Genomic DNA, 288,358 nt, shown 5'->3' with positions numbered 1-288,358 from the left:
ATATGTCAAACGCCAGTAAAGTGGCCTCTCCCAAATCCGAGGTAGAAACTTGTTCGGGATTGTTTGTTTCTGTACGACCACATACACCTGTTTATCATATAATGGGTCGGTTTCTCGGCAGGATAAAGCCAACGGATAAAAACGATACCCGTTGGGGTCATATGCGGATAGAGATGCAAATATCAAAGGTCAAGTAGGGACTACTTTCACTGTTTATAAACAAACATGGCGTCGCACTCGTCATTCGGCGATCGAGTCAGAATTAACCATCGGGAGGCTTAGCCAAGCGGGATCAGTAGCCATATCTGTGCTTGTAGACCTCTGCAGCTTGAATTAAAATAGTTGGATTTGACAGAAATATGTTTGAATTGTTACCTTGTTTCGTTTTGTCGCTGTGTGTACATCTGACTACACTTATCGTTATGACAGGACAGACCGACTGTCAACAAATTTGACCGTGGCCTTGACGTCTCATAGTCTAGGGTTAGAGTAGCTGCCCTTTGACAAAGGGCAGTTACTCTAGAGGACAGACCGATGGATTCCCGCGAATGGCAATTAAAAACAATTGTTGTTTTGCGTATATGTTGCTTCGCCACTGTATAAGAAACATATTTCAGTTGGAACTATTTTGGCTACTGTCACTGTCCGACTGACACATCACTTACCCTGTGACGTAATAAATATTAATGCGCGCATTCCAGGAAAACTCGCAATGTTTCGGTAATGTTTGTGAGGGAGGGAAAGCGATTTTGAAGCACAGAATTAAAGAATGACATTATAGACAAAGAGGTTATCACGCTTGTGTGTTTAGGGATGGTAAATATCCTGTATTAGGAATAAACACTATGTATTTAGCTCGCCAAGGCTCGATAAATAAAATGTTTACTCCTAAAGCAGGATATTTACCATCCCCAAACACACTCGCGTGATAACCTCTATATATTCATACAGCAGCGTGATACAATTTTGTACATAAACCACCCGTAGATTATGAGAGACAAAAACATATGTTTATCTTTGTTCAAGAAATAATAGTGAAGTGTGGTATTGTATTAAAATATAGTTTTGCCTGAACTTTGTTTGTTTGTTTTGTTTGTTGTTGAACGCCGAAGAGACTCCCATACCCCTATATTCGTTTTCGAAACATAAAAACTCTGGACCGAACCTCCATGTTGGATAGCGTTGCAAAATCACGGTTCTTTTCGCGTCAGACGAAATGCCTGTCACATCACATGTATTTCACACTCAGCTACGATACATACATCCCTGAATTCATCATATTACCATTAACAATCAATTGACATTTTGTCTAAGTCATTAATACAAACGGTCCAAATGAAATCAACCGCAATAATCAAGTGTGAAACCAAACCCTGTGCTTTGAAACCTACCAGTGGGCCTTCTCATTTAAAATGTAAACAAAGCAAACTTCTAGTTTTACTTAACATTTTCTACTATTCCGAGAGATTCGGTCGTCAATTTGTTGCATACATTAGCTCAGATTATTACGAACATGCATGGGTCGATAATCGTTGCAAGAATTGAGGAATTAATAATTAGAGTCCAAATACTTATTTGGAAAAGACAACAGAAATCGTTCAACGTGCCGCCATGATTGACGCAAAATCACGCACACTGACGACGGTATTGGTCTGCCTTTCCACGTTGTATCAAGGCGAGAATGGAAACATAATAACAAATAGAACTTGTTGATTTCAGATTGATTCTGATTACTTAACTTACATGACTCATTTCTGTATAGATCCCGGCATCAAGGTAAAACCTACTCCAAACATTCCGCGTACTACCTTCTACCTTCACTTTATTCTCCAGAGAACCACGCATGGTGGTATTAGAGTACATTTTACATGTCAATCATTATATACAAGCAGTCAAAATGGCGGCGGACTAAAACAATATATTGTAAACAGCGGTAGATATAATAAGCATGTCTATTATCTAAGTTTTGATATTACAGAGAAGATAACATTTATAAACTTTGCTAGGTTTTTTAAAACAGTGAAATCTGATGATGTAAACAACCGTCTATAAGATGCCATATTTGAAAATTTGGTTAGTTTTGTTGAAATAAATCTTTTTCTATTTTCATCAAAAGCAGGACAACGAAATATATAATGAAACTCGTCTGCAATTGTCGGAGAGTCACACAATTTACAAGTTCTAAATTACCTTTGAATATTATACCAACGCCCTGTCTCAATAGGTAAACAATGATTGGATGTTCTAAATTTTAATATTGGGTAGTAAATATATTTGGGCAATAAGATAAAGACATCAAGTGATGGTAGGGTCTTAATGTGTTTATGATATTGTCCCTTGGGAATTACTTCTATTGCATTCCTCCACACTTGGTAAAAGTGATCTTTTAGTGTAGTTTCTACTTTATTAAGCAGCCATGTTCTGTTAAAATTACCTGGGAACATATAAACATTACTTAGCCCACATGAGTTAAGGGTATTTTCAACATACGTAAGCCAAGAATAAGAATGATTATTTAACACACTATCTAAAGACATGAAATTGTACAGTTACGAGGATAACTTGAAGTGAGACAGGGGCGTGTTGAGTTTATACCAATAACTAATAATTCTCTTAGAAACATGGATGCTGATAGGAAATCTTCCAAATTCATCATAAAAGAAATAATTCGGTGTGGACATTCTGAGACCAGAGGCTAATTTTAAAAACTTGGTATGTATATTTTCAAGTATATCTATTTTAACATGTCCCCAAAATTCAGAGCCATATAACATAATGGGTAAAATCATTAAATCGAATGCTTTAAATACGCAGTCAAGTGGCAAATCATTGTTTCTTGCCATTTTCAATAACAAAAACGTACATTTCTTAGCTTGTGTGGCTAGAACACTTATACCAAATGTCATTTTTCTATTTTTGTGAAAGTTAAAACCTAGATATGTATAATTATCAACTATTTCAATTTCTTCTTTGCCAAAGTAAAATGATAGCTTGTTTACTCTACACTTACCACTTCCAAAAATAACAATTTTAGTTTTATCACTATTTACAGTTAGTTTCCATTTCTGACAATATACATGAAAATAATCCAGGGACCTCACAGGGCAGACGCTGAAGTAGCAAATAGCACTGTATCGTCTGCATATAACAGAACTAGTAGTTGTAGACAAACTAAATTCAAATCATGTTTGCTGGATATATCAACACCATTACATTCAAATGTTTTTAGCCAGGATTCAAATTCATTTATAAAGATAGAAAACAATAACGGAGAAAGATTTTCTCCCTGTCGGATCCCCCCAAAACTTGGGAAAAACGCAGATTTTTCATGATTAAACTTGATACAGGATTTAATATTGGAATACATATTTTGTACTAATGTAAAGAATTTCCCTTGGATACCATAAGTTAACATTTTTGACCAAAGACCAACTCTCCAAACGTTGTCAAAAGCTTTGGAAAAGTCAATGAATGCACAGTACAATTTCTGTTTGTTGTGTTTTAGGAATTCTATAACTGAATTAAGAACAAACATGTTATCAACTGTTGAGTAACCTTTACGAAAAAAAACGGCTTGGCAAGGGGATAATAAAGAGTTAATGTTTAAGAATCTGGATAATCTACAGTTAAGTATACATGTAAAAAGTTTTCGAAGACAGGTCAAAATAGTAATGGGTCTGTACGAACTAGGATCACACGAGTCACCTTTACCTTTATAGATAGGTTTAATGACCCCAATTAACCATGAGTCGTATACTTCACCTGTGTCAAGTACGACATTAAAACGTTTCCTTAGAAATGGGAGAAATAAATCTATTGAGTCAATTATATAATCGTTTTCTATAAAGTCTTCACCTGATGCTTTATTTCTTTTCAGTTGTGATACTGATTCACTAATTTCTTGTTGTGTTATGGCAACATTAAGAACTGAGCAATCTAGGGGTACATGTGTATTATTAATATAATTATTATCAATATCAGGAACTGTATCATCACACTCTTGTGTGTTTATATTCTTAAAGTATTCATATAGTTCATTAACACCAAGGATGAGTCATTATGCGCACGCTTACGTTTACGCAGTAGTTTCCAGTAGTCCCTTGGGTTCTTCTTCTGCCAGTCTCTAATTTCAACGGCTAATTTACATTTATATCTTTTCATATATTTGTTCATACATTTCTTATATTCCTTAGCTGCATGACTAAAGTAGATATGGTTTTCTTGTTTCCTATGTCTTATGATATTTTCTCCTAGCTTTATGGTAGTGTCTACGTTTCAGAGTACATGCTTTTCCGAACCAAGGTTTGTTAACTTTATGTTTCTTATCATTGCCAGTATAATTATATGAGGTGGAAGAGCGTATGCCAAATGTATTTATCGCTGCATTTGTAAGAATATCAGAGAAGATAACAGTTGCATTATTTATAAATTCATTTGCCTTCGTAGTGTCATCAACCACTTTATCTAATAATGTGCCTACATCTTGTATCTGCATAACATCAATATTGTTCCTGTATTGGTTTGTTTTTGATGAGTCATATCTTTTGGGTTTTGTAGAAATTGTTACAGGTTTACTGGTAGATGATTTAGGTACATTACCATACATTCTGCTATTCATACTTGATAACGAAAAAGCTATATGACAATGTACATCTGAGTAAAGTGGAGAAAAATCAACAATTTCAAAGCTCTTAAAATATGACAGGCACCTGTTGGAACATATGACATAGTCAACAGTACTTGTATCCTTACAGGTAACCTTTCCGGATTTTGCGTCTTTGTCCATTCTTCCATTGCAAATAAACATATTAAATTTTTTACAGATATCAATCAGTTTGTAACCATAATTATGAATTTTGCTACTATCGTTCGAGTATCGATGACGTGAAGTCCGAGTTCATCTAGAACAGATTCTGGATCAAAGTCATCTGACATTTCTTCAGTATCAATATCTATTTCCTCTAACAAATGTTTATCTAAACAGACATATTCACACAGTGTTCCAGTACGAGCATTAAAATCTCCTGTAAGGATGACAGTTTCAGTGTGAGAGAACATATATAATAGTACTTGTTCTAACTGATCAAACATGTCTGTAGTGGCGTACTTAGAACTTTCAGGTGGAAGGTACACAATACCAATTAAAAGGTCATCATTGCTATTGAAAGCTAACTTAGATAGTTTAAAACATAGTATGTAATCCGATTCAAAATCTAGTAAAGTGACATATTTAGACATATAACTGCAAGGCCTATACCTCCCGAACGCCTGTCACCCAGGCCCCTGTGCTTCAAAAACAGTGTAAAACCATCAATTTCAATATCATCGAGTGTATCTGTTTTGGTTTCTTGAAGAGCAACAAAGTTAAAACTATTTACAAGATCCAAAAACTCTGGATAATTAAGTCGTTTTCTCAGACCGCACACATTTATGTTGATAACACTAATTTGTCCAAATTTATTAACAAATAATTCTGAATTGTCATTTTCCACTGAGCAACTTTCTCTAAGAGGGCCAGTTCGTGCACAAGCTGGACTAGACTCTCCATCATGTAAACCCCGTGAGCCACGTGCAGGACTCGTCGATTTTATAGCAATTGAGTCTTTACTGTCGAGTTCACCCTGGTTGTTTTTTAACGGAATGTGATGGCTAAAAACATCAGATGAAACATTTTCATAACATACCAGTTTATCTAGAGTTCTGCTATCACTGAACTCGCTGTTATGACAGGAGGTTAGGGGTAGTGATGTCATATTAGTATACGTCAGCATCAACATCGTTGAACTTATTTGTTATTTTCTTTGAGGTGCGGGTGAACTAGTACACAACGCATTCAGTTCATGAAGTAGTTTACTGTTTCAATCTTGAATTATAATTTGAATATCCCTTCAATATCGTTTCACCCAGTAAAATAATGCACTGCTGCAAAATGGGTACATGTATGCAGTACTGTTACTAATATAATGTAACATGCCATAGAATTTATGAAACTCATAATAATCAGCTGTTTGTTTGATCATAGAAAGTGACATTCATCGTGTTATTCTTCCCATAAGATGCTATGTGAATGTAACACACTGCAACATATACATATTTCCTTTGGAGAATTGTGAAATATTCATTGTGGCAAATTTATATAGATAGGGGCCGACCATTTGAGCTTCCAGGGTGGAGGTGGGTCATGGTCTGTTGGGGTTTGGGTGTGCGTTGCCCAAAAGAGCCCAACATTCTGTTATTTTAATCGAATCTTTCTATACTATAATCGAATATAAGTGGTAATATACTGTTACTTTTTTGTGTTACCGATTTCAAAGTTTCTTACGAATTGGGAAATAAGCTAAAAATATCTAGTTTCAACTGGCGAAAGGGCACTTTCAGGATTTTTATAGGTCATTCTTCTATATTATAAAAAATATGAAATATGTCTTCTGGACATTTTGGATGACAATCATTCAATGTCCCAGAAAAGGAACCGATGCGGTTATTAAAATCGATAGCTGTGTGGGAACTTTGTAGATACACATAAACAAAAAGATACTAGAATGTATAATTGTCCTGAGCTAAAGCAGATGCTCACCACGGACATAACGGATACTGGGTATTGCTATGACTAGGTTAAGAATTGCGGAGTTATGCCACTTTTTGTCTTCGTACATGTGGACATTGCCCTCGTGTTTTGACGTCATGTAACGGAAAATTTGTTTTCGCCACAAGTACGTTTTCGTATCGAATGTGTGACGTTATACATTTAATTTTCCATCATGGGGGTTAAAAATTCAATAATACACAAGTCCGTTAAATTGCAAAGTCAGATTTTGGTCCCGTACCGCGCGACCGCAATTCTCGCACAGCGTTGATTTTTCAAAGCTCTGCGTCTGCACATTAACTCGGCGATAATGTAGACTGTAGTGAATCACAAGTTTTTTGTCAGAGATCTCGCGAGACCCGAGTTGTATGCAACTCGCCGCCGTGAGAATGCCGAGTTGTATACAACTTCATTTCGTGCAACTAATTGCATACAACAAGTTGTATACAACTAGTTGTTCCATGTGAATGCCCCTTAAGGCGCCGCGATTCACTGTGCAGAGTTGCGTCCCTTGGGCACGCCATTAACCTGTGATTGTGGGTTTGAATCCCAGTTCGCCCCAATTATGTTTCTAGGTTTGTCAGCACCATACCTGTGCTCATGGGTTTCACTCTGTGCTTTCCTCCCGCATTAAGCTGACACGCCGTGATATAACTAATAATGTTAAAAGCGGCGTTAAACCCAACTCACTCACTCACTAACAGCACACAGCTGTCTTTGGGCGCCTGCATAATTTGAGACTTAATGTTTTGTGACTTGCATAACGTGAATTAATTAATTAATTAATTAAATCGAAATGAAAGTCGTCTTAGACGACTGGGCCACCCGTGCGCCGTAATATTACTCGTACTATTAGTTTGGTTTAACTACATAATAAACATGATAATGGGGCCGCAACGGAAAGTCTTAAAATTGTTTGAATGACATATTGTTCTCAATAAATCGTGATGTGGAAATAGATAATTGTTTGTTTTTGCAATTCGAGGTGTGCAGTGAGACTTTCTTATCAACAGCCTTTTCTGAGACATAAATGCAAAGTTTCTTACTTAAGTCCACTGCAATTTTCGTACTTAATGAACTCTCGGGTTAATTTCAAGATTTCGACACGGGGCACAGGCCATTAAAAATTGTATACACAAACAAATCTCAAACCTTTGTCACTAAGGCTCAAAAATTAATCTTTATCTTTATTCCACAAAATGGCAAACAATTTAGCACCAGTTTATCTCTGCTATCTTATCCCAGACCAAGTTAACACTCGCAGAGATACAGCCTTAGAAACTCCTCCAACATCCAAACAATCAGATGCAAGACTAAACACTATGCAAAATTCTTTCTACCTTACTCTACAAAATTACGGAATAAGCCATCTGAATAAATTAAATATACTGGCCCATACTCAAATTTTCGAAATGTTTTGTCATACAATAACAATTACAAAGATTTTTTTATACAGATTTTGGATCCAGATTCTGTTAAATTATCCACTGCCGCCTCAGACTCGGATGCAGGAACATTTGATTAAATTACCTTAAATTCGACAGATTCATAACTGACAGCCCTGGTTGTTGCTCTAGTCACTACTATGAAGACCCGCTACACTACTTCTTTGTTTGTTGCTATTATTATCAAATTAGAATCAATTCTATAACACAAAGTGATATGATAGGAATACAGTACTTTACGGATGTGAAGGCCTATCATCTGAAGCAAATCAAGAAATTCTTCTATCTGTCCATACTTTCATCACACATTCTAGTAGATTCGAACTTAATGAATACACAAAACCCTCACGTATAAAATATATGTGTCTTGTGCACATATGGTAGTACCTAATATTACGTATAGTCCCATCGGACACTGCTGATCGTGCTTGATAATTGACCACCAAAGTATGTTTTGTGTAAATATTATGTATACTCCTTAACTTTCTTTGTTACTTGATTTCTATATACGGAGAGGTCTCAAAATAAGCGCTGTCTTGTTTACCTGTCTCAATTTTTAGTTGAAATAAAAATATGTTTAAACTGTTCATACATACATACATACATACATACATACATACATACATACATACATACATACATACATGCATGCATGCATGCATGCGTGCGTACGTACGTACGTACGTACGTACGTACGCACGCACGCAAGCATCAAGACAAGGACAGACAGACAGCACAACCCACCCACCACATAACCATCGAATAACCATTCATGGTTTCTTTCGTTTTTAGCAACCATAAAACATTGGGGTGTACTTTCGTTTGTCTGTCAGTTTACATAAATAAATATACATATATACACATATATATGCCATTTTCTCGAAATATTCATCAAACATGTTTTCAGATATCACATATCCACCAGTGTGGAATCGACCCTTATCGACTGTATGTAACAACCCACTATATCAGCCAGTTCACGGGGAATCTATCTTCGAAGATGGCCGTCCTGTCAAGGACCATACATGCGGCACATTCACCTATGAAATCCCTTGGTCACGCAAGAAACCTATGATTGAAGGTTCGAATCCCGGTTCGCCCCGATTATGTTTCTAGATTTGTCAGCACCATACCCGTGGGTTTCACCAAAGTGGCAAACGTCTGAGACGTGCATCACTTGGGGCTGGCCTACCACGTTAAGCTGACAAAACGTGATATAACTGGAATAATTTTAAAAGGACGGAAAGGCAAATCACTCACTTACTCATTATCTTTGTTTGTTTGCTTATTTGTTTGTTGTTTAACGCCGCACTCAGCAATATTCCAGCTAATTGACGGGGATATGTAAATATGGAATGTGGGCCAGACAATCCAATCATTGATATAATGAGCATAGATCCACCCGATTGGGATACGATGACATGCATCAACCAAGTCAGCGAGTCTAACCACCCGAATCCCTTAGTCGACTCCTACGACAACCATTGGTTGCTGAAGACCTAGTCTAACCAGGATCTTCACGCGTTTCGTGATCTCTGGAATAATCAATACTACAAACATCAAAAAGTAGCCAGAAACCACACACTGAAGGAAACTTATATACATTCTAAATAATTCGGATTTTCTATATGAATTTGTTTGGGTTTACACCAGTTTAGCTACAATGTAAGCATACAGAGAGAATGGGGTTTGACCATGGTACTGATGGCGGGACTCGAACCTAAGTCTGAACCTGAGGAAGATCTTTAACCACTTGCCTTATCTCGCCATCCTATGGCACATGCTTCCAGACTCTGCCGCCGCTGTTTACAGTGCAGAGTTGCGTCCGTTGGTGCCGTGATCCTACTATCGTGCGTTCGAATCCCATATTCGCTATATTTGTGATCATTTCTCAGCACCATACCCATACTCCAGGAGGGGCGGTCGGGTAGCCTAGTGGTTAAAGCGTTCGCTCGTCACGCCGAAGACCCGGGTTCGAGTCCCGACATGGGTACAATGTGTGAAGCCCATTTCTGGTGTCCCCAGCCGTGATATTGCTGGAATAGTGCTAAAAGCGGCGTAAAACCATACTCACTCACTCACCCCATACTCCAGGATTTCCCCCACGTGGCTAACGTTCCAAGCATGCGTAGCTTTAGGTCTTTCTGTCACATCTTGCTGACACGCAGTGATACAACTTCAAACGGCGTTAAACCCCACACACTCACTATCGTCATATATTTAGAAACATCAGACAAGACACTTGTTCAGATTTTGTATTGAACTAGGCTATACACAAGTGAATACTATTCCTCGTCAGTTTGCATAGCCTGACTTATTTAAATCGATCTGTTTTACGCTTCATTTATCACCATGACAACGGCTCCCCGGGTGCTGATACACTGTCAAGTCATCGAGCGTGCACGGCGAAATGCCTTTACGAAACCTGAATAAGTTCCGGGCAGCTGGTCTGTCGTTCACGTGATATAAGGGGGATAACTCCGCGTCTTACCTGGGCACCTTTCACGAAGAAATCGTAGCAATGCGGTTATTGTAACATAGGTTTACAATATTCGTAACGCTAAGATCATTTTATACAAGTGGGCCTTGACAAGAATCACAAATGCAGTTTGTATCATGGCAATCGTGACAACACACACACACACACACACACACACACACTCACAAACACACAAATATAGTCAGGCGCCATCAAAGGGACGTAATCACTGCGGGGCGTGTATATGTCACTATTCCCGCAGAGGCAGAATGGACGCGAAGCTGGAAAGGTGTTTTTCTGTATTGTGAGAGGCTACCAAGATGTCAACGGTCACCACACAAACCGTTCAGGTGAGAAATTATCATTTACATTTTACATATTGTCACACGATATGAACAAAACCCACAGTCTCATTGATATATACTGATTGACATGAGGAATATACGCAGTCGGTGTATATATCCAATGTCGCATCGATGAATCATTTCATTTAGATACGTCGTTACGCAACAGATATAATCAGCTACTGTGTAGAGGTAGCTGTAGGTTCTACTTTACCGTGGACGGTAGGGTAGTCTAGTAGTTAAAGCGTTCGCTCGTCACGCCGAAGACCCGGGTTGAATCCCCACATGGGTACAATGTGTAAATTGCTGGAATATTGCTAAAAGTGCCGTAAAACCATACTCACTACTGTCACTCTACTTTACCTGTCCATGATCTCACTCTAACTAATGTCGCACCGAGCAGCAGGTGTTGTCGAACGTTGTTGCATCGCCGATCATACATTTGAATATCACGTTACAAACTCAAATCTGTTTGGAGACAGGCATCGTGAATGTTTAATATTCATGTAGAATGTAGTGCTGAGTAAACTATCGTTTCTTCCATTAGTAATAAGTAAATTGTCATTTGAAGAACATGCTATTGGATTGCCGGACATGTTGAATCAAATTATCTCTGCAGTGGTGAATATTATTTTATTGTTTTGTTTGTTGTTTAAAGCCGCACTCAGCAATATCACAGCTATGTGACGGCGGTCTGTAAATAATCGCGTCTAGACCAGACAATCCAGTGATTGACATCATGAGCCACGATGACATGCATCAACCAAGTCAGGGAGCACAACCACTCGATCCCGTTAGTCGCCTCTTACAACAAGCATAGTCGCTTAGTGAATATGCCTTTTAGAGTGTTGTGTTTGAAGACAATAAACAATAATACGTAAGCGTCATTGATAAATAAAAAGATAAACAGATAAATAGAGGCATAACAAAATAGAAAGATAGAGAGAGAGAGTTTGTACAAGAATTTAGTTTAGTTGGTTTGACCATCAAATGCTAGCGCTGTTCTACATATGGCCCCCGGACATGCAGGCCTCTCCCAAGAACATTGACTTAAAATGTATTTCTTATCCCAGACAAACTCTCTGCTAAGACACACTGGAATATATTGCTGGTTGTAACGTATCCAACCTTTTTCGATTTCCCCTTTAATAATTGATAGCTATAACAAAACTTGTAACGTACCACCATACATTTCAAGTGGGAAATATCAGGGAGTCTATGTATAATGGACACCATCAATCTCCATCACGATATAGTAGTGAAAGCGTGATCGATTGTCGATCGTATACACCAAGTCAACCAATATATTGTTTTGTTTGTTTGTTGTTAAACACCGCACTCCGCAATGTTCCAGCGATATATCATAAATAATCGGGTCTGGACCAGGCAATCCAGTGACTGATATCATGGGCATCGATCCACGCGATTCGGATACAGTGACATGAGTCAGCGAGCCTGACCACCCATCCCCCCTGTATAATTCCGCGCATGCCCTATTGTTGGTGTATCATTCCGCGCATGACCTATTACTGGTGTATAATTCCGCGTATGACCTATTGCAGGTGTATCATTCTGCGCATGACCTATTATTGGTGTATCATTCCGTGCATCACCTATTGCTGGTGTATCATTCTGCGCATGACCTATTACTGATGTATCATTCCGCGCATGACCTATTGCTGGTGTATCATTCCGCGCATGACCTATTACTGGTGTATAATTCCGCGCACGACCTATTGCTGGTGTATCATTCCGCGCATGATCTATTATCATTTAATCATTCCGCGTATGATCTATTACTGGTGTATGTTCAGCGCATAATCTATTATCATTTAATCATTCTGCGCATGATCTATTACTGGTGTATGTTCAGCGCATGACCTATAACTAGCGTATCATTCCCCACACCGCTGGAGTAGTCTTTCTCACAGTCCCTGCACCATATTATTTTCTCTTCACCCAGCCCTTACAGTAATGTTGTAGCCCTAAATGAAGCAAGTCTAGATTTTCCGCAGTTTCCCGTTTCACTGGGGCTCTTCAATTTAGATATAGTTGCTTGTTTCTGTCAAAATTATATATTTTCAGAGACAAAGCGTTAGTCTTATCACCGGAGCAGCATTACACCATGGTCAAACTAGGTCGCAGCGTATCAATAAGTAACCGGCCATTAATTATTAACCCTATTGTTTCCTCGGTCGATAAACAGTAACTGCCATGACGCACAGACATATATACTGTCATCATATTCTTTCGAAACATTTTGGTTTTGAATATTAAAATTGCGTGATTAAGTATGAACATTTCTCGGAAATGCATTGCTATTAACGTCCAGAATCGATGTATTCAGTCCCTATGTAAATGTCGAACATACGAACAGCCCCGTCTTCGCCTATCCAAAATACACTGCCGGGCAAAAGAAAGTATACATTTGAAAATTTATATTTGACCAAAAAATTACAAAACGTTACTGTGTTGAAAAAAGTCGCCGATTAGACTGCACACTTAAAGTCCAAAACACAACTATGCTACCCGTATCAGAGATATCGCCATCGAATAACTATTTCTTGTTTATTTCACTAGTAGACACCATCAAACATGGATGTATACTTTCTTTTGCCGGGCAATATATACCCTCTGCATCGCGCATGCTCAGACTGATAGTTCAGCATTGGATTGTTGTCATGACTCGCTTACCCCATGACGACAATCATACTTAAAAGGTTTGCACGTGCAGCTTGCTAAAATGTGTGAAAGGCGTCAGAGAGCGATGAACGTCTTTTCACAGTTTTGTTATAGATCTGTGACAAACATGTACGTGACATGGGCGAACTATCATTGCCCCAAAGGGCCGTTTCTCAAAGCAATCTTAGCAGTACGTTTCTCGTACGTCTATGTTTAAGTGAGAGAGAAATTGTTTATTGTACATAAGATACGAAAAATGGACAGTCATATAATTTAAGTAACACCCAGCCATAAGGTTTTGAGATACAATAAAACAATAAATACATGTGCATATAAGACATACGAAGGATATTGTTCGTATCCTCTACGAAACATTATTATGCATAGTAATATTCATAGTTAACATCATGTTCATGAATTAAATAATTGTTCACGTTTCTACAGTTTATAAAGTGTGCTAGCTATAGCTAATAGAACATGTACATTTTCTGACTTTAAAATATATATACATTTGTTTAAATCGGCAAAGGTAGGATTTAATCGCATACAATATTTAAAAAGTGCTTGTCTTAAATCTTCATAAAAAGGACATGTTATTAAAGTAATGGAGTTACGATCATCTCAGCACAAAGAAAGCATCTGTGGAACAAACCACTAGACCTATATTTTTCCTGAATTATTTCTTGCCATTTCTGTAATGTATAACAAACACCTCATTTGGCGATTGTGTTACGTCTTAATATCAGTTTACCCCTGGGGGACCCGGGTTAGAGTAAATAACCGAGTCTGGACCTGACAATCCAGTGATTGACATAATGAGCATCGATGTACTCAGTTGGGATACGATGACATGAATCAAACAAGTCAGCGAGTCTGACTACCCGATCCTGTTAGTTACCTCTTACGACAAGCATAGTCGCCTCTTATAACAAGCATAGTCGCCTTTTACGACAAGCATGCCTTGCTCAAGACCTATTTCTCGTCCCGGATCTTCACGGGCAAGGTGACTTGGTTGATGCCATGTCATCGTTCGCTAATATTCGGTAGATCGATGCGCATGATGTCAGTCGCCGGATTTCCTGTTCTTGGGCGCCGTTCCATAAAGCGATCGTACGTACCGCTCCAATGATCGTAAGCCTACGGTTAAGTATGGGAGTTACTATCACTTTGAGATCACTTTGTACCTGGCACCCAGGCTCAGTTATTAACAGGCCACCGTCATAGAGCTGGATAATTTCTGAATGCGGCGTTAAAAAATAAACTCACAAAATAAACAACTGTTTTACGTTTGTTGTATCGATGAACTGATTTTTCTGTCAGCTGAACATAAAGAAGGACTGAGTGAAAGTGAGCGAAGGAGTGAAATTGTACCAAAGTTTTGTTTGTTTGTCTGTTGTTTAACGCCGCACTCAGCAATATTCCAGCTATATGACGGTGGTCTGTAAATAATCGAGTCTGGACCAGACAATCCGGTGATTGACATCAAAAACATTGAGCCACGCAATTGGGATCGATGACATGCATCAACTCTGGCCTGTGGCGTGACCAGCAAACTCTTACCCACTTGGGTAAAAAACTGAAGGTCGACCAGTTCTAGAGGATATTGGTCAAATGTTTGAAATTTGTCAAATATTTGCTTTTGTCAGTTCTGAACAAGTTATGTTAATTATCAGAAGGGTACCAATTTTTCCATTTATATCCGGCATATTTTCAACGATGTCCCGTTTTCTTTGTGAAGCAATGATTTTGTCATATGACAAAAGAGTGACTTCACTGAATCATTGAAAGTTTAGCATTTCTCCTAAATGGTCGCCATGTTTGGTTAGATTCATATGTTCAGTGAGAAAAGGTCAGCTCATGTTTTTGCTCTTTCTGCGCGTGAATTAAATATGATCACGACTGAAATAGTTTCAAAACTAAATTGCAGACACACGAATAAGTTATTTTTATATCTTGGAATAAGTACTTATTAATTATACATCGCGACGAACTGACTACCTTGCTCCATACTAACATGCTACTGTCACGTGACCTGATCCCATCCGTTCAACTGGCAAGCGAGTGGACTGAGAATTGGACTCAATGGTTACGCCTAGTGGAGCCAAATGGAGCCTCTTTGAAGCCGATGGAGCCTAATGGAGTCTCGTGGTGGCTTATGGAGCCCGGTGGAACCTAGTGGCGGTTGATGTAGTCGATAGAGTCGCGGACTGTGAATGTAATTAACAACGAAGCCCATGTTCTGTCATTCGGACTGTTATGTGATGTTTTACAATGTTATTGTAGTCAGTTGAAAAAGAATATGGAGCTTGAAATTAGTTCGTGCTGGTCACCTCATCTGCGTTTTTATCGGATGGTGGCACAAAGTTTATTGGATTGGTTCATCGCTTCGATAAAACTATCCGTTCTCTGATACATTCTACTGTCGTCAGCCAGCGATCAATTTATCGGTATTTCAGTCCTGATATGACCTTTTTCTGCGTATCTTGCCTTGAAGAATTCATCTTTATATGATGATTCGGTTGTGTATGATATGTATCTTTATTTATAATATGGGAAGATTTGGAGTGATTTTTGTCTTAATACATCGCTGAGTGATTGCTTTTATAAATAGTTTTCATGTTTATAAACACATTTCATTGTATATAATATACACACGGGGTTATCATGAATATACGACTGTACTGACCAGTCCGGTTTAATATTATTACGATGAATATCATATTATCGGGCGGTGGGGTAGCCTGGTGGTTAAAGCGTTCGCTCGTCACGCCGAAGACCCGGGTTTTATTCCCCACGTGGGTACAACGTGTGAAGACCTTTTCTGGTGTCCCCATCGCGGGAGTATTGCTAAAAGCGGCGTAAAACCATACTCACTCACTCACTCACTCTTTTCCGGGCACCGTTCCTCAAAGCGACTTGAGCACAACGTCTCTCGTCCAGTATCGGACTTACGATCTTTTTAGCGCTAAGATCGCTTAACAGACCGTGTTCATCCTTCGCCATGATTACTCACGCTTTTGCTGACTGCCTGACATTCTGTTCATTTTGAAAATGCATGGCCCAAAGTGCGCATGCTCCATTCCTCCGTCCCTTCTTAATAGTCAGGGGGCACGGGTGGCCCAGTCGTCTAAGGCGCCGCGACTCGCTGTGCATAGTTGCGTCCCTTCGGACACGCCAGAAACCTATGATTGTGGGTTCGTATCCTGATTCGCCCCGATTATGTTTCTAGGTTTGTTAGCACCATACCCGTGCTCGTGGGTTTCACCGAAGTGGTAAACGTCTGAGACTTGCATCACTTCGGGCTTTCCTCCCACATTAAGCTGACACGCCGCGATATAACTGTAATACTGTTAAAAGCGGCGTTAAACCCAACTCACTCACTCACTCACACACTCACTTAATAGTCAATGGGCCAAATCTATAATGGTCAAAATCAGTCAGTTTGTTTATTCGGACCAAATGACAATTATTCAACGTCAGCCTGTTATTGATTGCAGACTGGGCCTCCATATACGTACGGTACATGTATATGTCAAACTGTATCACTGTGTGTGGGCGCGTAGTCCTGTGTACAACACAACACAACTGTGTACAACGCGCAGGTCATAGCTTGACCCTAGAGTCATGGGATACATAAGTGATGCATCCTATGCAAGTGCCTTTGTTAACATATGTTTTCTGTTAACCCAGCAGTGAATGGGTACCCGGTACTTATGTGATTTAACCTTCTAGCTTGGGTTGTATACTCCCAGGGGCGGTCTGGTGGCCTAGTGGTTAAAGCGTTCGCTCGTCATGCCGAAGACCCGGGTTCGATTCCCGACATGGGTACAATGTGTGAAGCCCATTTCTGGTGTCCCTCGCCGTGATATTGCTGGAATATTGTTAAAACCGGCGTAAAACCATACTCACTCACTTTATAACTTACTGAAAAAGCAGCGGCGTCAATTTAAAGGGTACTCAAATAAGTATTGTCATTGAACAGAAAACATTGTCATTAAACATTGTATCAGATAATCTATTTCGTTTTCTGAATTAAATCATATAAGTGTGACACATTGTGAATAGTAAAATGCGTTTCGTGAGAAAATTAATACAGGATTATACTCTCATGGGAGCTCCAAAGTAAATGCGAGTATACACTGATCCATTGACCGGGGTAGCTACATGTATATCATGAAGAACCCGTGAGAAGCCTGGCTGTTACTCGGCGCCATATTAATGTGGTATCATTATCATATATTCACGATTTAATGGTTCAGACATATTCTCAGCATGTCCAAGCACCGTCAAAATGTGGTCATCCGGGTATCTCACAAACACTGCATTGTGACGTGAATCGATGGTGATAACCAAACCCCTATATACTATGTGGAGCTAGGGTGGCCCAGTCGTCTGAGGCGCCGCGATTCGCTCTGCAGAGTTGCGTCCCTTAGGCACGTCCGAAACCTATGATTGTGGGTTCGAATCCCGGTTCGCCCCGATTATGTCTCTAGGTTTGTCAGCACCATACCCGTGCTCGTGGGTTTCAACGAAGTTGTAAACGTCCGAGACCTGCATCACTTCGGGCGTTCCTCTCATATTAAGCTGACACGCCGTGATGTAGCTGGAATACTGTTAAAAGCGGCGTTGAACCGATCTCACTCACTCACCACAATGTGTAGAAAGATGTTGTGGATATATATAAATAAACGTTTTCATACACTCATACATGTTGTAACACATTCCCACATTATGCCATACATTCTAGTCTACAGAATATTTCCACATGGTATTATTTTGTAAAAAAAATTAATTGATTTAAAACTTTTAAAAGCTATTTTATTGCATAGGTAAGTAGGTATCTTAGACATCTTATCTTTAGAAATCAATACGCTTGCTCTTTCCGGAACAAATGTACAACATTTCAGAGGCTCGTGTGGTTGCAAGTTCATATCTTACCCCTTTATTCGTTGACTCAATATATTTTTTTAAAAACAACTTACCCATCCACAGAATACAATTTACAAACAGTTGTAGGAATGTGTGATGGTTACATAGACAGTCAAATTTAACAGCAGTTCTTTCAATTTTCAATTACACAATAAAAACCTCGGTATGCTTTCTTTTGCCTCTCAGTTTACTAATAGTACAAAATTATCGTGTATTTCTCGCTTCAGTGGGATGAAGGCATGAACGGAGGAGACTATGCATAGCCTGTTGGAAGTACTGCCTACAATCTCCACCAGTCCAGAACACTTCCCAAACACTCTTATGTTCTGTTTTCAAATTTTGAATCAAAATATTTTGCAAAGCGTAGTCTGGAATATAAAACATAAAACTGACCGTTTCATACCCCTACAGAAAACTGACTTCCCCATTCGGCCCACATAAAACTGACCTTTTCATACCCCTACAGAAAACTGACTTCCCCATTCGGCCCACATAAAACTGACCTTTTCATACCCCTACAGAAGTCTGACTTCCCCATTCGGCCCACATTAAACAGTCATGTTCATACCCCTACAGAAAATTGACTTCCCAAATCGGCCCACATAAAACTGACCTGCCTCATCGGCTATATCGCTACAGAAAACTGAGAAGGTTATAATTATATTGACAGAAATGTTGCAAAACACATCTCCGATACAGATTCCTACATCAACGGAAAATTGATTTCTTGTTTCTAGCGCCTGTCGTACATTCTATGTTATCCATGACAGTGTTTGTTCCGCGATTGTCGCGTTGTAATGTACCTGCTCCATGCCATAGTTAATGGCCATTATCTATCACATCGATTTATTCATAACACTTCGCCACAATTTACCGGGTCTGTCAAAAGTCTGCCGATATCACTTAACCACTTCAGTATTCAATACCCACGGGTCAATTTGACCCGACTACAGCTAACAGAGCAATTCAGGGTCACGCTTGATAACGCGACCGTAACGCTATGAATCTCCTTGTAGAACACAGATATACCACAGTCGTGACGTTAAGGTCGCTTTGTGAAACGATGGCGGTCCATTTCACATGACTGGCATCCATATTGGTTTTATTGAAATCTTATAATGACATCACGAGGGAAGGTAGATCACCTGACACTGAGTGATTAATGTACGCGAGGTGTAGTCAAGGTGACAAATGGTTCGTCTTCTGCGGGGACGGTGTACGTGCTCTGTGAATTGCTGTTGAAAAATGACCCCGTTGCGCTCAACTTGACCATCTGGCCATGGACAATTTTTTATTTGTATTGGTCAAGAGAGGAGGGACTGGGGGATGTTAATATTTTGACGAATGCTGTCTAATCGCATCTTCTTCATCTGCAACAGAATACCGTTCAACCAGACTCGCACACGCAACCACACTCAAAGAGGAAGCCCTGTAAACAAATGGCCGACACTTCTTTGTGTGTAACCTGTGTATCATTTTTGCTTGAAGGTGATGTAAAGTGTGCCTTTACTTCGCGTTCAAGATTAATACCCTTTTTAGGGACGAGCAAGCACAATCAACGCCGTCGGGATACGATGACACGTCACTAGTCAAACTGTGCGTGCGTGCGTGCGTGCGTGCGTGCGTACGTACGTACGTATTAGTCCGGACTAATGTCGGTTTCATAGTGCTAGCCCACGGATATACCAGGCCGCGGTTTCACATGAATACCCCACTCACTCAGTGTACCGACCAGTCCGTGTTTTATCCCTTTAATGCCTAGCGGTAGGCATGGAAACAAGAAGTACCAACTTTTAACGTCTTTTGGCAACCGGGGATGGAACCCTTGACTTACCGATCTCTGGGCAGACGCCCTATCCACTAGACCACAGAGACGATCTTCTTCGTGTTGGTTGCACAGTCCTAGAGACCGCCATCGGGAACGGACTGACTGACGGTGCTGAACACCAGGCAATGAAAGAACAAATACCATTCTTGTAATGTTTGGTATGACGCGACCGGGGATCAAATCACCGACCTTCCGCTCTCTGGGAGACCCGTGAAGATCCGGGGTAGAATAGGTCTTCAGCAACCCATGCTTGCCGTAAAAGGTGACTATGTTTGTTGTAAGAGGCGATTAACGGGATCGGGTGGTCAGGCTCGCTGACTTGATTCATGCTTGTCATCGATCCCAATTTCGTGGATCAATGCTCATGATATTGATTACTGAATTGTCTGGTCCAGACTCGATTATTTACAGACCGCCGTCATATGGCTGGAATATCGCTGAGTGCAGCGTTAAACAACAAACCAATCCGCTCTCTGGGCAGACGTTCTATCCAATACACCACGGAGGCGGGCCAATCCTATTCATCATATTCTATGGACGGTTGTTACGACGTTATTAGTTGTAGCAGTTGATAATGTCATCATGACTTTCACCTGAAGCCTATTTTCAACGATTATGCCCCAGCCCTTTCCTTCCGCCGTGCCATAGCAACGCAGTGCCATTTCAAGATATATAAGTTTACTAATTAATGAAACAAGAGACTATGTACCATGCTTTAGAATATTCCGTTCTGAAGTGATCTTTGCGCCAGTATTGTTGAATGCCTATTATAGTTTGTTTTGTTTTTTGTTTAACGCCGCATCCAGCTGCAAGTCGTGATCATGTAAATAATCGAGTCTTGGCCAGACAACCCGGTGATTAATATTATGAACAACGTTTCACGCCGGCGGGGTACGATGACACGTGTTCAACCAAGTCATCGAGTGACCACCGATCCATAAGTCGACTCGAACGACTAACATAGGTTGACAATCCTGACCCGGAATCTCCACGGGGTGTCTATTACGAAAGACCCTTGAGCAGAGTGTCCTATAACCGTAGCGCTACTTTCGCTTTGTAGAACTGAACCCTGGCTTCGGTAGTTCAAAGCCATCTTTGCACTATGACGATCGTAACAACAATACTGAAGCAAAGACTTACCAAATAGGATTCCAGTGGGAGGAACTCCTAAAGATAAATTCCCTTCATTTAATCATTCACGGCTGAGTAAAACACCATCCATCGTCCCTTTGGCACCCAGAAACCTTTGGTCGTGGGTCGACTCCCAGACTCGTCTTAATTATGTTGCTTGGTTCTGGTCATACCCGTGCTCGTGGGTTTCACCAAAGCGGTCATCCGCCATCACTCTGGTCCCTCCTCCCGCATCAAGCTGAAACGCAGTATGTTTTCGAGATACGACAATTAATGAAGGACTTTCTGCCACGTGTCAGTAATTACAGGGGACAGCGGGGTAGCCGTGTTGTAAAAATATTAGCTCGTTACGCTGGTAACCCGTTTTGCTATTCTACAATGGATCAATATATATTCAAAGTCTATCGTTAATGCCACTCACTCTAAACACACCCATACGCACCCATCAATCCACACCTCACACACACAAACACACACACATACTTATGTATTTACGGTAGGTTGAATCACAGCCAGCATGTTGTTGCCCCACGCGACAGACAAAGGTGTTCTCTTGCACTGAGACGAACAGATACGGCTGCTACATAGAATATTAATGTCTGTCTTGCTGCAGACACACGCTACTGTGGCAGCTGTTTGTTAAACACATACTCTCTTGGCTGTTCAGTAGATCTAGTATGTGAACTGTGCATGTGCATCCAAGGTGCTGTGTTTAAGGGTGTGAGAGTGAGAGTGGGTGAATGGGTGCATAGGTGGGGACTATTAGAGTGAGCCGATATTTTCATTCTGTGATTGGGTGATTCTTATTGTTAAAGGCAGTGCCCTTGCCTTCTCCAGTGACAAACCTACGGTGTCACGTGACCGGACTTTTCTCTTGTTTGGAAACAAGTGCACTTATTCTGATTGTTTGTTTGTTTGTTGTTTAACGCCGCAATATTCCAGCTATATGACGACGGTCTGTAAATAATCGAGTCTGGACCAGTGATTGAAATCATGAACATCGATCCACGCAATCGGGATACGATGACATGCATCAACCAAGTCGGCGAGACTGGCCACCCGATTCCGTGAGTCGCCCCTACGACAAGCACAGTCGCCTTTTACGGCAAGCATGTGTTGCTGTAGGCCTATTCTACCCCGGATCTTCACGGGTCACTTATTCTGAAATAAAAACAGACAGGACTAATGCAAGCCTTTCGGTTCGCTTAACATATTGTTTTGCAAAATTAAATAGAGATGCTAAAACTGCGACAGTGAGGTGTATGGCTTATTATGTACACATCAAAGTGACCGTATCGCTAGCTGACCGTAGGACTTCGATGACAGCACGTGAAAATAATGTTTCACGTTTAGGATATTTTCTCAAGAAAGTTAAACATTTCATGACATATGTGTATCTAAATGTGCAAACTCGTCCAAAACACATGCATGGACTGTGTAAGATGTGACAGAGGTAATCGCCTGGCCGCAAGGCAGGAGAGTGATTGGCTGCATACGACCAACTTGAGCCAAGGCATTTATATTGTAATCTAGGCTCTGATAGACACTGGCTTCAAATCTAACCAAGCTGGCAACTATAAGAAAAAACACACGAGCTTTCTCTTCAATTTGCCTCAAATAAAAAACATGACTGAAGCCAGTTTACTCTGCGCAGCACTTGCGTTGTCGGCTTCGCTGTGCAGAGCTCTATTGTTTGGGTTTCAAATGGGAATTGAATCGCATCGCATCACACATTTTCGTCAATAATTTAAAAACACACTGTCGACATACTGTCCCTTATAACTCGAGCGCCCGGCAGGGTAACAACAAGTACTATTTTAAAAGTCTTTTGGTCGCCTCCGACTAAAAGCTTAAAGCGCTTGGCATGTTGTACGAGCCAACAGTGGAACCAGATTAATAAGGCCGGGCAAAACAAGTGGTTAACCATAATAATCCTTTACGTACATAAGACAGAATACGGTACATCGGGTCGTTTATTCATTGATTTCTCCCTGACATACCGACTGCGGTTCGTTACAGATGAGTTTGACAGTCATGTATAATGTAGGAACGGATATGTTAGCAATACCCAATACACTTCACAACTTGCATCTAGGAATTATATGGTCGATGTTTGGACTCATTGTTTGATTTTATCCTGTGTTGTCAATTTGATTCCGTGCTGATTCATCGCAATGCACACAAGAACAATCGATGCTAAAGTGACAGACGTACCTACACAGCAGGTATTCGTTCGGATTGTTTTGATACTGTAGAGATTGCGAATATCAGCGGAAGAAGGTGGAAATAGGGTGGCTTACTGTATAGTGTGTTCGTACGTCGAACAGTTCATCCTGGTTCGTTTTTCCATAATGAGATCCCGGTTCGCGTTATGTTTCTAGGTGTGTCAGCACCGTACCGTGCTCGTGGTTTACAAAGGTGAAAACCTCAGAGACCTGCGTCACTTCGGGCTTCCCTCACAATCAAGCTGACACGCCGTGATAAATCTTGAATACTGTTCAAAGCGACTTTAAACACAACACAGTCACTCACTCCTATACTGAGATTTCTATTCTATGGGGGGGGGACAGGTGGCCCAGTCGTCTAAGGCGCCGCGATTCGCTGTGCAGAGTTGCGTCCCTTGGGCACGCCAGAAACCTATGATTGTGGGTTCGAATCCCGGTTCGGCCCGATTATGTTTCTAGGTTTGTCAGCACCATACCCGTGCTCGTAAGTTTCACCGAAGTGGTAAACGTTTGAGACCTGCATCACTTCGGGTTTTCCCCCCTTATTAAGCTGACACGCCGTGAGATAACTTGAATACTGTTAAAAGCGGCGTAAAACCCAACTCACTCATTCACTCTATTCTGTGTATCTCAATGTTTTGTGGGACCGCCTCCGTGGTCTAGTGGTAGAGCGTTCGCCCGGAGAGAGGAGGTCCGGGCTCCGATCCCCGGTCGCGTCAAACCAAAAGACGTTAAAAGATGGTACTTGTTGTTACCCTGTCAATACATTCATAAACCTAAAAACAAGTAAGCCACGCCCAGTAACGGACAACTGTTTCCTGACTGGCTGATAATAGTTCATTCTGCATTATTACCAGATCGATGTCACGGATGTCGTATTGCTGTCTACAGTTTTTATGCTAATGACTGAATAAGCAGTCCAGGGCCCACTTGCACAAAGCGATCTTAGCGCTACGACTATTGTAAGCCTATGTTAAAGTATGGGAGTTACGATCATCTTAGCGCTAAAATCTTTTTGTGCAAATGGGCCCAGGAACGTATTGATGTTGACTTATTTTTTATAAGAATTGACTGCAATGTCATTTGTGTCAGGGGCCGGTCATTTATTAAATGGGTTGGTCAGAGGTTTTTGATGCATTCATGTACTGAAAATAATGACCCTCCCTATGTCCTTGTGTACTTTTTTCATAACCTTCCCCGAAAAGACAAAATACAAATGCACTTTATACTTATTATAAAATGTCCATTTTGTCATGACACGCCCTATTATCTGTTTATTTTTTTTTTATGACCCTACCCTAGAGACTGTATTATTTGTTTTGTTCCCTCTGACCCACCCCCCTAAAATAAAAGACCGATACCTTAGTTATATTTCACCATTCTGTGTGCCGTAAAGTGAGTGAGTGAGGGAGTGAGTATGGTTTTACGCCGCTTTTAGCAATATTCCAGCGGGGGACACCAGAAATAGGCTTCACACTTTGTACCCATGTCGGGAATCGAACCCGGGTTCGCATGACGAGCGAACGCTTTAACGACTAAGCTACCCGACCGCCTCCATAATTTACAAAACATTCCTTAACGATTAATTCAGTGTTTGCATCATGCATCACTGCATCTTGCCTCTCTTTCCTCAATAAAGTCGATGACATAACATTTGTGCCTTGTGTGAACGAAAGTGTTGTCAATAAACCTTTGAAATATCCACTTTTAATATTTGGTTTAACTCTGATTAAAAAAACATTCCAACTGTTATCAAACAACAAAACGTATTTGTTATAAATCGCTCAGATGAGAACGCTTCTTAATAATACACAATGCACAACTGCTATTGGGTACACCAGACATCTTATCTTTGTAAATCAATAAATTTGCTTTTTTTACTGAGCTCTTCATGGTTAATGCTCCCTGCGGCGTTTTAATGTACCATAACAACTCACTCTGGTTGGTTATTTCTGAAATAAATATTCACATCTCGTAAATCCGTATTGGATGGCATATATGTTAATATTGTATAGGAAAGATGAGATGTAAATGAAATATCAATCGATCTGTATGTTTCAGTGTCCATGTGATGTAATGAAGCCGTTGCCGGGTGTCGACGTCGAGACGGCGTTGCATCTCCAGAGCAACCTGCACCGCCTCTACACGGAGCGACGTCACACCGACGTCACCGTGTGTATCGAGGACGTTGTGTTCGAATGCCACAAGGCCGTGCTCGCTGCCACGTCACCCTACTTCGACGCCATGTTTTCCAGCGGAATGAAAGAAAGCGTCGACAACAGCGTTCGGCTACAGGGACTCTCCACGAACGCATTTGAGAACATCGTGACGTTTTTGTACACAGGGAGGTGCCAAGTTGACGTCGACAACGCCGAAGAAATTTTGAAAGCGTCCTCCATGTTTCAGATCACGCTGCTGACGGAGAAATGCGAGAAATTCTTAATGGGCCATATTTGTTCAGAAAATTGTTTAGCATTGTGGAAAATCGCCCGTGCGCATGTATGCAAACTGTTAGAGCAGAAATCGTATGCGTGCATACTCAGCCATTTTCAAGAAATAAGTAAATCGGAAAACTTTTACTGCTTAGACAAAGAGGAATTGCAACAAATCATCTCCAGCGACGACTTGAACGTCCCGCAAGAGGAGAACGTTTGTGACGCCGTCTTCTCGTGGTGTAAAGCGGACGTTGAAGGGAGGTCCCGCTCCATGGATGATCTCATCCTGCACCTCCGTCTACCCTTGGTGACCTCCGAGTACCTCATCAACGAGGTTCAGTCGCACCCGATAGTGAAGGAAAGCAGGCGATGCCAGCGGATCGTGAGCGAGGCAGTCAGCTACCATATGCTCCCCGCCCGGAGACATGAGTTCACCTCCCCCAGGATCTTCCACCGCCACCACACCCACAGCGAGGAGGTGCTCGTGCTACTCGGGGGGTACTCCGAAGGCGGGGAGAAGGTCACGGACGTTCTGTGTTACAGCAACCGGAAGAAGAAATGGTTCATCCTTTGTCCGCTACTGTTCAAGCTAGGTCGCGAATACTGCTGCACCGTATACGGCAATGATATATTCGTATCCGGAGGTTCTCAAAAGCCACAGAGCCTAGTCAGGTTCAACTCTGATCACAACGAGTGGCATAAATGTACGCAGATGATAGCAGGACGTCGACGTCACGTCATGGTGGCCGTCGGGGAATCACTGTACGTCCTGGGAGGCTATGACGACAGGGCAAATGAGGAGTCCAAAAGAACGCTATGCGATGTTGAGGAGTTTCAACTCAGCACGTGCACGTGGCGGAAGGTGGGCTGTCTCGTTCAAGCTGTGAGGTCGATGTCGGCGGCGGTCTCCAAGGAAAAAATATTCGTGTTCGGGGGTCTCCAGAGCGACGAAAAGGAGACCTCCGCGATCCAGTGTTTCGACACCCGGTTCCAGAGCACGTACTTTATTGGCGATCTATGCCTGCCTTGCAAGCTGACCCGCAGCATCTTCTACGACAAACGCATCTACATCTTCTGCACCGACGGTACCGTTATGGACTACGATGATGAGTACCGGTGTAAAATTGTGTCCAAAATCCCAAACTTTAACCGCCGTCGGTTCGGCACTATGAAATGCCGGGGTGGGGTGGTCATAGTAGGGGGTGAGTCCGGGGACGCGCTACTCCGGGATACTGTATGGTTCGACCCCACCCTGCTCGACACCGATACGAACACGGCCATCAGCTTCACACTCCCGGGGAGGGCCAACTTTGGGGTGGCCAATATTGTCATCAAAAAGAAGTTCCTGAATGTCGAATGGGCGGAAGAACAGTAGCGAAACGGTTGGGGATCAGAAAGTGTGGAATGGTACCGGTGTTCACTTCCCAAAGGTTAATTCAGCTCTAAAGACAGATCAGCAATTGGGCGGTTCCTTCATATGGGATTTCTTACTGTTTTGTTCATTTGCACCATCTTCTAGGAACGTGGGAATGCATTTCCTTTATATAAGGGAATATCGGAAAAAGTGGACACAGACAAATACTGACGATGATGTTTACCCCTGTGTTCTGTGATAACGCTTCAGATTAACAAAATGTGTGGGGTGAATTTTACCTTACATTCATATACTTGCTTCTGATTGGTTAAGGAGCGGGCATTTATTTTTCACGTAGCCCGCTGAGAATCAATCGGAACACAAGTAACCTGCTTAAGTATCGACGAGTTTCTGAAATGAACCTATGTATAATTCCGAATTCAATTGGGTAAAGGGAAGTAACTCGGTTCATTTGCATCATCTGCTTCTCAAGACAAATGTAACGAGTTTTGCTGACTCTTATATTCATACATATGGACATACTTATATTCAGGGTCTGTATGAATAACTGTCAGTATGATAATTTCGTTGTCAACAGATCCCTCGGGGCATATGGTGTGATGTACACTGTGTATGAGCTTATGCACCTTGCGCCCGACGACTCGGGAACACAATTCGTTGGTTGGTTTGTTGTTTAACACCGCAATATTCCAGCTATATGACGGCGGTCTGTAAATAATCGAGTCTTGACCAGACAATCCAATGATTAATATCATGAGCATCGATCCACGCAATTGGGATCGATGACATGCATCAACCAAGTCAGCGAGCCTGAACACCCGATCCCGTTAGTCGCCTTTTACGACAAGCACAGTCACCTTTTACGGCAAGCATGGGTTGCTGAAGACCTATTATACCCCGGAATCTTCACGGATCCTCGGGAACATAGGCTCACAGGGTACATCACAACATATATAGTATACAAATGTTAAGCACCATTACTAAACTGCCGGGAAAAAGAAACTTTAAGTACAAACCCATGTTTAGTGGCTACAAATCATTGGCGATATAATACACTCCGGTTATAACGAACTCGAGGGGACCACTGATTTTAGTTCGTAATAACCATAGTTCGTTATAAGCATAAATACAGCATATATACAACAAATAGTCGGGACTAAAAATAGCCTCGTTATATCGGTCATTTCGTTATAAGCATGTTCGTTATAAACGTATGTTTCATATCAATGAGTACCTCACGACGGGCGTTTTCAGCCTAATAATAACGTTTGTTATTGTTTGGTCAAGTCATATTTTCAAGTAAACTTTTTTTAACCGAGCAGTTCAGGTTATCTCATAAAAAATATAAGTCATGTTTTTATAATCGTATCCTGTATTAATTTTCTCACGAAACGCATTTTTTGTATTCACAATGTGTCACACTTATATTTATCAATTCAGAAAACGAAATAGATTATTCTGATACAATGTTTTGAGACTGTTCAATGACAATATTTTTATGAGTACCCTTTAAATTGACGCCGCTGTTTTGTCAGTATGTTAGAAAATGATTGAGTGAGTGAGTATGGTTTTACGCCGCTTTTCACAATATTCCAGCAATATCACGGCGGGGAAACCAGAAATGGGTTTCACACATTGTACCCATGTCAGGACTCGAGCCCGAGTCTTCGGCGTGACGAGCGAACGCTTTTACCACTAGGCTACTCGGCCGCCCCCAAGATGGTATGTAAAACAGTACGTGTGTGTCTATCTAGAATAACACACATGGAACTTTCGCAGTTTTTTCATCAGTTATTGTTGGGATCTTAAGCATTTATTATGAGCAATGCACATGGGAATATACTACTCAAAACATGTTAAAGACCACCCGATTATTTCATATTACAAAAGTTAATCTGTCATGCCATATCAGATTTATTACAGTAACATGAAAGAATTGGGTGACCCTTAACTTCTTTTGAGTAGCATATTGCTTAAAGTTACGGTTAACTTCACCATATGTGAAAAAAGGAGTGGTGCCTAGCTTTTTACCAGGTGTTGATATTGTGCACATGTATAAAACGACACCCCCCTTTACTCCTATTGAATACTCCTAGAGGAGTGAGTGTCAACTGTTTGTTTGACTTTCCGCAGATGTGTCTCACTGTGACAGTCTATTGTGTTGCCCTGTATCCTGTGATTGTTAATTGTTCGTGTGATCATGTCATTTTCCCATAACGTTTGACCTTTCTGTGATAAGACTAACATGTTGCCTATATTCACTGTATAAAGTGTGAGAAGTCTTTCATTCAAGGTGTATGTTTCCAACTGTTTTGAGAAAGAGCAATAACGCAGAGGTGTTGTACAGAAAATATTACATGCCATTTATCTTAACATAGCAGCTTCTGGTTGGTTGAGGTTGAGTGATTTTCCATTAGGGCTGGGACGGGAAGACGGGTAGGGTCGGGTAATAGGGGGATGGGTACCCGGGTAGTAAATTCGGACTCGTACCAGACCTAGTTTCCATACAGCCCGCTCACAGGCGGGGCTACAAATGTTATGTAGCCAGGTGAGAAATTAATCGGAACACATCTCAGCTAACTTGCTTCATAAGTATCTTTGAGTTTCTAAAATGAAGCGATGTTTATCTGAATGCATTGGGCAAAGGGAAGTAATTCGGTTAGTTATTGTCGTCTGCTACGAGTTTGACTCAGTGAAACTACATATGTTCCGAACCTGAATGAATGGATGTCGGTTTGATAAATTCGTTGTCAACCGATCCCTCAGGGCAAATGGAATGGTGTGAAGTACCCTGACGTGCATAGGGTCACACACAGGGTACATCACGCCATATATCCCTCAGGATCGGTTGACAACTTATAATGGCAGAGCAATAATGCACATATAGCACATACAAAAGCAATACAATACGTTGACACATAACATACAGATGTATTGCATAGACATATGAACTGACGACCAAAAGAAACTTTACCACTTTAAAAATGAAATTGCAAAAAATTAAAAACAAGTTCAAACAAAATCAATGCAAGACACATCGATGCTCTATACAGAAAGTGATACACGCCCAGGGCACGTTTTGTTTTTTGTGTGCAGAAAATGCAAAAAAGTGAAAAACACGTGGCGCTTTTGGCAGCCGAAACTACATGGGCATTAAGGATATATGAATGATACGGACGGCAAGTCAGACACTCACACTGATAAAAAAAAAAAAACAACCAAAAAACACCACAGAAATGCCACAACTGACACCAGAAGAACAGGAGCGGACCCTGGGTATGATCCAGATGGGAGATACCCATGCCTACATTGCTAGAACATTTGGTTGCTTACCTAAAGCAATGTTAAGGACAGACCAGGCAGATATAAGACTGGCCAAGTCCCGGCAGAATCAGGGTAACTAAGCCCAATGAAGACCGGTACTTGCGTACTTTGCATCACCGGAATCGCATCCTGGCAGTGACGTCATCAGCGACGAAAGCCTTGGGGCATATGGTTAGTCGACAGACGGTGGCCAGGCGACTCGGGTCTCAAGGAATTGGGGCTTACCGACCTTACAGATGACAGTTAGTGACAGTGCAACATCGTCGTCAGAGACTGAGACGGGTCCGTACTGTACGTCGTTGGCAGCGACGTGACTGGCAGAGGGTCGTCTTCACTGATGAAAGACGGTTTTGTCTGTTCAGAGCTCATGGAAGACAGCGTGTTTACCGCCTAAGGGGAGAACGAACAGCAGCATCTTGCTTTGAGAAGGTTGTGCCGTATGTTGGAGGAGGTGTTATGGTGTGGTCATCGTTTAGGAAATTTGAAAGCTCAGCGTTACATGGTTGACATTCTTCGTCCGATTGTCCTACCATTTCGAATCGTACTAAACTGCCTTGCAGCCAACAACGTCAGCGTGTTGCCGCAGCTTGCACGGCCCCCCATAGAACACCTCTGGGATGCCATGAATCCTCGTCTTCGACAGCAACCACAATCTTCACCCGACCGACAAGAACTGATCCAGACCCCCAAAGAAGATTGGTTGGTTGGTTTGTTGTTTAACGCCGCACTCAGCAATATTCCAGCTATATGACGGCAGTCTGTAAATAATCGCGTCAGGACCAGACAATCCAGTGATTAATATCATCAGCATCGATATCCGAAATTTGGATCGATCGTGTATCAACCAAGTCAGCGAGCCTGACCACCCGAGTAGTAGTATAGTCTAAGTGAGCAGAAGGTAGTTTTGGTTGATCCGGTTGATACAGGCATATGCGAAGTTGATTGGCTGATCCAAGTCACGTGATCAGATAGGATGACTCATGCATCAACAGCGCGTCACAGGTGAGGGGGAATGAAAGGTGTGTGTTTATAAGGCAGAAATGAATTCATAAGAAAACAAAAGTAAAGGGTTATGAATAGAGCTATGTGTATAGCGTGCTGCCCCAAATAGACAGACCGTACCCGTCAGCCCAGTTCCGTTTCAAATTGACCGCGCTCGCTAGAGCGTGCGACCTAGTTTGATGAATACAGGGTGTGTGTTGAAAGTACATCATATCACAATAGAGACGGGTTGTGTCAACATGATATATGCCGGATAATGTAGGCCCAAAAAAATGTACGTCTTGCTGGATCAAATTCATCTTGTACGGTCTACAAGTTGTACACCATGAACGTTAGACAACCTGTATAGAAAAATATATAGACAAAATAGATAAGACTACACAATCAGCAAGCTTGCAGTGTCGTTAACATTTAGCGCGCAACAACGAGGTAGTCATGTCACCCTGCATTGACTATAACGCTGAAGGTAGCCGGATTTCGAATCACCCGCGCTGCGTACTATTGTGAACCATTTGTAAAGAATTATTCAGCCCTGTCCCGACTTGCATAGTTGATGTTTCAATGCTAGCTTTTCCATTTAACGCGATGACAAATAAACCTTGCGGTTTGAGTTTTAACCGTGTAATATGATGTGCACAGTTTTACTTCAGAACGTGCTATTTTGAAAATAGATAGAAAACTGATAAGTACATGTACCAGTGTGACGGCACGAAGCTAGGTTTGTTGGAAAAGTGATGGAAGCAATCTATAGGACATTTTCATGTTTACAATACTCACCCTTAGTTCGAAGAGAACAGAGTTTATCATGGAAAATTGTTTGACGAGGAAAATGTTTTATTGGAAATATATGTCGAAGCAGGTTTATTCATAGCTAATGTATAGCAGAGAGACTAAGCGACCGACCGCCCATAACAATGTCAACATACCCCTGCCTTACAATTAAAGTCAACATACCAGCCTCGCCTGAAGCTTCCCATTCATAAATTGTGTGACCAGTGTCCCGTATTTATGATATGTTAGGGAAGATGTGTTGTACATTTGTTATTTTAAAAGGGAGTTATTTCAGAGAGGATATATATGGGTATTCCCCTCATTAAACTTTTCTTTCGTTGGTGTCTATTAAACGTATCCGACATATATTTCCAATAAAACATTTTCCTCGTCAAACAATTTTCCATGATAAACTCTGTTCTCTCCTTGAATTAAGGGTGAGTATTGTAAACATGAAAATGTCCTATAGATTGCTTCCATCACTTTCCCAACAAACCTAGCTTCGTGCCGTCACACTGGTACATGTACTTATCAGTTTTCTATTTTCAAAATAGCACGTTCTGAAGTAAAACTGTGCACATCAAGTTACACGGTTAAAACTCAAACCGCAAGGTTTATTTGTCATCGCGTTAAATGGAAAAGCTAGCATTGAACCATCAACTATGCAAGTCGGGACAGGGCTGAATAATTCTTTACAAATGGTTCACAATAGTACGCAGCGCGGGTGATTCGAAATCCGGCTACCTTCAGCGTTATAGTCAATGCAGGGTGACATGACTACCTCGTTGTTGCGCGCTAAATGTAAACGACACTGCTAGCTTGCTGATTGTGTAGTCTTATCTATTTTGTCTATATTTTTTTCTATACAGGTTGTATAACGTTCATGGTGTACAACTTGTAGACCGTACAAGATGAATTTGATCCAGCTAGACGTACAATTTTTTTGGGCCTACATTATCCGGCATATATCATGTTGACACAACCCGTCTCTATTGTGGTATGATGTACTTTCAACACACACCCTGTATTCATCAAACCAGGTCGCACGCTCTAGCGAGCGCGGTCAATTTGAAACGACGAGGCCACGTGAGTTGTCAAGCGCGCTCAATTCAAACTGGGCTGACGGGTACGGTCTGTCTATTTAGGGCAGCACGCTATACACATAGCTCTATTCATAACCCTTTACTCTTGTTTTCTTATGAATTCTTTTCTGCCTTATAAACACACACCTTTCATTCCCCCTCACCTGTGACGCGCTGTTGATGCATGAGTCATCCTATCTGATCACGTGACTTGGATCAGCCAATCAACTTCGCATATGCCTGGATCAACCGGATCAACCAAAACTACCTTCTGCTCACTTAGACTATACTACTCACCCGGTCCCGTTAGTCGCCTTTTACGACAAGTATAGTCGCATTTTACGGCAAAGCTTTGGTTGCTGAAGACCTATTCTACCCCGGATATTCCAAGAAGAATGGCGACATATCACACGTGACGCCATCAGAGGTTTTGCGTGTCTTGTAGCACGCTAATAATGTGACGTGGCATTGAACTTGAGCGAATTTACATGTGTGTGTCCTTTGTCGATCACGCTGAAAGCTTATTTTTGCTACCAACCACAATTCGGGCAACTGTCGGATGCTGAATGACTCATTTTAGATATACATTTTGTTTAGATTTTGATATTTTGAATACATTGTACTTCATGTATCCATCTTTTACAACCATCTTTCATTCGGATGCTGAATGACTCATTTTAGATATACATTTTGTTTAGATTTTGATATTTTGAATACATTGTACTTCATGTATCCATCTTTTACAACCATCTTTTTTAAACTAAAGTGATTCAAACTATGATGAAGTTCCCTTCAGCCGTCAGTTTACATCGCACAGATATATAGCACAGGTGTAACCATGGCCAAGATTGGAGGAAGCCCAGGCGTGCCTCGAACGAACGTATATCATACCTGGTTGACCTTAATGACGCAACCACTCGCAAGGGTAACATGAATCACTGACCACGGAATGGAAACAGAATGGGAAGTGTCAACCTAAATGGCATTACTCGGTATATCTTCCCGAGGCAAGGGAGTTAACTGACTATAAAGGTCCAGTTTCCACCCTTGCCGAACTAGGCTGGAATCCCCTGGATTGATTGTAGCGCCACCAGTTGCTGTTACGGGTTATGTCCCTTCTATGCCTCTCCTATCGACCAATCGGATTCCACCTCTCGTATCACTTGCATTTGTTTCAAACAAAAAGGCGGCGCCCAGACAAGACGATCTGATCGATAATCAAGATCAATATTGTGATAAAACGGGTCTTACATCGCGAAGTGTATCAAATCATGTGAGCACCTTGATTAAAAACTTGAAAAGATTTAGAAAATAGCTATTGACAACGAGTCGGCGGTGCACAGGCTTTGCAAATCCTGTAATCGACCGAACTCTGCACGACAGTTTACGAACCTGATTTCGATTTCGGTTCGCGATTTTGATTGGATTATGCATAGACTCGTTAGTCCAGCCAAAATGTAACTCCATAATACCAGCCTTGTTCGGCAAGGGTGGAAACTTGACTTTTATAGTCAGTTATCTCCCTTGCCTCGGGAAGATGTACTCGGTACTGGTAGAGTCCACAATGCTAAGCACTCGTTTCGCACGTTCAGTTAAAGGAATCTGGTAGGATCATGTTAATATGTCAAGCTTACGAATGTAGAGTGTCCAACACAGTCGATACAATAATCGACGCGTTTTGGTTGTTGCAGTGCCCCCGTCATACGGCGGCAGCCTGTAAACAGTCGAGTCTTCACGAGAAAAACCAGTGACACGATAGCACCTCCTTTACTGATGACATTAAAAACATATATTAATTTTGAATTACGTCTGCTAAGCATAATTCTGCAGCTTATTGGTAAAGATAAACACTTAAGAACTGTCTCTAGAAAGTTACGGGTGGCCCAGTTGTCTAAGGCGCCGCAATTCGGTGTGCAGAGTTGCGTCCCTTGGGCACGCCCGAAACCTATGATTGTGGGTTCGTATCCCGATTATGTTTCTAGGTTTGTCAGCACCATACCCGTGCTCGTTGGTTTCAACGAAGTGGTAAACGTCTGAGACCTGCATCACTTCGGGCTTTCCTCCCACATTAAGCTGACACGCCGTGATATAACTAGAATACTATTCAAAGCAGCGATAAACCCAACTCACTCACTACAATGCATACATGCTCACACCGACTTCAAAGTGCACCACGTCAGCCCGTCAATATACCCACAACAGAGGGTTTCCTTACCGTTGTCACCGAACGTTTGGTTATGTGTGGTTGGTTATCATATAGGGGTGTCCAACAAATAATGACGTGAATTCATAGGGCACTTTGGAGAATGCTGCCACCCCCACTCTGGTCACTGACACAATTATTTGTAGTGTGCATTCCTTTGTATGTGGCTCGTGTGAAGATCCGTGGAAGAATAGGTCTTCAGTAACCCATGCTTGCCGTAAAAAGGCGACTATGCTTGTCGTAAGAGGCGACTAACGGGATTGGATGGTCAGGCTCGCTGACTTGGTTGATGCATGTCATCGTATCTCAGTTGCGTAGATCGATGCTCATGATGTCAGTCACTGGATTGTCTGGTCCAGACTCGATTATTTACGCACCACCGTCATATAGCGCGGCGTTAAACAACAAACAAACAAACATATCTAAATTGTCAGACTGAGATTTAAGAATTTACTAACAACAGATGAGGCGAGGTGAAATTGGGTTTAACGTCGCGTCCAAGATTATTGCACTTACACAGCGATGAGCATGCACGCGCGCGTGCGTGCGTGCGTGCGTGCGTGCGTGCGTGCGTGCGTGTGTGTGTGTGTGTGTGCGCTTGTACTAGTCCGGACTGACACCGATTTGCAGTGCTAGCTCACTGAGATACCATGCCGCAGTTTAACATGAATACCCCTCTCAGAGACAGTATACTGACTCCGAGCCGACCAAAGAAATTTTACTTCCGCTCTTGTTCAAAATTTACAATCTCTTAATCAATTTCTTAACCAAATTCATTTGGTCATTTTGGCTTTAAATTCAGAAGGCGGGGAAGTGTAATAAATTACCACAGTAAAATTACCTACATTTTGTTACGAAAACAAGTGAATCTGAACATTATTTATGTGGTGAAGTAGTATAGGTTACCTATACTACTGGTGATGATACATTGTCGCCGTTTGAACCTGTTCCCCATGAAATGATCCCTGGTGATGATAGGTCAGCTGTTAGTTTTTGGAGAGAACACTGAAACTTGTGAAACATAATAAAGTGCAAAGGTCATGTTATATTATTTGATTGTATGCATCGTATTGTAGTCTGTTTCGATGCATTTTCCACATGGATATATTTGTGCCAGAAAGTGCTGCCATTTCATACGATTTACTTACTTTAAACTACGGCCACCACATGCAAACGGAGCTATTAATATATATTGTTTTTTTAATACCAGCCTTGTCTTATTTGATGTGGGGGCACGGGTGGCCCAGTCGTCTAAGGCGACGCGATTCGCCGTGCAGGGTTGCGTCCCTTGGGCACGCCAGAAACCTATGATTGTGGGTTCGAATCCCGGTTCGCCCCGATTATGTTTCTAGGTTTGTCAGCACCAAACCCGTGCTCGTGGGTTTCAGCGAAGTGGTAAACGTCTGAGACCTGCATCACTTCGCGCTTTACTCACACATGAAGCTGTCACGCCGTGTTATAACTGGAATACTGTTAAAAGCGGCGTTAAACCAAACTCACTCACTTATTTGATGTGCAGCTTCATCCCTGTATACACTTCTGCCATGAAGGAGATCCGTGTAGAATATTCAAGCTACATTTTCTCCTGTTGAATTTGCTTTTGCAGTAAATTTCAATTCCTATCCCAGTAACAACATAATTATGCATTTCTGAGTCATCACATCTGGCGCGGACCTTTGGTGCCCTGCATCATTGATTTCTTGTTCGTCTTCAGCAACCCGTGCTTGTCGTAAGAAGGGACTAACGGGATCGGGTGGTCAGGCTTACTGACTTGGTCGATGCATGTCATCGTTTCCCAATTGCGTAGATCGATGCTCATGATGTCAGTCACTGGATTGTATGGTCCAGACTCAATTATCTACAGACCGCCGTCACATTGCTGGAAAATTGCTGAGTGCGACGTTGAACAACAAACAAACAAACAAAGTATTAAGTAATAACTGTCAACTGTCTGAAGTTTAAAGACCAAACCACCACAACGTTGACAAACTCATGTGGTAACCAATGAGTTTATATAACCAACATCATAAACGCAATCCTGATAGTACCCGTTAAGATTCCGGGATAGAATAGGTCTTCAGCAACCCTTGCTTGCCGTAAAAGGTGACTATGCTTGTCGTAAAAGGCGACTAGCGGGATCGGGTAGTCAGATTCGCTGACTTGGTTGATGCATGTCATCGATCCCAATTGCGTGGATCGATGCTCATTATATTAATCACTGGATTGTCTGGTCCAGACTCGATTTTTTACAGACTGCCGTCATATAGCTGGAATATTGCTGAGTGCGGCGTTAAACAACAAACCAACCAAGCAATCCTGATAGTGAGCAAAATGTATTCATAAACACAGTCACAGCTTGTTTCGATAATGAGCATGTACATGTGAGAAACCATCATTTATTCCACAGAACTGGCACATGCAAGATCACAACGTTAATGCACAAGGTGTTATGGTCACCGGAAAGGACACGGTGGTCTACACATGTCAGAAGCGGCAACGTGAGCTGACCGCAGCATGACGTGACATAACTGTTCTTTCACTGATGTTGTGCCCCTTGCTCCAACTGTGGTATCAGCAGTATGAGTATCACATACTCGATTTTAGAGGTGCTGTTGATGGATATTCCGGTCCTGTCTGACGTCACACGAGGCACACCAAAGCTCCTCACAGCGATAGCCCGTTCGCGGAGCTCTCTAAACTATCGCTGCCACAAGTCAAAACTCCCCACTGTGATAGGGGGGCCATAACCATGCTTGAAGTTGAATTCGTAACCGAATGACCGTTATGTTTACAAACAAGTGATGACTTCCGTGATTCCGAATACTCTTACCCCAGCTTAATTATTTTCTTTTTTTTTGTCAATTTGAATTTCTATTTCATTCCAACTAGAACTCATGTAATTGATATAGTAAGAATGTAACGGGGAAGGGAAGTGATTTTCCGTTAGTCTGCAATCTTGAACCAATCTGATTATACAAACAAAAACATGTAAATTCACCTGGAAAACATGTTTAGTCGTAAACCTTTTCAAAATAAACTATGATGGCATTCCCAAAGACATAAACAAAACCATAAACGTTACAACATTTGGGGTTAGAGGGCAAATTTCAAGATTCACAGTGGTGGCAGCGATGTCACCAAGAGTGTAACGAAGGTGTCACGCGCTGGGAAGGAGCTTGGGGGTATACCTTGACGGTGGAGATCAGCGTCATGTCTGGACGCAGCCAACGACTATTGCTGGATGGTGCACGTTATATTGCTGCACGCTAAAATGCCTTGCAACCTGACTTTGGGATGTTCCAGCATTCATCATTCTTATTGCTTGGTTTTTTACTGATTCTGTAAGGGAGGCATTTTTTGGAGGTGGTGTAATGGAACGCTACCACATTCTTTTATGGGGCCAAGGTACACGGTGTGAACGTGCAGCACATATTTGTCTAATGTGGTTGTGATTTGAGTACATGTTCAATTCTGTGCTTTGCCACTGAGTTCTATGATTTTGGACAAAACAGGGTTTAAACACCTTGGGGATCAATGTTGATCATCGTTTCTTTCATTTATTGATTTGACAGGGTTAGGTTCGTGCTCAAAGGGAGATATTGCCATAATAACACTCTTTATTTTTTAATATTGGTGAGTTTATCACATAAAATAAAAAGGAGGCATATACTGTGTCTATTAGAAATCATTTACATGATCTTTCGATCACTCGTACGAAGATAATAAAAAACCTTAGGTGCGTTGGTGTGTGAGTGTTTTCAGCGTGTTTATGTGAGGAATGGCTTGATGTATTCCTGGCAGATGGTCATGTTAGTGTGTGTAGTTCTGTGTGTGTTTATGTGAAGAATGGCTTGATGCCTTGCTGGTAGATGGTCATGTTAGTGTGTGTAGTTCTGTGTGCTTATGGTGAGGAATGGCGTAATGCCGCACAGGCAGATGGTCATGTTAGTGTGTGATAGTTCTGTGTGTTTAAGTGAGGAATGGCGTAATGCCGTACAGGCAGATGGTCATGTTAGTGTGTGTAGTTCTGTGTGTGTTTATGTGAGGAATGGCGTAATGCCGTGCAGGTAGATGGTCATGTTAGTGTGTGTAGTTCTGTGTGTGTTTATGTGAGGAATGGCGTAATGCCGTACAGGCAGATGGTCATGTTAGAGTGTGTAGTTCTGTGTGTTTAAGTGAGGAATGGCGTAATGCCGTGCAGGCAGATGGTCATGTTAGTGTGTGATAGTTCTGTGTGTGTTTATGTGAGGAATGGCTTGATGCCTTGCAGGCAGATGGTCATGTTAGTGTGTGATAGTTCTGTGTGTTTATGTGAGGAATGGCGTAATGCCGTACAGGCAGATGGTCATGTTAGTGTGTGTAGTTCTGTGTGTGTTTATGTGAGGAATGGCGTAATGCCGTGCAGGCAGATGGTCATGTTAGTGTGTGTAGTTCTGTGTGTGTTTATGTGAGGAATGGCGTAATGCCGTGCAGGCAGATGGTCATGTTAGTGTGTGATAGTTCTGTGTGTTTATGTGAGGAATGGCGTAATGCCGTGCAGGCAGATGGTCATGTTAGTGTGTGTAGTTCTGTGTGTGTTTATGTGAGGAATGGCGTAATGCCGTGCAGGCAGATGGTCATGTTAGTGTGTGTAGTTCTGTGTGTGTTTATGTGAGGAATGGCGTAATGCCGTACAGGCAGATGGTCATGTTAGTGTGTGTAGTTCTGTGTGTGTTTATGTGAAGAATGGCGTAATGCCGTGCAGGCAGATGGTCATGTTAGTGTGTGTAGTTCTGTGTGTGTTTATGTGAGGAATGGCGTAATGCCGTGCAGGCAGATGGTCATGTTGGTGTGTGTAGTTCTGTGTGCTTATGGTGAGGAATGGCGTAATGCCGTGCAGGCAGATGGTCATGTTAGTGTGTGTAGTTCTGTGTGTGTTTATGTGAGGAATGGCGTAATGCCGTGCAGGCAGATGGTCATGTTAGTGTGTGTAGTTCTGTGTGTGTTTATGTGAGGAATGGCGTAATGCCGTACAGGCAGATGGTCATGTTAGTGTGTGTAGTTCTGTGTGTGTTTATGTGAAGAATGGCGTAATGCCGTGCAGGCAGATGGTCATGTTAGTGTGTGTAGTTCTGTGTGTGTTTATGTGAGGAATGGCGTAATGCCGTGCAGGCAGATGGTCATGTTGGTGTGTGTAGTTCTGTGTGCTTATGGTGAGGAATGGCGTAATGCCGTGCGGGCAGATGGTCATGTTAGTGTGTGTAGTTCTGTGTGTTTAAGTGTGGAATGGCGTAATGCCGTGCAGGCAGATGGTCATGTTAGTGTGTGTAGTTCTGTGTGTGTTTATGTGAGGAATGGCTTGATGCCTTCCTGGTAGATGGTCATGTTTTTGTGCCAGTTTGTGTGTGTAACGCCTGTGAATGTGAGCATCTTGATTGCCTTCCTGTTGTCGAGGGTACGGAGTCCAAAACTGTCCTCTTTATACCACTGGGAAAATGATAAATATATATGATGTATAATATATAATAATAACAACAATACCATTTAAGTAACGATAAAAACAATTTTACGACTTGTGGAAAGATAAATAGGAGATTCTGAGATATCTAATGGAAATAGATACCTATTTTATTCGCATTTTGACCCATCAAATCAAACATTCATAGCAGACTACACCTTTACCACTTGGATGATGGGGAATACCTACCCTTTGTTCCTCCATGGGTAGAACCGTCTCGGTTGAGTTGTACATCCCGAAGTGTCTGAAGTAAACAGAAATGATCTATCTATCTATCTATCTATCTATCTATCTATCTATCTATCTATCTATCTATCTATCTATCTATCTATCTATCTATCTATCTATCTATCTATCTATCATTATGGCTATTGTATTCCCACACCATCCCTGATTGTTGATGGTAATGTTGGCTGTTATGTCCCATCACCTACCTGGATTGTTCATGGTAATCATGACTGTTATATCGCAAGGCCTACTTTTTATGTAATTATGTCTGAAATGTCCTAACACCTACCAGGATTGTTGATTGTAATTATGCCTGTTTCATCCGAGCACCTACCTGGATCGCTGGTTGTGATTATTTCTGGTATGTCCTAACACCTACGCGGACTGTTGGTTGTAATTATGGCTGTTTTATCCGAACATCTACGCGGACTGTTGATTGTAATTATGGCTGTTTTATCCGAACATCTACGCGGACTGTTGATTGTAATTATGGCTGTTTTATCCGAACATCTACGCGGACTGTTGGTTGTAATTATGGCTGTTTTATCCGAACATCTACGCGGACTGTTGATTGTAATTATGGCTGTTTTATCCGAACATCTACGCGGACTGTTGATTGTAATTATGGCTGTTTTATCCGAACATCTACGCGGACTGTTGGTTGTAATTATGGCTGTTTTATCCGAATATCTACGCGGACTGTTGATTGTAATTATGGCTGTTTTATCCGAACACCTACGCGGACTGTTGATTGTAATTATGGCTGTTTTATCCGAACATCTACGCGGACTGTTGATTGTAATTATGGCTGTTTTATCCGAACATCTACGCGGACTGTTGATTGTAATTATGGCTGTTTTATCCGAACATCTACGCGGACTGTTGATTGTAATTATGGCTGTTTTATCCGAACACCTACGCGGACTGTTGATTGTAATTATGGCTGTTTTATCCGAACACCTACGCGGACTGTTGATTGTAATTATGGCTGTTTTATCCGAACATCTACGCGGACTGTTGATTGTAATTATGGCTGTTTTATCCGAACATCTACCAGGATTGTTGATGGTCAATATGGCTGTCTAATTCCAACACCTACCCGGACTGTTGATTTGTCATTATGGCTGTCTAATTCCAACACCTGCCCTGATTGTTCATGGTAGTTCTGTCTATCCCAACATCTACTCGGATATTTTACTGTAATTATGGCCGTTGTGTCCCAACACCTACCCGGATTGTTGACTGAAACTATGTCTGATATGTCCTAAGACCTACACGGATTGTTCATGGTAAATTATGTCTGTTATATCCCACAACCTACTCGGTTTGCTCATGGTAATTATGGCTGTGATATTCCAACACCTACACGGATTGTTCATGGTAAATTATGTCTATTATATCCCACAACCTACTCGGTTTGCTCATGGCAATTATGGCTGTTTTTTCCCAACACCTACCCGGATTGCCAAGGTCCGATGACTCCGTCATCTGGCCCACCAATCAGCACTAATTTCTTCAGGCGAGAGAAGTTCCGCTTGTACACTGCAACGATCGGCAAAATAATATGATTAATAGCGAAAGCTGTCGTCAATGTTAGAAAATCATATAATCAGGAGATACATCAAGCGTGTTTTAAATTTAGAGGTTTCGGACGTCCATTCTACCATGATACAATGACAAAGAGAGGCGAACTCTTTGGTGAGGTGACGTGAAATGGGGATACCATGCCGCAGTTTAACATGAATACCCCACTCAGACACAGTATACTGACTCCGAGACGACCAGTTCTAGCTTTAGCCCCTTATTGCCGAGCACCAGACAAGATAAAAACAAGTACCATCTTTTAACATGTTTTGGTATGGCGCGGCCGGGGGTCAAACCCCGGACCTTCCACTCTCCGGGCGGAGGGTTGGTCGGGTAGCCTAGTGGTAAAAGCGTTCGCTCGTCACGCCGAAGACCTGGGTTTGATTCCCGACATGGGCACAATGTGTGAAGCCCATTTCTGGTGTCCCTAGCCGTGATATTGCTGGAATATTGCTAATCGATTTTAGATAGAAAACCTGGCGACCACATGGTATTCTACCATGTATACCGCAACATAATGCTTGGGCACCCGTGTCTGTAGAACATTATGCCGTCATAAGGGACCTACCATTATATATTCTAAGAGAGTCTGGGGATGGGTGAGGGGTTGGCAAAATTTTATCGAAAAGAATAAACTGTCTAAGATAATAAAAAATGTCTGTTGATAATTAAATAAATTATCTTGAAAAAAATGATTCGGCTAATTTATCAGCTTGTCAGGAAAAGAATATCAAAAGGAAGGTCACTAACAGGGGCGTTGCTGAAACTGTATTTGGGCATTTGAATTATCCGGTAACAACGTCCCCGCCATCTTACTTTGACTATTTCCTTGCTCTGTGTCGTTGTTGATGACAGCGAGGAACTGGGAATACTTGCGATACTCCGTCAAGTGATGGGGATCTGAAACATTGATTGAACTGAGTTAGCCAGGTAATTAATGCAATAAAGATATACAATAGAGCGTATCCCACCTTCCTGATCCCGGCGTCCCACCTTCCTGATCCCGGCATCCCACCTACATGATCCCACCTTCCTGATACCGGCATCCCACCTTCCTGTTACAAGCATCCCACCTTCCTGATCTCGGCATCCCACCTTCCTGTTACAAGCATCCCACCTTCCTGATACCAGCATCCCACCTTCCTGATCCCAGCATCCCACCTTCCTCTTCCCAGCATCCCACCTTCCTGATCCCACCTTCCTGATACCGGCATCCCACCTTCCTGATACCGGCATCCCACCTTCCTGATCCCAGCATCCCACCTTCCTGACCCCAGTATCCCAGCTTCCTGATCCCAGCATCCCACCTTCCTGATCCCACCTTCCTGATCCCAGCATCCCACCTTCCTGATCCCACCTTCCTGATCCCAGCATCCCACCTTTCTGATACCAGCATCCCACCTTCCTAATCGCAGCATCCCACCTTCCTGATCCCACCTTCCTGATCCCAGCATCCCACCTTCCTGATCCCACCTTCCTGATCCCAGCATCCCACCTTCCTGATCCCACCTTCCTGATCCCAGCATCCCACCTTCCTGATCCCACCTTCCTGATACCGGCATCCCACCTTCCTGATACCGGCATCCCACCTTCCTGATCCCAGCATCCCACCTTCCTGACCCCAGTATCCCAGCTTCCTGATCCCAGCATCCCACCTTCCTGATCCCACCTTCCTGATCCCAGCATCCCACCTTCCTGATCCCACCTTCCTGATCCCAGCATCCCACCTTTCTGATACCAGCATCCCACCTTCCTAATCGCAGCATCCCACCTTCCTGATCCCACCTTCCTGATCCCAGCATCCCACCTTCCTGATCCCACCTTCCTGATCCCAGCATCCCACCTTTCTGATACCAGCATCCCACCTTCCTAATCGCAGCATCCCACCTTCCTGATCCCACCTTCCTGATCCCAGCATCCCACTTTCCTGACCCCAGTATCCCAGCTTCCTAATCGCAGCATCCCACCTTCCTGATCCCACCTTCCTGATCCCAGCATCCCACCTTCCTGACCCCAGCATCCCACCTTCCTAATCGCAGCATCCCACCTTCCTGATCCCACCTTCCTGATCCCAGTATCCCACCTTCCTGACCCCAGTATCCCAGCTTCCTAATCGCAGCATCCCACCTTCCTGATCCCACCTTCCTGATCCCAGCATCCCACCTTCCTGATCCCACCTTCCTGATCCCAGCATCCCACCTTTCTGATACCAGCATCCCACCTTCCTAATCGCAGCATCCCACCTTCCTGATCCCACCTTCCTGATCCCAGCATCCCACCTTCCTGATCCCACCTTCCTGATCCCAGCATCCCACCTTTCTGATACCAGCATCCCACCTTCCTAATCGCAGCATCCCACCTTCCTGATCCCACCTTCCTGATCCCAGCATCCCACCTTCCTGACCCCAGTATCCCAGCTTCCTGATCCCAGCATCCCACCTTCCTGATCCCACCTTCCTGATCCCAGCATCCCACCTTCCTGATCCCACCTTCCTGATCCCAGCATCCCACCTTTCTGATACCAGCATCCCACCTTCCTGATCCCAGCATCCCACCTTCCTGATCCCACCTTCCTGATCCCAGCATCCCACCTTCCTGATCCCAGCATCCAACCTTCCTGATCCCAGTATCCCACCTTCCTGATCCCAGTATCCCAGCTTCCTAATCGCAGCATCCCACCTTCCTGATCCCACCTTCCTGATCCCAGCATCCCACCTTCCTGATCCCACCTTCCTGATCCCAGCATCCCACCTTTCTGATACCAGCATCCCACCTTCCTAATCGCAGCATCCCACCTTCCTGATCCCACCTTCCTGATCCCAGCATCCCACCTTCCTGACCCCAGTATCCCAGCTTCCTGATCCCAGCATCCCACCTTCCTGATCCCACCTTCCTGATCCCAGCATCCCACCTTCCTGATCCCACCTTCCTGATCCCAGCATCCCACCTTTCTGATACCAGCATCCCACCTTCCTGATCCCAGCATCCCACCTTCCTGATCCCACCTTCCTGATCCCACCTTCCTGATCCCACCTTCCTGATCCCAGCATCCCACCTTCCTGACCCCAGTATCCCAGCTTCCTGATCCAAGCATCCCACCTTCCTGATCCCACCTTCCTGATCCCAGCATCCCACCTTCCTGATCCCACCTTCCTGATCCCAGCATCCCACCTTCCTGATCCCAGCATCCAACCTTCCTGATCCCAGTATCCCACCTTCCTGATCCCGGCATCCAACCTTCCTGATCCCAGCATCCCACCTTCCTGTTCCCAGAATCCCACCTTCCTGATCCCAGCATCCCAGCTTCCTGATCCCAGCATCCCACTTTCCTGATCCCAGCATCCCACCTTCCTCTTCCCAGCATCCCACTTCCTCTTCCCAGCATCCAACTTCCTGATTCCAGCATCCCACTTCCTGTTCCCAGCATCCCACTTACTGATCCCAGCATCCCACCTTCCTCTTGCAAGCATCCCACCTTCCTCTTCCCAGCATCCTACCTTCTCTCTGCTAAATGGATGGGAACCTCGTTCTCTCAGTTTAAGGTCGGGTAAATAAATACTCTGTGTGAGATAGGTGGATGAGTCTGTGGATGTTATTTTACGCCGCAGTCAGCAATATTCCGGAAATATTACGGTGGCTTGTGTATTTTATCTGGATCAGACACACCATTGACTGGAACTACGATCCACTTCATCGGATTAAGGTGGAAAGCAATCGGGCATATCAATCAGCCTGACTGTAACCGACCTATTTTGGTCGGCTCTGATGACCAGAGTAATGGAGCCTGGTATCTTCCCCTGTATCCTATCCCGAGAAGACCCGGGTTAGAATTGGTCTTCAGCAACCCATGCTTGCCGTAAGAGGCGACTGTCGAGCAGATCGATGCTCACAGTGTCATTCATAGCATTGTCCGGTCCAGACTCGATTATTAGCAGACCGTTGTCAAGGAACTGGATTATTTCTGAATGCGGTGTTAAACAACAAACATACTAATCAACGAATCACCCGTGTTCCAACAGGAGATGGGGACACACTACTATAAGTCAATACTCCACTAAGATATCGGCGGCCCGTATTCGGATCAACACCAACAGAACAGGATGGAACAACATTCTTGTCCGACTCCAAATTGGACACAGCCTCACTCGACAGTATAGTGTAACTCACTCGACAGTATAGTGTTACTCACTCGACAGTATAGTGTAACTCACTCGGCAGCATAGTGTAACTCACTCGACAGTATAGTGTAACTCTCTCGACAGTATAGTGTAACTCACTCGACAGTATAGTGTAACTCACCCGATAGTATAGTGTAACTCACTCGACAGTATCGTGTAACTCACTCGACAGCATAGTGTAACTCACTCGACAGTTTAGTGTAACTCACTCGACAGTATAGTGTAACTCACTCGACAGTATAGTGTAAATCACTCGACAGCATAGTGTAACTCACTCGACAGCATAGTGTAACTCACTCGACAGTATAGTGTAACTCACCCGACAGCATAGTGTAACTCACCCGACAGCATAGTGTAACTCACTCGACAATATAGTGTAACTCACTCGACAGTATAGTGTAAATCACTCGACAGTTTAGTGTGACTCACTCGACAGTATAGTGTAACACACTCGACAGTATAATGTAACACACTCGACAGTATAGTGTAACTCACTCGACAGTATAGTGTAACTCACTCGACAGTATAGTGTAACTCACTCGACAGTTTAGTGTAACTCACTCGACAGTATTGTGTAACTCACTCGACAGTATAGTGTAAATCACTCGACAGTTTAGTGTGACTCACTCGACAGTATAGTGTCACACACTCGACAGTATAATGTAACACACTCGACAGTATAGTGTAACTCACTCGACAGTATAGTGTAACTCACTCGACAGTATAGTGTAACTCACTCGACAGTATAGTGTAACTCACTCGACAGTATAGTGTAACTCACTCGACAGTTTAGTGTAACTCACTCGACAGTATTGTGTAACTCACTCGACAGTATAGTGTAAATCACTCGACAGCATAGTGTAACTCACTCGACAGTATAGTGTAACTCACTCGACAGTTTAGTGTAACTCACTCGACAGTATTGTGTAACTCACTCGACAGCATAGTGTAACTCACTCGACAGTATAGTGTAACTCACCCGACAGTATAGTGTAACTCACTCGACAGTATAGTGTAACTCACTCGACAGTATAGTGTAACTCACTCGACAGTATAGTGTAAATCACTCGACAGTATAGTGTAAATCACTCGACAGCATAGTGTAACTCACTCGACAGCATAGTGTAACTCACTCGACAGTATAGTGTAACTCACCCGACAGTAAAGTGTAACTCACTCGACAGTATAGTGTAACTCACTCGACAGTATAGTGTAAATCACTCGACAGTTTAGTGTGACTCACTCGACAGTATAGTGTAACACACTCGACAGTATAGTGTAACACACTCGACAGTATAGTGTAACTCACCCATCCAGTAGTTGCCGAAAGAAATCTTCTGTCCGCTCTTGGTATAGAAAACCCTGCAACAACACAGCAGAGCAGCATCAAGAAGGGGTAGAATCTGATAAAGGCTCACGACAAATCGGTTGTTGGAATAAGGGGGGAATAAGGTGGGAATAAGGTGTTGAGTGTCAGTAGAAGGAAGTATGTGAGGAATTTACTTGTTATTTTTCCATTTGGTTAAACTTGCTCAAAATCATTCTAACATTAATACTTTGCTTTAACAATGAACTTGCTGTCCAAATCTACTATTTGGTTGCTGTATAATACGTCACTTTAGTGTAGTTAAAATAAATGTAAATAAACGATGCGGAATAATAGAGAGTCTCAGTTAATATATTAGTGTTTCAAAGACAAGCACTAGTATTCCAGTCGTTATGTACCAAAATAAAATGTAACGTCTTTAGTAATGGGAGTCATGAATGCTTATTAAACATTATGCTCAACGTGAATAATGTTTACTGTATCAAGTACCGTATCTGAATTTATGTTTTTGTCGTGTTATTTGTCTTATTGTTTGTATTTTCACTGGAATTATTTTATGTATCAGTATAATGAGTTATTTTAGCATCGACAGCTGAATGAGTTTTCATGTATTTAAAGATAACCGGTCTGTGACCGTCAATATCTAGAAATCAATACACAAAAAGAAAAACTCTTTCTGTAGCTCAAGCCTCATACTTGACTTTTAAATACATTTTCAGGGGGCACGGATGGCCCAGTCGTCTAGGGCGCCGCGATTTGCTGTGCAGAGTTGCGTCCCCTGGACACGCCAGAAACCTATGATTGTTGGTTCGAATCCCGGTTCACCCCGATTATGTTTCTAGGTTTGTCAGCACCATACCCGTGCTCGTGGGTTTCACCGAAGTGGTAAACGTCTGAGACCTGCATAACTTCGAGCTTTCCTCCCACATTAAGCTGACACGCCGTGATATAACTGGAATACTGTTAAAAGGGGCGTTGAACCCAGCTCACACACTCACTTAAATACATTTTCATGAAGATGCATCCGCACTATCGTGAAGCGCCGGTCAGTATTGTATTTTTTGTTGTCGATAAAGGTACAGGCATTCCATTTGCACTCATATATAAGAATTACAACACTATGAATTGCCAGCATGTCTTTTATAAACACTTTCTCATGTTATATGTTACTAACTTGAAATTTTGATAAGTGTTAAAATGTTTAGTCATCATTATCTTGAAGAATTTGATTATCTTAAGTTGTTTTACTGATGCTGTTTAGGTTCAGGTGTCTCCTCATTGTTTACCTTTCGGATACCTTTTCATATCCCATACAATACACATTCCGGCTTAGCCTGAGACCGTCTCTGTTTGTTTTTGAAGACGTGGAGGTCCCGGATGTTGGAAGGAGGTGTAGAGAGGGGGTTGCAGGAAGGAGGTGTAGAGAGTGGGTTGTAGGTAGGAGGTGTAGAGAGTGTGTATTAGAAAGGAGGTGTAGACAGTGGGTTGTAGGAAGGAGGTGTAGAGAGTGGGTATTAGAAAGGAGGTGTAGAGAGTGGGTTGTAGGAAGGGGGTGTAGAGAGTTGGTTGTAGGAAGGAGGTGTAGAGAGTGGGTATTAGAAAGGAGGTGTAGAGAGTGGGTTGTAGGAAGGAGGTGTAGAGAGTTGGTTGTAGGAAGGAGGTGTAGAGAGTGGGTATTAGAAAGGAGGTGTAGAGAGTGGGTTGTAGGAAGGAGGTGTAGAGAGTGGGTATTAGAAAGGAGGTGTAGAGAGTGGGTTGTAGGAAGGGGGTGTAGAGAGTTGGTTGTAGGAAGGAGGTGTAGAGAGTTGGTTGTAGGAAGGAGGTGTAGAGAGTGGGTATTAGAAAGGAGGTGTAGAGAGTGGGTTGTAGGAAGGAGGTGTAGAGAGTGGGTTGTAGGAAGGAGGTGTAGAGAGTTGGTTGTAGGAAGTAGGTGTAGTGGGTGGGTTGTAGGAAGGAGGTGTAGAGAGTGGGTTGTAGGAAGGGGGTGTAGAGAGTGGGTTGTAGGAAGGAGGTGTAGAGAGTGGGTTGTAGGAAGGGGGTGTAGAGAGTGGGTTGTAGGAAGGAGGTGTAGAGAGTGGGTTGTAGGAAGGAGGTGTAGAGAGTTGGTTGTAGGAAGGGGGTGTAGAGAGTGGGTTGTAGGAAGGGGGTGTAGAGAGTGGGTTGTAGGAAGGAGGTGTAGAGAGTGGGTTGTAGGAAGGAGGTGTAGAGAGTTGGTTGTAGGAGGGGGTGTAGAGAGTGGGTTGTAGGAAGGGGGTGTAGAGAGTTGGTTGTAGGAAGGGGGTGTAGAGAGTGGGTTGTAGGAAGGGGGTGTAGAGAGTGGGTTGTAGGAAGGGGGTGTAGAGAGTTGGTTGTAGGAAGGGGGTGTAGAGAGTGGGTTGTAGGAAGGGGGTGTAGAGAGTGGGTTGTAGGAAGGAGGTGTAGAGAGTGGGTTGTAGGAAGGGGTTGTAGAGAGTGGGTTGTAGGAAGGAGGTGTAGAGAGTGGGTTGTAGGAAGGAGGTGTAGAGAGTTGGTTGTAGGAAGGAGGTGTAGAGGGTGGGTTGTAGGAAGGAGGTGTAGAGAGTGGGTTGTAGGAAGGAGGTGTAGAGAGTTGGTTGTAGGAAGGAGGTGTAGAGAGTGGGTTGTAGGAAGGGGGTGTACGTAGAGAGTTGGTTCTAGGAAGGAGGTGTAGAGAGTGGGTTGTAGGAAGGGGGTGTACGTAGAGAGTTGGTTGTAGGAAGGAGGTGTAGAGAGTGGGTTGTAGGAAGGAGGTGTAGAGAGTGGGTTGTAGGAAGGAGGTGTAGAGAGTTGGTTGTAGGAAGGAGGTGTAGAGAGTTGGTTGTAGGAGGGGGTGTAGAGAGTTGGTTGTAGGAAGGAGGTGTAGAGAGTGGGTTGTAGGAAGGAGGTGTAGAGAGTGGGTTGTAGGAAGGAGGTGTAGAGAGTGGGTTGTAGGAAGGAGGTGTAGAGGGTGGGTTGTAGGAAGGAGGTGTAGAGAGTGGGTTGTAGGAAGGGGGTGTAGAGAGTGGGTTGTAGGAAGGAGGTGTAGAGAGTGGGTTGTAAGAAGGAGGTGTACGTAGAGAGTTGGTTCTAGGAAGGAGGTGTAGAGAGTGGGTTGTAGGAAGGAGGTGTAGAGAGTGGGTTGTAGGAAGGAGGTGTAGAGAGTGGGCTGTAGGAAGGAGGTGTAGAGAGTGGGCTGTAGGAAGGAGGTGTTGAGAGTCGGTTGTAGGAAGGAAGTGTAGCGTTGAAGGTGTTGAGAGTCGGTTATGTTAATATCATCGAAATATTTATAATGTCAGTACTTACAAAAAAGGTCGAGACATGGCAAATCACAGATCAACTCAGATATATCTGTTTGAGTCTACTCACTTGTAAAGGTTTTTTGCGAGATAATCCGCGTACCACTTCTTGATGGCATCCGAGTCTACAACAGTGAACCAATGAAACTATAGGGCTAATCATAGGGCTGACAATGCGACAAATAAAGAGATGCAACAAGCCCGAATCACTGACTGAAGGTAAGCTCTCACAGACTAATGATAGGGAATACTCACACATTATGTAGGGGAATACACACACATTATGTAGGGGAATACTCAAACATTATGTTGCGGAATACTCACACATTATGTTGGGGAATATCCACAGATTATGATGGGGAATACTCACACATTATATTGGGGAATACTCACACATTATGTAGGAGAATACACACACATTATGTAGGGGAATACTCACCTATTATATTGGGGAATATCCACAGATTATGATGGGGAATACTCACACATTATATTGGGGAATACTCACACATTATGTTGGGGAATATTCACACATTATGTAGGGGAATACTCACACATTATGTTGGGGAATACTCACACATTATGTAGGGGAATACTCACACATTATGTTGGGGAATACTCACAGATTGTGTCTGGGACAACTAACAGTTTGTTTCGGCGAATACTCGCAGATTGTGTCTTGGACAACTTACAGTTTGTATCAACGAAATACTCACAGATTGTGTCTGGGACAACTAACAGTTTGTGTCGGCGAATACTCACAGATTGTGTCTGGGACAACTAACAGTTTGTGTCGGCGAATACTCACAGATTGTGTCTGGGACAACTCACAGTTTGTGTCGGCGAATACTCACAGATTGTGTCTGGGACAACTCACAGTTCGTGTCGGCGAATACTCACAGAGTGTGTCTGGGACAACTCACAGTTCGTGTCGGCGAATACTCACAGAGTGTGTCTGGGACTACTCACAGTTTGTTTCGGGGATTACTCAGATTGCGTAGGGTGGATACTCACATCCATACTGGCCGGCCATAGGGCAGCTGAGGGCAATGAACGTGTCAACGTTGTGACGGAGCACAGACAGGAGACCTCGACATATCAGTCCCCCTGAAAGTCGACAAGGAATACATCAGGCTTTATTGGCAACTTCATTGTCACAAGAACGTGGACAAACCTCTCTGAGAGAAATATATCACCCCTCATTCAGAAAGCAGTGTGTCACCATCTCTTGTGGGGATACAGGGGAAGACTTAAAAAATAATTGTTTGTTTGTTGTTTTACTCCTCACTCAGCAATATTCCAGCTATATGACGGTGGTCTGTAAATAATCAAGTCTGAACTCGACAATCCAGTGATATTATGAGCATCGATCCACGCAATTGGGATACGATGACATGTATCAACCAAGTCAGCGAGCCTGACCACCCGATCCCGTGAGTCGCCTCTTGCGACAAGCATAGTCGCCTTTTACGGCAAGCATGGGTTGCTGAAGACCTATTCTACCCCGAATCTTCACGGGTCACAGGGGAAGAAAGCGGGCCACATTAGCCTGCTTGAGTGCATTCCATCTAACCCCGAAGGCGTGGATTAGGTTTCAAGTCACTGTTTTGTTCTGGTCCAGAATAAATGTACTCGTCGTCATGATATTTCTGCAATATGTCTGACTGGCGATAAATAACATTAACAGACACAATGAGATGCGTGTTTTACCATCCACCTATCTCACACAAAGTATTTATGTTTCAGCCTGAAACTGAGAGAAGGAGGTTGCCATCTCTAACAAGGTTATCTGTATCCGGGGTAGAATAGGTCTTTAGCAACCCATGCTTGCCATAACAGGCGACTATGCTTGTCGTAAGAGGTGTCTAACGGGGTCGGGTGGTCAGGCTCGCTGTCTTGGTTGTCATCGTATCCCGCTTGCGTAGATCGATGCTCATGGTGTCAATGACTGGATTGTCTGGTCCAGACTCGATTATTTACAGATCGCCGTCATAAAGCTGGAGTATTGCCTGAGTGCGGCGTTAAACAACAAACAAACAAACCCACCCCTGTAAGCATATCCAATCACTCACCCTGGGAGAAGCAGACAAGATGGATGCCTGCAGGGTTGTCCGCCATGACCGCAGCAACCTGGGACTTGATGGTGTTCACCTGCCCCCAAAGCGGTTCTACACTGAGCATCTCACTGTAGGAACTGATGAGAGTCACGTTCGTGCCCGGGTGATCCTGCGTGGGAGAATAAGTTACCGTCTATAGTCACCGTATAGAGGGTGATCCTGGTGGGAGAATAAGTTACCGTCTATAGTCACTGTATAGAGGGTGATCCTGCGTGGGAGAATTAATTACCGTCTATAATCACCGTATAGAGGGTGGTCCTGCGTGGGAGAATAAGTTACCGTCTATAGTCACCGTATAGAGGGTGATCCTGGTGGGAGAATAAGTTACCGTCTATAATCACCGTATAGAGGGTGGTCCTGCGTGGGAGAATAAGTTACCGTCTATAGTCACCGTATAGAGGGTGATCCTGCGTGGGAGAATAAGTTACCGTCTATAATCACCGTATAGAGGGTGATCCTGCGTGGGAGAATAAGTTACCGTCTATAATCACCGTATAGAGGGTGGTCCTGCGTGGGAGAATAAGTTACCGTCTATAGTCACCGTATAGAGGGTGATCCTGCGTGGGAGAATTAATTACCGTCTATAGTCACCGTATAGAGGGTGATCCTGCGTGGGAGAATTAATTACCGTCTATAGTCACCGTATAGAGGGTGGTCCTGCGTGGGAGAATAAGTTACCGTCTATAGTCACCGTATAGAGGGTGATCCTGCGTGGGAGAATAAGTTACCGTCTATAGTCACCGTATAGAGGGTGATCCTGCGTGGGAGAATAAGTTACCGTCTATAGTCACCGTATAGAGGGTGATCCTGCGTGGGAGAATCAATTACCGTCTATAATCACCGTATAGAGGGTGATCCAGGTGGGAGAATAAGTTACCGTCTATAGTCACCGTATAGAGGGTGATCCTGCGTGGGAGAATTAATTACCGTCTATAATCACCGTATAGAGGGTGGTCCTGCGTGGGAGAATAAGTTACCGTCTATAGTCACCGTATAGAGGGTGATCCTGCGTGGGAGAATTAATTACCGTCTATAATCACCGTATAGAGGGTGATCCTGCGTGGGAGAATAAGTTACCGTCTATAGTCACCGTATAGAGGGTGATCCTGCGTGGGAGAATAAGTTACCGTCTATAGTCACCGTATAGAGGGTGATCCTGCGTGGGAGAATCAATTACCGTCTATAATCACCGTATAGAGGGTGATCCTGCGTGGGAGAATTAGTTACCGTCTATAGTCACCGTATATAGAGGGTGATCTATGCATACGTGGGAGAAATAATCAACGTATTCAGTATGGGAAACACTATGGTACAGCCCGGAACTCTGTTTATTTGGTTTGATTGGTTTGATGTTTAACGCCGCACTCAGCAATAATCCAGCTATATGACGACGGTCTGTAAATGATAGAGTCTGGACCAGACAATCCAGTGATTAATAACATGAGCATCGATCCACGCGACTGGGATCGATGACATGTATCAACCAAGTCAGCGAGTCTGACCACCCGATCCTGTTAGTCGCCTCTTACAACAAGCACAGTCACCTTTTGCGACAAGAATGGGTTACTGAAGACCAATTCTACCCAGGATCTTCACGGGCATAGCTCTGTGTAGTGACAAGTCAATATCAATATCGTTTATAGGGAGCAGCAGCACTGCTGTGTAAGTAGGTTCTTTACAAAGCTGATAAAATGCGAATGTATTTATTAACCAGAGAACCCTAGGCATTCCGCGAGTATGAAATGATATTCCCCAGCTTTAAGAATATACCCTCTGAACTTCTATTTTTTTTATTGGATGAAAGCCACAATTCTCTTAACATGAAAATTGAATTGAACCTACAACCTCATATATCGTGTGTCCTTTTGTAACCAACCGTTTTCCCACTGAGCAAACGGGGACAGGTGATGAAATAGTCTTCTATCTTACATGTCATAACTTCAGCTGTGTACATGCTGCACGTGGACTTTCTCTCTCACGCTTTCGTCGAATTCTTTTTATACCGCGACGCACTGTATTGCTTCACCGTAAGGTATCGCGATGTCTTCTTATTCTTTCTGGTATTTCTTGCATTTAGACGGTGTTAAAGTTGGATGAACCCCTCCTCCTCCACCTTGACTGAGAATGTAAGCCCGGGGCGTCGGGATCGGCCCGACCCATTTTCCCGATGACCCGGGCTCACATTCTCAGTCAAGACGGAGGAAGTTTTTATCCTTTACGGTTTGTCGAAAGACAGAGTGGTGTTGAATGAGAAAGACACAGAGAGGCATGAGATGACGTATCAGATGCTTTTATACCCCTTCTATATCAATGTGTATTCAAACAGGTGCATGAGAATGTACACCTTGTGATGTACCCTTGATTACTGATCATATTACACATACACGCGCACACATGAGGAGGAGATTATTAGGTGTGGTGAAATGGGGTTTAACGTCGCGTCCAAGATTATTGTACTTATATAGCGACGTGCATGCACGTTTATGTATGTGTGTGTCGGCTTGTACTAGTCTGGACTGATGCCGATTTATAGTGCTAGCTCACTGAGATACCATGCCGCAGTTTAACATGAATATCCCACTCAGACACAGTATACTGAGCCGACCAGTCCTTGTTTTAGCCCCTTAATGCCGAGCGCCAGACAGGGTAACAACAAGTACCATCTCTTAACGTCTTTTGGTATGACGCGGTCGGGGATCGAATATCCGATATATCTCCTTTTCCCCCCGTCACGAGATGAGAGAAATATGATATTTCACGAGACACATGGAACATCCTATTTATTATATACTTTTTGTGTACTTTGCCAGAAAATTAAATTATATCATTACATTACAACCCCTTGTATTTGCGACTAAAAGTAGTTTCGTGTCTGCAAAATCTTAAAAAAAATAAACAAAAGTATCAAAAAATATTTAGGGTCACGAAAATTCTATATCATACATTTAGATAATGATTATATACAAAATCAACTTTAACAAAAAATAGTCTTGAAAACGAGGAAACCGCTGTTGGAAGCGAAAGAATACACGTTGGTGAAGTAACAAAAATGGCGCTTTGCGAAACAAATAGTCTCGATTGACGAGTTAAATGAGAAATTTACAGTTTTTAAGGAAACATATCAGAGAGAATAACAAACGGCAGGAAGTGATATTAAATCCATAAACTACCATCTATCATTATTTTTCCTTGTCAATGTGAACCTAACGTAATATTTCTCCCCACCTAACACGCAAGGACGTTTCACGACCCCTTGTAATTGCGACGTAAAATGTAGTTCCGTGTTACGTTACCATGACGTCACTGATTAGCTGTGCTTTTTACACTTTACACTTTAACGCCGCTTTGAACAGTATTCCAGTTATATCACGGCGTGTCAGCTTAATGTGGGAGGAAAGCCTGAAGTGATGTAGGTCGCATGCGTTTACCACTTTAGTGAAACCCACGAGAATGGGTATTGTGCTGATAAACCTAGAAAAATAATCAGGGCAAATCGGGATTCGAACCAACGACTATAGGTGCCTGGGGTGCTCAAGGGACGCAACTCTGCACAGCGAAATGCAGCGCCTTAGACGACTGGGCCACCCGTGCCCCCTCATCTTCCAAGAGGTCCGGTAACTTATATAACACGTCTTTGTCACAGCAGGAATTTCGTTAACTATAATTATGTCGAGGGATGAAGCATACATGCTAAACAAGTATAACCACTGTTGGATATTTATAAATAGCACGAGTTAGGATGTAACACAATCACGTGAGAATCCTACGTTTTGTGTGCGTGTCCAGAAAGGGTATGTGCGAAGTTTCTAAGTTTCTGACATTCGTGACTGTCTGGGAAATGAATACCAGGAGACAGTTGTATCATCCTCTTCCTTCACATGACAAGCGTGATACAATATGTTTTCATGTTTAATTGTCGAAAGCAAGGTTGAATCATACTAACGTCGTATAAAATCGCGTTTTTCTTTTCAAGAAAAGTGAGTGTGTTGGGTTTAACGTGGCTTTCAGCAGTATTCAACTTATATCACGGTGTGTCAGCTTCATGTGGGAAGAAATTCCTAATTGAATCAGGTCTCAGATATTTACTGCTTTGGTGAAACCCACAAGCAAGAGTACATGACAAACCTAGAAACATAAACGGGGCTTATCGGGATTCGAACCCGCTAGGTTTCTGGTGTGTCCATGGGGCGCAATTCTGCACAGAGAGTTGAAGAAACCTATGATTGTGGGTTTGAATCCCACTTTAGAGAAGCCAATTGAGTTTGGTTCTGACTTGCCAAGGGTCATAATCGTGTCTTAGATTCGAACCTGCGAGCAGCATATCCTGGTACGTTTCAGGGATGATGACTGAAGATGAAGCTTCACATAGAGAATATCACCTGAGTGTCAACTCATATCAAATATATCAACACAAGTAGATAAAAGTTTATCCCCGAGGCTTATCGATGAGTTTTAGACATTTATCGATAAGAGTTGATATATTTCATATCAAAAGACACGAGGTTAAGATTCTTTTTATCATCCAAAATCATTCGTCCATTTCTTTCAGTTTGTTAACAGTATTAAGCAGTGCCTTTGGTGTAAATTATTCAGCTACCCAGTTTCAGTGTAAAAAATGTAAGGGATGGCATGAGAGTGTTGTCATGGTAACCGATGATATCACAAAGGCTTGGAAAGTTTTGTGATGGAACATAATTGTGGTGATATCTCGAAGGAGATACTACTTGCACTCAGACATGGTTTGGGTGTTAAATAATATGATACGCAAATGGTTCCTTCTATAATACACTATTGGGAGTTGTATCACTAAGTGACATGAGCTCGATCCCAGTATCTCCCGACCGCCTCCTTGGTCTAGTGGTAAAGCGTCCGCGCGGAAAGCAGAAGGTCGGGGTTCGATCCCCGCCCGCTTAATACCAAAGAAAACGTTAAAAGATGGTACTTGTTGTTACCCTTCCTGGAGCTCGACAAGGACTGGTCGTCTCACAGTCAGTATACTGTTTCTGAGTGGGGTATTCATGTTAAACTGCGGCATAGTATCTCAGTGAGCTAGCACTATAAAATCGGCATTAGATCTGACTAGTACCAGCAGCCACACACACACACACACACACACATACACACACACACACACACACGAGGTTTACTACACACACTCAAAACAGGGTATGTTAACAGACAGATGAATAAATAATTACTGCTTATATTGACACTTTAAAGTCCTCAAAGAACCTTAACCTTGACCCGAAACAACAGTACACAACACCAGGAAGATATCAAGGAAACTACTATTGATACCGACATGCTCTCGTAACCCTATTGACAACAACAAAGCATTTGTTAACATTGAATGGGATCGCGTTAACGTTACTGGATATATATGCCATGTTCAGTTTCGATGTGACATGTCTATTTATTTGATCTTTTTCTTGTTATTTGTTATCACGGTCATAAAGTTTCCCGCTTTCTGTTTACCCTTGTGTTTACACACAATGAGAACGCTGAACTGTTACAACAGCTAAATCAATAACTTCATGCGTTTACAAAGGCATTTTCTGATATAAAATGTTTGCTGTTTTACAGGAATTTGAAAAGTATCAAGATAATTACCTATTGATCATAATAAACTATGTAAATTCCCCTATGAACAAGGGTATATTCTCCCACACCTAGTGAGTATGGTTTTACGCCGCTTTTAGCAATATTCCAGCAATATCACGGCGGGGGACTCCCACACCTAACAAAGGAACAAGTACTTATATTCTCCCACCACCAACAAGGGAACAAGAATGTATATTCCCCAACTCCTGACAAGGGAACAAGAACGTGTATTGTCCAACCCCTGACAAGGGAACAAGAATGTATATTCCCCAACCCCTGACAAGAGAACAAGAACGTGTATTGTCCAACCCCTGACAAGGGAACAAGAACGTGTATTGTCCAACCCCTGACAAGGGAACAAGAACGTGTATCGTCCAACCCCTGACAAGGGAACAAGAACGTGTATCGTCCAATCCCTGACAAGGGAACAAGAAAGTGTATTGTCCAACCCCTGACAAGGGAACAAGAAAATGTATTGTCCAACCCCTGACAAGGGAACAAGAACGTGTATTGTCCAACCCCTGACAAGGGAACAAGAAAATGTATTGTCCAACCCCTGACAAGGGAACAAGAACGTGTATTGTCCAACCCCTGACAAGGGAACAAGAACGTGTATTGTCCAACCCCTGACAATGGAACAAGAACGTGTATTCTCCAACCCCTGACAAGGAAACAAGAACGTGTATTGTCCAACCCATGACAGGGGAACAGGAACGTGTATTGTCCAACACAGGAACAAGTATTTAATATACCGCACCACTAACAAGGTTATAAGCATATTTATTATGCCTCAAAGAGAAATTGACCAATCAGACAGCAGAACTGCTAACCTCATGTGTGCCCGTATACCGTCAGTAACAATCCGAGATGGTTGTCACAGACCTGAGACCATATATCGTCAGTAACAGCCATTTTGAATTTTCCAACACCCACCTCACATATTTCACATGAATTTTCGGGTACAGAAATTCGTTATTGTGTTTTGTGTTTTAATATCATTATTGTGATGTGCAAAGATATTAATTCTTAAAGAAACCACGTTCGTGACTTTATTAACCAAACTTATACTAAAAAAAGGTCACAACGGAGGTTACTGTTTACAAATAGCAACGTCATAGAACATAATATAGGATGACGTCACAAACAAGAAACGTGACACTACACAGGAATAGAAACGATAACACCGTTATTAATCAAAGGAAAAGCAGACTGCTATCAAGTTACAGTGGCCTCCAGATTTCTGATAACACGTGGGCTTTTTTGTGTGATAATTCTATACATTTTAGCTATAATACTTGTTTAAACGTTCACATTCAGTGCATTATATATTGCATTTGTAACGTTTGTGCTTACATTAAAGTGTTGTATCGGAAACTTGTACTGGTTCTGTTAGTTATACCGGTTGTAGGTGTTAAGGTTACATTTTGACATGAGATGTGCGATGAGGATACCAAATAGTGGTATAATAAATTCGTTATGGTGTCTTCAGTTGCCGTAGACGAATTCATATTAGGTTAGCAGAAAAACAGTTGTTGTTTTTCCTGCTAACCCAATATGACACCGCTTACGGCAACTAAACACACCATAACTAATAATATTCAACCAACCCCAAAGAGGGACCAAGTATATTACACCCCCCATAACAAGGGAACAAGCATGCATATTTAACTATCCCTATCAAGGGAACAAGATTGCACAGTATCCAACCAGTAACAAGGGAACGAGTATGTAAATTCCCTCACCACTAACAAGGCAACAAGTATTTATATTCCCCTATTCCTAACAAGGCAACAAGTATTTATATTCTACAATCCCAAATGAAACAAGTATTTATATTCCCCTATTCCTAACAAGGCAACAAGTATTTATATTCCCTTTTTCCTAACAAGGCAACAAGTATTTATATTCTACAATCCCAAATGAAACAAGTATTTATATTCACCTATTCCTAACAAGGCAACAAGTATTTATATTCCCCTATTCCTAACAAGGCAACAAGTATTTATATTCCCTTATTCCTAACAAGGAAACAAGTATTTATATTCTACAATCCCAAATGAGACAACAAGTATTTACATTCCCATATTCCTAACAAAGCAAGAAGTATTTATATTCCCTTATTCCTAACAAGGCAACAAGTATTTATATTCCCTTATTCCTAACAAGGCAACATGTATTTATATTCCCTTATTCCTAACAAGGCAACAAGTATTTATATTCACTTATTCCTAACAAGGGAACCGTATGTTAATTTATTTACATATATATATATATATATATATATATATATATATATATATATATATATATATATATATATATATATTCATACACCCCTGAACAAGTATGTATATTCAACCATCCCTAACAAGGGAACAAGTATGTTTATTCACCCACCCCTAACAAGGGAGCAAGTATGTACATTCATTCACCTCTAACAAGGGAACAAGCATATATCGGGGGTTGTGGTTGTGGAGGAGGGTTCAGAGTTATAGATTTATAATAGATCATTACAAAAGTCATAGGAAGGGGTTTTGATTATTCGTCTGATTACAAACACCCTCACAAGTCCCATGACAATATGTTTAATATTTTCACCATTAACACGGGGTTGTTAAAAAGTGTTTGAAACAAAAAGAAAAGGGGTTATCGCCAAAGCTGAAGTTTTTCAATAAACTGAGCTGTTTGTGAAAATTGAAAATGAAATGTTTATTTCGACGTAGCTAGAAACGTGTAGACTATGTTATTTGAAAAATTGTGAAATTTTAAAGATGAAAGATTTTCTTCGTTGTAGATAGAGATAAGTTGAACAAGTTACATGAATTACTATGCTCAGTGGATTTGGAGAAGAGAATTTAGGTTTTCGTGCCCGACGACGCTCGACGAAATAGGTTATATTTGGGCTAAATAATATCGACTGCTTTACGTAAAGGGGATATCTTGAGAACTTGTGGATTCCGGAAGAAGAATAAAACAGCCCGAAGGAGTGAGTTGATTTACTTCCTGAATCAAAAGATTTACGTGACTTCTACCAAAAAATACGCCATGTCATGGTTATTTATGCAATGTCTCTGCAGTTTTGCATATATAGTTACCCCAGTTTAACTTGTTCTGAATGCCAAGTGAATCCTGGCTTAATATCAACTGCAATAACAGAAGCGTGATGTCACCTTACTGGTTTAATCTTACCGAGAGCCTGAGTGACGTGGGCTCAATTGTCAGATGCGTAAGAAACTGGCTGAAACTATACCCCTTTAAATTGTTTCAAGCACAATACATATATAAGAGTATTTGTGTAATATAATATACAAAATATGTCCCTGAGTGAGTGAGTGAGTGACTAAGTGAGTGAGTGAGTGAGTGGGTGGGTGAGTACGCCGCTTTTAGCAATATTCCAGCAATATCACGGCGGGGGACACCAAAAATGGGCTTCACACATTGTACCCATGTTGGGAATCAAACCCGGGTCTTCGGCGTGAAGAGCGAACGTTTTAACCCCATACTACCCGACCGCCCCATATTTCCTTGAAAAGTCAATTAAAGGTATATCTTACAATGGCGGAGCCAGGGGGTCTGGATGCTCCCCCACACACCTTTTCTTTCTTTTTAAAAAAACAACAAAACAATCGTAGTATGTTGTAGGCAGCATAACTATCTAGTTTCGCAAATGCTGTCGTATTCCAGATGCGAAGATCGATTCTCGTGATGTCAATCACAAGATTGTCTGGTCCAGGCTCGATTATTAACAGACTGCCGACATAACGCTGGGTGTGTACATGTCATATTGCTGAGAGCAGCAAGCAAAAACAAACAAACAAACAAACAAAATTTATAGGGATAACTCACAGTCTGCAGCTGTTTGACGAACAGCGTGAATTCCTCAGTCCCAGCCAGCACACCATGCATGAAGACCACGTGTTTGTATGCCGTTGTCGTCCCCGTCAACGTTGTGCTCAATAGCCACAACAACACAACTCCACAGCCGGCCATGGTCGTGTGTGAGGTTTTAGAGAAGTGTTCCGAAAAACCAAATCAACAGTTAGAAGTCTATAAATAAGGACACGTGTTTTACACGGAAATCATACGCGAGCAGGTTCCCTTCAGAGGCGATTCTGCTCGTATGGCTTTATATATAGGCAACTGCAAATTACTTCCTTGACTACATTGTTATGGAATTACGTCCGCGTGTTTAATATCTGTGCCTTTGTATGCACATTAAATAAAGCGACCTGAACACAATAGTCGTCGTGGTACGAATCCTGTGAAACGGGGACCAGGCGTATTAGGCTGAAAAAATAATAGTCTTGGTTCATAAGCACCACCCGCAGCATCATCAAGTCTGCCGCACGTTTTGTTTTTATTTCAATTTTCAATTTTTTTTAAAATCGAAATACTTAAACACAATGCACACAAAAAATTGAAAATGGAAATAAAAACGAAACGTGAAATGAATTTTATGATGATGTGGGCAGTGCCTGAGAACCAAGGCTATTATTTTTTTTCGCCTTAAATTCTCAATTTTTATAACTAGGCCTCTTTTTTTCTATCGACGGGTATGTGCGTGCGTGAGAGGGGAGACTCAACAGTGGTAAGTGAGTGAGTTGGGTTCAACGGTGCTTTAAGTACTGTTAAACAGTATTCCAGTCATATCACGGCGTGTCAGCTTCATGGAGGAGGAAAGCCCCGAGTGATACAGGTCTCAGAAACCCACGAGCACGGTATGGTGCCGACAAACCTAGAAACCTAATCGGTCTAACCAGGATCCCAACTAATTATCATAGGTTTCTGGTGTGCCCAAGGGAGGCAACTCTGCACAATGAATTGCGGCACACGAAGGCGACTGGGCCACCCGTGCCCCGCAGTGGGAAAAAAGCGAGCGTGTTGATGTGAAAGGTGCTTTGATAATAGTTTCAGTTGTATTATCCTGTAAACGTCATGTGGCGTAGCGTGGCGTGGCGTGGCGTGGCGTGGGTTCAGTAACTATTTTCAGTTCAAAGGTCAGTATCGGGTATGGCCAGCATTAGCACCGACACAAGCTTGATCAGGGCGCCTCGTTGACGTAACGAGATGGTTGAGGAAGGCCTGTGAGACGTCATTCTAGATCTAGACCCAGGTCCGTCGCATCTGGATCAACACCGTCGCATCGGTTAGTTTGGAAGTCGGCGTTAACGACTTCATTTTATCCCACACATGTTCGATGAGCGACGGATCTGGCGAAACAGCAGGCCAAGTATATCTGTCCAATTGCCACTGATGACCACTAGAGGGATCCTGTGCAGGTGCAGATCGTTGAGAAACACGCGTCAGCGTAACGTTCAATCCAATCTCATTAAAATCAGACCTTAGTTCTCGCTACCGCAAAACAAAGATTTGAAGACATCCCATTAGGGGTCACGTCAGAACGACCTTTCATCCGACCAATGAGAGCGTCGCTTACCAGATCATTAAAGTGACAGTCGGAATGTGATTTCTAATCATACAACCTCGAAAACTTTAACACGGGGTATTCCGAACGACAGTTACAGGTTTAACGACTGAATCCATACAATCTAGACCATCTATTAGCCATTCCAGAATGTTCTTTTGCTTAGGTTTCAAATTTGTAATCGAGAATTTGTCAAAATATGTGTCGAAGCGTAGTCGCCAATTTGAAATTAGTGCCGTAAAGCACGAGAAGGGTGCCTTCTGATTGGTCATTTTATTGGTCGATCAAAGTTCGCGCAAGGTCGGTCTGACGTGACCCATAATGGAATGTCCTCTAATCTTTGTTTAGCGGTAGCGAGAACTAAGGTCTGATTTTAATGAGATTGCGTTCAATCCGACGTCGATAAACACGCTGTCAGGATGATACCTGGACACACCTGTGAAGATAACTAACCCCAGTTCTGTTACCTGAACCTCAGATGTCGGGACCATGCCAGGTCTGGAGTTCGATGACCTGGCAGGCAAACTCCACGTAAGGCCTCCAGTTGGACACCATGGTCGGTTGTGCTCCTAGTATCGGTTCCTCTCAATCCTTGCACTAATAGGACGTAAGCCAGGGATGCTGCGGGCTGTCAAATGTGCAGTCTGACACCGATTTCACATGTGAACCAGACGGATGTTTCTTTTTACGGGACATTCATAACAAGGTCGTTCCCTTGTGTTAAGCCAGTTGATTGGTACCAACTAAGTGACTGCATGGTGTTACGATGAACATCCAAATGCCTTGCACCACCGCATTGTGCAACTCCGAGTTCAAGAATTACCATTAAACGCAACTCCAATTTTGAATAAAGGGGTGGCATGAATGTGTGGACCCGTGAAGATTCCGGGTTAGAATAGGTCTTCAGTAACCCATGCTTGCCGTAAAAGGTGACGATGCTTGTCGTAAAAGGCGACTAACGGGATCGGGTGGTCAGGGTGGCTGACTTGGTTGATGCATGTCATCGATCCCAATTGCGTGGATCGATGCTTATGATATTAATCACTGGAGTGTCTGGTCCAGACTCGATTATTTACAGACCGCCGTCATATAGCTGGAATATTGCTGAGTGCGGCGTTAAACAACAAACCGAACCGAACATGAATGTGTGATGGATTTTTAACTGATGGTGTTTTATGCTTGGAACGACCTGGATGCACATGTTATTTCAGTGTAATCACGGGTAATCATGATCAAGTGTTTGCACTTAAAGGGAACTAGGAACTACCGCACTGAGTGGGCGGAGCTTATACGAGTGATCTGCCAGGTCAGTATGACGTCATGCTAACACACACACACATTTCATTGGTTAAAGCGTAAACGGGTGACGACATGTAAACACCCACCCACGTGGGCGTTTCTCAACATGGACGTAAGTTTTAATGGTAATAAATATCCATCAAACGATTCCAAGACTTTTCAACAAACGGGTAGGTCTTTGGTTGTGTTTACATTGTCAGTCACTGTTCGAAACCGAAACACCCACCTTGGGCTAATAATAGTCAGGGTGAGGCTTAAAATAAAACGAATAGTGAGAGTTGTTTATTGCACAATAAAACATTGCTGGCAGAATAAACCATAAGGGGCGAACCCTGAGTGGTATTATATTCTCACTTCAGTGTTTTGTCGAATAAAAAAAACACAGGAAGTACGTTTGATAAGCTGCAAGCATCGATGCAAAATGGTGTAAAGGGTATACACGTGGATGGCGTAGTGTACAGTGCGCTGAGGGAATGGGGTGTACGGGTTATATATAGAGGGACGTAGTGTACATATCACCCTGAAGGACGGAGGGTGTACGGGTTATATACTCACACGCAAAAGAAACGCAAGTGGTTTAAAGCAAATAGGTAACAGACACGGAACCATAAATTGATACGAGTTTTAGCATGTAGTGAAGCATAATGGTGTAATCAATATTTTTGGTTGCATTTTGGAAGCCCCAAGTAAAAACGCAACATAAAAAACGAATCGCCAAAACGCACCATTTCAATGACTATATGGGTATCATGCACCCATTTCTCGCGAAATCGAAAATGCACGAACTGTCACGAACTGTAGTTGGTATAAAACTGTGGCCGATTCTTGGACCTACCACTCCTTGGTCAACAATGCCACGGCTAACTCAAATTCAGAGAAACCAGGCTATCGGACGTTTGGAAGCTGGAGAGTCTGACAGTGTCCAAGATGTTTCCCGTCATTTCAACGTTAACATAACCACAATTTACCGTCTCCTGCATCGATACAATGCTACACAGACCACAGATGGCCTTCCTCGGAGCGGTCGTCCTAGGGTCACCACACCTCGACAAGATCGGCAGATTACCCGTCAACACCAGCGACATCCGCTCCTAACTGCAAGCGAAAGTGCTCGACAGACCAGAGGAACACATAATCGACTCATTAGCCGGGACACTGTGATCCGACGTCTCCGTTCCAACAACCTCAGATGTCGCCGACCAGCACGTCGTCCTGTTCTCCAACCACGGCATCGACTTCAGTGGGCACAGGGTCATCGCAATTGGCGTCATCGTGAGTGGAGGCGTGTCATCTTCTCTGATGAAAGTCGCTTTTGTGTCTTCCATGCAGACGGAAGAGTCAGAATTTGGCGGCGTAGAGGTGATCGTTTCGCGGACAGAAACGTTGTGGAAAGGGATCCATGGGGTGGACCTAGCGTCATGATATGGGCAGGGATTGGACTTAATGCGAGACTTGGACCCATGTGCTTTCTGAATGTTGGTTAAGGTCGGGGACACGGCGTCACTGCTCAGCGGTATATCGACCAAGTGATCAGACCCCACGTTGTTCCATTTTTTGCACATCAACAACACATTTTCCAACAGGACAACGCTCGTCCCTATGTTGCCAGAGCTACCATGGCCTTTCTGCAACAACACAACATCCGTGTTCTACCGTGGCCAGACCTCAGCCCTGATCTGAACCCCATCGAACACTTGTGGGATGAGGTTCAAAGGCGTCTGCACAATGTGCGCCCAGTCGCTACAACTGCCGATGAACTACGCACAGCTGCTCTGGATGTGTGCAGGAGGATCCCTATGGCCTTCACAAATCGTCTGATCCATTCAATGTACAGAAGATGTGTGGCAGTGATCAATGCTAATGGTGTTCACACCAGGTATTGACAGACATTTTGGGTATTGACCCGAAACTGTGTAAGCCCTTAACATTTGGAAAAAAAACCCAATTATGTCATCTGCCTTTTAATCCATTAAACTGTCTTGAGTCAAATTTTGTCAATCTTGCCCTATTAGTGTTTCTTGTCTTTACTGTTGAAAATAAATAACATGTATACTGTATACTCGACTTGTTTCTTTTGCGTGTAAGTATATATGGAGGGACGTAGTGTACATATCACCCTGAAGGACGGAAGGTGTACGGGGTATATATGGAGGGATGTAGTGTACATATCACCCTGAAGGACGGAGGGTGTACGGGTTATATATGGAGGGACGTAGTGTACATATCACTCTGAAGTACGGAGGGTGTACGGGATATATATGGAGGGATGTAGTGTACATATCACCCTGAAGGACGGAAGGTGTACGGGGTATATATGGAGGGATGTAGTGTACATATCACCCTGAAGAACGGAAGGTGTACGGGGTATATATGGAGGGATGTAGTGTACATATCACCCTGAAGGACGGAAGGTGTACGGGGTATATATGGAGGGATGTAGTGAACATATCACCCTGAAGGACGGAAGGTGTACGGGGTATATATGGAGGGATGTAGTGTACATATCACCCTGAAGGACGGAAGGTGTACGGGGTATATATGGAGGGATGTAGTGTACATATCACCCTGAAGGACGGAAGGTGTACGGGGTATATATGGAGGGATGTAGTGTACATATCACCCTGAAGGATGGAGGGTGCACGGGGTATATATGGAGGGACGTAGTGCACATATCACTCTGAAGTACGGAGGGTGTACGGGATATATATTGAGGGACGTATGTATATATCACGCTGAAGTATGGAGGATGTTGGGTGTAAATATGGAGGGGCGTCCGTGTCATACGCTGCTTCGATACAATGTAGCGTGTCACCATAAAGAAACGCAGGTGTGAGACGTGTAGTGGTCTGGTGGTGCCAGTGCAAGTGCAAGTGGACGTATCTCTGTACAGAGGGGGGCGGTCAGGTAGCCTAGTGGTTAAAGCGTTCGCTCGTCACGCCGAAGACCCGGGTTCGATTCCCGACATGGGGTACAATGTGTGAAGCCCATTTCTGGTGTCCCCCCGCCGTGATATTGCTGGAATACTGCTAAAAGCGGCGTAAAACCATACTCACTCACTCACTGTACAGAGGACTGAGCCACCCGCGACCTCCACACTTCCCCTCCACCCAACCCTTTCCAACTCATTTCTCCCTCAAATCGACCCCGATGTGTCATAGTCATATGCACAAACACCCACGTCTTTCCCCGAGTGGCTGCCGGATAACAGAAGATAAAACACAGATGATAGGAAAAAACGTAATCTTCCTGTTAGGTGTCAGGGTGACAGTAGGCTTCACTTGAACGCCACATGCACAGATAATGGAAACAGTCACATTCAAACGGCAATGGAAACAGTTGCATAGAAATTGGGAAAATAATCCCGTCTTTCAAAATGTAATAAAACATGAATAAGTCACATCTCAAGGGAAATTACTGGTTTAGGTCATGTAAAATAACAATTCTTTGTCATCAATTATTGTACAAAAAAGTGGAGAAAACGAGTAATTATGTAAATGTGTATTTACATATACCAACAACAGTACAGACATAATTTGTAACAAAAATATATATTGATGGCTTCACACTGATCTTCCTGAGGCAAGTTAACTGAGTTACCTGACTATAAAAGTCCCTTGCCGAACTAGGTTGGAATTATGGAGCTACATTTTGGCTTGAAAAATGAGTCTATGCACAGTCCAATCAAAATCGCGTAATGAAATCGACATCTGGTTCGTAAACTGTCGTGTAGATTTCGGTCAATTGCAGGATTTGCAAAGCATGTGGACCGACAACTTAGGCCAAAAGATATTTTCCATTTGTTTAATCAACGTGCTCACGTGAATTGATGCACTTTTTGAAGTAAGACCCGTTTTATATACAATATAGATCTTGACTATCAATAAGATTGTCTTCACTGGGCAACGACATTTTATTTGAAGCAAATGCAAATGATATGAGAGGTGGAATCTTATTGGTCAATAGGACTGATATAGAAGGGACAAAAGTCCTAATAGCCACACTACGATCGAGCCCAGGAATTCCATCCTAGTTCAGCAAGGGTGGAAACTGGACTTTTACATCCAGTCAGTTAACTCTCTTGCCTCGGAAAAATGCATACGGATAAACCTAATCTAATTGCTTTTATACCAATTTTAGCAATATCCCAGCAAACTCACCAGGGCTTCACTCATTGCACCTAAGATGAGAATTGAACCTGTGACAAGTGAACCCTTTAACCACTAGGCTACCCCATTGCCCCAAATAAGGAGAGGAAGGAAAGAGTAATGTGATCAAGTATGGACCCTACTTCCCATTGGCTGATAGCCAGAGCAAGGCCGTAGGGGGGGGGGGGGGGGGGGGGCGGGCAAATATCTGTACAAGTATCACTTGTCCCCAACTTAAATCAAATAAAACTGTTTTCTATAAAAAAATCCAGGGGGGCAACTTCCATTTTATGTTGCAACAGCAATACAGGCCAGGGAAATGCATTTAGAGTTACCTCCCTTGCAATGAACAAAAGGGGAAAATGAAGGCCAACCCACAGTAAAGAAAACGTGGGGAACCAAAATTTACAATTGAGCATGAAACACATTAAATTCCATAACAGATAAGCTTTCATCTGTGACTCAATGTTACTGTGTCAGGTTTCAAATTTGTGGTAGAAATGTTCAAACCGTTTGTCCTAAACTATCATCCCCAGGTTCCTTTTAGTAGGGTTGATGATAGTTTACACAAAATCGTCTTGAGAGTTGTTTTTCTTATTTTTTGTTTATCGACAAAGAATAGCGCAATCTACCATAAATATGAAATATGCCTCAGATCAGAGTAACAAGTCACAGAACCTGTGAATCTGCAGAAACACATGGTGTATATCTTAAAAAAACAGAGAAGACAATATTGCACACTTCCAGGAACTGTGTTCTCTGCTGCCCAACCTTTGTACATCACTTGGATTGCAGAACCATACACTGGAGATGGAGCCATGAAGATATTTTCATTCAGGCTAAAAAAATATTAGTCTTGGTTCTCAGGCAATGCCTGCATCATCATAAAGTCTGTAGCAGGTTTTGTTTTAATTTCCATTTTAAAAAAAATAAAAAAACCTACTACTTAAATCCAATGCAATCCAATATAGCACACATTTACTTCCCTTTATATGTACACTGCTTTGCTGCACATCTCATGTTATGGTCATGGCGGCAATAGGAGTTTGTATGCTTCTTTTGGTAGGGAGGCCCTTTCCCAGATTGATGGTACACACCTGTTTATCTGTTCAATGTGCTTCAGTGTGGGGCTGGACTGAAGCCTGAGAAACTCTCAGGAGCCAAACTGACGAACGCGGCCACCTATCCAAGGACTCTCCGCGACCGACATTGCTTAACTTGATTTGTGACCTGTTTGCTGTGCACAGGACCATGTGCCCGTGGAATAGTACCACACCTTAACATGAAAACTGTATGTCACCCCAGACAACAGAGCTGGACATAGCATATCTTTACATGGCATCACAGGTTTATCAGTAACTCTTTGTAATACACTCTTATCAGTCAACCAATGCTACATAGAAAAATAAATAAAACAAAAAACTGTTCAAAGATGAACTCCCTCGTAGAGACATGTTACTGAGCACGACATAAATTGCACGTCTGGAAGGATATGACATGAGGTCATTCGCTGTTGATAGACAGTTATACAATGTGCAGTTGATTATAATGCAAGGAATTTGAAGTATTCATACAGAAAGACATAACATGTTATGGAAGCTCGGTCATGTCATTCACCATCTTACCTGGTACAGCAAAATACAAATAGAAAGTATTATAGCTAAAATGGATAGAATTATCATTAAACCGCCCGCACGTTATCAGAAATGAGCGGGCCACTGTAACTTGATAATGCCCTCATATTGCTTGACGACGGGCCATTAACACGCCCGTTGTTAGGTGACGTCATAGGGTAGAGAAAATGACGTCACATATTATAGTCACTTCATCTAGTTTGTTCTATGACGTTTACATATTTGTAAAATGTGGTCAGTGACATTCGTGTCGATTGCAGTAAATGTTTCAAAACCGATGTTGTTGTTTCTTTTTATTTGATAACAAATTCCATCCATTTTAGCTATAATAACGGTAACTCTCTTTTTCAGGGCATTATCATTTGCAGAAGCCCTACGTCGGGCAGTTAATGGAAAACCTCGGGCTTCTACAAATGATAATGCCCTGAAAAATAGCGTTACCCTTATATCAACATCCATGATTGATAAAGTCTTTAAATAATAGGTCCACTACATGATCGACGACATGATCCATAGGGGTATCATGACATGCTACAGATGCTGATGTGCACCCAGTGTACTCGTGTACTAATTGTCACAGGTATGTACAGGTGCTGTAAAAAGACTACAGGATAAATATTGATGACAAAGGGAGGTAATTATCACAGTGTCCACCTTTACCAGTCAGTGCTGACAACAATAAAAAAATACATTTCCAATAATATCAAAATTATATGACTAGGATTGCATATTCTGTTTGACATTATAACAAAGTTTGTGTTGGTCTCATATCTTGTTTCCATGAACACAAGAAACATAGCTGATATAACCTTGATATATACAAGAAACACTGGATGATATAACCTAGATATATATACCAGAAACTTTGCTGATAAACCTAGATATATACCAGAAACATTGCTGATATAACCTAGATATATACCAGAGACATTGCTGATATAACCTAGATATATACCAGAAACATTGCTGATATAAACTAGATATATACAAGAAACATTGCTGATATAACCTAGATATATACCAGAAACATTGCTGATATAAACTAGATATATACCAGAAACATTGCTGACATAACCTAGATATATACCAGAAACATTGCTGATATAAACTAGATATATACCAGGAACATAGCTGATATAAACTAGATATATACCAGAAACATAACCTAGATATATACCAGAAACATTGCTGATATAACCTAGATATATACCAGAAACACAACCCAGATATATACCAGAAACATTGCTGATATAACATGTTGAAATACGGCATCCATATCCAGCTGGTGTAAATTTGGTAGATATTTTCTGCTCATCAAAACACTCCTTGGTCCGAGAAACAAATCTGCATATTGTCTCACTCAGCTAACACAAGTAATCTCCCTTTGATTGCATAGTATTCACATCAGATTACCCTCTGTTTGGAAGACACATGAGACTGCAGTATGTCTGAGCTGGAATGAAGATGACACCCTCTCTACAGTGGAACCCTCCTAGACAGGATCCTGTTAATTCAGAACCTCTGCCTTCTGGATGGCAGTTGTTGGAAACATGTATACGTCACAAACACTGTGTATCAAAGAAGCCAGAAATGCATTTTGAGCTGTGTAGCTACTTTCTGGAATAATAGAGCTCTACTGTATCTGGGAAACATTCCTTAAATGTTGATTAACATCCACGATAATTAAGCAAGAAAACTTCATATCCAATCATTGAACAAACATCATTGGAATAATTCTCCAATATATCAATAATTGTGCATATTTTATATCGATGTAGAGTTATCTTTTTGAAACAGTTCTCCACACTGATGTAAAGCATGCGATATTGTTGTTTCAGTATTTGATCTCAAGTCAGTGATTACCACAGATAGGATTAAAACAACTCTTATATTCTCTATTAAAAGTCAAACAAAAAATCAACATCTATAGACAGAGTAAATCTCACTAAAAGTGCTAAAGTAGGGTTATTTATCATTGATAAATATTGTCGATAAAATATCATGATTAAAACCAACTTACTACAACCAGGTCTAAAAGCAAGATTTCAAGGTAAGAGTAAAACACAGAAGAAACATTGTCTCTAACTTCAGAAAACAAATCAAGATTAGTCACACTTAAATCTTCTTAAAACAGGTTATGTGTTGGGATCTTCAAATGCGTTTCACTATTTGATTACAAAATTATTTTTGATTAAGAGCAAAAGTTCACCAAAACAGTGTGAAAGCACTTCAATTCAACTCTTGAAATTCAGCTTTAGTTTTGATTACTATCAACTAAAGTCCTTTAAGAAATGTTTCATTTTGCATACATTTAAAATCCTTATCTATTAGCAATAACAAAATCACAGAACAACCAAAAAAAATCATACTTCAGTAAAATAAATACATTTCATAAACTGAACACCTCTTGAAAATCATTGATAACCACGTCCCCTTTGACGGCACATTTTGTGGGTTAATATTTTGGCTGCAATCTAAACTGACACAAAGTCAACAGGGCCGTTAATTCCCACACTCTGTCAACATGAGGAATGGGTCCATGCTCTGATTGAAGACATCCACACGCAATGTGAACACGGCAGTTAATCCCCACACACTGTCTATGTGAGGAACGGTTCCACACTCTTCTTGTAAACATCCATGTCGGAGTGCCAGTGGATGTGTTGAACCCCGCTGTAGGTGAAGGTCGTAATTGCCTTCCGCTCGTACAGGGTGCGTAGCCCGAAGCTGTCCTCTTTGTACCACTGGAAATAGAAATAATGTGTATAAGAATTCAGAGTGAGTGAGTGAGTTGGGTTTAATGATGCTGTGCACATCATTCCACTTATATCACGGTGTGACAGCTTGATGTGGGAGGAAAGGACGAAGTGATGCAGGTTTCGGGCATTTACCACTTTGATGACCCCAAGTAAGGCTGGGACGATTCTAAATGTACTACCCAGGTCCCTGAACCCCTACTACCCAGGTCCCTGAAACCCTACTACCCAGGTCCCTGAACCCCTATTACCCGACCCTATCGGGGTACCCACTGCAGGTCTCAAGTTGGGTACAAAATGTTCAGTACATAATGATCAGATTGTGGATACACTGAAGTTGGCTGAAGCTTTGTCTTTACTCAAACATATAAAAGTCAGTAAGGATAAGAATTTATGGATGAACACTTCTTTATTACAATAAAGAAGTGTTCATCCATAAATTATCATCCTTACTTAGTACTCCAACTTCTAAATGCCTATCAAAGAAGATATAAAAATCAGAAGGAAATAATCAGAAGAAATGTCTGCATAGTCAGAAAGAAATAGTCCTGTGGGTACCCGGGTCCTACTCAGGACCCACCCAACCCGAGAACCTGAGTTACCCGCCCCAGCACTAACCCCAAGCTTCAAACACTATTTTAGCTACATGTCAGTTTAATGCAGGGGAAAGCCTGAAGTTATGTAGGTCTTAGAAGTTTCCAACTTTTGTGAAAACCACGAGTACTGCTGACAAACCTGGAAACTAATGAAGGCAACCTGGGATCTTAACCCATGATCATGGGTTTCTGTCATGTTTAAGGGACATAACTCTGCAGAGCAAATTACAAAACCTTAGAGGAGAGGTGAAATCGGATTTAACGTCATCTTCACGATTATTGCACGTGTGTGTGTGTGTGCGTGCGTGCGCGCTTGTACCAGTCGAGACTTATGTCGATTTTATAGTGTGAGCCCACTGAGATACCATGGCCCAGTTTAACATAAATACCCCACTCAGACACAATATACTGACTCCGAGCTGACCAGTCCTTCTTTTAGCCCTTTAATGCCGAGCGCCACACAGAGTAAGAAAAACTACCATCTTTAAAAGTCTTTTGGTATGACGCAGCTAGGTATCGAACCGCGGACCTTCCGCTCTCTGGGCGGACGCAATACCACTAGACCATGGAGATGGTCACAACACCTAAGATGACTGGACACAACCCTGGTATTGTCATGAGGTGTCATTACATCTTAAGGTATGATAATGTCCTTGTCACAGAGTGTAAATGGGCTTGAGACATACCCTTTGCTCTTGCATTGGGAGAACCACCTCGCTGCCATTGTACATCCCAAAATGACTGAAAAAAATCCAAAACATTTTTTACAAATGGCAAGAAATGGAAGGTAATAATGCATTATTATAACATGCAAAGATTTCCACCATATTCATTGGCCGAGAAGAAGACATGTCATTGACAGAAAGACACACACCAAGTCAGGTCTGACAATTTACAGTATTGACTTAGTTACTAAAAATAGAATGGGAATTACCCAGCAGTAGTATTTCTCAAACCTAAGCCAATCAGGTATCTTGGTGTGTTTGGACTTTTGTCTCTTCCTTGTATAATAAAACAAGGAAAGAGGTTATCTGTTTTATGGACCCGAAAAAGCAACATTGACCTTGTATGACCAAAAGAATGTTATTGTTTAAATACTATAATAGATGTTCTATTTTTTAAGGCACATTTGGGACATATTCACAATAACAGTTACAGTTCAACAGAGGATAATCATATGATATTGATGGTAGATACAGTACCTAGATTGCCAAGGAGTGATAACGCCATCATCTGGACCCCCAACAAGCACCATCTTCTTCAGGCGAGAGAAGTTCTCCTTGAAAGCTGTAGATAGTATTCAATTAACAAAGACTTAAGTTCTGCCAAAATTGGCACCAACTTCAAATTTCTTTCTAATCATGCTTGTATCAAGTCTCAGCTACAACCTGAAAGATATTTAACTATATTACCAGTTAAAGCATAGAGAAGAGAAATCGAAAATTCAGAATTTTAGTGCATAATTTTCAAGGACTTTAGATAGCAGGTCTTAAGATATTAGATGAATGGGTGAGTGACTGAGTTGGGTTTAATGCTGTTTTTAACAGTATTCCAGTTATATCGTGGTGTGTCAGCTTAATGTGGGAGGAAAGCCCAAAGTGATGCAGGTCTCAGATGTTTACCACTTCGGTGAAACGCACCAATCCGGGTATGGAGCTGACAAACCTAGAAACACAATCGAGGCGAACCGGGATTCAAACCCACAATCATAGGTTTCTGGCGTGCGCGCAAGGGACTCTCGCTCACTCACTGTTACTACACTCAGAGAAAATACAAATGATTTATCTATTAAATATTCACAAAATCACTAATAAATGTGATATACCTGTCCCAACATATAGTCTTACTTTGACTTTGTCCGTTGTGGGTGTCATTGTTGAGGATGGCCAGATATGTGGAGAACTTGTGGTATTCGTCTTGATGATGTGGATCTAGAAATAAACAGCTGCATGTCACAGAGCTGTCACATTTGATGAACATTACTGCTTTGAGGCTTTGTACAAGCTATTTTCCTTTTCAAAGGTCACTTATCAGTGCCAACATTTATCCACAACAAATTCATCACAGCGTTCAAAGCTAAAGTAAGAATCACTAATACTGATAGTATCCAGGATGTCCTTTAATCTTTAACTTTTACCCATTAGGCTGTAACAAGGACCCCTTGACTTTCATACTTAATTCAGAACACTTCCTTACATAGACAGGATCACTAATTTCTATTGTTTTGAATACCCCCTGTTCTGAAGCGTCCAGGAACAAGTGTCATGTTCCTTGACACAGTGGTTGATTCATAAGTACACAACAGCTTCATGGAAAGCATTAAAGTTGGCATACAGCACGTGCTTCTTGCTGGATGAGCGTAAAATGTGCATGCTCTAGACACAGTTTATTTCAGTTGGCTTCTGGTGTTCATATGTGCAAATGGATATCTCTCTCTAACTTACCAAATAGCTAATTAGAATAGTACAGAAATAGAATAGAAATAGTTCAGAGAGTTATCCGTTTACATTGTTGAAATACGCTTCTCAAACGGCGACTTCACTTTAAGTTTCAAATCCATTTTCATTTTATCTTATTACATTTTCGCTGTTCATCACATTACAAGGGGATTTCACGTTTAGTTGATTACAAGGGGATTTCACGTTTAGTTGATTACAAGGGGATTTCACGTTTAGTTGATTGCAAGGGGATTTCACGTTTAGTTGATTACAAGGGGATTTCACGTTTAGTTGATTGCAAGGGGATTTCACGTTTAGTTGATTACAAGGGGATTTCACGTTAAGTTGATTGCAAGGGGATTTCACGTTTAGTTGATGCAAGGGGATTTCACGTTTAGTTGATTACAAGGGGATTTCACGTTTAGTTGATTACAAGGGGATTTCACGTTTAGTTGATTACAAGGTAAGTTCATGTTTAGGTAATCTGAGTTTAGTCTTCCACTGCGAACCAACGTCTGAAAGTGGAATGTGTCTCCATTGCTATTCATAAGAGGTGACATAATTGTGAGCCCTTGGGGATTACGGGTAAGAATTGGCCCCCCAGCCTACGCTGGTGATAAGAGGCAACTCAATGGATTGGGTGGTATGGTGATTCAGTTGATGGCGTGTCAACGTGTCCTGGCAGTATGGGTCGGTGCTCTAAACATCAATCCCGAGAAAGTCTATCAACAGGCCACCATCTTATAGCTGGAATAGTGCTGTGTTCAACAAGAAACATACAGACAATGAATACTCACCATACCAATAATTTGCAACAGACCACTTCTGCCCATTGTCAGTGTAGAAATATCTGCAAGAGAAATGCTAGTTGAATGTCAGCACCCAACCAGTTTGATAGGGATATTCCGAGTGTGGGACATGAATGTGTGTGATTGGCTGCTCAGAGATGGTGTTCTAAAAATAGTATCCCATGTTGCCATGCAACTGGAGCATCTTAATCTTCATTTAAAGTTAACAAACGTAAGTACACAATTCAAGTACACCAGTTGCTGTGCTCTAGTTATGAAATAGTATGAAATAGCCCAGTGTCCCTCTCAAATGTTGAGTAGTATAACAATCTTACATATCAGAATTCTAAAATATCTGAATATTTTGAAGAGTGCAAAGCTTTCATTATGCATGTTAATAATTATTCATGCTAAATTAAATTCCAAGAAACGTTCTTCACACGCGCAAATTTTTAAAAAATCTATTGAACTACTCCAATATCAGATATATCCTTAGAGTGATCAATCCACAGCATGGAAACTTAACTCTCCATCACCCACCTGTAAATGTTTGACTTGACATAGTTTGGAAATAGATACTTGAGGTAAGCAGTATCTGAAACAACAACAGCATGGTCAACTTGAGTGAGTGAGTGAGTAGGCTTCGACACTGCTTGTAACAGTATTCGAGTGATGTAACAGGAGGGGGACACTAAGTGAATGTGTGTGAGTTGGAGTGAGTGAGTGGGTGAGTGAGTGAGTTGGAGTGAGTGAGTTGGAGTGAGTGAGTGAGTGAGTGAGTAGGGTTCAACATTGCTTGTAACAGTATTCAAGCGAGATAACAGGAGGGGACACCAAGTGAATGTGTGTGAGTTGGAGTGAGTGAGTGAGTGAGTTGGAGTGAGTGAGTGAGTGAGTGAGTAGGGTTCGACATTGCTTGTAACACTATTCGAACGAGATAACAGGAGGGGACACCAAGTGAATGTGTGTGAGTTGGAGTGAGTGAGTGAGTGAGTGAGTGAGTGAGTGAGTGAGTGAGTAGGGTGTGACACTGCTTGTAACATACATTATTCAAGTGAGCGAGTGAGTGAGTGAGTGAGTGAGTAGGGTGTGACACTGCTTGTAACATACAGTATTCAAGTGAGCGAGTGAGTGAGTGAGTGAGTGAGTGAGTGAGTAGGCTTAGACACTACTTGTATTTGTAACACTATTCAAGAGATATCACAGGAGGGGACACTTAGTGAATGTGTGTGAGTGTTCTCTGCTGCTGTAGCTTTTTTACAGTGTTGGGACACTCATCCTCATTTATCCTGGGTATTCTGTCTTCATTATTAGGATAAATACCCTCAACCAATTCATTAACAAGCAAATGCCGTAACTACTAACGTACCCCACAAGCCTCATAAACTTGAAACAGTAAATAGAAGTATTAGACAGAACTGTGCAGTATTTTATCCACATCATCATTGTTTGTTTGTTGTTTAAGGCCGCACTCAGCAATATTCCAGCTATATGACCATGATGACGGCGGTCTGTAAAGAATCAAGTCTGGACCAGACAATCCAGTGATTGATGATACGATGGGATACGATGACATGCATCAACCAAGTCAGTGAGCCTGACCACCCGATCCGTTGGTCGCCTCTTACAACAAGCATAGTCGACTTTTACGGCAAGCATGGGTTACTGAAGACCGTCTCTACCCAGGATTTTCACGGGTGTGTAAATAACTGAGTCTGGGCCAGACAAACTAGTCACTAAAAGCAAGATCCATGCCTCTGTTTTCAGGATCCATATGATAATGAGTGAGTGAGTTGCTTGGAACAGTATTTCTGTTATATCACGGCGTGTCAGCTCAATGTGGGAGGAAAGCCCCGAGATATGCAGGTCTTGAATGTTTACCACTTTGGTTAAACACACGGGTATGGTGCTGACAAACCTAGAAACATAATCAGGGCAAACAGAGGTTAAAAAACCAGGATCATAGATTTCTGACATGCTGTAGGGACACGACTCTTCACAGCAATATTTTGATCGATACAACATAAAACTTTGTCCTCCTGTGTCCTTCAACTGTGTATTCTCACCTCCATACTGGCCGGCCAGGGGGCAGCTGAGACCGATGAAGGTGTCCACATTGTGTTGCAGCAGGGACATCAGCCCACGACACACCAAGCCACCTGCAACATCAGCAACATCAGCAACATCGGCAACATCAACAACATCGACAAAATTAGCACTTCACATCACATAGAGTCTTAGAAAATCACTTTGTTGAAGACTAGTGGAAATATTATTTCACTTTTATAGCTTTGTCCAGCTTGACCAAGACAAAAATGTTTGCTATGTTTACATGTTCCATCATTTTTAATCAGTTCCAAATTATAACAAAACTGAAACATAGAGAACTGGTTCAGAATCACAGCACTCAAATGCTGCTTGTCAATGAGAACTACCATCATAGGATTATAACTTGCCCTCAGCAGAATTAAGTAGTCTCAGGTCAACAGACTAGCGTGAATTTCAAAGGCTACATTTGTTTAATTAGGAGAAAACCTACTGCGTTTTCAATGTAGAGCTAGGCTACCTGTAGATTTAACCATGTGACATTGAATTTGAAACCGAACAGTACCAGCAACACATATCACCACACCTAAAAGCAGCTGATATTACATCGTACCAGTAGCTCATATCATCCCATTATATCAATGACACAACAGCTTCATCACATGGTGTGCCCTCACTCACCCTGGGAGAAGCAGACAAGATGGATGCCATCAGGGTTGTCGGCCATGATCTGAGTGAAGATGATTTGAATCTTCTCCACCTGGTTCCACATCGGTTCCAGACTGTACGCGTCCACAAACGCATTGATCTGTGTAGTGTTGGTGCCCGGGTGATCCTGAAATATCGATGTGACCGTGGTAACCAGAAATGTACAAGGTGAAGGTGAAATGGGGTTTAACATCACATGCATCCAGCGTGTGAGTGAGTGAGTGAGTGAGTGAGTGAGTGAGTGAGTGAGCGTGTGTCTCTGTATGTCTGTGTGTCTCTGTGTGTGTGCTACCACTGCGATATCATGCCTCAGTTTAACCCCATACACAGTCCGAGGCGACCAAGTCCTTGTATTAGCCCCTTAATGCCGGGCGCCAGGCAGGGTAACAACAAGTACCACCTTTAACATCTTATGATATGATGAGGATCGAACCCCGGACCTTCCGCTCTCTGGGCGGACGCTCTACCACTAGACAAGGGAGGCGGCACTGAGTACTACCAATAAGTACTCTGTTCAATATTAGCTGCTCCCAGGAACATTCTGTTTCTCTCAATGTACATATTTATTTTATATGTCTCAAACAAATGTCAAAATGAGGTAAGTCAAGTGTATGGTGACTGAGATTGGAAAAACAATCCAGAGCATGAAACATCTAGAAACATATAGAGAGAATGTCACCCTCGTGTCTTTTGATATCAAATACATCAGCATAAAGTTTAAAACTATGAGACCTGGCGAGGGTGAGATTCTATTCATCATCCAGAATCATTCTTATCATGTTAACTGATGATGTCCCAATGGTCTGCAATGGTCTGCAAAGCATTGTGATACAATTTTAATGTGGTAATATTTACCCAAATATTATTATAATTGTTATTTAGTTATTACTTACGATTTTGATCTGCTGTGCAAACTTGTCGAATTCAGACGGGCCAGCCAGAATACCATGCATGAAGACGACATGTTTGTAGCCCGAAGCCATCGTCAACACACTCACCAACACTACCCACTTCATCATGGAAACGGTTTGCATAATATCAGACAGTCCTTTCATCAACTAGAACCAGGTTCTTTGATGTCAAATTCAAAAGGTAAAAATTTTGTTGACAAATTGTCAATGAAAGATCAAAACATTTCAAACCCTTGTATACCCTTGAGATACCAGGTCTCCAAGAGGAAACAATGACTAGAAATACTTCCTCAAAGATAACAAAAATAAAAAATTGCTTCCTCATCCAGATGTTTTTGTTTTATGTCTACTTTTAAAAAAAATAGCTGGTTGTGCTTTCATAACTAGAAGCAACAGAATGGCAGTCACTTCTTCCCGGAGTGACAAGCTTCCCTGAGAAGTGGAAGTGAAGGCGGTGAGTCATACAAGGCAGGCGAAACAAGGCACAAATGGTAACAAGGCTCTGTCTGCAATGTCACAATATCACACAGTCTGTTTTCACGGTTGAAATATGTTCTCAGGTTTTGTTGTGGGGTTTCTCTTCAAATCTTTTCAACTGTCACTCTGAAAAAAAGATAAATTACAGTTTCCTTAATAGTCATATTTATACTGCAAGCAGGATTATAAATCATGATGACGTCACACTATTGTTCCTTTCGGTTGATTCTGAACCACAATGTCATTGGACATTCTGAACCCGCAGTTTAACAAGTTTGTTTGTTTTTTAATGTCGCACTCAGCGATATGACGGCGGTCTGTAAATAATCGACCTAACAATCCAGTGATTGACATCATGAGCATCGTTCCACGCAATTGGGATACAATGACATGCATCAACTAAGTCAGCGAGCATGACCACCTGATACCATTAGTCGCCTCTTACAACAAGCATGGGTCGTGAAGACCTATTCTAACCTATTCTGAGCCAGGAAGTCACTCGCCATTCTGAACCTGCATTTTACAAGTAAACTGACACAACTATAGATCATTGTGCAAAATTATAGAAAAATAATGTTTCAACATGCTTCAAGTCAGAGAAATCACTTGGGACTCACTGATTCTGCTCCCTGAAAAAACAGATTCTCATGATTTCTCCGCCACAAAAATTCCTTGTGACAAAACCACAACTGAACCCTATGTCACGCTCCATGTTTTAACATTGGAGATGTTTCAACATTCGTACAAACATTTCGACGCACACACATTTCCACATACAAACATTTCCACGTACAAACATTTCCACAGACAAACATTTTCAAATGTCTAATATCATGAAAACAAGGGATGAATGTGTGAAAACACACCTGTGATAAGAGTATGAACAGAGATTAATTATGAGCGAGTGAGTGAGCTTTTAGCAATATTCCAGCAATATCACGGTGCGGGACACCAGAAATGGGCTTCACACATTGTACCCATGTCAGGAATCAAACCCTAGTCTTCGGCGTGACGAGCGAACTCTTTAACCACTAGGCTACCCGACCGCCCCAGATTAATTATGTATGATGCTAGCATCACACAGGAGTTGCATTACAACATTCTTTTAACCATAGTCACTGCATTTAAACCTCGTAACACCAGGTTATACTGTATAAACACACAGGTTACACTGTATAAATGCACAGGTTACACTGTATAAACACACAGGTTACACTGTATAAACACACAGGTTACACTGTATAAACACACAGGTTATACTGTATAAATGCACAGGTTACACTGTATAAATGCACAGGTTACACTGTATAAACACACAGGTTACACTGTATAAACACACAGGTTACACTGTATAAATGCACAGTTTACGCTGTATAAATGCACAGGTTACGCTATATAAACACACAGGCTACACTGTATAAACACACAGGCTACACTGTATAAATGCACAGTGTATAAATGCACAGGCTACACTGTATAAACACACAGGCTACACTGTATAAACACACAGGCAACACTGTATAAACACACAGGCGACACTGTATAAATGCACAGGTTACACTGTATAAACACACAGGTTACACTGTATAAACACACAGGTTACACTGTATAAACACACAGGTTACACTGTATAAACACACAGGCTACACTGTATAAATGCACAGTGTATAAATGCACAGGCTACACTGTATAAACACACAGGCAACACTGTATAAACACACAGGCTACACTGTATAAATGCACAGGTTACACTGTATAAACACACAGGTTACACTGTATAAACACACAGGTTACACTGTATGAACACACAGGTTACACTGGATAAACACACAGGTTACACTGTATAAATGCACAGGTTACACTGTATAAACACACAGGTTACACTGTATAAACACACAGGTTACACTGTATAAATGCACAGGTTACACTGTATAAACACAGGTTACACTGTATAAATGCACAGGTTACACTGTATCAAAGCACAGATTACACTGTATGAATGCACAGATTACACTGTATGAAAGCACAGATTACACTGTATGAAAGCACAGGTTACACTGTATGAAAGCACAGGTTACACTGTATGAAAGCACAGATTACACTGTATGAAAGCACAGATTACACTGTATGAAAGCACAGATTACACAGGTTACACTGTATGAATGCACAGGTTACACAGGTTACACTGTATGAAAGCACAGGTTACACAGGTTACACTGTATGAAAGCACAGGTTACACAGGTTACACTGTATGAATGCACAGATTACACAGGTTACACTGTATGAAAGCACAGGTTACACTGTATGAATGCACAGATTACACAGGTTACACTGTATGAATGCACAGGTTACACAGGTTAAGCTGTATGAAGACACAGCTCTCCTTATTTAATTCTTTGAAAAGATCAAATCATTTTTTTAAAAACTAAATTCCTTCTATCATGACTACCAAAGGGTTAAATACTCCGACTGCAGACCAGCCAACATCCCTAAACATGGTCAATGAAGAGGATACAAGTAAGAACAAAGATGCAAAATTGACAAATCTCTTCCCTCATCCTCCCTACCTGATGTGCTGCAGGTGACTGTCTACTGCTATCTGTGTATTGACACTGTATCACACGTGTGACTATGTGATACGGTTATCACACTGCACACTCTGGTCCACATAAATAGGGAAAGCCATGATAACACTCAACAGCATCTGTCATCATAATGCTGTATTCTCAATGTTAAACAAATTGCTTGACAACTGAGCATGAAAACGGTGAAATGAGAACAGTGTATGAGATACCTCAGCAACATGGCATCAGGTGTTTCATAACAGGCTCAAGCAGGATGATAAATAAAGAGCCTGTAGAATACATTACTTTGTCTGTGTAACAATTTGTGAATTGGGATTGTTTTTAAGTTCCTATTTTCATGATTTCAGTGTTATTTTAATGAAGTTCATGTAACAAGGTAAAATTAAGCATAAAAGCCTTTTTTGCTTGATTGGTCCTGTTATCAGTGAAATAGGTGTCATTGCAAAGTTCAAACATTGAACAGTAGGATTGATGAACACAGATTGTCTGTGTTGTCACAGTTGGATTAATTGAGCATATCTGGTACAACAGGTGTGCTATATGCATTACGTGTTATACAACACATGTGTATTGGATTATTGACTGTGGTAATAGTAATGGTAATCTTAAAGGTGACGTTCATGATAATGGTATCATTAGGTGTGACAGACAATGGGAGTGTGGGAGGTAGAGAGAGGAGTGTGACGTGAAGGGATGTAGAGATTGTTGGGTGGGTGTACATGGTGTAGGGGTAGGAGATTGTAGACCACAGGGTAGGGCTTCAACGAGTACTCAAGTACTCGGGGCCGTACTGGGACTCGAGTCCGTTATCAAGGACTCGAGTACTCGATAAGGGGAGATCACTCTGTTTCAATGTTCAATTGTTCATCAATATATTGATTAAAGCTTCAAAAAATATTGTTTGAATAATGTATTCTTTGTAGAAAGTAGATGTACATTAGAACAATTGAGAATGTCACATAAATTAGACGTAATTATTGTTTTTCCTTTACGACTTTAAGAAATTGAATGTATCAAGGCGATTATTGCTTCTTTGCTCAGGACTCAAATGCCAAGTGTATTCGCTTACACAGATTAACAACTGATTAGCTGATATATATGTGCTATTTCAGTGCTTACAAATCAAGCAACAGGCCGACAGTTTGGTACAGTTTGAAAACGTGACAAAACTCATGAATGAATGAACTTATAGTACTACATTTCCATATTTAGCGGCCTTAGTCTTGCAGCCCAGCAGCTGTATACGTGTATGTCACGTCATGCACATTATCGATTTTCTTCCTGTGAATTATTGTTCGTGCTTGTTGGCAGGTGTCGAATGAAACGCGTATCGCCAGAAAAAAACTTGGTTTGTGTTCAATATGTATTGTAGCATATGTAGACGTGACATAATGTTTTAGAAGGTCGTGATTAAGATTAGTGCAGTTACAAGCAAACATTAACACTGAACGCTTCCATACACTTTGACAGATAAACAAGTTCCGTTGACGCTCTCTATTTACATTTCAATTATACTTATTACATGTTTTAATACTTTTAGATGGCAATTTTGATCTAATGAACCAATATTCTTAAAGAATGTCCTATTTTCGGGTACTCGAGTACGAGTCGAGTTTCACCCCTCGGGTACTCGAGTCCAAAAATTTGGACCCGTGGAAGCCCTACCACAGGGGCAGGAGATTGTAGAACCACAGGGGCAGGAGATTGTAGAGTGTGGAGACAGAAGTTTTTAGGGTGTAGGGGCAGGAGATTGTAGAGCGTAGGTCAGCAGGAGATAGTAGATTGGGTGTAGGGGCAGGAGATTGTAGGGTGGGTGTAGGGGCAGGAGATTGTAGGACGGATGTAGGGGCAGGAGATTGTGGGGTGGGTGTAGGGGCAGGAGATTGTAGGGTGGGTGTAGGGGCAGGAGATTGTAGGGTGGGTGTAGGGGCAGGAGATTGTAGGGTGGGTGTAGGGGCAGGAGATTGTAGGATGGGTATAGGGGCAGGAGATTGTAGGACGGATGTAGGGGCAGGAGATTGTGGGGTGGGTGTAGGGGCAGGAGATTGTAGGGTGGGTGTAGGGGCAGGAGATTGTAGGGTGGGTATAGGGGCAGGAGACTGTAGGGTGGGTGTAGGGGCAGGAGATTGTAGGACAGATGTAGGGGCAGGAGATTGTGGGGTGGGTGTAGGGGCAGGAGATTGTAGGGTGGGTGTAGGGGCAGGAGATTGTAGGGTGGGTGCAGGGGCAGGAGATTGTAGGGTGGGTGTAGGGGCAGGAGACTGTAGGGTGGGTGTAGGGGCAGGAGACTGTAGGACGGATGTAGGGGCAGGAGATTGTAGGGTGGGTGTAGGGGCAGGAGATTGTAGGGTGGGTGTAGGGGCAGGAGATTGTAGGGTGGGTGTAGGGGCAGGAGATTGTAGGACGGATGTAGGGGCAGGAGATTGTGGGGTGGGTGTAGGGGCAGGAGATTGTAGGGTGGGTGTAGGGGCAGGAGATTGTAGGGTGGGTGTAGGGGCAGGAGATTGTAGGGTGGGTGTAGGGGCAGGAGATTGTAGGATGGGTATAGGGGCAGGAGATTGTAGGACGGATGTAGGGGCAGGAGATTGTGGGGTGGGTGTAGGGGCAGGAGATTGTAGGGTGGGTGTAGGGGCAGGAGATTGTAGGGTGGGTATAGGGGCAGGAGACTGTAGGGTGGGTGTAGGGGCAGGAGATTGTAGGACAGATGTAGGGGCAGGAGATTGTGGGGTGGGTGTAGGGGCAGGAGATTGTAGGGTGGGTGCAGGGGCAGGAGATTGTAGGGTGGGTGTAGGGGCAGGAGACTGTAGGGTGGGTGTAGGGGCAGGAGACTGTAGGACGGATGTAGGGGCAGGAGATTGTAGGGTGGGTGTAGGGGCAGGAGATTGTAGGGTGGGTGCAGGGGCTGGAGATTGTAGGGTGGGTGTAGGGGCAGGAGATTGTAGGGTGGGTGTAGGGGCAGGAGATTGTAGGATGGGTGTAGGGGCAGGAGACTGTAGGGTGGGTGCAGGGGCTGGAGATTGTAGGGTGGGTGTAGGGGCAGGAGATTGTAGGGTGGGTGTAGGGGCAGGAGATTGTAGGATGGGTGTAGGGGCAGGAGACTGTAGGGTGGGTGTAGGGGCAGGAGATTGTAGGACGGATGTAGGGGCAGGAGATTGTAGGGTGGGTGTAGGGGCAGGAGACTGTAGGGTGGGTGTAGAGGCAGGAGATTGTAGGGTGGGTGTAGAGGCAGGAGATTGTGGGGTGGGTGTAGAGGCAGGAGATTGTGGGGTGGGTGCAGGGGTAGGAGATTGTAGGGTGGGTGTAGGGGCAGGAGATAGTGAAGCGCAGGTCAGCAGGAGATTGTAGATTGGGTGTAGGGGCAGGAGATTGTAGGGTGGGTGTAGGGGCAGGAGATTGTAGGGTGGGTGTAGAGGCAGGAGATTGTGGGGTGGGTGTAGAGGCAGGAGATTGTGGGGTGGGTGTAGAGGCAGGAGATTGTGGGGTGGGTGCAGGGGTAGGAGATTGTAGGGTGGGTGTAGGGGCAGGAGATTGTAGGGTGGGTGTAGAGGCAGGAGATTGTAGGGTGGGTGTAGAGGCAGGAGATTGTGGGGTGGGTGTAGAGGCAGGAGATTGTGGGGTGGGTGTAGAGGCAGGAGATTGTGGGGTGGGTGCAGGGGTAGGAGATTGTAGGGTGGGTGCAGGGGTAGGAGATTGTAGGGTGGGTGTAGGGGCAGGAGATTGTAGGGTGGGTGTAGAGGCAGGAGATTGTAGGGTGGGTGTAGAGGCAGGAGATTGTGGGGTGGGTGTAGAGGCAGGAGATTGTGGGGTGGGTGCAGGGGTAGGAGATTGTAGGGTGGGTGCAGGGGCAGGAGATTGTAGGGTGGGTGTAGGGGCGAAATTGTGTCACTCCAATACCTACAACTTCCGTTTTCCCCGTTCCATAGTGTCTGCTTTACCACATACTGTGACAGGGCCAACTCACATTATTCACAGCAACCACGATCATATTACCACTACTGACGCCTTTAAACAAACTTTAGATGACAGAGCATGGATAGATACATAGCTCCAGATAACGTTTTGAGCAATTGAGTTTTTACTCTAGGGTTTCTACTCTAATTAGGTTATTATATTTTTCATTGGGTAACCATTACTAACCAATATTTTTTCACTCATCTATTCATCATTCTATTGGTTTTTTTCCCAAATTTAATGAACATTTTAAGATTTTAAAAAATGAAATAATGTTTTAGATGTATAACTGTGACTCGGCTTGACTCGCAAAGTAAATTAGATCGTAACTGTGTTTTGGAAATTAGCTTCTTTATACTCATGCTGAAATAGCTTCATTTGGTATTTACTCACGATTTTTTTCATATATTTGAGTTTTTCATTTAATGTATGCGTTTCTGTACACAAGGTAATTGAAAGTAATTGGGTTTTGAATATTTCTAGGGGGGGGGGTATTTTACTCTCCTCATCTGTAGCTCTATACATATAACATAACCGCCATACTTTGACTCATTAAAAGTCATTTTTGTTGTAGTTTGGTTATTAGATGTCAACATATTGTTATTGCGATGGAAATAGCGACATCACACGAAACCTCAACGATGACTTGTCAAATTGTTTTATACGTAAAAAGTATTTGAAAATATACCCTAGTTTTGGTTATGATTTTGAATATATATTGTAAAATCTGCAATTAATGTGATATCAAAATATATTATTCCTGCTTACTCAAAATATTGTTAAAGACAATGTACACCTGTGATGTTCTGATGTCTTCTGAGCAACCCATGCTTGCCGTAAAATGCGACTACGCTTGTCGTAAGAGGCAACTAATGGGATCGGGTGGTCAGGCTCGCTGACTTGGTTGGTGCATGTCATCGTATCCCAATTGTGTGGATCGATGCTCGTGATGTCAATCACTGGATTGTCTGGTCCAGACTCGATTATTTACAGACCACCATCATATAGCTGGAATATTGCTGAGTGTGGCATTAAAGAACAAGCAAACGAACATAAGTTTATGGCCCTTACCAGCACTGTGGGTGATAACTGGGATTACACTGGTCTCCAGTGTTGGATGACCAGTGAAAGTGTGATGGGCCCCACTGTTTCACTGTGTAGCCAAACCAGGGCTAACCATGATACCCGACTTTCCCAGGAGTCAGTAGCAGATAACAGGCAAACTATGAAAATAGTCACCAAAAGGACAGCTTTAACATTAGGCAAATTGCCTAAGGTGAGATAGGTGCTGGATATTTTCCTTGAAAAACATTGAAGTTCACTGGCCCCAATAGTTTCAGCTGTCTGACGCCTGCAGTCATCCTGCTGTTCTGGTAGATATATCCCTGCTGGCTATGTGGCCTACTGCAGCCCCAGGCCGCTAACACCTCCATTGTGTCAGCATGGATCTAGCCCAAGTAGTATACAGCAGTATACATGGCATTCAATGGTATAAAGGAGGTCTTTGAGATTTGCCCCTATAGTATTTTAATCTAGAACCCCCCCCACATACACACACACACACACACCCCACACACACCCATAACATTCCATTGTGTTAGCACAAGGGCTGTTATGACCCACCTGCGTGAAACGAACTGTACCCTTTCATCAATTGAATTCGTTATTCATGGTCACTAGAATCAAAAATTGACATACAAAAATGAATGTTTTTACTTGAACTCATCTGTTACTTATCAAAGAGAGATACGCAAAATGGAATATAAACAAAACATTTTAGTCTGTTGTGTGGGTCATCTACAACTCCATAAATCTTCAACGGTTGATTGTCTATAACGCTCATGAATTATTTGGACCCCAAAGGTAGCATTGTAGCGAGCGATCACTGAATTCTTTTGCAACCATGAATATGCAGTCATGTGCATTTACATACCCTGTACTTAAAAATATTCATAAGAACGTATTATATGCATATGTAGATTATTCAAAGACAACACTGTTATATATTTAATTTGACAGGAATGTGGTCACTGGTCATTGTGGTATTTGAGCAGATACTAGTACCTGGATAAGCGCAGTATATAATATCAATTTACAATGTCAACATGGTCAAATCATGTCAAATAATGTACTTTATTGTTTCACTGAACATAATTAGTAATACATCAACTGCTGACTTGTTATTGTACTCATGAATAAATATTTGTATTCGTTACCATGGTTACCCTACATGATACATACTAGCCTCAAAGTGTATTTGTTGCAGCCCTAGTTAGCACTGACCAAGGCCAAATAATACACGGCATTATCCATGGTATACAGTGGTTAAAAGTAAAAGGTTCTTTGAGGTTTGCTCTTATATCTTAATCTAGAAACCCTCTGAATCTTTTTACATTCTACATAAGGCCTAAAATAAGAAATCTTGCAGTTCCAAGTTATCCGACCGACTCTATAAAATGTTTCTGACCCTTATGTTTTTTTACTAACAATTAACTTGATTGACATTTGCTCAAATTGTCTCGATCTTGAGTTTCTCAATTACAACAGAACTTGTATAACTACATTTATCATCTGTGTCAATGAACAATTTCGATAGCTCCATGCAGCAAGGCGAGGATTCAGTTATGCCTAATGATTATACTGTGTGCAGTGCATGGGGTTTACAAACTTCCGACATGCGTACACTGTTCTGTTTTACTTGCAAACATCATGTCAAAGTACTTTTCCACCTTCGCATAGCCAAAAAACACAATCGTTCCACCGAACGTAGTGAGTGAAAACAATTATGAGTTGCGTTGGAATTAATAATAGTGATGGTAGACACAATTCGGAGCCAATGGATGCAAATGAAGACACGAAGAAACTGTCAACCCCAACAATAAGCGAAAGTCGCCATTGGTTCTTGTGAAAATAAAATTAAAAAAAGAAACAGCTAGCGTGTGAGTGTGAGTGAGTATGTTTTTTACGCAATATTCCAGCAATATCACGGCGGGGGACACCAGAATGGGCTTCACACATTAAACAGCTAGCGAAGTATGCATGGCTAATATTTGATTGAAAGACTAACATTTTGATTTTGCATGTATTGCTCTCACAATCTGCATATGCGAGCAACAATCAGAGGTAGTGAGAATTGTAGAGAGAATTTTATTGACATACACACTTTCGCAGCACCTATGTCATACTCCCCAGGGAGCTGAGAATGCAGTTTGGTATGCCCACTCATCCACATGTTAATACTGTCATGAATCTTGATCTGTTGATTTATTGTTTGTTTGTTGCTTTACGCTACACTCAGCAATGTTCCACCTATATGATCATGATGATAGCATCTTGTAATTATTCCAATCTGGACCACACAACACAGTGATATTACAAGAAGCAACCTATGCTGTCGGGGGACAGTGACACAAAGTCAACAAGCCTGACCATTTAATCCACTAAATCGCCAGACAGCGTTAGAAATTGGCACTAGTCCTGTCATCCTTGCCAAACTGCCCAAAGGTTAAGTATGACAATGACTCGTAGAAATATGCCCTTTTTAAGGGTTTTGCTAACTGTTATCATTGTAAGGACTACTGCACTAGAACTGTTGTTTCTACCACTACACCAGCATCGGTTGCTGAGGACCTATTCTAACTCGGAATACCTATGTGGTCATGGTGTTTGAGCTTCCATGAAGAGGTCTTTCGCAATTAGCAGTCTATTATCATGATTGTTATCACGCCCATTATCTGAGTCTACAGGTTAATAACCATACTAATAAATGATCAGGAACTACTGTTATCGCTTCAATACACATCAAGTGGATATAAACTACAAGGCAAAGAGGATTGCTATTCCACCAGATTTATCTCTGCCAATAGGATTATCAGCCAGCGTTGGCAAACACTATCGAACTAACACTTATCATGCTTATGAAAGCGTCCGCTTAAAAAGCAAACCATGCTATGAACAACGAGGTTCAAAGGTCAGCACATGAACCGCATGATCAGAATGCAGATCTAACTACCCGGTAATAAAATTTACATTTTTCAAGAAATAGTTATGAAACTAGAAAATTAAAATCTTAAACAAGTGTCGTCAGAAGATGACAAATTCCACTGGCCCCTGCAATAGCAAAAGGCACCACTTCAGTCCCTAGTTAATACATGAACCAGCATGGATAAAAAAAACTCTCTTAGTTTTTAAGTTATGCTCCAGAAAACGAAATATAGACCAGACAATGACTATATCCCCCTGCATTAAATCCCGGGGGTACACAAATATTTAAGTGATAATTACAAATATCTGTGAATTCCCATCAGCTAAAACTATTAGCTTCAATAGTTTGCAGTTCCACCAGGTTGACTCCTTCCACATGTTCCAGTGTCCCTGTGGACCGGCAAAGAAAGTACCTTATAAATCTTTGTTTTTGAACAAAACATTGGCTATATTCATATACATGTAAGTATATGTTTCGAATGAAGTCAGCTTGTCTGTTACCATCAGGGTTTCCGCTTGTCTATTTTTAGTGCAAGCAAATCACATTTTGCTTTGCTTCGAGGTTAACTATATATTTGTAGCAACTTTGGCTTGAAATATCAACAAAAAAAGGAGAATAAGGTGACTGAACTTTATGTAAATGACATGTCGATTTAACAAAGTTACTTCAGAGATGATGTCATTGCATTGAACATGATGTTAAAAGAATTAAAACCAGGGAACCATTACTTTTTTTTAATTTGCTAAAAGTTGAGACTGACAAAAAATTAGGGGGGACTGGTCCATGTTTAGAGTTGCCAGTCCTGGTGAACTGGTAGTTTCAAAAGTAAACGTGAACACTGTGTTCAGTAGGGACTTCTCAAGGCTCTCCGCGATAACCATCCTGCTCAGCCCCATGTCAACTCAAATGGCTATAAATATTTCCAATTCAAGTTATCATATTGTTATAGTTTTACAAAGGTCACTGGTATTTTACCAATAAAGAGGAAAAAGCTTTTGAATTTAGTTTTACTATTTTTGAAAGAAGGAGATAAAAAAACATTTTTGACTTGTAAATTGAAGTTGTTTCAGTTTGTATGCCACAGGTACTTATACTGTTTTAGTTGAAAATCCTTGATAAATCTGTGTTCTAGGACAGTGTGTATGAACTATCCAGTGTTCTTTCCAGATGTGTGAAAGTATTATTGATTTCAACTGATATTGACAGTGTGACCATGTTGACTCCCTGCTACTGTAACCAGTCATTACACAGATTGATTGATTACCATGATATTAGGCTGCAGCATGCCTCACTGGCTTTGACACACCAGAAATGATTTACTGAAAGATTTTGAGAATATCCGTACTAATACACAGGGAATACCTGCAACTAGTACTCAGTAATCAATACTGCAGATGAAGCTGTAGTTCCTTAGTCTTAACCACTTATATTACATCCCACTTCTTGATACATGGCCAACTTTGGAATTATTGTTTTGTTTGTTTGTTTGTTGTTTAACACTGCCCTCAGCTATATTATGGCTATGTGATGGCAGACTAGGGTCTGGACCAGACAATCCAGTGACTGACATCACGAACATTGATCTATGTGGGGATGAAATTGGGTTAAAAGTCATGTTCAGGAGCTCTGGCTAAAAACTATTCAGATACATGTATAAAAACAATCTGATACACTGTAGTTGACTGTTCCATTAAATATCATATCATATTACCTTGTAAGTGCATGTGTGTGTGGCTGCTTGTGGCTGCTTGACTATTCCAGACTAGCGCCAGTTTTATAGTGCTAGCCCACTGAGATACCAAGCCGCAGTTTAACATGGATACACCATTTAGACACAGAATGCTGGCTCTGAGCTGACCAGTCCTCGTTTTATCCCATTAGTAATGAGCGCTAGGCATGGAAACAAAAAGTACCATCTTTTAACGTCTTGTGGTGTGAGACAACCGGGAATCAAACCCTTGACCTACCGATCTCTGGGCAGATTTCCTATCCACAATACCACAGTGACGATCTTAATCATGTTAATAAAATCCAATATATTGTGTCTGTAATGTATACAAATTGAGAATGGACACAAAAACGTATGACTGAGAACGCAGAAAGGTATGGCTATTTGAACCAAGCACCAGGCAGGGAAACAACAATTAACATCTTTTGGTACAACTCAGACGGGTTTCGGACCACCAACGTTTGGCCCCTGGGCGACCACTCTATCCACACACTACACCACTGACTGGCAGTCTAACACAATTGGGATAGAATGACATGCATCAACCAAGGCACCCGATCATGTTAATCGCCACTAATAACAAGCATGGTTAGCTGAAGACTAATTATAACCCGGATCTTCACAGGCATCAAGTCTTATAGTTAATATTGTAAATTAATATTATATCTATACTCCATCTATACAGTGTACAGCATGTAAACATTTGTATATACCGGCTGGTGACTCGTTATCACTAGAATCTAATTATTAGATATAATTTTTGAAACATTCAAAAATCAAAGTTTATCATAGTGCTATGATTTTTTAAGAAAATAGTGAAACTAACAGGAAATCTGTATAATAAAATAGTAGATACAATTTCAGGTGTTAATTGATTGTTGATGTCTATTTTCATTTAATGTCCATGTCATGTTAAATCAACCTTGAATAATATGGACACTTGACCCACTTGTGAAGCACTGGTTTCCCCGACAGTGATGTCAGGGCACATCCACTCGAACGACTGTTTCACGATATAATATTATTATTCCATATCTACCTATGTGTCACAATAGGTGACTGGTCCCTCCGTGAGTCTATCCACAACAAGGTAATAATCTGCATCAGGTTGTCCGAAGCAACATATGTCTTGGCCTAAACAACTCTGTGTTTTTATAAGCAAATTATCAACATGTTGACAGCTTCCCAAGTTGTATTTTCATTTTCAAGTTTCATGACGAGGCTTACAAAATGTACAAAACATGAACGCAAAGTATCATAACATTAATCATCCTCCTAAAATGCATTCATTTCACCTTACCTGTTACTTGTCTGTGTGTAGACATTTTCAAAATAATTTCAGTTTTGTGTCATGTTTGGTCATTTTCTCTTTCACGCAGAATAGTGTGATTCATCAAGGGAAGTAACTCTATTTGCTTACTCAAGGGAGATGATTTGGAAGTTCGCTGACATGATTCTTTATTCGTTCAGTGCGACGTTTCGATACGGATTCTAATTTACATAATATAATATGACGTCTTTCCGTAAATAGTTGACTCTGGACCAGACAGTACAGTATTTGACATCATAACCATAGATCCCTGCAAATAGCTGATACACGATGACATTTCAGCATCAACAAAGTCAGCGAGCCTGACCAACCGAGATTTTGAATGGATTCGGGACACAAAAATGGAATATTTTTTTTATTTATATTTTAAAACGGGGGCTGTTTCCAGTCGGAGGGAGGTCACCATGGTTCTCAAATCTGAAACGAGCAGATACATGGATAGATCTACCTGAGGTAGATGTATATTTATGTATAGATTATTTTATTAAAAACCGGCCACAAACACCGAGACGGCAAAGTCAATAATTAATAACATTTAATGTATTGCATTATACATTATTAGTATACAGATAACAAGGATTAACATTAACATTGTTGATGGTCACATGTACCATTCTTTGTACCATTGGTCACTCGAGTGAGTGAGAGAGAGAGTTATGGCGATTTTAGCAATATACCAACAATATCATGGCGGGGGACACCAAAAACGGGCCTCACACTTTATGCCCTTGTTGGGAATCGAACCCGGGCCTTCTGCGTGACGAGCGAACGCTTTATAACCACTATAGGCTACCCCACCGCCCCGGTCAGTACAAGGATTATAAAGAGATATAATGATCGAAATAACAATCTCTAACAGATACGCTGCAATTGTTTTCCTACACATATTTTGGATGACCTGTGAAGATCGAGAGTAGAATAGGTCTTCAGCAACCCATGCTTGCCGTAAAAGGCGGCTATGCTTTTCGTAAGAGGCGACTAACGGGATCGGGTGGTCAGGCTCGCTGTCTTGGTTGATGCATGTCATCGTATCCCTATTGCGTTGATCGATACGCATGACGTCACTGGATTGTCTGGTCCAGACTCGATTATTTACGGACTGTCAAATATTGCTGAGTGTGGCGTTAAACAACAAACAAGCACATTTTGGATGATCATTTATTATCATGGCCATTTTGACCTTTTAGTTCTGGCCGTTAACACTTTTTTGTTGACGCGTGGTCGTCTTGACTATTGATGCCGTTTTGACAACAACCCTCCCGGTCTACTTAGGTCTGTTTTCCAAAATGTGAGATCATACTATTTCCAGCAAACACACCAACAAACCCGAAACATGGCACGTGTACCATGCAATTCCTCCGTGCATGAGGGTGGGGGTCATTCTTGAGTGAGTGAGTGAGTTGGGTTTAACGCCGCTTTTAACAGTATTACAGTTATATCGCGGCGTGTCAGCCTAATGTGGGAGGAAAGCCCGAAGAGATGCAGGTCTCAGACGTTAAACACTTCGGTGAAACCCACGAGCACGGGTATGGTGCTGACAAACCTAGAAACGTAATCGGGGCGAACCGGTATTCGAACCCACAATCATAGGTTTCTGGCATGCCCAAGGGACGCAACTCTGCACAGCGAATCGCGGCGCCTTAGACGACTGGGCCACCCTTGCCCCCTCATTCTTGATTTTGACACGTCAATGAAGGGTCGTCAAATCACTCTGAGCTATCAGATTTGTTGATTTTCATTATCCACATTAACATGTAGGTGAGCTCTCTCCCTTTGCTTAACGCAGTATATGTGATCAAATTGGGTATGCATGTATTCAACGTAATGAACCCCTACAGGCTACTGGTACCGTATTCGACGTAATAAGCGCCCGGGGCACTCTCAAAATTAGAAAAAGGGGGCTGTTATTTGAATATAATTTTGGTGAGAAAAAAAACAGAGTTGAAAGATCGTAAATGTCGTGGTTTATGCTAACAGCCTGAAATGATACAAAAGAAAAGTATCATACATGACAGATATATTTTCCAGAAGTTAATTGCCCTTATAATTAAGGGTCCATATAACACACGAGTGCGTATTATACACGAATAAATAAGTCTTGTGTACACTGATCAATCGGAAGGGGTGCTAATTGGGATTGTTAACTTTCCAATATATTAGCAAATATCGACATGGGCGCTTATTAGAGCGGGGCGCTTATTACGTCGAATAAGGTATGTGTCAATCAGGGTAGAACTCGACAAGAGCTGTCTCTGTCTGTGATTTGCAGACTTTGGGGCAGGTTTCTGCACACACTAAATGTTACTGATCGGCCCTGCACAGGGCGTAAATAGCTCCTGAAGTCAAACACAAGTCTATAGGATGGATTAATTATAAACCAGTTAAGAAATTGAGCCCGAACAGTCAATCAAATCGCTGTTCACTTGCGCCAGGCCACCGGAGTTCATGTCATTGACCAGACGACTAGAAGTTGCCTACATGCTTGGGGACTACGTGTTGTACCACTGTTGACAAATCAACACATTCTAGCCAGAAGCCAATGGTGTTTAGAGTGTAGAAACTGGGGGAATCGTGGATGTTCTTGTGTAAAGTTTTCAGATGAGTCCAGGTTTACTCAGGACTTTCTGGATAGGCGTGGACGTGCCTGGAGGCGTCCCAAAATCATGCGATTGTCAACACAAGGCAAGATGATATATCTGGGGTTGAGTCTGTTGTGACATGGGGCGGGATCACTATGACTGCCAGAATGCTACTGCATTTGGCCATGGAAGGGTCACTGGACAGTACTTTCAAGACGATAACGCTCATGACCACCATGCTCTAATCGTAACTGTCTACCTCCAGCAGCAAAACATCTAATCACTAGAATACGGTGGCCAGCCCTGTCCTGACCTTTTCCTCTTAGAGCCTGTCTGGGATACAACGTGCATGATGATGACAAAGGCCACCTGGTACGTTAGCCAAACTGGACAAGGCGCTGCAAGAGGAGTGGTCAAGACTCCCTCAAAATGTCACTGGGAGATTGATTCGGACCATGCCACGCCGTAAAAACGAATGTTTGTCCAATCGTGGGGCATGATCAATTATTGATCGTCATCTCAAACGTCCATGTTTTGACTACACACCCGTCGTCTTTCTTGGTTGTCCTGCCACCTCTTCCCGAGGCAAGAGAGTTAACTAGCTATAAAAGTCCAGTTTCCACCCTTGCCGAACTAGGCTGGTCTTATGCAGTTACATTTTGGCTGGAATAACGAGTCAATGCATAGTCCAATCAAAATCGCGCATCGAAATTCGGTTCGTAAACTGTTGTGCAGGTTTCGGTCGATTGCAGGATTTGCAAAGCATGTGCACCGCCAACTCATTGTCAGCAGATATTTTCCAAATATTTTCATTTTTGTAATCAAGGTGCTCACGTGATTTGATGCATTTCGCGATGTTAGAACCCTTTTATCACAATATAGATTATCGATCTTATCGTCCTGACCGGGCGCAACCATTTTGTGTGAAGCAAACGCAAGTGACACGAGAGGTGGCATCTGATTGGTCCATAGGAGAGGCTTAGAAGGGACATAACTGGTAATAGCCACTGGTGTCACTAAGATCGAGCCCAGTAATTCCAGCCTAGTTCGACAAGGGTGGAAACTGGACTGTTAAAGTCAGTTAACTCTCTTGCCTCGGAAAGATGCCATTGCCACCACTTGATTCCTCTCTGTATTTCTGTTGAAGAGAACCCCTTCCTCCTGGTTAGTTTCCAAAGGATACAATATTGTTAGAGGGTAGTGTGATTTATTGTTAATCAATGATTGTATAACATTGTTTCTGTTGAGATTCATTAGAAACTCATTGCATTATATTTGGACAATGATTTGTTGTCAGGATTGTAGTATTATTTAATGTCTTGCGGTGAGAAAGTTATTATATTAAGATGCTCGAATTATCTGTTAACTTCCGGAATAGCGTGGATGGATGTCAAGTGTTTTAGAATCATGTGGACTATTCTGTGATGTTCTAGTGACACTGAACTGGTCAAGCACTGGGTGGAAAGTGCTGGAAGCTAGTTGGACTATATAAGTGTTGCGGGCGTGTGCCTGTCTCAACTCACATTTCATCTGGCATTACATCAAGACCAGTCTTTGTGTGAAGATCACTTATCACCTCGGATTCCCAGCCTCAGCCTACCTTGGAAGCTTGACCACTGTTGCAGCAAGGTGATTGTTATTCTTGTCATTGTCATTTCCACTGCTCTTACATTTTATACTGCCATTGAATATTGTACTACCAGTCTATTGTGTACTGCCATTGTAATTGTTGTGCAGTAATTTGTATTGATTTGTAACCCTAGTTAAATTTGTAATTCAATTGTTGATTGTGTACCATTCGTTAGTCGTTTGTTGCTTTCACACTAAATTCTTTAATGTAAATATTTCTGGGTTAACATATTGTTTCAATTTGGGGATAGACTCGTAACAATACCAGAAGCCCTTTCTTGGGATATTGTGATGCAGTAAAGTATGTTTATGATGAACATGCTTATAACCAACTACGGTTATTACGAACTAATATTAGTAGTCCCTTTGAGTTTGTTATATCCATAGTTTACTGGATTGCCAAAAGCAGAACAAAAGAAAATAAAACAGACCGAGGATCATGATTTTATTTTTCCGAATATTACTTTATCTCCTTGACAAAAAGCAAAAGTGTCAACATATCAATATACCTAACAACTGTGGACGGAATGATCACATTATTTACGCTGGTTACAGCAACGATGTTATGCTTATAAACAGCATGAAATCAACAAAATAGGCAATATATGTACAAATAAATATATAAAAAATCATCTACTTTGTCTAAAGTATTGTCTTAAAACAACCAAGAGATCTACTTTTGCATAAGTATTGTCACATCAGCAAGAATGATTTAATAAACAACTTTATTACACAATGACACCTTTGATCCAGGGTGGCAGTCCGAGATACCCAGACACTGGACATAAGATATATACTACTCAAAAGAAGTTAAAGAACATCCACAATTGGAAGGTTTTGTATTGTGATATCCACCAGCCATGACAAACTATGATCACTTGAAAAAATCGGGTGTTCTTTGACTTCTTTTGAGTAGTATATACATATAACACACAGTTTGACCACACAAACGTTTGCATGAAGGAGCTTATTTTAGACATAATGCACCAGCTGGTTGTAGGACTTATCTTGTGCACATCCACGTGACTAATGTCAACTCACATGCAACACCGTATTCGCTGTATTAAGCGTCATACTCTCATAAACACCCCTTGACCAAGTTCCAGACCTGTCTGTAAGTAATCTATATAAGCGCCCCTTACAATGACAGAAAATGTACATAACAGTCCATATTTTCGTGTGTATTTTTAGAAAAACAGGGTATATACAGTAATTGTCTATTATCAATCTTTTTGTGTTATATCGACTTTCAAACTAAATTTGTACCTACTGCTCGGTCTCTGTAAACACATGTAACTTGTTTAAGGTTTTAGTCATTTAAAGCAGCTCTTCTGTCAATTTTATAAGCATTCAGGGCGCTTATTACAGCAAATACAGAATAAGAATCTTCAAAGATGGTGACATTAACATTAAGATGGCCAATCTTTTTTTAAATGGGCATAACACAGTTCAACATACATTAATACAGTTCAAACATGATATCATCTTTTTTACTGGACGGAAATTAATGTATTCAGTATTCACCAAAACAATTCGTAAAAAAGCAATCCATGATCAAAGTAAAATTCAAGGATTGGCCTCATCAGCATCATCAACAGTAATAATAAAGATAACGACCAGCGGCACCATGTCCACCCACGATTGCATGCTCATAGAACAATGTGAAAAATAGAAACTTTTATGGAATGTTCAACCCGTGAAACATCATTATAGATAATTAAGTGGTTGATTCAAGATTAAGGTCTTCGTGTTCTAAATTCCTATCAAACACTTGAACTGCAATATGATCCCTGCCTGTCATCGCATCAGCAGTGTTAGTACATACATTCAGCATATTCAGCATAGTGAAGTCAGCAAAATCAGTGTTACAATGGCAACATAGTCCCATTACTATACCAATACACAAAAAGTTAATATATACTGTAGCTGTAATTAAAACAATTACAGAAGGATATAAATTCTTATATCTCCATGCCAGAAAGACGAGATCTGATCGGTTCGCATGATCTTGATGGAATACAATGTATCCCGCCCGGGAGGCAAATAAATTTCCGAGCAGAGAATAACTAGCTTATACCCCGCCACAAAGAAGACAGGCTGCACGTGGATTTCTCAGCAGGAAAATAAATCCCTTATACCAAACTTTGAATCAAAAGGCCGCTGAGTCAATGAAAGTCAAATGATATAGCAGAAGTTATCCTCAGCTCAATCGAAACAGCTGTTTTCGATCAATTTTGAATTTGTTTAATTGTTTTACAATGGCAGATAAAAACATGTCGGTAAGATAAATTCATTGAAGCAGTATCACCACAAGTACCCCCTGTAAAACTGCTACAACTTATAATGAAGAGCGGCAGACTTATTGCCTGGTGCTTCGACGCTACAGACAGATGATCATATTAACACAGACGAGCAGTTGCAATACTGACAAGCAAACAATACTGTGTTTATGACCTCAATATCATGAACATTATGGTAGTTGTTACACATTAACAATTTATATCTAATCATTATCATACACCTCATCAATATATAGATTGTAACGCAAGGAAAGTTCATATCGTTTGCCTCGAGAAAGGGTGAGGCTAGAGAACAGTTGAGGTGAGGTGAAATGGGATTTAATGTCCCATTCACAATTACCTGGAGAATGGAACCTGCATATGAAATAATTCATTTCAACTCAATCACATTAATACGTTAAGGATTTTTTGATCACTCGAGGACCGCCTCCGTGGTCTAGTGGTAGAGCATCCGCCTGGAGAGTGGAAGGTCCAGGTTTCTATCCCCGACCGTGTCATACCTTGACATTAAAAGATGGTACTTGTTGTTACCCTGCCTTATGCTTGGCATTAAGGGGCTAAAAAAAGACTGGTCAGCTTGGAGTCAGCATGCTGTGCCTGAGTGGGGTATTAATGATAAACTGTGACATGATATTTCAGTGGGCTTGCACTAAATAATCGGCATTCCTCCGGACTAGTACAAGCAGCCACTCACACACACGTGCATATGATATGTAAGTTCAATAATGGGATGTATTAAACCCCATTTCACCTCACCTTTAATCACTTGATTTACTGATCAGTTGGCCCAATATTTCTCAGTTGTGAAATGAAATTAAAATTGTGTGAAGTCTGAAAATTATTTCTTAAAATGAAGAAAGGTTAAAAGCAGATAAATAGAGAAAGGTAAGTTACCCCCACAACTGTTATTCCAAAAATACTTTTTTCCTCCATTTAAAAAGAAAAAAAGTCTTCTGACAATATTTATGCCATCAGTAAAAGAACATCCTGTCTCCCCAAAATTTCATGACGACCTTCAAGCCTATGGTTCTGAAATAATAACTGTAAACCAAATAATTGAAGCTAGATGCTAAAGTGACTACATATTGCATTAGTACCATGCTACAGTGCTGTAGCGATACATAATGCCAGATTCCATGCCAATAAATAAATGCAGCATTTTTGAGAATGTATGAACAGCACACAACTGATCAACATTAGAATACATGAAAAAGAATCAATCAATGAATGCTCAAGTTCAGAATAGCAATAATATCACAGCTCTGGATATACATTAATTTCAATCTGAAGCCTAGTTTCGTATAATGAACCACAGAGACGACGCTTTCAGCCATCATGACTACACAACACAACACAACACATGTTGGTGATGAAGATAAACACACAATCGGTTAATCACCGTCACGCCACGAATTAAGAAGCTCGTCAGTTAATCACCTCTTTCTCCCCCCAAAAACATAATTCAAACCTATTTGATGTATTCACATTTTAGCCCTTACTTACTTTGCTAATTAAGCAACTGTAACCATGGCAACCAGGCTGTAACCATGGCAACCATGCTGTAACTACGGCAACCAAACTGTGTCCATCTTTTGTGAAATGAAACAAAATTAATGCACTGAAAAAGCTGAAGACATAAACACGATGAACATGTAATAAAATCTGTAGAATGTGAAACAAATATACAGTGAAACCATCTTAGTCCAGAAACCAGATGATAACAGTACGTGGGGAGTGAGTGAGTGAGTGACTGTTGTTTCCCGTCAAGATCAGCAATACTCCAATTTTATCACAGTGGCCTGTAAATCCATTGGTCGATGGTATGAGTGAGTGAGTGAGTTGGGTTTAACACCGCTTTTAACAGTATTCCAGTTATATCACGGTGTGCCGGCTTAATGTGGGAGGAAAGCCCGAAGTGATGCAGGTCTCAGAAGTTTACCACTTCTGTGAAACCCACGAGCACCGGTATGGTGCTGACAAACCTAGAAACATAATCGGGGCGAACCGGGATTCAAACCCACAACCATAGGTTTCTGTGTGCCCATGGGATGCAACTCTGCACAGCGAATTGTGGTGCCTGAGACGACTGGGCCAACCATGCCCCCTTGATGGTACGAGCATCAATGCACATCAATGCACACTGTCTGGGCACAATGACACACACTTTTTACCATGCGATACTCATTAACTGGATTGTTCCAAAAGCCTTGGGGATATTGGAGACCTTTCTGACCCAGAATCCACACAGGATCACAATTAAAGAAACATTACACATTACACAGACATTAATCTAGGATATGTTAATGAGGTTAAAATGGTTTCACTGTATGAAACAAGGAGACGGTCAACAGTGACCAAAATGTCATGGCGCTAGACTATGTTCTGGTTGTGAGACAATAGCACTAATCCATATACAATGTCCATAGCCATGACTATACATGGCTGCCGAGGCCAGTTGGCCTTCTTGGTTGAAGCAGGGCACAGGTTAAACAATAAGCTCTAAAACTACAGTCTGTTGGCAGCTCATGGCTAAACCAGGGGACAGTTATTTAATAAGCTCTGTATAAAACTACAGCTCATATATAGCTCATGGTTGAAGATAACAGTCAAACAATAAGCCCTGTATTAACTACAGCCCATATACAGCTCATGGTTGAAGAGGGCAGTCAAACAATAAGCCCTGTATTAACTACAGCCCATATACAGCTCATGGTTAACCAGGAGACAGTCAAACAATAAGCCCTGTATTAACTACAGCCCATATACAGCTCATGGTTGAAGGAGACAGTCAAACAATAAGCTCTGTATTAACTACAGCCCATATACAGCTCATGGTTGAAGGAGACAGTCAAACGATAAGCTCTGTATTAACTACAGCCCATATACAGCTCATGGCTGAGGGAGACAGTCAAACAATAAGCCCTGTATTAACTACAGCCTGTATACAGCTCATGGTTGAAGATAACAGTCAAACAATAAGTTCTGTATTAACTACAGCCCATATACCGCTCATGGTTGAAGGAGACAGTCAAACAATAAGCTCTGTATTAACTACAGCCCATATACAGCTCATGGCTGAGGGAGACAGTCAAACAATAAGCCCTGTATTAACTACAGCCCATATACAGCTCATGGTTGAAGGAGACAGTCAAACGATAAGCTCTGTATTAACTACAGCCCATATACAGCTCATGGTTGAGGGTGACAGTCAAACAATAAGCTCTGTATTAACTACAGCCCATATACAGCTCATGGTTGAAGGAGACAGTCAAACAATAAGCCCTGTATTAACTACAGCCTGTATACAGCTCATGGTTGAGGGAGACAGTCAAACAATAAGCTCTGTATTAACTACAGCTCATGGTTGAAGAGGACAGTCAAACAATAAGCTCTGTATTAACTACAGCTCATATACAGCTCATGGTTGAAGGAGACAGTCAAACAATAAGTTCTGTATTAACTACAGCCCGTATACAGCTCATGGCTGAGGGAGACAGTCAAACAATAAGCTCTGTATTAACTACAGCTCATGGTTGAAGAGGACAGTCAAACAATAAGCTCTGTATTAACTACAGCCCATATACAGCTCATGGCTGAGGAAGACAGTCAAACAATAAGCTCTGTATTAACTACAGCTCATGGTTGAAGAGGACAGTCAAACAATAAGCTCTGTATTAACTACAGCCCATATACAGCTCATGGTTGAAGGAGACAGTCAAACAATAAGTTCTGTATTAACTACAGCTCATATACAGCTCATGGTTGAAGGAGACAGTCAAACAATAAGCTCTGTATTAACTACAGCCCATATACAGCTCATGGTTGAAGGAGACAGTCAAACAATAAGCTCTGTATTAACTACAGCCTGTATACAGCTCATGGCTGAGGGAGACAGTCAAACAATAAGCTCTGTATTAACTACAGCTCATGGTTGAAGAGGACAGTCAAACAATAAGCTCTGTATTAACTACAGCCCATATACAGCTCATGGTTGAAGGAGACAGTCAAACAATAAGCTCTGTATTAACTACAGCCCGTATACAGCTCATGGTTGAAGGAGACAGTCAAACAATAAGCTCTGTATTAACTACAGCCCGTATACAGCTCATGGCTGAGGGAGACAGTCAAACAATAAGCTCTGTATTAACTACAGCTCATGGTTGAAGAGGACAGTCAAACAATAAGCTCTGTATTAACTACAGCCCATATACAGCTCATGGTTGAAGGAGACAGTCAAACAATAAGTTCTGTATTCACTACAGCTCATATACAGCTCATGGTTGAAGGAGACAGTCAAACAATAAGCTCTGTATTAACTACAGCCCATATACAGCTCATGGTTGAAGGAGACAGTCAAACAATAAGCTCTGTATTAACTACAGCCTGTATACAGCTCATGGTTGAAGGAGACAGTCAAACAATAAGCTCTGTATTAACTACAGCCCATATACAGCTCATGGTTGAGGGAGACAGTCAAACAATAAGTTCTGTATTAACTACAGCCCATATACAGCTCATGGCTGAGGGAGACAGTCAAACAATAAGCTCTGTATTAACTACAGCTCATGGTTGAAGAGGAGAGTCAAACAATAAGCTCTGTATTAACTACAGCCCATATACAGCTCATGGTTGAAGGAGACAGTCAAACAATAAGTTCTGTATTAACTACAGCTCATATACAGCTCATGGTTGAAGGAGACAGTCAAACAATAAGCTCTGTATTAACTACAGCCCATATACAGCTCATGGTTGAAGGAGACAGTCAAACAATAAGCTCTGTATTAACTACAGCCTGTATACAGCTCATGGCTGAGGGAGACAGTCAAACAATAAGCTCTGTATTAACTACAGCTCATGGTTGAAGAGGACAGTCAAACAATAAGCTCTGTATTAACTACAGCCCATATACAGCTCATGGTTGAAGGAGACAGTCAAACAATAAGCTCTGTATTAACTACAGCCCGTATACAGCTCATGGTTGAAGGAGACAGTCAAACAATAAGCTCTGTATTAACTACAGCCCGTATACAGCTCATGGCTGAGGGAGACAGTCAAACAATAAGCTCTGTATTAACTACAGCTCATGGTTGAAGAGGACAGTCAAACAATAAGCTCTGTATTAACTACAGCCCATATACAGCTCATGGTTGAAGGAGACAGTCAAACAATAAGTTCTGTATTCACTACAGCTCATATACAGCTCATGGTTGAAGGAGACAGTCAAACAATAAGCTCTGTATTAACTACAGCCCATATACAGCTCATGGTTGAAGGAGACAGTCAAACAATAAGCTCTGTATTAACTACAGCCTGTATACAGCTCATGGTTGAAGGAGACAGTCAAACAATAAGCTCTGTATTAACTACAGCCCATATACAGCTCATGGTAAACCAGGAGACAGTCAAACAATAAGCTCTGTATTAACTACAGCCCATATACAGCTCATGGTTGAAGGAGACAGTCAAACAATAAGCTCTGTATTAACTACACCTCATATACAGCTCATGGTAAACCAGGGGACAGTCAAACAATAAGCTCTGTATTAACTACAGCCCATATACAGCTCATGGTTGAAGGAGACAGTCAAACAATAAGCTCTGTATTAACTACAGGCTGTATACAGCTCATGGTTGAAGGAGACAGTCAAACAATAAGCTCTGTATTAACTACAGCCCATATACAGCTCATGGTTGAAGGAGACAGTCAAACAATAAGCTCTGTATTAACTACAGGCTGTATACAGCTCATGGTTGAAGGAGACAGTCAAACAATAAGCTCTGTATTAACTACAGCCCATATACAGCTCATGGTAAACCAGGAGACAGTCTAAACAGGTTTTTCCGGACAGTGCCTTGTGTCAAGCTCGGCAGTGGATGAGGAACTACATGTATCTGGTTACCCTAAGTTAATTACCTGCTGACAGGTTTTCATTACCGGTACAAAACAAGATCCTTCTCGATACAGACATCTTCTGGAAATTGCACTTGATAGTCACCCCAACAATGTATAAGTTTCTTCCTAGTTTCATTCTATTGCTCTGTAGCTGAAAAACTGCTGATACAAGATAAATGTTGAACTCACTCACTCACAAACTTCCAAAGTGTAGGACGTACAAGGAAGAGGGTTGGGTGGTTGGTTGGTTGTTTAACGCCCCACTCAGCAATATTCCAGCTATATGTCGGCGATCTGTAAATAACTGAGTCCAGTGATTGACATCATGAGCATTGGGACGATGACATGCATCAACCAAGTCAGCGAGTCTGACCACCTGATCCTGTAAGTCGCCTTCTACGACAAATATAGTCGCCTTTTACGGCAAGCATGGGTTGCTGAAGACCTATTCTACCCTGGATCTTCACGGGTGCACCTAATGAAGGAGTAAGCAGCATTATAAATTGGTACTAGTCCTATATATTCCAAAATGCCCAATTGTTAAGGAATCATAAGGACTAGTAGAAATTTGCCCTCTTTAAGGGTTTTGCTATATGTTATCATTATAAGGACTAGTGGTCTTTAACTGTTAGTTTCTAACACTGAGTAAGCATATCCTCCGAAACGTTGCATTCCTCATAATAAAGAACATCCATAAATTCCTGATGTGCATCACTTCTAAATGCCATTCAAAGATTTGTATGACATATGTCCCTGTCACGAGCTGAGTAGTACATATTCATGGCGATATTAAAAAAAAATTCAATAACAGATTCTGCAGAGCAAGTATGAATATAAGCTGGGCAACAATGACCTCAATAGATCTGTATCAGTGAGGGAACAGGTCACTCGAGATCATGTTGCTCTTACCACTTCCTTCCTCCAATGAATGAATGTCTTCCTCTCTTGTCGTTGACAAATCATCAGTCATATTCTGATGCAGGAATCTTGAATATTTGACACGATTCACATCCAAAATATTCGCAATCACATGTTCAATGAGTTTATTTCACACACCACCTTTTGCCCGTCAGTACTACTTCCCACAAGTGAGTGAGTGAGTTGGGTTTTACATTGCTTTGAACAGTATTCCAGTATTATCACTGTGAAACTGTTTGGTTGATTTGGGAAGAACGCCAAAGTGATGCAGGACGTTTATCACTTTGATGAAACCCACAAGCACAGGTTAGGTGCTGAAAAAAACTTGAAACATAATTGGACGATTCGGGATTCGAACCCACAATCAAAACTTTCTGGCGTGCCAAAGGGACTCAACTCAGCGACCGAATTACGGTGCCTAAGATGACTGGGCCACCCATGTCCCCAACTTAATAACTAAAAAAATATCAAGGGACAAACAGAACTTACTAATATTTCCATTATATGTTTTAATTAATGTTTTACGTTGACTGTGACTAGGATTTCCCACTCTCATGTCAAGTGAGCTAAAAATCACCCTAAAAAAGTGTGCAACTTTGATCATCACTGATGACCAAGTTATTCCTTTATGAATTAATAAATAGCAACTAGAAAATATAATAATACTTATAGCAAATAGCAACTATTTGAGATCCATAACGGACCAATCTAGTGCTCACATCCTGCAAGGATTGCCCCCATTGACAAATTATATATCACCAAATACTGAGTTTAGAATCATAAACAAATCTCTAAATACTGAAAAATGTAGTGACAACAAATTTTTGGTTCAGAAATACTGGTTGTTATTTTGACAAACAGCAAGGTGTTGAAATCTACATGTTTACTTAGAAACTGTGGCTAGAAACTCCATCACGCTTGCTGACCGTAATACTGCTGGTCACATCTTACCTCTACTCAATGGTTGTTAGCATGTAATAAATCTAGGCGAGTACAAGTACTACTATCAGAACCTGATGAAGCTTTGAACTGTGGCCAGCACAAAGTCCAGGACTGGAGTCTACTTGCTAGGGTGCTAGGTTTTTATTTCTTTCCCCTACTCTTGGCGTGAGATGCTGTGATGTTGGTTCTGCTAACAAATGCTGTTACTCCTGGAGGCTTTTCCCTTCTTTTTCCCCTTGGTTTTCCCTTTCTTCTTCTTCTTTTTCCCGGGCGTCTTCAGCTCCATGGCACTCTTGGTGCGTCTGTCCTCATCTCGCTTCTGTAACCACAGCAGATGGTCTGCCCTTGCTGTCAGGAAGACAAAACAATGGCATGTCAAACATGGAAACAAAGTTAAAACATGTCAATAGGAAACAAAACGAGGGCATGTCAAACATGGAAACAAAGTTAAAACATGTCAATAGGAAACAAAACGAGGGCATGTCAAACATGGAAACAAAGTTAAAACATGTCAAATGAAAACAAAATCAGTATATTAATGAAGGAGTATAGTAAGCATATATACTCTGAAACATTGTGTTCTTCATAATAAAGGAACAAAACGTTTCAGTCGTTCCTCATAATAGTGAGTGAGTGAGTGAGTATGGTTTTACGCCGCTTTTAGCAATATTCCAGCCATATCACGGCGGGGGACACCAGAAATGGGCTTCACACATTGTACCCATGTCGGGAATCGAACCCGGGTCTTCAGCGTGACGAGCGAACCCTTTAAACACTAGTCTACCCGACCGCTTCCTCATAATAATACCCGTGAAGATTCCGGGGTAGAATAGGGCTTCAGCAACCCATGCTTGCCGTAAAAGGCGACTAACGGGATCGGGTGGTCAGGCTCGATTTTTTACAGACCGCCGTCATATAGCTGTAATATTGCTGAGTGCGGCGTTAAACAACAAACCAAAAAATCCTCATAATAAAGAAGTTGACATCAATATATTCTCTTCCTTAATGGTAGCAATGTCATACAAGGTAACAGAGCTGGTACAAGTCATACAAGTTAAAAACTTTGAATTGTCGGACATTACTGAATATGTACTTCTTCAACTCATAAATACAGAAAGCATTAATGATAGAGACTGCACTGAAATGTGAGGAAGGCAACTTTTGATCCACTAGCAATCGAAAACACATAAAAACCCCAGTAAGCTTAATGAGAGATAACTTTTAAGAAAGAACAATACAATATGTTAGTGTTGACACTTTTAGTTGGTAAAAATAGCATTTATCACACATAATCCTGTTACAATGCTTACATTTGCAACAATTATCATGGTTAAAGAAAACAGTATAAACCAAAGGCTAAGGGGAGTAGACATATGTAGACTTGCAACTTTTTTTGTAGTCTGTCTTACGGACCCTGATACAAATATATCAAATACAGCCCCTGCAAGTCTATAATGTTTGGCAAGTCTAGATTTCTGCAGTACCTGAAAATAAAGAGAGTCTCTGGGCTCCTTTTTATTAAATTTTTATTAAGATAATTTAACAACTATTTTTTTCCGTACGATATGTTCATTTCAAAGACTAACTGTTAGTCTACTTTTTTTGCTTCCATACCAAGAAATGATTATCACAAAGTCGTCATCTAGTGGCAGAGAAGAGTGAGTGAGTGAGTATGGTTTAACGCCGCTTTTAGAAATATCCCAGCAATATCACGGCGAGGAACACTAGAAATGGGCTGCACACATTGCAACCATGTCAGGAATCGAACCCAGGTCTTCGGCATGAGGAGTGAACACTTTAACCACTAGGCTACCCTACCGCCCCCGTCAGGTAAGAATGTGAAGGGGGTGGACAATCCTCTGCACTGACTTACCCAACTGTTTCTCTGCTAGTTTGAACTTGTTATATTCTTTAGGCAGCCAGAATCTTGGGTGACTCAGAAGCCTGAAATCATCAAAACAGACAAGTTAGGAATCATTACACAATACCCTCCATGAATCAGCAAACTCACACGTTTGTAATGTTTGTTTGTTTGTTTGTTGTTTGACACCGCACTCAGCAATATTCCAGCTATATGATGGTCTGTAAATAATCAAGTCTGGACCAGACAATCCACTGATTGACATAACGAGCATCGATCCACACAACTGAGATGACATCATCAACCAAGTCAGTGAGCCTGACCATCCGATCCCGTTAGTCACCTTTTATGACAAGCAAAGTCGCCTTTCACAGCAAGCATGGGTTGCTGAAGACCTAACAACGGGTACAGACATTTGCAATGTAAGCAGGTGATTGATGTGTTACACCAACGTTTGCAAGATTCCAGTTGTTTCACAGAGGACTGTAATTAAATGAGTCTGGGTCATGCAAACCAATGGTTGTTAGCATGAGCACCAAGCCACCCAAGTGACCACCCAATCCTCATTTAAGACAAACAGGACACCTGTAGGAATGTATTCTGCCCCTGAATCCTCACAAGGAGAATGAGTGAGTATGGTTTTACATTTCTTGTTAGCAATATTCCAGCAATATCGTGACGGGGAACACTTCAAATGGGCTTCACACATTGTACACATATGTGGAGAATTGAACCTGGGTCTTCGGCGTGACGAGCGAGTGCTTTAACCACAGAGCTATTTCCCATGGATGTTTGTTTGTTTGTTTTACGCCGCACTCAGCAATATTCCAGCTATATGACGGCAGTCTGTAAAGAATCGAGTCTGGACCATACAATCCAGTGACTGATATCATGAGCATCGATCCACGCAATTTGGATTGATGACATACATCAACCAAGACTGACCACCCGATCCCGTTAGTCGCCTCTTACAACAAGCATAGTCACCTTTTACAGCAAGCATGGGACGCTGAAGACCTATTCTACCCCGGGCTTCACAGGTCTCTTCACAAAGAGAAATCATAACCTTCAGAAAATAATTCTGAACAGTGTACCATATTTTCTTGTGTATATTACGTACTTGATCAAAATGTGAATTCCCTTTTCTTGGGTAAAAAGTTGCTATCTTGTTTACAATTTGAAGTCAATAACTACATCTTTTTGCTACAGGTGAACAAACAGAAGATAACAAATTTTGTGTCAAAAGATTACTAGATATGATGATTTACAATTTCAATCGTATTTTCTGTTAGGCTACCATTCTTATTTACAAGCAGAGATTAATATTGTCACATGTAATAGTCTCGTTAAAATAAGCCAGATATAGCAATCAGCTGTATATATCCGTCATCTCTTCTATTTTAATTCAACTATCATGTTATTGGTATAGTAAGAATGTAAGGGGGAAGTTGGGTGCTTTTCTTTTAGTTTGCAATCTGATAAAACAAACCAAACATAATTTCATCTGGGAAATAGTAAATCAGTCATGAAAAAAAAAAAATTTACAATGATGGCATTCCATTATATTACTTTTATCCAAGATTTCATTCAATTTTGTTTACATTAATATCAGCAAAATCATGTATGAACTGATCGACAAATAACATCAACTCACCATGAAGTTGCGTCTTCCTATCACTGTTGAAAATTCTTTTCAGTTATGATATTGGCCATGACAATAAGTATTTTTTAAACTAAATCACCCATAGATAGGGTAGAAAATGTGTGAACAGCTGATTGCTATTTACAGCATATTTTACCAGACAAATACACACGTAATCATAATCAGTGAAACAATGTCCGGCATACAGTACACAAATACCACTGAATTTGTAAATCATCATGTCTAGTGATGTTTTATTGTACATTTCATGTTTTCAATGACCAAATTTGAAAACGGCAAACCAAGCAAACAAACTCCTATAGCTGCCATGACCATAACGCAAGATGTGCAACAAAGCAGTGTGCATGTAAAGGGAAGTAACTGCATGCTATACTGGATTGAATTGCTTTTAAGTCTTGTAGCATTTCACTGCCGGGGTCATGTGTTCGAAAACGTGGAATATTTAAGGATTCTTAAAAAAGGGAATGAAACGGAAATGTGCGGCAGACTTTATGATAATGCAAGTGATACCAGACAACCAAGACTATTTTTTCAGCCTAACAGTGACATTGGTTTAAGGAGTGTATCATATTTCGTGTTGTCATTTTTTCATGCCCCTCACATAGTTCTGAAAAATTTGGGAACTCTTGCATTTCTATGTAATTTATTCTGTATGTTATTAAAACAGTAATCAACAATGACCAGGCTGTGATCAACTCACCCGTCAGATGGAGACATGGGTAGCTCGGAGGGGAGATCATAGTACAGGGTCTTTCCTGTGGGTGGGAACAGCGCTCTGGAGAAACAGGGAATGTTACAGTCAAATGAAGAACTCTGGGATCTGTTTCACAATGAGATCTTATCACTACGATGATCGTAACGCCATTTTCTGACACAGATTTACAATAGTCTTAGCACTATTAACACACAGAGTGTGTCTAATGCATGACAGCTTAGGTGAGGCTGACACATCAACGTCATCAGGACACTGTCAGGGTGACAAGAGTTGCTTCCCTTGTCAGATCATGTACTCGGTGATTTTTTGGAATGTTCCTGACATTATTATGCAGGGTGACCTCATTGCTTGAACAAGTCCTGATAACATGATTGTACGTTATGACCGTAACTCCCATACTCTGATAGAGATTTACAACAGTCTGAGCACTACGATGATCTTAATTCTCATACTCTGATAGAGATTTACAACAGTCTGAGCACTACGATGATCGTAACTCCCATACTCTGATAGAGATTTACAATAGTCTCAGCACTATGATGATCGTAATTCCCATTCTCTGATAGAGATTTACAATAGTCTCAGCACTACGATGATCGTAACTGCCATACTCTGATAGAGATTTACAATAGTCTCAGCACTATCACGATCATAACTCCCATACACTAACAAAACATTATTTTCAGCACAAAGATCCCTTTGTGGCACAGGATCCAGGTCTAAAACAGAAGATAATAACTTGGAGTGTGAGGTGCCGACAGCGACAACACCTACCTCTCCAGCGTCTCTGGCTTGACATTGCAGCCCAGCTCTGCCATTCGTGTGTGCATCTCCTGGCACGCCAGGTTCTCCTCTGTCTCCAGATCATGGGACGGCTTCTTGGTGTTGATGTAGACGACGCTGTCGGGGTCCCAGCTCTCCTTCTTCCGGGACAAGTTAGTCTGTGAGTAGTTGGCGTACCGCTCTGTAACAGACAGGAAGTTATAGCATGGAGTTGGTGAGCCAGTAGTTGGCGTACCGCTCCATAACAGCCAGGAAGTTACAGCATGGAGTTGGTGAGCCAGTAGTTGGCATACCACTCTGTAACAGACAGGAAGTTACAGCATGGAGTTGGTGAGCTAGTAGTTGGCGTACCGCTCTGTAACAGACAGGAAGTTATAGCATGGAGTTGGTGAGCCAGTAGTTGGCGTACCGCTCTGTAACAGACAGGAAGTTATAGCATGCAGTTGGTGAGCCAGTATTTGGCGTATCGCTCTGTAACAGACAGGAAGTTACAGCATGGAGTTGGTGAGCCAGTAGTTGGCGTACTGTTCTGTAACAGACAGGAAGTTACAGCATGAAGTTGGTGAGCCAGTATTTGGCGAATGCTCTGTAACAGACAGGAAGTTACAGCATAGGTTATAAATGAGCCAGGACCTTTTATCTAATCTTACATTTAAACTTCTGATTATTTAAGGAGCGGGCAAATATTTTCCATGTACCGGTATACTGCATGTTTCATGCATTTATTCATCGTGGTAAAGTTTCATATATTAGCAACTCAGCCCTGTAATCGAAAAGGTGAAACCATTTGTGACCAGTTTCCTGTCGAATCTCATTAAAATCAGATCTTAGTTTTTGCTACATCCTTACAAAAATCTGAGGGCATCCATTACAGGTCACACCAGAACGACCTTTCGCGACGAATATAATGACTAAAAAGAAGTAGACACTAGCCAATCAGATTGTATGGCAGTATTTCCTCAGATTGTATGGCAGTATTTCCCATGGGCTATGCAAAGTCTCTTCCCTTAAATGTTTATCCCACTGATGCGAGAGATGAACGATGATTTTGACGGAATCAGTCGTACATCCTGTATCTGTCATTTGGAATACCCTGTGTTAACCTTTTTGAGGTGTTATAAACACATTCCAACTGTCAGTTTCCTGATCTGGAAGGGATGCTCTGATTGGTTGGACAAAGGTCATTCTGATGTGACCTGGAATGGGATGTCGTCATCAAGAACCAAGATCTCTGTTTAATGAGATTGGTTTCCTGTAAATGTGTCTATTAGTCATCCGTTGTGACCATAACAACATCCAACAAAATGGCGGACGACTACGAATTTGTCAAAAAAGTCTGATATGTGGGTCCATTTAAGACCAGGACGTGGAGCTTTTTATTCCGCTCTTTAACAAATTAAAGATGAAAGAATGCATTCAATCTATTGTGCTATGTATCGCAATAAATAAATCATTATTGCAATAAATTGCAATACGAAAGTCAGGCGTATACCACTCACTACATAGTAACTGTGTATAATTTGGTTCTGCAATGTGTATGGAAAACACTTTTAATATATTTCAGATTATGGGCTGACCTGCTGGTGCCAATATTGACTGACCAATTAACAGAGGCAGGTAATTCCAACATGTTTTCTGTTTATCGTGGTGATTCTACCAGTCAACACTTACTTTTACTGGAGCGAGGACCTCTCTCTGCTGTAGCGGCAGACTGTATCCTGCGAGTGTCAGCATTGCTGCAATATTAACACAGGATCAGGGTGGTGGTTATTGAGTCAGAGGGTAAGTGTGGGAGGAGGTGGCAGTGGGAGGTGGCAGTGGGAGGGGTCAGAAGGGTCTGTCTTGGGGGTGCAGTCAGAAGGGTCTGTATAAAGAGGAGGAGTCAAAAGAGTCTGGAATAGGGGAAGGGTAAGGTGTGTCTTGAAATAGGGGAGGAGTCAGGAGGGTCATAAATAGGGGAGGGGTCAGGAGGGTCTGGAAATATTGGGAGGGGTCAGGAGGGTCAGAAATAGGGGGAGGAGTCAGGAGGGTCTGGAAATAGGGGGAGGAGTCAGGAGGGTCAGAAATAGGGGGAGGAGTCAGGAGGGTCTGGAAACAGGGGGAGGAGTCAGGAGGGTCTGGAAATAGGGGAGGAGTCAGGAGGGTCGGAAATAGGGGAGGAGTCAGAAGGGTCTGGAAATAAGGGAGGAGTCAGGAGGGTCTGGAAATAGGAGAGGAGTCAGGAGGGTCGGAAATAGGGGGAGGAGTCAGGAGGGGCTGGATATAGGGAGAGGAGTCAGGACGGGCTGGATATAGGGAGAGGAGTCAGGACGGGCTGGAAATAGGGGGACGAAGCAAAAGGGTGAGAACAAAACTAACAAGGACAAATCTGGTACCATTACCAAGACTGAGAAATAAATAAGTTTTCTTAACCTTCAATTAGATTATTATGTGAAGGGTGGTTTGCAATTGTCAAGGATTTCAACAATAAGGCAAAAAACAATGAATGATTGTGAGACTCACAGTTTCCTGTCCGAAGTGACGAGACAGGAGGTCGGTCGGAGCATCGAGTTATCCTCCGCATCTGTCTGCATCTGTAGAACCAAGCAGCTTGTCTTCATACAACGCACAAACTGAGCAACATGGATCACTTTAGTAACAACCCCCCTGACTGGTGAGGCTGGTGTTCCTGGTGACCAATCACAATCTGACTTTCAAAAAGACTTCAGAAGAATGACAGAGTATCTCAAAGAAGTAATTAAACTGATTGCCTGTATTTCAAACTATCTATCACCTGTCAATGACCTGACAATGATTAATTTAAGAATAATTTCAACAACTATCCGTAGCTAATCCTCACTGGGGTTTTTTGGGCATGGATGTATCTGGTCCTATTCAGAGATCAATATTCGACACCAAATCAGCAGCAAATTCTCAACTTGGAATTGTAAATTTTAAAAGAAATTGTATATTTATGATACTTATCCAATCTCACACTCTGCATTTCTTTCTTCTTCTTTCGATCCTATGTGGAAACGTTCTTCAAGTTCCCAGCTTCTAAAAACATTTCACCCGAAAACATATGGTTTCTCGTGTAGGTTGCTATGCACAGGATTATAGTGCGTGACCCTTTTGTTTGGGTAGTAACCATGGTGATGCTGGGATGTGTTCGAGTGAACTGTTTCCAGAAGCTGGACACTTTGATCAAGCATGTTTCCACATAGAATCGAAATAAAGAAGAACAAAGAAATGCGTAGCGAGATAGGATAAGTTTAAAAATTGAAGATTTACCCTATTCATGTTAATCATGCTTAGATAGTTATAACTACTATTATGGTTTGTAAAAGTGACTTGTATTTCACTGATAACAGGACCACTACAAAGTCAGAGGCATTATTGTATTGGATGCAATGTTGTAATACCCCTGAATTTAAGAAATTGAGGACTTTAAAAAATTCCATTTTTGAACAAAATAATCCTACTTTTCCAAATTTGCCTGCCAAGGGCACTTCGTTTGGAATCCTAGATAAATCCTAGTCTGGTGGCAGCTAGTTTGAGTTCAGTACATGTAAATTAGTGCCAATGATTAAGGGGCTAAAACAAGGACTTGGTCGCCTCGGACAGTGCATGGGGTGTTCATATTAAACTGAGCATGATATCTCAGTGGTAGCACACACACACACACACACACAGACACACACAGACACACACAGACACACAGAGACTCACTCACAACCCAACCACCCACCCACTCACTCACTCACTCACTCACTCACGCACTCACTCACTCACTCACTCACTCACAACCCACCCACCCACTCACTCACTCACTCGCTCACTCGATGCATGTGATGTTAAACCCCATTTCATCCCCTTGGTGCCAGGCCAATCTTACTTCTGGTTTTACAAATTTTCTTGGTCACTTTGCAAAAATGTAGGAAGTTAAAAATACAGAAAATATTTTGCCAAGTTGATTTCATAACAATAGGTCTTTGAACTTTTTAACAAAAATACAAACATTCTTAATTTTCTGTTTTGACATTTTTTTTAGACTTGACCCATCTGTTAAACACAAAAATACATCGTTGTGGGCGAGTCAATTATTAAACACTGAGTGTTCAAAAGTTTTACTGACATTGAGGGAGATGACGCTCTCTGTGTGTATCTTGATGATATTTTCGTCAGCTGTGGGTTCCCGCTTGGGTTTGTGTCTCTTTGTGTTGGCTGACCTTCCACGACGTTGAGGAGCCGGGGGCGCCAAGAACATGCTGTTGAACTGGAAACAGTCACAGAAACCATATAATAGTAATAATGGTATATACTCACTAGGGCTGGGATGGGTAACTCGGGTACCCGGGTTGGGTGGGTCCTGAGTAGGACCCAGGTACCCACAGGACTACACACAACCGTGGTTAGTTATGTGATTCGATGTAATAAGCACCCAGGGTGCTCTCAAAATTAGAAATAGGGGGCTCTTATTAGAATATATTTTGGTGAAAAAAAAAGGTTGAAAGATTGTAAATTTTGTGGTTTATTCTGACAGCCTGAAATGTTTATATACGACAGATATATTTTTTCCAGAATTTAATTGCCCATATTAAAGTAAGGGTGCATATAACACACAAGTGCGTATTATACATGAATAAATAAGTCTTGTGTACATTGATCAATCGGAAGGGGTGCTAATTGGGATTGTTCACTAGCCAATATATTAGCAAATATTGCCATGGGCGCTTATTATAGAGGGACGCTTATTATGTTGAATACAGTATTGTTTAATGACAAAAGCTGACTATAGCTCATTGTTTATACAACGCTTATGTTCACACTTCTTTCTAACGATGAACACATTCCCTTTGACTTGTACATGTTTGAATAAATACAAAGCTTCAGTCAACTTCAGTGTACACATAAACTGATCGTTTGATACATGTATGTAAATAGTGAGTACCCGGGTAGGGTCAGGTAATAGGGGGTCGGGTGGCCTGGTAGTAACTTTGGACTCTTCCCAGCACTAATACTCACACATTTACATAGAGACCATATTAAAGAAACAGTCATAAAGGAATAACTTCAGACTTTTTTATAGTCTATATTTCTATTTCTACAATGGAGGTATTGATTTGACGATGCAGTGGTCACATGACTTGGTCACATGACAGTGGGCCGACAAACTATTGTGTTGATATCTATTCCAACAACGTGTTGATATGTGTCCTCACCAGTATCATAAAAATGCTGCAGTCCCAGGAAGATTTTGTGATTCCGAGATCACAGAAAGATTTGCAGAAAAGTCACAGAATTTGCCTTTTTATAATCAGCCAATACTCTAATTTTCATGCTTTCCTATTAAATTTTGCACTCAAATAATTCCCAAACATGTAACATGCAATTCAAACAAACAAAATATGAATCCTACGATAAAACAAAATTTGAAATTAATTATTTTCACTTTTATGTCTACATCTAACAGGAAATAAATCTCAGTGACACACTTGCATATTTAGCTGCATACTTTTATGTCTTATCCAATGACACCTGTTTACATCAACAGTTTGTGAGATTATTTCATTTCGGATTTGGATTCAAGTTTTCGATAGCGAGATGTTGTCTGCTCACACTGCCGAGTGATTTGAAGATAGAAACTTGACTGCTACTAGCCTTATGATTGTATCATTCCATGGCTTCGTAGCAGGTACTTGTATTTCACTGACCAATTTGAGTAAAATAATGAAGTTTTCCTAAATAGTCTGCCAAGGGCACATAGTTTGGGTGAGAGTGAGTGAGTTGGGTTTAACGCCACTTTTAACGGTATTATAGTTATATCAGCTTAACGTGAGAGAAAAGCCCGAAGTGATGCAGGTCTTAGACGTTTACCACTTCAGTGAAACCCATGAGCACGGACATGGTGCTGACAAACCTAGAAACATAATTGGGGCAAACCGGGATTCGAACACACAATCATAGGTTTTGGGCGTGTCCAAGGGACGAAACTCTGCACAGTGAATTGTTGGGCTTTAGACGACTGGGCCACCCGTGCCCCCCGGTGCATATAGTGCCCGCTGAGAAGTCTTATACAGTAAAATTTGACAGCCCTTGGAGGAGAAGTGTAGACAGGGGGAGGAGTCAGGAGAGTCTGGAAATAGGGGAGGAGTCAGGAGATGTCAGGAAATAGGGGAGGAGTCAAGAGAGTCTGGAAATAGGGGGAGGAGTCAAGAGAGTCTGGAAATAGGGGGAGGAGTCAGATGTCAGGAAATAGGGGAGAAGTCAGATGTCAGGAAATAGGGGAGAAGTCAGATGTCAGGAAATAGGGGGAGGAGTCTAGACAGGGGGAGGAGTCAGGAAATAGGGGGAGGAGTCAGAAGAGTCTGGAAATAGGGGTAGGAGTCAGGAGAGTCTGGAAATAGGGGGAGGAGTCCTTAAAACATCTAAACACGATATTTTCTTTCAAGTACTTGCAATTCAAATTTGTTTATAGATTATAGTAACCATATCTTTACTTACTTGCAATAGGGCTGGGACGAGTTTACATTTACTAACCCGGGTACCCACCCCACTTTTACCCATTCCTACCCGGGTACCAGCTGTAGGTCTCAAAACATCCGATTGGGAAACGTTTGACCGTACTACTGTCAAAATGTATTTAGATACATATATAAACCGCTCTTGTCATGAATACACTGAAGATGACGGACGTTTTATCTTTATGTAAACATATAAAGTCAGAAGGAATGTGTGCATATATATAGTCAGAAAGAAATGTGAACATTTGTCCTTTATAGTGTTACCATAGAGTTCTAGATAATTTTTGCCATTAAACAATATAATCACTTGACCAACCCCCGGGTCCGGGTACTCCTGTGGGTACCCAGGTCCTACTCAGTACCAACCCAACCCGAGTACCCGAGTTACCCAGCCCAGCCCTAACAGGCACACACTGATACTATAAACTATTACATTTGACAGACAGAATCTTGTTTTGACATTTATGTGTAGGCCCTAAACTCCAACAGCCCATGTTTGTACCTTTTCTTCAGACTTGGCTGCAGCCTTAGCAAGGATCTCGAGGTCCTCTGGGGACAAAGAGGCAAACCCCAGACTTGTGGAGGCAGGTGGCTCTGGCTCTGGTTCCGGCTCCTTGGTTTTGGCAGGAACCTGAATAAGACAGTCTTGATTGAGTATGGTTTCACGCCAATTTTAGCAAAATTTCAGCAACGGCAGGAAACATTAGATAAGGGTATCACAAATTTCAGTGGAATCGAACCAGGCCTTCAGTATGATCAGTGAACGCTTTAACCAGTAGGCTACCCTACCACCCTTTGGATGAGAGTGTAGGTGTTATACCTCTTACAGTAGATTGTGGAAGCATTAGGTTTTTAGTACATGCACACAACGGCTGAAGTCTTATCACGGCTAGAATCATAATATTGCATCATGTGTTGGCAAAACAGTCTAAGCATGACAGGACTACTGGCAGTAGCTAGACTGGCAGTTGTTGCTTCCAGTTAAGTTAGATCCATTATTTGCAGATCCTGAAGGTCAATAAGGGAGGCAACTCCTCACCTTGATAGATACAGCACTGTTCCTGGGGGACATCCTTTTCTGTTCCAGATAGTCAACGGCCACGGCCAGCTTCTCCCTGGGTTTAGTGGTGGATATGAGAGTTCCTGGGATGATACTACGTTCGGTCTTCTCCACCGGCATATTGTCGTCGAACTCGAACGTCTTTATGGACTTGTAGATCAAGTTCTCCTTCTCCTCACTGCAATTCCTCTCCGGGGATTTACCCCGGTCGGTTCTCATCGCCACTTCGTAGTAATTCTTTTCTGTTTGAGATTTGTATAGTTTTGGATTAGACGGTGGATGTAGGAACTTTGTGATGTTTTTCCGTAGATGTGAATGATTGGTGTTGTTCACGGACAAAACGCTTGATTTTTCATCCCCATCGTCTTCATTGTTGTCTTCACTCTCTGTCAAACTGACTTGAGATACCATTGTAATTAAATCAATTTCTTTACGAATCTTTTTCTTTTTTTCCTGCGTTTCCTTTGTGTTGCTTTTTTCACTTTCAGTGTCGTCATAGCGAACTGTTACTGTGGGAACAACAGGCGGAACTGGGACGTGGTTACGTGTCACTGGCCTCACATCAAGTTCAAGGCCAAGTGTGTCATGATCATGAGTGACAATATCACCATGCACCATCTTTTTCTCTACTAACATCGTAGACGAATCTACACCGGAATTAATCCGACTTCTTACATGACTGTAATCAGAACGTGAAAATTTATTTTTAGCCATGCCCCGCCTGCCAGCAGAGAGAGTCGCCACTTTACGTCCCGCATTCCTTGGGGTGATGTCAACCGTGACGTTACGGTCCTCCCTGATGAGCACTCCGGCCCGGCCTGCACTCCGCACGTTTAGTCGACTCATGTGCTGCATGGGAGTGGTCGTAGTTGGAGACACAGGAAGAGTGCGGGCGTTCACGTCGTACAGACTTGGGCTCCGTCTCCCAGAGACCTGTTCCTCATCCCGAGGGGACAAGTTGCTGTTATCCACAGGCAGCGTGTCAATGTAGGAGATTCCAGAGCGCTGGTTGTACTTGACGAGTCGGCTCGACTTGTTGTTGTTGTTGTTGGTGTTGTTGTTGTTGGAGGTGTTGATGGTGGTGGTGTGGCTCTCAGCCTCCCGGAGCAGCCTGGGAATGAGATGGAAAGTCACAATATCAATAAGAATGTGTCACAGATAGGATTAGCACTGACTTAGGGAGATACCTAAAGAAATATTGGATTGAATGTTAAACTGTTAAATGATGCCCATATAAAATGAAAAAAACATAATTGGATGATGGGCTTTTAAAATACTCCTTGCATACAGGCTTTAATGCACCAGTATATTTGAGGTGAGGTGCTCACAAGCTCTCAATATCTCATAAATGTAACAAGTATTATGTTCAGCCCTCTACGAGAACCACATCATGTACTTGTATGTAACACCTGTTGGAATGAGCGGAGGACATTCGCCCATTTCAGGGAGACTTACTGAGACAATTTACTGAGATTACCCCCAAATTCCTTTGTGACTGTAACAAGACAGCCCAAATCAATCTCAACCTGATTATATAGGTTCAGAGTGGAAGCATCGTTATGGCACAAATGAGAATACTTAGGAGAACACTCGGAACAGAATTGTGATGATCAGTTGGCTTAGTGTTGGCCTGAGCATCAGGTCTACATTGTGTACTGTATACCAGGGTGTACACTTGATACACACAAGACTATCACACGTACATACACACAGGCACACATATACGAGACACAGACAGTCAGGCTTACACTGACAAACACAGACACAGACAAAAGCAAAGACACACACACACACACAGACACAGCCAGACACACATGCCTGCTCAAAGATACAGGTATTCTCGTGCACGCATCCCCTCACCGCTCGGTGTCCAGTTCAAAAACACACACACACACACACACACAGCCAGACACACATGCCTGCTCAAAGATACAGGTATTCTCGTGCACGCATCCCCTCACCGCTCGGTGTCCAGTTCATCCATGTCTGCTTCCTCATCCTCAGCTTTAGGTAGAGACAAATGGATGGCTTACACTGACAAACACAGACACAGACAAAAGCAAAGATACAGACACACACACACAGACACAGCCAGACACACATGACTGCTCAAAGATACAGGTATTCTCAAGCACGCATCCCCTCACCGCTCGGTGTCCAGTTCAAAAACACACACACACACACACACACACACACAGCCAGACACACATGCCTGCTCAAAGATACAGGTATTCTTGTGCACGCATCCCCTCACCGCTCGGTGTCCAGTTCATCCATGTCTGCTTCCTCATCCTCAGCTTTAGGTAGAGACAGATGGATGGGTTCCGGCGTCGGCTTCCGGAGCAGGTAGGACTTGTGACTCTCACAGGGCAGCGACCTGGTCATGGGAATAAGGACAATGAGGTCAAGGTTTGAGAGGTGTAATTATATTCAATAGATAGAACAGGGCTCTCACAGACCTTCACATAGGAGTGAGTGAGTGAGTTAGTATGGTTTTATGCCACTTTTTGCAATATTTCAGCAATATTACGGCGAGAAATTCCAGCAAGAAATGGGCTTCACACATTGCAGTCATGTGGGGAATTGAACACACGGGTATTCGTGTGACGAGTGAACGCTTTAACAACCAGTCTACTCTACTGCCCCACTTCACATAGGAACAGGGAGAGAAAAGTTATAGAATTAAAATTATATTCAACAAACAGAAGTGGTACATGACCTTCACATCAGAATAGGGAGGTCAAGGGTAGAGATGTATAATCGTTTTCAACAGCTAGAACTAGGCTCTCACGGGGAAGAGACCTTCACACAGCAGCAGGGAGAGCAAGGTAATAGAATTAAAATTATAGTCAACAAACAGAACTGGTACATGACCTTCACACAGGAATAGGGAGGTCAAGGGTAGACAATCATACGTGTATGTAATTATTTTGGAAGATTTGCGGCTCTAACACTACTTTCCATTGAACCTGTATCAAAATGTGAAACATCCCAATGAGAAAGGTCACGAAAGAGCCTTGTCATAAGTTGTTGAAAGATCTGTTGAGTAATGTTTAAACTTTGTACTCACTCAACATCACTGATATTATCCAGAGTTCCCTCCCCTGGTTCCGGTGACACACATGGGGCAGGGGGCGCTCCACTGGTAGAGAACTCATAGTGACCATATTCTGGAAGCAGCAAACCATCACTGAAGACTCATAACATTTCCAGGAATGGAAATAAACAAAGGGTTTATCCCAAGATTACAACTATAGTAACTGGACATTTCATGAAATCCCCATTTTAAGCTGAAGTAATGACAACAGGTGACACTTACCTGACTCAATTGTTGTGTTTGAGTCTGCAGCGATGTTGGGGTTGATCATGTCCATGTCGATGCGCAGCCCAGCAGGGGGACCAACCCATCCAAGCCCGGTTGCCGACCCCACACCTGGTCTGCGTGGGGGGCGCCCGTTTGGATCATACTTGGACCCTTTCACTATAAAACAATAAAGGGTCCATACACTATTACCCTGACAAATTCCAATGACTTTTCCATGAACATGCTTAATTCACAGTATGACTCACATACTTGCATAATTACCATTTAAATATGCAATAAATAAGATAATTTCATAATATTTAAAAAAAATTGTTTTAATTTTTTCCCTTTACATAATAAACATTGGTATTCAGAATTTGAAAGGTGTATCATCAGAATGGGAAGAAAACAAACTTATTATCCTCTCAACAACGTGAATTGACATTCACTGAGTCTAAGGATGGGTGAACAGTAGTGTTCTTGTTGGCACACTTGAATTCCAAAGGGCACATTGTGAACATCTTTAAGAGTATGCCCTGTGGAGCACTTGAAAACAAACACATCTGTATCCCTATCATATGTGCCAGTAAGTATTACCCATGATTGCAATTTCACTTCATAAAACATGGTAGATGTGATATTGGTATCTTCACAGTCTGGCAGTATGCCATTCAACAATTGACTTCAATAATTTTTGCATTTATGAAAGAATGAACTAACACCTTCACCTGAACAACTTCACAGACTGCTTATCTAATCAATAAAACAAAGAAATTGGACAACAATATATAATGTGTGACATGGTTGAGTGCAACACAAGCCCCGCCCATTCTATTATCAGCCAATCAGGAAACAGTAGTCTGTTAGCAGGTTAGTGGATGTGACCTATTTTTTTTTTTGGGGGGGGGGGGGTGGTTATGATAATATGAATGTAATTGATATTTCTTGGTTAGCTAATCAAGTGAGATCTCGTCAAAAATATCATCCATAAACTAGCGTTAGAAACTGGCATAAGTTCTATCTTGCCAAACTGCTAAAAAATAAGGCATCCTAAAGAAATTTGCCCTTTTTAAGGGTTTTACTATATCATGTATATGTTATCATTATAAGGACTAGTGGACTAAAACTGTTTCTATCGCTGCATAAACCTTCTCCATAAGGGCAATAACCACATAACTATTTGTGCTTGTGAAATTTCCAATTCAGTTTGTAACACCATACTCAGCAATATTCCAGCTATATGACGGCGGTCTGTACATAATCGAGTCTGGACCAGACAATTCAGTGATTGATATCATGAAAATCAATCTAAACAATTGGGATACGATGACATGCATCAATTGAGCCAGTGAGCCTGACCACCCGATCCTGTTAGTTGCCTTTTACGACACGCATAGTCGCCTTATACGGTAAGCATGGGGTGCCGAAGACCTATTCTACCCCGGATCTTCACGGGTTGCAATTCCGATTGATGAACAGTTTACATTTCAAAACTCAAGTCTCAGAGTAGAGAGACATAGCCTCCTCACCTGCAATGATTGTTGGTTCACTTGCCGGTGATGTCTGCGGCAAGTCTTTGGCACTCTGTGGTCGGTTCTTCCTGCCACTAGGGGGCCGAGTACATCCAGTTGTTTTGGCGCTGGCAGGACGTTTCCTGGTTGGTGTCTTTGTGGCCTCGCTATGATGTTTGATCAGCTCTGGGATGGATGAGTTACTTCCCCTGAAGACAGAACATTCAATTTTTCATCAGCTAGAACATGAGTTCAAGTTTCTTTCCTGAACAAGCTGAAGAAAGTACATTTGATCAGTTTGGGGGGAGATGAGTTACTTCCCTTTAAAACAAAACATTTAAGGCTTAAAAAAATAAAAGAATTGGTTCTCAGGCAATGGTTTTTGAAAATATAGTGCGGGCTGGCGGTGTCTTTTGTTTTGTTTTTTTTGGTTGTTTTTGCTGTAGCCAAATAAACAGTTGGAACCAAATATACAGTTGTGTAACCAAATAAACAGTTGTGTAACCAAATAAACAGTTGTGTAACCAAATAATTGTGCACAATCAACCTAGGAAAGGGCCTCCCTACATAAATGTATTCCTTGATGAGTTAAGTACTGGAATACTGTAATTGACTACTGTTGGACTTGGAATAGTTAAGGACTATTTCTTTTCTTTTTTAAATATGGAAATAAAAACAAAATGCTTTATGATGATGCGGGCGGGGCCTGAGAACCAAGACTATTATTTTTTTAGCCTAATGAGGGATTTTTCTCTTGCTGAAATCTTAATAACATAGACTGGTATTTAACTGGGCTACATTTTCAGTCCTTAATGAGTTCATGCACTTATTTCACTGTATGAACTAATGGTATTAGGACATCTTCTTACCATGCATTCTTCTGTAGGTTTACAGTTGACAATGGTGGGTCTGTCTGGATTTCGGACAGGAACTGGTTTCTGCGGTTCCGATCATACACCGATGGAGCCTTGAGGTCACGTGGGTCAGCAAGGCCCAGGTTATAGACAGTGGTCTTCACCTGGTCAAGGCGGGCCAAGGACACACTTGCAGGATGGGTCCAGTTCTGAGGAACAGTTCGCATATTAACTATACATACCAACCAAGTGCTGCATCACATACAGAGGGAATGACAACTTTTGTATGCAGCCAGCAGGGCTTGCTCCTTCTAAAAGTTACTGGCCATTCTCCAAACTGGCCTACACCTAAATGGTGGAGGCCGCGAATTGGACAAACCTGAGGTCGCGTAGCCACTTAGCGGTGCTTTCAAAATTTTAGAACTCCTCAGACCTAAAACATGTAAAATGTCTTTTCCTGCTCTCCGAGATCAAATCTCGTCTTCCATTTACCTCACTTTGTGGTGACTTATGAACAAATAAAGATGTTGTTGTACACAACATTACAAAATGGCGGCCAGTTTTCATTCTATCAAGAGGATGATCGACATATATCTTCCTTTGAGTTAACCATACACATGATCTGAGTCACTCCCCATAATATTTTCTCATCAAAATTACATGATTCATGAGCAGTGTCCAATTAAAATAATTAAACATACACAGAGAAGAGCCCAATTTTGACCAGCCAGACGGGCCATCTAGGTTACTTTTCTGCAAGCCCTTTGTAATTTTAACTGGCCACAGGACTATGAGCCTGAGGTTAAATCGACCCCTATAACCATGCCAAATGAGTGATCAAGCATTATTTAAAAAAGCAATCAGCACTGAGCCAGCATAGGTTGCTAGGGACCAATTTTAACTCAGAATCCCACTTGGGGTCAGGACGGGTGACTGAACATGACACACATACATGATACATCCAATAATGTCATTATCATACATGGCCATACATACAATACACCATATATCCAGATGTGCATCTCAATACATGATACAAACTGTATATTTGGGAGACAGTTCTGAGAGGATTTTGGGGGCACGGGTGGCCGTCGTCTGAGGTGCCACAATTCGCTGTGCAGAGTTGCGCCCCTTGGACACACCAGAAACCTATGATTGTGGGTTCGAATCCCGGTCCGCCCCGATTATGTTTCTAGGGTTGTCAGTACCATATCCGTGATCATGGGATTCACCAAAATGGTAAACGTCTGAGACCTGCATCACTTCGGGCTTTCCTCCAACATTAAGCTGACACGCCGTGATATAACTGGAATACTGTTAAAAGCGGCATTAAACCCAACTCACTCACTCTGAGAGGATTTTCTGCATCCTGATTAGTGAGTGTCATGTACGTGATGTCATTTGTTTCCTCAAAATTTAAAATAAAACTTTTCAGTTCATTGTTCCTAAGCTTTGTTATTCTGGTGTATCGAGATACATATCGCATCGTGGCTTTCCTTATTGTTGCACCCATAACAGCCAATAGGAGTCCTTGAAAAATAGTGAATCAGTAGTGAACTTTTGAATCATATTGCGAAGCTCATCAATTACATTTATCAAAATATTCAACAAAAGTCAAGGAGTGCTGTCAAAATTCACATCTATATCATGAATGATAAACAGTTTCATGTCCATGACATCATCATTCAAAATGTTGAAAAAAGACTTTTGTGTCTACTAGCCCGAACCTGTCACTTGACATAATTATTAGTAAAATCGAGCATAAATGGATGGAGTTTAATAGCAAAGCTTACTAGACCGAAAGAAATTTTTGACAGACTTGTTCTTCGGACCACAGACTACACGGTAAGATCAAGACTTCGGCATCTTTAGTCAGATTGTGCTGTAATTTTACCATGTTTGCTCAAATAGTGTACTATATCCCTTCACAATAGCTATAAAAAAGTCCTGATTTCTCTGATAGATACTGAATAATCTGCCGATCACAAATCTAACAAATCTTAGATCATCAAGAGGTGAGCTGAGATGAAATAGGATGAAATAATGTCGCATAGAAAATTATGACACCAACATAGCAACAAACATGGACATGTGTTTGTACTATTCCGGACAAATGCCAGTGTTACATTACTAGTCCAATGAGATACCATGCTACAGTTTAACATGGATACCCCAGTCGGACACTGAGAACTGACTTTGAGTCAACAAGTCCTTGTTTTATCCACTTAATGCCAAGTACCAGGCAGGGTAACAACAAGTACCATCTTTTAACGTCTTGGTATGACACAGTCGGGGATCGAACCCCGCACCTTCAACTCTCTGGTTGGACGCTCTATCCACTAGACCACAGAGGCACTTGACCATTAAGAGAATCTGTCCACATAATCAGGGTTCAGATTTACTGTATGATTGCTAGTCTCTGCACTCCAAGGTATCATCGAGGCCAGGTCACACATCAGCATCCATCACCTTCCATTGACAACTATTGTCACTACTCTACTGGTACATCAAAGCTATAGTAGTACATAGTGACTACAATAATGAAAATTGTACCTAGCACCTGAAATGGATATTCTGAAGAAAGTCATAAAAAACTCAATATTAATATTTCTAAATGAATATTCATTCCAATATCAGAGTCCAATATCGGAATCAAACAAAAATTCATGGATAAATCCCTCATTACAAATGATGATGAACAAACACAACCAACCTTATTGACATATTTCCCCATAGAACAGCTCTAGCACCATCGTCGTTTCATCCAACTGAAAATCACCTGACACTACCCAAATCCAGCTCAGATTCTCGCTACGAGACAGAGTGTATATAAACGACCCAATACACAATCAGTTGCTAGGACAAGGCAGCCCAATGAAGTCACACTGTTTATATGTATCGGAGAGAAGATCCTCAACTGAGGTCCACATTCATAATTAATCTGCTGTTTCCGCGTAACTTTGCTTGTGAATAATGGATGCTCCCTGATTGAGTGGGCTCCACCGTCAGTTGAGGATGAGATCAGACACAACACAGTGGAATATAGAATACTTAGCAGGTGCTTCCATGTTGTGTTGACATCGTACGATGTTTTATGACAAGTCACACTGACACTGTGCACTCTTATTTTTTCTGCTCTGTATAGTGTGATAATGAATGTTTACTTTTCAACTGAATCTGTAGTCACACTCAATACCTGCGTCCCTGTCATACCAGTTTCACAGGCTCTGTGTTTGAGTGATGTACACTGACAGATCCGAGTGGGTGGGTTCAAGAAGGTCGTGTCTCCCCCCAAACACCACCATTTTATTTTTAAGATCATTTATTTGTGTAGTTGGTGAAAATCTAAGTTCAAGCAGGCAGCTTACACCCCACCTTGAACCCCCCCACTAAATGAATACATCCCACAATATGAACAACCCTCACTAAACTAGTACATCTCACAATATGGACACCCTCACTAAACCAGTACAGTTCACAATATGGACACCCTCACTAAACCAATACATCTCACAATATGGACACCCTCACTAAACCAATATATACATCTCACAATATGGACACCCTGACTTAACCAATATACCTCACAATATGGACACCCTCACTAAAACAATACATCTCACAATATGGACCACCCCACTAAACCAATATATACATCTCACAATATAGACAACCTCACTAAACCAATACATCTCACAATATGAACCACCCTCACTAAACTTGTACATCTCACGATATGAACAACCCTCACTAAACCAGTACATCTCACGATATGGACCACCTCCACTAAACCAATACATCCCACTTCATTCATTTGAGGATGAAAATGTCTTCTTTAGCTTGACAAAGTACATACGGTTTCCGTGTATAGTACTGTGACCTTTCTATCGAGATAGGTATTCAATTTTAAGTTTATTGTTACCATAGTCCTATCATTATAGTTACAGCCAGAATTGAAGGCATAGGTGAGGTTAGGTGAAATGGGGTTTAACGTTGCGATTATTGCATTTATATAGCTACGTGCATGCACGTGTGTGTGTACCAGCTTGTACTAGTCTGGACTGATGCTGATTTATAGTGCGAGCTCACTGAGATATCATGCCGCAGTTTAACATGAATACCCCACTCAGACACAGTATACTGACTCCGAGCCGACTGGTGCCTTGTTTTAGCCCCTTAATGCCGAGCGCCAGACAGGGTAAAACAAGGACCATCTTTTCACGTCTTTTGGTATGACACAGCCTGGGATCGAACTCCAGACCTTCCGCTCTCCGGGCGGATGCTCTACCACAAGACCATGGAGGCAGTCAACTGAAGGCATTGAAATATCATTCAGTTCTTCTAACTATCGACAAATGCATGCTATTGAACACCAAATATATTACCACAATGATTGGTATATTGTAGTTTCATGTTTCACTGAGCATGTTTTCATTAAAAATACTGGCAATCAAGCCATGTCTTTCTCCATGCTTGTCATGCTACACAAATCTTCAGCAGTCATTATTTATTCAAAACGAGATGAGATACTCTGTATGTTTGGCTGGAAAATCAATTGACATTGATACCACATCTGAGAAATGCTTTTTCAACACTTTCTTAAAATTGATAAAAAATAAGAAAAACTAATGTCAAGCAGTCCTTGTCATAAACCTTATGTCAAAAGATTCAAGGTGAGGTGAAATGGGATTTACCGTCGCGTCAAAGATTATAGCACTATGTTAACTCCTTTTATCGCTATCATTAACCTTGATGATAGAACGATTTCTTGAAAAACATGCTTCGCCAGGGGTATTCAAACCTACGAAGTCCACACCGAAGGTTAACGAGTCTAGTCTTCTGCCATGGCAACATGGAAGAAATTTGAATGAAATTAACAATGAATATATACTTACATCAGATAGTTTACAGATAATAGTTAATCCGTTTATGAACAGCAAAACATGTGTTTTATGCAGTATGTTTTATGTTACTTGATGCATTGTATGTACATGTGATTTGGTAGGTTAACGTTCAACGAAACAAACAGAAATTACTATTATCTTGATCAGGTTTGCTCATAATAGGCACATCAACATGGGCAAGAACTGTTTAGGTGATTGATAAATGCAGGGTTAGAAACTAACAGTTTTCGTCAACTAGTCCTTATAATGATAATATATAGCAAAACCCTTAAAAAGGGCGAATTTCTACCAGCCCTTATAATACCTTTACCATTGGGCAGTTTGGCAAGGACTATAGGACTAGTGCCAATTTCTAAAGCTGTAATGTGCTCGAATTTGTCCAAAATAAATGGTATACTTGCCCCGGGACATGCATTTTATAACCCGAGTCGACAAAGGGCGAGGCACATGCGCGGAAGGCTCGGGGAACACATTTCATGTGCATCATGCAGAGCTGACTCACATACAGTTAAGAACAGAGTTCCCGAATAACTTTCAAAATACCTTTAACAAAACAATATAAGCATTTTAAGCATTTTAGGTACTATGAATGTTGGTCATGGTATGAATAGGTTTAGCCAGGAGGATCTGATGTTAAATCGTTGAGATGGCTCCATGCCTCAGGGTTTACCTGAACATTTCAACGATTGAACATCTGATCCTTGTGATCTAACCGATACTTAATCTATAATATCTTAATCTCTGTGCCTCGGGGTTTAAAAGGCCATTTCAATGATTAAACATCGGATCCTCGGGGTCTAACCCATATTTAATCTGCCATGCCATAACAGATTAACTGTAGTAATATGAAAAAATCGGGTGGTCCTCAACTTCTTTTGAGTAGTATATTTATCGGTACACATGCACTATACCAGACACCAATCAGCCATGTTTGTTTGATGCTGCGAATAAAGTGTTTTGTACCTACTTTGGTAATTAAAGATTAAATTTACTCACGAAAGCATTTATTCAAGCCGTTGAGTGAGCCCCCCCAAACCCCATGTTGTTTTAGCGAGGCGACAAAATGGCCATTACTTTACAATATTTAAACTCATAACTTTATATCCATAACTACTTCAGTGATAATCATGATTTAATCACATCTTAGCTATTTTATGCTTATGGACTAATAGAGATGTTTGGGCGGCAAGTCACAACATGCCAAAGGAAAAACATGGAACCCCTCCCTCTTAAACCCTTGTGAAATGATGTCATCCTAAGCTAGTAGTAGTAAGAATTGGCGCCAAGTCTAAATATAGCTACCTCCTTCAATACAGTAAAAGAATAATCATAATTGTTGTAAACTTCCTGCCATTTTATCTTTCATTTCTCTCCAGTAAACACATGGTAAATGAGTTTTCACTTGTTTTCCAAAACACTCACAAACGGTTTGTTTACCTTGCAACCATGGGGTAGTCAATTAGTGATGTGAAGGTCTGAGGCCATCAACATGTGGTGTAGTAACTTACCGACGCAGCTCTCTAGAACAGCATCATCGACTATCTACCCCATCATCTCACTCAGGGTGTGGCTACAGCTCGTTAAGTCTCCCCAGTTAACGAACATAATTAATTATCCATATGAATTGGGTATAAGAAGGTACATGTACTATCAGACCTTTTCATGGCAGACACACTCAGCAATAGGGTTGTGTCTGTGACTATCAACTGTGTCAGACACACGCGGCAATAGGGTTGTGTCTGTGACTATCAACTGTGTCAGACACACTCAGCAATAGAGTTGTGTCTGTGACTATCAACTGTGGCAGACACACTCAGCAATAGGGTTGTGTCTGTGACTATCAACTGGGTCAGACACACGCGGCAATAGGGTTGTGTCTGTGACTATCAACTGTGGCAGACACACTCAGCAATAGGGTTGTGTCTGTGACTATCAACTGTGTCAGACACACGCGGCAATAGGGTTGTGTCTGTGACTATCAACTTTGGCAGACACACTCGGCAATAGAGTTGTGTCTGTGACTATCAACTGTGGCAGACACACTCAGCAATAGGGTTGTGTCTGTGACTATCAACTGTGGCAGACACACTCGGCAATAGGGTTGTGTCGGTGACTATCAACTGTGGCAGACACACTCGGCAATAGGGTTGTGTCTGTGACTATCAACGGTGGCAGACACACTCAGCAATAGGGTTGTGCCTGTGACTATCAACTGTGGCAGACACACTCGGCAACAGAGTTGTGTCTGTGACTATCAACTGTGGCAGACACACGCGGCAATAGGGTTGTGCCTGTGACTATCAACTGTGGCAGACACACTCAGCAATAGGGTTGTGTCTGTGACTATCAACTGTGGCAGACACACTCGGCAATAGGGTTGTGTCTGTGACTATCAACGGTGGCAGACACACTCAGCAATAGGGTTGTGCCTGTGACTATCAACTGTGGCAGACACACTCGGCAACAGAGTTGTGTCTGTGACTATCAACTGTGGCAGACACACGCGGCAATAGGGTTGTGCCTGTGACTAACAACTGTGGCAGACACACTCAGCAATAGGGTTGTGTCTGTGACTATCAACTGGGTCAGACACACGCGGCAATAGGGTTGTGTCTGTGACTATCAACTGTGGCAGACACACTCAGCAATAGGGTTGTGTCTGTGACTATCAACTGTGTCAGACACGCGGCAATAGGGTTGTGTCTGTGACTATCAACTTTGGCAGACACACTCGGCAATAGAGTTGTGTCTGTGACTATCAACTGTGGCAGACACACTCAGCAATAGGGTTGTGTCTGTGACTATCAACTGTGGCAGACACACTCGGCAATAGGGTTGTGTCTGTGACTATCAACTGTGGCAGACACACTCGGCAATAGGGTTGTGTCTGTGACTATCAACGGTGGCAGACACACTCAGCAATAGGGTTGTGCCTGTGACTATCAACTGTGGCAGACACACTCGGCAACAGAGTTGTGTCTGTGACTATCAACTGTGGCAGACACACGCGGCAATAGGGTTGTGCCTGTGACTAACAACTGTGGCAGACACACTCAGCAATAGGGTTGTGTCTGTGACTATCAACTGGGGCAGACATGCGGCAATAGAGTTGTGTCTGTGACTATCAACTGTGGCAGACACACTCGGCAATAGAGTTGTGTCTGTGACTATCAACTGTGTCAGACACTCGGCAAAAGGGTTGTGTCTGTGACTATCAACTGTGTCAGACACACTCGGCAATAGAGTTGTGTCTGTGACTATCCACTGTGTCAGACATGCAGCAATAGAGTTGTGTCTGTGACTATCAACTGTGGCAGACACACTCGGCAATAGAGTTGTGTCTGTGACTATCAACTGTGTCAGACACACTCGGCAATAGAGTTGTGTCTGTGACTATCAACTGTGTCAGACACACTCGGCAATAGAGTTGTGTCTGTGACTATCAACTGTGTCAGACACACTCGGCAAAAGGGTTGTGTCTGTGACTATCAACTGTGTCAGACACACAAGAAGTTAAACAATAAACAAACAAACAAAACAAGAGTGAGTGAATGATTTATGTTTCAGCAATAGTCCAGCAATATCACAGCCTAGAAATAGGTTTCCTACATTGTATCCATGTAAGGAATCGAACCCACTTAGGCTACCCCACTGATTCCTCAATCAAATATTAATCCAGAGTGTCCATTGAGAATAACATATTTTCCCAGCACACAATACAATCCCAGAACTGTACATGTCTCACTAGAGTAGGTGATCGTAACCTTCCATAGTCCGTAACCTTCCATGGACGTAGTCCATGAATTATTCATACAACATGTACCTGGACGGTCGTGGATCTATGGACAGTGGCAACACAGTTCCCATATGAGCTAGATGTCATTGTCATTACAATTTTCTGTTTGGTAAAAGTTGTACTCGGCAATGTACTCATCAATGTTCTAGCTATAGGACGGCAGCCTATAAATAATCGAGTCTGGACCAGACAAACCACACCATCGGGTTACAATGATACACAAACGACCACGCCACTGAGCTGGACCACCCTATCTATTTAGTCACCTCTTACAACTAGCATAGATTGCTGGGGACCTAATCTAACCCCAAATCACTGTAAGGGAGAGGGGTGCTACATGGAGGGAAGGGGGTGCTGCATGGAGGGAGACAGGGGTGGCAACGGAGGGATGGGGTGTTGCATGGAAGGGAGAGGGGTGCTATATGAAAGGGAAGGGTGCTGCATGGAAGGAAAGAGAGGCAGCATGGCAGGGAGGGGGTGCTGCATGGAGGAAAGAGAGGCGGCATGGCAGGGAGGGGGTGCTGCATGGAGGAAAGAGAGGCGGCATGGCAGGGAGGGGGTGCTGCATGGAGGGAAAGAGAGGCGGCATGGCAGGGAGGGGGTGCTGCATGGAGGGAGACAGGGGTGGCAACGGAGGGATGGGGTGTTGCATGGAAGGGAGAGGGGTGCTATATGAAAGGGAAGGGTGCTGCATGGAAGGAAAGTGAGGCGGCATGGCAGGGAGGGGGTGCTGCATGGAGGGAGGGGGTGCTGTGCATGGAGGGATGGGGTGTTGCATGGAAGGGAGAGGGGTGCTATATGAAAGGGAAGGGTGCTGCATGGAAGGAAAGAGAGGCAGCATGGCAGGGAGGGGGTGCTGCATGGAGGAAAGAGAGGCGGCATGGCAGGGAGGGGGTGCTGCATGGAGGAAAGAGAGGCGGCATGGCAGGGAGGGGGTGCTGCATGGAGGGAAAGAGAGGCGGCATGGCAGGGAGGGGGTGCTGCATGGAGGGATGGGGTGCTGTGCATGGAGGGAGGACGGGTGGCAACGGAGGGATGGGGTGTTGCATGGAAGGGAGAGGGGTGCTATATGAAAGGGAAGGGTGCTGCATGGAAGGAAAGAGAGGCGGCATGGCAGGGAGGGGGTGCTGCATGGAGGGAGAGCAGGGGTGGGAACGGAGGGATGGGGCATTGCATGAGAGGGATGGGTGCTGCAGAGTCTGGGATTTCTATTTGAGAATATGTTTTGAATCACTAGTTCAAAACATACAATGAATTTCTCTGACAGAAACAGCCAAACAAATCTTTTTTCAACAACATATATTTTTCATGACATCCAGCATATGCAGAAAACAAACAAAATTGGATGTTGATAAAAAAACCTGAGCTGAAATTATATTTTGGCAATATTTTCTGAAACAATTTAAAAAAAATATCCCAGTGTCCCACCAACCCAAAGATTATCAAATGGTCAGTCACCTAGTGTGTTGAGGAGTTTCAACAAAATGAAGGGCAATACTGCATCAAACGTCACTCCCTCATCTCAACCCATACCCTCCGTGCACCGAACTGAGCATCTATGTGGTGTGTGTGAACTTTTTCTCCTCCACATCAAACCCTCATCAAATATTCACCCATCAGCTAATGACGACCTTATACCAGAATGCTCTAACCTTCATCCCAGATCACTGGGCCTTTTTATAACAAGAACGCACAATCATTTCGTGTTAGCAGTTGTTAACTTTCTATCATTGGGATATGAAGGCTGGTGATCAAGGGAACATCACTGGACATCCCAGTTTAGAACAGGAAGCTTGAAGGTAAGTGCTGAAGTCGTTTCAAGGTAATCAGTAAGTATTTTTCTATTACTATATGATGTTTTATCAATATACATGACAACAAATACATGTACCATTTATCAATCGGGGAATATGTCTGCTAATACATGTACCATTTATCAATTGGGGAATATGTCTGCTAATACATGTACCATTTATCAGTCGGAGAATATGTATGCTAATACATGTACCATTTATCAATTGGGGAATATGTCTGCTAATACATGCACCATTTATCAATTGGAGAATATGTATGCTAATACATGTACCATTTATCAATCGGGGAATATGTCTGCTAATACATGTACCATTTATCAATCGGGGAATATGTCTGCTAATACATGTACCATTTATCATTTGGGGGAATATGTCTGCTAATACATGTACCATTTATCAATCTGGGAATATGTCTGTTAATACATGTACCATTTATCAAATGGGGGAATATGTCTGCTTATACATGTACCATTTATCAATCGGGGAATATGTCTGCTAATACATGTACCATTTATCAAATGGGGGAATATGTCTGCTTATACATGTACCATTTATCAATCGGGGAATATGTCTGCTAATACATGTACCATTTATCAAATGGGGGAATATGTCTGCTTATACATGTACCATTTATCAAATGGGGGAATATGTCTGCTAATACATGTACCATTTATCAATCGGGGAATATGTCTGCTAATACATGTACCATTTATCAAATGGGGGAATATGTCTGCTTATACATGTACCATTTATCAAATGGGGGAATATGTCTGCTAATACATGTACCATTTATCAATCGGGGAATATGTCTGCTAATACATGTACCATTTATCAAATGGGGGAATATGTCTGCTTATACATGTACCATTTATCAATTGGGGAATATGTCTGCTAATACATGTGCCATTTATCAATCGGAGAAAATGTCTATCTATTATCTATCATAAATTCAGTTATGTTTTATTTTTATGCACAGGAATGCAGTTTGTTAGGTATATAATTATTGATGATGCACACATCCAAATGTCACCACTCCAAACACTATCTAACGTGGGACATCTTTTGCAATCAATCAGTTAGGTTTGGTTAGGCTCTGGTTTTTTAATGAAAACGACAGGTAAATAACTGTGCTGGGAGTCAAAGGGGGTTGTTCCTACTTCTCATGCATTTTAAAGGACAGAAGCTGAAGAGTCCAAGCATGGAAAATATGCACTTGTTGTGAATTGCTTTTCAATTCTCTGATGCTTTTATAATATTCTTCACACAAAAAACATAAAAATGAAATGGTTTAGCGTCAATTATTTTGGCTACAGGAAACTGTCCTGGTACTTCCACTCAAGCCGCCACTTTCACTCATTACACTGCTCAGTAATGATTCAAAAGCTGACTCACACACGTGGCTATACTTGCCAATTTCACTCCTCTTTCCTGACTATGATCAACATTATCCATACTGTGTTTCCTCCAACACTTTTCTGTCACAAAATCACTCAACGAAGTATTAACTACCATGTCATTCATGTGTACACGTACATTGGCACGAAGTTTAAGTGTGGGCGTGGCTCAGTCAGTTAGCTGTCAGGCTAAAAGTCTCATGGTCTCATGTTCGCTTCTGACAGATTCTCACAAAAACTGGTTGCTTGTCTTAGTGACATGTGCTCCCCTATACTATCTTTGACACCATGAGTTATTTATCATTTATGCCATTAATTACAGTGCAAATGTGCTCTTGTGATTACCATGTACTATTAACCGACAACAAAATCCACACCATCGGGGACCAATGACACATAAAGGCCATCCGAGTTATACCGTGTAATCACATTGACACGATCAACACCACACCCCACAGCTCGGATGAACTTAATCCATTCTAAAGGGTATCTAGACGGTGTAGGTTCTTTTTAGCTCATTATAATGTCATGTCATGACATTAATATAAAAAGACAAACATTAACGATGCAATTACCAGGGAAGTAACGTCTCTCGAGTTGACGATTGGTCATTTATACTGTGGTGATCAACTGATCGGCATAGCCACATACTCTGTTTTGATCGAAAACAGAACAAACTCTAAGCTCACCTTTGCAGCAATAACCCTGATTTCATCACATTGGTCTATCAGGTCATCGTTTAGGTTTAAATCCCCCTCATCTTCAATGTCTTCCATGTCTGTGGCAAAAGAATGAAGAAAATCCTCTTTACAATAAAAACTGACGCCTAATAAGTTTACATCGGAACATGTTATCCGCCATGATAGCGCTTCAAGCACTAATTCCTGAGCCCTTTAGTAACGGCACATTTCATTGGCTCATTAAAAACATCGCTTTTAACATATCAATTTAGTTTATTCTGGTGTTGCAAATCTATTTTCCATTTTTTATTTGAGTCTGTTTGTAACGGAAAAATCAACTATATCAAATCAGCATTAGAACAAACTATTTCATAGCTAATTTCTTTAAAATCGTATATTACTCAATGACCCAAATCCCCTGTTAACCAATCAAAATACATTTTACATCGTGTCCGTTTCAAAGAAACCGGAAGTTCCTTCTCCATGGAAATGTGTAAACAACAAGGCGTCAAGACGGAAATGTATCGTGACTTGTGAACTTGTCCCACCATGTAGCAATCGCATGGAAATAATGAAACAATAAAAGGTACAGAAAATACACCTTTCACTTTCTGATGATTTTGATATTGTGGAGAATATATTTGTTTGATTTCTAATTGTTGAACCGTAAATTAATTTGATTTTAGATCTTGATCTGGGCCTAGATCTAACTAAAGATACTAAATTTAGACCTAACAGAATTTTGTGTTTCATTGACTGAAGTCTTGTGAAGTCAAATTACTTTCTGACGTAATTGTCATTTGTCAAACGTTTTTCATGTTTAGGGACTTGACCAAAGTACGGCAAATAAGTTAGATTAGCCTAGTTGACTACACTACAGTGACTTGCTCCCAGTTATGGTTGGTGATACAGTTTATAGTATGTTCTTTTCATTGGGATTGAACAAAAACATAGAAGTAGATCTAAATAGATGTGCATATAACAGTTAATTCATCCATATACAAACCAGAATGCAGAATAATGGACACATTCTGTCGCTTTGGTAACGAAAGTGCACGAGCTCATTTCTTAGTGAACAGTTTCTAAGTTTTTTAGGGGTGAAGGCTAAAACGGCACCTAAGCAAAACGTCATTTTTTGTCGCCTTGATAAAATAACTTTGGAGTTGGATGGCTTGCCTCTCACACAACACCTTGAATCAAATGCTTTCGTAAGTAAATGTAATGTTTATTATCAAAGTAGATACAAAATACAACAAAGTAGATACAAGTTATGTGTTTGCTGAAATGTGGCACCGATTGATGTCACTGATGAGGTTGTCACACATCATGATGTAAATTCTATTTTCAAGTACTTTTTCAATGTCGATGTCCATTTTTTTATGTTTATGGATTGCATTGATATTCAATTTCAATGTTTATTCATATTAAACCTTACAAAACCAGGGTAATTCATCCTGTTTATTATGAGCTTTTCGCCATATTTCTAGTATATTGAACGTGTTGCCTGCAGGTTTATTAGTAGCATCAAACAAACGTGGCGGATGGGTGTCTGGTATAATGCAAGTGTACCCATATACCATTTCATGTATTGCTTGTTGTCCACAGACATCTCATTGTCCAAATATTTTTTTGTCATGTCTATGAAAACATTTATAAAACTTAACCAAATGTAACATTAACTTATAACTTAAATTATCAAGAGAACAATGGATGAAATATGAAATGTCCAAGTCTCTACAGACAATATTTAAGTGAACAATATGTACAGTGATCGATAATCTCGAATCCCCTAAGCCTATATATACACTTTTGATTTCTTATTCTGCAGATTCCACTCTTAAATTCTTTCATAGATAAGTAGACTTAGATGTTACTCAAATTTGGAGGCACTAGAACACTGGCATACTTTATGAATTATATGTGAATTTTTATGCAGAATTTCTGCAGATTATAAACATTTTGATGATACCATGGTAATTGTTTACTAATTAGCATTAGACAAGTTAACTGTTGGAAGAACTAGTAAATGAGTTAGACGAATTTAATGTAGGAACAACAGGTAACATTTCCCTGTGCATGGTAATGATTGTGTAGAGGGAAACTCAGATAATTTTTTGTAGTGAAAATAAAATTTAATTTCTGACCCTGACAAGCAGTAAGAAACAGTTCACCAAAGTATCAATGCATTGCCTTTCATTTCACACTAACATATGTTTTGTAAGGCCATGTATACATGGGGAATATATGTTATTTGGTAACAAAACTAATTGCAAAATATTCTTCTGATTGTATATACAACAGTTGGTAGTTAAAATGAATCAGGTCTACTTAATTTGTTTGTTTTGCACCTCTCGTCATTCCAACTGGTGGTGGAATACGGTTGCTTAACACATGTAACAGGTGTTTATTTTCATGCCTATTACCTCGCTACTAATATTATTGTATAAGCTAGGGTATTGTTATAATTCTATGTGCACGATCAGTTTTATTTTTTGTGTAGACAAAGTTTAGTATAAATTCAGTGTTAAACATGACCACTGGTCTGTTAGGTTGAGACAAGCAACTATCTGGAAGGGCAAGTTCAGTCTGCAACTTTAGCCACTAGTCCAAAGCCTGAGTCTAGTAAAATTCTGTTCAGTTTAGTACACTCAGCTGATAATAGTCCATATGATAACACTAAAATCTAATGAATCCATCTTCGGACTAGTAGACGCAAAAGTTACTGGGACAGCCTGCAAGTTGTTTCCTTATGTAGGTTACAGAAACCACTAGCCTGGACTGACCTGTGGACTAGCGGAATTATACTCATGGTGTCTATCCCTAATACGGTTATGTTTAAATCATTGCGATGAAAACATTATTGTAAAGAGTGAAAAGATTAGAGGATATCTTCTGATATCAGGTTATTATATTCAGTGGTATCATCTGACTCTGAGACTAGATACTTTGTCTTTAAGCTAATTCAACCTATTGTTCCATTGTTTTAGTGGTTGTAAACCAGGCCTTAGAAACATGACATCATGACATTGCTTTGTCACAAATAATTTGAGATAACATCATCCATTGTTCATCATATCACAGCAGATTTTGTGTGATGAAGAAAGGTTGGCTTAAGCGATATCACTTTACGTGACAAACAAATATTTTATTGAATTTTATTTTGCGAAAGGAGTGTTGAAAGATAATTCATTTGGGACTGAAAATCCATAATTTCACATTGCTCAAACTTATTATGTAATTTCATTGCTTTCAGTGATTTTGGGGGAATGGAAGCCTCAGGAGGCTGAAGTGTTCATCATCAGAAACAAACTTGAAGATGTCGACCACCATTAAACCTTCCGATGGAGAGAAGGGGGCCCCCGGGGGTGGCTCCCAGAGTAAGAGTTCTCACAAGAAATCTGAATCTGTCGGTGGTGAAATGCAGGGTTACGTACACGAACCTAAGAATGTCAACGTCCACCAGTTCTACCCAGTACTGGAACATACCTTCACGAAGAGCGCCAGCAGGTTTGCCGAGGAACAGCAGCACCAGATGGAGGTTGCCATTAAACAGTTTGTTGAGGAGGAGAACGGGGGTGGCATGAGGGCAATCACAAGTGGCGGGGATGATGGGGAAGATGCTGATGGAGGGGAGCTCCAGGCTGATGCCAACAACTGTGCCGAAAATGACCCCCAGGTAATTATGATCCATATTGCCTTTGACGAATATAAAACATATACACTGAAGCAATTTCACCAGACAAATGATTCTCTATTGTTTGTTCATGAAATGAATTCAAGACACCAGGCCTCAAAGTTTGATATACTTATTGGGAGACACCTAGCTCCTAATGTTAGTTTCCTGAGCAGTGTTTAAACAGCCAACACAATTTCACTAATTTACTCAAGGAGCAAAATTATTAATGAAGTAATAATCAGTCCTTCAGTAAGGTTTATTTTTCACTCATAATACAGTGAAGGAATATAACTGTTGGTCCAACCAACAGAGCTGGTTTATAGCATTCAAGTTGCAAATTGAATTGTAGAAATTGGGAATGATAGTCTGATATTTGATAGTCATTAAGGGGATTTTGCTTGAGGAAATCTGGAGGCAATCTGGAGGAAATCTCAAGGCTTCATGACAAGAAGTCACTTTGCAGCTTCATGATAAGTCATCACGGTCATAGAGGTCAAGTTCATAATTTGGTCGCAAAACCAAGGGCTGGATGGATGCTAGATTAGACATGTTAGGATGTAGTAATGTACATGATGTATATTTTATCAATTTTCTGTGATCTTTTCCCCTAAATCATGGTTAAAAATAATTTGTCCTCAGGTTTGCAAAACATTTAATTCGGTCACTAACTATGATGGATGTTCTAAAAAATATGGTGGTTTGATTAAAAATGTTGTTTAGTTCCTCTTTTTAGAGAAACAGTATTAATGTCTTGAAGTTCTGGCTGAAAATATATCTGTTGCAAACAAATCTCTGTGGCCCCTCCCTCCAGAATATTACATAAACTCCCTAAACTTCATTGTTTTTGAGGGGGCACAGGTGAGCCAGTCGTCAGAGGTGCCACAATTCGCTGTGCAAAGTTGCGTCCCTTGGGCATGTCAGAAACCTGTGATCTGAAACTCTGGTTCATCCCAATTATGTTTCTAGATTTGTCAGAAATACCCAAGCTCTTGGGTTTCACCATTTTGGTAAACATCTGAGACCTGCATCTTCCTCCCACATTAAGCTGACAGCATTAAACCTGCCTCACTCACTCATTGTTTATGAAGCTTTAAGTTATTGAATGATACATGTGAGTTGAACTGATTGCAGCTGTTCCGTGCTATTTGGGGCAAGAAGGTAGGTACTGTAGAAAGCCAAGTGTACAGACAGTCATTGGCCAAAATTAAGTAATTTCGCTTACTGTAATTCTCCATGCTACCTATGATACATTTATTTCAAAGTTGCAAAAATAATTTATTTCCAAGCTTTGTTTCACTAATTTTTGCATGTATGTAGACGCTGCTTGAATTATTTTCAGGGTAGATTTAACAACATACTTGTATGTAGCCAGCAGGGCTTGCTTCTTTTAAAAGTTACTGGCTCTTCTCCAAACAAACTGGCCTACAACTAAATGGGGGGCACATGTGTCCCAGTCGTCTAAGGCGATAATACAATTAAAAATATTAAACATACACGGAGAAGGGGTGAAATTTTGACTGGCCAGACAGGCCATCTACTTTACGTTGTAATGGGCCACCAGACTAGCAGTTAAGTCGACCCCTGTTTTTTTATATTTTAAACACGTCAGCAATAGTGAACCAGTGAACACTGATGAAATTCACAACGGAACACATGATTTTGGCTAAGTTCACAGGATGTGGCAAAGTGAGAAGAAATTTAATGGATATGTAAACATAAATACTGAATCAATGTACAAGCAAAAAAATTTAGATTTGGTTTAGAAATGAGATCTTGAAAACTATTTGTGCTACATTGACTGGAGAATTACATTTGGAGAACTCGCTTATGGCCAATGACAACTGATGTTCCACTGTGTGCTGTAGTAGTGAGTGTATAGATGTACAAAAATATATATATAGCATGCGAACGATGTGTTATGTATCACGACACTACAGTGGGATGATGATGCTGATATTATTCATATTAAGATAAATCAAATCCAGATCTACTAGCCTGAACATTTCTGTTGATTTTAATGTTATTTTTAGCATATCAGTAACTGAGCTTACCTGTCCAACAGAATTTTACTAGACTCAGACTTCGGACTAGTGGATAAAGTCGCAGACTGCAGACTTATTCTGCCTGGTTTATGCAGTCCTCTATTATACAGAGTTTCTATCTCTATTCTCTCACAATAAATACACTAGACCCTCGTGCCTCGTGCCATGGAGATTGTGACATCACTTCCAAAACGAAGTAGTGGTGGAGAATGGGTCTAAGGTAATTATTACCAATGAATTGTGATATGATACACTACAGGATAATTAAGGATTTTTCACAGTTTTTACTCTTTTTCCTTGAAACAAGATTAAGGCCACACGTTTTTAATTTTATGTTTCACAGATTTATTCCAGCTTTTCCATACAAGGTTGGTTGAAGTAAGAATAAAAATAAACAGCTATGTCAATCATTTATATATTTATGTGAAAGTCTTTCTGATGTGGAGTTAAAACTGCATTGGCTTCTCGGATCACTGATAGTGATGTAGACATGGAATTTATTTATCACCTTTTATAGTGTACAAGAGGGTCTATGTTACTAGAGGGAGACATAACAGAAATAAATAGTTTTATGTGTAATTTATTCTTTTCCAGCTGCTTTCAGTAGGGTGGTGGGCCCGTGAAATGAAAAATAAAAAATGTGTGGCCAAAACATTCAGAATTTTTTCATAATGAAACAAAATATAATCCTTGTAGACCACCTCCACATTGTTATCCATCCTTACAACAACATGTAAAATAATTCTTGTAAACTTAGCATGCTTATGCCTGACTTTCAAATACCTAGTAATTGTGCATCTGCATTCAACTTTATACAGATTTGATGGAAGACTTTAGTAGTTACCAGATTTTACTGTACCTCAGTTGTGTCCCTGATTATGATCCTTGTTTTGTGAGCACCTCACTGATGTGTGTGGGTTGCAGAAAAAGGAGTAAAAACATCCAAGACCTGCATCACTTTGGACATTCCTCCCACACAAGCTGACACACTGTGCCATACATGAAATATTGTTCAAAGCCGTGTTAAACTCAATTCACACACTTACAGTTGAATAGCCCGGGCATGTCGAGCTGCCACCTATTTCAAGCATGGTCATTCTGTTACTGTATTCGACGTAATAAGCGCCCCGCTCTAATAAGCGCCCACGGTGACATTTGCTGATATATTAGCTGGTGAACAATCCCAATTAGCACCCCTTCCGATTGATCAATGTACACAAGACTAATTTATTCGCTTATAATACGTAGTCGTGTGCTATATGCACCCTTAATTATGGGCAATAAAATTCTGGAAAAATATATCTGTCGTACATAAACATTTCAGGCTGTCAGCATAACCATGAAATTTATCTTTCAACTCTGTTTTTTTCACCAAAATAATATTCTAATAAGAGCCCCCTATTTCTAATTTTGAGAATGCCCTGGGCGCTTATTATGTCAAATACGGTATCTTTGTTGACCATTTCCACTGAACAGTCTGTGTCCTTAAACCTGTAAACGTAGTTAAACCATAATAATGCAACCATGCCTATTTTCTGATTGAAATATTTTGACCTAGATGTGATCTGTAGCCAGTGATGTATCTGTGTGTTCTGTCTAGAAGTGGTAGCCATAACTTCTTACACAAATATGTCTGTTTTATGTATAATGGATTGTTGAAAAAATACTTCTTCTTTCTCATAATTATTTCAAGTCAAAGTTGTTTTTGGACCAGATTCAAACTTTTTGCACACATCTGGCCCATCTCCCACAAATGGTCATTTGGTACATTAGAAATCCAGTTGATGTTTACAGATTTTGTAACTAACAAAATGAATTGTTACAAAACAACCTTTCTCCATACCCTAAAAGCTTTGAAAAAAAGTATCAAGAAACTAGACTATTTTTGTAATGGCCTAAACAGCTCTGTGCGTTATTATTCACCATTTTGTTTTGGACATTTTGAACCGCCCTGATTATGTTTCTAGGTTTGTCAGCACCATACCTGTGCTCGTGGGTTTCACCGAAGTGGTAGACCTTCGGTGACCTGTATCACTTCAGGCTTTTCTCATACATCAAGCTGACATGCTGTGATATAACTGAAATACTGTTTAAAGCGGCGTTGAACCCAACTCACTTACTCTTCAAAGTCGCACCATTAGTTTTGACTATGATATTATCACATAATTATGCACAGTTTGTTTGAATTCCACTATGGGAATGAACACAAATGAAGATAATATTAGTCACATGAACATGATGAATTCTGAAATTTTTGTATTCCAATTTGGGAGTTTCTAGTAATTTGCTGCAGACTTGGGGCAGAATGTCTGCCTGTGAGTAGATCTAGAAAAGTCCTTGTAGTGACTGTTGTTTTGTGTTTGACTGTTGTAATGTTTCAGAAATGGTGCATGTTGTATGTGCTGTAGTCAGTTGGGGACACGGGTGGCCCAGTCGTCTAAGGCGCTGCGATTAGCTGTGCAGAGTTGCGTCCCTTGGGCACGCCAGAAACCTATGATTGTGGGATCGAATTACGTTTCTAGGTTTGTCAGCACCATACCTGAGCTCGTGGGTTTCACCGAAGTGGTAAACGTCTGAGACCTGCATCACTTCAGGCTTTCCTCCCACATTAAGCTGACACGCCGTGATATAACTGGAATACTGTTAAAAGCGGCGTTAAGCCCAGTTCACTCACTTACTCACTCACTGTAGTCAGTGTAATGAACACCTTTCGTGTTTGAGCAGTTCAGAAACTCAGGTGATTGGGTGGATGTCATTTATTTTATTTACTGATATTTATGCATAGTTCATTCCAGAACAGTAAATACATGGTTGCAGTTTCTTGTAGGGTCAGATTGTTTAGGTGGGTTTATGGGTATTGATAGTAAAAGATATGGTTAAAGGTACAAAAAAATATTTATAAAATATATATAGATCCTTGTATATGTCCTCATAAACATGATAAATCTAAACTCTGACCAGTTTATCACATGGTAATACTGATTTATCGCTGATATATATAAAATCTTAGAAATCTTTTGGATTGTTTTTATTGTCAATCGATTGTTACTGGATATGGTATAAAAAAAATGTTTTTTTTCTTTTGAATTTTCAATATTAAGGTTGGTGTATTCTTAAACTAGTAATGGAGGTTTGGTTCATGAATATGCATGAATTTCACAAAAAGGTCCTGTGGTTTGCAAACAAGAAACCAATTGTTAAATGGCCAAAGCACCATTCCACACAGTGATGTTAACACAAAGACATTTGTAATTCCTGCGTACGTTATCATGGCACTAGGATTGCTTATTGGATTAGGCATCTGGTTATGACAGTTACTTTTGTGGTGGGGTAGTCTTGTGTTTAAAGCGTTTGTTCACATGCCCAAAGCCTGGGTTCAATTTTCCACATGGGTACAATGTGTGGATCCCATTTCTAGCGTCCCCTGCCTGGATACTGCTGGAATATGCTAAAAGCGTCGTAAAACCTGACTCACTGACAGTGTTTTGTTGTTGACAATGAGTCTTCCTTCCCATGTTCAGCCCGAGCCCCAGCCCGAGCCGGGTGTGTTCTCCACCGCAGTGGATGAGGAGACGCTGGAGGCAGCGATGGCCAGGAACAAAAGTATCTTCACCACAGAAGAGTGGCAGACGGAGTCGAAACCCGCAACGCCCAGCGGGGGACAGATTCTCAGTGACAGGGCCGATGAACAGTGAGTTGGTGGGGCAGCAGGAGTTATGATTTAATTTGTTTGGGGTTTTTTCATCAAGTTTTGAATGTTATTATTTTTGAAAGGTGTATTGAGGAAATAAATAGAGGGTATTTGTCTTTACTTATCAGATAACATGTTTATATCTTCGTGTGACCTGTCAAAGTTGACATTTTTATGAGTGACACAGCCATGAGAATGTCACAAGAAAAAGACATTTTCCATCCTTGTTAATTAGCAGAGAGAAGACATAAGCAGTTAGTATGAGTCAGGATAAGTATAAATGATATTTTTACCATAATAAATTCATTTTGCATTGCTGTCTGACAGTGGAACGTCATTGAACTGCTTTCGGAAACATACTTGACAGTTTTAGTTATCTCACTGCACAGCCATGTAAAGAAACAAACTGGTTAAAAACTAGACGTAATTTAAGATGATAGAAAAGGACAAAGTTATCTCTAAGTTCATGCAAACTGGTTGTGTTTGAGATGATGGACAACAAAGCTTTACAATTCCTAAATTACCTCCCTTTGTGAACGAAAGTCAGATTGTTGCTTACGAAATTTAACAAGTTATAGACCTAGATATATAAAACATTTTTTAAATGTTGTTAATATACTATAAAACTAATAAATAAATAACTCATTATGTTTTCAATGGTACCCAGGTCTGAATAATCTAATTCCACTGATGACCTGTTTATCACTGAAGTATTCCTCTTGTGTAGTTTAAACAGGTCCGAGGAGTTGAAGAAGTCTGGGGACCACGTGGCAGCCATCAAGTGTCTGACGAAGGCGATCGGCCTGATGCCGGATAACTCAGTGTTTTACATACAGCGGGCCGAGAACTATGTCCAGCTGTGTGACTTCCAGTCCGCTGTCCTCAACTACAAGAAGGCATGCCTCCTGGTACCCAGCAATGAGAAGATCTACAGTCGGCTGGCGTTCCTCTACTACTTTCAGGTGAGCTATACTCCACTACTTCCAGGTGAGCTATAGTTGTTCTGGACCCCGGCAACAGGGTGTTCTACGGTCGTCTGGCGTTCCTGTACTACTTTCAGGTGAGCTATTCTAGTTCTGGACCCCGGCAACAAGGTATTCTACTGTTGGCTGGCATTCCTCTACCACTTCCAGGTGAGCTATAGGTGTTCTAGACCCCGGCAACAAGGTGTTCTAGTGTCGGCTGGCGTTCCTCTACTACTTCCAGGTGAGCTATCGTAGTTCTGGACCCCGGCAACAAGGTGTTATAGTGTCAGGTGGCGTTCCTCTACTACTTCCAGGTGAGCTATAAAAGTTCTCAGGGCTGTCCGTATTCTCCAAGTGTTCCCAGATGAAGACTGACCACTGTCCACTGTTTTAGGGCCAAATGTTGTTTGACCAGCACCTGTATGCAGAGGCCCTCGAGTCCTTCTCCAGGGCGGCCGAGATGAAGCCTGACAACATCGGCTACCACATCAGAAGGTGAGTATGTCAACAGAACATGATGCCTGGCTATCAGGACAGAGACTAGGGCCTTTGACATATACCTTGGAAGATATGGAACCATGAGATAATGTCTACCTGTATTCCATTACTGCATTATAAAAATTAAGAAAACAATCAGTCTAACTTTAATTTCTAATTGAGTTACCTAGTTTGAATTTTGGTTGTTTTTACAGGAATAAAATGTAGGCGACTGTTGCAGTCTGCAACTTTTAGCCACTCTGTCTGAGTCAGAGAGTAACATTGTCTGAAATCAGAGAGTAACAGTGTGTGAAGTCAGAGAGTAACAGTGTGTGAAGTCAGAAAGTAACATTGTCTGAACTCAGAGTAACATTGTCTGAAGTCAGAGAGTAACTGTGTGTGACGTCAGAGAGTAACATTGTCTGAACTCAGAGTAACATTGTCTGAAGTCAGAGAGTAACATGGTCTGAAGTCAGAGAGTAACAGTGTGTGAAGTCAGAGAGTAACATTGTCTGAAATCAGAGAGTAACAATGTCTGAAGTCAGAGAGTAACATTGTCTGAAGTCAGAGAGTAACATTGTCTGAAGTCAGAGAGTAACATTGTCCGAAGTCAGAAAGTTACATTGTCGGAAGTCAGAGAAACAATGTCTAGGTCAGATAGTAACATTGTCTGAAGTCAGAGTAACATTGTCTGCAGTCAAAGAGTAATCTCTGCCAGTAGAAGGTTATATTTTAACAAATATTTTAATGGTCGAAGAGACCAGTTTAGGCTCAGATTTTGAGACAGAGTGTTGTTGTAATATGCTGACATGTGTTGCAGTATCTCCTGTTTGGCGGCGCTGCAGCGTCATGGAGAGTGCCTGGCATTGGTCAACAAACGGCTGGAGATGGACAACACCAACGCAGACCTCTACATCATGAGAGCCAGGTTGCATGAGATGTTCAGAAACGTGAGTATTGACGGACATTCGGTAAAAAAATACATTACTGAAATAAAGGTCACAGTCTGCCATAAAAGTCAGATGTTACGAATAAAGTATGCAGTATTACGAATAAATGAATAATGAAACTCAATATACAAAACAAATGTCAGTGAACAACGTTGATACATCATGCAGATAGATAAGAAAAGATGTGATATAAAACAAAGAACAATGTCTGCTAAATATACAAAATAGATGTCAATGAACAACGTTGATACTTCATGTAGATAGATAAGAAAAGATGTGATATAAAACAAAGAACAATGTCTGCTAAATATACAAAATAGATGTCAATGAACAACGTTGATACATCATGCAGATAGATAAGAAAAGATGTGATATAAAACAAAGAACAATGTCTGCTAAATATACAAAATAGATGTCAATGAACAACGTTGATACTTCATGTAGATAGATAAGAAAAGATGTGATATAAAACAAAGAACAATGTCTGCTAAATATACAAAACAGATGTCAATGAACAACGTTGATACTTCATGTAGATAGATAAGAAAAGATGTGATATAAAACAAAGAACAATGTCTGCTAAATATACAAAACAGATGTCAATGAACAACGTTGATACTTCATGTAGATAGATAAGAAAAGATGTGATATAAAACAAAGAACAATGTCTGCTAAATATACAAAATAGATGTCAATGAACAACGTTGATACTTCATGTAGATAGATAAGAAAAGATGTGATATAAAACAAAGAACAATGTCTGCTAAATATACAAAACAGATGTCAATGAACAACGTTGATACTTCATGTAGATAGATAAGAAAAGATGTGATATAAAACAAAGAACAATGTCTGCTAAATATACAAAACAGATGTCAATGAACAACGTTGATACTTCATGTAGATAGATAAGAAAAGATGTGATATAAAACAAAGAACAATGTCTGCTAAATATACAAAACAGATGTCAATGAACAACGTTGATACTTCATGTAGATAGATAAGAAAAGATGTGATATAAAACAAAGAACAATGTCTGCTAAATATACAAAACAGATGTCAATGAACAACGTTGATACATCATGCAGATAGATAAGAAAAGATGTGATATAAAACAAAGAACAATGTCTGCTAAATATACAAAACAGATGTCAATGAACAACGTTGATACTTCATGTAGATAGATAAGAAAAGATGTGATATAAAACAAAGAACAATGTCTGCTAAATATACAAAACAGATGTCAATGAACAACGTTGATACTTCATGTAGATAGATAAGAAAAGATGTGATATAAAACAAAGAACAATGTCTGCTAAATATACAAAACAGATGTCAATGAACAACGTTGATACTTCATGTAGATAGATAAGAAAAGATGTGATATAAAACAAAGAACAATGTCTGCTAAATATACAAAACAGATGTCAATGAACAACGTTGATACTTCATGTAGATAGATAAGAAAAGATGTGATATAAAACAAAGAACAATGTCTGCTAAATATACAAAACAGATGTCAATGAACAACGTTGATACATCATGCAGATAGATAAGAAAAGATGTGATATAAAACAAAGAACAATGTCTGCTAAATATACAAAACAGATGTCAATGAACAACGTTGATACTTCATGTAGATAGATAAGAAAAGATGTGATATAAAACAAAGAACAATGTCTGCTAAATATACAAAACAGATGTCAATGAACAACGTTGATACATCATGCAGATAGATAAGAAAAGATGTGATATAAAACAAAGAACAATGTCTGCTAAATATACAAAACAGATGTCAATGAACAACGTTGATACATCATGCAGATAGATAAGAAAAGATGTGATATAAAACAAAGAACAATGTCTGCTAAATATACAAAACAGATGTCAATGAACAACGTTGATACATCATGCAGATAGATAAGAAAAGATGTGATATAAAACAAAGAACAATGTCTGCTAAATATACAAAATAGATGTCAATGAACAACGTTGATACTTCATGTAGATAGATAAGAAAAGATGTGATATAAAACAAAGAACAATGTCTGCTAAATATACAAAACAGATGTCAATGAACAACGTTGATACATCATGCAGATAGATAAGAAAAGATTGGATATAAGACAAAGAACAATGTCTGCTAAAGAATTCCTGTGCACATAAAAGGACCCCAAAACATTAATATTCACAATAAAGAACGCCAGCTCTGCAGGTTGTGCAACATTCTGAGTTATATTGGCTTATTCTGCTGTGTATAGGATACATACATGCAATCTGTGATCCGGGTTGGAACAATAGGTCTTCAGCAACCTATGCTTGCCATAAAAGGCGACTATGCTTGTTGTAACGGGATCAGGTGGTCAAGCTCACTGACTTGGTTGATGCATGTCATCATATCCCAATTGCATGGATCGGTGCTCATGATGTCAATCACTGGATTGTCAGGTCCAGATTATTACAGACGGCCGTCATATAACTGGAATATTGCTGAGTGCGGCGTTAAACAACAAACAAACAAAACATGCAATCTGCAACACAATGCAGAGGTGCACAAGTTATGGTAGACGCTATTACTGCAATGTATATTGATGTGTTCATGTTTGTGTTCCAGACGACTCTGTGTTACTACGATGTGAAAGATGCCCTGGCCCTGGACATGGAGCATCCTGAAGCCCAGATGATGATGGCCGCCCTGGAGCATCGAGCAGACGACAACAAGAAACAGGCCATGCATCTGAACGTCCTCAGCAAACACAGGGAGGCTCTACAAAAAATTTCCATCGCCATAGAAACGAACCCCTCGGTTGCCGGGTACCATGTCTTAAGGTAACATTCCATCCATATCACAATGACCTTTTATTAATTATCAAGCATGGGGTACTGGGCTCTATTCTGCTGAGGCATCCTCACAGGGAGATTTTATTGGGGACCTATTCTGCCCTGGAATCCCCCCAGGGAGACAAGCATGATGCACTGGGGATCTATTCTGACCTGAAATCCTCACAGGGAGACAAGCATGTTATACTGGGCGCTATTCTCCCCTCATTTACCAACAGGGAGACAAGCATGGGCTACTAGGGACCTATTCTCACCTGGAATCCCTACAGGGAGACAAGCATGGGCTATTAGGGACCTATTCTCACCTGGAATCCCTACAGGGAGAGAAACACAAGAAACTGGGCACCTATTTTGCCCTGGCTCGTGAAGAGATGAAGCCTGAGATGAATTGCTCTGTTTGGTTTTGTAAGTTTTGTTCTGTTTGTCAATATTTTATTTTTGTACCTTTTTCCAACACCATGCTTTTGATTGTACTTCAGAGGAGCTCTGCATAGGAAGCTTCACGACTTCAACGCGGCCATAGATGACTTCCTGTTGGCGCTGGACAAGTGTGATCACGATGAAAGCAATCCAGTGTACGCCGACTCACAGCGACAGCTGCTGTTGACTTACAATGACTTTGCTGTGGAGTGCTTCACCAAGGGTTTCTATGATGAGGCCATCATTCTTCTGAACAAGGCCATAAAGGGAGAGAAGAATGAGAAAGGACTCTACATCAACAGGGGAGGTAAGCAAGGACTTCAAACTGAAGCAAATTGCAATCTCATTAAAATCTGTGCTCGCTACTACCACACATCCGGTTACATGTCAGAATGACCTTTCCCAAAAGTTGACTGACCAATGAAATGACTAACAGGAAGTCAACATTAGGCAAAAAAAGCACCTTTCTTTGAGCTTTACTGCCCTTCTTTCAAACTAGAGATTTCAATTCCAGACAATGTATGGAGATATATTTTGACAATGTTCTCAGTTCAAAATTTGAAAACTGAACAAAAGAAACTCAAACTTAGAGCGTCAGACTATTGAAACAGTACTAATTTTTACCTTATCCTGACTCAAACTAGTTGCTAATCTCTTCTCATTTCTGGAAGAGCCCATATGCTTGCCATAAGAGGCGACTATGCTTGTCGTAAGAGGCGACTAACGGGATCGGTTGGTCAGGGTCGCTGACTTGATGTATGTCGTATGGTATCCCAATTGCGTAGAACGATGCTCATGATTGGTCCAGACTCTATTCTTTACAGACCGCTGTCATATAGCTGGAATATTGCTGAGTGCAGCATTAAACAAAAAACAAACAAAACAAACATACAAACATTGCTGAAAGGTAGTGGAAACGTCCTGTGCTGTGTTCCCAGAGAACAGAAAAGCATCTCACCTGAACGCACCCCTGTCCCGCACAGGCGCACTGGAACCATGTGACCAATTGACTCATCAATCGTTACTCTCTCATTTTTGTGCCGAGTTAGTTGTAATTTATTTTCTATGTCTCTGTGTAATCTGAACCATCCTATCGAAATTAACCCTTTTCAATATTTGTTGGGGTCAGATTACATTCTTGTATCATCCATTCATCATATCTAACAGTTATTTTGTGGATTTGGCTTTAGCAGGTCTTCTTCTTCTCCTCCTCCTCCTTCTTCTTCTTCAAAGTCACTGCCACGCGCACTATATATTCATTACCTGAGAACCAATTCTTTTATTTTTCAAGCCGTATTACCAGACTGTGCAATGTTAAAGAAATACTGGAACAACAACCACTTTCAGATTTGGAAAATATAAAAATTATGCTGTACATTTCAGACTGTTTCTTCAAGCAGAATGAGCTGAACTTTGCCCTGCAGGACTACCACCAAGCCATGGAGCTGGACGCCGGCGACCAGGCAACCAAGTCGCGTATCGCCGTCATACACAATGAGTTCGGGGTGGGAGCATACCAGGATAAGAACTATGCTGTAAGTTGTCTCCTCTGTCAATACACAAAGAGTTTGGAGTAAGAGTTGACTGTTGTTGCTGCACACAGCAATATTCCAGCTATATGATGGCAATCTGTAAATGATCGAGTCCAGAAAATCCAGTGATAGACATCATGAGCATTGATCTACACTCCGCGAATTTGACCACCTGATCCTGATAGTCACCTCTTATGACAAACATGGGTTGCTGAAGACCAATTCTAGCCTGGATCGTCATGGATGAAGAGTTAACTGAGAAAGGGCTGTGGTTGTTACAATGTGTGTGACTTCGACATTTTACATAAATTGAGTGGGTGTCATACTGTATCAGCCTTAAGTGTGTCTGGTATCCATAGTCATCCTGTACGAGACCAATTGTTGATGTGTTGATGGTGTGACTTTTTCTACTGTAAACACCAAGGCTGCCATCTTGATAATACAATCCAGTGGCTGAACTGGTTACTGATATTACAGGAACATTTATTCCCCTACATTTTCCTTCCAGGAGTCAGAGGTGAAGTTCACAATGGCTATCCAGTACAACCCTCACGTAGGGCAGTACTACATCGCCCGGGCACGCACCAGGTACATGCTGGAGGTGAGTAAATCAGCCTGCATGATTACAGGGAGATAACTCCATTTGGGCCTTCATGATAACAGGGAGATAACAGGGTACCCACAGTACTACCTTGACCGGTAGTTAATCATGTGACATTTTGTTTAATGACAAAACATCACTATAGCTCAGTGGTTACACTACTGTCGCTAGTGTTCACATTTCTTTCTGACTGATGCACACATTCCTTTTGACTTTTATATATTTTGACGTATATGTTTGAGTAAATATAAAGCTTCAGTCAACTTCAGTGTATGCATGACCAGATCATTTTTATACGTGTATCGGCTGAATCTGCAAGAAAACAAGATGGTGTCTGGTGCGAACATGTCACAGTTCACAGATAAGTTACTGTCATGAAACAGAGGACTTCATAAACTCTAGAGTGAATTTCAATATAGCATAAGGAATGATTACTCTTGACGAGGTCAATATGTGCAAAGAAGGACCCTCGGACCCAACCCCTTCAGCAGTCTGATTGGACCTCAGCCTCAGCCACGAGTAACTATTTGTAAAGTATCACTTGCACGGTGTATCAGATTTTACGATCTAAATGAGCTTGTACACCACTAGACCAAAGATTGAGTGGTTTACACGAACAGTCAGCTCATAAAGTCATCGACTTGTACATTCCACTTGTTACACATGCAACAAATTTGTCATAACAAGTTCACATGTTACAAGACTTATTTATTGGTGAAATATTCGTGAATCAATTGGTCTTGTAACTGCCTTTAGACACTTAGCAGGGTAACTTGAAATAGGAAGTGACAAGCAAGTGGTGTCCCAGCGACATTGTGACGACATGATATCCGTACAAATTGTTTATATTGTTCTTTTCAAGACAGCGACTGGCAACTCAGATAGCGAAATGCTGATGATAATCGCACATCATTAACATTTGTTAATCCTACAGCAGTGAACCGACATCTGTGAGACTCCTATACAACGTCACCATGACAACTCAGCATCTCACACACTGACCCTCTGTCCTCAGAACTCAACTGGAGCTCGCCAGGACCTCATCCTGGGCCTGCTGCTCGACCCCACCAATGAGGATGTGATCTCCATTCTGTCCCGCCTCTTCCCGGGCAAATCTGTGGCCGACGTCGTCAACAGCCCGGTCGCCGATGCCGCCCGCTACACGCTGGAGAATCTTGTAGCCACAGCTTCCCCAATCCGACTCCAACCACTGGACAGGCAAGTGTTGGACAGCACTGTCCTATCTATAGCAATAGTAGCCATTCATGGAGACACAGTTGGCCTAGTCACTTCAGGAACCACAATTTGCTCTGCAGAGTTGTGTCCCTTAGGAGTGTAAGGAAACTATGATAGTGGGTTAGTCTTCCACTTTGCCATGATTATTTTTCTAAAAGAAATGCTGGCTTTGATTGATAAATGTGATTATTTTAGATATCATTTTGTTCATGGCGGGGTAGCCTAGTGGTTACAGCATTTGTTCCTTATGATAAAGACCCAAGTTCGATTCCCCACATGGGTACAATGTGTGAGCCCATTTCTGGTGTCCCTCACCATGATATTGCTGGAATATTGCTAAAGGCAGCGTAAAACCATACTCACTCACTCACTCATATTAGTCAGCTTGTTTAACATTTTTGTTGGTAGTCAAACTCAAATCAACACTGACAATTTCTTTCTTTTTCTGTCTTGCTCTCTGCTTTTTGGCCTTCTGAGAAATTTGTGAATCAAGAAATTAATTTAATCTGCTCTTATTCATGAAATGGGAATTGCACGGTATATGTATTGTAAAACTGTTACATAAGTGTATAGTCCCCCACCTCTCTCCCTCCAAGCCATTGTGTACCATCAGTGATGTAATTCTCAATTCCTCCACAGGTTGCAGGGTGGCCAGACAGTGGGTCAAGACCCCAGGCATGACACACGGGAGGAGGAGCGAGGGTTGTCTCCCCCTGACACCCAGATGTGGCGGCCGGGGGGTGGCATCCCAGCCCTGGCGCTGTGTATTGAGGAGAGAGACTTCAACTTGATGTTTGCCCACAAGAAGAAGAAGGTGAGATCTGTGACTGATCTGTGACGTGTAGCTACCCCTAGATTCCATTCCCACACAGGCAGTCAGTGCTACTCTACTCACCCAAACTTGTGAACATCATTTCCATTAGATTATAGTGTTAATTTATAGATTAGCTCAAGTATTAGAGAGATATTTTGCAAGGCTTAAAACAAGTGGCTGAAGTATGGCTCAAATGTGTAATATCACTGTGTGTCCCCTGTTGTGAAATAGCCGCAGTAATAGCTACAGCAGCACCTCACATCCTCCCTCAATTATACTTGGCTGACTTTAAATTTGATCTTTGGGGGAACACCTTCAGTATCACCAAACCTGTAGCACCATTGGCTGCTCCGTGGTCTCGTGGTAGAGCGTCCGCCGGGAGAGCGGAAGGTCCGGGTTTCGATCCCCGACCACGTCATACCAAAAGACGTTAATAGATGGTACTTGTTGTTACCCTGTCTGGCGCTCGGCATTAAGGGGCTAAAACAAGGACTGGTCGGCTCGGAGTCAGTACACTGTGTCTGAGTGAGGTATTCATGTTAAATTGCGGCATGGTATCTCAGTGGGCTAGCACTATAAATCGGCATCAGTCCGGACTAGTACAAGCAGCCACACACACACACATATGCATGCAAGTCGCTATATAAGTGCAATAATCTTGGACGCGACGTTAAACCCCATTTCACCTCACCTCACCTTATACTTGGCTGATTTTAAATTTGATCATTGGGGGAACATCTTCAGTAGCACAAAACCATCCTCTCTCAATTATACTTGGCTGATTTTAAATTTGATCATTGAGGGAGATGACACTTAAACGTTAATCCAAATTGATTGACATAATTAGTTAGTTAGTTGGTTAATTATAATGGTTAGTTTGTTTATTAGTTATTACTTAGCCAGCTTGTAAACTCATCACTCTTTGTTCTACAGGCGAACACCCGAGTGAAGGACGCGATGTTCAACCGCAAGACCCTCAAGTACAATGGCCCCCGCATGGCCCCCCTGCCTCCCCCTACCTCCCAGCCCCGCTACGGGAGTCTCTCCATCAGGAAGCATCATGTCGTCACCCCGGAACTCGGCCAGCAGAAGGGGTACTCCTGGCGGACATTTAGCCTGGGTGTTGGAACACAGAACTGATGTTACAATAATGGATATGTGCCTTCATCATCAAAACCTATTTATGTGTGATATTGTTGGGGGGGGTCTTGTTAAATGTTGAATGAAACTGACAAAAATAATTTGATTCAGCTGCTTACTCTGATGCCCTGTCCTGCTAAACCTGATTTGAGAAACCTTGAAAAATGTTTAACTGCATATGAAGTTGTAAAAATGGCCAAATAACAGAATCATCTGTTGGACAATAGAATCCTGTTTTCTGTTGTGCTTCTGAAAGGTGAATGAGTGACAGTTGAGTGACAGGGGTTTCACACTCAGTGACAGGGGTTTCACACTCACTTTAGCTTCATCTTCTTTTGACGAGAGGTTAACAAAGAACATTTTGATAGCCCAGTGCCTTTTTCCTGTTTGATATTTATTATATTTAAAATATATGTTGTGCATGGAGTGATGTCTATCTGCAGAAATACATTACCAATACATCACCAGTACAACATTAATGCAAAATCCAGTATAACACCAATATACCACCAATACATCACAAGTACACCACCAGTACAACACCGGTACAACACCAATACATCACAATACAAGACCAATACATCACCAGTACATCACTGATACAAATGCCAATACATCACAAGTACATCACCAACACAAGACCAATACGAAAGCCTGTACATCACCAATACAAGACCAATACAAAAACCAGTACATCACCAATACAAGACCAATACAAGATCAGTACACCACCAATACATTACCAGAACACCCCCAATACATCACCAGTGCATCACTGATACAAATGCCAATACACCACCAGTACATCACCAACACAAAACCAATACGAAAGCCTGTACATCACCAATACAAGACCAATACAAAAACCAGTACATCACCAATACAAGACCAATACAAGAACCAGTACACCACCAATACATCACCAATACAAGACCATTACACCACCAATACATTACCAGTGCACCACCAATACATTACCAGAACACCCCCAATACATCACCAGTGCACCACCAATACATTACCAGAACACCCCCAATACATCACCAATGCACCCCCAATACATCACCAGAACACCCCCAATACATCACCAGTGCACCACCTATACACCACCAATACAAGACCAGTACACCACCAATACATCACCAGAAACCACCAATACATCACCAGTGCACCACCTATACACCACCAATACAAGACCAGTACACCACCAATACATCACCAGAAACCACCAATACATCACCAGTGCACCACCAATACATCACCAGTGCACCCCCAATACATTACCAGTGCACCACCAATACATCACCAGAAACCACCAATACATCACCAGTGCACCCCCAATACATCACCAGTACACCACCAATACAAACACCAGTACTCCGGCCACAAGCAAGGCACATACTACCCATGTTGATGGTTAGTTCTACAACTTGACATGTTATTTGAATGTTTGTACTTGTCAGCAAGAATCCCAATGTGCTGTACTTCGTCTCCTTATCACATGTGTACCACAATCTGTGCCAAGTTGCCTGTCTATCCATGAAACCCATTCAGGATTCAGGACATAGATTCCGATACCACAACAGTATTTACTTTCATACAATTAAAATGAGTTGAATTTCATGTTTTATTTAGAATTCAACAATTGTTATTTTCACCTTCAGTTCCGCGTTAAAACTTCACTAGTTTTCTGTGACAAGAGAATTATAACCAATATGATCTGTGTACTGAATCAGCCATCAGACTCTTATAGTTATCTCATAAATAACTATTATCCACCATTGCCAAAGTTTCAATATTTGTATTGCCCAATTTTGGTGAAACAAGACAGCAGACTTGGTTATGGTTGAGATAGAGAGCAGACATAGAGAACAGACCAAGTGAGCAGACATAGAGAGCAGACACAGAGAGCAGACATAGAGAGAGATGTCATCTCGCCAGTCTGTCTGACATTCCATGCTTCTCCACCCCCATCTCAAACACAACCCACCCCCTGCAGCATCTGTACATCAGATACACTGTTGCCCAGCTGCCTGATTCTCCACCCCCATCTCAACTAGCACCCCACCCCCTGCAGCATCTGTACATCAGATACACTGTTGCCCAGCTGTCTGATTCTCCACCCCACATCTCAAACACAACCCACCCCCTGCAGCATCTGTACATCAGATACACTGTTGCCCAGCTGTCTGATTCTCCACCCCACATCTCAACTAGCACCCCCACCCCTCCAGGCTCATGTTGTCCCTCAAGACTGTGTTTGTGATATTACAGTAATTATACCACTCAAGTGTTGGTTGAGATATTTCATTATACACCAACCTGGGCACTGTCCTGTACATGTAAATAGAAGGAAATGTAGTAGAGTATTATAGTGGCAATGTATGTAACCCTATACAGTGGAATCTGTCCAAATCGGACTTCAGTGAAAACAAGACTTTTTTCCGGTCCCCTCGATTCTTTGATAAATTATCATGACTCAAACTCTCCAGCTCTCTAATTTAGACTTTTTACACTTTGGACTAAACTTAGGGTCCCAACAACCAATTTACTATTAAAAAGAATCTGTCTAAATCGGAATGGACCAGATCAGACCAGATGTTCTGTCACTATGAAGAAAGCTCAGTCATTGTCAATTAAAACAATCTTGAGTGTAATCTTACTGATCTTATCACTTAGTTGTCCACTTAATTAATTAGAATTTACTCACCTGTTAATGAGAATCAAGTTTAATTAGATTAACTCAGTGTTATGAGCATGTCAATAAATATGGTAAACACAGCCTCATTATCAATCGCAATGGCTGAGCGACCGGCAAAGAAAAGGCGTATCGAACTTATACCCTTGCTAACAAAGTTGCTTTAATGGAGGAATTTATGTCAGTGCCAAAACCGAAAGAGTTGGCTGAGAAGTATATCATCAGTCAGCAGACTATTCTTAAACGTAACGAAGAGTACCAGCAGCACCAGAAAATAAAGATGAATAATAGTTGTTTTTTGTTTTGTCTCCAGTCCAACTTTTTGTATTTTGTGTAAGTGCGGAACCCATAAACCAGACTTTTTTACCGGTCTCAACCGAGTCCGAAATGGACAGATTCCACTGTATTTGTGTACTATGTTTCACGGCTGTGTACATACATGTAGTTTTCCTGGTTTTAGATTTCATTTCATTTGTGTTTTGTTTCATAACTGGACAGCATTGTTTTCAGTATTCTTACATTCAGTCAGGGGATCTTGTATTTATACCAATTTAGTGAACAGCATCAAGCATAATTTTACACCAGAGTATATTTTTATTGTTTATTGTTTATTATCCCATCTTGTTACCATGGTTACATAATAAACCAAATATAACATCATAATTACACTGTCATTATTTATGTGATTGAGTTGTGTGATTGAATAAAGATGATTCAAGAGTTAGTGAGTCGGTTTATACCTTGTAGGAACCGCCTCCGTCGTCTAGTGGTAGAGTGTCCGCCTTGGAGAGCAGAAGGTACAGGGTTCTATCCCCGATCGTGTCATACAAAAGGACGTTAAAAGATCGTGCTAGTTATGACCTTGTCTGGCGCTCGACATTAAGGGGCTAAAACAAGGACTGGTCAGCTCGAAAGTCAGTATTCTGTGTCTGAGGGGGGTATTCATGTTAAACTGAGGCATGGTATCTCAGTGTGCTAGTACTATAAAATCGGCATTAGTCCAGACTAGTACAAGCAAACACACACACACACACACACACACACGCACACACACGCACACACACACACGCGTGCGCACACTAACACACCAACACACTAACACACACACGTGCATGCACGTAGCTATGTAAGTGCAATAATCTTGGACGCGAAGTTAAATCCAATTTCACCTCAACTATACCTTGTAGTTCAGTAGAACTGCCTAATCTGTTGCAATGTCTTTTGTACTTGAGTTACAAGGAATGGTAGGGGTGTCGTAGTGGTTTAAGAGAACTGGAAACAAACTTAGCTGTGGAGAGTCCTCTCATTTCAAGAGTACCATCTGTGAATTCTGTTCTTGGTGTATCCAGTGCTGGACTGTTGTAAGCAGTGGGAATTGACACAAACTCACTTCAACTGTGTTAAGAAAAGCTGGTTTCAAACTTAGACGAGTGAGGTGCTTCACTTCCTCATACAGTGAAAGAGTGAGTGAGTGAGATGGGTACAACGCTGCTTTTAACAGTATTTCAGTTATATCACGTTGGTCAGCTTTATTGTGGGAGGAAAGCCTGAAGTGATACAGGTCTCAGACGTTTACCACTTTGTTAAAACCCACGAGGGGGTGGTGTGGTGATCAGGCAGCAGATCATCTGACCTTTATGGTAGGGGGGCGGTCGGGTAGCCTAGTGATTAAAGCATCCACTCATCACACTGAAGACCCCGGATAGATTCCCCACATGGGTTCAATGTGTGAAGCCCATTTCTGGTGTCCCCTGTCATGATATTGCTTGAATATTGCTAAAAACGGCATATATAAAACCATACTCACTAAAACACATGAGCACGAGTATGGTGCTGAAAACCTAAAAACATCGGGGTGAACAAAGATCTGAACCCACAATCATAGGCTCTGTCTCGCCTAAAATTTCCAGCTAATGGCAGCGCTTTACATGACTGGGCCACCTGTGTCATCTCATATGTAAAACTTCTCACGACTGTCAACACATCTGTTTTTCTCCAGAATCAAGGGCTTGTTTCTCCCATGACCCTCCGTATCCCACATCACTGCTCATCCCTCTCCCATCCATCCCAAGTTCACAAAGTCACCGATAACTCCCCCAGACGATGTTCAGTTTGTGCTAATAAGATCTGTGGGAAGAATCACAGAGACAGAACACAATGTTAGTGTTCAGGTTTAACGACTGTCGGGGTCCACTCCGGACCATCAATCATGCAAATACCATCACCGATGCAGCAACAGGAGCCTCGTCTTGTGCACATATTTACATAATTACCTCCGTAAAGCAATAGTTCATTTTTTGGACAAGGATATCTATGTTGGTCTTTTTTGCGCATGTGGGATAAAATTTCATTAGTGTTAAAGCTCAAGGGAAAATGTATACATTGCTGTCATGTAAATAACATGTGGAAGTAGTTTTTAAATTTCAAATTACTTTTTGGTATTATTTGTGCTATGATTAGCCATTGTCAGCGTAATTATCAGTGTTACAGACAGTACTGTCATTATCACTGTCACAGTGTCCTTGTCACAGACTGTCGTAAATTTCAGTGTTACTGTCACAGTGTCATTATCAGTGTCACTGTCACAGACTGTCGTAAATTTCAGCGTTAATGTCACAGTGTCATTATCATTGTCACGGAAAGTTGTAAGTTTGAGTGTTAATGTCACAGTGTCATTATCAGTGTCATTGTCACGGACTGTCGTAAATTTCAGTGTTAATGCCACAGTGTCATTATCAGTGTCATTGTCACGGACTGTCGTAAATTTCAGTGTTAATGTCACAGTGTCATTATCAATGTCATTGTCACAGACTGTTGTAAATTTCAGTGTTAATGTCACAGTGTCATTATCAGTGTCATTGTCACAGACTGTCGTAAGTTTCAGTGTTACTGTCACAGTGTCATTATCAGTGTCATTGTCACAGACTGTCGTAAGTTTCAGTGTTAATGTCACAGTGTCATTATCAGTGTCATTGTCTTGGACTGTCGTAAGTTTCAGTGTTAATGTCACAGTGTCATTATCAGTGTCATTGTCACGGACTGTTGTAAATTTCAGTGTTAATGTCACAGTGTCATTTTAAGTTTCAGTGTTAATGTCACAGTGTCATTATCGGTGTCATTGTCACAGACTGTCGTAAATTTCAGTGTTAATGTCACAGTGTCATTATCAGTGTCATTGTCACAGACTGTCGTAAGTTTCAGTGTTAATGTCACAGTGTCATTATCAGTGTCATTGTCACAGACTGTTGTAAGTTTCAGTGTTAATGTCACAGTGTCATTATCAGTGTCATTGTCTTGGACTGTCGTAAGTTTCAGTGTTAATGTCACAGTGTCATTATCAGTGTCATTGTCACGGACTGTTGTAAATTTCAGTGTTAATGTCACAGTGTCATTGTAAGTTTCAGTGTTAATGTCACAGTGTCATTATCGGTGTCATTGTCACAGACTGTCGTAAATTTCAGTGTTAATGTCACAGTGTCATTATCAGTGTCATTGTCACAGACTGTCGTACGTTTCAGTGTTAATGTCACAGTGTCATTATCAGTGTCATTGTCTTGGACTGTCGTAAGTTTCAGTGTTAATGTCACAGTGTCATTATCAGTGTCATTGTCACGGACTGTTGTAAATTTCAGTGTTAATGTCACAGTGTCATTTTAAGTTTCAGTGTTAATGTCACAGTGTCATTATCGGTGTCATTGTCACAGACTGTCGTAAATTTCAGTGTTAATGTCACAGTGTCATTATCAGTGTCATTGTCACAGACTGTCGTAAGTTTCAGTGTTAATGTCACAGTGTCATTATCAGTGTCATTGTCACAGACTGTTGTAAGTTTCAGTGTTAATGTCACAGTGTCATTATCAGTGTCATTGTCTTGGACTGTCGTAAGTTTCAGTGTTAATGTCACAGTGTCATTATCAGTGTCATTGTCACGGACTGTTGTAAATTTCAGTGTTAATGTCACAGTGTCATTGTAAGTTTCAGTGTTAATGTCACAGTGTCATTATCGGTGTCATTGTCACAGACTGTCGTAAATTTCAGTGTTAATGTCACAGTGTCATTATCAGTGTTATTGTCACAGACTGTCGTACGTTTCAGTGTTAATGTCACAGTGTCATTATCAGTGTCATTGTCACGGACTGTTGTAAGTTTCAGTGTTAATGTCACAGTGTCATTATCAGTGTCATTGTCACAGACTGTCGTAAGTTTCAGTGTTAATGTCACAGTGTCATTATCAGTGTCATTGTCACAGACTGTTGTAAGTTTCAGTGTTAATGTCACAGTGTCATTATCAGTGTCATTGTCTTGGACTGTCGTAAGTTTCAGTGTTAATGTCACAGTGTCATTATCAGTGTCATTGTCACGGACTGTTGTAAATTTCAGTGTTAATGTCACAGTGTCATTTTAAGTTTCAGTGTTAATGTCACAGTGTCATTATCGGTGTCATTGTCACAGACTGTCGTAAATTTCAGTGTTAATGTCACAGTGTCATTATCAGTGTCATTGTCACAGACTGTCGTAAGTTTCAGTGTTAATGTCACAGTGTCATTATCAGTGTCATTGTCACAGACTGTTGTAAGTTTCAGTGTTAATGTCACAGTGTCATTATCAGTGTCATTGTCTTGGACTGTCGTAAGTTTCAGTGTTAATGTCACAGTGTCATTATCAGTGTCATTGTCACGGACTGTTGTAAATTTCAGTGTTAATGTCACAGTGTCATTGTAAGTTTCAGTGTTAATGTCACAGTGTCATTATCGGTGTCATTGTCACAGACTGTCGTAAATTTCAGTGTTAATGTCACAGTGTCATTATCAGTGTCATTGTCACAGACTGTCGTACGTTTCAGTGTTAATGTCACAGTGTCATTATCAGTGTCATTGTCACGGACTGTTGTAAGTTTCAGTGTTAATGTCACAGTGTCATTATCAGTGTCATTGTCACAGACTGTCGTAAGTTTCAGTGTTAATGTCACAGTGGAATTGTCAGTTTCAGTGTTAATGTCACAGTGTCATTGTAAGTTTCAGGGTTAATGTCACAGTGTCATTGTCAGTTTCAGTGTTAATGTCAGTATCATTGTCAGTTTCAGTGTGAATGTCACAGTGGCATTGTCAGTTTCAGTGTTAATGTCACAGTGTCATTGACAGTGTTAATGTCACAGTGTCATTGTGAGTGTTAATGTCACAGTGTCATTCTCAGTTTCAGTGTTAATGTCACAATGTCATTGTAAGTTTCAGTGTTAATGTCACAGTGTCATTGACAGTGTTAATGTCACAGTGTCATTGACAGTGTTGATGTCACAGTGTCATTGACAGTGTTAATGTCACAGTGTCATTGACAGTGTTAATGTCACAGTGGCATTGTCAGTTTCAGTGTTAACGTCACAGTGTTATTGACAGTTTCTGTGTAAATGTCACAATGTCATTGTCAGTTTCAGTTTTAATGTCACAGTGGCATTGTCAGTTTCAGTGTTAACGTCACAGTGTTATTGACAGTTTCTGTGTTAATGTCACAATGTCATTGTCAGTTTCAGTGTTAATGTCACAGTGGCATTGTCAGTTTCAGTGTTAACGTCACAGTGTTATTGTCAGTTTCAGTTTTAATGTCACAGTGGCATTGTCAGTTTCAGTGTTAACGTCACAGTGTCATTGACAGTTTCAGTGTTAATGTCACAGTGTCTTTGTCAGTTTCAGTGTTAACGTCACCGTGTTGTTGTAAGTTTCAGGGGGTACATGGGTGGCTCAGTCATCTAAGGCGCTGTGATTCGCTTTGCAGAGTTGCGTCCATTGGGCATGCCAGAAACCTATGATTGTGGGTTCGAATCCCTGTTCGCCCCGATTATGTTTCTAGGTTTGTCAGCACCATACCCGTGCTCGTTGGTTTCACTGAAGTGGTAAACGTCTCAGACCTGCATCACTTCGGGCTTTCCTCCCACATTAAGCTGACACGCCGTGATATAGCCTGAATACTGTTAAAAGCGGCGTTTAACCCAACTCACTCACTCACTGTAAGTTTCAGTGTTAATTTCACTTTCTGTTAATATCAGTTTCACAGACAGTGTCAACACAGAATGTGTCAGTGTCAAAGTGTACATAACAGACAGTGTTAATGTCACTGTGCCACAAACAAGAGATGTATCACCAACACACTCATCCATTCAACCACTCATTCACCACTTATAAGGTGAGCTGTGATAGGGAGTGCTTGCCTGGCTATGTCCCTCTCATTATATACAGCTTACAGCATTCCAAGGATCAATTTGTCAGTGTGAATGTACTTTCCCCAGGTAGCAGGCTCCTGGTCAATACCCCATTGCCTGTCCAGTGTGGTGGAACCTCCACACAATGCTGGTCAAACTGGGCACAGAGCGGTCAGTTGTCCCTGATCAATCACCTGTGTAATACCCTGACCTTCAACTTGCTCGTCCAAAATGTTAACAAAAGTACTGACCTCGATTCACGGCTTAACTGTTCAATGGTGTTTATTTGCTATTTTTTGTTGTTGTTAATCTCACCTGATTTTCTATAATCTAGAAATATGACCTTATTAAAGAAAGACCTGAACTCATATTTGGACAGAATGAATGTCAAGTATGGCAAGTAAATAATTGAAATATAATATAATATAATAAAATAATTTAAAATTGTCCAGGCTCTTTGGGATTTAAGTCTGGCAACCTCTTTAAATAAATAAAGACACGCCTCCCACCACCACAAAAAAAAAGTGTTAAAAAACAAAATTCCAATCAAACATCATACTTCAGGTCTTCAGTTTCCTTTTACTTTCTGATCATCATCTGATCCCTTAAACATTAAAAACAGTTTCTTTGTGGTTTTACTGTACATTGAATCTAGAACATATCAGACTTAATACTTGAGGTGGTGGGGTAGACAATAGGGCTCGGACGAGTCTAACTTTACTACCAGGGTACCTGACCCCCTATTCCCCAACCCTACCCGGGTACCCACTGTAGGTCTCAAGAGATGGGAACAAAATGACTGATTGGGAATTGTTTTACCGAAGCCCTGGCAAAAAGTATTTAGATACATGTATCAAACAATCAGATCATGCACAGATCACTGAAGCTGACTGAAGCTTTATCTTTACTCAAACATACATATATAAGTAAAAAAGAATGTGTGCATCATCAGAAAGCGATGACTACATTAGGGACATTAGTGTAACCACTGAGCTATAGTGAGTTTTTGTCATTAAACAATATATCACATGACTAACCACGGGTCCGGGTAGTCCTGTGGGTACCCAGATCCTTCTCAGGCACCACCCCGTCGAGTACCCAAGATAATTGTCCTAGCCCTAGTAGACATGGGTGCTATGTGTGGATCCCCTTCTCTGTGTCCTAATACCTTTGTATGGCAGGAATATGCTGAAAACTGCATGAATTCAACCCCAAACTTCAGACTTTCAAAACAAAGTTACTTGTACATATTTGTTTCAAAAAACGTGAAGGCTATAATATAGGAGTGTCATGATGAAATTGAAATATCCATATATTGCTTTTGGTTAAATCAGTTTCCAATCAAAATTATCAATTTCAGTTAGGAATATCGATAGTTTCCATTGTACATGCAATGCTGTTCAAATTTGCTTTTCTTTTGATCATGAGTGGTAGTAATCTACACATGGTAATGTGGAAGTTTCTTTTTCTTAAATTATTAGGGTAAACAAAAAACAAATCAGTCATATCACAAACTTTACTTTTTATTTGTTGTTAAAAGGAAACTTCAGTTCCAAGGTTTAATTCAACTAAAAAATCCAAAAATTATATACTGAAAACTACCAATATTTATCGCAATAGTTGCTTGCAATATCAATAGTTATCACAATAGTTACTTGCAAATTCAATAGTTATCGCAACAGTGATTTCCAGACCAATAGTCACCCCTACTATAATCATGATAATCCAATATATTTCTTTTCCAAAATCAGTCTGTTGTGTGAAAGCGGCTTTCTTCATGGATACAAACAGTGAAATGTCGATATGCCAATCGCTAGACCTCCAGTTTGTTAAAGAAGACTCCTAATTCATGAAACCATCCACAACTGTCGATCAGAAACATGCCACCTAAGAACATGTTTATTGACAGCCTTCCCACAATGTACCAATGTGTAGAACTATCCTGTGTATGTTGCCCCAACAAAGCCATCCTTTCATGACAATTATCACTCATATTACCTAAACTTTTCAACAGAGTTTTATTATCTCTTAATGTATGTTTATACAACGCTTGATTTAACATGCTGTTCACTTGAGCGTGGCGAGTGGACGGATCTCGTCGCGACACAGTCGCACATCAACTCGAGCCACGAGGACTGTGTGACACAAGTGAGGTAAGTGCATGTCACTAGTGTGAAGTGAACAAGTTTTTTATCTTTCAGCAATAAACTTATGACGCAGGTTGAAATTGGATAAACATGGGATGCATTAACGGCTGTATATGTCTACCTGTAGGCTTGTGCTGCATAGGTAGATCTTGATGGATCTACTTTATATAGACATCTTCATCAACATCTTTATATATATGGCTTTTGCAGAACACAGAATTCAGCATTTCATACAAACTGAAACCTACATCTTGATGGATCTACTTTATATAGACATCTTCATCAACATCTTTATATATATCTGGCTTTTGCAGAACACACAATTCTGTATTTCATACAAACTGAAACCTACATCTTGATGAATCTACTTTATATAGACATATTTATACACTGCATCTTCATCAACATCATTATACAATGGAATCTGTCCAATTCCGACTCGGTTGGGACCAGTAAAAAAGTCCAGTTTACTGTGAGGTCCAGGTTCCACCAAGTACAAAATGTTGGACTGAAGACACAATGAACGATCATTCATCATTCGCATACACATACCTTGAAATATTGACATGATCCGCCATTAAAACATTCTTTACTAGCAAAAGTAATTGAGAACGGACTGCTTATGTTTCTGAAGATTGTTTTTCAAAGTTGTGGTCGCAGAGTTTCAAGGTGAAGAACTGGAAGTGGTTCGATAATGACAGACTGTGTTTACCGTTATTTATTGACATACTCATGACACTGAGTTGGTCTTATTTAGCTGAGTTTTTCATTAACAGGTTAGTAAATTCATATTAGCTAAGCAGACAACAAAGAGTTAAGATCAGTAGGACTACATTACAGGACAAGTGTTCTTCTTTTAAGTATGAATGAGAGATTGATATAACTATAGTAATGAAGGAAAATGGTTTTCTTTCACTTCTTTTGAGTTACCAGTATACTTTTGCAGAACACAGAATTCTGCATTTCATACTTACTGAAATCTACATTTGATTAATCTACCTTATATAGACATCTTCGTCAACATCAATATATATACCAGGCTTTTGCAGAACACACAATTCTGTATTTCATACTTACTGAAATCTACATTTGATTAATCTACCTTATATAGACATCTTCATCAACATCAATATATGTACCATATATGCAGGCTTTTGCAGAACACAGAATTCTGCATTTCAAACTTACTGAAATCTACCATTTGATTAATCTACTTTATATAGACATCTTCATCAACACAGAATTCTGCATGTCATAAAAAACTGGAACCTGCATAAGAAAACACACTGCATGCATCACAAAATTTGTTCAGTTTTGCAATAAAAACTTCTTAGATTTTCATCCAAATATGTCAAAAAGGTGAGGAGGGTATTTATGTTTTAAATATTTTTTTTATATCAAAGCATCCGTGTAAGTTACTCAATTGATGGATGATTCACTTGAAGCATGAATGTTGTGGAGGACTATGTCTGTATAATGTGGAGGACTATGTCTGTATAATGTATATCATGACGTAAAGAAAGAGGAGAACACCCTGTCTGATATTCTTTGTAGGCATTGTATTGTGGGACAGCAGCATGGTATGAGATGGCGTGTTTGGGTGCGAGACAGGGGGGGAAACTGGCATCATCTTTCATGGCCTTGACTGAAATTGATGAGCGTGTGAGTGTACACGCTGACAACATCCGGTCGTATCATGTGACTCCTTGTCAGGATATGGAAATGAGGGCCACATGCCCTGTTTTCTTGGCCTACAGTTGACCTACCCTAAATTTACAAAAAACACATACGTGTATATGTTTGATTTTATGCTCTTTTAAGTGTTGGATTGGCATTCTAGAAGTTAGTGAGTAAATAAGAAACTTGAGAACGGTGTAAGAATCCACATCGAAACATCGATAATGCAATAAACCAGAATTTGTTATCCATAAAGTTGTATGTTTTCTTTTAAATTAAACAGATTCATGAAGATCTAGGAAAGAGGCAACTAATGGCATCCGGTGGTCAGACTCACTAATTTTGTTAATTCATGTCATCGTATCCCATGCCAAACAAGCCTAATTCAAGAAACATAAACACAGCCTGTTAATATACCTTTATTTTTTATATGCACCCTTAATTATGGGCAATTAAATTTTGGAAAAATATATCTGTCGTACATAAACATTTCAGGCTGTCAGCATAAACGACGAAATTTACAATCTTTCAACTCTGTTGTTTTTCACCAAAATAATGTTCTGATAAAAGCCCCCTATTTCTAATTTTGAGAGCGACTTGGGCACTTATTATGTCGAATACGGTAACTACAATTATAACAAACTCAAAGAGATCACTAATTTTAGCTCGTTATAACTGTAGGTCGCTATAGGCATTTTGACTGTCAGACATCTTGGATTAAGTCACATGATCACATCATGTTACTCAATAAACAACCAAAGTCAGCACTGTACACGTACTATGTTTATTCATCTCATAAATGACAAACATGTTATAAATATATTATTTATACAGTTTCATTGACATACACACAATTTTATCTTTATTGAATTACCTAAATCTAATCGTCGCATTATATAGAATATATCCACCTCAAAGGTAATAGCCTATATAATCACTGTTTTACTATTGTTTATTGAGGCTAAGACGTATATAGATATGTCTTGATTGAGAGTTTAAGCTGAGGACAAGGTGTGATTACTTAATTCAGCAATCACTTGGCTTCAATTTTTTATTGATGCTTTCAACAGTGTGTGGCCGCAGATGTTTTGATAGGTTGATTGGTGACATATGAGCATCTCAGAGATCAACAGTTCATCATAAACATAAACTTTTTCTCTGACAGTAGACACTGCACCACAATTTGAGTTCACTATATCTGTTTTTTTTTCGTTATAAGCATGTTCGTTATATCCATCAATTTTATATGACATAATATACAGCAAATGTCAGAGACCAAAAAAAGATTGTTATATCCGTCAGTTCGTTATAAGCGTGTTCATTATAAATGTAGTTTACAGTAAATTATTAAATTTTCAGTGATCTTGTGTGGTGGTTATTTACCAATTTCAAAACTGAACCAAACACATAATCCTCATTTCAGTCAGTTCTAGCTTACTATGCACCCACAGCTCACTCAGTAGTATGATATGACAAATATACACCAGGCACTAGCTCCTTGTATTCCACCTCCTGTCTTCTCAATCTGTTTGTTTGTTGCTTAACATTCAGCCATATTCAAACTATAAGGCGAAGGCTTGTAAATAATAGAATCTGGACCAGACAGTCCAGTGATTGATATTGCGAGCAACTATTCATGCCAAGCCAAGCCTGACTACCCAATCCAATTTAAGTCACTTTTTACAATATATAAGTCGCTGGGAACCAATTCTTACCCAGAATCAACACGGGGACTTAGTATGTACAATCACAACTCAGAGGTTTCAAGTTGTGTAGGGGGCATGGGTGGCCCCGTCGTCTGAGGCACCGTGATTTGCTGTGCAGAGTAGTGTCCATTGGGCAAGCCAGAAACCTATGATTTAGGGTTCGAATCCTGGTTTGCCCCGATTATGTTTTTAGGTTTGTCAGCACCATACCCGTGCTCGTGGGTTTCACCAAAGTGGTAAACGTCTTAGACCTGCATCACTTCAGGCTTTCCTCCCACATTAAGCTGACAAGCACCGATATAACTGGAATACTGTTAAAAGCGGCTTTAAACCCAATTCACTCACCCAGGCACTAGTTGTGTATAATGTTTTCTTCTCATGAAATGACACATGTTATCATAGCTTAGAAAGCTTTCACCTTAGCTTGTGATAACACATTCTTGTCACAGACAGCCCTGGATCTGTGATAACTCATTCTTGTCACAGACAGCCCTGGATCTGTGATAACTCATTCTTGTCATAGACAGCCCTGGATCTGTGATAACACATTCTTGTCATGTTAAAACACATTCTTGTCATGTGATAACTTATTCTTATCACATGATAAACATTCTAGCCAAGTGATAACACATTCTTGTCACAGACAGCCCTGGATCTTGCCAGAGACGCAGAAGTTTGTGCAACAAGTTGCAGCAGACGTCAAAATACCATGAGTTTCTTGCTGTCACTCCTTTTCTGCTTGTGTCTCTCCAGGGTGACCTCTGATGACCTCAGTTTTGCTAGGTAGGCTTCTGCGGAGGAAATCTTTTGCCGAACTTGTTCTGCAACCCTTCTGTCCCTGGGAAATGATGGAACAGAAGTTCTAAACAATGTGCTGACAACTTTACACTTTATTTTCTCGGTCATATTTATCAGGTTTTGAATGTAAGCCTTTAAAGGAGGACTTGGCTTGGGCAAATTGGCCTTACTAGCATATGTGTTTGCAATGTCACATTTTATAAGTCTTTCTATCATTCTTTCATCTATCTTTCTACATCTCAATTACACACCAGGCACAAAAGACAACCGTAACATCCTGCTCTAACATTAACATGGGGAGAGCTTAGGATACTGGGGATCTATTCTGCCCTGGAATCCCCACAGGGAGACAAGAATTGGATACTGGGGGCCTATTCTGCCCTGGAATCCCCACAGGGAGACAAGCATAGGATACTGGGGGCCTATTCTGCCCTGGAATCCCCACAGGGAGAAAACATTTTGAATAAGGGCCCCAGATCACATCTAGCTGTAACCTGCTCAGTGTCAGAAACATGACCACAACAGCTGGTAGTACTATACAGAATTTTCATATTTTAACATCTGACTTCATTGGAAATTAGTCAAGAAACTCCAGCAATTGTCAGTCACAGAAACAACCCAAGTTGAAGTGTTTTCTTTCTTTTTTTTGTCTAAATCTACACTCATTGTTTTTGAGATCATCTTTGCAAGTTTGTCAAAAAAGCAGTTTTTCGAAAACCCAAATTCTGTAAACCAAGAATTAAAAACAGTTGTCCTCTCACCTGTCTTTGTTGCGTGCGAGAGAGACACGGAGACGTTTCAATTCCTTTTCTACCTTACTAATCTCTTCGTATGTTTGGAAAGCCTGCAAAAAACAAAAACCATGAGTTACACTCACTCTTCTGTGAGGCACCTCAAGTTACTGAGTTGCATCCCTTAGTCATGCCAGGATCTGCTGCCTGTGGTTTCAAACCCCCGAGTTGTCCAGATAATGATCCTTCATATATCAGCAACTGTGTTCACGGCTTTTACCAAAGTTGTAAATGTCTCATTTGGGCTTTCTTATGAAAATAAAACCAAATAAAATCCCTTGCTCTCTAACTACAGGCAGATCAGAGAGGCTGCAGGGTGTTTTGTTTCTTTGTTTGCTTGCTGGTTTGTTTCTTTGTTGCTTAACATTGTACTCAGCAATATTCCAGGCAAATTATGACATGGGCTGCACATATTTGACTCTGGACCAGACAGTGATTGACATCATGAGCATTGACCTATGAATTGACATGCATCAAGCAAGTCAGTGAGCCTGACCACCCGATCCTGTTAGTTGCCTCTTACAACATGCATAGGTTGCTAAAGACCAATTCCCCATGGGTTCTAAAAAGACCAATTCTATCAGGGATCGTCATGGGTCCCAGGTTATATGCCAGCCTATTTCTGATGTGTGTCTTTTCACTTGGTGACTTTTCGCCACCCCTTGGGCGATGTATGATATTGTACCGTACTGCTGTATCGGCCTGAGACATCAGGCTCCACACTCCCACCTGTATGTTGAGGTGCTTGTCCGACTTCTGGCGAAGGTCCGACTCTGCGATGTGTTGACTTGTCCCTGACTTGCTGCCACTTGCATGATGGGATACCAGCTCACCCAAATTACCTGAAAATAGTTTTTGAAAGAATATCTTGTTCACACCCCTCATCTTTGAACAGAATATAAACAACATCGCACAAGACAAGAAGGTATTACACAGGGTTAGTGCTAAACTGAAAAGCTGTACTTGCCCTGGAAAAGATAAAATGCCCTTGTTAGGTTGAACAATGGTGAAATTGGGAAATCTGTACTAGTCCACAGGAATTTGTACTAGCCCCGGGCTAATTGGCTACTGTTTAATTTCTAACCCAGTGATTACATAAAACAGAAAAACAAGCTTTTCTTGGGGGAGACATTTAGCATATGGTATTCAAGTAGGCAAGTTTGCCCTAACATCCACATGGGGAGACAAGCATTGGATACTGGGGATCTATTCTGCCCTGGAATCCCCACAGGAAGACAAGCATTGGATACTGGGGACCTATTCTGCCCTGGAATCCCCACAGGAAGACAAGCATTGGATACTGGGGACCTATTCTGCCCTGGAATCCCCACAGGAAGACAAGCATTGGATACTGGGGACCTATTCTGCCCTGGAATCCCCACAGGAAGACAAGCATTGGATACTGGGGACCTATTCTGCCCTGGAATCCCCACAGGGAGACAAGCATTGGATACTGGGGACCTATTCTCCCCTGGAATCCCCACAAGGAAACAAGTGTTGGATACTGGGGACCTATTCTGCCCTGGAATCCCCACAGGGAGACAAGCATTGGATACTGGGGACCTATTCTGCCCTGGAATCCCCACGGGGAGACAAGCGTTGGGTACTGGGGACCTATTCTGCCCTGGAATCCCCACGGGGAGACAAGCGTTGGGTACTGGGACCTATTCTGCCCTGGAATCCCCACAGGGAGACAAGTGTTGGATACTGGGGACCTATTCTGCCCTGGAATCCCCACGGGGAGACAAGCGTTGGGTACTGGGACCTATATTGAATAGGGTACCCTCAGAGTACTGTCCATATCACACACAGAGTTATATTTTTGTGTGACACCTCATCTCAGACATAGTACCACATAGGATGACTTAATCAAATCTAAACATGCCAATTTCAACTTTAAGTAATTTCTACAGGATAATTACAAACATATTCACGGATGCAAGATCTGAAATTATCAAACCCAATCCTTTCATAAACAAGAAAAACCTTAACTCAAGATTTACAAAGCTCTTTTGTCATCTCAGTTGAGTAACCCATCTCTCTGAAAGCACCTAAATCTTGATGACAGGATATCCTATAAACCTTCAATTCATCTCGTCATGCGCCCAGCTTGGGCTGTGTGTCTGCCTGCTGAGCCATGGGTTCTATACAAGCAGGCAAAACAGGCGAGTCAGCAGTTTTAGCCAGCACAGCAGGCACAGGGTCTGACAAGCACACACTACACATTGAACATGTACATGGCACACAGTGGCCGGGTGCAAGTAAATGTTCCCATTTTATTATGCAGGAAATTGCCATTAAATCCCACAAGTGGCTTGTGACACACATTTGATTGTGTTGGTATTCAAGGTCTTATAAGCGCAACAATGTCATGTTCTCAGATATGACTGAAAGGTACATTTTGTGAAGATACATATCCGAGGGCACATGTTTAAGATACACTGAAATATCTCTGTACAGAAACTAATGTGTCATGGTATCTAAAGGGCTTGTGAAACATATTAGGGGGTAGTTGTTTCGGAGGGATCTCTGGTACTTTTATCTTGGGATGAGTGAGTGAGTCTGATTTAATTCAACTTTGGGCAATCTTCTAGCAACATAATGGAATAGAACACAAAAAACGGGCTTCACACATTGCACCATTGTGGGAATCAAACATGGCCTTCACAATAATGAGCGAACACTTTAACCACTGGGCTACCTTACTGGCCCAGCTGGGGCTGAGTAGTGACAGGTGACATTGTGATAGATGACAATACACAATGGCTGTAGTGTCGCATGTTGTGACAAGATATGTAGCGACAGGACACGTCTGTGCCAGTTTGGGTTGATGAAACTGGATAACTTGTGATTTAACAAGACCCCCCCCCACCACACACACACTCACACAAACACACAAACACAGGAAACAAGTGGAACTGAACTACACAGTTCCTCTATTGAAAGGACCAACTGGAAATGGAGACAACTGATATCTCAGACCTAGCTACGGTAGACCATGGTCATCTCAGACCAAGCCATGGTAGACCATGGCCATCTCAGACCTACCTACGATAGACCATGGTCATCTCAGACCTAGCCATTATGCATAACTTACATCCTTGAGCAAACCTATGAGTTAAACACCTCACTCACTCAGAGACATGTGACAATGAAGTGTGTTTTAGTACATCTTTTGTTTCAGTGTGGGACACAATTTGGTCTAACACTGTGGATGAATATGCTTTCAACTTTTGCAGAAAGTCATAAGTATTCAAACAAACAGCATTATTTTCTATTCATCCATGATTCATAACATTGATCGATTTTTAATGAAAAAAAATGAACACAATGTCATTGAAAAAACATTACAAAAGGCTCATGTTCATCACTTGATTGATGGGAATGCAAAAATTCAAAAAGATATATTGAATAATTACTCGGTTAAGCTCTGTAAACAAATCTTACACACATCTGAAACTCAGTGACCCAGTCTTCTAAGGCACCGCGATTCGCTGTGCAGAGTTGCGTCCATTGCAAGGGCACGCCAGAAACCTATGATTGTGGGTTCGAATCCCGGTTTGCCCCGATTATGTTTCTAGGTTTGTCAGCACCATACCCGTGCTCGTGGGTTTCACCAAAGTGGTAAAGGTCTGAGACCTACATCACTTCAGACTTTCTTCCCACATTAAGCTGACATGCTGCGATATAACTGTAATACTGTTAAAAGTGGCGTTAAACCCAACTCACTCACTGAATAAGGTTCATACATAATACATTTTGAGCAAGCAGACAAAGTGCCCTTTTAACATCCCTTAATACCAGCAGCACTGCAATAGCCTCTTCTTGTTCCAGACTGTTTTATTCAAATTGACTTGGTCTCTAGAAAATTCAGCCTTTAGTCTTTCAGGTATTTTTAACTGGTTTAACGGAGCTTAAACCGTGCCAAATCAATTGAACGAATTGAGGTCATGCAAGTGTTGGAATGTTCTCCTAAACCTGGCATGTCAGCCCTGCCTGACTTCAAGTACAAAACCTTCAAAGAGAAACATTAACAGCCAGTACCGTGGTTACCAGAATCAACTGTGTTGCCGGAATTCTCCCTCTATAACATCAACAACAGCAATACACAGACAAAACAAAAATAGAATCCAGACTTGATTCTTCATCAAGATCAATAACACCTACATGAAACAGATCCTCAACAGTGTATTACAACATTGACCAAAAACCTATTGATTATTGAGCTTCCTTATAATGAAAAGGATTAGGATAATGTCAGTCTGCCGGACTGATATAAACATCAGAGCGGAGCGTGCATGATTATGGAACTGAAGTCAATCATGTGGAAATGTTTTCTGTCCCGTTACATGCTGATGGAGGCAGCTGATCAGTTGACATTGCGGTGGATGGAGATGCTTCGTGGTGGTTGGCGGCTGGGGATGTGACAGAGTGTGGCTTAATACTGTGAGAAGGGATCTGTGAGACACAGATGTGATGTAATGCTGTGAGAAGGGATCTGTGAGACAGAGATGTGATATAATGCTGTGAGAAGGGATCTGCGACATACAGATGTGATGTAATGCTTAGAGAAGGGATCTATAACACACAGATGTGATACAATGCTGAGAAAAAGGATATAACACACAGAGAGGCCTGTGATATAGTGCTGACAGAAAGGAAACAGAGATGTGATTTAATGCTGAGAGAAAGGATATTTAACACAGGGATGTGATACAATGCTGAGAAAAAGGATATAACAGACAGAGAGATGTGGCATAACGCTTACAGATTTTAGGAAACACGGAGATGTTAAATGATGCTTAAAGAAGGGATATGACAGACAGGGATACAGCATCACACTGAGAGATTGGATACATCAAAGTGATGTGGCATAACAATCAGACAAGGGCTATAATAGACAGACATGTGATATAACACTAACACAACGGATATAACACAATATGTGACAATGCTGAGATTTGGCATTCCACTCAGTGAAGGAGCAGCAGAGATAAGAATAACACTGAAAGGAAGGATATAACAGAAATGTATAAAACTGAAAGAAAGGATATAACAGAAACGTGTTATAACACTGAACAGAAGGATATTACCATACAGATGTCGTATACAGAGACAGACAGGGTCTTCGCTCCGTCACTTGACCGTAAGTAAACAATATACATGCAACTAACACCCGGGCTATATTCATGGCCACACATAAAATGATGGCATTATATAATGTACAATTAGGATACATGTGACCTTTGAGTTCACAGCAGGCTACGAGAAGGTATTTTTTAACTAGGACTCCGACCACTCGCTGCCTGCACAGGCTGAATACCAGCTACTAAATCAAGGTCAGCACATCACAAGGAAATCCATGATCTTTTAGAGGCACGTCAGTATTAGTTTGTTTCTTTGTTTGTTGTTTAACGCCGCACTCAGCAATATTCCAGCTATATGACGGTGGTCTGTAAATAATCGAGTCTGGACCAGACAATCCAGTGATTGATATCATGAGCATCAATCCATGCAATTGGGATTGATGACATGCATCAACCAAGTCAGCGAGCCTGACCACCCGATCTCGTTACTCGCCTGTTACGACAAGCATAGTCACCTTTTACGGCAAGTATGGGTTGTTGAAAACCTATGCTACCTTGGATCTTCTGCAGTATTAATAAGGAACTGGGGGTGGAAGTAAGTGGAATGATTTGTATCTGATCAAATAAATACATGAATGATGTTCAATCATCAGATACCAATATCTTCCACTGTTATTGAACATGTTGACATGGTTGTCCTTAAGGCAGCTCCAAGAGTCATAGGTTCCCGACAATATATCCTGTATGATATTGATAATGCTCCTGTTTCACAACATCCCTTGTGATACCACAAGTAGTTCCTACACTGACTCGTCACATATGGATCACATTCATGCCATGATAAAAGATGTGAAGCTAGTTCTTGATGCATTTCTTCAACCATGATATGTCTTGCTAAAATATTGCTAAAATTGGGATTTAACCTCACTCACTCAATGTATCATTCTTTTTCACACTCTTTCACTGTCAGAATTACAATGAGCGACTACAATGTACAGTTCACTTCAGATAAATATTTACAAGAGGGCATGTACACTGACAAGCACCTTCACACTGACAAATACCTTCACACTGACAAACACCCTCACCCTGACAAACACCTTCACACTGACAAACCGCTGCACACTGACAAGCACCTTCACACTGACAAACACCCGCACACTGACAAACACCCATCACCCTGACAAACACCTTCACACTGACAAGCACCTTCACATTGACAAGCACCTTCACACTGACAAGCACCTGCTCACTGACAAGCACCTTCACACTGAAATGCACCTTCACACTGACAAGCACCTGCGCACTGACAAGCACCTGCTCACTGACAAGCACCTTCACACTGAAATGCACCTGCTCACTGACAAGCACCTTCACACTGACAAGCACCTGCGCACTGACAAGCACCTGCTCACTGACAAGCACCTTCACACTGAAATGCACCTTCACACTGACAAGCACCTGCGCACTGACAAGCACCTGCTCACTGACAAGCACCTTCACACTGAAAAGCACCTTCACACTGACAAGCACCTGCTCACTGACAAGCACCTTCACACTGACAAGCACCTTCACACTGACAAACACCCTCACCCTGACAAACACCTTCACACTGACAAACCGCTGCACACTGACAAGCACCTTCACACTGACAAACACCCGCACACTGACAAACACCCATCACCCTGACAAACACCTTCACACTGACAAGCACCTTCACATTGACAAGCACCTTCACACTGACAAGCACCTGCTCACTGACAAGCACCTTCACACTGAAAAGCACCTTCACACTGACAAGCACCTGCTCACTGAAATGCACCTTCACACTGACAAGCACCTGCGCACTGACAAGCACCTGCTCACTGACAAGCACCTTCACACTGAAATGCACCTGCTCACTGACAAGCACCTTCACACTGACAAGCACCTGCGCACTGACAAGCACCTGCTCACTGACAAGCACCTTCACACTGAAATGCACCTTCACACTGACAAGCACCTGCGCACTGACAAGCACCTGCTCACTGACAAGCACCTTCACACTGAAAAGCACCTTCACACTGACAAGCACCTGCTCACTGACAAGCACCTTCACACTGACAAGCACCTTCACACTGACAAGCACCTGCGCACTGACAAGCACCTGCTCACTGACAAGCACCTTCACACTGAAAAGCACCTTCACACTGACAAGCACCTGCGCAGTGACAAGCAGCTTCACACTGATAAACACATGCACATGCACACATACACACACCAGCTGTCTGTATGTAGAAATTAGAGACAATATATGACCTAGTTCAACTGGTATGGCATCAATATTAAAAAAACCATAACATGACAAATCAATAAATACCATCAATAACAACACACCAGCATGAATTCCACAAGCTGCTGACACAAAACCAGCGACCTGCTTGGCATTGGTCTACTGATCACAAGATTAACATTTAGTATTCTCTACCCTGACCTTTAGTACTGTAACACCATCTCTGCTCATCCTGAAGATCTGGGGTAGAATGGGTCTTCAGCAACCCATGCTTGCCATAAAAGACGACTATGTTTGTTGAAAGAGGCTACTAACAGGATTGGGTGGTCAGGCTCGATGACTTGGTTGATGCATGTCATCGATCCCAATTACTTGGATCGATTCTCATGATATTAATAACTGATTGTCTGGTCCAGACTCGATTATGGATTATTAGCTGGAATATTGCTGAGTGCGGCATTAAACAACATACAAACCAAACCTACAGACCTACACTTTAACCACTAGGCTACCCAATCACCTACCTATAGTTTGAGGGGCGGGGGGTAGCATAGTGGTGAAAGTGTTGACTGGTCATGCTGAAGCCCTGGGTTCGATTCCCCACATGGGTACAATGTGTGAAGCCCATTTTCCAGAGTCCCACGCTGGGCTATTGCTGGGATATTGCTAAAAGTGGCATAAAACCATACTCACTCACTCACTCACCTAAAGTTTGAAGAAAATCACTCTGTGTTCCCTACTTTCTGACATAAGTACTCCATGAACTTAATCTGCCAAACATTCCCCCTTCATGTCAACAGTTGTACACAACATGTCTTGAACTGTTTGTTTTCAAACAAAAATTAAATGGTGACGTGAAATGGGGTTTAATGTCGCGTCCAAGATTATTGCACTTATATATATAGCGACGTGCATGTACGTGTGTGTGTTTGTGTGGCTACTTGTACTAGTCCGGACTGATGCTGATTTATAGTGCTAGCACACTGAGATACCATACCGCAGTTTAACATGAATACCCCACTCAGACACAGTATACAGACACCGGGCCGACCAGTCCTTGTTTGAGCCCCTTAATGCTGAGCGCCAGACAGGGTAACAACAAGTACCATCTTTTAACGACTTTTGGTATGACGCAGTCGGGGATCAAACCCCGGACCTTCCGCTCTCCGGGCGGACGCTCTACCACTAGACCAAAGAGGCGGTCCAAACAAAAATTAAATGCCTCAACATTCTAACAGGGGTCATGGGTGGCCCAGTCGTCTAAGGCACCACGATTCGCTGTGCAGAGTTGCGTCCCTTGGGCACGCCGGAAACTTATGATTACGGGTTCATATTCCGGTTCCTTGCTCACCCCTGATTATGTTTCTAGGTTTGTCAGCACCATACCCGTGCTCATAAGTTTCACCGAAGTGGTAAACGTCTGAGACCTGCATCACTTCGGGCTTTCCTCCCACATTAAGCTGACACGCCGTGATATAACTGGAATACTGTTAAAAGCGGCGCTAAACCCAACTCACTCACTCACTCTAAAAAACTTGGATGAAAATATTAGAATTAATTAATTGTATCCTTAAATGTATTTTCTCTAATCATATCTTCATGAGTATTTGCATGAACACTGACAAAAACTGCTTTTGGCAGTGTATAGTATGTTAAAGACCAGTGCAATGATGAATTAAAGGGACAGAATCAGATTTCCAATTTTGATTTCTATCTGCATTTGTTTCTGTGTAATGTAGGAAAAATGCTGATATTTGACATTAATTCCCCTTTGTTGTTCAAAGATATCTGTAAATAGCCTCATTGCAATCCTACAGATCAGTCGAAATATATCTCAAAAAGAAGCAGACTAATATAGACATATTATAAATGTGATGCAATGTTAAGACAGCCAGGAACCAGTCTTGCATAAAGGTCTTCACTGCAGCACATGGCACATGTGTTACAGGCTGGGGCTGGAGCATTACATCAGTGTTCAGATAGAATCAGTTGGTGAATTATTGATTGTGTATATTTAGCGTTAAATTAGAAATGATAAAAGACCTAGCTAGGTCATTGAAAACAAATGCAAATAGGATATAAATAACACTCAAAGCACCTAGGTTACTAAAAAGCTCATATGAACGATTTATTTTGCCATCATTAACGCTTTATGTCAGACTCATCTAAAAACATTCCCCTACCATTATGGAAGATGGTGTTGATGATGTAATGAGGTAGATATTGATGGAGAGAGAGTTGTTCCAGAAGGTCAGCTTGACATAAAGGTCAGATGATCTGAAGCCTGGATCATACCATTTTAAACATAAAGCTAGGTTCCCTGTTGGTTGGTTTGTTGTTTTACGCCACACTCGGCAACATTCCAGGTTACATGTAGATTTTGACCATGTCAAATTGATTTTGGAACAAGCATGCAGCTGTCAAAATAGAGGTGGTAATTGTGATTTGAGACCTCTGATTCATGGTAGAATTTGTCTACTCCCATTGCGTTCCAGCATTCTGTGATACTGCTTATTAAAGCATACTTCATACGTTTTAACAATAATATAATAACAATTATTTAAAAAAGCTTATTTCATTGAAACAGCATTAACTGCATCGATGTTTTCATTTGCAGAGATTTTGATTCATTTGACCATGAAACACGAACACAATCTGTTCTGGTCTGAATGTTATTACCTAGAATCACATGGTTCTACATTAACAGAGGATTAACCAGTGACATTACCACACACTAATCTCCAACCACCCCCTACTGTGAGTCAACACTGGGTACAGTGCATGGCCATGCGACCTCCCACGCCTCTTCTTCAAACACCCCCCTGCCCTGTCTGTCTGTGTCAGTCAATGATGTATCACATACATGTGTATAGAGGTGGAGTTATTCATTCTGGGTTGGTGAGGTGAAATGGGCTTTAACTTTGCGTCCAAGATTATTATAGATTTTATAGCGACGTGTATGCGTGTGCATGTGTGTGGCCTTGATATTTTAAACTAATATTACCCTTTCTTAACCAAGCAGAACACAAGATGAATATGGACACGAGAACATGACAATGTTCCCCCTGAGTGAGTGAGTGAGGTGAAATGGGGTTTAACGTTGCGTCCAAGATTATTGCTCTTATATGGCAATGTGCATGCGTGCGTGTGTGCGTGCGTGAGTGTGTGGGGCTGCATGTACTAGTCTGGACTGATGCCAATTCTATAGTGGTAGCCAACTGAGACACCATGTCGTAGCTTAACATGAATACCCCACTCAGACACAGTATACTGACTCTCAGCCGACCAGTCCTTGTTTTAGCCCCTTACTGCACCAGGCAGGGTAACAACAAGCCCAATATTTTAACATCTGTTGGTATGACTGTTGGGTTTCTTCATACATGTCTAAATTAACAATAAGCAAGACATAGCGTTCTTCAATGCATTATTTAATACTGCATTAGAGCTCATGAATGTGTGATGCCTAAGAAATACAGGTACAAGCCGAAAAAGCTATAAGAGGGTAATTCCACACAGTGTTATTTTATTGGTATTTTTTACATTTTCTCTGCATTTTTGTAAGCAAGCAACTCTAAACTACCTGGGTAATGGTAATCTGTTTTGTGTATTTTACATAAAAACGCAGTTTATCTGAAGCGACTAAAATGAACCATTGTATATGGTGACATTTATTGCGTACTGAAAGTCATTGTAAATACTATGTAGAGATGACCTGATGCTAAACATTCATGACGATGACAAATGATGCAACATGATATCAGATTTATGTTTACACAAAATACTTTATTCTTGGACAAAAAACTTATTAAACTACAACTATTGAATTTTTTTGGTTATTTCATCAATTCTGGGTTGAATAAAAATATAAATAATTAAACTGCGTGTCAATAACTAAATGGAGCTGCACAAGGGTTACTTTTGATAACAGATGGGAGCAAGCCTCGTACTTCTATTAGATCCGCAGCTTCAGGTGAATACACTACATCATTCAGTGTTATGTTTATCAAGCGTGCGGAGCAGTGGGGGGTGGGATTGTGAGGGGTGGGAGTGAGGGATGGGGGTGGGGGGTGTATACAGACACACGCTATCAGCTGACTGGGTAGGGCAGCTTCAGGTGTCACGCTCCACGTCTTAAGGCGGAGCTACATCAGCTGACTGTTTACTGTTAGAGAATCAGTTGCCGTTACAGCTGACAGGGATATAGACAGCAACATAACACTATACAAGTGGCAATCTACTTTAAGAGAGCCGAAGTAGTGTTTATCACTGTGAAATTGGATATAACATGAGAACTATCATTTAACAGAAATCCTTGGCTGAAGTAAAGGTAAGTCTAAACATTACTTATTTGAATATTGTTGTGGTTTAAGTGGAAAAGGTTACATGATACTTTTGCCAAAACTAATAAATTCACTAAAAAGCCTAAGTTCAGGACACAGGCAAAGTTTGATTTAGTCTTATGGATCCTACGGAAGCCTTTTAGGGCCATTTGTTTTTTTTAATTTCTTTCGATACTATCTTGAAATTTCAAGATACTAAGTTGAAATTTCAAGATACTTAGTTGAAATTTCAAGATACTGAGTTGAAATTTCAAGTTCTAGAAGTTGAAATTTCAAGATAGTATCGAAAAAAAATATAAATAACAAATGGCCTTAAAAGGCTTCCGTACTTCCGTAGGATCCTTAATATACTGAACCAAAAAAAGGTACTGGGATCATGAATATTTTTGAGGATATTTTTATACAATTGTGAGCTCAGTCTTCACTACAATATCCCCAAAATATCCCCCAAACTATTCACGATCCTTAACGTTTTTGTTCATTATATGTTAATTATAAAGGTTCAGTTGACATTGGGATCGGTATGTGAAGACTTGTAGTCATCATGGGTTTGACAAGTGGGAGTCACTTGATGACTTCATGATATAACATGGGTGGCAACATAGAGTTGGGTTGCATGCAGAGTTGTACCAGCGACATCAACGACTACATGACACTTTTACATGGTTCTATGTCTTCTGAATGCGAGACACCTTTGAAGGTCTGGCTCTAGAAGTATCTTTCATGGGACAGTCGACTATGATGATGGACCCTAGTTCACTTGCTTGATAACGGTGTTAGAACCTACACCGAAACGTCGCTCTTAATTGTAATAAAGAAGTTGTTCATCCATAAATTCTTATCCTTACCTAGTTAGACCATACCATATACCCTATTTAGACCATACTATGGACCCTAGTTAGACCATACCATATACCCTAGTTAGACCATATTATGGACCCTAGTTAGACAATACTAGGAACCCCAGTCAGACCATACTATGGACAAAGTTAGACAATACTATGGACCCCATTCATACTATGCCATGTACCCTAGTTAGATCATACTATGGACTCAATTAGACCATACTATGGACCCAATTAGACCATACTATGTACCCCAGTTAGACCATACATGTGCACCAGTCAGACCATACTATGGACCAAGTTAGACAATACTATGGACCCCATTCATACTATGCCATGTACCCTAGTTATATCATACTATGGACCAAGTTAGACCATACTATGTACCCCAGTTAGACCATACTAGGAATCCCAGTCAGACCATACTATGGACCCAGTTAGACAATACTATGGACCCCTTTCATACTATACCATGTACCCTAGTTAGATCATACCATGGACCCCCAGTTAGACCACACTATGGACCCCAGTTAGACCATACTATGTACCCCTGTTAGACCATACTATGGACCCCAGTTAGACCATACTTTGTACCTTAGTTAGACCATACTATGGACCCTTGGTAGACATTATGGACCCATTCATAACATACCATAGATCTTAGTTTTATCATACCATGTACCTTATGAGTTATGACATACCATGGACCCTTGTTTACTGTATGAGTACCCCAGTTATACCATGGTGACCGCCCTAGTTATGACATACCATGGACCCTTGTTTACTGTATGAGTACCCCAGTTATACCATGGTGACTGCCATGATTATAAACCCTAGTTATGACATACCATGGACCCTTGTTTACTGTATGTGTACCCCAGCTATACCAGGGTGACCGCCATGATTATAAACCCTAGTTATGACATACCATGGACTCTAGTTATACAATGTGTACCCTCAGTAAATTGTGACATACCATGGACCCTTAAGTTAGGCCATATGATGTTCCAAGGGGGGCAAAGAAGGACTAGCCCTGTAATTATTAACTCAACAAAAGTGTCTGACCCTCCAATGCCCCTGACAGCCCTGGCCATACACAACTGTCCACAACGATGACCGACCGTGAAGTGAGTGGTAGATCAACAATGCAGGTCCGCCAGATTACCTGAGGATCACTGAGATTTGTACCTGTCTCCTCGTTATCTCACCTGTCCACTCACATTGCTCTCACAAACCATAAACGCCAGGTCATAAGAAACTTCCCACGGTAAATTAGTAATATCCGTTGTTTGTATAATGAATTTATGAAGATACTGGTTTATTTGATATACACAGGATCTCAATGATTTTGTTTGTTTCTTTGTTGTTTAATGCCACACGCAGCAATATTCCAGCTTTATGACGGAGGTCTGTAAATAATTGAGTCTGGACCAAACAATCCAGTGATTGATATCTTTGGTCCATGAGCCTGACCACCCGATACCGTTAGTCAACTCTTTCGGCAAGCATGGGTTGCTGAAGACCAATACTAACCGGATTTTCACGGGTAGATCTCAATGGCAGTAAAAACAGTCTTTGTTACTGTTGTGTATCTTTATAAAGGTAGCTGTCAGACACTTAAGCTGGACTGTTGATGGTAAATTAATGGCCGTGTCGGGTGACAGTACACGTGTAGAGTTTCCCAGACAATAATCCTTCATCTCGTTTCATACTCCATACATGTCATGAATAAAGATAGCCATCTTAAATAGGTACTGTTTTCCTAACAACATCTCACACACATCATGCTGTTAACCACACAAGGAAACACTCAGTTGACATGAGCTACGATGTGTGTTCATGAATATATAATGTACATTTTGACTGATATTCTAGGATCCTGTTAGTTGAACTTGCTTGCCTACAATTAGGTTAACACTAAAACCATGGCGAAAGTTATTAACATAACACCATATGAATTGTCAGGATAAACATCTGATGATACGCTATCAACTGATGCTCATACTAGTTTCCACAAGTAAGTTATTTAACCAGATCGAGTCAATGAAACATACTACTTTCTTCTAGGAAGCTACGAGTTCTGATATTATTTCACAAGATGTAGTCAATAAAATGAACTAGTTTCTCGGGGTGAAACAATACACATAGGTCACGATACGATACGTATCATAATACATAGGTCACGATACGATACGTACAGCGATATGCATATTTACGTCAAATTGTACAGAAACTTCTAACTACAAATATTTCAGAGCAGGTTCAAAAGGAAAAGCTAGCTGTAGACACATGTCCGTTACGGCTATTTTTGGTAGTGAATTTGAATGCTAATTTTGTGATATTTAACTGACAAAGAAATGCTGAGGTCATTAAACGAGTAAGTATTTTATTTTTGCAAATTTATCCTCTTGTATCGATACAGAAGAAAACATTGTGTATCGTATTGTTGCATGAAAACTATGACGCACAGGTAGACCGATGTATCGTCAGATATAGTCAATGAAATGTACTAGTTTCCTCAAGGCAGTTACTAGTTCTGATAATATTTTGCCAGATATAGTCAATGAAATGTACTAGTTTCCTCAAGGAAGCTACTTATATAGGTTCTGGTATTATCTGATCAGTCTTCATCATGTAGTCAATGAAATTTACTAGTTTCTTCAAGGCAGTTTCCCGTTCTGATATTATTTATCATATATAGTCAATGAAATGTACCAGTTTCGTCAAGAAAGCTACTTATAAAGGTTCCGGTATTATCTAACCAGATATAGTCAATTAAATATACTAGTTTCTGATGTTCTGATATTATTTAGCCAGATATCATATCAGTCAATGAAAGAGCTACTTGGCATGTAGTGTGATACTGACACCTATGTAATCGAATTTGGGTGCCATATAAATTGATGATGATGATGATGATGATGATGATGATGATGACGACGACGATGACAATGATGATGATATCTAATCCTTAATTCTAAGTCTTTCAAACTCCCACATGTCCTACAGCTTGTGAAGCTGTTTGGAACCCAGGATAATATCTTCAATTGAAATATCATAAACAAGCATAACCATGCACACAGCCATGTCGCTTCACGTCACACTTCACTCCTCCTGCAGCATTCACCACACGCACTCGTGTCTGCACTTGCCTGCACTCAGACACTGTCATTATGGCCTCCGACAATACCACCACTGTAAATGCACTCTTTAGTCCATGGAGGCACAGAAGACTATTGATAAAACACTATGCAAGCGGCATTAAAGACCATCCAGCCGATCGCTCCTGTCAGAGTGTCGGTCTTTGTGTTACACCATACACTCGTCTTTCATCCTTGAGCATATATTGCATCACTTACTGACGTCAAAAGTATGCATCATACCATTTACCCTTGCATTCAAACACAACATCCAAGCCATGCATATGCATTGATGACCTCGCCATTTACTTACTGAATCACAGTGACAATGGGCTCAAGCAGTCAATCAAATCTTTAGATATATATTTGAATGAATTACTGTATTTCAAGATGATATATGTTCTCATGGCAAATATGAAAATAATATGGGTGATAGAGATGTACACATGAAAACATGTTTATTTACCAAGAAAGACCTTGATATTATAAACTTATATTATCCTTTCTTAACCAAGCAGAACACAAGATGAATATGGACACAAGAACATGACAATGTTCCCCCCTTTAACGTTGCGTCCAAGATTATTGCTCTGTGCAATAGCAATGTGCAGGCCTGCGTGCATGCGTGCGTGAGTGTGTGGGGCTGCATGTACTAGTCCGGACTGATGCCGATTTATAGTGCTAGCACACTGAGATACCATGTCCCAGTTTAACATGAATACCCCACTCAGACACAGTATACTGACTCTGACCTGACCAGTCCTTGTTTTAGCCCCTTAATGCCGAGCGCCAGACAGGGTAACAACAAGTACCATCTTTTAACGTCTTTTGGTATGACGCGGCCGGGGATCGAACACCAGACCTTCTGCTCTCTGGGTGGACGCTCTACCACTAGACCACGGAGGCGGTCAGTGAGTGAGTGAGTGATGAGAGAGTGAGTGAGTATGTCTTTACACTGCAGCAATGGTCCAGGTATATCACAACAGAATAAAGTAGAGGACTGCAAACCACTATTTGATTGCATGAGCAAAAATCCACACTTAAGAGTTCCAATTCTAGGATTCTAAGCTGAGTGCTCTTGGCAGTAAAACTGGGGAAAAAGTAATTATTTTGTTTAAAACTGGTACTTCGCTTCCATTTTAATTTCTTAACATTGCAATCAACACAATAACTTAAAACAAAGCAAAAAAGCCTTTACCTTTACATGAATATTGTTAAAAATGACATAAAACCATACTCACTCTATCCTTTTCACTTATAAAGCTATCAGATGTTTGTACATCAACAAGAATGAATAGCTCAAGAAACTAAAATGAAAGTACCAAACATTGTTATTTGACAAAATTCACCAGTCACCCTCACCGTCGGAGTTTTACAGATCCACACAGGACCAATGACCCGCAGAAGTCTGCTACATGTATGCAGTGGTATGAGGTTAATGTTGGTTCAAATCAAACTGATTTATGATCAGATAACCCACATTTGACACCAGTGCAAAAAGCATAAAATGCTGTGTCGCTCTGAAGTACATTGTAACTGTTCACTTGCCTATGAATATTTCTTGTCCTCCGTCTTGCAAGAAAGACTTACCTCTTCTCAACCATTACATCACGTGAGTTCCCATCAGAATTCTGTTCTCATTTATTTCATGTTTGACTCAGTGTAAAAACAGTTGTTGACACTGACACGTAGAGAGAAACAAACACAGAGACAGGCACAGACGCTGACACAGGGAGGGTACTTAGAGACACTGACAGAAATAGACACAGACACAGCTAGGGTACATAGAGACACGCAGACAGAAGTAGACACAGACAGTGCTGCATCTTAATTCATCGGACTTCTTCCAAACACGTCAGCAGTGGAGTGTGAGTGAGTGAATTGGTGACTTGTGTCACGTGGCTATCAAACGGTAGTGCTTTGGATAGCGCAGGCAGACACACAGACACACAGGCAGGCAGACACACAGACACACAGGCAGACACATAGAGACACAGACTGACAGGTAGACACATAGAGAGTCAGACATAGACAGGAAGACACAGACATAGGGTGACACAGACACAGGAATAGAGACAGACAGTCAGACACAGACATACAGACACACAGGAAGACACATAGAGAGAGACACAGACCTACAGGAACAGACACAAGCAGACACATAGACAGGCACAGACACACAGGGTGGCACAGACACACAGGAAGGTCTGTGGAGAGACAGACACAAACAGGAAAACACAGACATACAGACACAGACAGACACATAGACAGGCACAGACATGCAGGCAGACACACAGACCCACAGGCAGACAATTGAGACACAAACAGACAGGAAGACACATAGAGAGTCAGACATAGACAGGAAGACACAGACATACTGAGGCACAGACACAAGCAGACACATAGACAGGCACAGACACACAGGGTGGCACAGACACACAGGAAGACATGTAGAGACACAGACAGTCAGGCACAGACACACAGGGTGGCACAGACACACAGGAAGACATGTAGAGACACAGACAGTCAGGCACAGACACACATGTTGGCACAGACACACAGGAAGACATGTAGAGACACAGACAGCCAGGCACAGACACACAGGGTGGCACAGACACGCAGGAAGACATGTAGAGACACAGACAGTCAGGCACAGACACACATGTTGGCACAGACACACAGGAAGACATGTAGAGACACAGACAGCCAGGCACAGACACACAGGGTGGCACAGACACGCAGGAAGACATGTAGAGACACAGACAGTCAGGCACAGACACACAGGGTGGCACAGACACACAGGAAGACATGTAGAGACACAGACAGTCAGGCACAGACACACAGGGTGGCACAGACACACAGGGTGGCACAGACACACAGGGTGGCACAGACACACAGGAAGACATGTAGAGACACAGACAGTCAGGCACAGACACACAGGGTGGCACAGACACACAGGAAGACATGTAGAGACACAGACAGTCAGGCACAGACACACAGGGTGGCACAGACACACAGGAAGATATGTAGAGACACAGACAGTCAGGCACAGACACACAGGGTGGCACAGACACACAGGAAGACATGTAGAGACACAGACAGTCAGGCACAGACACACAGGGTGGCACAGACACACAGGAAGACATGTAGAGACACAGACAGCCAGGCACAGACACACAGGGTGGCACAGACACACAGGAAGACATGTAGAGACACAGACAGTCAGGCACAGACACACAGGGTGGCACAGACACACAGGGTGGCACAGACACACAGGAAGACATGTAGAGACACAGACAGTCAGGCACAGACACACAGGGTGGCACAGACACACAGGAAGACATGTAGAGACACTGACAGTCAGGCACAGACACACAGGGTGGCACAGACACACAGGAAGATATGTAGAGACACAGACAGTCAGGCACAGACACACAGGGTGGCACAGACACACAGGAAGACATGTAGAGACACAGACAGTCAGGCACAGACGCACAGGGTGGCACAGACACACAGGAAGACATGTAGAGGCACAGACAGTCAGGCACAGACACACAGGGTGGCACAGACACACAGGAAGACATGTAGAGACACAGACAGTCAGGCACAGACACACAGGGTGGCACAGACACACAGGAAGACATGTAGAGACACAGACAGTCAGGCACAGACACACAGGGTGGCACAGACACACAGGAAGACATGTAGAGACACAGACAGTCAGGCACAGACACACAGGGTGGCACAGACACACAGGAAGACATGTAGAGACACAGACAGCCAGGCACAGACACACGAGGTGGCACAGACACACAGGGTGGCACAGACACACAGGAAGACATGTAGAGACACAGACAGTCAGGCACAGACACACAGGGTGGCACAGACACACAGGAAGACATGTAGAGACACAGACAGTCAGGCACAGACACACAGGGTGGCACAGACACACAGGAAGACATGTAGATACACAGACAGTCAGGCACAGACACACAGGGTGGCACAGACACACAGGAAGACATGTAGAGACACAGACAGCCAGGCACAGACACACGGGGTGGCACAGACACACAGGGTGGCACAGACACACAGGAAGACATGTAGAGACACAGACAGTCAGGCACAGACACACAGGGTGGCACAGACACACAGGAAGACATGTAGAGACACAGACAGTCAGGCACAGACACACAGGGTGGCACAGACACACAGGAAGACATGTAGAGACACAGACAGTCAGGCACAGACACACAGGGTGGCACAGACACACAGGGTGGCACAGACACACAGGAAGACATGTAGAGACACAGACAGTCAGGCACAGACACACAGGGTGGCACAGACACACAGGAAGACATGTAGAGACACAGACAGTCAGGCACAGACACACAGGGTGGCACAGACACACAGGAAGACATGTAGAGGCACAGACAGTCAGGCACAGACACACAGGGTGGCACAGACACACAGGAAGACATGTAGAGACACAGACAGTCAGGCACAGACACACAGGGTGGCACAGACACACAGGAAAACACATAGAGAGACACAAACACAGATCATAATCCAGGTTCCTGTACCATGGTGTTAGGACAAACGTGTGGGTACTTGAGTCCCTCAGGTCTTCTTCTAATGTTTTTGAATAAAGGGATCCCCAAACTCTTAACTTTAGGGTCATCATCCAGGCATTGACCCTTTCACTTTATTGCTTAATTTCAAACACTGAGTACCACAATCAGCTGATCGAATGTCCTTCACACTCTCCGCCCACACATACCTGAGTTCCTGCTAAAATATCTACCCCACTAACAATCAATTTGTCCAGAAAATGCAGACAAAACTTTGATTCAAAACAATTCCACTTGATACACTGGAGCGCTGGACATACCAATTAAAGTTGCATGTACCAAGCAGTGACCGAATATACCATCTCAAACAAACATCTCAGGTCTTCTGTGAACTTCACATAGGAGTTGAAAGTACATGAATAGTTTTTGCCTATATTCTTGATAAAATCAATTATCTGATCTAGAAAGTTCTCTCTGAAAGTGACTGACACCACCATGTGGGTCATCTGATGTAGAAGTGGTTAAGACCAGGCTGCAAGCTCTTTAACAGCTCCTGGAAAGAGCCCAAGTGCTGATATATTATCACTTACAGCTTAAGAAATAAAAAAATGCCATAATTAAAAGAATAATAGCAAGCTTAATGCTGTCTTTCATTGAAAAATGCCCATAAACTTAATTTGAAAACACATTTTCTTTTAAAAAGTTTATTTCATCAAGTTTATTTGCAGGCAACAATCTCAAATTAACACCTTGATAATTTCTGACGTTTTTACCTTTCACTTTGTGGCCAAATAAAAAATTGTAAAACATGTAAATATATCAATCTGGTCTGATCACTGACTTCATTATCATCTGCAACATCATCTGCATCCCCCTCCCAGCAACTCCACCAACTACATCCACAACTGACCCTTTCTTTGTGCATGATCACACACACTCCTTACAAAGTTACCCCTGGCTACTGATGGCATGTTTGTACGTTGTACCATGTGTGCGTACAAAGTATGCAGGCTTTTCTTCCATTCAGACATTTGTTGACAAACTTACAGAAACCATTTTCACCAGTGACAGTATCATACAAATAAATGAATATCATAACATCTGGTGCTAAATACATGTGTTATACTCTTTTGTCCTACAACATAATGAACTATGTGAAAATGCATCACACCACGCACAACTAGCACTTGCGAGTTAACAGTTTCAAATGGAGTTGTATTCTGTTTCAAATGGATCCCTATTTAGCTCAGGGACCGCCTATTTAATATCCTTGGGTGGCCTGGCATTTGTGTTTGAGACTGAATATTTTCCAGTCAACGTTTAAAAAATATAAAATTCTATGAAAGGAGAAAGCAATCGATATATTTTAAGATATGATGAATGATTATTTTTTTAACCTGAAGACAATTTTTTTTTACCAGTATTTTTTGGTACAGATTGTTTTTGGACAAAAAGTCCCAAGTGACTTCCTCCTCCAGAAGATCAAATGGACGTCCCCTCAGCTGTGGGCAATCGGAATTAACTCATAGGAAACAGTTTCTTTTTGTTGCAAAATCCTACGTGAGAACTGTGAATATCAGTGTCGATGCACCTAGAGGCTTTAATACATCAAAGTACACATCATAGAATATTATACACATTCAAATATTTAATGACAAAAAGATCCACTTTCAAGTCAGTTGCCATTGACATAAATTGATGGTGAAATTACATCTGTTATTTACATTGCCAACAGAGAGAGCATCTCAGCAGAGTTACTTATCTGAATAAGTTGCCACTGTGGTGACAGGCGCCGGCTAGCACAGGCAATAACACACATTTCTGAGTAACAACTCCTTTGAAGTTTACAACCATGAACATTAAATAATATATTAATCCCATCTGAGCATATATGTATAACACTGATATATCATGAGCTGACTGACTTACACATAATCCTCTCCTAACTGATGTATAACACTGATATATCATGAGCTGACTGACTTACAGATAATCCTCTCCTAACACTGATTTATAACACTGATATATCATGAGCTGATCAACTTACACATAATCCCCTCCCAACATTGTAACATCATGAGCTGATCAAATTACACTTAATCCCCTCCCAACATTGTAATATCATGAGCTGATCAACTTACACTTAATCCCCTCCCAACATTGTAATATCATGAGCTGATCAACTTACACATAATCCCCTCCCAACATTGTAATATCATGAGCTGATCAACTTACACATAATTCCCTCCTATAAACACTGATGTATAACACTGATATATCATGAGCTGACTGACTTACACATAATCCTCTCCTAACACTGATGTATAACACAAATATATCATGAACTGACTGACTTAAACATAATCCCCTCCCAACATTGTAATATCATGAGCTCCTGATGTATAACACTGATATATCATGAGCTGACTGACTTACACATAATCCTCTCCTAACACTGATGTATAACACATATATATCATGAACTGACTGACTTATACATAATCCCCTCCCAACATTGTAATATCATGAGCTCCTGATATATAACACTGATATATCATGAGCTGACTGACTTACAGATAATCCTCTCCTAACACTGATGTATAACACTGATATATCATGAGCTGACTGACTTATACATAATCCCCTCCCAACATTGTAATATCATGAGCTGATCAACTTACACCTAATCCCCTCCCAACACTGATGTATAACACTGATATATCATGAGCTGATCAGCTTACACATAATCCTCTCCCAACGCTGATGTATAAGACTGATATATCATTAGCTGATCAACTTATACATAATCCTCTCCCAACACTGATGTATAAGACTGATATATCATGAGCTGATCAACTTACACATAATCCTCTCCTATCGCTGATGTATAACACTATAATGATCAACTTAAATGACACTGATACGCGCACATCAGCTATCCCTATGTCATACAACTTAAAAAGCAACAAGCTTGCTAAAGAGCACCTGACAAGCCTTCACATGATTTATGTTAAATTTTGGGGGCATGAAAAAGGAGTAGGTAGTTCATTATCATTTGAAAGGTATTAGGTCACAGCGACCCAGGTCTATCCGGCAACTGACATTCAAATCAACACAAGCGAGATGGTCATTGTCGCACTTGAGCGTGTTGTGGAACGTTGGGGTACAATATTGTCCCAGCGTTGTTGTCGCCAGATGTACACAGATCAAGGTAATATATAGTCTCTGTTTCCATCATGTCACAGTGGATTTGCAACATATACTACTCCAAAGAAGTTAAGAACACCAGATTTTTTACATATGACTTAAGTTATTTTGTCATGATATAGTCATTTAAAAAATTATTTTTTTCAGAAGTATATTTAAAAGTACATTTGTAGCAGGGTTATTTTAAATAGAGAATAATATTAACATGTTTGATAAACAAATATGAAACATAGTTAAATAAATGGATCCTCTATCGTTTCAGATGAAATATGCATTTGTGTCACCAAATGACAAACTTTGGTTCACAGATTACAAATCTAAACAGACATATGTGTAAATATTATTAGCAAACAGGATTTAAAACACATGCAATCGTGCTATCCTGAGGCTTGTGTAATACTGACTAGACGAGAAGTACTAACTGACATTTATGAATAAAAATATGAATAATATAAAAGTGTTTTTTTTCCTTTTGAATCAAAATGAAGACATTTATTTAGGAAACGACGAATTGACCTGTTGATGACATTTTATACATACAAACTAGTGAAGTTGCATTAAAAAGTGGAAACAATGGCCAATTTGGTAACTTTAAAAAAAGTCATACATCATAGGGCTAACAAAATCATTACTTTCTATTCTAGTTATGTTTTAGATTCACAAGCCTCCATGTTCTAGTGCTGACTTTAACAGTGTTGTGTTGTCACTCTGGTCACATGTTGCAAATACCTGTGGCAATGATGTAATTATAACTTATGTCCCCATGATTGTTTATTTAACCTCTGTACAGAGCTCCAGACAAGCTGCGTATCTGCGTAAAATACGCATCAGAAATGCAGAAATATGCAGTAAAATCAAATCCAAGCGTATCAAATACGCAACGAACATTACAGATACGCTACAAAAATAAAACTTGTGCGTATCATCAAAATATTGTGAAGTAACCCTGCGTATTCGATTAGCAAATCAGCAACTTATTTTGAAATTATAAACGGGCATTCCGTCAACCTTGCCAAACTCCACGATGACAGTTACATCATGATCATTTGCCATCACACTTTCTTGTGGACGTATCGTGGTATTTTTTAGTCCTATACAGCTCTCGAACCCACATGACACCAGTTTGTAGGAACTAGATGAATAGTGTTTTTAAATATTTAACTTAAATACCCACATGTGTAAAAACTAGTGGGTAACAGAAATTTGAATACCCAGATAGAATTACTGATACCCAATGATTTTAAAATGCATGGGTAAAATACCCACAACACCAAAAGCCTATCTGGAGCTCTGCTGCATGATATTATAGATCGCAATGTTTAATATATCGCAATGTTTAATATATCGAAATGTATATCAGTTTAACGAGAAACTATGAGCCCAATCTACTTCGCCTATTCATCTCAATCAAACTGGGTGACATTAAATTTCTATATTTAGATGCTTCAAGCTAACAGTCACCACCCACAAAATAAATTGAGATCATTTAACACTCATTTTCCTCTGCACCTTGCTATAGTTTGGATAACTTTATGAAAAGAACATATACCAACAACTGCAACATTAAATTAATAATTGATTAAATACATGTGAGGTAAGGTGAAATGGGGTTTAACGTCGTGTTTCAAGATTATTGCACTTTAAAAGCGACATGCATGCATGCATGTGTGCATGTGCATGTGTATATGTGTGTGTGTGCATGTGTGTGGATGCTTGTACTGACTGCTGACTAATGTGTTCTTATAGTGCTAGCCCCCCGAGAAAGTACCATGCCACAGTTTAACATGAATACCCAATCCACAAGACCATGGATGCAGTCCGATTATTGTATAATAAGGACTCCATGACTTTCAAACTTAATTTTGAACACTGAAATGTAAAAGACTGCTACGGTAAAGACACCATGCCATAAGTTCACGTGAATTTAGCCTAAAGATTTGCTAAATAATTTTTGGTCATATTGTTGTGTTAATTTAAAATGTCAACGCCAGAGAAGTCCTGATTTTCTGCCCCAACAGATTCCAGTGGGCGTAAAGGGCAAAATAGTGGTGAAATTGATATGAATAGATCACTGATAATCAGTGATGACACCAGGAGTTCATAGTGAGTGAGTATGGTTTTACGCTGCTTTTAGCAATATTCCAGCAATGTCACGGCGGGGGACACCAGAAATGGGCTTCACACATTGTACCCATGTCGGGAATCGAACCCGGGTCTTCGGCGTGACGAGCGAACGCTTTAACCACTAGGCTATCCGACCACCCCCCAGGTGTTCATAAATAGGGTAACCATATCCTATGCCTGAATGTATACCCAGGGTCAGGTCTGAATCTCCCACAATCTACCCTGGTGTACCCACAAGGGGTATCATAGGGCTGACGCTATCCCCAATGTTGTTATTTTCGAGTGTGCATATTTTCAGGAAAAAAAAAAACATTTATATCATCATGTATACTTTTTACTTTACAAAAATAACTTTTTTCATTGAGGTAACAGGAAGGCAACACTATGATAATAAGTTTGAAATTGATAAACATAAAGTTTCATGTTAGATAAGAAAATAGGGGGTGACTCAATGAGTGCCTATGTACTGAAAACATATGGGGGCATGGGTGGCCCAGTCGTCTGATGTGCTGCAATTCGCGGTGCAGAGTTGCGTCCCCTGGGCACGCCAGAAACCTATGATTATGGGTTCGAATCCCGGTTCGCCCCGATTATGTTTCTAGGTTTGTCAGCACCATACTCGTGGGTTTCACTGAAGTGGTTAACGTCTGAGACCTGCATCACTTTAGGCTTTCCTCCCACATTAAGCTGACACGCGACAATATAACTGAAATACTGTTAAAAGCGGTGTTAAACCCAACTCACTCCCTGAAAACTTATGCTCCTTTCGTGCCTGCTGTATATAAGATTACCTACACAAGTTAAGCTATGTATGTACTGACCCTGTAGAGATGTGACATCTATATGTAAATAGCAGGAAGTGCGAGTAGCTTGTGTGTACACAAAAACAACATGATTGATAACATCCATATGCATTTTAATAACTTCTGATTGTGAATGACTTATGTGGTTATGAAGTTGTTAATAGCCTGGAGGCAAGCTAGGTACATGATGTATTGAGTGGAAGGTTTGTTTGCTTACATGGGGAGTATTCAATATTTGCATTTTTGATAATCAAAACATTGTCCGAGTAGCTCTGTACATAGCTTTGAAATTTTCATAACGACACACAAGGCCTTTCTTAATTCTTTGCTTACATGCATACCCTTAAACCCTAGAAAAAAATGAACATGTTTTTTCATAAATATGCTCTTAAAAGGACTGTCAGATGAGCTAAACATGACATGAATCAATTAAAAAGAGTTTTTTGTAAATGTTATAGCAAAGGTTTACTTTTCTGTCCATGTTGACAAAAGCTACTTTGGAGTTTTTACATAAATGAAAATAGTTTTGAGACCTGGTGGGAAGTAAAAAGATGGTTCTCAAAATTTTAATTATTCAAAATTTGCATAATTTTTGTCAAATTTGGGAGACACATCATGGCACAATTGTGTTTGCCAATGGAACTAATAATAAAGAAAAAAATATTTGTGATTCCTTTTACTGAACCAATTACATTATTACCCAAACATAAACATATAGGCTGCAAGTAGACAGATTCAGACCAGTTAATTTAATAAATATGGTACTTTTAACCTGACCAAGAGTCACAGAATGTATGATCTGAGAGGAGGAATGCTTATTCTCATTCATGATGTCGAACTACTCCCCTCCAACTATCTCTATTCTCCTAAACCTACTGACCTATAAACCTACCTTATTGTACTTAAATCTCCAAGGTGACAAATGTGCATTCATCTATAATGTGAATCTTCATGGGATGCCTTATTGTTATTTATAATGTTTTCCTAACAACACAACACATTTAGAATTTCGAGCAATAGTGATAAAAATGGGTGAAACAAATTCCTGGCAAAACATTAACATAAGCAACAATGGTTTCACACAAGTGGAAGTAATTCAATGTCACACCGAGTTAGGTAGGTGTATGTGTATGCACAGTACTTGTGGGGTAAATTGTATCGTTCCGTGATGTTAGGGCCATCCCCCATCATACTGTTGACTGATGCACCTGTGACATGAGTTGGGTTTTAGAATGAACACAGCCTGCTGCATGTGAGATGCTGTGTGTATGAATGGAATATGTTGGAAGGGGTTCGAATTGATGGCTTGACTCCTGTTTTCAGTGTACCAGTGACATAAGCAGGTTTCAGAATGAACACAGCATGCTGCGTGAACGATTATAAATTGATGTTGGAAGGTGTTGGAACCTTGACTCCTGACTTGCGTGCATCTGAAGTGACATAGGTCATAGGACCCGTGAAGATTCCGGGGTAGATTGGTCTTCAGCAACCCATGTTTGCAGTAAAAGGTGACTCTGCTTGTTGTAAAAGGCGACTAACGGGATCGGGTGGTCAGGCTCACTGACTTGGTTGACGCATGTCATCGATCCCAAATGCGTGGATCGATGTTCATGATATTAATCACTGGATTGTTTGGTCCAGACTCGATTCTTTACAGACCGCCATCATATAGCTGGAATATTGCTGAGTGCGGCGTTAAACAACAAAGCAACCAAGCAAAGCAAAGACATAGGTCATGGACGTTTACCACTTTGGTAACACTCATATTCACAGATAAAGGGCTGACTCTGCATAACCATTGACATCACTGCGCATCTGATGCATTTCTATGTGGGTGATGAGGGGTGCATAAAGTTGAACAAGCCATTGGACTTTGTACATGCAATGACTTGCCGAGTGCATAGCAAAGTGCATTATACTTTAGCATTCTCTCTGAAACGTCAATGGCGCACTTGTGTCATGAAGTACAGATGAACACTGCCACTTTAAAGGTGCATATAAATGTTACACACCGGGCATGTGATGCTGTACCTACTTCCGTGAATGAGTTCTGTCAGGTTGATGAAGGGTGTACATGTGGTGGAAGGTGGGTTTCAGAATGGAGACCTACAGATGAGGAACAAAGGGTGTACTGTGTAGAGTCACTGCAGACACATGGTGCATATGTTCCTATTCAAGTAGGGGGTGTTCTAAGTCATACAGAATAACTGCAAATACTGAAACCATTACAATCAGTTACCGTACAGATGCCTCAGCAATGTCAAGGCCATACCTCGGCAGCTGTGATGCACCCCAAACTTTTATGCACGGGCAGGGGCATAAAATAATGCACATCAAATTCAGGTTTAAGAAATTGTGGATCAGTAACATTTTTACTGTCAAGAGATTACCTTCTAACCACCATGCTTTTCAACATTCATTTTTAACATCATACCACGCTGTTGTACACTAAAAATGAAATTCAAGGCCCATTCGGTTAATGTTGCTCAAGTCAACAGCCCAGGATTCCGGTCAGAATAGGTCCCTATCAGGCAATGCTTGCCTAAACCTGGGTAATCAGGTCAGAATAGGTCCCCCGATGATGATCACCCCATGCTTGTCTTCTCCTGGGTAATCCAGTCCGAATAGGTCCCTATCAGCCCATGCTTGTCCCCCATTGGGTATTCCGGTCAGAATAGGTCCCTATCAGGCCATGCTTGCCTACCCCTGGGTAATCAGGTCAGAATAGGTCCCCCGATGATGATCACCCCATGCTTGTCTTCCCCTGGGTAATTCAAGCAGAATAGGTCCCTATCAGCCCATGCTTGTCCTCAATTGGGTATTCCAGTCAGAATAGGTCCCTATCAGCCCATGCTTGCCTTCCCCTGGGTAATCAGGTCTGAATAGGTCCCTATCAGCCCATGCTTGTCCTCCATTGGGTATTCCGGTCAGAATAGGTCACCATCACTCCATGCTTTCCTCCCCTGGGTAATCCGGTCAGAACAGGTCACCTTCACCCCAAGCTTGTCTTCCCCGACATTGTCTGTAACTGCCACTGATGACGTAGTCAGTTGTTGATGTGTATCCTTGTTCCTTGTTCCTTCTTATGCTAACACTAAGTGTACCGTGATGAAGTCTTACCCCATGTGCAAGTACAAGAATTGTACTGTGTTGCTTGCTTTCGTTTGTTAAGGCAACATGTTTTCCTGAACACAAACAAAAGACAATTTATTGCAGCAAAAAAAAATAATCTTTGTCCTGTGTTTCAGGTATGTTATAATGTAGCTTGTAATTTACTTTTTAAATATTTTACATCATACCTACTTTCATACCAATATTGAGAGTTTTCAATTTGTGTAATTTTGTGAAACTGACATGAATTTGAAATAAAAACTGTTCACCTAAATACATCAACATTTAGCCTGGCAGGAAAGGAACATTTGCACATTTGGAATTTGCATTACAACCCTTTGGTCCTTCAGATATGAAGTTTGGTTCCAGGATTGAATAAATAAATCTCTGGGGGAACAAAGACATGTCCCTAGTTACACACACTGTTGCTGTACCTGCTAGCCAACACACTGCCTGACTACCTGTAACCTGACACTCATAAAACACCATGTGTGACACCTTCAGCCTCACAAATCACACGTACCCTGACAGAGGTGAGAGTTATCTGCCCTTGGTCTGTGATCAGACATGTATGAGGACACTTATTTTTGTGTTAAACACTCCAGGGTGGATAAACCTCAACAGGCTGAAACATTCAGGCTTGATCAATGATAAGCATGTGAACACCACACACTCCACAAGCATCAGAGGTACTGAAGCTCACCTTTCCTAGGTGACAAAAAGCCAGAGTAGAAATAATTTGTCCCAGGCCAGGTAATTTGTTTTTAAAACATACTATCCAACACTAGAATATGATCAAATGAGTTTTCATTGATACAATTCTCTGAAAATTCATATCTTTTTTACATTTTATCAGAAATATTGTGATACGCTGAGAGGGGCTTTTGGAAGAGATTTCTGATAATTATATGGAAAGGGTTTTGTTGCATTTATTTATCAAGCAGATGTTTTTTTAATGTTATGTTCAGAAACCATAGCTATGGAAACCTGTCCGCTTTTACCTGTATCATCCGTCATCCCCTGGTTGCTAAGACATAGCTACGATTCATAATGTTCTACTAAATCTTTCACAAGCTCTGTCAGAGTGCAAAATAAATAAACTTTTATACCTCTTTGTTCCCAAATCATTTATCTTTATACCAGGTTCATAAATTAATCTGTGTTTTCACTAGTCTAGGATATGATCTGCTACAGAGCTGCCATCTACTTATTGGTAAAAGTGCTAGTCCACAATACTTCCAGAAGTCTTCTCAGCTTGGACTAGCAGACTTATGTTAATATTAACCCCTGTGAACTCAAGTTGGTGTGTTCAGTGTACTATGTAGTCTTGGTACAGTCACTGGCCTCTTCACAAAAAGATGTTGAGTGAATGAGGGAGCGAGTGAGTTACAGAGTGTGTTGGGTTTAACGCTGCTTTTAACAGTATTCCAGTTATATCAGGGTGACAGATTGATGTAGGATGAAGCCTGAAGGGATGCTGGTCTAAGACATTTACCACTTTAGTGAAACCCATGAGCACGGATACTGGTGCTGACAAATCTAGAAACAAACTGGGATTCAAACCCACAAAAACATGTCTCTGGCATGCCCAAGGGTCGCAAATTTGCTGTACAGAGACGACAGTGCCACTCCTGCCCCCAGGTGAGATCAAAAGATCTGCACAGCAAATTGTGGCACCGTAGACAACTGGGCCACCTGTGTCCTCCATAGATGTGGATTTTTAACATGGTTTTAAATCAAAGAATGCACACAAATAAATACTTCAGCAGGCTTGGACTAAAAAGAAATACAACCTGGAATGTTTTATAAAAAAAATTGCTCTTCAGCAACCCATGCTTGTTGTGAGACAGCTAATGGGACTGACTTGCTCTGGTTGAGAAACATATGCTGATGAAACACACACTTGTCACCTTACTGTCATCTATCAAAATACACATGATACAATTTATGTGGTTGAGCTTTCACTGCATTTGATTTAAGTTCAATGTTCACAGTAAACTAAACCATCAAGTTCTCAGGCTCGCTGACTAGGTTGATGCATGTCATCGTATCCCAATCGCATTGATCGATGTGCATAATATCAATCACTGGATTGTCTGGTCCAGATTTGATTATTTACAGCTGCCATCATATAGCTAGAATATTGCTGAATACGACATTAAACAACAAACTCTTAAAAACACCCAAAATAAAATGAGGGATATCTAACCTCGTTTTTATACCACATAGAACAGTCAGCAAATTCTATTGGTCAATGTAAGAAGAGAAGGGTTAAAAAAAATTAACATGTCGTAGTTGGTTAAGAAACTGACAGCACTGAAAAGGTTAAGTAACAAAGTGATAGAAATAGTATTGTACAACACTTAGAAGTGAAGGTGTTAACAGAGCTCCACACAACCTCTCCCTCACACAATGTTGTACAAACACACACTAGCAGAGTCAAGGGATCTGTGCATGGCTGTCAAAGAGGTGATGTTGACCCATCTCATTACACTCTCTTTACCTGTACCCTTACCTGGATACCTATCTACCTGTTAATTAAAGGTGAGACACTGGATGAATGGATCACGGATTTCGAACATATTTCCACAGGCAAATCTTACGGTTTATGTGCATCAGTACATTAGGGGAGGGACCTGAGGAACAAACAGTCCCCGAGACAATGAATGATCGGCAAAGGTGAATCCGTAGTTAATTACAGGTAAGACAAGTAAATTTTCCTGGGAACAGAGCCCAATTGTTTTCATGCTTTTCTTTTAGCTTAATTGTCTGTGTCAGAAGAAAGAAAGTTTATGAAGGATTGCTCGAAGATTGATAAGTAGCTGATTGTCTATTTTCACAGGTGAGAATACCTGTTGTCAGCAGGTGTGTAACAGGAAGGAAATACCTGGGAACAAGACATGCTTGTTCAGGTACACCAGTGTGGTGCTGTTACACCCTGTGTGGATTAACAAGAGGGATTAATGTGGGCTGACAATGTCTGGAGGAAAATGTCTGAAGGTACCTACCCGTTGTTCAAAGATGATATACAAATAAGGGTGGCCCTCCTCAAACATGTGACGCAGGTAATACAAGCAAATTAAAGTAGGGTTTAATGTCTACGGGGAAAGAAGGAAACTAATTAAGGCAATCACGGCAGGTGAATTAAGTTTTGATTACACAAATTGTCACTAAAAATCTATTTTCATTTATATTTTATTTCACACCTGGATATTTTCTTTTCCATTCATTTCTGATCTTAAGAATTATCATCTCTTGTTTTTGTATCAAGAGATCTTGAAATAATAATAATAATGATAATAATAATACTTGATACCTTCAAAAAAGGCTTCCACATGGTTTCTTGATTGGAAACATTCTCTTATTTTAATATAAATCAATAAATGTATTTTGAAAATTGAAGGTATATCATTTCACTGGTGTTCTTTTCGCACAGAAATCCTCTACTGCATAAACTTATGGACAAAATATTTCATTTTTTCATTGTCTAAGACATATATTACATTGTATCATTATTTCATGGGTTGATTTAACTGCTGGCCCGTCGGCCCATGGCCAGTAACTTTGAACAGGAGCAAGCCCTGCTGGCTACACACAAGTTTGTTGTTAAATCTACCCCTGTATTAGGTCAAACTTCATAACTGTGATTCATTTATATAAAAAAACAACACACATAAACCATGTACTTTAGTTTCAGCTTCTAATTGTTCTGGAACTATTTGAAATTTAGTCGATAATTATACTTTAGTCGTATTATAATATCAAAGGGCTCCATCTAAAAACATGACAGAGACGAGTGTACCTGTTGATTACAGGTGAGGGTGAGGGAAAGTGACATCCACCTACACCACAAGATCGTTACACAGTAACTACCAGTTTCCTAGCACTGTGAATACAGAGCTGAATGTACATTTAAAATGTCATGTGTGTTTATCTGTTCATTGCAGGTGCAAATGCAATAAATGCTAAAGAAAATGCAGACACTTTAGGGATGTAAATTTACCATTGTATCACAGGTGAAACATCTGTTTACTAACTTTGTTGACCGTAACAGTAAATGTGCCTGTAAGACTCTGTGTGACAGGATTCAGCATTCAGGAATCTATTCTCATTTCAACATTTCCATTTTAAAAGTCTTTTGGGTTTTCTCCCCCACACTTTACAAATCTCGAACTACCAATGCAGTGCAGCTTCAGACTATCACGACACATACATTTCACTCCTTTTAAAATCAAGTACTGTGAAATATTTTCATGAGGCTTGAATTTGAATACTACGTGCTGCTGTTGCCGTGGTCCCCATTTCCCACGATGCACAGCCCACAGGGTGGCCATAAAACTCAACTCTGAAGGAAATGTTTTTAATGAAAGTTGCTCCAGGGGTTGCAACACATATCTAAACAGGTAATCTGTGGAAAAAAAGCTTAAAATTGATATTGCTGTATTTCTTGTATTTATCGCCCATGGGCTCTCATAAAACTATTATTATTTAGAGCCTCTTCAAAATGCAAAAGACAGATGACAAGTATGAAACTAAACAAGCACTGTCAAACCTTACTGCATCACCATTTTATCTGTGGGACTGAATAAGTATGATACTTCAATTCAGAGTGAGTGAGAGACCATTGTTTCACGATGGGAGTCTGTACTGTGTCATGCTGCAGTCTGTACTGTGTCACAATGCAGTCTGTACTGTGTCACGATGGAGTCTGTACTGTGTCACGATGGAGTCTGTACTGTGTCACGATGCAGTCTGTACTGTGTCACGCTGGAGTCTGTACTGTGTCACGATGCAGTCTGTACTGTGTCATGCTGCAGTCTGTACTGTGTCACGCTGCAGTCTGTACTGTGTCACGATGCAGTCTGTACTGTGTCACGATGGAGTCTGTACTGTGTCACGATGGAGTCTGTACTGTGTCACGATGCAGTCTGTACTGTGTCACGCTGGAGTCTGTACTGTGTCACGATGCAGTCTGTACTGTGTCATGCTGCAGTCTGTACTGTGTCATGCTGCAGTCTGTACTGTGTCACGATGGAGTCTGTACTGTGTCACAATGCAGTCTGTACTGTGTCACGATGGAGTCTGTACTGTGTCATGCTGCAGTCTGTACTGTGTCATGCTGCAGTCTGTACTGTGTCACGATGCAGTCTGTACTGTGTCACGATGCAGTCTGTACTGTGTCACGATGGAGTCTGTACTGTGTCACGATGGAGTCTGTACTGTGTCACGATGGAGTCTGTACTGTGTCACGATGCAGTCTGTACTGTGTCACGATGCAGTCTGTACTGTGTCACGCTGCAGTCTGTACTGTGTCATGCTGCAGTCTGTACTGTGTCATGCTGCAGTCTGTACTGTGTCACGATGCAGTCTGTACTGTGTCACGATGCAGTCTGTACTGTGTCATGCTGCAGTCTGTACTGTGTCATGCTGCAATCTGTACTGTGTCACGCTGCAGTCTGTACTGTGTCACAATGGAGTCTGTACTGTGTCATGATGCAGTCTGTACTGTGTCATGCTGCAGTCTGTACTGTGTCATGCTGCAGTCTGTACTGTGTCACGATGCAGTCTGTACTGTGTCACGCTGCAATCTGTACTGTGTCACGCTGCAATCTGTACTGTGTCACGATGGAGTCTGTACTGTGTCATGCTGCAGTCTGTACTGTGTCATGATGCAGTCTGTACTGTGTCATGCTGCAGTCTGTACTGTGTCACGCTGCAGTCTGTACTGTGTCACGCTGCAGTCTGTACTGTGTCATGCTGCAGTCTGTACTGTGTCATGCTGCAGTCTGTACTGTGTCATGCTGCAGTCTGTGCTGTGGTGAGCATAGGGGGTTGTTGCTGCATATATGAGAGTGTGGATGGAGGTGTGGGAGGAGATGAAGTGGGGAGGGGAACGGGATATGTTAGACATGTTAGATATGTGAGAAGACCCACTCTCACTGGCGCACCCAGCTTTGTGTATTTACATGAGAGCAGTACTATCATTATGTTGTATACGGTATGTCAATGTCGTACGAGGTAACAGTGTTGACACTCAGAGGAGGGCCACGTGACCGATTCTGTTGAGTGTCATGCGGTGCAAGTTCATCTGAGGCGACAGGTTCACTCACTCCGAGTCAACACCAACCACAAACAAACTAAGTTTATTCTGAAGTAAAAAATAATCACTTTCTAAATGGTTAATATATGCATGACCAATTTTCACAATATCTCATTCTGTATCAAACACAAATCAATCTCTTGTACTTTAAGTCGAAACCATTTCATTTTCAAGGACATTCACCATGTTCACAGACTCTCATCAAAATGGCCAACATATCTGTTTTTATCCATCATCATCATCATCATCATCATCATCATCATCATCATCGTAAAAGCTTGGTCCCTGCAAATTCCTTATTTATTTATCATTTTCAGTTGTGTCGAGTGAGTGAGTAAGGTTTCACTCCGCTTTTGGTAATATTCCAGCATTATTATGGTGGGGGATACCAGAAATGGGCTTCAGACATTGTACCAAAGTCGGGAATCAAACCCGGGCTTGATGAGCAAACGCTTTAACCACTAGGCTACCCAACCGCCCCCAGTTGTGTCGAACCTTTGATAACTTGAAGTATTTACGTAGGTCCCTTCAACTTCGACACAATGGTGTTTGATTGTATTTTTTTTTCTTCACTGCTGCACACACAAATCAATGCAACAATCTCATCATTTTCCACACTTGCTAACTAGCAGTACAGCAGTCTGTGTGGAAACCAGTGGCATACAATATACATTTAGCTGTCTGCCAGGATGTCTACAGTGCAATCACCTGGTGTCATCACTGATTTTCAGTGATCCATTTATATAACTTCCACCTCTATTTTGCCTTTTACACCCAAAGGAATGTGTTTCAGTGGATTATGAAGGCTGACTATTATCTGACGATGACGTTTTAGATTTGTGGATTATTTCAATAATGGGCCATAGTTTCCTTGTGACTAACACAATTACATCAAAAAGAATATGCGCCTTTTCACTCTTACCATGTCTAATTTTTGAATAACCGCTTCTCTACAAAGATAACTTTAAACAAGAACAACATTTCTTACCCTCTTGGTTCATCAGCTGGACAAACTTCTATCTGACCAACCATGATATATAAAGGACCTTATGGGTGAAAAATCGCATTTTGACTTCTTATATCTTAAAACTAAAGTGTCCCAGTACCACAAAAATACAATTAATAACCTTCATTTCATATTTATTACAGAGTCACATGGCATCCAAAATTTGGACTCATTTTCTGCGAAGTCGTATTATCAAACTTATAACTGTTTATGTACTGATTGCAGTTTTTAGATATGAAATCGGATTAATTGAAAGTAGACATGTATGCTGAAATGTTTTGAAATAATGTTTTTTATTACATTACGAACTAACGAGAGAGAAATAAGATATTTTTGTACAGCCAGCACACATGGCAATTTATACAAGAATTTTTTTCACGTCAAACATCTTTCTTTAGGACGTCACAGCACAATTGTATCCGAGCACCCACAACATCCCTTTTCTCCTTGCGGGTCACATATATTGTAAAATTGTGTAAGTTGCGCTGTCAACGAAACATGGCAACCCTTCTCTCCAATGGCACATGTAAGTTACTTCACATATCAATTATAATGAGAAGGTTGTCTCTAAATGCCATAACAAATATATGCTCATAAGTTAAATTATCAGTGAATAAAACGACATGTGGACACCATGCAACCTACGCAAATCAATTACGTGTGGTGTACTTATTGCCCCATTTTCTCCGAACATGTTACACAGTATGTGCAGTTTTCACACTCAGATGAAAGCACATCTAAGCTTGGCCAGGACAGCTTTAATTAGCCTTTCTATACACTGTTATTTTAGGATGCCGTTGTGCCACGTTTGTGGCCCAGTATTAAAATAGTGAAGATTTACAATGTCTGTATACCTACAAAACAGGAGATACATACACATGTCCTGTTGTACTGCATGGGTATGGCTTATCACATACATATACTGACAATGATCACTGGAATGCAAATGGATCCACTGGTTGGGGAACAAATAAAATCACATTTGAGTGGATACTATGCCTGGATACCTGCGTAATAATAATAATAATAATAATAATAATAATAATAATAATAATAATAATATAAACACAAATAATGATAACAACAAGAACACCAATAATAATAATTTCTTTAACTAAAATGCATCTTGTCTGAAGGCACACCCACACATAAATTCACAACCAGGCCAAATGCACAGAAAGACATGAACACCTGCACACAAAAGTAAATCTTGCTTATTTGAAAACAAAGATGTAAAGGCATGTAAATCATGGCCCATCTTTTGACGGGGACATCTTTCTCACATTTCCGGAACATATTCACGACTGATCAATGCTTCAATTCATTTCAACTTGCTCGTTGAAGTGCCATTTGAAGGTGACTAGTTTGCATGTGAATATATGTCCTCGTACACCATGCAAAGGTCCCACAATGCAAAACTTGTCTAACAGGGATTCTCCCGTGACCTTCGATGTGATATGTAAATTTATTCAGCTCCAAATGTTGAAATACAGGTGGCCCATTGTTGGCAGAGGTGGGGGTGAAGCACCTGTCTGTCAGTCGGGATGACAGCTTTCATAAAACACTTACAACCAATGTCAGTGCCCCTAATCTGGGGCATGTATAAAAAGTATAACTACCATATCTGTAATAATAATAATAATGATAATAACGCTGTGGGCTGTGTGTAGAGGGGGCAAGGGCCCTGGGCTGATGATGAGCCTAACCAGCCTAACTGTGCCAGGATCACCCAAACCCTCTTTGCTGCCTTTTTTATTTTAATCTGTACATAACAATAATAATGATGATGATGATGATGATGATGATGATGATGATGATGTTATGAAAATTTTCAAAGTGTTAGTTTGGTCCATATTCAGGACACTAAACATATTTGGAATCTGAAATGTCTTGATGATATTTTTCAAATTTGGTAAAGATATAGAAGAATGTTCCATCAATATTTTATGCAATAATGAAAATGTCCAAATGCCATTTATGTCAAGGAAAGTCACTGCAACTAGGCCCTGATAAACCATGATAGGAATATGGAGATAAGAACCCAGACTATTGCTGATAGTAATGACAACATATACCACAAAACTACCTGCTGACCTTGTTTACTTCAACTAACAGTAAACACAACAAAGGGACCAGTTCAAAAGTTTGATGTTGACTAATTCTTTTAGTTTTGAGACATACCCACGCAAAAAACTAAATTCTAAAACTGTTGAATTTCCGAGTTTAGTGACCTCTTTTGTCATGTATTCTCATGTTTTGCCCTGTTTTTTTTTCAGAACATTTATCAAATGAAGTTTATTTACTAAGTGTTGACAATCATTTGTAGTTTTTTAATAGATCAAATTTGTCATCATATATTACGCACTGAACAAGGTGGACTATTGCCAGCGATGATAAAACCCTAACTTGTGGAAAGAATGGCTGTTTTATATAGACAACTCGTAACAGCTTATGAAAATAGGATCACTTTAGTTCATTTACTATATTAAAACATTTACAAATCTGGTAAGTTGATGTTGTTGGATGAAACTAAACAAAAGGAATTAAGATTTTTATTATCCGACATAGAACTTTTGAACTGGTCCCTAACACTTTGTGTGTGAGAGAGGTTTCTGAGTTCAAGTCTGACTGTTTTAACGACCCTTACAGTTATGTGACCAGGTGTTACTAAGCTGTGGTTTGTGCATGTCCACGGGGCATTCATGCACCTCGATGCATCTTCATTCAGGCAACAGACTTGTATGAGCAGCTGAGTACAAACTCATTTCTCTTCTCAAAACACTGCGATGCCCTGTAATCTACAAATCTATCACATCTACAGTGACAGATCATGCGTGAATGATGAAGCCTCCAGTCACACCTTCTTAACGTCACAAGTCATTTTTTAATTCACATTCATACACAGTTCAACGTGGAGCTTTTTATCAACTCATGAACAGTGACACAAGGTCATTTCAACCAGAAACTCATGAAGAACATTATCAAGTCAGGGGACGGGTGACATTTGTATCATGGGTGACCTCTGTCTTTCATTTGATGATTTCAGATTATTTTATGATGGGCGTCTTGTGGTTCAAACGTGTCATATACTGTAGCCTCCATCAATCGACATTACAGAGCACAATAACCTAGCTTTCTAATACTACTCCTGCTATTACACCCTACAGCTCCCCCCACTTCTCTTCATTCCCGATACATACTGAACAAAAGACTCACCACACAATTTCAAGATATCCCCCCCAAAAAAATCCTAGAAAAATTTTGTTCAGTATTTATATAAAATAAAAGATAATGTAAAAAAAGGTTTCTTCATTACCTGATCCATGATTGGTTTTCTGGGGATCTTTGAAATTATCACAAGGTAAATGTAGTATTTGTTGAATATCTGTATACCCGTTAAGTCAAAAGTAATTTTCATAAATCATTTGACCCCCGAAGATCTGGGTTAGAATATGTCTTCAGCAACCCATGCTTGCTGTAAAAGGTAGATTGTCTTTATTTCCTCCAGTATTGAAGATACATTATATAAGATACATTGCAGATACATGAATATATATTAAAACTAAAAAAGTAGTTACATGTTATAGTGAAGGGGGTATGAACAAATGCTGCCACTTGTTGACATAATGAGAGACTAGTAACATAGTTCGCCCCATATCTCAAGCTCAAGGTCTTTCATGTCAGAGATCAGGTGGTCAGGCACCCACGCCAGACTCTTTCATAACCATAGTGGGGGCACGGGTGGCCCTGTCATCTAAAGCACAGTGATTCGCTGTGCAGAGTTGCATCCCTTAGGCACGCCAGAAACCTATGATTGTGGGTTCAAATCCTGGTTCGCCCCGATTATGTTTCTAGGTTTGTCAGTGCCATACCCATGCTCGTGGGTTTCACCGAAGTGGTAAACGTCTGAGACCTAGATCACTTCGGGCTTTCCTCCCACATTAAGCTGACACGCCGCTATATAACTGTAATACTGTTAAAAGTGGCGTTAAACCCAACTCACTCACTCACTCATAACCATAGTTAATCTGGTATAGCCTTTTTTCCTTTTCCAATCCATAAATCGAACCAAAATATGTTTCGTTTACTGTATTTCTAATAGAAATCAAGGGATCTTGTAATAATTGGGATCTCTGATTTTGAATGTAAAAGATATCCTGCAAAAGGTGATTTTGAGTTTTGAGACGATCCCTCTCCACAGAATGTCAGAGCAATCCTGGCTAAACATTAACATTATTAAATAATAATGTCTACATAGTGACAGTGTGCTCAGGAATGTTCCTCAACAAGCAGTTCTATACTTACAAGCATGTATACTACATGTTATGTAGTATTCATTGAATATCTGTATAAGTTACAGCTACACACAATGATGAAAAGTGTTTAACATTTTTACCTTCTCCACACTGGATAGACGCTCTATTACAGTACACCATGAGTGAGTGAGTTGGGTTTAACGTCGCTTTTAACAGTATTCCAGTCATATCACAGCGTGTCAGCTTAATGTGAGAGGAAAGCCTGAAGTGATGCAGGTCTCAGACGTTTACCACTTTGGTGAAACCCACAAGCATGGGTATGGTGCTGACAAACCTATAAACATAATCGAGGTGAACCGGGATTCGAACCCACAATCATAGGTTTCTGGCATGCCCAAGGGACACAACTCTGCACAGCGAATTGTGGCGCCTTAGACGACTGGGCCACCAACTACACCATGAACTTGCCATAGAAAATAACATCAGAGAAGAAAGACATTGCAATCATTTCTATTCTTGTCACAAATGTGTTATGTTAAAAAGGGAACAAAAAGTGTCAAAATGTTAAGAGCATCTACTGAATATAAAGCAACATTTCTCAGCCATATACTCAGGGAACATATATTAAGGGTACTCAACATCTAGCAACCATATGCTCATGTGAAAAAATAAGGAAACAAATATTAAAATCTAGCAACCATATATTCATGTGAAAAAATAAGGGAACAAATACTAAAATTTAGCAACCATATATTCACGTGAAAAAATATGGGAACAAATATGAAAATCTAGCAACCATATACTCATGTGAAAAAAAAAATGGAACAGATAATAAGGGTACTCATTATGAGGCAACATACTCATGTATAAATAAAAAGGGAACACGGCTGTTAAGGGACTAGTTTATCTGACTTGTTTTGGTATATACCCTGATTAGCAGTGTACAGATATAACCATTCCAACACCAACTGTTTGAATTAACAAGTCTCCAGAATAAGAATTATGGCTACATAGTCCTTTCCCTTTTAATATATATATTCCCCAAAGTATGTTTGTTTGTTGTTTAATGCCACACTCAGCATTATTCCAGCAATATTCAGCAGTCAGCAAATAATCAAGTCTGGATCAGACAATTCAGTGATTGACATCATGAGCATTAATCTACACAATTGGGATACAATGACATGCATCAACCAAGTCAACAAGCCTGACCGCCCGATCCCTTTAGTTGTCTTTTACGACAAACATGGTCACCTCTTACAGCAAGCTTTGGTTTCTGAAGACCTATTCTAACTCATCCAAAGTAAGAGCATAAGGATTCACTGTATATATTCTTTATTATGTTTAAGTCATCAGTCTTAAGACCAGATAAGAATCATGTTTTCGTAAAGAAGCTAGCGGCTTTACTTTGCATCCTTATTGTAAAGAAGCACCTGCTTGTATAGAATAACTATAGTGTGACACAATAAAACTGGGCTCCAGATAAATCTTAAGGCCATTGATTATTTTATTTACATGTTTTCTTTGGGAACTCAATTTATTTGAACTCCCTTGGATCTGGTTACTTTAAAAAAAAATGACAACAGCCATTCATGTCTCAGTTACAGTAAGTGAGAACTAGCCCTATTCAGAGAATATTGTACAAGCATGTGTGTCATATTGATTTTATGAAATGAGTATCAGAATTCTTGTATTTTCCGAGCGAAAGCGAGGATAATACATGAATTCTTACTCGAGTTTCGTAGAATCAGTATGACACACATCTGAGTGTAATAATTTCATTATTACCCAATATTTCTTAATCATTTTGACCCCCTGTTTAGAAAAATGCACTGATCACGACCGCCGTCTAACAAAACCACATTGTTGAATGACGTCAACAGCTATGACATCGTTTCTGGTGTGACGTCATCATAATAACATTTGAATGATGCAGGGGTCCGGAAAATTTAAAATCCCAATCGGACATTTACATTTATGCCACGCCCCCTTCAAAGAGCGTGTTTTAGTACGACTTTTTACACACAAATTACAAGTTGTTACGTATTCATAATATGATGAATTATGAATTGTTTCAAATTAAATTGTTTAATTCACCGGACAATTAATAACAAATAATATCATTTTAGATATATATGGAAAACATACGTTTGTTTCTGTTATAATAACGATCTGTCAACGTTGTGAACGGTCTAATTAATATTCATGAGTCTGCTCAAGTGTACGCGTTGTAACATTTGGATTGAGACTATTATCCCATATTTGGTTATCACGTGACCTCACGGGAAAAGTTTTTTTTTAAACTAAAGATTATTTAAAAACAAGACAGATAATATAATCATAAATCCTAAACTATCCACCAAGTGAAAGTCGTTAGCCACGACTTACAAAATGATCATTCAGACTTTGAGGGTTTGGCAGATCCGCTCGACTGATCAGCATCGGTCGACTGGCTGTCGTCACGCTTTCGCTTCTTGACTGAGGTTACGTATCGTAGCATTGTGAGGATAATGAGGTACATCGATGATGCAAGGTATTTATGTACAGTTGTAAACACATTTTACTCAAATCAACAAGAAGTTCTCAGTAATAAATCCTCGATTAATCAGTGTCAACTCAGTTTATTGCCTATTACAGTGATTGACCGATTGGACTATCATTCTAGGTACGATGTATTTACAGCAATCAAAACAAACAAAGCTTGTTTTGTGTAGATAATCTTCATTGTGTTACAACTGCAGACAGAAATTGCTCAGTCCTAACTGTTGATCATGTCCGGTCAAAATTTAAGAATGTCCGGACAGAAAAATTTAAATGTCCGGTAAGCAATATTTTAGACCGGACATTTGAGATTCCCAATCGGACATGTCCGGCGCATATGACGGTTTCCGGACCCCTGGAATGATGTCAACAATGCCATCTGGGTGATGTAAACAATGCACTGGTGTGCAGGAAGAGATATTTGCACTAGTGTGTGTATGGTTTTTATCAACTCAGTTATTTCTAACCCTAAGGGTAATAAAGTGCATTATTCACTGCAGCAGAGTTTATGTATGGGTGATGCCTGCACTTGAAATTCGAGTACCCAAGCTGAAAAGGCTACATTGGGGTAATAACGCACAGTGTTGTCATACTGTTGATTCTTAGGAAAAGAAATGTGTATTTGTACGCAAGCTACTCAAAATTCATTGAGTTATGGTGATATATTTTGCATATTTTATGCAAATAAGCAGCTTATGTGGAGCTCTGAACATAACTGGCCAATAATAGTGTCTATCAATACCTGACAATACCTGTTAAAAGGGTTATATAATAGGCCATTAACTTTCTTGATAACACATCATGAAATTATATTTCCAGAGCTCGTTGATACGCCCATCACAAACAGACAATTCATATTTAATGTCTCATGTGTGCACAGTATATGTTCTAGCTCTTAAATCTATCTGCTCATTTATGCTTAATTTGTATATTAATCCTTCACATATTTGAACTAGATTTGACATGGAAAAAACCACTTGTTTCATATTTAATATTACAGGGAGGTAGGGTAGCTCAGTGGGAAGGGGGTAGATGTCTTTAGTTTGATTCCATCTTATGAGACGACAGAGGGGTGTGGGACATCCAAAAGACTGTTTAATACTGAATGAGTGAGTTGCAACACACATATATTGCGATATGGCTGAAATAATGTGACTTCAAATATTATTTTTTAACTCACTCATTGGGGAGGAAGAGGGAATGGAAGAGAGGAGGAAGAGTGAGGGAGAGGAAGAGAAAGGGAGGAAGAGAGAGGGAGGAAGAAAAAGGAGGGGACGAGAGAGGGGAGGAAGGGAGAGGGGAGTAAGAGAAGGGAAAGAAGCAAAAGAGAGAGGAAGAGAGGGGGATGAAAAGTGAGGGGAGAGAGGGGAGAAAGAGAAGGGGAAGAAGCAAAAGAGAGAGGAAGAGAGGGGATGAAAAGTGAGGGGAGAGAGGGGAGAAAGAGAAGGGGAAGAAGCAAAAGAGAGAGGAAGAGAGGGGATGAAAAGTGAGGGGAGAGAGGGGAGAAAGAGAAGGGGAAGAAGCAAAAGAGAGAGGAAGAGAGGGGATGAAAAGTGAGGGGAGAGAGGGGAGAAAGAGAAGGGGAAGAAGCAAAAGAGAGAGGAAGAGAGGGGATGAAAAGTGAGGGGAGAGAGGGGAGAAAGAGAAGGGGAAGAAGGGGATACACACAGTGAAACAGAGGGTGAGTGTTGAGACTCTATGAATGAGACGAAGTTTAATTTCAGAAGACATCCAAATACCTTCTTCAAACTGTATATATCTGCATCACTTTCTGTTTATTTTCAGGTACCACAACTCATGATGAGGTAGACAGACAAGCAAGAGACCACGGAAACTAAACACCCCAAGTACAGGGTGTTGTCTAACAATAACGTGTGATATCTTGGAGGAATCAAGAAACGATATTCAGTGACATGAGAGACTCCTGTAACGTGTGACATCTCGAAACAATCCAGACAAGATGATGAACCCAAGCCAGCCCCCTATGACTCCGGTCTGCTGCCTCTGTCAGACAGTCTTCCAGGATCCAAAGGTTCTGCCCTGCCTTCATACCTTCTGTTCAACTTGCTTACAGAATCTTGTGACAGGAGAGCCGGGATCAGGGGAGATAACCTGTTCTACATGTGGGTGTCACGTGACTCTGCCTGTCAGAGGTGTGTCTGGATTGGTTACTAATATGCTTGTGAAGCGACTCGCAGATAATTACTTAAGTGAAATAATGAAAAGTCTCCATAATGACCACACAGAGACTTCCGAGCCAGACGAAGGGTTCGGGGAACAGTCGGAAGTCCATGTTGGTCACATGACTAGATCTGAGACCTGGCATGGACAAACAGATGCCGTTCCACAGACAATTGTTGGGCAGGCTAAGTCACTAAATGGAGACAAGCAGTCAGAACTTTCCACAGCAGTTTCAGATCAGTCAAGTCCTGGTGCTGTTGCTACACAAGAAGAAAAACATGAAATGAAGAAGGAGGCATGTCGAGTGACAGGCAAACTCATGTCCAAGCTGATGCACCTCCAGGGGGAGGCTCTGAGGATTACTTACTCTATTGACTCAGTCAACGAGGGGGTTCGTCAGTGGCAGGAGAGGAACATCGAGATCAAAGCCAGCATCATGGACAGGTCACGGATGCTGCAACATCTCATCAAGAGACACGAACAGAAGCTTTTAGCGGAGGTAGACAACCTGGAGAACCATGACCAGTTCCTCAATGAGGCTGACAGGACCAAAAATGAGCTGCGGATGAATCTGAAGCGTGTTCTTAACGGTGTGGAGTTCCTGAAACAGATGCAAAACTTTGGGCAGGATGAGGAGATTCTAGCAATGAAGGACTTTCTTCTGGGTGATCTGAAGATTTTGTGTGGTGTTGAAACCAACAAAAAAGAATATACCTTAAAGGTCCCAACAGTGACATCATATGAGAATCTTGATGATGAGTTTGGCAGTTTGATCCCGGTTGAGAAGAGATCTGTCGTGTTTGAGCCAGATGCTGGAGAAGGACTAGGTGACATGAAACTCACCCAGCTGGAGAAAGTCAAACAAATGGAGTTTACAAAAGCCTCAAGTACAAAACTGAGGCGAAGAAGAGCCAAGACACAGCAGATTCGCTTCTCTTCTCCGCAAGGGAGGGAACTGAGGTTCTCATCACCCCAGAGAAGAGCCACAAGGATCATCACCTCTGAGGACCGGGAGCTGGAAGTGGAGAAGACATCTCCAGAAGATGATCCCGAGAGCCCGGAGGACATGAAGGACCTTCAGGAGACTCTGAAACTGAGGAGGAAGGAGCTGTTGGAAGAGAAACACATGGAGGACAACATGGAGAACATCCATGATGTTCACTTGTTCAGTGCCCACAGACGACCCACCAGAGAGAAGAAGAGGAGGGTCCAATCCTTCAGTGGCAGGCCATCCTCCAGGACACGGCTGATGGAACAGGCTGCAAAAGGATTACAAGCTCCCAGTGAGGCTGAACAACCTGAGGGACACCAGGAGACAGCCACACTGGACAAAGCTGGAAGTATCGACAACATAGAAGGGGAGATAACTGCAGGTAACGACGCGTCCAAGGAAACAACTCCAGCTGATGAAGAAATGACCATGAAGCTGAAATATCTCCGTGACAACTGGAGACGAAGAAGAGAGATCCTCAAATCCAGCGAGAGTTCACAGACATCATTCGAAAGAGCACCAGGAGATACAAGTCCTGTATCACCAGATTCTCCCAAATCACCTGAAGCTAAGGTTGGAACTGAGACCAAGTTCCAGATGTTCCGAGACCAGCTCAGCTCTATGAGACATCACATCGTACCAAAAGGCAACTCTCCACCCCCAACCTCACCACACAACAGTCCATCTCGCAGGATGTCGGACAGTATGGCAGCTCGCAAAGGATCAACAGGCTCCATACCCGAAGTGTCTAATGAGATAGATTTTTCATCCTCTCATAATACTCATGAGAACTCGGTTTATGACAGGCTTGATACAGAAGGGCAAGTTTTCGGTACATCAACATCCCCACCTACAAATGACAGCGCTCTGACACGTAATCGGCTGCAGCAACTCAGAGCCAATGCCAGGAAGAAGAGAGAGAGATGGAGGTCCCAAACACTGTCATAAACACTGTTATAGAGAGGCACACAGGTGGTCAAAGGGAGGTTGTGTGTAACGTAATAATACAATTGACCAAACAATTTCGACTTGTGTTACAGCATGATAAATCTGTGTACTGATGTAAAGTGTCATGACAGTTAGACTGGATACTATTAATACCATTATGTTGCATAACAGATGTATGCCAAGCTACACACGATTGTATACCATGGTATAAAATGTTTATATAACAGATATGATGTCAGTACCCATACTCGATCATCCAGTGTATAAAATCTCCATTCTATTAAGATAAATACCCAAGAGACCCATTCACAACCATTGTTTTTAGCCTGTTAGAAACAGGACTAACTGAGGTAGACTAACATCTAGTCTCTGAAATGAACATATTTTACCGAAAAAAACTGCTGTTAAATTAATTAATAAAAAGAAGCCTTTGGACTTTCTTCATTTTAAGATACTGATACAGCAGTAATCTAGACTTGCCAAACATTATAGACATGCATGAGCTGTATTGGATATCATGACAGACTACGATTGAGGTGGTGATGTCTCTTCTGAAAGAAGGCTTTGGTTGTCAATGGGTCCAGGCTATTTAAAACAATAGTGGAGATGTAATACATGTAGAATACTAAACTGGCTCCTGTGTAATACTGTGAATAGTTCAGGTATCTGACAAGCGATATTCACGAGTTTCATAAAATTACCCGGGAGTGAGTTCAGTTTTTCATTTAATACTTGCCACTTATAACTTTTTGAAAAAATTTCACTGTTGTTTGAGAATAGGCAGACATCTATGCGATCCACAGTTATAAAGTGGATAATCGAGCATGGTGCAATATGGATATTATTGTACAAATAGGATAGAAACAGGCATGTGCTCATTCTGCATTTTTCAGCATGCTTAGTGTGACAATGGCGAGCTTGAATTGCAGAGAAACACTGGCGCTACAAGATCTCATCACATTAGTATTGTCTTGTCAGTGGCCATGGTTACGCATCAACCAAAGGTTATCACAAACAGTCGATCAGATGGCCTGTTTACACTAACCTTCATTGTTCATCATATTGTTTCATGGAATTTCAAATGTGCTTAAAAAATTGTGTGTACAAAATGGAAGTACAGTCGACTCTTGTTCAGAATTAAGGGATAGTTTGTACAGAATCAAAGCAAAGGCACCATGGCAGGGGGAGGAAAGATGGGGTGTTTGGAGCTTCTTTTTTTGGAGACCATATATACACTACTCACCAGGCTCCAAAAAAGTTAAACAACACCCGATTCTCTCATATTACTACAAATAGTATGTCTTCTTTTGAGTAGTATATTTTCAGTCTGCAGCACATGTTCTTGCTCTGAAAGGAGGTGCCAAGCACACATTTTTACCCAAAACACATCATTTCTCAGAACAAGCAGGACAAGTGTTTTTGTGAGATCATTACAATTTGTTTTTTCCTACCGGTATTTCGCTGTGTAGTGCAAAGTCTTAATACCCAGCCATGTTGTTTTGGAAGAAAGGTTGGAAGCAGGGATCCAGAAAACGGTCTGTGCGTCGGACTTGTCCGACTGTGACTGCAAAATGTCTGATTTGAAATAGGGCCAACCGGACAACTTGGAAGCTAGAGTTGTGGAAATCCAGGTAAGCAAACATAAAGGCTTAAAAAAGCCTTCAACATGTTCCAGTTCCGCTGAACGTGAGTCGACTGTATGCAACACAAATTTTAACATGAGCTCAAACTGGTGCAAAGGCTCAATTACTGTTATTGATTATGATGAAATACTGTTAAATGACGAAATATCTGTACATAAGTGTATATAAGCATGTCAACTTCTGCAGTGATACATTTATGCATATTATTATATAGCAACATACACCAACATGATCTCTGCCATGAAGCCTGGTAACCTGTAGTGGTTCCGAACTCAAACTCAGAACTTAGTACTCACTACCACAAGACCAAAGACCTGAGGACATCCCATTACAGGTCACAACAGAACTACCTTTAGCGAACTTTTGACATTAGCCAATCAGAAAGAAGCTCTCTCAAATTTAAGGCACAAGTTCCAAAATGGCACCTTCCATACCAGACTATGCTTTTAAATATATTTTGAAAAATTTCTCGATTAAAAATTTGAAAACCGAAAAAAGAAACTTGTGGAATGTCTGATGCCCAGATTGTATAGCAGTACTTCCCACAGGCTATGGAAAGAATTCCGTTTTAAATATTTATCCAACTGAAGTGAGAGGTCGACGATGTCTAGCATTCGATCTGTAAGTGACACTCAGATTGGTCAGATGATAGGTCATTCAGACGTGACCCGTAATGTCACATCAGAATCATGAAGGATGTCCTCAGATCTTTGCGCAGAAGTAATGAGCACTAACATCTGGTTTTAATGAGATTGTTGTGGTCCCAATTACATGTAAATATTAGCACCGCCATTCAATCATGTCAATCATAATCATAAGAACATTCAACATATTAGTATGTTTCAGCTATTTTTTCGTATTGGACAAGCAAAATAATTGTATTGGTCAGTGTATATAGAATTGATGGAATTGATCAGGTAATTGAACCACAACACTTGGTGTTTTTAACCCAGAACAACGTAATGTGCCTACTCAGTACATGTACAGTGTAGTATAGATGCAGGTAAGTGGGTAATGTGAGGGCATTGTTTCACTGGCTTTAACAATGGCATAGCCCCATATACAAGCTCCAGTGACTGTCTTTGAGGATGGTATTATTAGGCCAGACTTTTCATGAAACTTGGTTTATGAATCTGCCAACTCAAAAATTTCAAAAAGCAAATATGTGTCTTTTTCATTCCAACCAGAAAAGAATAATGTTAAAAAATTTGCTGACACTATCAACATAAATGAATTATTTAAAATACCATAATTAAAACCTTATGAAAATGATACATCCTGAAAACTACTTTTGATATTTGTATTTTATTTCAACCTACCATACTGAATTGGGCCCAAATCCATAAGCTCCCCGCATAAAAAAGAAATAGAAGTCTGGCCTTACCTTGTTGGTGTTCTGTATCCAAGCTGTTGGTTTTTCCTATGTTAGTGATGTTATTTTGTTTATTGCTGCTTTGAACAGTATTTCAGTGTGATCCTGGCATGTTAGCTTGATGTGGGAGGACACTTACCTCTTGGAGGAAGCACACCATTCCGGAGGTACGATAGATCACGACTAATAATTGGCCTAATCTGTATAACATGTTGTCATGGTAACAAGATAAATAAAAAAGTTCCAAGATTCCTGAATAGCAAACAGCACCAGTCAAAACATTTATGCTGGGGGATATTTAACTGTCCAATAAAAGCAGCCTTTCTGATGATGTACAGATGAACAACTGGTCTGCTACCACCAGGGTGAAAAATATTGCATGTCTAAAAAACTTTATGATAAAAGCCACATCTGTCCCATCCCACCAACCCCAAAACAAAGGGTAGAATGATTCTACTGTGTTACTACAAGGGTAACGTTATTTTTCAGGGCATTATCATTTGCAGAAGTCTGAGGTCCTCCATTAATTGCCCGACGAAGAAGGGCAGTTGAAAAGACTGAGGGCTTCTGCAAATAATAATGCCCTAAAAAATAGCGCTACCGTTATTATAGCTAAAATGGATAGAATTTGTTATCAAATATGAATAAACAACAATATCGGTTTTGAAACTTTTACTGCTATCAACACTTAATGGATGTCACTGACTATCCATTTTAGCTATAACATGTAATAACTTTGTAGTGGATCTTGGTTTCAAAATACCCCAAAACCTGGAGCAATGGGAATAACATCATGTTGCATACTCCAAGAAAATTGAAGTACCAATGAGAATGAATACATGAGATATGAAATGTCAGCGCCAGAGAATAACCAGTCTTGATTATCAGCCAAAAAAGATTGGGCGTAAAAGGCAGAATAGTGATCCAAATTATGAGTGGATCACTGAAAGTCAGTGAAGACACCTGGTGTTCGAGAGGGTAAGCATTTGCTGTGGTGGTTTGATGTTTCCAAAGGGGTGTCATACATGTCTGGTTGTCGAGAAGACTTCAGACTATAAAACACTTCAGTTTATCTCATGTTGGTCATAAACAAGATGGAACGTGCCATATTTCATTCTCTTCTGTTAATGGATATTTAAACTTGAATACTATGAACAAATACTTGTGTGTACTAGCCAAATGACAGAACAAGATCAGAGACGAAAATAACAAACTCAAAATGTCTTTGACATAAAGAAAGACAGATTACTACTGACTTTCCTACAATTGAGACACCACTCAGGGTGAACCAGAATTCAACCCCCCGATATTCATAGGTTTCTAACTACGGACGTACCTCTGCACAGAGAATTGGGGCACCTTAGACAATGGTTCCATGCATGATTTCAGTCACTGGGTTGACTGGCCCAGAATCCATTACCGTATTCGACGTAATAAGCGCCCCGCTCTAATAAGCGCCAACGGCGATATTTGCTGATATATTGGCTTGTGAACAAGCAAAATTTGCACCCCTTCCGATAGATCAATGTGCACAAGACTAATTTATTCGGTATACTACGCACACATGTGTTATATGCACCCTTATTTATGGGCAATTAAATTCTGGAAAAATATATCTGTCGTCCATAAACATTTTAGGCTGACAGCATAAACAACAAAATTTATCTTTCAACTATGGTTTTTTTCAGCAAAATAATATTCTAATAAGAGAACCCTATTTCTAATTTTGAGAGCGCCCCGGGCACTTATTACGTCGAATACGGTATTCACATGCCGCCGTGACATAGCTAGTACAATGCTGACAGTTAGTTTTGTTTGTTTGTTTATTTGTTTTTTAACGCCGCACTCAGCAATATTCCAGCTATATGACGGCGGTCTGTAAATAATCATGTCTGAACCAGACAATCCAGTGATTGATATCATGAGCAACATCCACACAATTGGGATACAATGACATGCATCAAACAAGTCAGCGAACCTCACCACCCCATCCCATTATTTTGCCTCTTACGACAAGCATAGTCACCTTTTACAGCAAGCATGGGTTACTGAAGACCTATTCTACCCCGGATCTTCATGGGTCTGACTGTTAGTGTACAACATTCACTCACTCACTCAAACTGCTCAACGTACTTTGCATCTATGTCCCTGATAAAAGTATGTGTGATAACAGGTCCTTGTATCACACGTTATGCATTTAAATATACTCCCTCCATTGTGTGTACCCATTATGTATCACATAGTATCCCTCCAGATTGAGGACAACATCTGTGGCATTATAAAGATCAATGATCAGCCCTTGAACAGTCCATTATGGACTATGAGGGAAAAAATGTTTAAATTCAGAGGAAGAATTCCAATAAATTCTGCAGCTGATTTCTAAAATTCAGCAAATTATTCTTCATGCTTGTGTTTTCAAACGTACAAAAAACACTTTTGTTAAAACATGTTTCACTGTTTTGAAAGAAATTCCAACATGATAATCCATTTTTTGAAACTGACATTAACAAATCATGCATAGTTTGAGTAGAGGGCTATCACTTATTATAACGCCTTCCAAATGCTTGAAATCCCACATGACACATCAGGCTCAAATATAACTGAATGTCATAAATAACCCAGTTCATTCTCACTTTGTACTGGTTAACCAAACTGAAGACTGCATTTATATTACTACTGTTGTTTAAGTTCTGGAGTCTCCAATCTTTGAAATCTGTCAGCATTTAATAAAGAAAGTTGTAATAGTGCATGGGTTCCACATAAATTGTAACTCTGAATACACGGGGGAATTCTGCCACTGTTTTAGATACAAGCTAGAATGTATTTCAGTAACGAGAAAGTATGGTTAGAATAATTACCACATTCCCGAGGCAAGAGAGTTAACTGACTTTAAAAGTCCAGTTTCCACCCTTGCCGAACTACGCTGGAATTACTGGGCTCGATCGTAGCGCCACCAGTGGCTATTACCAGTTATGTCCCTTCTAAGCTTCTCCTATGGAACAATTAGATTCCACCTCTTGTATCACAGTCAAGACGATATGATCGATAATCACGATCTATATTGTGATACAACAAGGTCTTAAATCGCGAAGTGCATCAAATCATGTGAGCATATTGATTAAAATCATGGAAAGATTTAGAAAATAACTGTTGACAACAAGATGGCGGTGCACATGCTTTGCAAATCCTGCAATCGACGGGAATCTGCACAACAGTTGACGAACTGGATTTCGATTTCGTTGGGTGATTTTGATTGGACTATGCATAGACTCGTTAGTCCAGCCAAAATGTAACTCCATAATACCAGCCTAGTTCGGTAAGGGTGGAAACTGGACTTTTATAGTCAGTTGACTCTCTTGCCTTGGGAAGATGGCCTTCAAGAGGGACTCTAAGGTTTGGTGCCAATGTTTGGCCAAACATTGTAACACAATGTGTGAAACTGAAACATTGTAACACCACATGTAAACTGAAACATTGTAACACCATGTGTGAAACTGAAACATTGTGTCTGTTTAACCTATGGACCTATGGTAATTATTAATCCATATATATATATAAACTGAAGAAAAGAAATTAGGGATCATGAATATTATTGGGGATTTGTTTTTGTAGTGAAGACTTAGCACACAATTTCATAAAAATAACCCAAAAAATATTTATGATCCCTAACTTTTTATGATCACTAACTTTTTTGGTTCAGTATACATAATAAAATATGAACGAGCAGATAAAGTGGTGTTTATGGACTTGAACTTAATTTGCTGGGTCTGTCAAATAGTCTGTGCCTAGTGTCCCTTTAAGCTGAACTTCACCATGACTGCAGTAAGCTATGTTGGAACTACATAGCGCTCCCCCACCATGTTGATGGTGTAAACGCCTGCCTCAGTATATGGACTGCATGTGTCATCTCTTCTCTTGTTATCTTCCTAAGTGTCTTTCATGATATCTGTCCTATTGAAGTCTAAGACAACTTCACCATGACTGTAGTAAGCTATGCTGGAACTACATAGAGCTCCCCCACCATGTTGATGGTGTAAACGCCTGCCTCAGTATATGGACTGCATGTGTCATCTCTTCTCTTGTTATCTTCCTAAGTGTCTTTCATGATATCTGTCCTATTGAAGTCTAAGACAACTTCACCACGACTGTAGTAAGCTATGCTGAAACTACATAGCGCTCCCCAACCATGTCGATGGTGTAAAGGCCTGCCTCAGTATATGGACTGCATGTGTCATCTCTTCTCTTGTTATCTTCCTAAGTGTCTTTCATGGTATCTGTCCTACTGAAGTCTAAGACAAGACAGTATTTTCATAATTTTTCTGGAAGAGGAATTCCTTTCCATTTTATTATAACGATCAATATGCAAAGTTTCACGTGGTTATAAGACTAGTTCTATTGTTTGAAAAGACTAGTGTATTTTTATGTGTCTTTATGTTTTGTTAACATGTCTTTTTACATGAATTGTGCTTTTCTTAATATGTTTTCTACTATGTTAATGAAAGAGTGAAAATTATATTACCTATGCTTCTACAAATAAAATATAAATTGTATATTTGTTTGTGTTTCAATGAACCTGGCTGGAGAAAGCTTTATGCCCAACCAAGCCCTACACCAGCTCTATCATGGAAGTGAGTGTGTTCAGCTTATTGCTGCTTTTAACAGAATTTCATTTATATCCTGGGATCAGGTTAATTTGATGTGGGAAGAAAGCCGAAATTCATGCAGGTTTTAGATATACAGTAGAACATGGATAAAATGAACTAAAAGGGACCGGAGAAATCAGTTCGTTACATTTGTTTTTCGTTTTATACGTTTACGTCCACCATCTTTGCTAAAACAAAACACAATACACACATACGTTTATACATGTTTCCTCCCTCATCTACTGATTGATTTGCTGCTGATTGCGTACAGCCAGTTGTCAGTGACACTTGACACTGACACAAGTATGAGGTACTGGAGACCTACGCTGGTTTGGAATCCCCAAAGGGAGACAAGCATGGGATACTTGGTACCTATTCTGCTTCAGAATCCCGAGAGTGAGACAATCATAGGGTACTGGAGACATATTCTGCTCCAGAATCCCCTAAGGGAGACAATCATAGGGTACTATGGACACATTCTGCTCCAGAATCCCCAAAGGGAGACAATCATAGGGTACTGAAGACATATTCTGCTCCAGAATCCCGAGAGTGAGACAATCATAGGGTACTATGGACACATTCTGCTCCAGAATCCCCAAAGGGAGACAATCATAGGGTACTGGAGACATATTCTGCTCCAGAATCCCGAGAGTGAGACAATCATAGGGTACTATGGACACATTCTGCTCCAGAATCCCGAGAGTGAGACAATCACAGGGTACTGGAGACACATTCTTCTCCAGAATCGCCACAGGGAGACAATCATAGGGTACCTGAGACACATTCTGCTCCAGAATCCTCAATCATAGGGTACTGGAGACATATTCTTCTCCAGAATCGCCACAGGGAGACAATCATAGGGTACTATGGACACATTCTGCTCCAGAATCCCCAAAGGGAGACAATCATAGGGTACTGGAGACATATTCTGCTCCAGAATCCCGAGAGTGAGACAATCATAGGGTACTATGGACACATTCTGCTCCAGAATCCCCAAAGGGAGACAATCATAGGGTACTGGAGACATATTCTGCTCCAGAATCCTCAATCATAGGGTACTGGAGACATATTCTTCTCCAGACTATGGACACATTCTGCTCCAGAATCCCCAAAGGGAGACAATCATAGGGTACTGGAGACATATTCTGCTCCAGAATCCCGAGAGTGAGACAATCATAGGGTACTATGGACACATTCTGCTCCAGAATCCCCAAAGGGAGACAATCATAGGGTACTGGAGACATATTCTGCTCCAGAATCCTCAATCATAGGGTACTGGAGACATATTCTTCTCCAGAATTCCGAGAGTGAGACAATCATAGGGTACCTGAGACATATTCTGCCCCAGAATCCCGAGAGTGAGACAATCATAGGGTACTATGGACACATTCTGTGCCAGAATCCCCAAAGGGAGACAATCATAGGGTACTATGGACACATTCTTCTCCAGAATTCCGAGAGTGAGACAATCATAGGGTACCTGAGACATATTCTTCTCCAGAATCCCGAGAGTGAGACAATCATAGGGTACTATGGACACATTCTGTGCCAGAATCCCCAAAGGGAGACAATCATAGGGTACTGGAGACATATTCTTCTCCAGAATCCCAAGAGTGAGACAATCATAGGGTACCTGAGACATATTCTGCCCCAGAATCCCGAGAGTGAGACAATCATAGGGTACTATGGACACATTCTGCGCCAGAATCCCCAAAGGGAGACAATCATAGGGTACTGGAGACATATTCTTCTCCAGAATCCCGAGAATGAGACAATCACAGGGTACTGGAGACATATTCTGCTCCAGAATCGCCACAGGGAGACAATCATAGGGTACTATGGACGTATTCTGCCCCAGAATCCCAAGAGGGAGACAAGCATGGTGTACTGGGGATAATTCCTGGAAGACTAGAATGGTGCTGTCAAACCAAGAATCCTAATCAGGGCAAATACAATATTAGAACCCACCATCATAGTTTTCTGGCAAGCCTAAGGGATGCAAGATTTGTATGTGATGCCAGCCATTGTGAGATCACAGGGCTCCCCCTGGTATCAGTAAAACACACTGTGAAACAAATATGACTGTGTGTCAATCTAAAGCCAGGAAATACTCCGGACAATGTTCAATGTTGATGCACATTTTAACATTTACAACCTCTGGTCAATAGTGTTCCAAATTTAATTCCAGTGCTTTGATCATGTCTCAAAAACAACCAATAATCTAAAAAAATGTTTTATGTTTTTCTATATCAAGAAACATATGTCTTTGAGGGATTTTAAGTACAAATCATGTCATGCTTTCATTTGATGCAAGAAGAAGGACATCCCATTTGATGCAGGGGTTCGGATGCTGGTCGCAGGTGTTAATATTTTAATACCTAATGTAAACACTTCAGCTATGTCAAACACTCAGTCTGGGAAAATATAAATTTGATAGAAACAAATAACTCCATTTATACTGAAAAGGAGCCCACCCCAATGAGGTGGGAGGTTCAGTACAGATCATGAACCTGTGGAAAATCTAGACTTGCTTCATTTAGGGCCTTACCATTACACTAAGGGATGGGAGGAAGGGAAGAAAGGGACTGGAGACAGACTATGTCCTGGTCTCCTATAAACTCATCACCCAACCTTCATGAACAGCACTGATGTGCCAGTAACACAGCACAATACATACTTCCAACTGAGCAAGAAGAGCGCAAAAGTTGTCTCCCCTTGTAACTCTCTGTATAACATTATTCAAAAACTCTATAGTAAGTGTAAGGTCCATCTAAAATTTACTGCAACAGTCTTACACAAAACAACAATGAAATACTGATTAGCGCAACATACAAATGTACTTTGTATTGCAAAAGTGGACAAATGCACACCTTCGTGGTCCAATGTGTTTACACTATAAATAGCTGTTAGGCTGTAGTTATCCAAGCTACTTGATAAAACCGATTCCATAAACATAATGGAAGAAGGAAAAGAATATATGTTGCTATGTTCCGCAATTTACTGACTACACGGGTAAATAAGATTTCGACCCCCATTTGTATCAATCTTCACTGACTTCACAGCAAGCAAATCTGCAAACAAAACACAATAAAGGCCATCACACAGGTTAGTGAAGCTCACATTAATTCCCCAGTCCGTTGTCCTACCTTTCTTTCCTCTAAGTTTCTTGTTGATGAAGTCAAACACATTTGGTGGCGTCTCCCTGACAACTGGAGTTCCTGCTGCTGCTTTCTTCTCCTCCTTGCGCTTCTTCCTCTTCAGTTTCTTGAGTGCGTCAAAGAGATCCTGATCTCCTGCGATCTCCTTCAGTTCCATGATCTTATCCAGGGACTTGCCTACAACACATAGACATGTTCCACATCATATAATGGATACTGTTATTGATGTGATACACATATCTGATAAACTTGGTATCAGGATCCGATAAACATGTATAACCAGAGAATGTGTATAACCAGGGAATATGTATAACCAGGGAATATGTATAACCTAGGAATATGTATAGCCAGGGAATATGTATAGCCAAGGAATGTGTATAACCAGGGAATATGAATAACCAGAGAATGTGTATAACCAGGGAATATGTATAACCAGAGAATGTGTATAACCAGGGAATATGAATAACCAGGGATATGAATAACCAGAGAATGTGTATAACCAGGGAATATGTATAACCAGAGAATGTGTATAGCCAGGGAATGTGTATAACCAGGGAATATGTATAGCCAGGGAATGTGTATAACCAGGGAATATGTACAGCCAGGGAATGTGTATAACCAGGGAATATGTATAACCAGGGATATGAACAACCAGAGAATGTGTATAACCAGGGAATATGTATAACCAGGGAATATGTAAAGCCAGGGAATGTGTATAACCAGGGAATATGTATAACCAGGGAATATGTATAACCAGGAAATATGTTTAACCAGAAAATATGTATAACTAAGGAATATGTATAACCAGAGAATATGTATAACCAGGGAATATGTTTATCCAGAAAATATGCATAACCAAGGAATAAGTATAATCCTTGAAAATTTCAGGACATATATTGCTTGAAAATCCTTGTAAATCCATGTTTAGATTATTCATGTTAACATGTTCTAACAATTCCAGACATGAATAAGAAGATGTGTAAACATTCCGCCTGAGATATACTACTCAAAATTTGATAAGGATCACTAGGTGATATGTGTGTAAGTTACCACAAACATAACAAAAGACATGACTCTGACTCAGAAACGTGTTTAATCATGTTATGAATGAAAATTCATGAACGGCATGAACTTGTATCAATATGGAATGTTTGAAATCTGCAAACACCAAAAGGCATTTCATTAAAAAATGTTAACAGCAAACAAGAGAAAGAATTACACAGTTATGAGGGATAGTCCATCATTACACTTAGTCGATGAAGTGTCAATATCGAGTATGACCTCCCCTTGCATCAATGGCGGCCTGACAACGTCGAGATATGCTGTCAATAAGCACCCGGATGTTCCCAATGGGAAGGTTGTTCCACTCTTCCACGAGGGCATGTCCGAGCACTGCCAAAGTCGTGGGTTGTGCTCTACGACGTGAAAGGGCAACCTGCAGCATGTTCCAAACATGCTCAATCGGGTTCAAGTCCGGCGAGCGCGCTGGCCAATCCATGCGGACAATTGTCTCCTGCTCAAGGTACTGCTCAACCACCCTGGCGCGATGAGGACGGGCGTTATCATCCATCAGGATGAACTCAGGGCCAACAGCACCAGCGTAGGGTCTGACGTACACATCGAGGATCTCATCCCGGTACCTCACCCCCGTCATTGTTCCTCTCTCCAGGACATGAAGATCTGTCCTTCCATCTCTGTTGATTCCACCCCAGACCATGATGGAACCACCACCATAACGGTCATGTTCACTGATGTTGGCATCATGGAAACGTTCACGTTGTCGTCGCCACACCCGCTGCCTCCTGTCTGTAAAGTCCAAACAATACCTGGACTCATCGGTGAACAGAACTGGAACCCAATCGTTCCGTGTCCAAGTGTCCCATTCCAATCGCTCCCGCCGGTGTCGAACAGTCAGGGGGATTCGGACACATGCCCTTCTCGAGTAGAGACCTGCATTGTGAAGACGATTCCGTATCGTCTGAGTGGACACATTCACCCCCAGGAGGTCGTTACGTAGGCTGGTTGCTGTCCAGAAGGGATGACGTCGTGCCTGAAGAGCCACAAAATGATCTTGGCGTTGGGTTGTCGACCTCTGACGGCCACCCCCATGTCGGTGTGCTGCTGTACCAAAATTTTGCTGTCGGGACCAGGCCCTGCTTACAACGCTCTGGCTGACGTTTAGTGCATTGGCAACGTCACGTTGTGAATAGCCAGCATCAAGCATTCCAATACATCTGCCCAGTTGTTCTGTCGTCAGGCGACGCCTTACACGTTGAGGGGGCATTGCGTAGATAAACGTAGCGTAAACACTTAATTGGGTTTACAGTTTCAGAATGAATCAGACACCGTTGCCTGATTGGAAATCGTGCAATGGTAGCAAAAGCATGAACTGTGATGTGAAACGCATTTCCCATGGCATGAAATGCACGTGCACGTGTGTTGGAGACGTTTTTGATTTCACTTGAACACAATATTGCCAGTTATGCAGTTATTTTGTTTTTTTATAAAGAAAAATATCTACGATCCTTATCAAATTTTGAGAAGTATACATTAGAAGTCCAAAGCTGCTTGACCAGCCACTGACCGCTCGGTCACCCAGGTTGAGTGGAGGGACAAGCATTTTGATACTATTTTTCTTGTTTTAAGGTTTGTCTTGTGTTATTATGAATATTTTACATTTTTCCAGTTACTTTTGTCTGCTGTGATATGTCACATAAAGACTAAAATAATGGAAAAGACAATAACTGTTTAAATACCAAGAGTGGGCCATAATATTTCTATTCCTACTCGCCCTGGTCTTTTGATTGTTCATCACTGCACTCAGTAATATTCCAGCAATATGACAGCAATTTGTAAATAAAGTCTGTACCAGAAAATCCAGTGATTGATATTATATAAGCCAGACCTCCCAATCCCTTAAGTCACCTCTTTCAACCACCATAGATTGCTGGGGACCAACGCTAACCCCGAATCCCCCCCGAGGCCACAAACTTCCTAAAACCCAGGCTAGATCTGAAGCACAGTGAGAGGAACAAGAAGAGATTTGAGATGGACGGTTCCCTAACCTTGTGGCAGAAGTTGTATAGGGACCGGGTCAGCCCGACCTTCACCTCTGACCCCAAGACCTTGACCTGTAATGTAGCCCATCTTTGCCATCAGTTTGGAACCAATGCCCTGAAAACCAAATCATATTCCACATGATGATGAATTCATTATTAATTGTAGGTCAAGGATTGGTGGGCCGTGAAGGGTTTTCATTGTTTGTTTCTTTCATTGTTGTTTAACGCCACACTCAGCAATATTCCAGATATATGACGGGAGTCTGTAAATGAACAAGTCTTGACCAGGCAATCCAGTGATTGACATCATGAACATCGATCCACGAAATTGGGATACGATGGCATGCATCAAACCAAGTCAGAGAGCCTGACCACCCGATTCCGTTAGTCGCCTCTTACGGCAAACATAGTTGCCATGATGGCAAGCATAGGTTTCTGAAGACCGATTCTACCCCGGATCTTCACGGGTCATTAACATGACTGCAAAAATGGAAGAGAGGACCTTTTAATGTAGTATGTCCATGAGTGTGAGACCGCCTCCGTGGTCTAGTGGTAGAGCGTCCGCCCGGACAGCGGAAGGTCCGGGGTTTGATGCCCGGCAGTGTCATACCAAAAGACGTTAAAAGATGGTTACCGTGTCTGGCACTCGGCATTAAGGGGCTAAAACAAGGACTGGTCGGCTCAGAGTCAGTATACTGTGTCTGAGTGGGGTATTCATGTTAAACTGTGGCATGGTATCTCAGTGAGCTAGCACTATAAATTGGCATCAGTCCGGACTAGTAAGAGGAGCAGCCACACACACACACACACGTACATGCACGTCGCTATATAAGTGCAATAATCTTGGACACGACGTTAAACCCAATTTTACCTCACCTCCATGAGTGTGTGGTCATCTGTACTGTTTCAGACACTTATTGAAATTTTTTGGGCAGTCACTTATTTACAACACTTGGATAAAGACAGGCATAAACTTTCCTATGGGGAGACAGACTATGACCTTGAAATTCCTGCCACTGACCTTGGTGTACTGTTCCCATTCTCCTAAAGCTGCTGTTGTTTTGGGTGGTTTCCATAGAAACACAGGCAGTTCATCCTCTGAATCTGAATCCTCTCTTCTAATTGGCTGAGATGATGTTGAAGGCTCCTCCTGTTCTCCATCAGACGGACAACTGTCGTAGCTATGTTGCTCTGCAATGTTCAGAATGGAGAATGAGTGCTAGAAGATGAAATCTACAAATATTGTTTGTTGGTCAGAGCTACAGCTAAGCTTTTTTACCCAGGGGTTTAATTTTGATTGGGTATTCACAAGTTTTAGTGCGTTGTCAGAACAAATTTTTACCCACATTTCTTGACATTTGGGTATTAAACTTAAAAACAGTTTCATAACAATCCCTGTAAATCATTTAAAACTATGTGAATAGTAGTATACCTGTCTGCATCTGCTTGCCTTACAAAAACTAGTATTGTAAGAAAAGTGCTATTGACTTAATTACTAATCAGTGACTAATTAAGATACAACATGTACACTGACTAGGCGCAATGTGCTTTTCAGCTGGCATCTATCAGTACCGGTATGTTTGTCGCAGAGGCTTTAACAAATGTAATTGTCAGAAGTAAATTTGGCGATCGGCTGATACACAATCATTTCATCTAACAGTTGTAATATACGCAATCTTTTTATCTAATATTGTATTATAAGCATTAATTTTATTTCAATCGCATATTTATAGTTTTTGATTTTGATATGCTAGGATTTGATTTGTCAGCTTACTTAATGCGTATTTCATGCAAATCTTAAGCTCTTTTGGTAATGTTTTCAAGAAATCAAACGCTGATAACACAGAACACACCCAGTGGAAGGATGTCCTGGAGCTCCACAGTCTCCGAATTCCCATGAGAGGTGAAGGTCACAGTCACCTGACCGTCTGCTACATCTTCAATGGACGCCGGATGCCAGACATCATCGGAGTAGCGGGCAAAGCACTTCCCTCCAACCTGCACATGGCTGAAACAATGGGTTTTGTTCTTGTTTGTTTGTTTATTGTTTAGAATCAAACCTGTAATTGTACACAACTCAAAGTGGCATAAAGAATAGGTCCATGTTATGTTTGTTTGTTGCTTAATCCACTATCAGCACCATTCCAGCTACATGTATATGACCTGTGAAGATTCCGGGGTAGAATATGTCTTCAGCAACCCATACTTGCCATAAAAGGTGATTTTCTTGTCATAAAAAGGGACTAACGGGATCAGGTGGTCAGTCTCGCTGACTTGGTTGATGCTTGTCATTGATCCCAATTGCATGGATCGATGCTAATGATATTAATCACTGGATTGTCTGGTCCAGACTCGATTACTTACAGACCGCTGTCATATAGCTGGAATATTGCTGAGTGCGGCGTTAAACAACAAACAAACATGTATATGATGGCGGTCTGTAAAAAATCGAGTCTGGACCAGACAATCCAGTGACTGGCATCATGAGCATCTTTCGATGCAAGTGGGATACAACAATTAACAAAGATAGGGCTGGGACGGATAACTCAGGTACTCAGATCGGGTGGGTCCTGAGTAGGACCCGGGTATCCACAGTACTACCCGGACCCGTGGTTAGTCATGTGACATATTGTTTAATGACAAAAACTCACTATAGCTCAGTGGTTACACTACAAGTTGCTAATGTTCGCATTTCTTTCTGACGATGCACACATTCCTTTTGACTTGTATATGTTTGAGTAAAGATAAAGCTTCAGTCAACTTCAGTGTACACAAGATCTGATTGTTTGATACATGTATCTAAATAGTTAAATTTTGGCCAGGGCTGCGGTAAAACAATTCCCAATCAGATGTTTGTTCCCAACTCTTGAGACCTGTAGTGGGTACCCAGGTAGGGTCGGGTAGTAGGGGGTCGGTTACCCGGGTAGTAAATTTGGACTTGTCCCAGCCCTAAACAAAGTCAACAAGTCTAACCACCTGATCCAACTGGTCACCTCTTACAACAAGCAGAGGTTACGTCCAAAATCACCACGGAGAAAAAAACAATGGGTAATGTCATATATATGTATGTTGTTTAATATTGGAAAACATAACATGGCAACGCGATAAACCGCAACGAACAATGAAAACCAAGCGTGGTTTGTTTCACGATAAACATTGTTCTATCATGACGTAATTTCTGGAGATTCGAATATGTGCCAGCAACTTGATGTCGTCATATATTGGACAACATTATTTTTGAGAGGGGAGTGTCTGGTGAGTTGTTCCCCCATGTAGCTGAGCAAAGCATATAAAGGCAGTGGTTGAACGATCGCACCCAAAGTGGGAGAGATATGACAATCAGCATTAGGAGAAAAGGTAAAGATAATCGACGTGAGGATTGAGAGAATATGCGGGAAATACCAAACCTAACCCATCTGTTCGTAAAATGAACTTTTCCATCATGTCCGAGGTTGGATTTTCTTCAGGGAGTCATCATTATTCAAATTTGGGTAAATATTGTTAGAGCTTGTACATTTTATCAACATCCTCAAAGAGGGTGTACATATTACATAATGCTGATATCTCACACAGAAATAAACAACTTGTGGTTGTTGTTTACTGCTCAACAAAACACTGCAGGGAGAATAAACTATCTGGGGCGCAGGAATTTCCTGGAGATCTGGAGAATAAACTATGAGTGTTTTGTTGTACGATAAACAACTTCCACTCTTCATTAATTTCATAAATATCAACCCTTCAGTGTGGATAAAAAACATTGCCTATGTTCCATAGAAATCAGTGAGGGTTTGATGTCTGACTGAATAAATGGTCAACTGTTAATGTTGTACACCGATAATTGAGCAGAGGTGAGGAAGTAGATAGCATGTTACCATGGTAACTTTGGAGAAATAATCTCTCTAAGCTAAATAAATTACTGAAATTTGGGTGAATCTTTGTCAGTCTGGTATGTATTGTACTAGGGAACAGTTGTCTTTCCAAACCCAAATCTGTCAAAAATATCTATACAAATTACATATCATTCAGAAAATATTTATTTACCAGACGATATAAAATTCATTGACAGTGAGATGAATACAAACTGTGTTTTCCATCCATCCACCGATCATGTTGATGTTTGGTCATTTCGGTTTAGTTTCCAGCAAAGTATTAAAGTATAGGACTCAATACGTCATCTTTCATATGTTCATGGCATGACAGATTAACTGTAGTAATATGAAAGAATTCTGTTATCCTTAACTTCTTTTGAGTAGTATATAAAAGTATAACAGACAAAACAAAAGCAATTCAGTCAACAGTCCAATTCAACAACTTAGGAATGGTATTATTACACCTGTAGTTATTATTTATCTTGTAAGTTTCTGGAATGGCTGAAAACCCAGAAATGGCTGTCAACTTAGAAAAACATAACCCAGTTTCAAACTATTCGCAACTCTCGTTGTCCTAGCTCAGGAAATATAATCATCAGTCGCAAGTGGTCGTCAAGGGTGCCACCTGTCAACGCCTGTCCTACCTGTAATCAGGATCCTGATATTCCTGGAGGTCTTCTATGCAGACCAGGTGTCCATGAGAGTATCTGACAAAAAGAAACACCAACATCTATAACAGACATGGAACACAAACAGATGTAGTTTGTTTGTATACATGTATGTTTGTTAGTTGCTTAACGCACACTCAGCAATATTCCAGCTATAAGACGGCAGTTTGTAGATAATTGAGTCTGGGTCAGATGATCCAGTGATCGATATTCTGAGCAGTAATCCATACAATCAACCATGTCGACGAGCCTGACCATCCGATCCAGGTGTCACTTACAACCAGCACAGTTTTCTGGGGACCTATTCTAGCCCAGAATCCCAGTAATCTAATGACAACACACAAAACTAAATTGCCATCTCAATATGGATATATTAGGGATGTCATTGATAGGAAAGTTCAGTATTGATATATCAACTCAAAAGTATTATGAAATATTGATTAATAACATAAATTAGTTATTCTGTATGTGTAAAATAAATATGTCCTATCTAGACTTGCCATTAATCAACCTACCGGTAATGCCAAATATGAGCTAGGCAGATCCATGAATGTCTAAAAGTGAATTTTCGGCCTTCTCATTGTCATCTTAATCATCGTTATCTTAACAAATGTAAATGTTTCTGAGGCAGTGATAGAGGATATTTCATGTGTTGAGTGAGTGAGTGAATGAGTGAATGAGTGAGTTGGGTTTGATGCCGCTTTTAACAGTATTCAAGTCATATCACGGAGTGTCAGCTTAATGTGGGAGGAAAGCCCGAAGTGATGCAGGTCTCAGACATTTACCACTTTGGTGAAACCCACGAGCACGGGTATGGTGCTGACAAACCTTGAAACATAATCAATCGGGACGAAACGTGATTCAAACCCTAAATCATAGGTTTCTGGCGTGCCCAAGGGACGCAACTCTGCACAGCGAATCGCGGCAACTTAGACGACTGGGCCACCCGTGCCCCCTAAGCACATGTATATATACATATATTCATGCTAACATGTTTACACAAGGTAGGATTAATGTACACCAATAACATAATGAGGAAAACAATGTCATTAGTGGTAGCCAGCACTAAGATCGTATTTTAATGAGATGGGCACATTGAGCACCTGACTTCAAATAACAGTATTTCCTAAAAACATATAAAATATATGAATATACATACTTGCACTTTTCCTCTGAAAACCGACATCTACCGTCCAGGAAGAATCTGCATGGCACCATAGACATGTGGGTGGGGTTACAGAACATCACACTCACCTGTTATAATGACAAACACAGTGGCTACAGGTTACCATGGAAACACAGGTGGGATTTCAGAACATCACACAGACACGTGTCATAATGACAAACACAGTGGTTATAGGTTACCATAGAAACACAGGTGGGATTTCAGAATATCACACACACCTGTCATAATGACAAAAACATAACCTATAGGTTACCATGGAAACGCAGAATATCACCTGTAAAAATGTTATAACAAACAGCTATGACTGAAATACAGGTAGGTTACAGAACATCACACGTACATCTCATAATGACAAACACCGAACATATACTGACATTAGGTAGTCATGGATACATGAATGGGGTTACAGGGTACAGAACAACACACTTGCATGTCAAAACAACAGTTACAGTGGAAGTATGGGCATCCTATCAGTGCTAAGACTGTTTAGTGTGTGTCCAGGCATCCTCCAGACCTACACAGTGCTGGTAGTTCACGTACCAGTTCCAGGCTAATTCTGCATTTACCTTGGGAAGTTTTGCAGAAAAGGGTACCTTACCACAGAATTGCAGAAAAATAACGGAATTAGCCCTTTTTTCAATCAATCAATACACTCATTTTCAAAATTTTCTACTGAATTTTGCCCTCGAAAGATGCCCAAAACATTCAAACATACAAAGTATGAATCCTATTGAAGAAACGAAATTTGAAATAATTATTCTCACTATTGAATGTTCTTGTGGTAATATGATAAATAAATATCTGACACTATGCATATGTATTTGCATATGTTTATATCTTGAAATGTCTAAATACAAGCCATTAAAAATTTAAAAGAAAAGATTGAGTTTGTATTGATGTTTGAGGGGGAAATGGTTATGTTTTTACCACAGAATGTACTGCAGAACCCAGCAATGTTTGTCGCAGACTTTTGGTAATATTACTGCAGAATTCATCTGGAACTGATGTATCTGTAAGAGACTGCCCTACCTGGGGTATTTCTTCATCTGTTCTGCCGGGCTCCACTTGAAACACCAGTGCATTGTGGTAAGAAAGGCCACCCCAGTCATGGGAGAATGGGGCTCGACATTTCATGCCAACAAGTTCGGAGAAAGACTCTGCAACTGAAACATTTGCCTCTTTCTCGCCATCTGATTGGTCAGACTCTTCATCCTGTAGTTCTGATTGGCTGCCTGTCGCTGGTGGTGATCCCCTGGAAGTGCCGCCTGGAGGACCATCAAATACATCCCCTCCAAGAGCTGCCTGGGGTAACAATCAGAAAACAAGCACCTGTCAGAGTTCAATCAGGGGGTTGACATAGAACACAAGCACTTGTCAGAGTTCAATCAGGGGGTTCACACAAAGTACAAGCACTTGTCAGAGTTCAATCAGGGGGTTGACATAGAACACAAGCACTTGTCAGAGTTCAATCAGGGGGGTTGAACCAGAACACAAGCACTTGTCAGAGTTCAATCAGGGGGTTCACACAAAATACAAGCACTTGTCAAGAGTTCAATCATGGGGTTGACATAGAACACAAGCACTTGTCAGAGTTCAATCAGGGGGGTTGAACCAGAACACAAGCACTTGTCAGAGTTCAATCAGGGGGTTCACACAAAATACAAGCACTTGTCAAGAGTTCAATCAGGGGGTTGACACAGAACACAAGCATTTGTCAGAGTTCAATCAGGGGTTTGACACAGAACACAAGCACTTGTCAGAGTTCAATCAGAGGGTTCAAACAAAATACAAGCACTTGTCAGAGTTCAATCAGGGGGTTGACACAGAACACAAGCATTTGTCAGAGTTCAATCAGGGGGTTGACACAAAATACAAGCACTTGTCAGAGTTCAATCAGGGGGTTGACACAGAACACAAGCATTTGTCAGAGTTCAATCAGGGGGTTCACACAAAATACAAGCACTTGTCAGAGTTCAATCATGGGTTTGACACAGAACACAAGCACTTGTCAGAGTTCAATCAGAGGGTTCACACAAAATACAAGCACTTGTCAGAGTTCAATCATGGGTTTGACACAGAACACAAGCACTTGTCAGAGTTCAATCAGAGGGTTCACATAGAACACAAGCACTTGTCAGAGTTCAATCAGGGGGGTTGAACCAGAACACAAGCACTTGTCAGAGTTCAATCAGGGGGTTCACACAAAATACAAGCACTTGTCAAGAGTTCAATCAGGGGGTTGACACAGAACACAAGCATTTGTCAGAGTTCAATCAGGGGTTTGACACAGAACACAAGCACTTGTCAGAGTTCAATCAGAGGGTTCAAACAAAATACAAGCACTTGTCAGAGTTCAATCAGGGGGTTGACACAGAACACAAGCATTTGTCAGAGTTCAATCAGGGGGTTGACACAAAATACAAGCACTTGTCAGAGTTCAATCAGGGGGTTGACACAGAACACAAGCATTTGTCAGAGTTCAATCAGGGGGTTCACACAAAATACAAGCACTTGTCAGAGTTCAATCATGGGTTTGACACAGAACACAAGCACTTGTCAGAGTTCAATCAGAGGGTTCACACAAAATACAAGCACTTGTCAGAGTTCAATCATGGGTTTGACACAGAACACAAGCACTTGTCAGAGTTCAATCAGAGGGTTCACACAAAATACAAGCACTTGTCAGAGTTCAGTCATGGGTTTGACACAGAACACAAGGACTTGTCAGAGTTCAATCAGGGGGGTAAAAAAATGACAAGCACCTGTCAGAGTTCAAACAGGGGGTTCACACAGAACACAAGCACCTGTCAGCATGGTCAGAGTTCAATCAGGAGGTTGAAATAAAAAAACAACTCCTTTCTGACTTCAGTGATGGGGTTCAAACAAAATACAAGCACCTGTCAAGAGTTCAATCAGGGGCTTCACACAGAAGACAAGCATCTGTCAGAGTTCAATCGAGGGTGCAAACAAAAAATAAGGACCTGTCAGAGTTCAGTCAAACCAACCAAATACAAGCACTGACAGAGTTAAATCGGGGGGTTCAAACTGAAGTTAAGCAACTTAGTGGAAAAGCTTGCAATAAGCATGATAAGAGATGCACTTGTGCCCAATCCCACTGTCGTTCTGGACAATAACATCTGTGTAACTGCATCTTTCAGAGTTCAATCAGTTTCATTCAGAAAAGCCAAGGTCACACACAAACCAGGTTTCACAAAAATACTTTTAATGTATGTAAGTTGTAATCCATGAAAAGTGATGAAAAATTTCCCTCACCTGAAATGCAGAATATTCATCATCTATTGTATCTGCAGCTGATGATGCTGATGTTGCTGTTGCTGTAGTTGCAGATGTTTCTAGAGATGCAAGCAACTTACTTTTCTTCAAAGAGAGTAAACTGTCTGCAGGAAGAAGTCAACAGTAAGCATTGTTAGTAATATGAGGCAAGAGAGTTAATCGGCTATAGAAGTTCAGTTTCCACCCTCACCGAACTAGACTGGAATATCGAAGTTACATTTTGGCTGGACTGAGTCTATGCACATTCCAAATAAAACTGTGTAACGAACTAGACATCTGTTCGTAAACAACATGGAATTGAACTTGCAGATTTTCGTTGACTGCAGGATTTGGAAAGCGTGTGTACTGTCAACTTCAACAGATTCCAAGATATTTTTATGTTTTTTTATTAAGGTGCTCAAGTGATTTGATGCACTTTATGAGGTGAGACCCGTTATATAGAGATCTTGACTATCAATCAGATCATCTTGACTTGGTGCCACCATTTTGTTTGAAGTAAATGCAAGTGATATGAAAGGTGGAATTTGATTGGTCAATAGGAGGGAAATAGAAGGGACATAACTGGTGCTGCTACGATCCAGACACGAAAATCCAGGCTAATTGTGGAAGGGTGGAAACAGGACTTTTACAGTCAGTTAAGTCCCTTGCCTCGGGAAGATGGAAATTTCTATTCCTATGTGATTCTCATTCATAAAAATAAAAATCATTTATCGCATAAGACTAAAAAGGCTGTCAAAAAGATATAATAAGCAATGGATAATTGACATGTTTGAACAAGTCTCTCGCTGACTGACCACACCTAACTTGACCAGGATACCTTGGTGGACTAGGAAGATGCATTGCTACTGATACTTAACAACCTAGAACAAAGTGTCCTAGAACTATTGAAGTAACTACATGTAGTATCTTTTAGAAGCATAGTATAAGTAATTTCCTACTACTAACTAGTACAATAATCATGATAATATTGATTACACCAACTGTATAGTAAACATGGCAAAATAGGAATTGTCACATGAAAAAATGAGTGAGTGAGTTTTGTTTTACGCCACTTTTAGCCACATTCCAGCAATATAAAGGCAGGGGACACCAGAAATGGGCTTCACACATTGTACCCATGTTGGGAATCGAACCCAGATCTTCAGGGTGACGAGTGAACGCTTTAACCACTAGGCTACCAAACCGCCCCATCGTGAAAGAATGAGTCAAAGACTCCTACTGAAGATTAATGTCAATGTTTTTTGTAACAATTTACATTGTCAATAGACATTATCATGATCGTGATTTTCGAGGTTTGGAGATGTATTCAGGGTAATCTGCAGGGGTTTCACCTTGTGTGAGGTTGATAAGCTCAGTGAGATCCTCCTTCAGTTTGATCAGGTCGTCCGTTCCACCGCCAGCTAGAACCACCTGGCTCACCTGTTCGAACTGTGGGTTAAAAAACATTATCAGAATAGCAGAGTTTTTGGCTCGGGTACATTTTTGTATTCTAAAAAGTAAATGGGGTGCATATCAGTAGTACCCATGCTGACGACACCTTCAGCATTACTGGGAATCTAGTCTATCCTGGAATACTGCTTCAAGTTGAAGGCACTTATTTTCTAATTTGGGTTTTAAACTACATGTTAGTAAGCAATTACAATGAGTCATGAAGTTATCATGGTACAACATTTATACTAAGTTATCTTATAATAATTAGATCTACATCAAGTGCTTTTATGAGTTATCATGGTGTAATATTTATACACCATTTCATTTAATTATAGTTTAGCAAGTAATAATTATCATCAGGTAAAATGCATATATAAAATATCAGTAGTTTCAGTTATAGCTTTTTAGATGGTTGCTAGCCTAAGGTATCAAGATCCCATCTCCCAGACAAAGGATATTTATTTAAGTATATCTGTCGTCACCTACCGGGGTATATTAGAATAACATTACTTCAATTAAGACTCATTAAGGATTAGCCCCCATACAAGCTTGTCTATAGTGCATTAAGGATTAGCCCCCATACAAGCTTGTCTATAGGGCATTAAGGATTAGCTCCCACACAAGCTCATCTATAGTGACACCCTAATCTCTTTCAAAGCATCCAGTAAATATGTCAACAAGATTAGTGCCAGTCCAACAGGATAAACAGGATTTAGTATTCCCCTCTGTCTAGCCATCCATTTAGCTTAGGACACAACCAATCGTGTATCAACCAATCACATTCCTTTCTATTGTTCAAACTTTCATTAAATACATACCGTAGCCAAGTTCTAGCAGAGAAGGGGTTTGACTCTCTTACAAAGCAGACCTCTCTCCCACAGCCCAGAGTGTGTACCGACTCTCTGTGGCACCCTCAGTTATTATCTAAGCATAAACTGTAAATTGTTAATTGTTCTTGTAAATAAAATTGTGATTAGTCTCCTGTGACTCTGGCTCTTTGCTGACTAATTCCCCAAGAAAACCAGCACGTCATTTGGAAGGTATTGTTCACCTAGAACAGTTCCATGATAATTTGGCGGAGAATCATCGTTTTCGGAACCACGGAGTCCAGGAACTAACTACAACCAACTACAAGAACCCATTGGAGGACATGTCCAACCGTGATCATCTGATGGAATAACAAGCAAGCTGCATCTACCTCTGACCTCAACACTGGATTAAAGACAACCAACTCCTGCAAAGACACCAACAACGAAAGAAAAAGTCTTCAAATATTGTAAGTACTACATTGTTGATTACTTGTCTTTCTTTAATTTAGTACGGTACATACTAATAGGTGTCATGGCAAATATGGAGTCTGGTATGGAAAGTAACTTTGAAAGTGAAATTCCAACAGTGTCTTTAGTTACGCCCCTTGCCAAAAGTGTAATTCAGGCAAAATTTGGCACAAAAACAACAAATTGTTTAGTAGATACAGGGGCATCCATTTCTTGTATTTCGTCTGCTTTTCTGAGCACAGCTTTTGAAAACCTTACTCTTGGAAACTCACCCTTTCCACAGGTTAAAGGTGTTGGCGGCGAATTGCATAAAGTGTTAGGTTCAGTTGTGTTAGATTTTGTCATTGAGGATCAGGAATTTTCTCAAAGATTCTATGTTCTGCCTACACTACCAGAAGCAGTGATACTAGGTGAGAACTTCCTTGATGACAATGATGCCGTCTTAGATTATAGCTGTCATTCCTTGATACTTAACAACAGCACCTCAGATAGGCAATATATCAATTTCATAGCCAATTCAGTGCAAGAGATTAGTGGATTAGCAAAAACAATAGATCAGATTTACATCCCCCCTCAGAGTGAAATTCATTTCAAGGTTAGACTATCAGAGGTCAAAGAGGATTCCCTCATCCTGATTGAACCCATTGCTTCCCTCACTGCTCATTCTGAAGTAGCAGGTGGTAGAACTCTTTCCAAAGTGAAAACCAAAACTGCTACCTTTAGGCTTATGAATCCCTCCCAAGAAGAAAAGGTTCTTGACAAGGGTACAGTTGTAGGCAAATTTAGTTACATTGATAAAGACTCTGTTTTTGAAATCGGCTCTGACCAACCATTCATCAGTACCGTTAACACCGACAATGAGAACAGAGACAATGACACCAGGGATTATGTTAAAATTGCACAAGAGTTAGGATTTGATTTGACCAATACACAACTGACTCCAGACCAACGACACAGACTACTTAGATTCTTGGGACAAAATAGAGACATGTTTTCAACGAGTCTTGCAGATTTAGGAAAGACTGACATGCACCAGCATATCATTGACACTGGCGACCACCCACCCGTTAAGTGTAGACCATATCGCCAATCCCCTCATCTCCAAAAAGTCACTGAAGAGCTTATAGATGATTTCCTGAAGTATGATTTGATCGAGGAGTCTACTTCTATGTATTCAGCTCCCATTATCCTAGTCAAGAAACGTGATAGCTCATTTAGATTTGTTTGTGACTACAGAAAGTTGAATTCTGTCACTTTACCAATGTCATGGCCTCTTCCAGTTTTTGATGATGTTGTTGATAACATAGCCAATGCACAAGCTAAGATCTTCTCAACTTTAGACCTTGCTAATGGCTTCTTCCAAGTGCCATTACATGAAGATTCAAAGCATAAAACTGCTTTCGTCACCCATCAAGGCCTTTATCAATTCAAACGTTTGCCCCAAGGTTTGACAAATTCTCCACTTTGTTTTCAACAGCTCATGAGCAAAGTGCTAAGAAAATTGCTTTTTAAGGTTGCGCTGATCTACATTGATGATTTGATAATTTACAGCAAAAACTTTGAAGAGCATCTCCAACATTTGGAGCAAGTATTTTACTATCTGAAACAGGCAAAATTGACACTAAAGCCATCCAAATGCAATTTTGCAACAGACAAAGTTTCTTTTCTGGGTCATGTTTTATCATGTGGAGGTGTTCAAGTTGATGACAAAAAGATTGAAGCAATTAGAACCTTTCCAGTGCCCAAATCACAAAAGCAGATCCGCTCCTTCTTAGGTCTCACAAACTTCTACAGGAAGTATGTGAAAAATTACGCTCACATAGCGCTTCCACTGAATGCCTTGCTAAAGAAGCATTCAGAGGCAGAAGTAGGAAAGAAACCAAAGTTCCAATGGTCACTTGAGTGTGATCAGGCATTCAACACCCTCAAACATGCTATGAGTAATACACCTGTTCTGGCGTATCCAAATTTTGACAAAGAATTTCTTCTTGCAACTGATGCCAGTGATATGAGCATAGGTTTTGTTTTGAGTCAAAAAGACGAGAAAAATAATGAACATCCAATAGCTTTTGGTGGTAGAGCTCTTCATGGCAGTGAAAAGAACTGGAGCATTACAGAAAAGGAAGGCTTAGCTCTAGTTGAAGCCATTAGATCCTTTCGTCCATACCTTGCAAATTCCAAATTCACAGTCTACACTGATCATATAGCATTGAAATGGCTGAAATCCATCAAGGATGCCACAGGTAGGTTAGGGCGATGGTCTTTGGAACTTTCTACCTACACTTTTGACATTGTTCATCGCAGCGGCAAAGCCAATGGGAATGCCGATGCTCTCTCACGTAGGGAATATGAGGAAAATATTAACTGTAATGATCAGACAGAAGAAGATGCTGAGAAAACAGTCTTCTCAGTAACTTCAACTCAGCAAAGCAAATCAACTAGCAATACCACAATCTTGCCAAACACCCATTCATCCACACGGGTCACACAGACAACTCAGACTGAGGATATTTGCACACCTATTGTCAATCACTTAGAATCAGACACACAGACAACACATTGGTCAGTCACCTTTGAATATGAAGAGGATTATCAGTCAGTACCAGTTAATGTTGTCGCAGCATTACATGCTACAAATGCTGATGTTACCCAAGACACATTGGTTGAAGTAAGTATAAAAGAACATCCAAATTTACGTCACCTACAAAGGATTTGTCCAGATTTCATCCAAATCTTTGACTACAAAGAGGATGATGTCCTTCCACAAAATGAAAAGGATCGTCAAAAGATTCTTATTGAAGCCACTACTTTTGAAATTGATGAAGGCATCCTATACAGATTTGTTCCACAAAGACAGAAAGGCCATGCAGACAAGTTCATTAAACAGCTGGCAGTCCCAAGAACCCTCAGAAATCAAGTCCTGCAATCCTATCATGACTCAGAGTTTGGCGGTTGCCACCATGGGAAAGAAAGGATGCACAACACCATGAGACCTAAGTACTACTGGCCCAAAATGTACAGCCATATTGCCACTTATGTCCAGACATGTGAGGTATGTCAACAGACCAAGAGGCACTACCATGGCAAGAAGGCACCACTTCGTCCACTACCTGTAGAAGAGGTCTTCACCCGATGGCACGTTGACATTCTCGGTCCCCTGCCAACAACACCAGATAAGTACAAGTACATTTTGGTCATCACAGATGCATCATCTAGATGGTGTGAAGCTTTTCCACTTCGGACCCAAGAAGCCAAAGAAGTAGCAGATGTTCTCGTCAGAGAAATATTTTGTCGGTATGGCGCACCACGGACCTTAATTTCAGACAGAGGTCAGAACTTCATGTCCAAACTTATCAAAGCAATTTGTGAACTTTTGGCAATTAAATTTACCCATACCAGCCCATACCATCCTCAAACAAACAGCTGTGTAGAAAGGCTCAATTCCTATATCAATCAGTCACTAAGAGCCTATTGTAACAAGTCTCAAAATGATTGGCCCCGTTTCATTCCTGGCATCATGATGGCCTATCGGATGGCTCCAAATTCATCAACTCAAAAATCCCCATATGTTATGCTTTTCGGCCGAGAAATGAGAGCTCCACAAGATGTAGCATTAATTCCAAAAGAAAATTTAGGCCACAATAACAAAAGTTATCTTTCCAATTTGCTTGAGGAGCTTGAAATCACTAGAACAATCGCAGCTGAAAACACTGCTCGGGCTAAGGAGGTGTATTCAGAACAATATAATAGAAAGGCTAAAGAACCAGAATTCGCCCCAGGTCAAAGAGTTTGGCTTTACTGTCAAAAAGTTGAAAAAGGCCTTTCCAACAAATTAACCAAAAAGTGGTATGGTAGCTATTATATCGTCCATACAGGTCCAAATTATACCTACAAACTACGCCGAAGTTCTGACGACAAAATACACAAACCACTGGTCCATGCCAACCGTCTGAAGCCATATTTTGATCCTGCTGATCGTCCACAGTATCCTCCAGAACCATACCTCAATGACACCAGTAACATAGATTCAGGAGTCATGGATGACAATGAGGAACCAGTCAGTGATTCACAGCCTGACAGCAACAATTCCCCATCAACAAGTTCAACTAACCAGGCTACTGATCAATCACCTCCACAACAGAAAGGTAAGAAGGTCAATTCCAAAACAAAGGCAGGTACTTCCAGCAACAAGAGTCCGAAGCAAAAGACCCCAACAAAGAAGAAAAACCCTGTTCCAAGTACAACAGAAAAACCTACCAGTCCCACGGCAACAATGAAGGAAAATCATGCCACACCAGGTCCTAGTGCTCCAACCAAGGTAAATGAAAAGGTAAACAAAGGGAAAAGAGGAGTGAATAGTAAGCATCACCAGCCCAAATCCAGAAAACAACCCGACGACAGCCAGGTACAACCTCCAAGTCCAACATCAGGTAATCAAACCAAGGATATCCCTCAGGTTTTCAATCCAGAGGACATTCACTCAATTGTTAGTTCTAAGAGAGCAAATGGCAAAATCTACTACAGAGTGAAATGGAAGGATCAGGAAAGAGGAAACACATGGGAGTATGGCAGCAGCATTCCAGACTCCATTCGGAGAGAATTTCACCTCAAAAGAAGTATGTCAGGAAAACGTCGAAAACGTCCACTGAAGAATCATAAGTTTTTCGACCAAAAGGAAACAGCACAAGACAATAAATCAGTCAATGTTCTGTCAGGTAATTCAATGTCAGGGAATGTCCAGCAAGTCAACACCAAACCATGCATAGAATTAGATGTCAAACCATATCTGTTTTTTCCAAAACACCTACGAAAAATAGATCATAAAATAGAAAGAGTTCTGGGCATTGAAATTATTCAAGGAGACTGCTATGTCAAGGTCTTATATAAAGGATTTCCTGATACTGACTTCACATGCTATTTTGAAAGTGTTCCTCCCCACCTCATACAGCGCTACCTTGATGATAGCTGGGAGGATCTCCGTAATTGGTCCTGTCTACAAGATAATCCTCGATATGATCCAGAGGAAGCACCAATTTATAAATCCAAAAGGGTTATTTTTCCACATGAAGACTTTGGAAACATCAACACCTTTTACTACCGTATTTCACTCACAGACATTAGTCCCCATGGACCATACCAGGATCAACTCGCCGTACATACCGAACAATGCCAATTGAACATATTCTTGATCAAAATACAAAATCTCCTGAATAAACGGTGCAAATCACGAAACAGCTATTAGCTGTATCTTGTTATGTTTTCTTGTGTCCAGTCCTTTCACTATGGGTCGCCAGTTGAGAACAAATGGCATCAGCCTGATCATCTGAGTTATTTGTATCACAACAAATTTTGAGCATTGACCTGATCAACCAATCTCAAAAGCGAAGTGAAATGACACAAACCAAACCATACTGCGAATCGAAACCCAAACCGCACCGAAGCGAAGCAAACCATACTGCGAATCGAAACCCAAACCGCACCGAAGCGAAGCAAACCATACTGCGAATCGAAACCCAAACCGCACCGAAGCGAAGCAAACCATACTGCGAATCGAACCCAAACCGTACCGAAGCGAAGCAAACCATACTGCGAATCGAACCCAAACCATACCGAAGCGAAGCAAACCGTACCGAAGCAAAATAAACCAAACCCTATCACATTGAACCGAACGAAAATCAAAGCGAAACAAACCAAATAGTTACGAAAACTAACAAAGAATTCTAAAAAGGATATACACCTTTCTAACACCTTTTGTATACCGTATTAGTGTAATAAATCGATGCACTTGTTATATGCACATGCACATATATGTATATATAATTCGTCTAATGATTGTATCCAAAAATAGAAGGATATTACTATTTTTCTCATGATATACTTTTGTAATTTGCCGCCAATACATTCTTCCTGGCCATGACACCGTTTAGTAATAATTATGTACTGATCTTTTACATCATAATTATCATATTTGTTTTATTTTCTAGTTATTACAGACAAACTGAGGAAGTATTTATATATGACATATTATTTGAACATGCTAACTCTCTTTTCTTTGTTTCCATGTAAAACCTCCATGGACACAGCTTACTACCTTACAACCCCAATCCAGGATGTGGAACTCAAGGCCTCCTACATCACCCATAAAACCACCAGTACAGAGTGCCAAGACAAGCCAGCTCCACATCCAGATTCCCTGATGACAGCATTTTTATATTATGTTTTCCTTATATCAAAGAGACTCTATAATAATTATTATTCACTACTACCAGTTTAACTTTATACATTGTCCATCTAAGCCTTCATTATTTTTTTTTTTACACGTTTGGGGTCCAAACTTTTTCAGACGGAGGGGAAGTTATCATGGTACAACATTTATACTAAGTTATCTTATAATAATTAGATCTACATCAAGTGCTTTTATGAGTTATCATGGTGTAATATTTATACACCATTTCATTTAATTATAGTTTAGCAAGTAATAATTATCATCAGGTAAAATGCATATATAAAATATCAGTAGTTTCAGTTATAGCTTTTTAGATGGTTGCTAGCCTAAGGTATCAAGATCCCATCTCCCAGACAAAGGATATTTATTTAAGTATATCTGTCGTCACCTACCGGGGTATATTAGAATAACATTACTTCAATTAAGACTCATTAAGGATTAGCCCCCATACAAGCTTGTCTATAGTGCATTAAGGATTAGCCCCCATACAAGCTTGTCTATAGGGCATTAAGGATTAGCTCCCACACAAGCTCATCTATAGTGACACCCTAATCTCTTTCAAAGCATCCAGTAAATATGTCAACAAGATTAGTGCCAGTCCAACAGGATAAACAGGATTTAGTATTCCCCTCTGTCTAGCCATCCATTTAGCTTAGGACACAACCAATCGTGTATCAACCAATCACATTCCTTTCTATTGTTCAAACTTTCATTAAATACATACCGTAGCCAAGTTCTAGCAGAGAAGGGGTTTGACTCTCTTACAAAGCAGACCTCTCTCCCACAGCCCAGAGTGTGTACCGACTCTCTGTGGCACCCTCAGTTATTATCTAAGCATAAACTGTAAATTGTTAATTGTTCTTGTAAATAAAATTGTGATTAGTCTCCTGTGACTCTGGCTCTTTGCTGACTAATTCCCCAAGAAAACCAGCACGTCATTTGGAAGGTATTGTTCACCTAGAACAGTTCCATGATAAAGACATGATTATGAATTTTGGAGGATACCAACTTCTTCATGGTTTGTAACAATGTTTCAGGGCTACATCCTGCTCTTCATCAGATGTAGTAAGCATATTAATAGTGAGTGAGTGAGTTTGGTTTAACGCCGCTTTTAATAGTATTCCAGTTATATCGCAGCGTGTCAGCTTAATGTGGGAGGAAAGCCTTAAGTGATGCAGGTCTCAGACGTTTACCACTTCGGTGAAACCCACGAGCACGGGTATGGTGCTGACAAACCTAGAAACATAATCGGGACTAACCAGTATTCGAATCCTAAATCATAGGTTTCTGGTGTGCCCAAGGGACGCAACTCTGCACAGCGAATCGTGCCCCCTAAGCATATTAAAAATATATGTATATATGTATTCATGCTAACATGTTTACACAAGGTAGGATTAATGTACACAGATAACATAACAACGAAAACAATGTCATGTACAGGCGAGTACAGTTAAAATAGGGTGATATGGGTCTCTGTGTGGGATAACAAATAGCCCACTAGAGTAATAACATAACTATTAGACAATATGGCATCATGTTCTTCCAACTTCTAATATGTGTGTCTTTGCTATATGTGTGTTATAATTGCACCCCTAAGTACTTTCTCCTAATAATATAATGTTACTTCTCTATGTCTGTATTTTGTCTGTTCACAAACCGTCAATTCAATTCACTTTATTCTGTCAGTAAGGGTAGGTACAACACAGGGTTTGTTTTCACTAGGAGATTATATTTCATTTTTTCCTCATTCCAAACTGGGGCGGTCGGGTAGCCTAGTGGTTAAAGCGTTCCCTCGTCACGCTGAAAACCCGGGTTCGATTCCCGACATGGGTACAGTGTGAGAAGCCCATTTCTGGACTCCCCCGCCGTGATATTGCTGGAATATGGCTAAAAGCGGCGTAAAACAATACTCACTCACTCATTCCAAACTCCATTCCAAACTCCATTCCATTCTTTACTCTATGCCGTGTATTTTGGGCCATTGGCTTCTGTATAGAATAAATTGTCTTGACTATGGACTTTAATAACTGTAAGTGTTGTATAATGGATTCAGGAAATGTAGAACAAGGGTTTTAATTCACACAGAGCACATGGCATACATGCAGGCAGACATATTGGAACTCCCCCCTTTCTTACTCCCTAACTGAGAGTACATTTTATAACATAAGCTGTCCGGAGTTATCTCTCCTAGACCATACCATGAACGCCAAGCTCCTTCCCAGCGTGTGACACCTTCGTTACACTCTCAGTAACATCGCTGCCACCAGTGTGGGCGTGGGCATTACAAGAATCTTGAAATTTGCCCTCTAACCCCATATGTAGTAACATTTATACTTTTGTTTATGTCCTCGGGAATGCCATCTTATTTCATTTTGAAAAGGTTCACGACTGACCATGTTTTCCAGATGAATTTACTTTGTTGTTTTAATAATCAGATTGGTTCGAGATTGCAGATTAACTGAAAATCAACCAACTTCTCCCTTACATTCTTACTATATCAATTAAAGATGATAGTTTTAATGAAATAGAAATTCAAATTGACAAACAAAGAAAGCAATTTATCAGCGGTAAGTGTATTCGGCGTCATCATAGTCGTCATTTGTTTGTAAACATAACGGTCATTCGGTTGTGAGTTCAACTCCAAACATGGTTGCGGCCACCTATCACGGTGGGTAGTTGTGACTGGTGGCAGCGATAGTATAGAGAGTTCCGCGAATGGGCTATCGCTGAGAGGAACTTGCATGAACACATTAAGCCGTCCGGAGTTATCTCCCATAGACCACTACATTGAATGTACATAAAGACATAACTGTAGGTGAACATAGCACTGTGTCACAGACTCACATGATTCATGTATAAACAACAATGGCTGCTGTTGCACTAAGTTACACTTGACATTCACCTATCATTCACTTGAGCTGTTGTCGGTGAGGTGAGATTGGGTTTAACGTCGCGTCCAGACCGGGTAACAACAAGTACTATCTATTAACGTCTTTTGGTATGACACGGCCGGGATCGACCCCTGGACCTTCCGCTCTCCGGGCCGACACTCTACCACTAGACCACAGAGGCTGTCTGTTGATGGTGAGATATTTCAAGGCCAAGTGTTCGAATTTCTAAGGAGACCTAGTTCAATCCAAGTTCTACTACAAACGATATGTGGGCACATTACACTTGAGAGTACTGCTCTTTACCAGGCACACCTTTTCGGATTTCAAGTAGCAGCTCTGGAAATGATGTAACAGCAGCCTGTTGCCAGCTTAAAGCTAATTTTAAGCTAGTTAATATTAAACATCGCACTCAGCAATATATCAGCTGTATGACAGTGGTTTGTAAATAATGGAGTATGGACCAGACAATTCAGTAATTGACATCATGAGCATCAATCTACGCAATTGGGATACGATGACATACATCAACCAAGTCAGCTAGCCTGACCACCCAATCCTGTTATAGTCACCTCTTACAACAAGCATGGGTTGAAGATGACCTATTCTAACCCAGAATCTTGTAGGCTAGGCTACTGAGTTAATCTAATTAGCCAATCAAAAAGGACCATGAACAGGTGTTCGATTGGAAAATGGTATCTAAACCTAAGGTGCTTGATCGGAAAAGGGATCCAAAGGTGAAGGATTGAATTGGGGGTAACCCAGCTTTACAACCAAGGCTAGACTAACATCTAGTCTCTGAAATGAACATATCGTACAGAAAAAACAGTTGTTTAGTTATCTTAATAAAAATATAATAAAAGGGAGCCCAGTGACTCTGTTCATTTTCCTGATACTGCAGTAATCTAGACTTGCCAAACATTATAGACTTGCATGGGCTGTATTTGATATATATCTGTATCTGTAAGACAGACTAAACCAAGGCCAACGATCAACTCGATATCATTGAAGTGAGTGCCGGCAGCCTGAGCCAATTAGCGCTAAAAGGTACTCCGTAGACTTCATGCAGTCTTACTTTGCCTTCTTGCCAACACTGACATTAATTGCTGAAAGAGATTGCTAAACGGACCCAAGCGTACAATGTTAATGTATATAGTTTTCGCGCTGTGTGAGTGTCAAGAGACATATTTACAGTTATCACTTGCCCAGTTTAAAATTATGATGATCTAGGATATACCTGAGTCCGATACAATTCCAGCGACTGCTCTAAGGCTTCCTCGTCCATCTCGCTGACTGGAAAATCAAAATAAACGTTCTTGTTTACTTTCAGGTTCACAAACCGGTAGTGTTCATGGGCGCCGCCATATTGGTAAAGCTAGGCCTGCTAATATCACTTTCGTATTCACCCTCGTACTGAATGTAATCTTTTTTGCAATACTGAAATTTATAAACAGTAATTCATGACCTCTACTTCAGAATTTACAGGCATAAATGGATATTAACTTACCAATGTTTCCAATTTGGGGATTGTTTCTTAAAAACATAGTTAACACACAACGTTATCACAACGTTGCTTGAAAGTTGTGTGAATGTAATGTTAGGAAACAACGTTGTCACAACGTTTGTTTAATAAATAACGTATTTTCATGACATTAGTACAAACGCCCACCCAACGTTCTGTGTGTGTAACAGTATTTGTTTCTGTTTGAACCATTTATTAATGAAAAAACTCATGCAAAAATCATAGTTGAAGGAAAAAACATTAATTGAGTTTTAAATGGTTAGGCTACTAATAAAAACACCCACATGTTCAGTGCGCCATGTCGATGCCGGCAGATTTGTATAATGAAGTCGCACCTGTGCGTGAAAAAGAATATTAACGAATCAACACATATAACGACAAAAATATATATAACGCGACAGTCAGAATATTTTTTTAAGTTTCAGCTCCTGAATTTACATTTGAGTGATTGAGTGAGTTGACAACAATATTTCAGTTACATCACGGTAAGTAAAAGGTAACTAAATTATTGTTTTCCCGTTCGGATATCAGCTTTTTCCTTTTTCGCGTATTAGATATTGATAAAAAAGATATAACAGACCAGACCATGATCATGTCATCAGATAAACACGTGTAACCGATCTCGTTTGTAATCTATCGATACAGTTTCGGGCCAAAATGTAACAGGAATGTTTTTATACAGTCGTCCGCCCCCCAAGGCCGTTCATGATATTTCTTTTTCATTTCACTGAGAGACAAATGTCCAGAAACATTTGACCTGGTCATTTATTCTTGTATATCTTGCCTGAATTAAAAAGTAGTGGAAACGATCTAGTAGTTCATATGATTATCCCACATAAAGCAAAACCCTTAAAAATGTCAAATTTCTACGATACCTTAACTTTGAGCAGTTTGAGAACTATAAGACTAATGCCGATATCTAAAGATGAAACATTTCAAAATTTACTATTTTATTCCATATGCAACCATTCTAATAACTTTTTGGTTTGCTCCAATGCCCAAAGTTCTAAAAAAATTATCTGGCATTTACTTTTGTAAGCATGGTGTAAAAAGGAATTGTGGTGATAATTATTGGCACTCCCAATACATACGAGTTACCTAAATTTAAGAATTCAGGACTCCATAGAATGAGGGCATCTGGGCTGCATAACCTGATATGACTGGTAGGACAGTAGTTTTTATTATTAATATTTAAATTTTGTCAATACATGACTGTTGTTGGAAGGTTGTAGGAATGTTGTTACTAACGTTCGGATATGACGTTGTCACAACACTGCGACAACTCTACACTTTCATGTTGCCACAACGTTGTGAGGGAACGTTCTGGCAACCACAAAATAACGTTCGCACAACGTTCACACAACGTAAAATATTTAGCTTGGAATAAGCCCCTGTTTCATTCAATTTCTTTGACATTTGCCTCGCACTGTAAGAAAATAAATATAATCGGTTTTTGCTTGCAGGCGATGGGTCCAAAGAGAACACTTTATTATTTTTATATATTTATGGAAAAAAAACAATAATAAGGCACCTGTTTTTGTTGGAAAAAATCACACAACAGCAGTCACACAACAGCTATATACAAGCAGTCAGATAACAGCAGCTATATACAAGGGCAGTCACACAACAGCAGCTATATACAAGCTAGACAGTCACACAACAGCTATATACAAGCAGTCAGACAAACGCTATATACAAGGGCAGTCACTCAACAACAGCTATATACAAGGACAGTCACACAACAGCTATATACAAGCAGTCAGACAAACGCTATATACAAGGGCAGTCACTCAACAACAGCTATATACAAGGACAGTCACACAACAGCTATATACAAGCAGGCAGACAAACGCTATATACAAGGGCAGTCACACAACAACAGCTATATACAAGGACAGTCAGAAAACAGCAGCTATATACAAGTAGCCAGACCACTCCTATACACTACACAAGCCAGCGAGACGAGTCAAAAGGTCCTCGGGTGGTCACAATGACGGGGAAAAGTACATAAGTATACTACTTCTTATACAGACTTCTTATAGATTTCAGCTGACTGATTTTGATAGGCATTAAGAAATCCTGACGACCTCTCGTCTTTTTGTCTTCACGTTAATTGTGTTCATCTTGTATTCACCTTATCGACATATTCTCTCCCCATTGTCTTCCCTGCAGGGGCGTCGTGAGCGTAGTGTTATCCCTCCACCCCAATATAGTGTTATTCCTCCATCCCAATATAGTGTTCTCCCTCCATCCCAATATAGTGTTATCCCTCCATCCCAATATAGTGTTATTCCTCCATCCCAATAAAGTGTTCTCCCTCCATCCCAATATAGTGTTATCCCTCCACCCCAATATAGTGTTATCCCTCCATCCCAATATTGTGTTATCCCTCCATCCCAATATAGTGTTATCCCTCCATCCCAATATAGTGTTATCCCTCCATCCCAATATGGTATTATTCCTCCATCCCAATATAGTGTTATCCCTCCATCCCAATATAGTGTCATTCCTCCATCCCAATATTGTGTTATCCCTCCATCCCAATATAGTGTTCTCCCTCCATCCCAATATAGTGTTCTCCCTCCATCCCAATATTGTGTTATTCCTCCATCCCAATATTGTGTTATCCCTCCATCCCAATATATAGTGTTATCCCTCCATCCCAATATAGTGTTATTCCTCCATCCCAATATTGTGTTATTCCTCCATCCCAATATAGTGTTCTCCCTCCATCCCAATATAGTGTTATCCCTCCATCCCAATATTGTGTTATTCCTCCATCCCAATATTGTGTTATCCCTCCATCCCAATATATAGTGTTATCCCTCCATCCCAAAATAGTGTTATTCCTCCATCCCAATATAGTGTTATCCCTCCATCCCAATATAGTGTTATCCCTCCATCCCAATATAGTGTTATTCCTCCATCCCAATATTGTGTTATCCCTCCATCCCAATATATAGTGTTATCCCTCCATCCCAATATAGTGTTATTCCTCCATCCCAATATAGTGTAATCCCTCCATCCCAGTATAGTGTTATCCCTCCATCCCAATATAGTGTTATCCCTCCCAATATAGTGTTATTCCTCCATCCCAATATAGTGTTATCCCTCCATCCCAATATATTAACTTAAAAGCAAAAGAACTATACCCCTCAGGTGATGTCATCATATGTTTGATATTCAATCAAAAATATCATAAATTAGCGATATTATATTTTAAAAAATGAACTTAGCTGGCATTTTTTTAAGATAAAATTTGATTTAAAACTTTAAAACTTAAAAAGTACCGTCGCATTATACACAACTGCTGTAGGGTATCTTGGGCATCTTATCTTTGAAATCCATGAATTGGATTTGTTCAAATGTACAACATGTCAAACATGGTGGGGTTCACGTGGTTGCAAATTCATTTCTTACCCCAGTCTTCATTGAGCCAATTTACTTTTACAAAAAATTACCCAGCCACAGATTGCTTTTTTACAAACTGCTGCAGGAAGGAGTGATGGTTAATAAACAACCAAATTTCACAAAAGTTCTTTCAATTTTCAATTACATAAATACAAACTCTGTAAACTTTCTTTTGCCCCTCAGTTTATATGGTCATCGTATCACTTAAATGTTAAAGTGTTTCATGTTTAATTAATCACCAACATAGCTTATGAGCTTATGTTTCGAATATTCTAAAATATATGTCTCTGAAGTGTTTATTTCCCGAAAAAACACTGTTTGACATTATATAAAAAAAATCTAATATAGTCTTATTTCATTAAAGGGAATCATCTACGCTGAACGCTGCATGGGATTTTTTCGTATTGGAATTTTAAGTTCATTTTTCTCATCGAACTAAAAAGACATTTTAAGTTACTAGTATTCAGCAAATGATGCTATTATTATTTGTATTATTGTTGTATATATGTTGTGATTATCATGTACTATGACTGTTGTGAGGATGCCAACTCCCACAGCCTAGGCATTCGGTAGGCCACTTAATCTGTCTTGGCATCCATATTACCATATTGTCATATTACCGTGTTCGACGTAATAAGCGCCCATGGCGCTCTCAAACTTAGAAATAGGGTTTTCATATTAGAATATTATTTTGGTTGAAAAAAAAAACAGAGTTGAAAGATAAATTTCGTGATTTATGCTGACAGCCTGAAATGTTTATATACGACAGATACTAGCTTCGGAGAGAAGCTGTCTATTGTTTGGTAATCGAGGGGTCATCTCAACACGGCAACTCGCAAAAATATCTCGTCGCAGTATTGTCTTTGGTGTGGCATACGCAATATTTTAACGGCGCAGAAATAAAGCTGTTTACAGTATATTTTTCCAGAATTTAATTGCCCATAATTAAGGGTGCATATAACATGTACACGAGTGCGTATTATAAATAAGTCTTGTGTACATTGATCAATCGGAAGGGGTGCTGATTGGGATTGTTCACTAGCCAATATATGAGCAATTATCGCGATGGGCGCTTAATTATCAGAACGGGGCGCTTATTACCTCGAATACGGTAAGTGAACATGGCTGATGCTGGTACATTAGACAGAAATGTTCACATAGATTGCCTGACCATGCGTGCAAATGCGTTCAGGGCTAAATGTGTTACTGATTTGTCATTCTTTGAAAGAGAAACAGATGACAAATAAATTGCACCTTGGAAATATAAGCACCTACGTACTAGGGTCGGCATCGGGTGCCTCTACCTTTAGGGGGGTTGGCATGCTCTTTTATTGGTACACGATACCAGTACAACGTTACTAATCTGCGCACGACAAGTACAGTTTTTGTACATCCGTTACTGGTACGGAACCCCGGACAGCAAATTGCGAGGCATAAGACCACGAACCGCGCCCACGTATAATTTGAACGTCGTCAACGTCAACATGAACATCACGACACTGTCAACTATTCTGAGTTGGCGTCAGCAAACCGGTTGTTTCGAGGCGGAACCGAGTTAGCACACTGGGCAACAAATATATCATTGTCTATGATTCTTCCAGCAAACCTGAAATTAGGGATTCTAACTCGAGCACCAAATATATTCCAAATGAAGCGCAGCGACGATCATATGTACTTATAAACAACAATATAATTCTTCACATTATTTGTTGTAATAAAAAGCACATTAATATTCATATATTTGAGTCCCTGGTCTATACACTGAATGATATACATACGGCTTATCTAATTGGCCTCGTTGTAGAAATTGAAGGAATACTAGATCCATTCCCGGTCATGCCTATCTCGGTTATCTTGTCACCTTAGCCCAGACATATATAGTATAAGACGTAGTGTCCAGTGGTCCGAGACAACCTGCAGAACACAAAGGGCAAGGACACAGTCAAACAGCAGTTGTCATGCTGTTCCTTCTTCTCTGTCTCATCCTCAGCGTGACGCTCAGTAAGTTCATGTCTTGCCTTGAGGAGACTGTCTCTCCATCAGCGTGACGCTCAGTAAGTTCATGTCCTGCCTTGAGGAGACTGTCTCTCCATCAGCGTGACGCTCAGTAAGTTCATGTCCTGCCTTGAGGAGACTGTCTCTCCATCAGCGTGACGCTCAGTGAGTTCATGTCCTGTCTTGAGGAGAGTGTCTCTCCATCAGCGTAGACTGTCTCCCCATCAGCGTGACGCTCAGTAAGTTCATGTCCTGTCTTGAGGAGAGTGTCTCTCCATCAGCGTAGACTGTCTCTCCATCAGCGTGACGCTCAGTAAGTTCTTGTCCTGTCTTGAGGAGACTGTCTGTCCATCAGCGTGACGCTCAGTAAGTTCATGTCCTGTCTTGAGGAGTCTCTCTCTCCATCAGCGTGACGCTCAGTAAGTTCTTGTCCTGCCTTGAGGAGGGTGTCTCTCCATCAGCGTGACACTCAGTAAGTTCATGTCCTGCCTTAAGGAGACTGTCTCTCCATCAGCGTGACGCTCAGTAAGTTCTTGTCCTGCCTTGAGGAGACTGTCTCTCCATCAGCGTGACACTCAGTAAGTTCATGTCCTGCCTTGAGGAGAGTGTCTCTCCATCAGCGTAGACTGTCTCTCCATCAGCGTGACGCTCAATAAGTTCATGTCCTGCCTTGAGGAGACTGTCTCTCCATCAGCGTGACGCTCAGTAAGTTCTTGTCCTGCCTTGAGGAGACTGTCTCTCCATCAGCGTGACACTCAGTAAGTTCATGTCCTGCCTTGAGGAGAGTGTCTCTCCATCAGCGTAGACTGTCTCTCCATCAGCGTGACGCTCAATAAGTTCATGTCCTGCCTTGAGGAGACTGTCTCTCCATCAGCGTGACGCTCAGTAAGTTCATGTCCTGTCTTGAGGAGACCGTTTCTCCATCAGCGTGACGTTCAGTGAGTTCATGTCCTGTCTTGAGGGGACTGTCTCTCTGTCAGCGTGACGCTGAATAAGTTCATGTCCTGTGTTGGGGAGACTGGCCTGTAAGTATTTATTGTTTGTCTGTTTATCGTTGTTTGACGCCGCAATCAGTTATATGACGACGGTCTCTAAATAATCGAGTCTGGACCAGACAGTCCAGTGATTGATATCATAAGAATCGATCCATGCAATTGTGATACGATGAAATGCATGAACCCAGTCAGCAAGCATGACCACGCGATCCCGTTTGTCGCCTCTTACGACAAGCACAGTCGCCTGTAACAGAAAGCATGGGTTGCTGAAGACCTATTCTACCCCGGATCTGCACAGGTCGGCCTGTAAATAATCGAGTCTGGACCAGACACGCTCTTCATCTTGTATTACATTGACTTCGTCTTGTCATCTTGTATTCAGTTTAAATCTTTATATACTTTGTCTTCACGTTCTCTTCCTATCGAAATAGTTTTTTACGTTTATCTTGTATTCACTTCGTCTTTATCATTTATTCACTTTGTCAAATGATTGCCTTTACTCTGTCTTCATCTTGACATCGCCAATTTTCCTCGCCATTTTCTTCTCCCCTAGGTGCGTCGTGTGAGAAAGGGTTTGTTCAGTATGGTAATTCCTGCTACATCGTCCTCCCGGAGACCGGCACCTGGCTCACTGCAATGGTAAACCGATATATACAACAGTATACAATGTAGGTGAGGTGAGGTGAGGTGAGGTGAGGTGAGGTGAGGTGAGATGGGGTTTAACGTCGCGTCCAAGATTATTGCACTTATATAGCGACGTGCATGCACGTGTATGTGTGCGTGTGGCTGCTTGTACTAGTCCGGACTGATGCCGATTTATAGTGCCAGCACACTGAGATACCATGCCGCAGTTTAACATGAATACCCCACTCAGACACAGTATACTGACTCCGAGCCGACCAGTCCTTGTTTTAGCCCCTTAATGCCGAGCGCCAGACAGGGCAACAACAAGTACCATCTTTTAACGTCTTATGGTATATAGACAATGTATACAACATGGCCATATACCTATATATCACCGCTTATAACCATAACAGTTATAGACCCCTTTTCTGCAAGTACTTGACCGCTACACGTTATTCAAGTTTGTCCATGTTCCTACAGGTCCTACCCACACCATCCACCCCCCAAACCCACACCCACACCCACACCTACCCCTGCGTATTTTACTTATCTGTCAGAGCAAAACAATTAGTCCACCTGACTCAAGATTTTGTGTATATGCCACTACGACAATATGTACTGTCCACAACAAATGATTTCACTTTAATTCCTTCTGTGTTAGGCTTAGGACTTGTCAATCATCTCTCGTACCGTTGTACAGTAAATCAGTGAATGACTGAGTTAGGTTTAACGCCGCTTTTAACATTATTCCAGTCATATCACTGCATGTCAGTTTAATGTGGGATGAAAGCCCGAAGTGATGCAGGTCTCTTCGGTGAAACCCACGAGCACGGGTATGGTGCTGACAAACCTAGAAACATAATCGGGGCGAACCGGGATTCGAACCCACAATCATAGATTTCTGGCGTGCCCAAGGGACGCAACTCTGCACAGCGAATCGCGGCACCTTGGACGACTGGGCCACCCGTGCCCCTTACAGTAAATCTTGATTGGTAAACTAAAAAGAGTAAGAACATGGCGAGAAGCCCATACACCACACTATCGCCCTTGGCAAAGGGAGATAAATAACAAATGTGATACGAAAGACGGAGATGGCTACTGTCCACCTCATCACCAGACATTCGCGTTCCGCCATCTCACGACGTTAGTTTGATGCCGCTGTCACTGTCTGTCGATGACGTTTTTGCTCTACACCGAGTCTCATGTATGTCACATTGAGAAGAACCAGTCACGATGAAACGGAATAGCCCTTCCACGCCTTCATCAGTCAATTAATGTCGCAGCATCTTCCAAGGAGGAGGAGGAGCAAACCGACGATGCTGCTGCCATAGTCTGTTGATGACGCTTTGTTTCGAAACCGGTTCTAACAGACTCACATAATAGCCCTCCTCCGCCTAATCACTCAGTTAACGTCGCGCCATCTTTCAACGCCGACCAGACGTTGAACAGGTCACCTGATATTATGTCGACCAAATTACCCGAGTGAAGATTTCCACTTGCCTTCAGTCGATGAAGTTGTATCGATGTCTGGAAACAAATACATGGTGCTGTGTACTGTCTTATATCTAAGATACCCGGACACAGACACAGATGTTATTGACAATAATTCCCATCGTAATACAGGAGTACTGCAAGGCGTTCGGCATGAATATTTCTAAAAGCGGTGTAAACTCATATTCACTCACCCCAACGAGGAAGGAGGAAGAAACGGACGATGCGGTCACCGAATATTGAACAAAATGCCAGTGATGACATGTTTGGTCGTCCAAATTACCTGAGTGGTGATTTACACCTCCCTTTCGTCAGTAGACTAACATGTGTATAAAGTATTGTGATGAAGGGTAGTGCAGATCTATCAATGTATGGAAACAAGTATAAATATTTATCATTTCAATATGCAACGGATACGTACGGACGTTGACAACAGGTTTACTCTTTTATACAGGAGTACTGCAAGGCGTTCGGCATGAGTCTGACCATTGTCCAGAGTCCAGACGAGTACAAGTTCCTCAAGGACTACCTCTACACCCACAGAGGTGAGTCCAGTTTATCGTCATTAAGGTCAATGGGGTAACAGATGCTCTCCTCCAATATGGTATATGTATCAGCTCATTGTATCGCCTCTATCATTTTGTATAAATATTCAGTTTCTCGTTTTTCAAAGAAAATACCCAGCTGTGTTAATATACTTATGGACAGAAATCAAGGAGCTAGGTCAGTTCTGTCCTGATCACAAGAAGTGAGGTGGCACATGCTATTGCTCGAGCACGGCTGCGAAATCGTACCGATGTAATGTCCCACTTTTACTATCCGACATCCACTGGTCACTGTCACATGGCTACGAGTCATTCCTCTATAACGTTCTAACAGCGTCCGATGCTGATTTTGAACCGGTCTCCACAAGCTTCATAAGTATGCATATTGTTCCCAACCCACTCACCTTTGAATACAGCAAAGTCTTTCTTTGAAAATGTATATTACAAGTGTTATAAGTCTAAATAAATGAAGGGGTCGAGTTTACGACATGGGCCACGGTAAACAAATAGTCATGTGGTTTGCACTGCGGTGCGTTTTGGCGAACTTGCAAGTTTATGATCTGCATTTTGTGGCAACTGTAACAATGGCTATATGTTTGTACCACCAAATTACTTCTGACATATTGTACTGATTTAATTTATTTGGCGTTTCTTTTTTTTGTGGTGGATATTATAGACAGCAGCCGAAGCAATAAGCTCAACACCTTCGTGTTTTCAGGTTCATATTGTTTGACAAACTCCCTATTCAGTCTATTCCTATTCAGAATCATTTGGCGCACTTACAACTAAAGGATAATATATGGTATCGTTATCATCATCATCATCATCATCATCATCACAGGCACCTACACACAAGCTCCCGATTTCTGGACAGCGGGCACCCGCCTGATGTCGACTGAATGGGCGTGGGCAGGGACGGGGGAGGAGATTGAGACGTTCTTCTGGGGCCCAGGGGAACCGAGCAACTCCGGCAACACTGAACGCTGTCTGTCCTTCTATGCAAGAGCAAATTTCACTTGGGATGACGAGCACTGCACTTTCCCGGGGTACCCTGTATGTGAGAAACAGTGAGTGTAGCACGTCCATTTGCCTCATTCAAGAACCATATCATATGTTTCCATGACCCGTGAAGATTCGGGGTAGAACGTCTTCAGCAACCCATGCTTGTCGTAAAAGGCGACTATGCTTGTCGTAAGAGGTGACTAAAGGATCGGGTGGTCAAGCTCGCTGATTTGGTTGATGCATGTCATTGTATCCCAATTGCGTGAATCGATGTTCATGGTATCCATCACTGGATTGTCTGGTCCTGATTCGATTATTTACATACCGCCGTCATATAGCTGGAATATTGCCGTGTGTGGGGTTAAACAACAAACAAACAAACAAAACATGGTTCCATGTTCCCAGCAATCCTTGTGACCTTTAGTGAAGTAATTTCTATACTCAGCAATCCTTGTGGTCGTCAGTGAAGTACTTTCTATACTCAGCAATCCTCGTGACCTTTAGTGAAGTAATTTCCATACTCATCAACTCTTGTGACCTTAAGTCATGCCATTAAAGTCTTGCATAATTATTAAGAAAATTATGACCTTATGTAATTGAGATTTCTTTAACTGATTTCAGGTAAATGGTTTATCTATTCATATTATATACATTGCCTATGCCCCAACTAAGTTTCGTATCTGTTGTTTCTTCAGACTTCAACTAAACCCTGGAAAGTGAATTGTCTCTCTGTAGCTCACGAAATAAATCAGTTTACACAGAATATTTTTCTACATTCCTTATTTCCATGTGTGTGTGGGCCTTCTACACACGGCTAGTATTAGTATAGCGAGGCGGTGAATGTAGCGCTGTTTTAAACACTACTTGAATTAGTTCAAATCGGATGAGATTAGATGCAGGTCTACACGATTACGATGCCGTGAAACCCACGAACATGGCCTTGGATCAAAGGATCATAGTCGATTCGAACCCACGATCAGTGGATCCTGACATCAAAGGGACGGAACTCCGGGCAGCAACTTACGATGCTTAAGGCCATCGCACCCACGTATAATTTTTACGCCACCAACATTGACGACATAGCTGGACAACAGGCAGACTATTGGGAGCCAACAAACCGTCAGCCCCGAGGGAGGTCTGATTCAGGTATTATGAGTTCAACACACAGAGTTGGACAAACAAATACATTATTGCCCATCATCTTATCAGGATATCTGAAGTTAGACAATCCCGTATTCGAACCCGAGCATCTAACATTCCATATTTAATGTAGCGACGAATACATATATTTCCATTTGTGAAAATAAAAAATAATTCTAATCGCACGCAAACACATGTTATGTTCATTTTAACTTTTAAGAACATGAAATAAGAAATAATATGTACAGCTTATCGGATTGGCCTCGTTTCTGAGAAAAATACTATATAAGATTCATTACCTATCTCGCTTATCTTGAAGCCTTAGCTAAGATATATAGTTTAACACGCAGTGTTTAGTGTTCCAGCACCAGACAATACACAAGGTCAGAGTTCCACAACAGTTGGCATGCTCCTCCTTCTCCTCTGTCTCTCCATCAGCGTGACGCTCAGTAAGTTCATGTCCTGCCTTGAGGACACTGTATCTCTATCAGCGTGACGCTCAGTAAGTTCATGTCCTGCCTCGAGGAGACTGTCTCTCCATCAGCGTGACGCTAAGTAAGTTCATGTCCTGCCTTGAGGAGTCTGTCTCTCCATCAGCGTGACGCTCAGTAAGTTCATGTCCTGCCTCGAGGAGACTGTCTCTCCATCAGCGTGACGCTCAGTAAGTTCATGTCCTGCCTCGAGGAGACTGTCTCTCCATCAGCGTGACGTTCAGTAAGTTCATGTCCTGCCTTGAGGAGACTGTCTCTCCATCAGCGTGACGCTCAGTAAGTCCATGTCCTGCCTTGAGGAGTCTGTCACTCCATCAGCGTGAAGCTCAGTAAGTTCATGTCCTGCCTTGAGGAGTCTGTCCCTCCATCAGCGTGACGCTCAGTAAGTTCATTTCCTGTCTTGAGGAATCTGTCTCTCCATCAGCGTGACGTTCAGTAAGTTCATGTCCTGCCTCGGGGAGACTGTCTCTCCATCAGCGTGACGTTCAGTAAGTTCATGTCCTGCCTCGAGGAGACTGTCTCTCCATCAGCGTGACGTTCAGTAAGTTCATGTCCTGCCTTGAAGAGTCTGTCTCTCCATCAGCGTGACGCTCAGTAAGTTCATGTCCTGCCTCGAGGAGACTGTCTCTCCATCAGCGTGACGTTCAGTAAGTTCATGTCCTGCCTTGAAGAGTCTGTCTCTCCATCAGCGTGACGCTCAGTAAGTTCATGTCCTGCCTTGAGGAGTCTGTCTCTCCATCAGCGTGAAGCTCAGTAAGTTCATGTCCTGCCTTGAGGAGACTGTTTCTCCATCAGCGTGACGCTCAGTAAGTTCATGTCCTGTCTTGAGGAGTCTGTCTCTCCATCAGCGTGACGCTCAGTAAGTCCATGTCCTGTCTTGAGGAGACTGTCTCTCCATGCATCAGCGTGACGCTCAGTAAGTCCATGTCCTGCCTTGAGGAGATTGTCTCTCCATCAGCGTGACGTTCAGTAAGTTCATGTCCTGCCTTGAGGAGACTGTCTCTCCATCAGCGTAACGCTCAGTAAGTTCATGTCCTGTCTTGACGAGTCTGTCTCTCCATCAGCGTGACGCTCAGTAAGTTCATGTCCTGCCTTGAGGAGACTGTCTCTCCATCAGCGTGACGCTCAGTAAGTTCATGTCCTGCCATGAAAAGATTGCCTCTCCATCAGCGTGATGCTCAGTAAGTTCATGTCCTGCCATGAAAAGATTGCCTCTCCATCAGCGTGACGCTAAGTACGTTCCAAATTCAAACATTCTGTTTCGTTAGAAGAAGCACACCAACATGTGTATTTTTGTCTTGTATTCACAAAATAATTGCGTTGTCTTCTTTTATTTTTCCCCAAATTTTCACCCTGTTTTTCTCTTAGTTTTTAATATTGTATTCTTCTTTTCATATTGTGTCCACTTTTCAAGCTTTGCTGTGCCATAAACACTGTTCAAAGCAGCCCTTTCGGTGTATATTCAGCTTCTGTTCATCCATTGTTTACATTGCCTTTGGCTTTCTTGTTTAACGCCGCGCTCAACAATATATCAGCTATATTTCGATGATCTGTATATATTCGGGTCTGGACCAGTCCAGCTCTTTGCGTTGTATTAATTTTTCTTTGTGTTGTATTCACCTTGTTTCGTCTTATGAGCTAGAATTCATCTTGCTTGTTTTGATAATTCACTTAGTCTTTACGTTCTCTTGCTATTGAACTGGGGGCATGGGTGGCCAAGTCATCTGAGGCTCCGCATTTCGCTATGCAGGGTTGCGTCCCTTGAGAACACCGGAAACCTGTGATTCGAATTATGGTTCGAATCCGGTTCGCCCCGATTATGTTTCTAGGTTTGTCAACACCACAGCCCTGCTCTTGGGTTTCACCAAAGTGGTAAACGCCTGAGACCTGCATCACTTCGGTCTCTCCTGCCACATTAAGCTGACACGCCGCGATATAACTGAAATACTGTTCAAAGCGGCGTTAATCCCATCTCACCCACTCCTATTTGACATATCTTGTCTTGTATTCACTTTTCCCTGGATATATAAACGAAATAGTTTTCTTTTATCACTATTGTCTTGATTTCGCCGTATTCTACAAAATGTCTTCCTTACAGCCGCGTCCTGTGAGAAGGGCTTTGTTCAGTATGGTAGTTCCTGCTACATCGTCCTCCCGGAGACCGGCACCTGGCTCACCGCAATGGTAAACCCGTATCTACAACAAATATACAATACTGACACAATGCTATATAACAATATATCACCACCTATAACCAAAACATGTCTAAATACACAAGGCCAGATAGCATTATTCCATCATGGATAAAGCGGGCGTTTCACAATTTATCAACCCGTGAAGATCTGGGATAGAATAGGTCTCCGGCAACCCATGCTTGACGTAAAAGGCGACTATGCTTGTTGCAAGAGGCGACTAACGGGATCTGGTGGTCAGGCTCGCTGGCTTGGTTGATGCATGCCATCGTGACATCAATCACTGGATTGTCTGGTCCAGACTCCATTATTTACAGACCTCAGTCATATAGTGCTGAGTGCGGCGTTAAGCAACAAACAAACAATTTATCATGATTTGTTAAAGCTATCTTATTAGCCAGTTGTCTTATAAATAAATCTGGTGGGAGTAACAAATTAAGTTACCATACTGGTCACGTGACTCCAATGGGAGTTACAAGATAGATGACACATAATTCACCGTAACATTTCTTTGTTACCACCGCCCCTCCACTGGTTAAAGCGTTCGCTCGTTACGCCGAAGCCCCGTGTTCAATTCCCCACATGGGTACAATGTGTGAAGCCCATTTCTGGTGTCCCCAGCCAGGATATTGCTGGAATATTTCTAAAAGCGGTGTAAACTCATATTCACTCACCCCAACGAGGAAGGAGGAAGAAACGGACGATGCGGTCACCGAATATTGAACAAAATGCCAGTGATGACATGTTTGGTCGTCCAAATTACCTGAGTGGTGATTTACACCTCCCTTTCGTCAGTAGACTAACATGTGTATAAAGTATTGTGATGAAGGGTAGTGCAGATCTATCAATGTATGGGAACAAGTATAAATGTTTATCATTTCAATATGCAACGGATACGTATGGACGTTGACAACAGGTTTACTCTTTTATACAGGAGTACTGCAAGGCGTTCGGCATGAGTCTGACCATTGTCCAGAGTCCAGACGAGTACAAGTTCCTCAAGGACTACCTCTACACCCACAGAGGTGAGTCCAGTTCTGTCGTCATCAAGGACAGTGAGGTCGCAGATACTGTCCTCCAAATTGGATTACGTATCGGCTCATTGTAGTGCATCTATCATTTTGTATTAATATTCAATCGTTTTATCCATTGTTTAAGTAAATACTTCAGTCGTGTTTTGATACTGATGGACACAAATAAGGGAAATAACTAGAAGAAAGGTTGGTATTTCTCTGACATTATGCATATTTCCGAAGAGGTTTATTTTCTTCTTCTTCTTCTTCTTCTATTATAGCCACCTACACACATGCTCCCGATTTCTGGACAGCGGGCACCCGCATGATGTCGACAGAGTGGGCGTGGGCAGGGACGGATGAGGAGATTGAGACGTTCTTCTGGGGCCCGGGGGAACCCAATAACTTGGGGGCCATTGAACGCTGTCTGTCCTTCTATGCAAAAGCAAATTTCACTTGGGATGACGAGCACTGCGCGTACCCTGGGTACCCTGTATGTGAGAAACAGTGAGTGTAACACGTCCACATAGCCTCTCCTTCAAGTACTGTTCACTGTCCTAGCAAAATACTGTAAAAATGTATTTAGAATGTAAACACATATTAGACAATTGAAAATTGGATTTGACCCGAAATTTTCAAAAGTTATCTAAATATTACTAGGCTGAAAACTGCTACAAATAGCCCCCCCCCCCCCCCCCCCCCCCCCCCACACACACACACACCAAACACACACACAGTGTACTTGTTGTTTCCAAGTACTTATCAATCATTGTGGCCTCAGTCAAGAACTGTCCATAGTTTGTACTCAACAATCCTTGTGACCACCATGCACGCACAATCAAGTACGACGAGTTTGTATTCAAGTACTGTGTACTCTTATTTATCATTGCGCCTCAGTCCCACCATTTCAATATTGCATTTATTATTGATATAAAAATATGCACGTGTCCAAACGTTTCTTTTTCAGACTACAACTGATGCCTGGAAAGTGAATTGACTCTCTGTAGCTCACGAAATAAATCAGGTCTTCAAATGATATCAAGTTTTGTTCACACAGAAAATTTAGTCCACGTTGCTTGTGTCCCTGTGCGCGCCTCTAAATGAAACCGATGCCTGATCGTGAAGAATATCGGGATAAGTTTTTGTGAACTCATTCAAATACCATTTATTGTCAGAACATTATTGTGGGTTTTATGCTACACGTACAATGATGCTCATGTTTATACTACTAGTACTATGATACTGGTGTTTACACTACTAGTACTATGATGCTGGTGTTTATACTACTAGTACTATGATGCTGGTGTTTATACTACTAGTACTATGATGCTGGTGTTTACACTACTAGTACTATGATGCTGGTGTTTATACTACTAGTACTATGATGCTGGTGTTTATACTACTAGTACTATGATGCTGGTGTTTATACTACTAGTACTATGATGCTGGTGTTTACACTACTAGTACTATGATGCTGGTGTTTATACTACTAGTACTATGATGCTGGTGTTTATACTACTAGTACTATGATGCTGGTGTTTATACTACTAGTACTATGATGCTGGTGTTTATACTACTAGTACTATGATGCTGGTGTTTATACTACTAGTACTATGATGCTGGTGTTTACACTACTAGTACTATGATGCTGGTGTTTATACTACTAGTACTATGATGCTGGTGTTTACACTACTAGTACTATGATGCTGGTGTTTATACTACTAGTACTATGATGCTGGTGTTTATACTACTAGTACTATGATGCTGGTGTCTGAGCAGCTGGAGTTCAAACAAATGTGACGGCTCATATGTGTTCTTGTTGTTTCTTGTTTATCACCACATTAAGCAATATTCCAGCTGTATGACGACGGTCTGGACCTAACAATTCAGCGATTGGCGTCATAGGCATCGATCTACGAGCCTGACCAACCGATCCCGTGACCCGCCGCTTACGACAAGCATAGTGAGTGAGTATAGTTTTACGCCGCTTTTAGCAATATTCCAGCAATATCACGGTGGGGGACACCAGAAATGGGCTTCACACATTGTACCCATGTCGGGAATCGAACCTTGGTCTTCGGTGTGACGAGAGAACGCTCTAACCACTAGGCTACCCGACCGCCCCTCGACAAGCATACCCGCCTCTTACAGCAAGCATGAGTTTCTGAAGAACTCTTCTCTACCCTGGTCTTTTTCATACTTATTCTTTTCAAGTAATAGCTACGTAGTAGTAATAATGTTCATTATAAAGTAGATCAGTGAAAACATGCAGATACTGCAGGCGCTCTATCGAAGGTAAACCTGTCTGAACAGAACGTAGCTCCCTCTTATGATTGTGCTGAGTAACACAAATATGTTTAGTGTCATAATTTACAGTTCGGAATGTATATCATATAATATCTCACACTCCGGCGCAGTGGTGACTCAGCATAACACCACTGCCACGGGCTAATTTGCATATCACGTGATCGGACTTTTCTCTTGTTTGTAAACAAACGCGCTTTTTCAGAAATCAGTATAGAACAGACTGAAGCAAGTATTTGGGGCGATTTACATGTTGTTTTGCATAATTATATAGATATGCCACTACAACCGCGACAGTGAGTTGCATGACAATATATATCTATACAACCGTATCGCTAGCTCTCCGTTGGGCTTCGATGACAGCAGGTGGAGCCGTACAACCAATGTAAACAAAGGATAACTACGCAAAAGCAAGTAGATTTTCACGTTTTAGGATACTTTCCAAATGAACCGTAACCATTCTTTGACATTTGTTTATGAAAATGTGTAGACTTGTCAAACATGAAACGGATGAAAAGCATAATTATTCAATATCTTGAGTGAACTGTGAAAGATGTGACGAATCGTCACATGGCGCTAGCCTGTGGTAGAGGTACTATGCTGGCTGGCTGCCGGCCGCATGGAACTCTGGGTAGGAGAGTGATAATATCTTATAGTTAGTATTTCGTATGTAGCGTATCATTGTACACATGTCAAAGATAAATTGTCTTTTAAAAATCTATTCCCAAGGTAGCCTCCTCCAACCCAAAACACACGAAGCACGGCGCCTTGTGCCCTGAGTTTAAGAAGACATGGCCATTTGACCACCCGAGTGTTAATTTTAGTGTATATGGACTGTTTCAAGACACGTAATCAGAAAAAAACATCTCAGGAGCTCGAAAGGCCAATGCGCGAGGATAATTCTAGACGCACGCAAAATTTCAGTTTTGCTCAACATTGACAGTCACTGACCTAAATACTGAATAATATATATAGCTTATCTGATTGGCCTCGTTTTTGAAAACAAATATGTTATATAAGAGATAAAAAGGATATAAGATTCATTACCTATCTCGCTTATCTTGAAGCCTTAGTCAAGATATATAGTTTAACACGCAGTCAGTGTTCCAACACCAGACAATACACAAGGCAAGGTCACAGTCTCAACAGTTGCCATGCTGCTCCTTCTTCTCTGTCTCTCCATCAGCGTGACGCTCAGTAAGTTCATGTCCTGCCTTGAGGAGACTGTCTCTCCATCAGCGTGACGTACACTAAGTTCATGTCCTGCCCTGAGGAGTCTGCCTCCTCATCAGCGTGACGCTCAGTAAGTTCATGTCCTGCCTTGAGGAGACTGTCTGTCCATCAGCGTGACGTTCAGTAAGTTCATGTCCTGTCTTGAGGAGTCTGCCTCTCCATCAGCGTGACGCTCAGTAAGTTCATGTCCTGTCTTGAGGAGACTGTCTCTCCATCAGCGTGACGCTCAGTAAGTTCATGTCCTGCCTTGAGAAGACTGTCTCTCCATCAGCGTGACGCTCAGTAAGTTCATGTCCTGCCTTGAGGAGACTTCTGTCCATCAGCGTGACGCTCAGTAAGTTCATGTCCTGTCTTGGGGAGAGTGTCTCTCCATCAGCGTGACGCTCAGTAAGTTCATGTCCTGCCTTGAGGAGACCGTCTCTCCAACAGCGTGACGTTCAATAAGTTCATGTCCTGCCTTGAGGACACTGTATCTCCATCAGCGTGAAGCTCAGTAAGTTCATGCCCTGCCTCGAGGAGACTGTCTCTCCATCAGCGTGACGCTCAGTAAGTTCATGTCCTGCCTTGAGGACACTGTCTCTCCATCAGCATGACGCTCAGTAAGTTCATGTCCTGTCTTGAGAAGTCTGTGGGTCCATCAGCGTAACACTCAGTAAATTCATGTCCTGCCTTGAGGAGTCTGTGTATCCATCAGCGTGACGTGCAGTAAGTTCATGTCCTGTCTTGAGGAGACTGTCTCTCCATCAGCATGACGTACAGTCAGTTCATGTCCTGTCTTGAGGAGTCTGCCTCCTCATCAGCGTGACACTCAGTAAGTTCATGTCCTGCCTTGAGGAGACCGTCTCTCCATCAGCGTGACCCTGAATAAGTTCATGTCCTGCCTTGAGGAGACTGTCTCTCCATCAGCGTGATGCTCAGTAAGTTCATGTCCTGTCTTGAGGAGACTGTCTCTCCATCAGCGTGACGCTCAGTAAGTTCATGTCCTGCCTTGAGGAGACTGTCTCTCCATCAGCGTGATGCTCAGTAAGTTCATGTCCTGTCTTGAGGAGACTGTCTCTCCATCAGCGTGACGCTCAGTAAGTTCATGTCCTGCCTTGAGGAGACCGTCTCTCCATCAGCGTGATGCTCAATAAGTTCATGTCCTGTCTTGAGGAGACTGTCTCTCCATCAACGTGACGCTCAGTAAGTTCATGTCCTGTATTGAGGAGACTGTTTCTCCATCAGCGTGACGCTCAGTAAGTTCATGTCCTGCCTTGAGGAGACTGTCTCTCCATCAACGTGACACTAAGTAAGTTCATGTCCTGCCTTGAGGAGACTGTCTCTCCATCAGCGTGACGCTCAGTAAGTTCATGTCCTGTATTGAGGAGACTCTCTCTCCATCAGCGTGACGCTCAGTAAGTTCATGTCCTGTCTTGAGGAGACTGTCTCTCCATCAACGTGACGCTCAGTAAGTTCATGTCCTGTATTGAGGAGACTGTTTGTCCATCAGCGTGACGCTCAGTAAGTTCATGTCCTGCCTTGAGGAGACTGTCTCTCCATCAGCGTGACGCTCAGTAAGTTCATGTCCTGTATTGAGGAGACTGTCTCTCCATCAGCGTGACGCTCAATAAGTTCATGTCCTGCCTTGAGGAGACCGTCTCTCCATCAACGTGACACTAAGTAAGTTCATGTCCTGCCTTGAGGAGACTGTCTCTCCATCAGCGTGACGCTCAGTAAGTTCATGTCCTGCCTTGAGGAGACTTCTGTCCATCAGCGTGACGCTCAGTAAGTTCATGTCCTGTCTTGAGGAGACCGTCTCTCCATCAGCGTGACGCTCAGTAAGTTCATGTCCTGCCTTGAGGAGACCGTCTCTCCATCAGCGTGATGCTCAGTAAGTTCATGTCCTGTCTTGAGGAGACTGTCTCTCCATCAGCGTGACGCTCAGTAAGTTCATGTCCTGCCTTGAGGAGACTGTCTCTCCATCAGCGTGACGCTCGGTAAGTTCATGTCCTGCCTTGAGGAGACTGTCTGTCCATCAGCGTGACTCTCAGAAAGTTCATGTCCTGCCTTGAGGAGACTGTCTGTCCATCAGCGTGACGCTCAGAAAGTTCATGTCCTGTCTTGAGGAGTCTGCCTTTCCATCAGCGTGACGCTCGGTAAGTTCATGTCCTGTCTTGAGGAGACTGTCTCTCCATCAGCGTGACGCTCAGTAAGTTCATGTCCTGCCTTGAGGAGTCTGCCTCTCCATCAGCGTGACGCTCAGTAAGTTCATGTCCTGCCTTGAGGAGACTGTCTCTCCATCAGCGTGACGCTCAGTAAGTTCATGTCTTGTCTTGAGGAGACTGTCTCTCCATGCATCAGCGTGACGCTCAGTAAGTTCATGTCCTGCCTTGAGGAGTCTGCCTCCTCATCAGCGTGACGCTCAGTAAGTTCATGTCCTGCCTTGAGGAGTCTGTCTCTCCATGCATCAGCGTGACGCTCAGTAAGTTCATGTCCTGTATTGAGGAGACTGTCTCTCCATCAGCGTGACGCTCAGTAACTTCATGTCCTGCCTTGAGGAGACTGTCTCTCCATGCATCAGCGTGACGCTCAGTAAGTTCACGTCCTGTCTTGAGGAGTCTGTCTCTCAATCAGCGTGACGCTCAGTAAGTTCATGTCCTGCCTTGAGGAGTCTGTGTCCCCATCAGCGTGACGCTCAGTAAGTTCATGTCCTGCCTTGAGGAGACTGTCTCTCCATCAGCGTGACGCTCAGTAAGTTCACGTCCTGTCTTGAGGAGACTGTCTCTCCATCGACTTGCACTATTTTGTCTTTGTTTTGTATTCAGTTTGTGTTCGTTATTCGTATTCAGTTTGCCTTCGTTTTATATTTAGTTTGTCTTCGTTTATTTGCATCCAGTTTGTCTTCGTTTTTATTCAGTTTGTTTTCGTTTTGCCCTATTTTGTACCCCCCGCCCAGCCCCCACCCAACGTTCCACGTTTACATGCGTAAAACCCAGCTGTGTATTGACCTTATCTTTATCATATATTCATCTAAAGACTGCCGTTACACTGTCTTTATCCTGTTGTCCTCGCATTACTCCCTATTGCCTTTCTCACAGGTGCGTCGTGTGAAAAGGGCTTTGTTCAGCATGGTAGTTCCTGCTACATCGTCCTCCCGGAGACCGGCACCTGGCTCACTGCAATGGTAAACCGGGATATATTCAAATATTCCGCATGGCTAAAAACCAATATATCACCATTTATGACCAAACCCTATCACAACATTCTACAAAGAAATGTTCCGTTGTTGATACAAAGGGTGAACAACAATACAGTAAAGTACGTTTAGAACGAACGCGCTTATAACGAACTGACGGATATAACGAACTGATGGTTTTGTCCCGACTATGTGCTATTGTTATACTGTATATATGCTTATAACGAACTACGGTTATAACAAACTAAAGTTAGTGGTCCCTTTGGGTTCGTTATAACCGTAGTTTACTGTATATTTTTTAAGAAGTAAACGACGAGTGGGAGTTGTTTACCGTACAATAAAACACTGCAGGCAGAATAAACCATGAGGGTCGCAGCAGTGTTTTATTTAGGATAAACAAGGACGACGAGTCGTTTATTTCTTATATGAGATATCAACATTTTATACAGTCTCTCCTACGATGTTGATAGAATGTACAAGCTTAAATTTATTTTACCCGTATTTAAATAAAGATGTGCCCTGAATACAATCCGACCTCGGCAGTGTCGGGCAAGTACATTTTATTAAAAGGGGCGTTACTTTTGGTATTTCCCGGATATTCTCACAGTTTTCACGTCCATTCTGTGTATCTTTTCTCCTAATACCTATTGTCATATCTATCCCACATTTGAATGCGATCGTTCATCCAGTGCGTCTCATCAGCGGTTACCAGCTACATCTATGGAGAACATCTCACTTCCCTCTAAAAAGTAACGTCTTCCAATTTACGACATCATCAAGATGCGAGAGCATGTTCGAATCTGCAGAAATGACGTCATGGTAGAGCAATGTTTTATCGTGAATAAACCACGGTTAGTTCTTCAGGGGGCGGTCGGGTAGCCTAGTGGTTAAAGCGTTCGCTCGTCACGCCGAAGGCCCGGGTTCGATTCCCGACATGGGTACAATGTGTGAAGCCCATTTCTGGTGTCCCCCGCTGTGATATTGCTGAAATATTGCTAAAAGCGGCGTAAAATCATACTCACTGACTCACTCATTAGTTCTTCAGTGTTCTTTGCGATTTATCGCGTAGCTATCATATATTCATTGTTAAAGAATACTGCTATCTCATTGGCCGTCGTGAGGGTGCCACCTGCAGAATACACTCGCGATCTTCTGGTATCCTCACTATTTGATAGTGATTCAGTGACACGTGCTTTTGAAAAAGTCGAAATCGTTTAACGAACACTGCCTTCAGCAGATATGTCATATGATTGTGTGAAAAGGGTTATGTCGCTTTTATCTGCTATTGTGAAACACAATACGTCTGTAGGGGTCTCACGTCATAATGTTTGATGTGAGTCACTTGTTCGTCACTCCTTAATTATTGTTCGCATTCGTAATGTATTCAGGATGGTTTTACTTGACCATTTTTTATTCACAAGGATAGTTGTCGGGCACAAAGTTTCACAAATTCAGTACCCCTCTGCCAAAATATTGCCATGATTAGCTTCATATAATAACATAATTGTGATATGAACAAAACAAATACACACAGGGAAAAGGAGCAGGAAACGGAGTTTTATATTTTCTTAGGGACTGGTACTTTTTATGGGGGGAGGGGAGAGGCGGTGAAATTGTTTTTGCGCAGCCACGCAACCACACCGCGGAGCTACTCCAGAATATCTGAGAATCTTATTGCCCTTTTTATGGTAAAGTTATGCATGCACATCCCATAATGTGACCGTTTTACATTATTCATATTCTAATTTCATTCATAATACATGTACTTCTAAAAGACGGAGTGAAAAAAACTGTGTATCAAAATGCCAATGTATGGGTCATGTAATGCATGTAATTTTTAAATGCAAATGCTAATCATTTGGAACGTTGTAGTTGTTAACACAACATTTGCTTTCTCATACAGGAGTACTGCAAGGCGTTCGGCATGAGTCTGACCATTGTCCAGAGTCCAGACGAGTACAAGTTCCTCAAGGACTACCTCTACACCCACAGAGGTGAGTCCAGTTCTGTCGTCATCAAGGTCAGTGAGGTCACATATTATTCCACCTTCCCAGTATATATGAGATTATTGTATCAATACTACTATATTGGTTTCATATATAATTAATAAATAATTATTTTTTTCGATTTTCCTGAAAGCATACTTCAGTTGTCTTTATATTGAGTCAGACGGTCAGAATAAAGAACTAGCACACACGGTAGTATTTCTCTGACAATACTATCATCATCATCATCATCATCATCATAATCATCATCACGTTGTTATTGGTCGTCATCGTCGTCATCACCATCAACAACACCACCACCATCATAATTATTTTATAGTATGGTTATTGTTATTATAGGCAGCTACACACATGCTCCCGATTTCTGGACAGCGGGCTCCCACATGATGTCGACTGAGTGGGCGTGGGCAGGGACGGATGAGGAGATAGAGACGTTCTTCTGGGGCCCGGGAGAACCCAATAACTCGGGGGCCATTGAACGCTGTCTGTCCTTCTATGCGCGGAAAAACTTCACATGGAACGACGAACACTGCACGTACCCCGGTTACCCTTTGTGTGAGAAACAGTGAGTGTAACACGTCCATTCAAGTACTGATCAACGTTTTGGTTTGGTTTGTTGTTTTACGCCGCACTCAGCAATATTAAAGCTATATGGCGGCGGTCTATAAAATAATCGAGTCTGGACCAGACAATCCAGTGATTGATATCATGAGCATCGATCGACGCAATTGGGATCGATGACCTGCATCAACCAAGTCAGCGAGCCTGACCACCCGATCCCGTTAGTCGCCTTTTACGACAAGCGTAGTCGCCTTTTACGACAAGCGTAGTCGCTTTTACGTCAAGCATGGGTTGCTGAAGACCTATTCTACCCCAGATCTTCACGGGTCCTGTTCAATGTACTACTTCTAAACACTTGCCGTTCCTCGTGGACACAAATGAGTAAAAGAAAGTATACGCACATGTTTGATGGATGCTAAAAATGAAAGTGGTAAAAAGTGTGTTTAAATCCAGGACACAAACCTGAGAGCATTGCTTGTCCCATAATTTTGACGCGTTGAAGGTTTAATCATGCCTTAGGATACCAAACATGTTTAGGTAAGCTGGTGATGTGAAATGAGCTTTAACGCTGCGTTCAAGATTATTGCATTTATACAGCGACGTGCATGCACATGATTATGTACAAGATGAACCTTGTTTTTTCCCCTTAAACCGAGCGTCAGGCAGGGTAACTACAAGTACCATCTTTTCACGTCTTTTTGTATGACGCGGCCGTCGATCGAACCCATGACCTCCCTGCACGGGCGGACGCTCTAGCAATAGACCACGGAGGCGGTCCAAACATGTTTAGGAATGTGTTTAGCAACTAAACGTGTTTAGGGTCTAATTATTGGAAAGACCCGCACATGCTTATATTATGGGGATGTTGTGTTTAGGCGGTATTTAAGCTGTGAGACGATAGAATATACCAAATGTGTATTCCGTTTAGGATCTATACACATTCCTAAACATGTCTTGTATGTGTTCACATTCTAAACACATATTTACAGTGTTTTTGGTACGAGCTTTATATTTGTGTTATTCACCTGAAAATTACATCCATGTAAAGTTTAGATTACTTTTACAATTTTCGGGTTAAATCCAAGTTTCAAGTGAGTACTTTCTTTTGCCCAGTACTTTATCTATTTAATGTATTTATTTGTTCAAATTTACATTGCTGATGTCCAAAATGAATTTCTTGTTAAAACTTTGCATTTTTCAGACTTTTACTCAACCCTGGAAAGTGAACTGTCGTTCTGTAACTTATCCAATAAAACTGTTTTTCAAAACTAAATGTGAATTTTTGTCATTTTTACACAGACAACTATTTATGCTTCTCATTTCCGAAGCGCACGGGTAGAACTGTCGTCTTGTCGCTTTTCAGAGTTGCGTCCCTTGGGTATACCGGAATCCTATGAACGTGGTTTCTATACCCAGATTTGCCCTCAATGTTTTCTTGTTTTGTTAGGACCATTCCCTTTTTATTTGGTTTCAAGTAAACTGTTGCAATATCCTATCACGACAGGAAACACAAGATATATGGGCGTCACACGTTGCACCCATGTGCGAGTGTATTCTGCAGGTGGCACCCTCACGACGGCCAATGAGATAGCAGTATTCTTTAACAATGAATATATCATAGCTACGCGATAAATCGCAAAGAACACTGAAGAAATAATGAGTGAGTGAGTGAGTTTGGTTTTACGCCTCTTTTAGCAATATTCCAGCAATATCACGGCGGGGGACACCAGAAATGGGCTTCACAAATTGTACCCATGTCGGGATTCGAACCCGGGTCTTCGGCGTGACGAGCGAACGCTTAAACCACTAGGCTACCCGACCGCCCCGAAAGCCGATAGGCTACCACTCGTAAACGGTGAAAGCCGATAGGCTACCATTTGTAAATGGGGATCGCTACATCCCATACCACATCAACTAGGCTTCCGATCTTCGTTTTCGTCAACTCTTACAACCTTGGACCTCCGCACCGTCGATCCATTAAATGGAGATGAAGCTATGTCATCTGGAACAATACGTTAGCCGCTTGGGTGATTGACCTTACACGGGTTTGTTAAGATTTGATTATTGATAAACACTTTGATACTGTCAAATCCAAATCCACTCACAAACATGAAATGTTTACTATGTGGACATCCAGTATTTTCACTCCCGTTTTGCCGAAATACACAGTCACTATAACTGAGGAATTTTGAAGTTCCCGAAATGTCGACATCTCTTAATAATAGGCCATTTATATTGCGCATATTTCCACATGCTCAAAGCGATAGTCAGTGGACCAGAGTGCACTCAACAATCATTCCAAGCTCCCTGGGGAGTATACAACCCAAGCTGCCTATGAGGCCTTTGAAGGTTAACAACCACAATATTTCTCATCCTACCGGGTACCTATTCACTGCTGAGTGAACAGAGGCACATTTCGAACAAACTTCCCCAAGGAGACATCACGTGTTAAATGTGCTTCAGTGTGAGACAGGACCG

The 288,358-nt window shown here is 41.2% G+C and overlaps 11 protein-coding genes across 15 annotated transcripts; 6 read left to right on the top strand and 5 right to left on the bottom strand.

Annotated features, from left to right (window-relative positions):
• Positions 1–10,779: 10,779 nt before the first annotated feature.
• LOC139458798 (kelch-like protein 24) lies at positions 10,780–27,585 on the top strand. The gene is made up of 2 exons (XM_071240216.1): positions 10,780–10,860; positions 25,711–27,585. The coding sequence occupies exons 1-2, from the start codon at positions 10,831–10,833 to the stop codon at positions 27,457–27,459; spliced, it is 1,779 nt and encodes a 592-aa protein (XP_071096317.1). The 5' UTR covers positions 10,780–10,830; the 3' UTR covers positions 27,460–27,585.
• A 13,502-nt stretch (positions 27,586–41,087) lies between these two features.
• LOC139458797 (lysosomal thioesterase PPT2-A-like) lies at positions 41,088–63,748 on the bottom strand. Its single transcript, XM_071240215.1, has 9 exons — positions 63,492–63,748; positions 54,000–54,153; positions 52,942–53,034; positions 51,998–52,052; positions 48,638–48,690; positions 43,967–44,050; positions 43,024–43,108; positions 41,528–41,582; positions 41,088–41,307 (listed from the first exon to the last, which is right to left on the bottom strand). Exons 1-9 carry the CDS (start codon positions 63,633–63,635, stop codon positions 41,164–41,166), a joined length of 867 nt encoding a protein of 288 aa, XP_071096316.1. The 5' UTR covers positions 63,636–63,748; the 3' UTR covers positions 41,088–41,163.
• Positions 63,749–73,284: 9,536 nt separating this feature from the next.
• LOC139458796 (lysosomal thioesterase PPT2-A-like) lies at positions 73,285–96,507 on the bottom strand. The gene is made up of 10 exons (XM_071240214.1): positions 96,419–96,507; positions 82,374–82,994; positions 81,454–81,607; positions 80,793–80,885; positions 79,267–79,321; positions 78,736–78,788; positions 77,348–77,431; positions 76,703–76,787; positions 76,187–76,241; positions 73,285–74,892 (listed from the first exon to the last, which is right to left on the bottom strand). The coding sequence occupies exons 2-10, from the start codon at positions 82,533–82,535 to the stop codon at positions 74,749–74,751; spliced, it is 885 nt and encodes a 294-aa protein (XP_071096315.1). The 5' UTR covers positions 82,536–82,994; positions 96,419–96,507; the 3' UTR covers positions 73,285–74,748.
• Positions 87,183–89,374, bottom strand: LOC139459422 (histone-lysine N-methyltransferase 2D-like). The gene is made up of 2 exons (XM_071240874.1): positions 89,352–89,374; positions 87,183–88,632 (listed from the first exon to the last, which is right to left on the bottom strand). The coding sequence occupies exons 1-2, from the start codon at positions 89,372–89,374 to the stop codon at positions 87,183–87,185; spliced, it is 1,473 nt and encodes a 490-aa protein (XP_071096975.1).
• Positions 96,508–109,563: 13,056 nt separating the features above from the next.
• Positions 109,564–141,725, bottom strand: LOC139458795 (uncharacterized). The gene is made up of 15 exons (XM_071240213.1): positions 141,561–141,725; positions 128,979–129,172; positions 128,128–128,318; positions 126,614–126,775; positions 126,365–126,464; positions 125,549–125,671; positions 123,274–124,405; positions 122,737–122,865; positions 119,846–119,986; positions 118,234–118,304; positions 117,403–117,467; positions 115,723–115,912; positions 114,934–115,008; positions 112,583–112,653; positions 109,564–111,057 (listed from the first exon to the last, which is right to left on the bottom strand). Exons 1-15 carry the CDS (start codon positions 141,645–141,647, stop codon positions 110,900–110,902), a joined length of 2,889 nt encoding a protein of 962 aa, XP_071096314.1. The 5' UTR covers positions 141,648–141,725; the 3' UTR covers positions 109,564–110,899.
• A 324-nt stretch (positions 141,726–142,049) lies between these two features.
• On the top strand, positions 142,050–162,829 carry LOC139458794 (tetratricopeptide repeat protein 16-like). The gene is made up of 14 exons (XM_071240211.1): positions 142,050–142,137; positions 144,805–145,227; positions 146,359–146,385; positions 150,791–150,960; positions 151,688–151,922; positions 152,320–152,420; positions 153,223–153,352; positions 155,967–156,181; positions 156,673–156,920; positions 157,997–158,148; positions 158,654–158,746; positions 159,762–159,964; positions 160,622–160,796; positions 161,730–162,829. The coding sequence occupies exons 2-14, from the start codon at positions 144,868–144,870 to the stop codon at positions 161,934–161,936; spliced, it is 2,316 nt and encodes a 771-aa protein (XP_071096312.1). The 5' UTR covers positions 142,050–142,137; positions 144,805–144,867; the 3' UTR covers positions 161,937–162,829.
• A 10,125-nt stretch (positions 162,830–172,954) lies between these two features.
• On the top strand, positions 172,955–229,181 carry LOC139459540 (uncharacterized). Of its 5 annotated transcripts, none has more exons than XM_071241074.1 (2): positions 172,955–172,980; positions 223,132–229,181. In XM_071241074.1, exon 2 carries the CDS (start codon positions 223,307–223,309, stop codon positions 225,464–225,466), a length of 2,160 nt encoding a protein of 719 aa, XP_071097175.1. In that variant the 5' UTR covers positions 172,955–172,980; positions 223,132–223,306; the 3' UTR covers positions 225,467–229,181. The 5 variants fall into 5 exon arrangements, with proteins under 5 accessions (XP_071097175.1, XP_071097173.1, XP_071097171.1 ...); XM_071241072.1 differs by lacking the exon at positions 172,955–172,980 and adding an exon at positions 182,188–183,092; XM_071241070.1 differs by lacking the exon at positions 172,955–172,980 and adding an exon at positions 189,482–189,632.
• Positions 175,444–261,531, bottom strand: LOC139459542 (zinc finger CCCH-type with G patch domain-containing protein-like). Its single transcript, XM_071241075.1, has 13 exons — positions 261,418–261,531; positions 249,690–249,786; positions 248,338–248,462; positions 246,094–246,366; positions 245,038–245,132; positions 243,855–243,917; positions 241,195–241,349; positions 240,363–240,532; positions 239,348–239,456; positions 236,271–236,459; positions 178,676–178,788; positions 177,917–177,999; positions 175,444–177,195 (listed from the first exon to the last, which is right to left on the bottom strand). The coding sequence occupies exons 1-13, from the start codon at positions 261,463–261,465 to the stop codon at positions 177,057–177,059; spliced, it is 1,659 nt and encodes a 552-aa protein (XP_071097176.1). The 5' UTR covers positions 261,466–261,531; the 3' UTR covers positions 175,444–177,056.
• Positions 261,532–266,985: 5,454 nt separating this feature from the next.
• LOC139458793 (ladderlectin-like) lies at positions 266,986–272,527 on the top strand. The gene is made up of 6 exons (XM_071240210.1): positions 266,986–267,095; positions 267,255–267,273; positions 268,657–268,742; positions 270,673–270,763; positions 271,605–271,830; positions 272,461–272,527. The coding sequence occupies exons 1-6, from the start codon at positions 267,072–267,074 to the stop codon at positions 272,483–272,485; spliced, it is 471 nt and encodes a 156-aa protein (XP_071096311.1). The 5' UTR covers positions 266,986–267,071; the 3' UTR covers positions 272,486–272,527.
• Positions 272,528–273,236: 709 nt separating this feature from the next.
• On the top strand, positions 273,237–277,629 carry LOC139458792 (perlucin-like). The gene is made up of 5 exons (XM_071240209.1): positions 273,237–273,354; positions 275,495–275,580; positions 276,523–276,613; positions 276,883–277,108; positions 277,569–277,629. Exons 1-5 carry the CDS (start codon positions 273,312–273,314, stop codon positions 277,591–277,593), a joined length of 471 nt encoding a protein of 156 aa, XP_071096310.1. The 5' UTR covers positions 273,237–273,311; the 3' UTR covers positions 277,594–277,629.
• Positions 277,630–279,979: 2,350 nt separating this feature from the next.
• Positions 279,980–285,903, top strand: LOC139458790 (perlucin-like). The gene is made up of 4 exons (XM_071240208.1): positions 279,980–280,102; positions 283,216–283,301; positions 285,217–285,307; positions 285,659–285,903. The coding sequence occupies exons 1-4, from the start codon at positions 280,060–280,062 to the stop codon at positions 285,886–285,888; spliced, it is 450 nt and encodes a 149-aa protein (XP_071096309.1). The 5' UTR covers positions 279,980–280,059; the 3' UTR covers positions 285,889–285,903.
• The last annotated feature ends 2,455 nt before the right edge of the window (positions 285,904–288,358 follow it).

Source organism: Haliotis cracherodii, unplaced genomic scaffold (genome assembly GCF_022045235.1).
Source record: "Haliotis cracherodii isolate W230 unplaced genomic scaffold, xgHalCrac1.p SCAF_13, whole genome shotgun sequence".
In the NCBI taxonomy this organism is placed as follows: domain Eukaryota; kingdom Metazoa; phylum Mollusca; class Gastropoda; order Lepetellida; family Haliotidae; genus Haliotis; species Haliotis cracherodii.
This window is presented reverse-complemented; position numbering and strand designations above follow the sequence as displayed.

Bases quoted from the DNA above. Each gene is read 5' to 3' on its own strand.
- LOC139458798 (XM_071240216.1), top strand. From the start codon at position 10,831: ATGTCAACGGTCACCACACAAACCGTTCAG. The intron at 10,861-25,710 runs GTGAGAAATTAT...TGTATGTTTCAG, and splicing joins TCACCACACAAACCGTTCAG to TGTCCATGTGATGTAATGAA.
- LOC139458797 (XM_071240215.1), bottom strand. From the start codon at position 63,635: ATGGCCGGCTGTGGAGTTGTGTTGTTGTGGCTATTGAGCACAACGTTG. The intron at 48,691-51,997 runs GTGAGTAGACTC...GTGTTGTTGCAG, and splicing joins CTCGCAAAAAACCTTTACAA to GGTTTTCTATACCAAGAGCG. The intron at 41,583-43,023 runs GTAGGTGTTGGG...TGTTTACTTCAG, and splicing joins ATCGGACCTTGGCAATCCGG to ACACTTCGGGATGTACAACT.
- LOC139458796 (XM_071240214.1), bottom strand. From the start codon at position 82,535: ATGAAAGGACTGTCTGATATTATGCAAACCGTTTCCATGATGAAGTGG. The intron at 80,886-81,453 runs GTGAGTGAGGGC...CTGATGTTGCAG, and splicing joins TCTTGTCTGCTTCTCCCAGG to GTGGCTTGGTGTGTCGTGGG. The intron at 76,242-76,702 runs GTACTGTATCTA...GATTTTTTTCAG, and splicing joins ATCACTCCTTGGCAATCTAG to TCATTTTGGGATGTACAATG.
- LOC139459422 (XM_071240874.1), bottom strand. From the start codon at position 89,374: ATGGAACGGGGAAAACGGAAGTT. The intron at 88,633-89,351 runs GTAGGTATTGGA...CCCACCCTACAG, and splicing joins GAACGGGGAAAACGGAAGTT to TCTCCTGCCCCTACACCCAC.
- LOC139458795 (XM_071240213.1), bottom strand. From the start codon at position 141,647: ATGGAAGACATTGAAGATGAGGGGGATTTAAACCTAAACGATGACCTG. The intron at 126,776-128,127 runs GTGAGGAGGCTA...ATTGTTTTATAG, and splicing joins TGAACCAACAATCATTGCAG to TGAAAGGGTCCAAGTATGAT. The intron at 111,058-112,582 runs GTAAGTCAGTGC...TCTTCCTGACAG, and splicing joins ACTAGCAGAGAAACAGTTGG to CAAGGGCAGACCATCTGCTG.
- LOC139458794 (XM_071240211.1), top strand. From the start codon at position 144,868: ATGTCGACCACCATTAAACCTTCCGATGGAGAGAAGGGGGCCCCCGGG. The intron at 150,961-151,687 runs GTGAGTTGGTGG...CCTCTTGTGTAG, and splicing joins AGTGACAGGGCCGATGAACA to TTTAAACAGGTCCGAGGAGT. The intron at 151,923-152,319 runs GTGAGCTATACT...CCACTGTTTTAG, and splicing joins CGTTCCTCTACTACTTTCAG to GGCCAAATGTTGTTTGACCA.
- LOC139459540 (XM_071241074.1), top strand. From the start codon at position 223,307: ATGATGAACCCAAGCCAGCCCCCTATGACTCCGGTCTGCTGCCTCTGT.
- LOC139459542 (XM_071241075.1), bottom strand. From the start codon at position 261,465: ATGGACGAGGAAGCCTTAGAGCAGTCGCTGGAATTGTATCGGACTCAG. The intron at 248,463-249,689 runs GTGAAACCCCTG...TTCTTCCTGCAG, and splicing joins GCTTATCAACCTCACACAAG to ACAGTTTACTCTCTTTGAAG. The intron at 243,918-245,037 runs GTATGTATATTC...TCTTTTTGTCAG, and splicing joins TTTTCAGAGGAAAAGTGCAA to ATACTCTCATGGACACCTGG.
- LOC139458793 (XM_071240210.1), top strand. From the start codon at position 267,072: ATGCTGTTCCTTCTTCTCTGTCTC. The intron at 268,743-270,672 runs GTAAACCGATAT...TCTTTTATACAG, and splicing joins GCACCTGGCTCACTGCAATG to GAGTACTGCAAGGCGTTCGG. The intron at 271,831-272,460 runs GTGAGTGTAGCA...TTGTTTCTTCAG, and splicing joins TACCCTGTATGTGAGAAACA to ACTTCAACTAAACCCTGGAA.
- LOC139458792 (XM_071240209.1), top strand. From the start codon at position 273,312: ATGCTCCTCCTTCTCCTCTGTCTCTCCATCAGCGTGACGCTCA. The intron at 275,581-276,522 runs GTAAACCCGTAT...TCTTTTATACAG, and splicing joins GCACCTGGCTCACCGCAATG to GAGTACTGCAAGGCGTTCGG. The intron at 276,614-276,882 runs GTGAGTCCAGTT...CTTCTATTATAG, and splicing joins CTACCTCTACACCCACAGAG to CCACCTACACACATGCTCCC.
- LOC139458790 (XM_071240208.1), top strand. From the start codon at position 280,060: ATGCTGCTCCTTCTTCTCTGTCTCTCCATCAGCGTGACGCTCA. The intron at 280,103-283,215 runs GTAAGTTCATGT...CCTTTCTCACAG, and splicing joins CTCCATCAGCGTGACGCTCA to GTGCGTCGTGTGAAAAGGGC. The intron at 285,308-285,658 runs GTGAGTCCAGTT...TTGTTATTATAG, and splicing joins CTACCTCTACACCCACAGAG to GCAGCTACACACATGCTCCC.